Below are 263,500 nucleotides of genomic sequence, written 5' to 3' on the forward strand. Positions count from 1 at the left end.
AATCCTAAACTTGAAATATTGATTTAAAAACAAACAAAAAACTTAAGTGTAGAATGTTACCTTTGACCCTATGAAATGTCATCTTGTCAGCCCATTTTTCTGGCTTCTTGATTTATTTGGATTTGGATTCTATATTAGTATCTTAATTATCTTTCCAAGTTTTAGTCATCCCCCAACTTGTTAATTGTGTCAACTTGTATATACTGCCATCCGAGTCATTGATAGAAATGTTAAAATAGAAATGTTTAAAAAAAAACAAAAACAAATCTCAGGACCAAGGACAGATCCCAGAGGCACTAGAGATGTCCAGGTTGATATTGAGCCTTTAGTAACTCACTCCTCATTCCAATTCCTCCTTACCGCACTATTATTTATCCTGTATCTCTCTAATCCACTCAAATACCATGAGAGACAGTATTCTTAACAAAGCATTTGTCAGTTTTTAGCATTCTCCTCACTTACTGGAAGAAGAAATGAGAATTATCTGAGATGAATTGTTAATGAAACTACATTGGCTTTTGTGGCTTCTCTTAGTAAATGTTCACAAACCATCCCCTTAATATTGAGTTCTAAATTTTTCCAGGAATAGAAGGCAGATTCACTGGTAATTGGGACAGCATATGCCTTTCTTCAGTGCTATAGCACATTTTCCATTCTACATGATCTTCCAGAGGTCACTGACCATGGCCCAGCATAACCATCCTCTAATTCTATTAGAATTAGGATATACTTTAGGATATACTTCATCTTGGCTTGGTGACTGGAACTCCCTAAAAGCAGCTTTTTGCTGTTTGGCTATCTTGTCATTTATATTCAGCACCTTGCTAATCATTTTCTATTTAGACCAGATGTTCCTAACTATTTTTTTGTGTTATGAACCCCTTTGGGAGTCTGGTGATACCTATAGACTCCTCAGAATAATGTTTCATAATTTAAGGGAATGCTAAATTTAGTTAGAGGTTAATAAAAATAAATATGTAATTTTTCCTCATCAAGTTCATGAACGTTTCCTCTTCTCCTCCCCAAATCTACCTACAGATCCATGGACCCCAAGTTAAGAACTACAACCTAAACCAAAGATTATTTTTCTTGGCAGAGAAATCAGAAGCAAATTCACTCTATCCATCCCATGCAGTGGCTCTGTTCCTTCTTTGATCCTGTTTTTTCCTCTGAATATAGTTTTTAAAAACCCTACCCAAACCCCCATTCCATTTAATTTCACAGACATTTATTGTGCCCCTACTAGATGCTGGGTGCTGAGGATACAGGAGCACAAATAAAATAGTCCTAAACTAAAAATAACATATTCTACTGGGGGGATATGATGGATGTATTTGAAGGCTTAATCATGAAACAGTTATCCCAGAATAAGCTTTTTTCTTCTTTGACAGGGCTACTAAATGAGTATCTCAAAGGTAGTTAGGTAGTGTAATGGACAGAGCACTGGGCATAGAGTTAGGAAAACTTTAATTCATATCCTACCTCAGATCCTTATTAGTTGTGTAACATTGGGCAAATCTCTTAACTTTGCTCAGGCTCATTATCTTCATCCTTTGTTGTAGATATAATTTATCTAGATTTTAAATAAAACATTTCATTAAATCCTTTAAGCTATTCTTGTGGTAAAGATGAAGGGATGTAGGCTAGGTAGATGGGTTCAGAATTGGTTAATTGACTGCCCATGCAGTCATGCATGTCAAGTTGGGAGGAGGTCTCCAATAGAGCCTCAAGGCTGCTTGGACTTCTGCTATTTAACGTATTTGTCAGGGATAAAAGCACAGATAAAGGCACAGATAGCATGCTTATAAAATTTACAGATGGCAGGAAGCCATCTGACTAGCCATGGAGAAGAATATTGAGTTTGGACTCAATTAGATCTGGGTTCAAATTCTACCATTAACCATACTTTATGAGGCAGATGAGTGATGTGGTGGGTAACATGCTGGATGAGGAGTCAGAAAGACCCATGTTCAAATCACTCTGTGTGACCATAGACAAATTACTTAGCATCTCTCAGCCACAGTTTCATCATTTGTAAAATGGGGATAATAATAGTACCTACCTCACAGGGTTGTTGTGTGGATAAAATGAGATCATATCTGTAAAGCTTTGTAAACCCTATGGCAGATTTTGGGGAGGATGTGGATAAAAGGTATACAAGATGAGTGGGCATGGATAGGCTATATAATCTGCATCACTGGAGACCAAAAAACAAATCAATTAGAAACAGATCTACTGATTATTTTGTATACAGTATGTATGTGTGTGTGTCCTTTCTTAGAAGAGAAGGTGAGCTTGTTGGGATTCCCTGAAGTGGTGCCCGTGCTATTGTCACCTGAACACCAATCTCAAGAATGGGATACAGAGGGCTCTCGGGCATTCCTCTGGACCTCTGCCTGCCTTCATGCTGACCATGGCTGAGACATGCAGTGATGAGCTTCATTGGGTCCTTTTCTTTCTTTTCTTTTTTTAAAAATTAATTTATTTCACTTTTAACATTCATTTTCACAAAATTTTGGGTTCCAAATTTTCTCCCCATTTGTCCCCCCACCCCACCCCAAAACACTGAGCATTCTAATTGCCCTTATCACCAATCTGCCCTCTCTTCCATCATCCCTCCCTTTCCTTGTCCCCATCTTCTCTTTTGTCCTGTAGGGCCAGATAATTTTCTATACCCCTTTACCTGTATTTCTTATTTCCTAATAGCAAGAACAGTACTCTACAGTTGATCCTAAAACTTTGAGTTCCAACTTCTCTTCATCCCTCCCTCCCCACCCATTCCTTTTGGAAGGCAAGCAATTCAATATAGGCCATATCTGTGTAGTTTTGCAAATGACTTCCATAATAGTCATGTTGTATAAGACTAACTATATTTCCCTCCATCCTATCCTGCCCCCCATTGCTTCTATTCTCTCTTTTGACCCTGTCCCTCCCCAAGAGTGTTGACTTCAAATTGCTCCCTCCTCCCACTGCCCTCCCTTCCATCATCCCCCCCACCCTGCTTATCCCCTTCTCCCCCACTTTCCTGTATTGTAAGATAGGTTTTCATACCAAAATGAGTGTGCATTTTATTCCTTCCTTTAGTGCAATGTGATGAGAGTAAACTTCATGTTTTTCTCTCACCTCCCTTCTTTTTCCCTCCACTAAAAAGTCTTTTGCTTGCCTCTTTTATGAGAGATAATTTGCCCCATTCCATTTCTCCTTTTCTCCTCCCAATATATTTCTCTCTCACCACTTAATTTCATTTTTTAAAGATATGATCCCATCCTATTCAATTCACTCTGTGCCCTCTGTCTCTCTGTGTGTGTGCGTGCATGTGTGTGTGTGTGTGTGTGTGTGTAATCCCACCCACTACCCAGATACTGAAAAGTTTCAAAAATTACAAATATTTTCTTTCCATGTAGGAATGTAAACAGTTCAACTTTAGTAAGTCCCTTATGACTTCTCTTCGCTGTTTACCTTTTCATGCTTCTCTTCATTCTTGTGTTTGAAAGTCAAATTTTCTTTTCAGCTCTGGTCTTTTCATCAAGAATGCTTGAAAGTCCCCAATTTCACTGAAAGACCATTTTTTCCCCTGAAGTATTATACTCAGTTTTGCTGGGTAGGTGATTCTTGGTTTTAGTCCTAGTTCCTTTGACTTCTGGAATATCATATTCCACACCCTTAGATCCCTCAGTGTAGAAGCTGTTAGATCTTGTGTTATTCTGATTGTATTTCCACAATACTTGAATTGTTTCTTTCTAGCTGCTTGCAATATTTTCTCCTTGATCTGGGAACTCTGGAATTTGGCCACAATGTTCCTAGGAGTTTCTCTTTTTGGATCTCTTTCAGGAGGTGATTGGTGGATTCCTTGAATACTTATTTTGCCCTCTGGTTCTTGAATCTCAGGACAGTTTTCCTTGATAATTTCATGAAAGATGATGTCTAGGCTCTTTTTCTCACCATGGCTTTCAGGTAGTCCCATAATTTTTTAATTGTCTCTCCTGGATCTATTTTCCAGGTCAGTTGTTTTTCCAATGAGATATTTCACATGATCTTCCATTTTTTCTTTCTTTTGGTTTTGTTTTGTGATTTCTTGGTTTCTCATAAAGTCATTAGCCTCCATCTGTTCCATTCTAATTTTGAAAGAACTATTTTCTTCAGTGAGCTTTTGAACCTCCTTTTCCATTTGGTTAATTCTGCTTTTTAAAGCATTCTTCTCCTCATTGGCTTTTTGAACCTCTTTTGCCAGTTGAGTTAGCCTATTTTTCAAGGTGTTACTTTCTTCAGCATTTTTTGGGGTCTCCTTTAGCAAGGTGTTGACCTGCTTCTCATACTTTTCTTTTATCTCTCTCATTTCTCTTCCCAGTTTTTCCTCCACCTCTCTTACTTGATTTTCAAAATCCTTTTTGAGCTCTTCCATGGCCTGAGCCCATGGTATATTTATTTTGGATGTGTGGGATACAGAAGCCTTGACTTCTGTGTCTTTTCCTGATGGTAAGAATTGTTCTTCCTCATCAGAAAGGAAGGGAAGAATTATCTGTTCACCAAGAAAGTAACCTTCTATAGTCTTATTTTTTTTCCCTTTTCTGGGCATTTTCCCAGCCAGTGACTTGACTTCTGAGTTTTCTTTCCACCCCCACCATGCCTCCAGACCCGCCCAGCCAGCGCTTGGGCTCTGAGATTCAAACGCTGCTTCCCGGCCAGGGCTACTGTTCAGTGTCAGATTAAGTTCAGGTGCTCAGGTTGGGGCAGGGCTGCCACTCAGGGCTCAGTTCCCTCAGGGGGTTTATGTGGAGACCTTCAACAATGGATCTGGGCTCCTGCCTGCTTGGGGAGCCCCTGTCCACTGCAGCCGCACTGCTGCCTCCCGAGGGGGCCTGAGTTATGGAGACACCCCACTCCCCTCTCAGCAAGCCAAAAAGACTCACTCAACCCCAGTGCCTGCGTGGCCGCTGGAGATTCTGTCCCTAAAGCCTGCTTGGATCTGCTCCCCTCGGTGCCACACAGCCAAGGCAGGGCTGGGCTCAGCTCTGGGTCTGGTGCGCAACAGACCTTTCACGTCAGGTTTTCAGGTCCCTCTGGAACAGAAATCTCATCCACTTCATTGTTCTGTGACTTCTGCTGCTCCAGAATTTGTTGGGAGTTCTTCTTTACAGATGTTTTATGGGCTGTGGGTTCGGAGCTAGCAAATGTGTGTCTTTCTACTCCGCCATCTTGGCTCCTCTCCCCATTCTCCTGAGGATGTCACTTTGCCAGCCATGACCCTACTTCTAGCACCAAAAAGCTACAAAGGATGCTCAAACTTCAGTTCCCATCTTGATAGTAAAAATGCCACATGTGCAAGTGAATGTTTAGAATGTACTGATAGTTCATCGGCAATGAATCCTCCAGCTAAACCTTCTCCCCTGGAGTCTCATGCACCACAGCTGTCACCCCAATTTTCCCTTTAGGTATGCCAAACACTACTCCAAGTCCCAGCTCTTCTGTGTGAAAATCTCCTTTGGAAGCAGCTAGTTTGATTGAACACATTATCCTTGATCTATGTGTGCAGGCTGTATGTACTTTTCTTTCTCTAGAAGTTCCGCAAGTCCAGAGAATGAAACTACTGTATACTGTAAGACATATCATTAGGACATGAACCAGTAGCTCATTTGTTTATGTAGTTTATTAAAACCAAAATATTATCTTTTGAGTTGTTCCACTTGGAAGATTGTTTCAGATTCTTTAAATCTCCAAAAGATACATATAGGATATTCTGGAGCATCTTTCTTGAAGAAAAAGCAGTTCAATCACTTTTACTTAAGAGGAATAATTACCATATTATACATGAATATTTATAGCAGGTAGCTTTTATTTTACATGGCTCCTGTTTGGGGAATTTTTCCTCTTACCATGATATAACAAATATAATTGATTATTAAAATTTGTTTTGTTTTTTGGTAATCAATAGGCAACTTGTTTGTCACCTTTCCTCAGATCTACCTTCCTTCTAAGCTTCTGCCTAATCTCCATAAGGATAGCCTGGGAGATCAAGCTATGGCCACCAAGATCTTGCCAACTGGGCCTCAGGTGAGCTGTCCAGAATTTCTGAGATCCCCACCGCTATAGTTTTTCATGATCTTTATTTTTTCCTTTTGCCTAGGCCCAGGAAATCCCCTTTCTCTCGAAGAAACCTGAATCCTAATTCCCTTCCCTGAGGGCAAAGGCTTCGACATACATGTATTTCCTATATGGAGAAGGAAATTGGTTCTTCTCCATAACCTCTACTCACTCTTCACAATGATTTTATGATTTAAAGACTCCTTCTCTTCCCCCACCCCAAGAACTGTCCTAGATTGCAATCGAATTGTTGTTTTTAGGCAATTGTGACTTTTGAGGATGTGGCTGTGTACCTCACCCAAGAGGAGTGGGGCCATCTGGACCCTGCACAGAGGGGTCTCTACAGGGACGTGATGCTGGAGAATTATGGCAATGTGATTTCACTGGGTAAGGCCTCTCCCTAGAACTCAGATATGAGCATTTTGACTCTATCCTTTGTGAATAACTGTGGAGTTTGAGGGGTTTCAATGAACTACTTTTAGAGTCAGGGCTTATTTTTCTCATTTGTAAAAAATGATGAAAATAATGGCAGCTGCTTCATAAGGTTGTTGGGATCAATGAAAAAAAATCAAATTCAATTCATAGTAGATTCTGCTTCAGTAAGTGTTTATGTACCTGCTGTATGTAGAGCTCTGTGCTTGGCTTTAGAGGACATACAGCTTAGATAAGACTTAATCTCTGTACTCCCAGAGCTCATAGTCTAGTGAAGGGCTGTTACCCACATAAATAAATATAACACTCACTGAGCAAACTTATCGTTATACAAATCTACTACTCTTTGAGGTGGAGTTTCCTTAGTGAATAGTTCTGAAACTGAGCTTCTTCTAGATTCTAGATAGGTATTTGGGAAGTAATAGAGGAACAGGAGGTAGAATGTAAGCTTGAGGTCATGGATTGTTTCTTTTTTTTTTTGACTTTATGTCACCAGTCCCTAGTATAGTACCTGTACATAATAGGTGATTAATAAATGCTTACTGAGTTGAAATACAATGAGATCATATAAGTACTTTGCAAATGCAAACTTAAAGCCTATGTAAATGTCAGCAGCAGCTACTACTACTACTACTACTACTACTACTACTACTACTATCACTGCTATGACTATTACTGTTATTATTATTCCTAGTCCTGCCTGGGTTTTTGTAGTGCCAAGGCAATATTCACAGCACAGAGGGAGACTGAATGTGCCAGCATAGTTTTGAATCGAAAAGTACAACAGGCTCTCCACATGGAAGACAGAACCAAAATATTTATTCAAACACCAGAAAGCCAAATCCATCACAGCAACAAAGAAGTCTATTATCAGGCCTTCCCACAAACAATCACAATCCTAGCTGCCTGCTTCCACTGTTCTTCCCAGCTCTGACTAGTCTGACCAACTTCCCTTAGCTTTGCTCCAACTCAGCCTCTTCCTGTTCCACCCCTTCCTTTTCCACCTGTTCAGCAAGCTCCTGTCACTGCAGACTCATATGACTCAGGCTTCCATGTGACTTAAGCAGGTCACATGGGCCTATTAATGGATGGGAAAGATCTTCCCAGTATGCATAAATGCAATAAATTACATTAACAATACAACTTGGTGATAGGACATCTCTGCCTTTTTATTCCCAGGAAACAGGCATGGCTATGCAGAAGTGAAAATAGGCAAATTTAATGGAGCTCTTACTGAATCTACATTTTTATTTTCCTATGAGCAATGTATGTAGCAATGGCCCAGCTTTGGTAATCCAAGTCTAGATATTTTCTTAGTCATAGGTTTCGAGACCCTTCAAGGAGAGTAAATTTCTATGTCGATATCACCAACCCTTTTGAATCCCTATCTCCCCTCTAAGGAATATGAGACTCTTTTAGAGAATGCACAAGTCTTCCTATCATGGCTTTCATGAATGGCGTTCACCTGTCTGTCCATCCCCTGCAGATTCTGCAGCATGTATAGAGTTGAGGGCAATTCTCTGTACACAGAACAAATCTAATTTTCTTCTTCATGAATAGGATTTCCAGTCTCCAAACCTGATGTGATCTTACAGCTAGAACAAAGAGGAGAACCATGGTTCTTGGACATGCAGGAAGCCGAAGGTAGAGAGCTCTTAAGAGGTAAATAAGAATCTTTGTTTCACTGTCATTAAGCATAGGATTATTTCCTACGCACTTCATTCAAAGGGACTCTAGAATTCCCTTCTGAGCAATTCAATAAATATTTATTAAGTGCCTACTGTGTGCCAGGCACTGTGCTAAATGCTGGGGATATAAAAAGAGGTAAAAGATATCCCTGTCCTTAAGGAGCTTACAATCTAATGGAAGAAGTTGGGTACATAACATTCCAACAAATATATCTTAAGCAAGCTATATAGGGGATAAACAGGAAATAATTAACAATGGGACAGCACCAGAATTAAGAGGGGTTGGGGAAGGCTTCCTGTAGGAGGTAGGATTTTAATGGAACTTAAAGGACGCCAGGAGGTCAGCAGTTGGCATGAAGCAGGGAAAGTATTTTAGGCATGGGGTGCAGTGAAAGAAAATGCCCACAGCCAAGAGATGGAATATCTTGTTCATGGAACAAGAGACTGGTGTCACTGGATCAAATAGTACACGTCATTGTGTAAAGTGGAAGTGGAAGTGGAAGTGGAAAGATAGGAGGTTATGTTATGAAGGGCTTTGGATGCCAGAGAGAACATTTTGTATTTGCTTCTTGAGATAATAGGGAACCACTAGAATTTATTGAGTAGGGTGGGTGGGAGAGTGTGACATGATCGAGGAATTTTTATCTGACTTACTTTTCCCATTGAAGGTTTGTATACAGTAGGAAAATAATCCTTACCTTCTTTCTCTGTAAAACCATCCTTTAATCAGCTTTCATTTGGTTCTCCTCTCTTTAGGTCACAGTGCTTTTGAAGCACTCTTGGGTTAATACGAACACTTTTGTCTCTGTTTTTCATTTTTTTTTCAACTTTTCACTAGCCAGAATGTGTGTTCTTTACCCATTAGAACACTTTAAAAAAATTATTTATTTTTAATTTTCAACACTCATTTCCACAAGATTTTGAGTTTCATATTTTCTCCCCATCTCTTCCCTAACCCCACCACAAGACACCATGCATTCTGATTACCCCTTCCCCCAATCTGCCCTCACTTCTATCACACCCCTCCCTTCCCTTATCCCCATCTCCTCTATTTTCTTCTAGGGCAAGATAGATTTCTATACCTCATTACATGTATTTATTATTTCCCAGTTGCATGTAAAAACAGTTTTTAACATTAATTTTTAAAACTTTGAGTTCCAACTTATCTTCCTTCCTCCTTCCCCACCCATCCCCACTGAGAAAGCAAGCAATTCAAGGTAAGTTATACGTGTGTAGTTATGCAAAAGACTTCCATAAAAGTCATGTTGTGAAAGACTAACTATATTTCCCTCCATCCCATCCTGTCCCCCATTTATTTTATTCTCTCTTTTGACCATGTCTCTCCCCAAAAGTGTTTACTTGTAATTACCTCCTTATCCCACTTGCCTTCGCTTCTATCACCCCCCACACCCTACTTATCCTCATCACCCTTACTTCTCTGTGGTGCAAGATACACTTTTATACCAAATTGAGTATGCACGTTATTCCCTCCTTAAGCCAAATTCGATGAGAGTAAGGGTCACTCTTTTCCTCTCACCTTCCCCCTCTTCCCCTCCATTAAAAAAGCTTTTTCTTGCCTCTTTTATGTGAGATAATTTTCAGCATTCTATTTCTCCCTTTCTTCTCCCAATATTTTCCTCTTTCACCACTTAATTTTTTTTAGATTTTATCCTTACCTATTCAACTCACCCTGTGTCCTCTGTGTATATGTATATAATCCCTCCAACTACTCAAATACTGAGAAAAGTCTCAAGAGTTGTAAATATTATCTTTCCACGTAGGAATAGAAACAGTTCAACTTTCGTAAGGTCCTTATAATTTCTCTTTCCTGTTTATCTTTTCATGCTTCTTTTGATTCTTGTGTTTGAAAGTCAAATTTTCTATTCAGCTTTGGTCTTTTCACCAAGAATGCTTGAAAGTCCATTGAATGACCATTTTTTCCCCTAAAGTATTATACTCAGTTTTACTGGGTAAGTGATCCTTGGTTTTAATCCTAGCTCCTTTGACTTCTGGAATATTATATTCCAAGCCTTTCTATCCCTTAACGTAGAAGCTGCTAGATCTTGTGTTATCCTGACTGTATTTTCACAATACTTGAATTGTTTCTTTCTAGCTGCTTGCAATATTTTCTCCTTGATCTGGGAACTCTGGAATTTGGCTACAATATTCCTAGGAGTTTTTCTTTTCAGATCTCTTTCAGGGGGTGATTAGTGGATTCTTTCAATATTTATTTTACCCTCTGGTTCTAGAATATCAGGGCAATTTTCCTTGGTAATTTCATGAAAGATGATGTCTAGGCTTTTTTTGATCATGGCTTTCAGGTAGTCCCATAATTTTTAAATTGTCTTTTCTGGATCTATTTTTCAGGCCAGTTGTTTTTCCAGTGAGATATTTCACATTATCTGCTGTTTTTTCAGTCCTTTGGTTTTGTTTTATAATTTCTTGATTTTTCGTAAAGTCATTAGCTTCTATCTGCTCCACCCTAATCTTTAAGGAATTATTTTCTTCGGCGAGCTTTTGGATCTCCTTTTCCATCTGGCCAATTCTGCTTTTTAGGGCATTCTTTTCCTCATTAGCTTTTTTGATCTCTTTTACTATTTGGATTAGTCTGTTTTTAAAGTGTTACTTTCTTCAGCATTTTTTTGAGTCTCCTTTAGCAAGCAGTTGACTTGTTTTTCATGATTTCCTTGCATCACTCTCATTTCTCTTCCCAATTTTTGCTCTACTTCTCTTATTTGATTTTCAAAATCCTTTTTGAGCTCTTCATGGCTTAAGACCAATTCATATTTTTCTTGGAGGCTTTGGATGAAGGAGTTTGACTTTTTTTTCTTCTGTTTGCACGCTTTGGTCTTCCTTGTCACCAAAGTAAGATTCTATAGTCTGATTCTTTTTCCAGTTTTTGCTCATTTCCCCAGCCATTTACTTGACATTTGAGCTCTTTGTCAAGGTAGTTCTCTGCTTCCAGTGGGGGTGGGGGTGTACTGTCAGTGGCTAGATCCCCCCACAATCTGTGGGACTAGAGCTCCAGAAACAGTGGCTGCAGCTTCCCCTGCTGCTGCTGTGGCTTCCACAGGTTCCTCCACCCCTTTCCCCCTCTGCTGCGCTGGGGCTGGAGCCAGACCTCTCTACTCTCCTGAACTGGTCCCATGGGCTTTTTCCACTGACCTTCCAATTTATCCTTAGCATTTTGGGGTCATGAAGTCTGGAAACCACCACAGGTGTGAGAGATTCAGTCCCTCTAAGGCCTGCTCAGGTTCCCTCTATGCACTCGCGGCCCACACTGGACTGCACTCTGCTCCCAGTGTGGCCTGATAGACACTTCCTGGAGACCCTCCAGGCTGTCTTGGGCTGGAGATTTGCTTCACTCTATCATTCTGTGGATTCTACAGCTCCAAAATTTGTTTAGAGCCAATTTTTTACAGGTATTTGACTGGGCTTAGCAGGAGCACTCTAGGAAGTACGTGCTGTTACTCTGCCATCTTGGCTCCACCCCCCAGAACACTTTTTTAATACTAAAAAATTTTGTGCATCCCCTCCCTCTATAGTACTAGTGATTAGTTTCACTGGCCAAGAAGGTACATAACTGGCAATGGACCCCTGGCAATAATTTCAGTTCCCCAGGGTTTCCTGCTCTATAGGTTGTGTACCACTCACTGTCCTAGCTGTCCAACCCTCAATTATTCTTGCATTATATTTTTCTGGTCTTCTTGCATGGTTTAATTTTTAACTTATTTGTGGTTTCAAGATTTTAGTTGTACCAAAATATAATAATAATAGTGATCTAAATGTGCACTATATTGAATTTATGTAATTATTTAAGGTTTACAAAGTATTTTCTTCCCAGTTACCCTATTAGGTTTAGTAGTGTATTGACCCTATTTCACAGGTGAGGAAACTGAGGCTCAGATAGGTGAAGTCATTTGTCCAGGGTCATGTAGTTAACAAATGTTTGAGTCAGTATATGAACTCAGTCTAGCACTTTCCAATATACCTGGTAGCCTCTTCACGCTAATGCTTTTGAAATCCAGAAACCATACATGCTTATCCCAGTCTGATGATATGCTTTGCCAAATTATAGCTAATCTAACAGGCCAAGTTTTTCTATGTATGTGTCTAATTTGGTTTAAAATTTACTCTTCATTCTTGTTTATTTGGTCATATGGCCTTTAACAGCTTTTTTCTCCTTGTTATTTAGTATTGAATTTCTACTCATACTTATTAACATTTTTGCTTTATTATTGAATACTGTCAGCAAGTTATGTGAAAGCTCAGAAAAAACTGGGAGATAAAAAACTTTGGGATTATTTCAGGACACTTAAAATCTTAAAATACTTCTCCTTCACGTGCCTCACCTTGATGCCAATTTTAAGAAAAGTAGAAAAAAAGTTTTCTTTTCCACACTTTTCTGGTCTTCTATATCTTGAATTCTTATTGGCTAATAGGGATCCAATTCAGCTATATATTTTAAACTTTTATTTTTATATTCATTCCTTATGTTCTTCTTTACTCCACTCAGTTTACTCTGTATTACTCAGAAGGGGGTGAACATTGTATCATTACAGACCTAATGCTATTCAATACTCATCCTTTCCTATTACTTACAGCCTTTTAGTATTCCATTTTAAAAGTATTTTTATTCACACTTACCAAAATATTTATGGTAGCTCTCTTTGTGGTGGCTAAGAACTGGAAATTGAGGGGATGCCCATCAATTGGGAAATGGCTGAACAAATTGTGGTATATGACTATAATAGAATACTATTGTGCTATAAGAAATGATGAACAGGAAGACTTCAGAGAGGCCTGAAAAACTGATATGAACTGATGCTGAGTGAAAAGGGCAGAACCGGGAGAACTTTGTACGGAGTAACAACCACAGTGTATGAGGAATGTTTCTGGTAGAATTAGCCCTTCATAGCAATGCAAGGACCTAAAACATTCTCAAAGCACTCTTGAGACAAAATACCATCCACATACAGAGAAAGAACTATGGAATTGGAATGCAGAATGAAGCAGAATATTTTCTCTTGTGTTATGTTTTGTTTTGTTTGGGTTTTTCTCATGGTTTCTCCCATTCATTTTAATTCTTCTATGCAGCATGACTAATGTGAAAATGGGATTCATAAGTATATATGTATAGAACTCATAAGATTGCATATCATCTCAGGAAGGGAGGCGGGGAGAGAAGGGGAGAAAATCTAAGACTTAAGGAAGTGATTGTAGAAAACTGAAAGCAAATAAATTAATAATAATAATTGTTAGGGTGTAAGCTCGGTTTTCACGTGAATGGTTTTGGGCTGGTAAAAGTGAGGGCTTCTAAACCCCAGAGCTCTCACGAGGCCCCCCAGAGAACAGCTGGGAATTGAGGTGTGAAACACGAGCTTTCTACCTCTTCTCAGTGGGAAACTTATTGGGGAGAGCATCCCACCCTTGAGATTGGTCCGTGGTCTGAGCACACCTGTTGTTAATTAGGTAGGGGCTGAGAGCACGCACGGTATTCACATGCAAACTATGTGGCTGGGAGAGCTTAAGTAGGGACAGGAAAGCCTGAAGGCCTTCTTCTTGCTGCAGGGTCCCCTCCAGGGGTCCCTCCCTTCTTCTGCTCCTGTCCTCTTGCTGTATGATCCTTGCTCCTTGGGAGGAGGAGGGTTCCTTTCTCCTGGGGAAGAACTCACCCTGCATATGGATACATAACTAAGACCCTGAATAAAGCCTAACCCTTGTTTGACTCTGGAAAGTCTCTTCTCTTGATACGTTTATCCAGTTGGCCACTGAAGACCTACGAAAGGTAAGAAGACTCGGGTAGCCCATCAGCCTCTAGGCCGAACAGTTAGATGTTGGGGTGTAAGCTCAGTTTTCACATGAATGGTTTCGGGCAGGTAAAAGTGAGGGCTTCTAAACCTCAGAGCTCTCACGAGGCCCCCCAGGGAACAGCTGGGAATTGAGGCGTGAAATATGAGCTTTCACCCCAACAAATAATAATATCAAAAGTATTTTTTATTATGTATCCAGTAATTAGCATATACTAGGATATCCAAAGAGGGCTTAAATACTAAGAATTATTTTCCACGTAGACTTCACATTTTTTAACCTATTGATGCTACTTGAGAGCTCATTTTCCCTATCTCTAGTCAACCTCTTTTCTTCCCTCTATCTAACTATAATATTCCTTTTCTTTTTAAATAATTATTTTATTTGTTTTCAGTGTTCCATAGTCACCTCCATATATCTTAGATGTTTTCCCCCTCCCTCCCCATCTTTCCCCCCTACTTCCCCCCTTCCTCCCTGAGAAAGCTTGCAATCTTATACAGGTTCTATGCATACATTCCTGTTAAATACAATTTCACCATCGTCATGTTGAATAGAAGAATTAAAATGAATGGGAGAAACCATAAAACAAACCAAAATAAAACATAACACAGAAGAAAATGGTCTGCTTCATTCTGTGTTCCAATTCCATAGTTCTTTCTCTGGTTGTGGACAGTGTTTTGCCTCAAAAGTTCATTGGGAATTTTTTAGGTCCTTGCATTGCTATGAAGGACTAAGTCTACCAGAAAAATTCCTCACACACTGTGGTTTTTGCTGTGTACAAAGTTCTTCTAGTTCTGCTTCTTTCACTCAGCATCAATTCATACAAGTCTTTCAAGGCCTCTCTGAAGTCTTCCTGTTCATCATTTCTTATAGCTCAATCATATTCTATAATATTCCTTTTCATCCCTTCCTCCTCAATTGGTTTATTATTCTTCAATTACTTTCCCTCCCCTTGTCTTCTCTGTGGGATCTCCTCTTATTCTCTCATTATGGCTCTTCATCAGCACCTACCACCTGCTGCTATCCTTTCTCTCAATTATGATGCTGATATTGAGATCTGAAAATGTCATGGTTTTCTAAGGGATAATTCTTTTGATTTGTTTGTTTCTGCCACAGCTGTTTTCCTTTTCCCTAATAAAAGGTGACATTTGCTTTTTTCCCCCTTCATTATTTCAGATTGTGAGACCAGAACTAAGATCAAGGAGTTGTCATCAGAACAGGAAATTCCAGAGGGAATGGAATTCCAGAATATGATGTTGAAAAGACTCACAGGGAACAGTCTCCAGAAACCTAAACTGAGAGAACCTTGGGAATCTGAGGGAAAAATAAAGACACATTGGGAAAGATATTCAGAAAGGAAATCAAGGAAACATCTTTACCATGAAAGAGATTTTAGCCCAGTGAAAATGATATACAAGAAAATTCTCGCAGAACAAAGTAGCAAGGAATGTAATAAACGTGGAAGAAGTTTCAGTCTGAACTCAAATCCTATCACACATAAGAGAATTCATACAACAGAAAACCCCTACAAATCTAATGTATATGAAAAAGTAAAGTTTAAGCAGAATTCAGTCTGTATTGAAAATCAGAAAATATGTTCTGGAGAGAAGCTCTATGAGTGCAATGAATGTGGGAAAAGCTTTGGTGCACATTCATCTTTTCTTCAACATTATAAAATCCATACTGGGGAGAAACCCTATGAGTGTAATGAATGTGGGAAAAGTTTCAGTCAGAGCTCTCACATTATTGATCACCAGAGAATTCACACTGGAGAGAAACCCTATGAATGTAATGAATGTGGGAAAACCTTCAGTCAAAGCTCTAACCTTATTCATCATCAAATAATTCACACTGGAGAAAAACCTTACACTTGTAACGAATGTGGTAAAGCTTTCAGTTACCACTCAGTGCTTATTCAACATCATAAAATTCATACTGGAGAGAAACCGTATGTATGTAATGACTGTGGAAAAGCTTTTATTCAGCGCTCTAATCTGATTCAACATCAGAGAAGTCATACTGGAGAGAGACCTTTTGAATGCAATCAATGTGGGAAAGCCTTTAGTGTACGCTCATCCTTTATTCAACACTGCAAAATTCACACTGGAGAAAAACCCTATGAGTGTAATGAATGTGGGAAAGCCTTCAGTGCACGCTCATCCTTTATTCAACATTGTAAAATTCACACTGGAGAAAAACCCTACGAGTGTAATGAATGTGGGAAAACCTTCAGTGCACGCTCATCCTTTATTCAACATTGTAAAATTCACACTGGAGAAAAACCCTACGAGTGTAATGAATGTGGGAAAGCCTTTGGTGCCCGTTCATCCTTTATTCAACATCGTAAAATTCACACTGGTGAGAAACCCTATGTATGTAGTGAATGTGGGAAAATGTTTAGTGCCCGCTCATCCTTCAGTCGACATAAGAGAACACATATTGAAAAGAAGTCCTATGGGCAAAATGAACATGAGAAACCCTATGTGTGTACTGAATGTGGGAAAACCTTTAGCTCACGATCATCTTTTATTCAACATTGTAAAATTCATACTGGAGAGAAACCCTTTGAATGTAATGAATGTAGGAAAACTTTCAGTCAGAGTTCTAACCTTATTGATCATCAGAGAATTCACACTGGAGAGAAGCCCTATGAATGTAATGAATGTGGCAAAGCCTTCAGTCAGCGATCTAGTCTTATTCGGCATCATAAAATACACACTGGAGAGAAACATTATGAATGCAGTGAATGTGGGAAAGCCTTTATTCAGAGCTCCAATCTTATTAAACACCAGAGAATTCATACTGGAGAGAAACCCTATGAGTGTAATGATTGTGGCAAAGCTTTTAGTGACCGTTCATCTTTTATTCAGCACCAAAAAATTCATACGGGAGAAAAACTCTTTGAATGTAATGTTTGTAGTAAATCCTTTATCCTGAGCTCTAATCTTATTAAACATCAGAGAATTCACACAGGAGAGAAACCTTATGAGTGTAATGAATGTGGGAAAACCTTCCGTGCACGCTCAACTCTTATTCAACATCAGAGAATCCATACTGGAGAGAAACCCTATGGATGTAATGGCTGTGGGAAAGCCTTCAGTCAACACTCAAACCTTATTCAGCACCAGCATAGTCATACTGGAGATAAGCCATGTGACAAAGCTGTCATTTAATGACTTTTGTTCTGAAAATTCAGCTCTCGAAGAGGTTTGTTCACTCAAAAACTTTTCTACAAATTTGGTATACTGCCATTCTCTGACCAGAGTGTGGCCCTATCTGTGGGCCGAATCCCAGAGTGTGTGTGCCTTTCCTGATATTCAAAGGTGGCTTCCATATTTTCAAGCCCAATGTTTCATTTTAAATGTCTTCATTTTCCTTTGTTTCTTTAATTAATGTTATTCTTAGTTCATTCTGCATATATCCTCTCCCTCTACTACCCAGCAAGCCTTCCTCTTGTGACTGAAATTTAAAAAGAACCAATGAATTGACTGTGTCTGACAGATTATGTGACATTCCTTTCCCATAATTCTCCACCTTTCCAGTGAATGGAGGGAAGCGCATTTTCTTATCCCTCATATGGGGCCAAGATTTTTCATCATTTCTTTGGTTTTTCTTTCCCTTGATATTGTTGCAGTCATTGTGTGTATTGTTTTCCTGTTTTTGCTTGCTTTAGTCTGCCTGTGTTCATATGTCTTAATCACATTTCTCTGAATTCTTCATATTCATTGCTTATTATGATGTAGTTATATTCTACCTCATTCATGAACCATAATTTTTCTGAACTATTTACCAATCAATGGGCCTCTACTTTGTTTCTAGTTCTTTGCTACATGGGCTCTTTTTAGTTTGCTATGGTGTTTTACAGATTTGTGTGGTAAAGCCTCTTTAAAATAATGGGTTTCTCCCAAATAGGTTGTTGCATTTAAATATGGTGAATTTGTACATATATGGAGCAGCTAGGTGGCTTAGTGGATAGAGTACAGGGCCTGAAGTCAGGAAGACCAGAGTTCAAATTTGGCCTCAGACACTAACTTACTAGCTTTGTGACCCTGGGCAAGTCACTTAAACCTGTTTGCCTTAGTTTCATCATCTGTAAAATGAGTTGGAGAAAAAAATGGCAAACTGTTCCAGTAACTGCCAGGCAAACCCTGAATGGGGTCATGAAGAGTTCAACACAACTGAGATTACTAAACAACAAAAATTTTGTAGAATTTTTTTTATTATATTTATATTTTTAATTTCAAAGATATATTTGTGGGGGTACAGCCTATATTAGATCAATATACCAAGGAGATGTGCTAATAATTCACTTTGCAAACAAAGGATTCTCAGTCTTCCTTGTCCTGAGAGGTGGAGCTGCACAGGATATATTTCTAGGAAATCAGCCCTGCCTACAACTACAGACTGATTCTGAGTGCCTCACTGTTTTTACCCAGGGGAGCCCTTTAAAGATCTCAGAGACTTGAATATACCAGTAATGACTGTGTTATATAAAGATACACATAGAGTTTGGTAAAATTCCTTTAGCACTTACTTGTTCAGTTATAGATTTTTTAAATCATTCTGATATTTCTGTATGCCCTTACTCTCCTCTCTGGGATAAGGGGCCAAGTGTGACTAGATTGATTTTTTTTTTTAATGTTTAAGCTGTTAATTAACACAGAGGCTCCTTTTAGGTATAGTACAGCTACTCTTAAAAATAATAAAATGTAATTCCAATATAGAAAATGTTCTGAAAGAAGTAGTAATCATTATCTTTGGAATACCTTAAGTAGAATTCCTACCAGGAGTAACATTCAAAGCTATTGTCCAGAACAAACATCTTTTTTTAGCCTAGTTGGTTACAAACATTTTCCTTCCACTGGCTGGAGGAAGTATCCAATGTCATCTGTAGGCAGATAGCAATGTCATGCAGGGAGAAGGGATATACCCAAGCAGTGAACTGAGAGAAAGGTCAATTGCTTTCTAGTTAGTCTTTTCTTCTCCCCTCTATATTGCACAGACTTATGACTTGATGTTCCGTTAGGGTTCAGATATGGACCAGGAATTTGATTTAGAACTAAACCATCAAATTGCCTTGTATCATGTTTCCTCTAGATCAAGAGTTTCTTAACCTGGGGTCTATAACTTTTAAAAAATGATAGCTTTCAATATTATTGGTTTCCTTTATAGTCAGACATATTTTATTTTATGCCAGGTAAGTGGCACAATAGATAGAGGTCTGGGTCTGGAGTAAGGATGATTAATCTTCCTAAATTCAAATCCAGCCTCAGACACTTACTGTGTAATCTGGACAAGTCACTTAGCCCTGCTTGCCTCAGGTTCCTTGTCTATAAAATGACCTGGAGAAGGAAATGGCAAACCATTCTAGTATTTTTTGCCAAGAAAACCCTAAATGGAGTCACAAGGAGACAGACACAACTGAAATAACTAAACAACAACAGCAACAAAAATTTTATTTTGTGGACCTGAAAACATTGTCCTGAGAAGGGATATGACACAAAAAAATGTTAAGAAGCACAAAATCATCTCCTGCTGGACATCTAGCACACACATCAGGAAATCTCAAACTTATGAGGTAGATATTATTGTTCAAAATCTCCATTTCTTTGGTTTAGTGGTCACAAAAAACTGAAAGACAGGAAAAAGTGGTCATGGATTCAGGTTCATGTTCCTGCTTCCATGTGCCTAGGCTTTGAGCTGCCATCATCCCTTGGAGTGGGGGAGGGGAGAGAAATCCCTTTTCCCCCCTTGCTGGAAGTCCAAGGTAGAAAAAGTGGTAGAAGATTCCCCAAAGAGGACCCAAAGAAAGGAAGTTTCTCCTTAGTCTTCTTACTGACCATTGAGTGAGTGATTCCTTCTAACTTTCAGTCACAGGTCATTTTCAACACAGTTTCCCAGTGCCAGGGACTTATAGGAGCCATTCAGTAGTTGAATCATTCCAGAAAAGCATATGACAGGAGCCAAAGTACAGGTCTAGCTCAATGGTAGAAGCCATATTCCCTTACCCCCCTAAAATCCCATAACTTCGTCTGGTGGATTGAAGGACTCAGTTGATCAAGGATATTCTTGGTCAATCCCCACTATACTCCTTCCCCAGATAAATATTTTTTGTCCCACACAATAAAATCAGAATTTGTTTGGGTTTTTTTTGGAGGGGTGGGATTGGGCATATTTTCCATATTACCAATTCTGAATAGTTCTCTGGAGACTTTAGGAATATGATGCTTTTTGGGGGGTCATGCTATACTGGGTGGTCCTTTCTAGGATCTCCTCTATCAAAGGTTCCAAAGTTCTTCAGAGAGACCTTGAGAATATCCTTGTATTGCTTCTTCTTACCTCCATGTGAGTGCTTGACTTGTATGAGTTTTCCATAAAATAGTCTTTTAGGCAAATATACATTTGGCATTCAAACAGCATGGCCAACCCATCAAGTTTTGTTTTCTGCAATAGAGTTTGAATACTTGATAGTTTAGCTCAAGAAAGGACCTCAGTGTTTGTTCCTTTATCTTGCCAGGTGATCCTCGCAATTTTCCTGAAACAATTTAAATGGAAGTGATTCAGTTTCCTGGTATGGTGCTGGTATATTGTCTAGGTTTCACAGGCATACAACAATGAAGTCAGCACAACAGCCCTGTAGACCTTCACTTGAGTAGTCAGTCTAATACTTTTTCTCTCCCACACTTCCCTTTGAAGCCTTCCAAACACTGAGCTAGCTCTGGCAATGAGTGTGTCAACCTCACCATCTATGTGTACATATCTGGAAAATATACTGCCAACATAAGTGAATTTGTCCACCATATTCAAAATTTCACCATTTGCTGTAATCAATGGTTCCACATATGGGTGGTGTCATACTGATTGAGGGTGAGCCTATGTTTTCTTGGTGTTGTTAGGACAAAATTAATACAAGTAGCAGAGAACTGATCCATGCTTTGTTGCATCTCAGCAGCGGAGGCTGCACTGAATGCACTATCATCTACAAACAAAAAATGCATCAATACTTCCTCTACTTTCGTTTTGGCTTGCGGCCTTTTCAAATTAAATAATTTACCATCAGTGCAATAGTTGAGTTTTTATCCTTGTTGAAGGAGTCTGACAACATTGCTGAAAACATCATGCTAAAAGTCATGGGAGCAAGCACATAGCCTTGCTTCACTCCATTGTTGACTGGGAAAGGGCTCAGCAGCCCTCACAACAGAAGCACTAGCCTTCCCTGAACACACCCTACATCCCATTTTGGTTGGTAGGGGGAAGTGGGAAGAGGCAGGGAGTCCCCTCATTTTAGGGGTGGGAGCAGTGAATTTCTAGAAGTTTCAGGAGAGAGGACAGAGACTTGATTGGGCTACCAACAGGGGGTCTCAGCCCTATTATTGTTGAACTCTGCAGTAGAAGGATGGGCCACAGGTTAGGTGACTCCAACTTTTAGCCTAGGCTGATTATGGTGGTGGTGACTAAGGAGTGAGATATGTAGGCAACATAGATAGATGTATGCCTCTCCATTCCTCCTGTTACCATCTTATGGGCCAAAAAATGTCCACTCTCATGTTTCTGGTTTCTGATCTGTACTCAGAAAAGGCAAAAAGAGCAAAAAGCATCTAGGAATGTGATGTTCAGGAACTCTTATCTAAGTTCATGTGGTTTTCAAGTACAGGAGAGATTTGACTTGTTCAGTTTAGCCCCGGAAGGTTGAACTAGGAGCAATGAATGGAAATTACAAGGAAGCAAATTTTGGCTTGATATAAGAAAAATAGTGGCAAGAGCTATGCCAAATTAGTGGGGGATCTGTACTTTGGCTCATTCTTGCAGAGACAGGACTGCTACAACTCTCCATTATCATTCTGAATACCCTGATAGGGTTGGGTTTTCCCTCTCTAATGTTACTGACTTGAACCCCCATTGGCTGTATTCCCCCACTACCCCACAGTTAGGTGTCAGTGAATAGTATCCCACTTCCATTTAACCACTTAATATCTATTAGCTTTCACAAAGGGATTTTAACTTCAAAGTCTCCTCAAGACACTGTCATTCTATTTTATCACCACTCTCCTGAAGTGGATTCCTCTCCACATTGATCAAGTTGTAAGCTAATAGAATCTGTGTACACATCCCTATGTCATATGAAAAGGTGACCTTACTCTACTTACTAAGAAAAACCCATCTACCCACATAAGGAATTAAATTCTAACCTGTCTTCTCCAATAGATTTCTTGTTCTGTCATACTTATTTTCACAGATAGCCCTGTCTACTAAGTTCCTTCCCTACAGCCTATGAATATACTCATGTATCTCCCATCCACAAAAAGCCCTCATTTGATTCTTCCTTCCCTATTATCATCCACCTCTTCTTTTTGTGTCCAGACTCCTTGAGAAGGCCATCTATGGTAGGCATTTTCACTTTCTTTTCTCTTACTCTCTTTTTAACCCCCTACAATTCATCTTTTAACCTCATCATTCTACTGAAACTGCTCTCTTCAATGTTACCAACTGTCTCTTAATTGCCAAACCCAATGGCCCTTTCTTTATTCTCATTCTTCTTGACTTCTCAGCATCTTTAGACACTGTTATTCTCATCTTTGATATAATCTTCTCTGAATGTGTTTTGGGACAGCATACTTTCCTGGTTTTTTTTTTTATCAGACTGCTTTTTCTCAGTATCCTTAACTAGATCCTTATCCAGATCGTACTCTCTAACAGCAGATGTCCAACAGGGTCCTGTCCTGGGTTCTCTTCTCCCCCTATACTATTTCACTTGATGATTTCATCAGCTTCCATGGATTGAATTATTGACTCTATGCTGATGATTCTCAAATCTGCCTGTGCTGTCCTAACTTCTCTGCTGTCCTCTGGTCTTGCATCTCCAACTGCCTTTCTAACATCTCAAACTGAACGTCCAGTAGATGTTTTAAACTCAACATATCTAAAAATGACCTTTACCCCTAAATTCTCTTTACTTCTTATCTTCCCTTTTATTGTTGAAAGAAACACCATCTTCCCAGTCCCCTAGGTTCACAACTTAGGTGTCATCCTCCACTCCTCACCATTTCTCACCTTTGATTCAATCTGTTGTCAAGGACCATTGATTTCACCTTTACAATATCTCTCTAATATGCACCACTTCAAAGCAGGTCATCATCACCTCATGGTAGGACTATTCCAATAGCCTCCTCTCCAATTCTGACCCCTCTCCAATGCATCTTACATTCAGTCATCAAAACTATTTCCCTATAATGAAGGTCTGACCATGCCATACACATACCCATTCATTAACTCTACCACCTTACTCCCTGCCATGTAGTCTTTGATCCAGTGACACTGACTTCCTGGTTGTTCTTCAAAAAGGACATGCCATCAACTCTGGGCATTTTCTCTGGCTGTACCCTTATATTTGGGGCAGCTAGGTGGTGCAGTGGATAGAGCACCAGTGCAGGAGTCAGGAGGATCTGAGTTCAAATCTCACCTCAGACACTTGACACTCCCTAGCTGTGTGACCTTGGGCAAGTCACTTAACCACAAAAGCCTCATCCTGGGTCATCTCCAGACATCCTGATGAATATCTGGTCACTGGATTCAGATGGCTCTGGAGGAGAAGTGAGGCTGGTGACCAGTACAGTCCTTTCTCACTCAAAACAAAGTCAAGTGCCAGTTATGTCATTATATCTCTGATGGCATGGTCTTCTTTGGCAACGAAGGACAAACACACACCCTTATATTCCCTCACTACTCCATAGTTTAGTTTCAGTGACTAGGATATTGGGGTGTAGGGTGTGTTCAGGAAAGACTAGTATTTCTGTATCCACCTGTTACCTGGAGCTCCAAGAAGCTGCAGCATGCACAGTGGCCACACCTTGGCAAACCATTTTGGCAAACAGGCTAAACCAGGTTGAGGGGAACCAAGGGATCTCAGACCCTTTGGTGGATTAGGGGATTGTCTACCCCAAGCATGTGAAGACTTCACCTGGCATCATGGAGTAATGAGAACAATTTGTTCCAATGGCCATGAAGTGACTGAAGCAGGCACTGTGGAGCTCTTAAAGCTTGTTTAGCCAACAAAGATTCCACTGTTATCCACAGTATTCCAAGCCATCACCAGTCATCTTGACTTTGTCATGCCACTGGACTTTGATGACTCTGGAAGAGAGAGTGAGGCCAATGACCGTGCAACAATGCCTCACTTAAATCCAATTTATACATGAATCAAAAGACATAACCCATACCATCTTACCATTTTTACCTATCTCAAAGTCCTGTGGCAACAGGCAAGTGATGAAGCATCAGGTATGGATACACTGGGAGCTGTAGTCATAATCCTGCACAAAGGTGACCATGGTCATAAGGTTACCTTCTCACTGGAAGCAGCAGTGGGATTCAGTAGCCCCCTGGGCATCTGAACAACTGCATTGTTCTAGGACTTCATTTAAAGGATTTTAAAGGACTGCATTGCTCACCTCCTGGTGTGAGGACATACACACACATACAATTCCATTCACCATCAGTATATGGGATGTGCTCATACTTATAGACAACACAAAATTGAGTAGACCTGAAAGATGAACAGTTCTTGTTGTGAGAGAACTCAATAGGTATCACATTCAAACAGAAGCCCTGAGTGAAACAAGGCTGGCAAATGAAGGCCAGCTTACTGAAGTTGGAGCTGGATACACATTTTTCTGGAGTGGCTATAGTGAAGAGGAGCACTGTCAAGTTGGTGTAGGTTTTGTATTTATTGTTGCTGTAGGTTTCACAATCAAAATTAAGCTTGTATGCCTACCAAAAGGAGTGAATGACAGGCTTGTGACAATGTGATTGACACTTGCAGGAAAGTGCCATGCCACCATCATCAGTGCCTATGCTCCCACCATGATGAACCCTGTGAGGACAAAGAAAAATGTTATGAAGATGTAGAGATCCTCATCATCAAAGTGCCAAAAGAGGACAAGCTCAAAATTCTGAATGACTTTAATGCAAGAGTAAGCACAGACTACCAGACATAGCAGGGAGTCCTTGGGAAGAATGGAGTTGGAAACTGCAAAAGCAATGATCACTTACTACTGAAGACTTGTGCATCGCGTGACCTTCTCATCACCAACACTATCTTCCACTTATGGTGTTTAGACACAATAAAATTTTTCATGGATGCACCTTAGGAGCAAACATCGGATAAACTGAGGTTGAAGCCAACCCATCTCTAGCCAAATTTCCAATTGAAGAAGAGGTTTTGAATGCCATTAGACTTCTGTCATGTGGCAAAGTGCCTGGTGCTGATTTTATTCCAGCTGAGATTTACAAAGTGAGGGGGTCCATTGCTCATACAAAAGCTGACAGAAATTTTCTGGGTTATTTGGCAATAGAGGTCTGTATGTAATATTTGTCAAGGCTCATCAGAAGGCCTTTGACATTGTCAGTTGTGAGGGCAAATGGAAAATTATGTCAAAATTTGGTTGCCTGGAGACAGTCATCAGTACTGTACATCAATTTCATGATGTTATGCTTGCCTGGTTTCTGGATAATGGACAATGTTCTCACCCTTTCCCAGTCACCAGTGCAGTGAAGCAAGGCCATATGCTTGCTCCCATGCTTTTTAGCATGATGTTTTCACCCATGTTGTCAAATGCCTGCAAAAAGAATGAGCATATCAAGGCCATCTACCATACTGATGGTAATTATTTAACTTGAAAAGGCAACAAACCAAGACTAAAGTGGATGCATGATTTTGTTGTTTGCAGATGATTGATGTGGCCTCTGAAGCTAAGAGGCAACAAAGCATGGATGAGTTCTTTGCTTCTTGTATTAATTTTGTCCTAACAATACCAAGAAAACACAGCATCAGCTAGTATGACACCCACCATTCATATGTGGAACCATTGGTTACAGCAAATGGAGAAATTTTGAATATTGTGGATAAATTCACTTACCTTGACACTATACTTTCCAGATATGTACTGACAACCTGAAAGTTTGGTTAAGAAAAGGCAACAAGCTAAATGCGTACATTTTTATTATTCCCTTTACATAATGATTACATGGACTCACGGAGCCAGGATTAGATCTGGCTGCTTAATACAAGAATGGTCAGGCTTAAATATATTTTACTGTGAGAAAGAAACTCTCTTAGTTGAACAAATTGTAAATTTAGTGAGACAAGACAATTAACAAAGTAGTGTCAGATGGAATTTATGATTCCAGGCTGTGTGAATTTCCTCCTGTAGCATATGTCTCTGTGACACAGAATAAGAAGAAAATCCCACCATCCTGGTTGTAGGCATCCTGTCATAAACAGGTCTTTGAAATTGCTGACACAGGAAAGGGCATTCTTAATAGAGCTGACAAAGTTTCAATTGAAATTACGACCCAAGATATCTGTCTTTTCTTTACCATTAACATGCCATAGGAAATGGAAAAGGTCCCATTATTCAAGATAGTGTAAAGGTCTTGTAAGGAATGCTAAGTCAGCCCCATTTGGCTTTATTGACATAGCAAAAGGCATTCTCTGAGATTACTTCAGAGAACAAAGAGGCCATTAGGTCCAGACTCTTCTTAATTCAATTATTAAAGTTCAAAATTTATATTAAATATTATCAGTACACATAGATGGTGAGGTTGACACATTCATTGCCAGAACTAGCTCAATGTTTGGGAGGCTCCAAAGGGCAGTGTTGGAGAGAAAAAATATTAGACTGCCTGCCAAAGTGAAGGTCTACAAAGCCATTATGTTGACTTCATTGTTGTATGCCTGTGAAACCTAGATAATACACCAGCTGACACCACAGAACTGAATCACTTCCATTTGAATTGTTTTAGGAAAATTGTGAAGATCACCTGGCAAGATAAGGTAACAAACACAGAGGTCCTTTCTTGAGCTAAACTGCCAAGCATTCAAACTCTACTTCAGAAAGTAAAACTTGATGGGCTGCTCACATTGTTTGTATGCCAAATGTATACTTGCCTATTTTATGCATGACTCACACAAGGCAAGCACTTTAGTGGTGGTCAGAAGAAGCAACACAAGGCCACTCTCAAGATCTCTTTGAAGAACTTTAGAATGGACTGTGTGACATGGAGGACACTGCCACAGACTTCCCAGCATAGTGACCCCACATCACAGAAGGTGTTGTGCTCTATGAGCCAAGCAGAATTGAATTAGCTCAAAAGAAACACAAGATACACAAATTTAGAGAATCCACCCCAAATGTTCACATGGACTATTTGTGCCCAACCTGTAGTAGAACATCCCGAGCTTCTATTGGTCTGATCAACCACAGTTGGATACACTGTAACTTAACTCTAACATTGTGATGTCATTTTGATCCTTTTTGAGGAGGAAGGGCAACAACCAACCAACCCAATTAACCCCATATGTGGGATGCTCTCTTTCCTTATCTCTGTCTCCTGGCTACTCTGACTTCAAGTCCAAACTAAAATCCCATTCTCAATAGGAAATATTTCTCAACCCTTCTCAATTCTAGTTCCCTTTTTCTGATACTTATTTATTTCCCCTGTATATAGCTTGTTTGTATATATTCATTTTCTGGTTATTTTATCCATTAGATCGTGAGCAATCTCCTTTGAGGATAAGGACTATTTTTTTGCTTTGTTTTGTATCCCCAGCAATTAGCAAAGTACCTGTCCTGTACTAGGCACTAAATAAATGCTTATTGACTGAATGAATAACAGTTACATTGAAATAGACTGCCTCTGAAGATAGTAGGCTTAATGGATGGCCTTCAAGAAAAACCTGACTGTCTGGCATGTTGTAGTGGGAATACTTTTCTAAGTATAGACAGGGCTGCTGAGGTCCCTTCCAACCATGAAATTCTGAGATTCCAAGATACCTCCCAACACTACTGCTCTGTGATTATGGGATTTTTGTGAAACATTCCTAAATTTTGAATCCCCTTCTCCAACTACTTCATTTCCTTACACAAACTGACATCTGGTTTTCCCCTCAGGACAATTCATGCCTCAAACCTGTCTTCAGAGGATGTTCTGTTCTATTCTATTATTCTATCCTATTTATTCTCTATGTTCTGTGTTAACACAGGGATCCTAGTTTATGGGACCATTCTATAGATAATTCTATACCTTCACCTGTTTCTGTTACAGACTACCCAATAGGAAAAGACAGTCATCATTGTACTTTCTTTTTGTGACTTAATACATTTATGATACTACATTTTAGTAAAGACACATTCAGAAGAATTCAACTACCAGGGAAATATGAGAATCAGCTGAAGGAACAGGGTATATTTAGCCTGGAAAAGAAAAGATTTAGTAGAGGCATAATTATTTTGTTTCCCCCCTCCCCCCAAATATCTGAAAAGCTGTCACAGGGAAGAGGAATGAAAATTATCTTCTTGGCATTAGGTCAAAACACTAAGCAGCATGAATAACTTTGATTACATCAAATTGAAAAGTTTTTGCACAAAGCCAATGCAAATAAGACTAGGAAGGAAGCAGAAAACTGGGAAAGAATTTTTACAACTAATGTATGTGATAAAGGTCTCATTTCTAAAATATATAGGGAAGTGAGTGAAATTTATAAGAATCCAAGTCATTACCCATTTGATAAATGGTCAAAGGATATGAACAGGCAGTTTTCAGAGGAAGAAATTAAAGCTATCTATAGTCATATAAAAAAATGCTCTCAATCACTTATTGATTAGAGAGATGCAAATCAAAACAGCTCTGAGGTACCACATCATATCTATCAAATTGACAAAATAGAAAGATGAAAAACATTGGAGAAGTTGTGGAAGAGTTGGGACACTAATTCTTTGTTGTTAGAACAGTGAGTTTATCCAACCCCTCTGGAGAACAGTTTGGAACTATGCCCAAAGGGCTATAAAAATGTGCATATTCTTTGACTCAGTATGCATCTAGGGCTATATCCCAAAGAGATCATAAAAATGGAAAAAGGACCCATATGTACAAAAATATTTATATTAGCTCTTTTTGTGGTGGCCAAGAACTGGAAATCAAAGCGATGCCCATCAATTGAGGAATGACTGAACAAGTTGTGGTATATGAATATAATGGAATACTATTGTGCTACAAGAAATGACAAATAGGCAGACTTCAGAAAAATCTGGAAAGACGTATATGAACTGATGCTAAGTGAAGTGAGCAGAGCCAGGAGAACATTATACACAGTAATGTTGAGGTTTGGGGTGATGTGGGACCCCAAAATACCGACAAGCTGGGTCCTGCTCAAATGAATTTGACACAGGCTTCTTAAAGCCAAGGAAAAACAAAGTTTATTAAAGATTTGCCATACTGAGTTGTCTCTTAAGGAGCCTAAGCATTTGTAACACTTGTATTAACAAACAGGCCAGATAGAATCTCAGCTAGACAGTCTGAGCTGGATTGAATCTGAGTACCTTCATGGAGGGGAGATGGAACTTAAATATGGAAAAAGACTAAGGGAAGAATCCAGGTGTCTCCAAGCAGTTTCGGATCCCAGGGATGGTCTTGATAGGGGAGGTCAGTCTGGAATGTAGATCAAACCCAGGGAGGAGCTTGATGGGAGTGACCAGTAGTCCAGATAATCCACAATCCTGGCTGGGTAATTTGGACCTCAAAAGATGCTAAGTAATGGCTGGGAGGGAATACCAAAAGATTGCTAATGGGACCAGAAGTAGGAACGTGAAGAAAATGCTAAATCAATTAAGGGTATTCCTAGGAACACCCCAAAGCCAGGCTTTTGGGGCCCTTCAGACAAATGGGACAAAAGCCCTGCCCAATCCAAGGGGAAAAGGTCTTTGCTTGGGCTTATACCCTGAAGTGGATGTTATTTCCCCCCGGAGCCCCTGGGTTGAGAAATGTCTGTTGAGTTTCTAGGCACGGTTGGGCCCAGCCACTTTCTGTTGTGCCCCCCTTGCCTAGCAGCCCCCCCCCCCCCGTTGTGCCCCTTTGCCTAGGCAGCCACTCTGTTGTGCCCCTTTGCTTAGGAGCCCACTCTCTGTTGTGCCCCCTTGTCTAGTAGCAACTTGGGCCCCTGTCAAAACTGTTCTGTGAGATATGTTTGCTGTTAAAACCGCAAGGCTGTGCCGGGAAGTGCCGAAATGCTTAAAAGGCACACACACACCTTGTTCGGGGCTGCCTCCTCTGGGTTTTTCCAAGAGACAGCCGCCGGCTCATAAAGATGCTCCCAAATTCTCAATTGACTCTTGCCTGTGCTTTTTCTCGGTCCATCCATTTCAACCCCATCAGTAACAGCCATAGTTTGTGAGGACTGTTTTTGACAGACTTAACCCTTCACAGCAATGAAAGGACCTAAAGCATTTATGAAGGACTCATGTTGTAATATGCCATCCACATCCAGAGAAAGAATTATGGAGCTGGAATGTAAAATAAAGCAGACTATTTTCTCCTTTGTTATATTTTTCTCATGTTTTATCCCAATCATTTTAATTCTTCTATAACAACATATGTTTAATGTGAAATATGTTTAATAGGATTGCAAGTGTAGAACCTATATAAGATTGTATGCCATCATGGAAAGAAAATTTGAAATTTATGGGAGTGATTGTTGAAAACTGAAAACAAATAAATTAATAAATTTGCAAAAAAATATAATAGAAATTATAAAAAATAATCTGCTAAGAAGTAGATGGAAATTGCAGACAGGCTCAATAACCCAAACTTACTAACAATTAGAAATCTTCAAAACAAAAAATAACTTCAACACCCTGGTCAGACTGATGAGAATCCTGAGAACTCTGAGAGAAATATTTCACAGAGGGACACCACCAAGTTCTTTGCAGATGAACTGGGTTGTGTGTGGGCACCAGGTGGTGGTGAACAACGGGGATAAATAGACTTTCCCGACAAGTTAGATTTGCTACTACTCAGATCCAGGTGGGCCTCTGGCATCTAAAAAGAGCAAGGCTGTGTTGTTTGCATTCATATCTGATACCTCCCAATTGCTTCCAGCTTGTTTTCCACCCTAGATTACATCACTAGTTACCCCAATCCCATCAAGATCCTCCTTAGACCCTCCTCCTAGACCATCTCTAGACCTTTCCCATGGACTTTCTGGATATAAGTTCCATCTTGCCTCCACGAAGGTGCTCAGATTCAATCCAGCTCAGACTGTCTAGGTGAGATTCCATCTGGCCCACTTGTGAATACAAGGGTTACAAATGCTTAGGCTCCATAAGAGTCAACCCAATAGTTGAATCTTCAATAATGTTTTTCTTTGACTTTAAGAAGGCTTGAGTTGAATTCATTCGAGCAGGACCCGGTGTGACAGTATTTAGGGGTCCCCAGCACCCCTATACCTCAACAATGTCCATTGCTTTAATAATACACAAACCAAATTTTTAGCTTTGCAATCTCTCATTTTTCAACACCTATAACAGCATTGATATAGATGCTTTTTCTATAACAATGAACACATTTGATCCTATGACCTGCCCTATAAGACAAATACTCTTGGATCCTCATCCCCTTCCCATATGACCCAGGACTGACACTCTCTAAAGCTTCTTCATTGTCTTTCTTCTTCCTACTTTATCTCAGAGAAAAGGGTAAACAGGGATGAGAACATAGTGTAGTTGGACCTCAGATCATGGATTTAGAGGTGGAATTGTACTTAGGATCATTTATTACAATTCCCTCAACTTACAGAGGAGGAAACGAAGGCTCAAACAAGTGAAAATAACAGGTAGTAAGCTGCAGAACTGGGATTCAAACCAAGGTCCTTTGACTTCAAATCCACCATTTTTTTTCTGTTCTGCATTGCCTTTGCCAACGAAATTATTTGAATTGAAATTAAATGAAATTCTGAAGAACCAATTAACAACATGGACAGGAGTTTCACCTACAGGCTTCAGATTAACAGGATCTGAAATACAGAGCAACCCACACTGACTATGGGACAACCTTAGCTTTGCACACACATTATACTGCAACCAGCAAATAAGCAAGGAGTGGGAGAGTGATCTAAATAGTTGTGTGTGGGGGGAGAAAATCCCCAAACCCAACCACTGAACACCTTGTCATGGAGGGTTGTATCTATATTATCAGTGTTAGGGAATGGTTACACTTCTTTCTCCTGCCTTATGGAGAAAATTAAAAGAGTTGTTAGAGCAGAGGGCTGCTGAGACAGTAACAGGGACATTGTGCTTCATTTCCTTGCACTTCTCCAAGTAGCTGGGAGGAAGGCGGCTGGCTGTGGCAATTGAGGGCAAAGTTACTGGAGCTCTGACACTAAGTAAAGGAAGCTCAGAAGATGAGGACTTCTGATACAAAATTAATGATGACTTTTCTTGTCACTTTAGTTTCATCACTTGAGTGTCCTGGAATCTATGTACACTGTCACCAGATGGTGGCACCATATTATTGCACAAACAGTATAGGATGAGTGGTATGCTCAATTGCCTAAGATAGAGATGACCACACATTTTCTTTTTCATAAAATACACAACTTTAAGAAATAGCTACACTTAAATAACTTTAAGTAGAAAAGCAGATAGTTTTTGAGGAAGTTTATAAAAGAGGGTAAAAAACTGTGGTACAGTGCTCTAGCTTGCCCCCTTATGCATATATTTTCTTTTCAGCTGAATGCAATGCTAATTTTATGCACAGACCATTGTCTCATAACTCACCCTAAATCATTTTACAAACTGTCAAAATATTCCTGGGCTGATGTGAGGGAACTTATGAACAGTTCTAGAACTTCAGGTCAACTTGACTTCAAAATTCCTGTTATTCTGTCAGGACTTGGATATTTGTTCAACTTAGGGAATCATTTCTTTTATGCCATGTCTGTCCGAAACTACTTTTCAGTCATTCCTATCTCCTTCTCTTACAATTCTACCTATTAAAATTCTACACATCAGTTCCTTGAAGGATGGATCCAACAGATTAATCTTTTTCAGGAAATCATTCATGACCTTTCCATCTAGAAGTGACCTTTCCTTCTTTTGAAGGTCTATAGAACTTGTACCTCTTTAACTGCTCTTTCACATTTATATCGCATTATATTTTTACGTGTATGTCTTAGTTTCCCTACTGGATTGTAAACTTAGTGGAAGGAGGTACTTTGAATTATGTTTTGTATCCTTCACAGTACCAAGCATATATCAGGCAATCAATATTTTGTTGAGTCCTGAGTGAAAATCAACTAAATATATCAGTTTGTTTGTAATAACATTTTGCTTTAAATTACCTTCTTTAATTAGTGTGATTGCTTAAGATTATTTAAACTTAACTGTTCTACTGGTTATTTCATATAATTCTTTATACATTTATGTAAAAGATGTGGAAATCATGGTTAAATATGAGAGGACTATAGTAGAATTATGTCTTTTGAATCTCAGAGAAGGTACATGCCTGGATATTCAGGACATATGCTGGAGGCACCCTTCCACCAACCAATACTAGCATTCCTAAATTTTTGAGAGATAAACTTTCAGAGCTGAATTTCACAGCAGAAATCATCTGGTGACATAGCTATCACAGAGTCTCTCCAGTGTGAATTCTTTGATGATTAATAAGGTGAGAGCTCTGACGAAAGGCTTTACCACATTCATTGCATTCATAGGGTTTTTCTCCAGTATGAATTCTCTTATGTTGGATAAGGGATAATTGTACAGTGAAAGATTTCCCACACTCATTACACTCATAGGGTTTCTCTCCAGTGTGCATTCTCTGATGCTGAATAAGCTGTGCTCGCTGACTAAAGGCTCTCCCACATTCATTACACTCATAAGGCTTCTCTCCAGTATGAACTCTCTGGTGCTGAGTAAGGTTAGAACTCAGAATAAAGGCTTTTCCACATTCACTACACCGATAGGGTTTGTCTCCATTGTGGATTTTCTGATGTTGAATAAGATTAGAGTGTTGACTGAAGGCTTTCCCACATTCACTGCACTCATAGGGCTTTTCTCCAGTATGAACTCTCTGGTGTTGAATAAGGTTGGAGCTTAAAATAAAAGCTTTCCCACATTCACTACATTTATAGGGTTTTTCTCCAGTGTGAATTTTCTGATGATGAATAAGTTGTGAGCTCTGACGGAAGGTTTTACCACATTCACTGCACTCAAAAGGTTTCTCTCCAGTGTGGATTTTATGATGCTGAATAAAAGATGAGCGGTCACTGAAGGCTTTGCCACAGTCATTACATTCATAGGGTTTCTCTCCAGTGTGAATTCTCTGATGTTTAATAAGATTAAAGCTCTGACTGAAGGATTTTCCACATTCATTACACTCATAATGTTTTTCTCCAGTGTGTATCTTATGATGTCGAATAAGGCCAGATCGCTGACTGAAAGCTTTTCCACATTCATTACATTCAAAGGGCTTCTCCCCTGTGTGAATTCTCTGATGATCAATAAGATTACAGGTCTGGCTGAAGGTTTTTCCACATTCACTACACTGATGGGGTTTGTCTCCATTGTGAATTTTACAATGCTGAAAAAAAGAGGCACGCATACTGAAAGCTTTTCCACATTCATTACATTCATATATTTTCTCCCCAGTATGAATTTTGCTATGCTGAATAAAGTAAGAATGGGCACTAAAAGCTTTCCCACATACGTTACATTTATAAGGTTTCTCTCCAGTATGTGTTTTATGATGCCGAATAAGGCTAGAGCTCCGGCTAAAAGCTTTTCCACAGTCATTACACTCATAAGGTTTCTCTCCAGTGTGAATTCTCTGGTGCTGAATAAGGGTTCTGTTTTTGCTAAAAACCTTCCCACATTTGTTACATTCATAAGGTTTGTCTCCATTGTGAATTTTATGGTGATGAACAAAAGATGAGCGGTCACTGAAAGCCTTACCACATTTGTCACATTTATATGGTTTCTCTCCACTGTGAATTCTCTGGTGTTTAATAAGGTTAGAACTCTGGCTAAAGGATTTTCCACATTCATTACACTTATTGGGTTTCTCTCCAGTGTGAATTTTATGGTGTTGAATAAAAGATGAAGGTGCAATAAAGGCCTTACCACACTCATTACATTCATAAGCTTTCTCTCCAGTGTGAATTTTACAATGCTGAATATAAGATGAGAGAATAGTGAAGGCTTTTCTACATTCCTTACATTCATAGGGTTTTTCTCCTGTGTGAATTCTCTGGTGTTGAAAAAAGGGTGTCCGTGCATTGAATATTTGTCCACATTCGTTACATTCATATGATTTCTGTCCAGTGTGAAATCTCTGGTGTTTGATACCATTAGAGCTCTGACTGGAGGTTTTTGCAGATTCGTTACTTTTATACGATTTCTGGCCAACATGAATACTCTGAGGTTCACTAAGAATTGGACTTTGCCTAAACACTTTCCCACAAGATTTAGCTTTATAGAGTTTTTTTCCTTTATGAACTTTCTGATGGCTAATTAGGTCTGCATTTTCTTTGAAGTTTTGGCCACATGTATCACAGTGATGGAGTCCCTCTCTTGTTGGAACCCTTGCATGTATAACAGAGCTTGAGTTCATACTGACATTTTCTCCATCTTCATTATATTTCTGGCTTCCTTCCTTTGTGGGTATTTTCTTGTGCATCTTTGGCCCTGGTCTAAAATTTTTCTCCTGGGAAGACAATTTCCTTAATCTCTCTCCCAAAAGTATTTTCTGACATTTCAATCTGCCATTATGTTTACCTTTATCAAATTTAGGTCCTCGGAGACTATTAACTTTGAATTTTCTTGATAAAGTCCCTAGTGGTTCCATTTCTTCAGACATTTCTTGTTTTGCAGTAAATACTTTGTTTTTAATCTTAGCCTCATAACCTGAAACAATAACAGAATACAAACGGTAACTTTATTTAGGAAGAGAAGAAATTGATAACATAGGAAAAAACACATTCTAAATGAAAATAAGCATCTTCTAAGAGGATATGACATTTATAAATCTCAATACTATCCTTACCGTCTTGGCAAAAGATAGTGGTGCTGGGAGAATAATAGAAGACAAAAGCAATAGGAGGTGTAGTGGACACAGAAGGCAGAGTAAGACTGGAGAATGAAGACAGCACACTAGGAAGGTTGGTGGGGGTAAACAGGAGAGCAATTTAGGGGAGGTAAAGATAAGTAGGGAGTAAAGGATCTGAACTGAGGATAAAGGAGATGAGTTCTCAGGAAGTTTGTAAAAGGTGATTATAGCAGATAGCGAGAGGAAAGTATTAAAAATAGCATACACCTTCTACACATTCTTCCTTAGATAGCTTGTAGGAAAGAAGTTTTAGGTAATTTGCTTGAAAATGTTAAATAAATGTTCGTATATGCTCATTACATATATCAATAGTGCAGTCATGTCAAAACTTTTAAACATTCATCAAAGCCTTGTTGTCTGAATAATCATAAGGCTAGTGTCACAAATATAGTCCTTTCAGTCACTGAGCAGCAGCTGATAGAAATTTTTACAAAGTTCAAAAAATGACTAGAACAATGAAAAGTACAAAGCAGTGTTGATGTTGTTTTAATAAGAAACATCAATACTTTAAAATTTTAAAATACATAACCTTTCAAATATATTTATGTAAGTATGTAGTATTCATGCTTCTAAAGTATTATAACTGCACTACGTTGGACTTTGGACACCCTGTGTCAAAGACAATGGGAGGTTGGTTGGAGGAGATATCCTCTAAGGTCCCTACTAGTTCTAAATCTATGGTCCAATAAATCATGCCTGGTGCCCTTTAAGCACATAGAAGATATGTAATAAATGAATACTCAAGGATTGAATGAAAGGTTTTTTCTTACTTACCTGAACAGTCAGCTCTCAGGGCCTCTCTCTCCTTAGCTTCCTGCTTGTCCAGGACCCATGGCTCTTCTCCTTGCTCTAGTCGAGAGATCACATCAGGTTTGAGCACTAGAAATCCTATTCATGGGAAAGGAAAAGAGGACTAGATCAGTCTTCAGATTCAGAACTGTTCTGAGCTCATGCCCAAGTCTTGGGTCTTCTAGGAAGAGGTAGAAGGAGATAAGCAATAACTACAAAGATGAGACTAGAAGATCTGCAGCAGGTCTGAGTATCCTAAGAATTGTTTTCTTGAGGGAGATACTTGGGGTGTGAGAGGTGAGTGTGAAGGTCAAGGGGCTGGTGATGTGAGTACACAGAAAAATTACCTCATATAGTCTATCTCCAACTAGGATAGAAAATTCCATGATGTTGGTGGAGACTTCCAGAGCTAAAATAAAACCTGGAACTTGGAGGAAAAGGAAAGTGTAGACTTAGGAAATATTAAGGAAGTTTCCTGTACCCAATTCTACAAGGACCAGGTCAGGGACCTTGGAACTGAAAGCAGACACAGCTTACATTTCAGTCCAGAGACAAGGAGAAATCTCTAATTCCTGAACTTTGAGGTAAAACCCAAATGACAGCTTCAGATGACAAAAAGAAAGCCAAGAAGTCCAGATGAATCCCAGGGTTGAGTCTTACCTAGAGAGACTATGTTTCCATAATTTTCCATCATCACATTCCTGTACAGATCTTTCTGAACTGGGTCCAGAAGGCCCCACTCCTCCTGAGTGAGGTACACAGCGATGTCTTCAAACATCATGGAAGCCTGAAACAACATATTCCTGCTGAAAATTTCAGCTACAGAACAGACCTAGTGTTGTGCCTGGGGGTGAGAGTTGGTAGTTTGTGGTAAGGGAAGGTGCTTCAGAGGCAGCAGATCCAGTCTTTGGGTGCAGATGTTTTCAGATTTACCTGTGAGTATGTGTATAAATAGTCGTGTGCACATAAGTGTTATTGGATATCTACATCAAGAGGTAGAGGTGTGTGTCTATCCTCTTCTTGGTCGAGATATGGGGTAGAAATGGATACATTTTGGGGAAACAAAGGAAAATTATGATGAAAAGAGCACTGAACTTGCAGGAGACTTGAACAGTCAGCTCTCAGGGCCTCTCTCCCCTTAGCTTCCTGCTTGTCTAGGACCCATGGCTATCATTTGGGTTCAAGTCCCAACCCTTCCACTAACAAACCTTGTGATCCTAATACACATCAATAACTTCTTAAAGTCTCTGCTTCTTCTTCTTTAAAAGAGAGGCTGGATTGGTTGGTCTCTAAGATCCTTCTCCCAAACCCCTCTAGAGTGACTTCAAAGAAATTATAGAGCAGTCTCCTCCGACTACTGCCAAAACATTGTTACCTTCTCTCTGAATTGCAACATGATAAATAGGTAATACACAAATTTTGCCTACCTGGAAGTGAGTACAACTGTCTACAGATCAATTGGGAGAGGCAATAAGTTCTCTGATGACAATTTTTTGGTTTTCTCTCTTGCCTTACCAATGTGGGAAATTAGGGAAGACTTCCTGTAGGAGCTTGCACTTAAATTGGCTTTTAAAGTGGCATTTCAAGATCATGATATGCATTGGTGCGTTAGGGAGAAGAGACTAAATGTTTTTGAGAGGAAAACTGATGACCTGAAAGACGACTCTGTCAGTGAAATGTAACATCTTGTTTCTAAGATATCTTCTTTGACTCATTCATTATTTAGGATACCATTACTTAGCTTCCATTTAAGTCTGTACTTTTTATTCATATTTCTTTCATCCAGTCTCCTATGTTTGTAACTTCAGAGTTGCCTTTGACCCTTCTTTTTCCTTCATCCCCCAGTTACCAGATTCTGCTGATTCTATCTTTGATTGTCTCTCACAACCATTTCCTTCTCTTCATTCCCACTGCAAACACCCTAGAATAGGAACCCTTACTCTGAAGGAGGCTTAAATGGAGAAAGATGAGCTCAATTCTGGACACAATGTGTTTGAGGTGCTAGTAGAACATGCAGGTGAAGATGTCCCATAGGCCTTTGAAAGGGCTGGTCTGGAGCATGTGCATATGTGAATGAGAGAGAACAAATGCATATGCAGTACTTTATTTCCAAGCTCCTGGGCAAAGAATTAAGATCTCTGGTCTTGGGGTGGGCAGAACAGCTCAAAACTGAGGAAAGAAGCTGAGGCCACACTAGGACCATAACATAGTAAGTGGTTTCCAGGAAGGACAGCTCACCTGTTGGCCAACTGGTATGGGTTCAGTTGCCATCATCTGCTTTCTCAGGATTCCGTCAGAGAGATTGGCAGGAATCTGAGGAACAGTTAAAACTAAAAAAAAAGGAAGGAACCATGAGTGAGAGTAGATTACCCAAGAAGACCGCCCCACTATCTCCCCTTTGGCTTCCCTAGTCTTCCCCTGGAAGTATCCAGGGACCTTGCGATAGATTCCCCTTCCTACCCTGCGTTGACAACAGAGCTCTAAGCTTAACAATTGTGCAACTGATAGATTGGAAGGGCCACAACTATGTATATAGCCAGTTCACATGCCAGACAAGGTGTGTGAATACTCATAGGGTGCTCTATCCCAAGAATATCACAGAATTCCATGCAAGGATTAAGATGAAAGAACATCCAGTCTGCAACGAGTATTGGATAGAATCTGAAGTTAGTACCTAAAATTTCAAGAAGCCCTATAGTTTAAAATATATAAACATATATCTAATGCAAAACAAGTATCCTGTATCTTTGAGTTCCCAGAGGAATTAGGAGATAAAGGGCAGTACATCAATAGCTAAAAGGATACTGAAAGGAAGTTCTTACAAGAAACATAAATGATAAATCACCAAATGTGAAAATGGTTCAACCTCTTTAATAACTATATATGAAACAACTGAGATACCAACAATACTTCAATGACTTTGTGATTTTGTTGATGTGAATGTTTCTGCCATGATATGGATTACAACAAGAATCACTGAAGTACTCAAAAACCCGAATAATGTCTGAAAGAATCTATTATCAGAGATCAAATTTCGTCTTGGAGAATAGATGATGAAGCACATTCCCCGGTCAGAATAGAGATGAAGGATTATGGCAGCTGAATGTTGCATATGCTGACTGATACGGTTGTTTTATTCGTGGATATTGTTCAACTATTTTTCTTTATTATCAGGGAGAGTTTGATGTGGGAGGGGGAAAGCTTATCATCTCAGGGGTGAGAAGTATAAGCAAGGATGAAGTTATTGTAGGTCTACTCTGTTCAAACATCAGTGGTTTGGGGCAGATAAGGTAGAATCTATGAGTTATCATTCCATTAGCTACAACTTCTTTTTGTCATCTCATCTAGGCTAAGAAAATCAAACTTAATGTGACAAACTTGATTTTGTAGTTTGTCTACTCATTAGCCAATGGATGAGGATCTCACGTTTTATCTTACTAACAGTCAAGCTGGTAGATTTTTTTCTACTCTATAATACCTCTGCAGAAGTAGACAAAGACTACTCAGGACTGAGGGCTATTTTGTATTTTCCTTTGTTTCATAAATTTCCTGGGCCAAAGAGTGCATCATTAGATATCTGGCCTACTTGCAACGAGCATCTCCATATTTAGTGAGGACATTCCTCAGAAAGTAGTTTGTTGTTTTAATCTACTTGAAGCCTTTCCAGCATGGGCAACCCTGCCAGAGTGTGCTCTGCTATGGCACAGCTTTTGAGAATCTGGAGCCACTTCCCTCCAGGATGAGGCCCTGGAGAAGGGCTTGGTGGAAAGTCAGGAAGAGGGAGAAAATGTACATGACTTTACATAAAGAGAAGCAGTAGGAACCTCACAGAATCAGAGAACCTCAGAATTCAAAAGTACCACAGAGGCTATCTGCTCCAACCCAAATCCTCCAAATAATACCCTTGACAACATCTCCAATAGGTGGTCAATTAGTCTTCACATTATAACTTCTAAAGAGGGAATACCCACTATCTGAAGAGCAGCTCATTCCACTTCTGAATAGCTCTAGTTAGAAGTTCAAAGATCTGCATATCAGCAACTTCCACTCATTACTATCAGTTCTGGGACCAACCTTGAACACAACTATGATATCTTAAATATTTTCCTCTCCAGGTTAAACATCCCCAGCTCTTCCCATCAATTTTCATACAGCAGAATTTCAGGGGTCCTTACCAACTTCCTCTGTACATGCTCCACATTACCCATATTCTTCCTAAAAGGAACTGAAAATAATACTCCAGGGGTGACCTTAGTGGGATAGAATACAGCATGACTCTTTCACTTCCCATGTTCTAGATCTAGACACTATCTCTTTTCTTAATGTGGTCTAATATTACTACTAGCTTTTCTGGCTGCCACCAAGCCCTTCTCCATTGCACTATTCATATTGAGCTTTCAGCTTAATCTTTTTTCACACAATGTACATGGATGACTTCAAGCTGGAACACCTAGCATTTATCTAGAGCAAAGCACCATAAAATATGGTATTATCAATACAAACATCTCATTTTGTCCTTTCAACACTGGAGGATGTGATATTATTGTACCAATTTAACAAACTAGGAAACCAAGGCAAACTGAGGTTAAGTGATTTGCCTGGGGTCATGCAGCTAGTAAGAGCATGAGGACAGATTTAAACTTGGGTCTTACTGACTCCAGGTTCGGCCCTCTATTCACTGCCCTACCATGCAAACATACATCTTTGACAAATGCCCCAATTCCTAACAACTAGTGTCAGTCACAAGAACATTACTATCCTCTACAACTGCAGATGTTATCAGTACAATGAAGCTGAGAGCTAGGGAACAGTACCAGGCATTAAAACCTACTGACGAAAGATGTAGAAAAGAAGGGAGAGGCTAGAGGTGAACAGTAATTGCCCAGCAGGATCAGAGGCATCTTAGGCAAAAGATAAAACAATAGATGATGTTCTTTACCAGTAATATAGATTACAGATTATTTCAATATTTCAGTGACCTGTCAGTTCATTTTGTGTGGGTGTTTTTTTTTTACCAAAGCAAATAAAAATCTTTTCTATCCCTTAACTATAGGGTTATAACTCTAGATTTGGAAGTAATCTTAGAGGTTATCTAGTTCAATACCCTTGTTTCATAAATAAACTGAGGCCTGGAGAGGTTAAGTGATCTGCTCAAACTTACGTCCTGTGACTCTAAGCTGTGTTCTTTCCATTGCAACAATTCCCTACACACCTGAATATTACAAACTTTTACTTTCACACTTAAACAAACTTGGATGTCACAAGATTCTAATCAACAATTTTGACCATCGGAAGAGGTAGAAAATCTAGAAATGGCGAAATGTTCTCCAAGACCTCCCCTTAGATGAGTTTAAAATATCAAAACTGATTTCAAATCATAATTTTCCCTCCCATTTACAATGAAAGGCTGGCAACTTAATTATCATGTTCCATTTACAAACTTGAAGATTGTTGCTGAATCTCACACTTTCCTTAGTGAGGTATGTTACATTTTATTCAGTTCTCATGTTACCATTTTCCAAAAATCAAGAATTTTTGTTTGAACTCTTCAGTGGCTACTACTTATCAGCAGAGAGGTTTAAAGACAATTTGGTGCTACAATTTCATCTTCCCATAAACACTTCAGGAAGATAGTATGATGAGTTGCTACGGACAAAAAAAATTCATTACTTCATAACTAGTCCTCTAGCGATGAGATTCTTCCCTTTCAGTAGGGCAGAACTGAGATAATCGAAATCATCTTGTGTTTGGCTCATACCTGAAGCGTTTCTGGCCCAAAAGAAACTTGTCAGTTTGTGTTCTACCTGTAGTCTCTGAAAAGCCAGGATCTATTCCATGCAACACTGAGGTATCAGAATAGGACCTTAATGGAAGTTATTAGCTGATTAATGATAAATGTATTCAATTCCTCATAGTCAGAAACCAATAGCAAAGTTATTCCCGTTCAGTTCTCCATGGCTCCTCTCTGAACCAGGTCCTTGAAAACAGAGCCTAGTGTCAAATTCCATACCCCAAAAAAAGGTCTGGAAATGAATTTTTTATAGGTTTAAGAAGTGAAGAGACTAGGAAACCAGGCAGGAAATTTAGAGAGTAGGTAGGCTAATGGGAAATTATGGAGCAAATTACATGGGTTATGAGAATTTTTTAAAAAGCTTCTCCTATTCTTTAAGAAAAACCTTATCTTGGCTCTACTGTCACCTTAAGCTACCAACTCTATCACTTTACTGTTAAATGTATAGAAGTTGACCATACCCACTGCCTATACTTCCTTTCTAACCATGTTCCTCAGCCAACCAGCAGTTTGTATTCTACTCCTATAACTTTACTTGAAATGACTCTCTCACAGAGCAATCGTTCCCTTAATGCTAACTCTAATCATCTTTTTCAGTTCTCAACCTTCACTCCTCTTCAGTTTTTGATATCTATTTTTCTTCTACTTTTTAAAAAACTCTGTCCTTAAAGATATACACTCTTGATTTTCTTGCTTCTATCTAACCACTCCTCTGCCTCTTTCACTGGTTCATCATCTTCCTTATGTAATTTCCTTATTCCATTATGTCCCTTAATGTAGATATTAATTAAGAAACTATCTGTGGCTTTCTAGACTGTCTTCCTTGGTAATCTTGCTCACTCCAGCTCTTAACAAAAAAGATTAGAAACATTTAAGGATCTCTCATCTTTAAAGAAAGAATATCCAGAAGGAGAAGGTCAATGATGGTGTCACAGACTGAAATAGCGATGGCAGTTTAAAGGGAAAAAAATGTTTGAATTGGTATACGTTTTTTAAGTTTGATGTGCCCATTAACATCTGGGCAGATAACATGTGCGTAGCTGGAGATGTGGTTTGGGAGGTCAGAAGCAAGGTCAGGCCTAGAAAAAGAAATCTGGGAGTCATTTGCACAGAGATGACTCTCAAATCCCTCCTACCATGCTCATAACTTTAGGGTTATCTCTGAATTTTCTCTTTCCATTGACTACTAATTACTAGGTCCCATGGATTCCATTTCTGCAATAACACCCAAATCTTCCTTCTCCTTTTTATTCTCACTGCTACTTACCCCAGTTTAGGTCTTCATTACCACCTACCTAGATTGTTGTAATAGCATCCGTAAGGATCTTCATAACACTAGCTTTTGTTGGTAGGTCACATGATAAGGATTAAAGGATATAAACAGGCAACTTTCAAAAGGAGAAACAATTATCAATCAAGACATGAGACAGTATTCAAACTCTTTATTAAATGAATCCAAATTAGATCTGTAACAAATATCTTATACTGAGTAAATCAATAAAACTTAATGTTGGTAGATCTGTGGAACAATAAGTATCATACTACACTTCTGATGGAGTACTGAACTGGCACAATTGGAAAGCAATATGAAATCACAGAATGCGGGTTAAAAAACACTATTCCTGCCCTTTGACCCAGTGATCCTATTACTCAGACTATATCCTAGGGATATATAGTGTTCCATCAGGCTACCCTAGTTTGCATTTGTAGGTTAGATCTCCCAGGGGACAAATTTTCCAGGTTCAAGGTTTTCCATGGGTCTATACTCCTAAAACTGTTACTCACAATTCCACCTCCAGCCACACTGAAACGCTTACCTTGCCTCTATTCATTCGAAGGACACAATTAGTTAAAAGCCAAACATTTATTGAATTGTGAAAACAACAGTAGTAACAAAATATAAACCTCATAAATGAGTGTCGTACATGCCTACAAATACACAGTTTCAGAGGGAAGAGTAAGACATACACTGAATTCAATGGAAAGACACACGTTTACCTCCTATGAAATCCTTAAACTATGTCTACTGGGCAAGTTGGCTCACTGGACTTTTTGTGGCTGCTCCAGGCCTAGGTACCTGACTAGTCTTCACTGGATTCAACTTCCAAGTTCAGCTGACATCCTGGTATAGGACTCTGTTATGTCTCTCAAAAAGCACTGCTGTCCATAACTCTTATCATCAACAGGAGCCTAGGCTGAGGCCTGGAATCTTCTGAGCAGGATCCACACTTCAGGCACTGGAGTTACTACAACTCAAACTTGCTGCTGGGCCCAATGTCTCCTATGGCCATATCCTGCTGTAATCCTTACCCCATAATCAATGGTGAACTATGGAAAAAGCCCAAGGGAAAAGGTCAAAAGCATCTTCAAGAACTGAGTTTTTCTTCCACTAGTTGTTCTTTTCTTGAGTCCTTTTCCTAAAAGTTGACTGTCACATCTATTTTAAACGATATGAGGGGGTACGGCTGATTCTCACGCCCCCTCAGCTGTCTTCAAGCCAGTGGCCAACATTCTATAATTCCATTAAGTTGTCTAAGTAAAATTTCTTGTTTTGATCAAAGAGATCCACTCCCTTCATAGATACATGATAGGGGGAATGGGGGAGGAAAGAATGGGAAGAATCCTATTTGTATAAAAAAATTTTGCAGCATTTTTAGTGCTAAACAACTGAAAACAAATCAGATTGCCAATGATGGGGAATGGTTCAAGCTCACACACAAAGCTGACGGAAAATTATTGTGCCATAAGAAATGAAAAACATAAAGAATACAATGAAATAATGAAACACATTAGGAAGTCAAGCAGAATGATCAAGTAAAATAAAAATATTTCAATAGTGCTTTTACGCTTTGCAAAGAACTTCATATAAAGATGCAACCAGTTGTAGAAAGAATGCTAGAATTTTGAGATGGGAGATATGTGGCTTCAAATTCTGTCTCAGACACTTACCAGCTAGGTGAGTATGGACAAGACCGTCAACCTCTCTCAAGCATTTTTCTCATCTAAGAAATGGAGATAATACTTGTATTATCTACCTGGACTCTAAAAAGTAACAATTCATATTTATGTAGCACTCTAACCTTGACTCTCCTTACACTGGGTTACCTTGGTTTTTCTTCCTCAGATTTTGTTCACCTCATTGGAGGCAGTCATACAACCTGTTGACTGGGTGGGCACCATAGCTATGTTGTCTAATCTTAGGCAGGTCCTCCCAGTTGCATAGTAATCCTTTTATTTTTCCCATCATCATACACCTCACAGGTACTGTTCTAAACCTTTTCTTTTTCTCATTTCTGACACTTCTTTCTCCCTCCTTCCCAGCAGATGGTGTGTCTAACTTTACTAAGAAAACAGAAATCTCAACATGAGTACCCTTTCCTCTTAATTCAGGACCTGAAATCCCTCAACATTATTTCCCAGTCTTTCCTTTGCTGGTTGTCCTTTTGCTTGCCAAAGGCAAACTCTTCAGCTGTGCCCAGATCCCACTGCCTCCAGGAGTTTGCTTTTTCTATCATTACCTCCCTCCCCTCAATTTTCAATCTCTTCTTATTTACTACTGGCACTTTTCTAGCTGTTGACAAATATGCCCAGGTCTCTCCTATTTTTTTAAAGCAATTTATTAAAAGCAATCAAAAAACATTTTATTGATGTCTTTCATCTTTACATCGTGGTCACTTCAATCTTCCTCTCTCCAGACTGAACCTTCCCTTATAAGACAAAACAAACATCCATTACAGTGAGTACAAAATCTGATAATACATACAATATTCTAACCTAGTAGTCCCCTTCCTCTCTGCCATAAGATCTATTTCATTACCAATTCTCCAACACATCCATTTCTTTTTCAGTTATATTGAGTTTTATTTTATTTTAATGTTTTTCCCCATTTACAGTGTTGCAGTCTCTATTTTTTCTTGGTTCTGCTTAGTTTGTTCTGGATCAGTTCATACAAACATTTCCATGTTTTTCTGAATTCTTTATTGTTTCCCCCATTCTTAAAAAAAAAACAAAACACTTGACACAATAATCATGTCAGTCAGTATTCCCTAAATGTTTTTCTTTTTTATAAGTAAAGACTATGAGGAAAGAATATCAAGAAAAGACTGCAATACTTTTTTTAAGGGATAAAATTTTTTAAAAAGTCATTTGAAGCTGCAAACCCTCCAAATTATTATCTTCTTTTCTCTCTTTGGAGTGTGTAAAAAACTGTACATTCATTACTTCCATTCCTAATCTCACCTAGAGATACACTTTTTTCCCTAAAACTGTCAATGCTCTTAAAAACAAATTGTATTTATTTCTATTGTTTTTATATCACTTTTGTTTCCCTATATATCCCTATCCTCCTCCCTTTCTGAAGAACCATTCCAAAAAATAAAAGAAAAAAAGATAGTTCAACAAAACTGACACTTCGATCAAATCCAACATCATATATGTTTCACATCCATAGTCCCACGTATCTGCAAAGAAAGGAGGAAGGTACATTTTTATATGCCTTTTGGAGGGTCAACCTTGGTCCTTCTATTAATTTTACAACAATCCATTTCAATCCCTTTGTTGTCATTTTTCCCATTTACAACACTGTGGTCATTGCACATAGTGTTTTTCTGTCTCTTTTTTCACCATGCATCACCTTATGCCTTCCCATGTTTTTCTGCATTCTTCATTTTTTTTTATTCTGCACAGTAATTTTCCATTATATTTACCTAACAAAATTTGTTAGCCACTCTCCAAGTGATGGGAATCAACTTTTAGCTTTTTGCTATCACAAAAAGTATTCCTATAAATATTATGGAGTATATGGGACCTTTTAATCACTGAACTACTTGGGTTTTATGTCTAGCAGTAGGCTCTCTGGATCCAAAGGTATGGACGTTTCACTCGCTTTCTTAGCATAATTCCAAATTGCTTTCCAAAATGGTTGGACCAATTCACAGCTCCAATAGCAGTTTGAGTTTTCCAGTTTTTCAACAGCCCTCTACAACAAATCAATGGCCTCTTAATTGCAACATCTGGATGGCCCTTCCTCAGTCTTCATCCTTCTTGACCTAACAGTAGTTTTTTTATATTATTCACCACACTCTCTTCTTTTATACCTCCTCAGTTTTTGTGACACTGCTTTATCCTGGTTTTCTTCCTAGTGTCAGAAAAACACAAATTCCTCACTGTGGCACTAAAAGTCCTTCATAATGGGCTCTAACCTACCTTTTCTGACTTATTTCACATGGTTCCCCTTACCATACTCTATGTTCAGTTAAAATGGATTACTTGTTTTCCTATATTTAACATTTAATCTCTTTGCCTCAAGTCTTTCCCCAGTTCACCAATCTATCCAATCACTGCTACCAAAGGGATTTTTCTTAAGTGCAGATCTGATCATTTTACTCCCCAATTCAATAAACTCCTGTAGCTTCTTAGTACCTAGGATATAAAAAATAAATTCCTCTTTTTGCCATTTATAGCCCTTAAAAATCCAGGCTTACTCTACACTACTCTCCTTAATTCACACTTGGGCATCTAGCTGGTGCAGTGGATAGAGCACTAGTGCAGGAGTCAGGAGGACCTCAGTTCAGATCTCACCTCAGACACTTGACACTCACTAGCTGTGTGACCTGGGGCAAGTCTCTTAACCCCAATTGCCTCATCCTGGGTCATCTTCAGTCATCCTGATGAATATCTGGTCACTGGATTCAGAGGCTGGTGACCTGTATAGCCCTACCTCACTCGAAAAAAGAGTCAAGTGCAAGTCATGTCATTATGTCTCTGATGGAATGGTCTTCTTTGCTGACCACACACACATAACTCACATTATTTAAGCCCAGCCCAACTGGCCTTCTTACTGTTCTTCATACATGGTTTTCCATTTCCTTATTTCATGTCCGTGAACCATTCCTTATAGCTGAAACCTATTCCCTTCTCACTTTTCTTTTCTACCACACTTTTGTCTCATATCCCCAGTACCTAGCATGGTGCCTGGCACACAGTAAGTGCTTAACAATTAAGTAAGCGATTAACTCCATGCCTTTGCTCTTTTCAGCTCCACTCTTTAGAATCTCCAGTTTCCTTCAAGACACAAGAGCTACCTGGAAAGGGAAGCCTTTCCTGAGATATGTTCTAGGACGTAAACTCCGTAAGAAAAGGGGCTGTTCATTATTTTTGTCACTATATCCCTGACACTGAGCTTGGTAACTTACAAGTAACAGACTCGTGTTTGTTAAATTTAAGGCTTAGAACGTTTCTCTCACAACAACCTTGCAGGAAAGGTATTTCCCTTATTTCCTTTTTCGTTCTGATCTGTAATTTGCTGGGAAGCTTCCAATGTGGAAACTTCCTCCACTGATGTAAATAGACAACAATTTGGGAAGAAAGTACTCCAAAACCTGGAATAGATACCTTAGGGTTATACACAAACCCACACGTCTTTAAACATATTGACTAGCTGAAAGCAGGGTCAAAAGCCGTACCTGCCCTCCAAGGGCTCACGTAGCACGGTAGGAATTAGAGGTCTTCCCGACCTCAAGGTCAGGGCTCTATTCACTTTGCCGCCCCCATCTGGGCACGGGAGGCTCAGGGGGGCGCAATGACCTGCCCTCGCTGCCATAGGTTCCAAAGGTCTGAGGCAGAATTCGAACACAGGGCTCTTGGCTCCTTCCTCTCGGTCACGCAGCACCACGCCCGCCCCCTTCACTCTTCCCTCAACCCAAAACCTTTTTTTTTCTTTCTTCTTCCCTCCCTAAGGGCCCGCACTCACCCTCGGCTCCCGTAAAACGGACGCCGAAACGCCCCCCTCGCCGGGATCTAAACCACCCCGGTAGGCCGGAAGTACCGCCCTCAGGCTTCCGCCCCTCGGGAGGACCAGTCCAATCCCAGTCCGGGGCGCCAGCGGGGCGGCTCCATGGCGCGGCGAGAATTCTTCGGGTTGGTGGCGGGTTCGCTTGGGTGGTCACGTTGCTGGACAGCTAGACCCGAGGGGGAGGGAGCGGGAGCATGCGGATCTGACTGTCCCAGATCGATCATCCGGGTGGAGGGCCCCCAGAGCTTCCCCTCAGACATGGTACAGGCCTTCGCTCCGCTGTCCCCGCTAGCCCCCTCCCCTCGCTGGGTCAGAAGAGGAGCGCGGCAAGTCGCGGGCTGGCGGGGCTGGAGAGAGTAAACCACCGAGCTGGAAAGGCCTCCGAGCAGCCTAGAGGGGTCCTCCCTTGGCCTGCCTGGATCGGGCACAGGCCGGAAGGGGCAGCCCTTCCTGTCCCCTTCTTTGGTTTGTAGGGGCTGCTCCGGAGCTGAGGGTGAGTGAGTCGGGCTCGGGCCGCGGGGGGCTTCGGTATCTCCAGCCCCAGGATCTCGATAAAGGTTCACCGACACCAGAGCAGACCACCTCCCCATCCCAGCCTCCTGGAGTAGTTGGGGTAACGGGCTGGGCTCAGAGCGCAGCCGCAGTTTGGCCCCGCCCGTCTCTCCCCACCCTCACCCCCCCTTGCACTAAGGCTCCCCTTTCCCTGACCGGTGGGGACTTGGCCCGTATCGGGGTGCGATTATGTAATGCCTCCTGCCTTTGCTTTCTCACCCTCAGAATCTCAAATTCTGTTCACAAATAGAGGAGGGGAGGGGGGTATGTGGAAAGAGCCTGGGTGGCGCTGTAAGACCCGGAGCAGCCGCTTAAACTGAGCCCGGGAGGGGCCTCTGGTAGAACCCGGAACCTACGGGGGGGAGGGGCCGGGAGGCCAGTTTGTAAAATGCGGGTGTCACGCCCTTTACGGGGTTGAGGGGAAGATCCGGGATGTTCTTAGTGACTAAGTTCGGGTTTAAGGTAATAAAGCCTGTATGTTTAGCCTGAAGAGAAGACTCCAGAAACAGGGAAGGGGAGGCGCTGTAGCTGCCTTCAAATTTTGAAAGGGCTGTCACGTGGAGGAGGTATTAGATTTGCAGTCACAGAGGAAGAACGAAAAGCCGAGAAGCCAATTAGGGCTTGATGTCATGAAAAACTTAGCAATTAAAACTCTTCGAACTCGGAAAGTTACATGTTGAAGTTATTATTTTACGTAATTATAATACATGTATGTTGATTATGTTTTATTTATAATATACTGCATTATATGTTATAATTGTATATCATGTTACAAGATAAGCCAGGTTAGGGGCAACATAATTGTGCACCCCAACACAGAAAATGGTGGGGAGGGGAATCGTTATGTAAATGTAAAAAACCATGCATTTATATTGTTTTACAAAGTGTTCCAAAAGTCTTAGTTCAGCTTTAAGCTTTAGGATGACCAGTGTGCTACATAATTATATTTTGTTCTTAATAATAATTATATTCTTAAAAATAAAAGCAAGCTCTACATAATATTCTCAGTTTCAGGCACAAACCTCTCCTTTTGTTCATTTTGTTTGGTGTTTAAGATAATTGTTTTTAAAAGAGGGGAGAAAAAGAGAAAAACCATTAGAGCTGCCCCAAAGTGAATGGACTGCCTCCCGAAGGTTGGATTCCCACTCCTTGGAAGTTTTTAAGCAGAAACTAGATAACCACTTGTCAGAAATGTTAATAATGAGGATTCTTTTCTTATGTGGGTTGAACTAGATGGTCACAGAAGTCTCTTCCAACTCAAATTCTATGATTTTTTATTCCATGGTAAACACTTATAAATGCTCAGTGACCACACTATAAGTCTGGGTTATGTTCTGGTATGTTTAATGATTTTGTATTGTCTTTATGATAAAGTACAAATTCCTCAACTTGCTGTAAAGGTAGTAAAAAACCTATAATCTACCTCAGGCATACCTTCCCCTCTTCATTTCATATTCTACAGACCAGCCAAACTGTTTCTCTTTCATCGCTGCATTCAATTAGACTGTGAGCTCCTTGAGAGCAGGGACTGTTTTTTGCTTTAGATTGTAAACTCCTTGAGGGTAAGGACTATTTTTTTTTAAATTTGTATTTGTATCCCAAGCACTTAACATAGTGCCTGGTATATTATAGGCGCTTAATAAATACTTGTTAACTTCACTTGCATTCCATCTCCTGTTTTTATGAGCACAGGTTATCAATACCTATAAAGTACTCCCTCTCCCTACTCCTGAATCTTTATCTTCCTTCCATGCTCCATTTTCCTCCACATCCCCCAATTTTTGTGCTTTTTTCTTCCTAAAATTACCTTCTATTTATCTTTGTAGTTGTTTTATGCCTCAGTAAAATATCAGAACCTTGAGGTCAGGAATAGGTTTATTTTTGTCTTTGTAGCTTGAGCACCTAGTCCACACATACACATTCCTCCCATTTCCAGTTGTCTGTGGCTTCTCAAATTTATGTCTCATAGACATTTTAAACTGAACATGTCCAAAACTAAACTCATCTTTTCTTCCAAACTTCCCTATTACATTTGAGAGTACCATCATCCTCAGTCACCCAGGCTCACATAACTCCTCACTTTCTCTCACCTCCTATTATCCAATCAGTTGCTAAGGCTTATTGATTTTTATCTTTGTAACATCTTTTGAATATATCCCCTTTTCTACTCTGACACTTCCATCACCCTTGTAGAGGCCCTCATCACCTTGGCCTTGGACCATTGCAATAGACAATAGTTGGTCTAGCCACCACAAGTCTCTCCCCATCTCAGTCCATCCTCTACTTAGCTTTCAAAGTGATCTTAAAGCAAAAGTTTGAACATGTCATACCATCCACTCAGACTCTAGTGTTTCCCTTTCACCTCCAGGATCAAATGTAAAATCTTCTGTTTGAAATTCAGCACCTTTCATAACCCAGCCCCCCTCTTTCAATTTTATACCCTGCTTCTGACTGTAGTTGACACTGGTCTCATTGTTCTTTGAACAAGACGTTCTATTTCTTGGCTCCATTTCCCAAGGATTGCCAAGAATCCTTCCTCATTTTGGATTCCTGGCTTCATTCAAGTCCCAATTAAAATCTCACCTTCCATAGGAGATTTTTTCCAGCTCCTCTTAATTTTAATCCCTTCTCTGTTAATTATATCCTAATTCTGTGTTTAGCTTGTTTGGACATAGTTGTTTACTTGTTGTCTCCCCATTCGACTGTGAGCTTCTTGAGACCAGTGGCTGTCTTTTGCTTCTTTGTATCTCCAAAATGTAGTCCAGTGCCTGGTATATAATAGGCGAAACCGAGGCAAAAGTGAAAAGACTGCCCTCAAGGAGTTTAAAATGAATACAGAGCAATTTGTTATGGGTCCGAGAGTGGGGAGGTGCTTACTGCTAAGGAAATTCGGAAAGACTTAAAAGAAGTGCTTCTTGAGTAGAAACTGAAGGAAGGCAGGGATTCTAAGAGGTAGAGATAAAGAAAAACATTCCAGGCTTGGGATACAGCCTATGGGAAGGCAAAGAGAAACAAAATGAATGTCTTAAAGGAACAAAAGAAGTCCAATTTGTCTGGAATGGGAGGGAATGTGTACTAAGCTTGGAAAGGCCTTCTCAGTAACAACATTCTCCCTCAGACCCTATGTGGCACTTTATTTTGGTTGGTTGGTTCTTCATTCTTGAAAAGAACCGCAGTGACACACTATGTTGGATCAAGGTACAGTGTGTGTCTGACTAAGGTTGATTAGACCAATATGAGTTCAGAAAGCTCTATCACAGGTCTGGCACAAACAGTCCATATGCACATTTGGAGTGGAGATGTTTCTAAATTTGCATATCTCTCCTTTCTTTTGAACTACTGCAATTCTACTTTGCTTATAGAGCATAGCGCCTTCTTTGATGTGGCCATTTAGGGTGCTTTACCAGAATCTCCCATGTCACACAATTGATTGCATAGTTCTTCAGAGGGACTTTGAGAGGGGTCTTGTATGACCTCCATGTGAGCACTTGCCTTGTGTGAGTTCTCCATAAAAGTCTTTTAGGCAAATGTGCATTTGGCATTCAAACATGACCAGTCTGATGGAGTTTTGCTCTTTGCAGCAGAGTTTGAATGTTTGGCAGTTTCGCTCAAGAAAGGACTTCAATGTCTGTTACCTTATCTTGCCAGGTGATCTTCATAATCTTCCTAAGACAATTCAAAGGGAATTGATTGTGTTTCCTGACATGGTGCTGGTAAACTGTCTGGGTTTCACAGGCATCCAACAATGAGGTCAGCACAATAGCTCTATAAATCTGGAGTTTGGTAGTCTAATAACTCTTCTCTCCCACATTATTCTAGTTATAACTTTGTTACAAATGAGAATATGATACATACATTGGAAAGATGCAGGCAAAGTGCTATGAAGGAAACATCTTTGGGGTGGTGGGAGGTGGGAAGGTAAGGTGGAGAGAAGGGAAGACTTCATGAGGAAATTAGTATCTGAACTAGTTCTTAAAAAGTCATGAGATCCTGGATTTAGATCTGGAAGTGCCCCTAAAAAAAAGGAACAAAAAGGATTTCATTAGGTTGAAAGCAAGGAGTATGGTGTATTCAAGGCACTGTTTTCACATCTCTTCTCCCAGTGGTATTTATTCCCCATGTTCCTAATATTATCTAATATCACATCTTCATTCTTTTCCTCCAGAGATTTCTTTTCCTCAAGTTCCTAACCATCCTTTTGAAGAGAACCCAGGAGAACTAATGATGACAGCTAAACTCTTACCATCAAGGCCCCAGGTGAGCTGTTCTTCCTGAGTTTCACTGCTTTGTCCTAATGTGGCCTTGAGTCTTTCCTCTGACCAAGGGCCTTCAGTAACTCTTTATTGACCAGGGACCTAAGCCCCAATTCTTCATCTCTCCCCACCCCCAATCCCCACCAGTGGCTGGGACCAAACTAGCATAAGTGCTTCTCTATTGCTTGAAACCTGTAACCTTCTCTGGGTTCTCTGGATATTGCATTTTTCTCCCCAATCCCCAAACCTGATGGTGGTTCCTCTCTAGGTCCACCCCATTCACTTCCCAAGACAAATAGGGTTTCAGGCAACAAGCCCAATCTGTGTCTTTGAAAGATTTTTAGAAAATTACTTTTTCCTACATGGGGTCTCCTAGCCATGTGTTGTTAGCCCTAATATGGAGTTAGAGGACATAGTCTTAAGTTCTTTATTATTCCAAAATTATATAATTTCCTGAGAAAAAGATCATATATAACCATTGCCTTAGTCGTCACATATGCATTTGCCCCTTCCCCAATCCCTGTGCATATGCCTGCACATATTTTGATACATACCTGTGTTGATTGAAATGCTTATACTCACAAGCACCCACAGTGGCAAACATATACAGGTAGATAGTCAGATCTTGTTGCCTTATCCTACTTGTGGGGCTGTTCTTAGAACTGCATTAGGAACTTCTTGTTTCAGGTAGACATGATATTTGAGGATGTGGCTGTGTACCTTACCCGCGAGGAGTGGAGCTGTCTGGGTCCTGCTCAAAGGGGTCTCTACAGGGATGTGATGCTCGAGAATTATGGGAACATAGTCTCACTAGGTAAGACCCTGCTCTCTCAGTACCCATATCTGAGCTTCTTGGCTTTGTGAATAGTCATGGAGGTTTAAAGGATATAGTCGGGTTCAGGGATCAGATTCCCAGTCATGTCTGGGCTCAGTAAAGGCAAATTTCCTATTGTTCCTAAGCCCCAGACTTTGTATAGAGCTGAAAATCATGAGTATCCATGAGGCTATACTTTTTCCATCTTCAGAACTGCTTGTTAGAGCCCTGAACTTGCTGCCCCAGGCATAAATCACAAAATCTCAGAGTTGGAAGGGAGTTCAGAGACCATCTATAATTATACCTAAATAGGAACCCCTTCTAAACTATTCCCAATAAGCATTCATTTAGCCTCTTCTTGAAAAACTCTACTAATGGGGAACTCATTACCTCACAAAGCCAAGGCAGCCAAGTGGCCATTTCTAGCTGTTAAGCTTTCCCTTATATAGAGGGAAATATGTGCCTTTTTGCTTTCTCTACACATTGATGCTAGTTCTAGTCCCAAGATTTAATAGGAACATCCTTTGAGATTTGTGTTCCCTAACATTCTAATGGGAAATAAACTGATTGTTCCCTCTGCTTATGTCACCAACTGTCTGATCCTTCACTGCTGCTCAGACTTTCCCAGGACCTTCCTATCTTGGCTTCTCTGGATATTGCATTTTTCTCCCCCATCCTCACAGACTGAGGGACAGGAACTGAGTTTAGCATAGTTCTTTGTTCCCAGGATGTTTACTAGTTCTCATTCCTTTCCTCATAAGCAGGATTTCCAGTGCCCAAACCTGATGTCATCTCCTTGCTGGAACAAGGGGAAGAGCCCTGGGTCTTGGATAGGCAAGGAGCTAAGGGAAGAGATATTTTTAGAGACAGCTGCTCAGGTAAGTGATTGAAAAGTTTTCCTTCAGTAAGTGTACATATATTTACAGAGCATTTCCTGTTTGCTCAGTGTGTTACTAGGCAGGGATCATGGTTTCACTCAGCTGTTAATCTGAAAAACACATTAGAAGTTATCTAGTCCAGGGTGCTGAGGCTCAGAGAGGATATATGATTTGCCTAGGATCTACTTAATTTCTAGCCTTGAACATAAGAATCTTGACTCCAAATCCAAGATTCTTTCTACTTATACCACAGCTACTTCCAGGTATCATAAACCAATCCAGGCTAGGGATGACATTAAGTTATCAATAAGTTATCAATAAGTGATCTGTTGAGAATCCTGAATCAACTGGTGACCTCTAAACCTAATTTAATCCCCAGTGTGAAGATGTGGTTATCAATCACAGAAACCTTCTGTGGTTTTAAAAATAAAATTATTTTGCCCTTTTTAATCTCTTTCTTTAGCTCTTTATAGGAATTCTTATTGGGCTTATGTCCAATCTGCATTTTTCTTTGATGTTTCATGAATAGATGTTTTCAAGTCGTTATCTTCTGTGTCTGTCTTTATCTTCCCTATCACTGTAGTAGTTCTTTATGGTCAGGTTCTTTTTTTTGTATCCCAGTTTTTCCATCCTCTTTCCTGACTTTGGACTTTATGTTAGTGTTGGTCTCTGCTCACTTCTGAGGGGCAGAAGGAATGTCTGACCTGAATTTCTGGTACTTTAAGAGCTCAGTGTGGGGACTTGCAAGTTTTCAGTGCCTCCAAAATACTGTGATCCAGAGAGAAGTCTGTTTTCTGCATTTCTGGTCTGAACTCTGCAACTTTCTGAGTCAAGTTTTTGTCTGTTGGCTTGTGTATGTAGTTGAGTTCCTGTAGACTGCCACAGTACTCAGTCACTGTTGGCCTGATGGGAGGTTCTGCAGTTTTAGATCAACTGAATTGTTATCTCCCCTTTGGTCTTGGTCTTCTGCCCTGGATTTTTCACTGCAGACTTATATACTGGGCTAAAGATCAGAACTAAGTCACTGCTCCACACCTGTGCTCAAAGCCACACGACTGAGTTTCCAGAATTAGTTTTGTGTTGAATACTCATCTAGGACCCTACACTCAGTCATGGTCACTCTTCTTTGCATTGGATCTATGATCCTGAACTGGGTAATTAGTGATAGAGTTGCTAGATGTCCCCCAATCCTGCTCCCAGCACTAGTTTAGGGGCCCTCTTCCTTCCCCTGTTCTCTATCTTAGTTCCTTTTCTGTCTCTGGGCAATAGAATCCTGCCAATTCAAATGCTATCATGCTGCACTCAGGGTCAGCCCTTTACCCCAGTGTGTGCAGTCCTCTCTGTCTATCTTCTTAAACTGGAAAAATGACTCACTATAACTTCTTGACTTTCCCAATCAGAATTTGGTCTGACAGGTTTTGTAGGTTGTTGTGGAGAGATGTGTGGTGAGAGCTAAGCTAAAATGTTTCCTCTCACTCTGCCATCTTGGCTCCACCTCTGCATAGAGACCTTGTTTGTTAACATTGGAGAACCATGGTAAACATGCTAGAGATAAATGGGAATTTAAGGCAGAGTTCCAAGCTTCTGCCTAAATGTTAGGAGTTTTCCTATCTGAGCACTCTGTGTGATTGTGATGACTCCTAACTTTTTGTTTAAATATAAAGTCCTTAAAGCAGAAGGTTGTAAACTCTTGCCCAAGGGCCAAATCTAGCCCTGTGCCAGCGAGGTAAGCATGATTTTTTCATTTTAAAATAAAACTTCATTCTAAAATGTAAAAACCATTCTTAGCTCATGTTTGGCTAGCATGCTGTGGTTTGGTGACCATTATCCTAATACATCAGAAGAGGAAGCCACATGGACCTGAAGAACCATTGTATTGCTACTAGACTTAAAATAAGCTAATTATTATATCAGGGTGAGGGTGATTGTTGTGTTTGTCCTTGGGTTTTGAAGAAGGCCATGACATCAGGGAAATGATGACATGACTTGCAGTTGATTTTGATTTGAATGAGGGAGGGCTGTGCAAGATCACCAGCCTCATTTTCTCCTCCAGAGCCATCTGGATCCAGTGACCAGATATTCATCAGGATAACTGGAGATGGCTCAGGATGCAGTGGGAGACCCTGGCCATTTTAGGCTAAGACCTTTTCAGGTTCTCAATGAGGTAATGCCCATTCAGTGAATAGGCCTATTTAAGAAGTAATTTTTATTAGAAAAATTTAATTAGAAAAAGAAAACACAAATCAAGGTGGGAGGGCAAGACCTTCAGGATGACTGTTTAATTGTATTTGCTGTAAGCTAGGAGGGTTCAAAAAATAGCTGTTAAGTGGAGCTTGGGCAGGGACCTATTGTGGTCCCATCCAGGCTTCAGAGTGAACTGGGTTTAAGAAAGGAAAGAAGAAAGAAAGAAATCTAGCTAGAAAGAATCTAACTAGTAAACCCCAAGTTAACTGGGCAGCTTCTGGCCACCAAAATATAATAATATTTATATAATTTATGTTTTATTTATTTATAATATTTAATAATATAATATAATATTTATATAATTTATATTTTATTTATTTATAATATTTTATAATATAATATAGTGTTTATATAATAATTATATCAGAGTGAGGGTGATTGTATCTATAGAGACAAGAGGATAAGGAAGTAGAGAAGTGATACTCTCATTCACTGTTGTTACATAAATAGGTATATATAAGATAAACAGAGTAGATGAAAGGCAGCCTTAGAAGGAGAGGTGGTTATGGTGAGGTGCAGACTGGAAAAGACGTCATCTGAGCTGAAACTTGAAGGAAACCAGAGATTCCAAGAGACAGAGATGAAGAGGGAGAGCACTCTAGGAATGGTAGACCTCCAGAGAAAGGCAAAGACTGGAAGTGTAGGATTGGACCAGATTGTGAAGAGCATTAAATGCCCAACAACTTTGTATTTAATCTTGGAGGTAAATAGGGAACCTCTGGGATTTTATTGAGTAGACAGTGGAACTATGCTTTAGGAAAGTCAGTTTGACAGCTTATTAAGGATGGATTGGAATGGGGAGGGATTTGACCAATTAGATAATTTTTGTAATAGTCTAGGTGGTGATAGGGGAATGAACTAAGGTGCTGGCAGTGTAAGTAGAGAAAAGAGGAAATAAACAAGAGATGTCAAGGTAAAAATGATAAGATTTGACAAAAAATGTTTATGTAGGATGATTGAGAGTGAGGAGTTAAGGATTCCACCAAGATGGTAAATCTGGGTGATTGGGAAGATGATGGAGCTCTCCTTCAGAAAAGGGAGGGTTGTGGAGGAAGATAGTTCCCTATTGAGTTTAATGTCTACAGGATATCCAGTTGGAGATGTCTAAGTGTATACGACTTATTTCTTGCATTTGAAAGTCTTAAATATCTAGGATGTCCCAAATGTCTGAGTGCAGTTTTAAGTTATTTAAAGCTGTTAAAGCTGAAGGGTGCATTCAGATTTTTAGGACACCATATATCAAGAGGAGTAGTGGTATGGTGGGAAAGAACCTAAGAATTGGAGTCAGGAGTAATTAAGTTTGGATAGAGCCTTTCGCACTTAATAAGTTACATGACCATAGGAAAGTCAACCTCTGCAAACCTTAGTTTTCTCATCTATAAAATGGGAATAATAATAGCAGTGCCCACCTCACAAGATTTTTCCTCAAGTGAGGTTTTTCATGTAAAAATGTTTTATAAACCTTATTATATTTTATTAGAAATCTTCTGTGTGTCAGCTTTGTTTCTAGTTCCATTCCTGATACATTCAAAGCAACATTTCCTGATAGAAAAAATATTTTATAGCCAAAAGACTAATTTCTTTCAAATAAATTCAGATTTGGGGTTCAGATATCAACTTGTTGACTTTAATGAAGTCACAACTTTATATGATATTTTTCATTCTTGTGTAACGTGATACATCAAGAATCTGCATAAAGCAACTCACATATGACAGGACTTTGGTATCAACAAAGATTAATTCTTGTCATTATTAGATATGCTTAATTTGCCTACTGTCTCCATTATCCAGTTAGTTCACCTCCGTGTATTTTTCCATATAACTAAAATTTACTTCTTTAAACTTCTAAAACTATTTTTATTGTAAACATTTTTATAGTAATACTTATACAACTTTTTTTCCCTCTTAATCTTTCCCCTAGTCAGACCCCATCTGGAATATTGTTTTCAGTTCTGGACATCACATTTTAGGAAATACTTGAACAAAGTGGAGCAGAGACAGAGGGATAGCCAGAAAGTTTACAGAATCAGAGACTGTGCCATTCTAGGATCAAATGAAGAACCTAGAAAGGTTTAGCCTAGAGAAGAGAGGATTTAGGGGGAACACAGCAGCTTGACTTCACTTATTTGACTTCCATTTATGTGGAAAGAGATAGTAGACTTATGATGCTTGGTTTCAAAGGACAGAACTAGGAGCAGGAGCTGGATAGTTGCAAAGAGATAGATTTTGACCCAGTTTAGGAAAGTTCCTATTGATTAAAGTTGTCCTAAAGTGAAATAGGCTACTTCTTAAGGTAGTGAATCCCTGTCATTGGAGGTTTTCAAACAAGAATCTGGATAATTCCTAGTTAGGAGGGAATTCCTATATAGGTGAAAGTTGGATTAGATGACTTCTGAGGTCTTCCAGGTCTGAGATTGTATGATTCTAAACAAATTGTATTGAACATAATTTAACCATTTCTTGATTACTAATGGTGGTCATCATAAACATTAGTTTTTTGAAGAACACTGGTCTTGCCATCAAGAAACTTAGATTATAATCAAAGCCATGTCACTAATTTCACTTAAGTGAGTCATAAACTCTTTGGGCCTGATTTTCCTCATCTGTGTTGTGAAATATTAGACTAGTAGATGGGTTCTTCACCTTTTCTTGTGGCATTTGGTAACCCTTTTGGCAGTCCAGTGAAACCTCTGGTCCCCTTCTCAGAGTAATGTTTTTAGATGCATTAATACAAAATATATAGAATTATAAAAAAAATAGATTTTATGTATAGTTATTAAATATTTTTTAAAAACAAGTCTCCAGGTTAACCACTGGACTAAAGGATTTTTTAAGATTCTTTGCTTATTGACTGACTGATACCTCTGATATTCTATAATTTTATGATTTTTTTTGTCTCCCCAAAAGACATTTGCTTCATTAATTTTGTCTGGTCCTTGCCCCAATAGTTTACTTTGATTAAAAAAAAAAAAGCAGCCTGTAATATCTGAATTTTATGTTTATTTCAGTTCATAAAATTAGCACTGAGAAGTTACCTCAAAAGCTGGAACCTTCTACAGAAAAGACATTGCATGGAATGACATCTAAGAGAATTGTGGGGGATGTCTTCCAGGGATTTGACTTTGGAGAAGCCTGGGACTATGAAAGAGAGTTAGAGAAACATCAGGAAAATCTTGGAGTTGGGATACTGAAGAAATCCTTTTGCCAAGACAGATGTTTCAGAGCAAACAAGATCTGCAAAAAAACTTCCGTGGGTCAGAGAAACCAAATGTGTAATGAATGTAAGGGAAACTTCAGCCTGAGCTCAAACTCTGGTAGACACCAGAACGTTCCTACACGAGAAAGACTTCATCACGAATTTACATGTGACTTGACCTGCAAACAGGGTTCAAACCTGATTAGATATCAGAGAATCAGTATGAGTGAGGAATCGTGTAAACCTAATGTATGTGAGAAAGCATTCAGAGAGAGTTCAGCCTTTACTGAACGCCAGAGAATTCACAGTGGAGAGAAACCTTATGAGTGTGATAAATGTGGGAAAACTTTCAGTCAGAGTTCTAACCTTATTGATCATCAGAGAATTCACACAGGAGAAAAACCTTATGTCTGTAAAGAATGTGGAAAAGCCTTCAGGCAGAGCTCCAACCTCATTAAACACCAGAGAATTCACACAGGAGAAAAACCCTATAAATGTAACGAATGCGGGAAAGCCTTCAATCAAAGCTCTAATCTCATTAAACACCAGAGGATTCACACAGTAGAAAAACCATATGAATGTAATGAGTGTGGGAAAACCTTCAGTCAGAGCTCACATCTAATTAGCCATCAGAGGATTCATACTGGAGAGAAACCATATGAATGTAGTGAATGTGTTAGAGCCTTTAGTACTCGATCATCTTTCATACAACATTGTACAATTCATACTGGAGAGAAACCCTATAAATGTAATGAATGTGGAAAAACCTTCAACCAGAACTCCAACCTTACGAAGCACCAGAGAATTCACACTGGAGAGAAACCTTACCAATGTAATAAATGTGGAAAAACTTTCAACCAGAACTCTAACCTTACTAAACATCAAAGAATTCATACTGGGGAGAAACCCTACAAATGTGATAAATGTGGGAAAGCTTTCAGTGCTCGTTCATCTTTTATGCAGCATCATAAAATTCACATTGGTGAGAAACCCTACAATGAATGCTGAAAAACCTTCAGCCAGCACTTTTTAGCCTTAGTAAAAACATCAAAGAATCCATAATGGAAAGAAACCTTAAAATGTAATGAATATGAAAAAACCTTCAAGATAGGGTCATTTTTTATTCCACAGTTTAGAAAACATAGTGAAAAAATGCCCAATGAAAGTAACAAATGTAAGAAGGCCTTTAAGTGTAATGATTACAGGAAAGCTTTTAGCCAGAAAGGAGACTTTAATTATCATCAGAGATGTTATTCTGGTGAAAACCCTGTGTATGTGATGAATTCACAATTCACAACGAACACAATTCATAATGAAAAGAAAACCTATCACTGTAATGAAAAGTGCAAAAGACATCAGGAAGAGCTCTGATCTTAGTAAATATCAGAAAGTTTACAGTGGGGCAAAGCTGACACCAGGAAAAACCATTAGTAATCCCTTGAGCTTCACTGAAAACCATAAAAGTTATGCTGGAGAAAAAGCAAATTCTTTGAATGTAGGGAAATCTCCAGTAAGAGTTCTAGAGGGTTCATTTGAGAGAAATCTGATAATGAATATATTTGGATACACAGGAAGTGCCTGTGATTTCATCAGAGTGAAATCCATCATCTTTATATGACTTGATAGATAATTTCTACAAGGCAGCATTTGAACCTAGGTTTTCTTAAGTTCAAGCCTGGTACTCTATCCACTATACCACACTGCCTCTAACTTGAAATGAAGATAATAATTTGTTGATAGAGCCTTTAAAGTTTGTGAAGTGCTTTATAAATATCTTGTTTGAGCCTCACAATAACCTTGTGATGTACTGTGAATATTACTGTTCTCATTTTACAAATGAGGAAATAAGCTCAAAGAAATACACAAGTTGCCTGAGGTAACATAGCTGTAAGAGTTAGGATTTGAACCAATGTCTACTTAACATGAAGTCCAGCACTTTGTCCACTGTACTATATTGTCTTTCCTAATAAATACGAGCTATACATGCACCATATGGCATAGCATCTAAAGGCTAAAGGAAAATCTTAATCAAAAGCCAGAACACCTCAATAGTAAGAAAATAATTAGAAGGCCCTGACATTTCTCTCTTAGAACTTTATTTAAAGAAAGAAAAGAACATTATAGATCTATAACAATGCTGACAAAACTAGATGTGATAGCTCTATATTGATTATAGAATAGGAGTAATATGGGAAATGCTTATTTTTTAAGTTATTTTTTCCAGTTACATGTAAAAACAATTTTTTTTATTTTGAGTTCCAAATTTTTGCCCTTCCTTCCTTCCCCTCGCCTCTCTTTAAGAAGGCATTTTGATATAGATTATACATGCATAGTCATACGAAACATTACCATATTTGACCAGCCTAATTGCCGTGGGCTGCCCGGTTTATCTTACCTATCTCCAGGTCTTCGGTGGCCAGCCGGATAAACGAATGAGAGAAGAGACCTCCACAGTCAAACAGAAGTTGTAGGCTTTATTCCGGATCTTAGCTACATGTCAGCATGCAGGGCAGTTCTTCCCGAGGAGAAAGGAACCACACCCCTCTCAGTATGCAGGGCTAGTGCTCCCCACAGAAGCCCCCTTCTCCCTCCCGAGGAGCAAGGAAAAAAAAGGAACCCTCAGGCTTTCCTGTCCCCATTTAAGCTCTCCCAGCCACATAGTTTGTTCATGGACACTGTGCATGCTCTCAGCCCCTTAGCCAATTAACAAAAAGGTGTGCTCAGACCATGGACCAATCTCAAGGGTGGGATGCTCTCCCCAGCAAGTTTCCACTGAGAAAAGGTGGAAAAACAAGATAGCTCGTGTCTCACTCCTCAATTCCCAGCTATTCCCTGGGGGGCCTTGTGAGAGCTCGCAATCAAGAAGCCCTCACCTTTACCTGCCCGAAACCATTCACGTGAGAACTGAGCTCACCCAACACATATTAACCATGTTGCTAAAGAAAACACAGACAAAAATTCTCCAAGAAAAATAAAGTTAAAAAGTGTGCTTTGATCTGCATTCAGACTCCATCAATTCTTTCTCTGGAGGTGGATAGCATTTTTAATCATTAAGCCCTTTGGAATTATCTTAGATCACTGTATTTTTGAGAATAGCTCAGTTATTTACAGCTGATCATGGTAATTGCCATTACTGTGTACATTGTTCTCCTGGTTCTGCTCACTTCACTTTGCATCAGTTCTTATAATTCTTCCCAAGTTTTTATGAAACCATATTTCATGTCATTATTTGTATTCCATTACAATCATATACCACAACTTGCTTAGCCATTCCTCAATTGATGGGCATCCCCTCACTTTCTAATTCTTTTTCACTACAAAAAGAGCTGTTATAAATAATTCTGTACATATAGGTCCTATTCTTTCTTTTAAAATTTAAATCTCTTTGGGATACAGACCTAATAGTGGTATTGCCAGTCAATGAGTTTGCAGTTTTATAGCCCTTTGGGCATAGTTTCAAATTGCTGTCCAGCATGGTTGGTTCAGTTCACAACTCTACCAACAGTGCATTCATGGCCCAATTTTCCCACATCCTCACCAACATTTGTTATTTTTCTTTTCTGTCATGTTAGCCAATCTGATAGGTGTGAGGTGGTACCTCAGAGTTGTTTTAATTTGCATTCAATCAAAAGTGATTTAGAGCAATTTACGATATCGCCATCTGATTTTTCAACTTTAGGTATTTTTACGAAATTGATAGTGTACTAGGATTTGGTTGTTGTCCTTCATCTTTGAAGGATACCAAAACGACATCACCATGATAATGTGAAATTTCAGTGTGTCCAACTGATTGATGAGACCAATAGGAGCTCAGAATACTCTACCACAGGTTGGACACAGATAGTCCATGTGACTTAAAGAACTTATGAATAAATGTAGAAAAGAAGAAATATTAATCATAACAACAATCAGTGAAGGAAAATAGGTATGCAGGAAATGAATGAAGGAAATGAAATCAATGAAGGAAAATAAGGAATACAGACCATGATGAAGACCAACAACATTCTAATTAGATCAAAGAGCAAATCATAGAAATAAAAATTGAAACAACATACTCAAAATTTATGACTAGTCCTTAGACAAAAGTTTGTATCTCTGAAAACAAAATAGAAGTAATTCTCTTAATAATAATAAATCTAATAATGAAGAATTCATGTAATTAAAGTAGAAAATCAACAAATCCCCAAACAACAAGCATGTAAGAAGAAGTTTTAGAAATCAAAGAAGTAAAATTGACAAAAAGGCTCTGGAACTGATGAATTATACCAAATCCTGGATTTTTAAAAGAATAACAAAATCAATAAACCATTAGCAAATATGACCAAAAAGAGCAAAGTTAAAATGCCAAAATCGGTGAATATGAATTCATAACAGGAAATGTAGATTATCAAAAATTACCATACTAAGTAAAAACAGCTTTTAAAGGAAATTTCTTAACAAGCATTTATTAAATGTCAAGCACTGTTATACCCTGAGAGTAGAGAGGCAAAAAAAAGTTCCCCTGCAATCAGCAGTTTATGTTAAAGGAAACAGCATGCATGCTGGTATAAAATTATAAAATAAAATTTTGGTTATTTTTTGGGGGGGGTAACTGATCAGAGTGAAATCCATCATCTATATAAGATTTAATAGATAATTTCTATGAGGCAGCATTTGAACCTAGGTTTTCCTAACTCCAAGCCTGGTACTCTATCATTATACCACACAGCCTCTAACTTGAAGATAATTTGTTGATATGGCACTTAAAATTTTTAAAGTGCTTTATAAAGAGTTTGTTTGAGCCTCACAATCACTTTGTCATATACTGCAAATATTACTGTTCTCATTTTACCAATGAGGAAATAAGCTCAGAGAAATAAACAACTTGCCTGTGGTCACATAGGCCTTTACATGGGAACTGATGTTTGAGCTGAAGACCAGGGTACTAAGGGAGTGAGGAAGAAGCACATTTTAAACGGGAAAAAGCCTGTGCAAAAGCCTAGAGATGTGATACCGTCACTGAGAAACAGAAATCCAGTTCAACTACACCTTAGAGTGGGTGGAAGTGAGTAGTTTGTAAAAAACTGGAATAAATGATGGAGTCAGATTAAAATGCATTTGGGTTTATATTGGATCCTAGAGGTAATAAGGAGCAACTGGAATTTATCAAGTAGGGAATGATATGGTCAAACCTGTGCTTTAGGAGTAACTATAAATATAAAAACTATAGAAATAGAAATACCTTTTTCTCAATTTAATTTTTTATTGATAGCTTCTACTTTTATATCCCATCTATCTGTCCCTTCTAAGAATTTCAATCAATAAACATTAAGTGCCTCCTCTGTGTCAGGAATTATACTAGGCACTGGGGATATGAAAAGAGGCAAAAGACAGTCCCCTTCCCTTAAGGGGTTTACAGCGAATGGGGGAGAACTTAAATTATTTTATAATATGGTCAGTAAAACTAACCAACATAGGAACTAAGTACGATATTAATCTGATTCACATCCACAAACCTCCCACCGCCATGAAAAGATGGGAGTAAGATGTATTCTAATCTTTTAATACAAGCCTGGTCATTATAATTCCATGGCATTCAGTTTCAGTTGTTTTGTTCCTTCCATTTACATCATTTATCATCATGTATGTTGATTTCTCCTTATTTCATTTAAGTTCATATAAATCCACCCATATTTTGAACTGTTCATAAGAAATATCACTTTGGTAGCTTTGTGAATTTGACACTTGAAATAAAGATACCAATTAGTTCAGCAGAGTCAATAAACGAGTGCCTACTATTTACCAGGCACAATACTAAACACTGGGGATACAAAGAGGCAGAAGCTTTAAGGAGCTTATAGTCTAATGGGGGTGATGAAGGACTGAACTAGGACAGTGACTTGTAGGAGTGGAGAAAAAGGAATGTATGCAAGAAATGTGGAGGTAGACTTAGTGGGACTTAGGCAACTAATGTGCTGTGAGGTGATATTTGTGAAAGTGCTTATCACAGTGCCTGTCATAGATATTGTTGAATTTTTTCAGTCAAGTTCAACTCTCTTTGTGACCTCATTTTGGGGTCTTCTTGTCAAAAATATATTGGAGTGGTTTGCCATTTCCTTCTCCAGCTTATTTTACAAATGAGGAACTGAAGCAAACAGGGTTAAGTGACTTGCCCAAGGTCACACAGCTAATAAATATGTGAGGCCAGATTTGAACTCATGAAGATGAGTCTAATTCCAAGCCTGTGCTTGGTGCACTGCACCAGCTAGCTGCCCACAGAAGCTATATAAATGCTCATTCCCTTCCTTTCCTTCTATATGGGGTGAGAGGTGTTCAGGATCACTCTTAAGATTATGAACAAAGGATTGGAAAAATGGTAGCATCCTTGATGGAAATGGGGAATTTCTGGAGAGGGCTAGGTTTTAGGGGAAGAAAAATAATGAGCTCTGTTTTGGACAGAGTGTGTTAGAAGTGGCTATAACACATCCCGTTCAAAATATATAGCAGGCAGTGATATGAGCCTCAGGAAAGTAAAATAATGTATAGATTTTGGAGTTGTCCACATAGAAATGACAGCTGAATTTGTAGATGTTGATAGGGCCACCAAGAAAGAGAAGAGAAGAGTCCTGGAAAGAGACTTGAAGTAGGGGTGACCTAGCAAGAGAAATAGGAATAGTGAGAATACCAGGAGGAGAACCAAGAAAGCAACGTTGTGAAAACCTAGAAAGGAGCAAACCAGGAAGAAAGTATGGTCAGCTGTATCAAGTACTGTAGAGAGACTGAAAAGGATGAGGATTGAGAAAAGGCTATCAGATTTAGCAATTGAGTTCATCGGTAATTGTGGAGAGAGAACAGTTTCACTTTAGTGATGTGGCTGGTAGATCGAAAGGTATAACTGAAAGTGACTGAAAGCAGGGGAAGTGAATGCAAAACTTCCCGAAGGGTAAGTTTTTCCCCTAGGAAATAGCTACAGAAATACAAAATATCTAAGTTAACAAGAGAGGAAATAAATCCTAACTACTCTAATCTCAGAACAATTGAGCCAGCCATAAATTCTATAAAGCATTTGAAGAAAAATTCATCTATATGCTACATATATTATTCCTCCCAAATAAAGATAGCATTCCACCAAACTCATTTTGTCAGAAAAATACGGTCATAGTACCCAATCAGTGAAGTATAAGGCAAGCAAAACTATAGATCAATACGTCAATATCAATGCAAATAATTTAAAGAATTTATTTTCAATCTGACCAAAGTTGATTTATACCAGGTATACAAGGGTAGTTCAAGATTTTAGAAATATAGCATAATTAATTATTAATAAAATTGTGGACTCTGTAAAAGCCTTTGACAAACTATAAGACATATTAAATATGCCAAAAGAAGATAGTATTAAAATGCTATTTCCTTTATAAAACAAAACTCATGTGAAACCAGGAACTATCATTATTTGTAATGGTAAAACATTAGGAGCTTTCCCAACTATTAAGAGTAAAACATGAATGCCCCCTGACTATTATTTGATATTATAAAAAAGACTAACTAACAATTAAGGCATTGAGCACAGGTAAGGGGAAGGCAAAATCCCAATTAGCCAGTAATAGGTTGATTTGCATAGTAAACTTTAGAGTATAAAAAATGAGACATTTGGCAGGAAAAAGAGACAATAGCATAATACACAACATATCCACAATTTTTTTTTTTGTATAGTACTATCAAAAGTAAGGAGGAAGAGAGACAAATTCCACTTAAAATAGCTACCAAATGCAGAACATATCTGGAAGTTAATCTACCAAAGTGTATACAAATTAAATACAACTGCAAAATGATGTTTATATTAAAAAATAGAAAACCTAAATAGCTGGGAGGTTGTACTATGTGACTGGATAATACCAATGCAGTAAAAGTAATAATACTATAGAAATTAATCTGCAGTTTTAGCACTCTACCAATCAAATTGCCAAGTGATATTGAACCAAATCAGATAAAACTAATATGGAGGGGCAAAAGGTCAAGAATACTAAATTCATGTATATTTATGTATTGGTGTGAGGGATGAGTGGATATATTTGGAAATAAAGGTAATAATTTAAAAAAAAAAAACAACCCTGCTATTAAGCACTTACAGTGTGAAAGGCACTTCATTAGACACTAAGGATACAAAGAACAAAAACATCCCAGAGTCCCTGCCCTTTAGGAGGATAGTATTTTCTACTGGAAAATACAAGATAATTTAAGGTAGGAGAGAACACTAAGAATTAGGAGTATCAGGAACATGGTACCTGAACTTGAGTTATGAAGCAAATTAAGAATTCTAAGATAAAGAGGTAAAGAGGGAGAGTATTCTAAGCATGGAGGATAGCCTGGAGTTCAGGGCCTCCCTGGACAAAGGTGTGGGCATGGGAAATGCAGTATCATTTAAAGTGATCAAGTAGGCCAGTTAGGCTGACAAGCAGAGGAGTTTATACTTGATCCTGGTGGCAATAGTGAACTCCTAGCTTCCTGAGGAGGGAGGTGACACGGTCAGACTAAACTGGCTGTTTTCAATACATCATTCCATGCTGCCTATTCCTTTGAAAATTAAAGAATAATGGGAAAGGGGAATCTAGCCTTAGCAGATCTTAAATCATAATGTAGTAACTATCAAAACTATTTGGAAAAGTAGACCAGTGGCATTACTGGTTGACCTTCATTCTTGAAGAGAACTAAAATGCAAGAGTAAAGTTATAATGTGTCTAACTGTGGCTGACCAAATCAAGACGAGCTCAGAATGCTCTATCATTAGGTTGGGCACAAATAGTCCATGTGAACATTTGGTTTGGATTCTCTAAATTTGTGCATCTCACATTTCTTCTGAGCTGTATCAATTCTGCTTTGCTATAGAGCATAGTACCTTCTCTGACGAGGGCACCCCATGCTGGGCAGTCCTGTGCCAGTGTCTTGCATATCTCACAATTGATTCCAAAGTTATTCAGAGAGACCTTGAGAGTGTCCTTGTATCACTTTTTCTGACCACCATGTTAGTGCTTGCTTTGTGTAAGTTCATAAAACAGATTTTTTGGCAAGCATACGTTTGGCATTTGAATAACATGGCATTAGTTAGCTAAATAATATCCAGGTGACTATTCAACAAGAATTGCTGGGAATCCTAGAAAACAGAGTGGTAGGTTTAGAGCATATATCACAATTCCCAAAGTGATCATTTTAAAATTAAGTCAAATGATAAAATAATAGAGAATGGAATTCTCTTTCACATCTGTGGATTAGGAAAGAATTCACAACTCAATTTAAGACAGGTTGCTGTAAGACAAAATAGACCATTTTGATTGCACAAAATTTAAAATGTGCAAAAAGGTAGCCAGTAAAAGGAAGGAAAGAAACTGGGAAGAAAAAGTCTAACATTGAAAATTCATAGGGAACTGACATCTATAAATGTACAAACCATTCTCAAATGGACAAGCCACAAGATATGAACAGTTTTCAAACTGTTGTTTGAAACAACAAAGTGGTCATCCAACCATTTGAAGTAGTGTTCAAAATCAAGATTAAAAAAATGAAAAATTTAAAACTCTGAGATCTCACCTCATGGCCTTCAAATTGACCAAGATGGATGTAGTCAGTGTTGAGGAGACTGTAGAAAGCAAGCCACACTAATTCATTGCTGGTGGAACTGAGAATCAATGTACTCACTTTTGAAAATAATTTGAAATCATTTGAAAAGAACTACTAAAATTTGTATACTTTTAAAATCAATGATCTTACTATTGGATTAAAGTCCCAAGTAGGTCACTGACAGAAAGGTCCCAGGTGTACCAAAATATTATTAATAGATGTTTTTGTAATAGCCAAGGGCTAGGGAAAAAACGTTAGTGCTTAACAATTGAGGAATTGCTGAGAAAGGTGGTGTACAAATATAATGGAATGTCACTGTACTATAAGCAGCAAATATGAAGTATTCAGAGAGATGGTAAGACTTAGAGGAACTGAGGTAAAGAAAACAGAATTAAAAGAACAATGTACTTGCTTAATTTTTGTGGATCAGTAATATTAATATGTGGGATGTTATTGAAGAAGGGACCAACGTATTAAAGTATTAAAAGTAAAATAAAGTATGATTTAGGAACAATTGTGGATTGCCATTGCCTCCAGGACTATTCAAACAACCCCAGCAAAGATAGTCAAGAATAGTCAAGACAAGACTATTCTTTGACAAGAATAGTCAGTTGGAAGAGTTGTGCAAAGATAAACACACTAATATGTTATTCTTCCCTGCCACTATAGCAGCTTTTTATAGTCAAGTTCTTTGTTGTTTGCTTATTTTCTAGCCTGTTTCTTGACTTTGAACTTTATGTTGAAGTTGGGTTCTGCTCACCTGGAGTGGGGAGGCACTGTCCCGAGATTCAGGCTTTTTCATGCTGCTATTTTCAGGTGGTCTGCGAGTTTTGGGTCCTTCTAAGGTGGTGTAATCCAGGGAGAGGTGTGATCATTGCTCTTGACCTTCCCTAAAGTCTTTTACCCAGGAAGGGCCCTTGCTTCCCTACAGCCACAAGGGCTAGTGTTTCTCTTGGCCCTGCAACTGTGACAAAGTCTCTTGTTCTGTAGCCACAAGCTCTAGTGCTCCTCTCTGCCTTGGAACTTTAACCATGGACCCTGCTTCCTTGTGACCAACCCATAAATGCTCTTCTTTGCCCTAGAACTAAGACTTAGAACTGCATATGGGGCTGCTGCTGCTCAGCTTTGGGCCGGCTCCCACCCTGGTGTCAAACCTCTCCTCTTCTAAGTTGTCTTAGCCTGCATGAATATCTCACTCTGACTTTCTGTGGTTTTGCCACTCCAAAATTTGATTTGAGCAATTATTTTAAAGTTGTTTAGAAGTGAATATTAGGAGAGTTTAGTTGGGTCATTGCCTATACTCTGCTATCTTGGTTCCACCTGCCCAACTTCATTTTTCAATTGAAGTAATAAGTGGTCTCCTCATTGCCAAATCTCATGGCCTTTTCTCATTCCTCATCCTTCTTGACCTCTCTGCAATCTTTGACATTTGATCTTCTCCTAGATGGTCTCTCTTCTCTAGTTTTTCATAACATTCGTGTTTCCTGGCATTCTTCCTGCTTGTCTGACTAGTCCTTTTAAGTTTCTGGATCTTAATCTAGGTCACACCTATTAACCATGAGCATCCCTCAAGACTCTGTCCTGGGCTCTCTTTGCTTCTCCCTCTATATTATCTTAATTGGTGATCTCATCAATTCCTGTGAATTCAGTTATCATCTCTATGCATGTGATTCTAAGATCTGTATATCCAACTCCCTGAGCTCCATTCTGATCACCTGTTGACTACCGGCCATCTTGAACTGGAAACAAACTCTACATGTCTAAAACAGAACTTGTTATATATTATACCTCCTCAGCCTAAACCTCCCCAAATCTCAACTTCCTTCATTAGGATAAGGGCACTATCATTTTACTAGTCATCCAAACTCCTAACCTAGGTGTCAATCTCAACTCACTCACCCTACATGTCCAATTGGTTGCCAAGTACTGTCTATTCTACCTTTGTGACATTTCTTGAATATACTCTCTTCTCTCCTTTGACATACAATTGCTATTTTGTCCTTATTACCTCGTTGCCAGGACTACTGTAATAGTTTTCTAGTTGATCTCCCTGCCTAAAGTCTCTCCCTACTTTAGTTTATTCTCCACTCTGCTTCCAAAGTGATTTTCTTAAAGCACAAGTCTGATCATATCACCCCCTACTTAGTAACTCCAGTGAATCTCTATTAGCTCCAGGGTCAAATATAAAATCCTTCACTTCTTAAAGCCCTTTGTAACCTGGTCCCTTCACACCTTTCCCATCCTTCTTATACTTGTACTTATCTTCATGTACTCTGATCTGGCAACACTGAACTTTTTATTATTCCTCAAACACAACACTCCATCTCTTGATCATGTACCTTTTCACTGGCTGTCCTTTATGCCTGGAATGCTCCCCCTATTTACTTCTATCTTCTGGATTCCCTCAAGATCCAGCTCAAATTCTACAAAGGCTTTCTGTAAGAGGCCTTTCCTGATCCTACACCCTGCCCATTGTTAGTGCTTCCCTTTGACATTATTTCCAATGTACCATATCTATATAGATATAGAGATAGAGATAGATGTATATATATACATATATATACATAGTTGTTTCCATGTTGGCTCCACCATTAGAATGTAAACTGCTCACAGGCAGGGAATGTTTTTGCCTTTCTTTGTATCCTCAGCAATCAGCACAGTGCCAGGTACACATAATAAGTGCTTAATAAATGCTTGTTTACTTGAATAGCACAAGATTCCCTTCTTCAAGAATTTCACAGCCAGTTCTTCACTCACATCTTTAAGATTACAGATTTAGGGATGATACCTTAGAGGCTATCAAGTCCAACCAACCTCCACATTTTACAGATGAGAAGACGGAAGCCAAGAGGTTAGATAACTTGCCCAGGATGACACAGCCAAGTTCTCAAGGCCAGATATCTTCATTACCAGCCCACTGCTTCATCTACTACACTATAATGCTGAAATATGTGTGGCTGGTAACTAAGCAGCAGTGTCTTAGCTGGAAAGATAATTTAATCATCTCAGTTTTCCAGAGGGGGTAGATCTTCACACAGTCTTTGATTGTGGTACATACAAATTGATTTCCTGCATCAGACCTTTAAAGATCATAAACCCTAGCTGATACATGACCACTTAGGAAGGTGGAGTATCTCCCACTCAGACCCAATGGGACAGTTCTAGTCAACGATAAATAAATACATGTTTCCCACCAAATATTTGTGCAGAATATCTGGGGGAATCCAGTCATCAGAGAAATTCAACCAGATGCAGACCTTGTCTCATACCTATCTCTTTACATCCAGGCTCTGTCTAGCTTCAGAACGTACTCTTCAAAAACAAAGACAGCAATATGAAAACAGCTACAAAAATGCCTCAAAGAATAATAAAGCACAACAAGAATTCCTGGAAGAGTTAAACATGGAAGTGGTAGAAAAATTGGGAAAAGAAATGAGAACAATTCAAGAAAATTATGAGGAGAATCAACAGCCAGATAAAAGAGGCATAGAAAGATACTGAAGAAAATGAAATCTTAAAAACAGAATTGGCTTAATGGAAAAAGAGGCACAAAAACTCACTGAAGAAAACTTGTTAAAAAGCAGAATAGGCCAAATGGAAAAGGAGTTACAAAAATTCACTGAAGAAAAGCATTCCTTGAAAAGGAGAATTGCCCAAATGAAGAAAGAGGTGCAAAAGCTCGCTGAAGAAAATAATTCCTTAAAAATCAGAATTTGGAAAATGGAAGCTAATGCCTCTATAAAACAAACTCAAGAAACAAAGCAAAGGCAAAAAATGAAAAATAGAAAAAAATGTGAAATATCAAAAAAACAACTGATCTGATAAATAGATTAAAGAAAGATAATTTAAAAATTATTGGACTACCTGAAATCTATGATTTTTTTAAAAAAGAGCCTGGACATCTTATTTCAAGAAATCACAAAAGAAACCTGCCCTGATATCTTAGGCCCAGAGAATAAAATAGAAATTAAAAGAATCCACTGATTACCTCCTGAAAGAGATCCCAAAATGAAAACTCCCAGGAATTTTATAGCCAAATTCCAGAGCTCCTAGATCAAAGAGAAAATATTACAATCAGCTAGAAAGAAACAGTTATCATGGAACCACAGTAGGATCAGACATTTAGCAGCTTCCATGTTAAAGTATCAGAGGGCTTGTAATATGATATTCCAGAAAGCAAAAAAGCTAGGATTACAATCAAGAATAACCTATCCAACAAAAATTGAGTATAATCCTTTGGGGGGGGGGAATGGATATTTAATAAAATGGAAAACTTTCAAGTATTCCTGATGAAAAGACCAGAGTTGAATAGAAAATTTGCCATTGAAACACAAGACTCAAGAGTAATCATGAGTCAATACAATTGAACTGTTTTCATTCCTATATGGAAAGATGATACATGTAATTCCTAAGAACTTTACCTTTATTAGGGCATTTAGAAAGAGTCTACATAGACAGAGAGTTGATTATGTTGGGATGACTAAAAAAACTGTAGGGGTGAGAAAAAGGGTTGTACTGGGAGAAGGGAGAAGGGAGAGGTAGAAAGGGGAAAATTTTCTCACATAAAAGATATGCAAGGAAGAGCATTTATTGTGGAGGGGAAAATGGGAGGTGGGCAATGCTTGAACCTCACTCTCATCAGAATTAGTTCAAAGAGGAAAGAGTACACACACACACACACACACACACACACACACACACACACACACACAGTTGGGTATAGAAATCTATCTTATCCAGTAGGGAAAGATGACAGGAAGGGGAGAAAGTTTGCTAAAGCGAGGTAAAAACTGATTGTAGATGGCTTTCTCAAAGCTGTCACAAAAGATAATAAGATGATGGCGGGGAAAGTCAGATCAAGTGAGGTTATTTTAAGAATAGGGGAGACGTGTATGTTTATAGGCAACAAGGAAGCAGCCAATGAACAAGGAGAGATTGAAGATTGTGTTGAAAGTGGGGATGATAGAAGGGGTAATCTGCTGGAGAAGACAAAATATCTTAGGATCTACATGTAGAAGGGTTTGTCTTGGCAAGAAGTGCCATCTCTTCATGTGAGATAGTGAAGGAGGAGACAGTGGAGAAAAACATTTCATTAATGTGAAGTGAAGAGAGAAGAGGGAGCTCTTGTGAATGGCTTCAATTTTTTAAAGGGAATTTTACAACTTGGAGTGGGAACCAAGTTGAGGATTGTATGCTGGTGTCACTACTTTTGCATTTTGTCTACATGGTGGGAGAGCTATTTTAATCCTAGGTTTTCCTGTTAATAGGGAGTAAGATTACTGGAATGCTGGCTACAGGAACACCGCTGCTATGTGTATGTGCAGATTACCTGATTAATGATATCCAATAGCTTTGGTGACATCATACTTTTTTTTGCTTCCCCACCTCCCAGCCTTGTGATTTCATTAGTGTGACATTCCCTCAACCAATGTGACACACAACTTTTCTGTAATTTATGGTCTTAGGGCCTTGGGCACTGAGAGGTTAAGTGATTTATTTGTCTAGGGTTGTATAACAAATTGTGTAATTAGTATATGTCATAGGCAGAATTTGAATACTGGCGCAGTGGCTAGAGTTCTGGGGAAGATTCATCTTGTTGAGTTCACATCTGACCTCAGACACTTAATGACTGTGCAACCCTGGACAAATCATTTCACCTTGTTTGCCTCAGTTTCCTCATTTGTAAAATGAACTGGAGATGGAAATGGCACACTACTCCAGTATTTTTGCCAAGAAAACCCCAAATAGGATCACAAAGAGTCAGACAAGACAGACACAACTCAACATCATCTTAGTACTCAAGATAAATATGTTTAAGGGAATATTAAAATTTGCCTTCTGAGTTATAGTAGCCTTATTTACTAACCCATAACTAACTTACTTACTTATACTGACTTCCTTACCCATAAGTAACCCTGACCCTATCTCTTCTCCCCTCAAAAACCCCCAAATATTGAACTGAAGCAACCAATTGCTTACTGTTCAGGTTTGTTTTAAAATATCACAGACATCCTATTTGATCACTGTTTAATGCTCTATCTCTGTACGATGTATAATATGAAACATTTTATTGAATATGTAGACATGTATTTTCTAAACAGTGTAACACAATAACTAATCACAAAGATCTGAGTGAATATCAGTGTGTTTATACAAAGTTCTTCATCATTCCTACCTTACAATTTTTACTGTGGAAAGTGATGTAATTACCATGAGGGTCACATAGTTAAGAATAGTATCTTTGAAACAACTTTGGCATACCTGGGGGGAGTCATTTCCCCTTGGTGGCTTTCTGCAAAACCGATCTAGGAATATTGGTTTGCTTTCCTTTTTCTGAATAGAAAGATCCATGAAGTAATCAGATATTGGATATAAGACTGTTAGCTTTTCTGTAGCATCCTGTGCTGGGGTTTCTATAATAAGAACCTGTTATTAGCTTTTGAGAATCTGAAGGCCTCATTCATCCATTTTATTACTGTGCTACCTGGAGCAGGGGTCTTTTTCCCTGTATTCTTGTGTTCCTGGGGGACAATCAAGCTCTTTGCCAGTCATATAGAAAGCGTTTTACCCAATGTTTATTGAAATGAATGGCAGGGTAATGAAACCTGGAGCTGGCCAACTCCCTGTACCACATTTACTATGATTTCAAACACTGAATTTTCTTGGATTATTAGAAACAAAGCCAAATTCCAATTTATCAGAATAACAACTAAAGCTTCCTTCAAGATTCCTATCAATGTTGTTTTCACTGAATTAGGATGCTGAAACCATTTTAGAATTCCTCCAGGGTTGGATGGTCCAACTTCTTAATTTAGGATGCTACTGGCCAAAATAACTATTATTTTAAGGTAGAAAAATTCTAAAAGATAAATGGATCCTTCAAATCGTAGGCTGGACGAGTGCTTGTATTCATATATTCAATAAGCAATAAATACCATAGCGAAGCTACTATATGCCAAACATGGTGTGATTGGAAGTAGGAAAATTACTTGGATGTTAACTATCTATAAGGTATTTATTTCCCCCTTTACACCACTCTCTTCACTTCTCTGCTGGTTCTGCCATAGTTAGCTAGATAATTCAGCAGCATGAGAAGTTCCTCTAACTGCTGGAGATCACCTGGACAGTCTGTACAATGAGACTGAAGTCAACAGTTGAGGAGACTTCCCAGGAAAAAGGTGGTATGTTGGGGAGTCAAACTCAAGACAGGGTGGGGAAACAGCTTCCTGCAGAGCTATGAATTTCAGCCTGATAGGGCAACATTTGTACATTTTGCTGTAATAATCTTAAGTGGTAACATGGGTATAGCAGTCCAAGTACAAACTTTTAACTCTCCATATGCAAACAGATAGCCAACAATACAAGGCAATATATTCAGGGTACCAAATGAATAACATCAATAGGCCCTACAGAAGCTCAGAGGAAGGAGGAATCTGAGACAACTGGGGAAGGTTTTACAGGAGAAAATTAATCATGGGCTCTGAAGGAATCGTAAAAACCATGATGTGCAAAAAAAGCAGGTGGCAGATGTAGTGTGAGGTAAACAATTTTATATTCCCACTTCTGACTGAAGGACCAGCTATGCTGGTAGGTATATTCTGCTGCTTTGTGTCTTTCACAAGATCAGGGAACTATTAAGGAACTTAGTGATCATAGAGCCCAACTCCCTAATTTCATAGCTGAGGAACCTGAAATCTAGAAAGAAGTGAATTGGGTCAGGTTACACAGCTTGCCTACCTAATAGCAGAGCTAGGACTACTAGACTGTCTTCTCTCTGGCAGAAGTAGACATTTTAGAGAGGGAAACTACAGATTATAGATTCAGGAAAACTACATCCTTTTTTCTGACTTTTTCCTTTGATGCAGGGGGATCTATGAACTTTTTAAAAAATATTTTGTTATTTCAATATAATTGGTTTCCTTTGTAATGGTATGTATTTTATTTTATGCATTTAAAAACATTCCAAGAAGGGGTCCATGACACACCAAAAAAGGTTACCAACCCTTGAGAGTGAGATAAAAGGAAAACAAATTGTACTTGTGGGCTGAAATAGAAGCTATCAGGGCCTGAGCCAAATGAGGCTCAAAGGACAGAGGCTTGACAACTTAGACACAGAATGAAGTCACTTAATAGTTGTATCATTGGAAACTGCTATTATAATTGGGGTATATTGCCACCAGGTGGGAACTATATAACAAAGTTAGACATTCTAAGAGGGAAGTCACAAAATAAACACAGAGCTGACAATATAGTTATTTTTTTTCTTTTAATAGGAAAATATACATTTTGTTAAAATAGTTAAATATCATTAACTAGTGTATATATATGTACATATATGTGTCTGTATATATGAATTTTATGATGATGTATAAGGTTTGAGCAATCAATGAGAATTGTTTTTCCCCAATGTGAATATATATATATGTATATATATATATATATATCTTACACATATATATTCACATATATTGTATATGTATATGTGTGCATAGACATATACATATGCACATATATATAGTCTTTTAGGGTAACTGTGAAAAGAAATGCCCAAGACACCCTTTCTTCAAAATCTAATATAACCCTAATCTTATACGTAGAACTTTATGTCAAAGCTTTCTTGGATTGATACAAGCTCCAGTGCTTTGGTCCAACTAAGAACATGTACATAGTACTTCAGGATTTACAAAATGCTTTGGATCCTTTATATGTCATTTATTAGTAACAGTACTAGTAATCGTAGTATTTCACATTGGTATAGTGCTTTAAGGATTAGTGATTTACCTGCAACAACTTTGCAAGGTTGGTAAAATATTATTATCCCTATTTTACAAATAAGGGAACAGGCTCAGAGAGGTGTTTATGTTCATAGAGCTAGTGAGGTATGTGAGGGGATGGGAGTCTGTCTCCTTGCCCTCCTTCCCAGTCAGCTGATGTAACAGAGATGAGATATTGTTTACATCCTTGGATGTTCAACTCTGAACTCCACTTCCTGATGGATGTGGTGTTTCCTACTGGGTTGGGCAAGTAACTCCACTACAGGACATCAAGGTTAATGGTAGTAATGGTGGTGGCATGATGAGAAGAGAAACTCTTCTACTCTTCTGCCCTCTGGCAGAGGTACAGGGGTCACACTCTATAAAGCTGATCCCTACTTTGAATTCCTCAACTGTTCAAAGGGTATTACTAAGGTTTGCCAGTGCCAAATTCCACTTCCAATTCAGAACTTTATCCACAAAGGGATGACAGAATGAATTGTTTCACATTTGGATGAATGCTCCTTAGCTCTGTTATTTGTCACCTTTACATCAGTTAGCTCGGAGAAAGGAGATACCAAATTCCACCCTTCCTCTCATACACATATTTCGAAGTACACTATGTAGTAGCAGAGCTAGGTCTTGAACCCAAGTCTTCTGGGAACCATTAAATTAAAGAATAATGGATGTGGAGTCAATCCAACTTGATATCAAAGCCCTTATCCCTCCTCTTTCAGAACTACCCTGACTTCAGCTTAGGGAATCATTTTTTAACTCTCTTCATGTCCCTTATTCTCCAATGAGAAAGTGTTATTTTCTCACTTCCTTCTCCCCGCTAGATTACTCTGTACTCTGTGACTTAAGTGAAGCTACATGTCACAATACCAGTTATTTCCAGCAGCCTAATGGTCCTAGCAGTGAATTCAAATATAAGAATCCTCAGTTAAGGGAAGTTAATGAATCTTCTAACAGAGCAAAACATTTTGAAAACAAAATGTATATAGAGGTGAGAAAGTTGTTTTATCATAGTAAGTGAAAATAAGTCTCTTCATCTGAGAAGATATGAGAATAAAGGAACAGGAATGTTAAGAATTAACATTAAGAAATCAATGTGGTGTAGTAATGGACTTAGTCAAGAAGACTTGGTTTTGAATACTACTTGACATGTACTAGCTGTGAGACTATGGATAAGCCACATCCTCTCTGACCCTGTTTCATCTTGTAAAATAATATGTAGTCTGTACCTCATTGGGTTGTTACTCAAGACAAATGAAATAATGTATGTAAAACATTTTGCAAACCTTAAAGACTTATAAAACTGTCAGTTATTCTATTATTGTATTTTTAAAATATAACTTTTAGAAAATCATATTAAGATATCTTGAAATTCAGTATTTAAAAGGGCCTAAGGTTACTTGTTTTAATCACATTTGTTCTTTATACTTTTTTATAATGAAGATATAGTGTAACATAGCATAATACTCCATTTTAAAAAGAAATTTTTTTGAAAGTTATTTTAAAAATTGAAATGTGGAGTCATAGGACTTAGGTTTGAATCCTGGCTCTGCTATTTGCCTCCGGTATGAATCGAGGCAGGCTACTAAATTTCTATATCCCTCAGTCATCACTTTTGTAAAATTGAGAGGTTAAACTATATGATCTCTATGGTCCCTCCCAACTCTAAAATATTGTGATTTTTATTAAATTCACAAAGATTCTAGCACTGGGCCACTTATCATTCATTTGGGGAAAAGTCACACATAAAAAATACAAATTTCAAGGGGAGCTTACTAAGAAGTCAACAAAATATCCTTGTGAGCTGAATTAGCAAAAATAAGCCATGAATTGGCAATTTTATTACAGGGGTTATCTCTAATATGGCTACTTTGGAGCTCAATATGTTTAGAGTGTTGACTAAAAGCTTAGGCGGCTTTCCAAATTTCATTATATTTAAGAATCCTATGTTGAATGGGTATGGTAAATCAGTATTATTCGGGTTCTCTAGCATGAATTTTATGATGATGAATGTTTTGAGCAATCAGTGAGATTATAATCATAGTTTTTCCCCAGTGTGAATTCTCTGATGTTTAATGAGATTAGAGCTCTCACTGAATGTTTTTTCACATTCATTATTCATAGGGTTTTATCCCAGTGTGAATTTTCAGGTGTTTAATGAGGTTAGAACTCAGACTGAAGGCTTTTTCACATTCATTACACTCAAAGGACCTCTCACCAGTATGAAATCTCTGGTGTCTTAGAAGGTTTCCACTTTGGTTGAAGGCTTTCCCACATTCATTACACTCAAAGAGTTTTTCATATTTATTTTGCTCATTAAGATCTTCTTCACTATGCATTCTTTGGTGCTGAAGAAATGATGAATGCATACTGAAGGCTTTTCCACAATCATTACAATGATAGGGTTTCTGTGCAATGTGAGTTCTCTGATGTTTAGTAAGATTAGAATTCTGATTGAAGGTTTTCCCACATTCATTACACTCATAGGGTTTTTCACCAGTATGAATTCTCTGGTGTTTAGTAAGATTAGAGTTTTGGTTGAATGTTTTCCCACATTCATTACACTCATAGGGTTTCTCACCAGTGTGAATTTTAAGATGTCAAATATAAGATGAATGAACACTAAAAGATTTCCCACATTCATTACATTCATATGGTTTCTCACCAGTGTGAATTCTCTGGCGCTTAATGAGGTTAGAATTCTGGTTGAAAGTTTTCCCACATTCATTACACTCATAGGGTTTCTGTCCAGTATGAATTTTTTGATGTTGAATAAAAGATGACTGTGCATAGAAGAATTTATAACATTTCTTACATTCATACCGCAGCTCTTTGGTATGAATCCTCTGATGTCTGATAAGGTGTGAGCTCTGACTGAAAGCTCTCCCACATTCTTTACATTCATAGGGCTTTTCTACAGTGTGAATTCTCTGATGTTTAATAAGGTTAGAACTTTCACTGAAGGCTTTCCCACATTCATTGCATTCATAAGGTTTTTCACCAGTATGAATTCTCTGATGTTTAATAAGGTTTGAACTCAAACTGAAGGCTTTTCCACATTCATTACATTTATAGGGTTTTTCTCCAGTGTGTGTTCTCCGATGATCAATAAGGTTAGAGCTCTGACTAAAGGTTTTCCCACATTCCTTACACAGAAAGGGTTTCTGTCCACTGTGAATTCTTTGATATACAAAAACATTAGAGTTCTGTCTGAATATTGTCTCATATACATTAGATGTATAAGGTTTTTCTTCAGTATGAATTCTCTGATGGCTAATTAAGTCTGAATTCTTTTTGAAGCTCTGGCCACATACACCACAAAGATAAGGTATTTCTTCTGTAGGAATTCTCAAATGCCTACTAGGGTTTGAATTCAGGTTGAAGCTGCTATCAAAACCACTTCCTTCCTGGTCTCTCTCCTCAGTGGAGGCTTTCTTATGGATCAGTGCCACTGGTCTGAACTCTCTTTCCTGGAAAAAGAGTTTCCTTAATTTTTCCCCTCTGAAGTTTTCCAAATCTCCCTCAAATCTGCTCTGATATTCAAATGCTTCTTCATACCCAGATTCCAGGGAAATATCCTCTTCAAGTCTTTCTGACATCATGTGCCATAATTCCATTTTTTCAAAAATGTCCTGTTTTACAGGTGATTTTTTTTCAGTTCTGTCTTCACAATCTGAAACAATAAAGACAAAACTCAAGTGTTATTCATACCTTATTCTGGAATAAAGGAAATAGGGAAGAAACAGGCTAATCCAAATGAAACAAATGCCTCCTAAGAAGATGTGGTATTGATGGGGTTCTTGCGAGACTCAAATAAGATAATTAATGTATATAGAGAATTATATAAATGTCAGCTAAAATCAATAATACAACTCAGATTTTTGTATCATTTTCCTCATAACAATCCTTACAAGTAGTACTGTGTCCATTTTACAGATGAAGAAACTGAGGCTCAGAGAGGTTACATGACTTGCCCTCAGGTTATAAAAAAAGTAAATGTCAGAGATGAGATTGATGCAAACCCAGGTCTCACCTATCTCTAAGTGTAGCTTTCTTTCCACTATCACCCCACTAGATCAAGTCTGAGGAAAAAAGAGTGAAGTGGGGAACCAAAGTAGAGGGAGAAATGCTGAGCACAGTGGACAAAGCAAGTCCATAGACTAAGTAGAACCCATGGGAAAAGATGGGAAATATGACTGGGGAATGAGGAGAAATGAGGAGCTCTGATATGGACAGACTTCATCAACATTTCAAAGACATACAAGCAAAGCTGTGTACTAGATACTAGGATGATAATGAGGAACAGATGTAATGAAGATCATCTTTATCTTCAAGAAAGAACACTTAGGAAGGCAGTGGAAAGGGAATAAGCACTTCTATAGCATCTACTATGTATCAGGTATTACACTAAGTACTTTAAATATATTATCTCATTTAAATAAATAAACATTTATCAAGCACCTATTATGTGACAGTCACTATGCTAAGCAGTAAAGATACTAAAAAAAAAAAAAGAAGATAGTCTCTACCCTCAAAAAGTTTACAGTTTAATGGGGGAGACAATGCGCAAACAAATATACACAAAGCAAGCTATATAAATAAATAGGAAATAATTAACAGAGGGATTGGGGAAGGCCTTCAATGAAAGATAAGATTTTAGTTGGGACTTTAAAAAAGCCAGGGAAGTCAGTGGGGGAGTTGAGGAGGGAGAGCATTGCAGACATGGAGGGCAGCCTGGGAAAATGTCCAGAGCAAATAGATAGTGTATTAGTTGTGGAACAGCTAGGAGGTCAGTATCACTAGATTGAAAAGTAGGTGGTGGGGAGGAAGAAGCCCGGAATGGTAGGAGGGGGCTAAGTTATGAAGGGCATTAAATGCCAAGCAGAGCACTGTATATTTTATCCTGGAGGCAACAGAAAGCCACTAGAGTTTGTTGAGTAGTGAGGTGACATAATTTAGAAAAATCACTTAAGTGACTGAATGGATGATGGACTGGAGTGGGGAGAGACTTGAGGCAGGCAAATCCATCAGCAGGCTATTGCAACAATCTACATGTGAGGTGATGAAGGACCTACACCAGGGTGGTGGCATTGTCAGAGGAGAGAAGGGGGCATATTTGAGAGATGTTGCAAAGGTGAAATCAGCAGGCCATGGAAACAGATTGGAAATGGGGGAGTAGTTATTCACTTGTATTTTTTTTTTCTTTTAACATTTTACAACTTATTTAATGGAAGAATTTAAATTAATGTATGTAGAGAACACATATACGTACATATTCTATGGGACCAAACTGTCCCTTCCAGTTCTAAATTTGTAGGAGTCTAAGACACAGTGAAGAGAGATTGCAGTGAAATTTTGAGAGTACAGATGAGTGAGAAGAAAAGTTACAGATGTGATTCAATGTGATTAAATGTAATCCAATTTTTATTTCTAAAATGATAGACTTTTGAGTATTAAACTCCCACCACATATAAGAATCAACTGAAAAAACTGGGCAAGTTTAGCTCAAAAAAGAATAGACTTAGGTTGGGGGCATGATAGGGCCCTTCAAGTACTTGGGAGGCTGTTATGTAGAAGAAGGATTAGAATTATTTTGATTGCAGAGGATAAAACTAGCAGCAGTAGGGGAAAGATGCAAAGAATTAGATTTGAGTCTGGTGCAAAAAAAAAAAAATCCTAACAATGAGAGCTATCCAAAGGTAGATTGTTCTGCCTTGGGAGATAGTGGACTTACTGTCACAGGATGTTTTAAAGAGAAGGCTAAGAAATCCGTGTAGAGAATGTTGTGCACTCCTATTAGAATAGTGGCTAGAGAAGATGATCTCTTAGATGCCTGCCAATTATGAAGTTCTCTCTGTGATTCTACAACCTAGGAAAGAGCCACTGTAATAGCTTGTCAGGCTTGCAAAGGCTGAAAAAGACATGACTGGGATGCATAAAAACACAAGGATAGAAAGGTATAGTATAACTTTTCTCATCAAATCCCAGAATTACAATGTATAGTTTGAAGCACACAAAAAATATGTTTAGCTTAAAAAAGTGTCCTGTTTTAGGGAACATGTAATAAAAATGTGTGTAATTCACTAATCAAAAAGATGATAGAGGCCCTAAATATAACTATTGATGAAGTTTTAAAATAAATTGAAGAACAATAGATATGGCATAATGGTACTAGCTGCCATTTACCTGATTGTGGACTGCATTATCCATTGCATAGAGAATGAGATCAGGCACATACTCCCTGGGGGAACTTGGCTCCAGCCTGCTCATCATCTCACCCTGTAAGCAATTTCATCTAGCTCCACTCAGTCTTGACTTCCTTCTCTTTCTTTATGGACTAACACAAGTTCACTGTCTCCTCCTGAGGCTCTGCCAATTTCCATAGGTAACTGCATAGAATGCTTCTGGCACCTTTAGGTCATGGAGATCCTGTAAAGTTCCACACTGAGAGAAATGTAACACATCTCAGACCAGTGCATGTCCTGGAAGCCCAATTCTGACACAAGAGTAAACGGCTGTAGGTGCACAGATTAGCAGCAAAGAATGCCCTTAAGAGAAGCCTTGTAACTATGTTCCCCTTGTTGAGGGAGTTAATGATTTAGCTTCCCAGAAACAACTGGTTTATGTGTCTTTTTCCTTCTAAAACAGTGGGAAAGACCTAACTCTGAAGAGTTTTGAAATGGATGTTGAAAAGAGTCCCTAGCCTGGTCAGAAAGCCAGTTTTTCTAGAGAGAAGTTTAGGGAATGGGGAAAAATTCAGAGAAAGCTAAAGGAGGTTGCTCATTTCCTACTTTTCACAGATCATATAGCCCAGATACAAAGAGTAGAAACTCTGCAAATAAAAAGTCTGATCTCTGAGTTCAGATGAAATAGGAAGCTTAACCTTAAACTGAGTTCAAATCTAATAATTCTCCAGCATTTTGTCCAAAGAGAGTCCCCTCTGGGAGGCCTAGAGGCCTCCACTCCTTCCAGGTAGAGTACGCAGATATAGCTGCAAATGTCTCTGACATCTGAAATATGTTCCTATTACAACCCCGAGATCTGTTCTACCGGATGAAAGAAAGAGAATCTAATATTGCAAAGATTCTTTAGTGTATATGTGCTTCTGCTTTTAATTGTTTTATTTGTCATCATGTGTCTGTTTCCAACTTACCTATTTTTCTTCTAATTTTTAACATCTCCTCTTTTGTGCTAATTTGGTGGCTTTTTAAATTTTCAAAAATTTATAGTTTGTTAATCATCTTTGTTTCTATTTTGTCAATGTATAATTGTAGATATACACTTTTTCCTAAGGGCTGCTTTAGCAGAAATCTTGGTATGTTAGTTTAGTTTAGTTTCTTTCATTATTTAGGATTTTACTGTTAAGTCTGTATTTGGGTTTGGTTTTTTTGTTTGTGGATCATTAAACCAATTACTATTTTTATTATATGGTGGTCTGTAAAGCATATATTAGCTATTCCTGCCTTTATATTGATAATCATTTAATAATAATTTAATAACCTCAATAAGAGTCAAAACCTAAACTAATCAAACTGACTGCTTAGCTTTGCTCTAAAAATGCTCTTTCTTGTGTCAGCAACTTCAAAGACCACATAAGGTTAGCAAGGAGTTTTCTTCCTGTTTTTGACAGGATTCCAGCAACCAGAGTGGTGGGATTTTTCTTACCTTGGTATACAGAGACAGAGAAAAACAGATCTCCAGGGAATTCCAACTGACACTACTTTGTCAATTGTTTTGTCAATTTGTATTTACAGCTTATTCAACTAAGAAAATTCCTTTCTCATTGTATAGTTAAAAACATATGGGGACCATAAATCTAAGGGACACAGACATCCTGGGAATGTCCTAAAACATATTTAAGCCTGGTCATTCTTTTTTCAGTCAGAACTTGCATTGTGGTTCCTTGTATGTACAGGTTAAGCTAGCTTCAGCTAGTTTTAAAGGAACAATAGGAATTTACATATCACTTAGCCTGTTTGACTTCTTGGACAGTGTGGGCAGGAAGCTGGGCAGAAGATTGAGGAAACCTGTGCTGATAAGAGAGGCCAGAATCTTCCTGCTCTGTGATGCTGAGATGTGGCCTTGGACAAGAAGGAACCAGCACAGGCCTGAGTGCAGAAGTAGTGCGGAAGGGACACTGTTGGCTGCGGACACTTACAGGAGGGCAGAGTCTTTGGTTTTGGTTCCAGGCCAGAGGGGAGAATTGAAGGAGGACCCAAGGCCAGAAGCATGCTCCCCTCCCCCCTCCACCAACACCACACCCAGGACTAGAAGTGATTACAAGTTGTTATAAATTTAAAAAAAAGCAGGCAAAGAAGAAAGAACCGGCTAATCCTTTAATATAAACTTTAGATTTTAGTAATGGCCAGAACTTGAAGAGTCTGGACCTTGATAATCCTTTGATATAAACTTTAGATTTTAGTGAAGGCCAGAGTTTGAATTAAGAAGAGCCTGGACCTAATAGTCTCCTTTGTTATCTTAAGTAAACTCAGAGAATGCCTTTTGGTGTCAGCAAAGCAAATGGGACTGACTTAGTAACTTCCTTACCAGACCGTTCTCCTGGCATCTTAGTGATGAGGAAAAACACAGATGTCCTGGGTTGTAATTTCAACTTTGTCAAACTCTGTTAAGATATCCTTTCTTGTGTCCGCAACTTCAAGGTCCTGTTCATGACAGCATGTCTGCCACCAGAGTGATGGGATCTTCTCCTTATCGTATGTCACGGAGACATATGCTACAGAAAGGAAATTCACACAGCGTGGGATTATAAAACCAATTGACACTACTTTGTTAATTGTCTTACTAAATTTATAATTTGTTCAACTAAGAGAGCTCCTTTCTCATGGTAAAATGTAATTAAGACAGTCACTTTCTGTACTGAATCAGCCAGTCCTGATCCTGGCTCTGTAGCACCACAACCGTTATCTTTAAGAGAGAATTAATTAAATAATAACACATGCCTTTAGCCTGATGTCTTTTCTTCCAACTGAGTTTCTAGGTTGACAAACCCAAGCATGGAAAAGTTACTATAGGACTAGAGAAGACCAGGGTTCATCTTCAGAGGAGCATATGGAAGCAAAAATAAAGTCTCTCCTACCTCAAAAAGTAACATCAAATGCTCACGTGCCCAAAATGAATTCACAGAAGAACTTAAAAAAGACTTTAAAAATCAAATGAGAGAGATTGAGGAAAAATTTTGTTTTAAAAAAATGACAATCCAAGAAAAACAAGAAGATTATATAAAAAGAAAGTTAACTAACGGGAAAAGAAGATCCAGAATCTTAGGGAAGAAAAGGTGACTCCTTGGTAAAAATTAGAATTGGGCAAGGGGAAGTCAGTGAAATTGTAAAAGACCAAGAGATAATAAAACAAAATATAAAGAATGAAAAAAATAGAAGAGAATATGAAATATTCCATTAGAAAAACAACTGATCTGGACAACAGACCAAGAAGAGAAAACATAAGAATAATTGGACTACCTGAAAGCTATGATCAAAAAAAGAATCTTGATACCGCAATACAAAAATAATGAATGAAAACTGTCCTGAAATGTTAGAACAAGAGGGGAAAGTAAAAACAGAAAAAATACACTGATTACCACCTGGAAGAGATCCTATGAGGAAAACCTACAGGAACATCACAGCTAAATTCTGAAACCCCCTGCTCAAGGAGAAAATATTAAAAGGAACAAGAAAAAAACATTTCAAATATAGTGAAACCCACAATTAGAATCACAAAAGACCTAGCTGTGACCACTCTAAAAGACTGCAGGTCTTCGAACGCTACATATCAAAGAGCAAAAGAACTGGGGTCGCAACTGAAAATAACACCCAGCAAAGTTAAGCATAATCCTGAATGGAAAACATAAAAGGATATTCAATGAATTGCTAGACTTTCTCAATTTTATTGCAAAAAGACCTGAACTTAATAGAAAATTTGACATACAAGATCGAAGAGAAATATAAACATCCAAGACTAATTACGAGGGATTCAGTAAGGATAAACTGTTATATGAGGAAATGTAAACTGTATCTGAGTGTAATTAGTAATTGGGTAGTTTGAGAGAAAGACTGGGGTAGGCTCACAGGCATTTTTTAGGAGAAAGTGCTTTTCTGCAAAACTTTAAGTACTACAGAAAGCTGAGGGGTTTTTTTTTATCTCTTTGCGGATCATGAAAAGAGCACCTGACACTTGACAAAGCTGAGGTCAAGGCGGAGTCCCAGGTGAGAGATTATGGACAAGAAGGGACACCTGACCCGGGCTGGCTTCAGAGACTTTCCCTGGGTCACCACCTCCATCTCCTTCCCTTTCTAGAGCCGGTGTGGCGGAGCATATCCTGGGATCTAGGAACCGCTGGGAACATGGCAGGGCATGAGGAGGTCAGGGAAGAGGGTGGGTGGAGAGCACTCAGTATCACTTAAGAGGATGCGGAGGAGGAAGCCCAGGGACGTGAGGAGGCAGGTAGGGTCGCCCGTTCAGCTCAGTGGCCGGCTCCGGTCCACCAGAGAAAGAAGGTGGGTCCTTCCAAACCGCGGACAGACCCCGCAAGGTCAGGAGAGACACCTCCGGGGCTCTGCAAAGTTCCAGTAGGGCCTGCGGAGATAAGCCTGGGAAAAGGTGTCCTGTCTGTGCCGAAGTTCGGCCAAGTGCCCCCGGAGACCTGAGCCCGCAGTCTCCTCGAGGACGCCGAGTCCCAGCAAGTGCTCCTCCCGCCTTCCAGGGCGGGGGAGCCCGCCGCTGCCCCAGGCAGTCCTCCCTGCCTCGGTGACGAGCTCCTTTTCTCCTGTCTGTCCTGTTTGTAGGCCGCTGTCTGCCCGTGGTCTCTCCCGTTAGACTGGGCGCTCCCGGAGGGCAGGGGCTGCCTTCTCCTTTCTCCGTATCCCCAGCTCGGCACACACCGGGCACTTAAATGCGGGCTGAGTTGACACGTCCTCCAGCCCGACTTTGCCTCCTCTCTGTAACTCCCACCCTGGCACGTGGCGGCCCTTCAGACCCTGGGAGGGGGTCAGCAAGTTCAAGCTCTCCCGCCTCTCAGCCTTCCCTTCCCTCCTCCAAGCCGAGCAGCCACCCTCCTGCCCACCCTGGTCTCCGCCCCTCCCATCCAGGCCAGCCCCTCGGAGTCTCCCGGAGAAGTCCCCGCCGGCGGGAGGCTGGGAGAGGCCCCACGCAGGGGGTGCATCGTCCGTTGGTGCGAGCACAGCACGGGGTGCTTGGGTCGTCCCCTCGATGGGCGCCTCGGCCCCGTGACCCTTCTCGGCCGCCGTCCCTCCCCGCGGGCCCCGCCTACCCCTCAGGCCTCCGGCCGGAGGCGCGAAGCTCTCGCCATCTTCCCGGGATAGCCCGACAGGCGCCAGCCTCGACGAACCCCGAGACCAGCTCCCTACCGGAAGTGCGGTCTAGCCCGGACCGGACGAGGCCCGGTGCGCTCTGGCCTCTCTAGGCCGCTGGGAAGGCCGCCCCGCCCGCTGCTACGGTTGCGTCTCCCCAGTCCCGCCTCTAATTCTCGCGGTTCGGGCTCTGGTCACCCAAGTTGCAGTTGCCACCCTGCGGAGCCCGAGGTCCACGTTCGAATTCCAGCGCTGGCGTTACTGACCCTGTGACCACGGGCAAGGGGCTTTCCTTTTCTAGGCCGGCGTCGTTTCTTCCTCCGTGAATATGGTTTTGGGGCCAGGTGCTTCCTGAGCTGGCGGCCGTGCCAGACCTCCGTTGTGTGATCGCTGAGGGCCGTGCTAGCGTCCCCTTGGTGCAGGACGGTCCTAGGCGCAAGTTGTGCCCTTGGGGGAGCGCCTGGACCCACACTGACTGGGGATCCTTCCAGCCTTTGCGTACCTTCCCGCCCCCATTCCCGAGAGCCCCGCTACCGCCTTCTTAGCTAAGAGCCTAGCATCCTATTTTACAGAAGAAATGGAGGCCTTTGGCCCAGAGCGCCCTCCTCCCCTGCTCCCCTCCTCCTCCTCACGTCCTGGCATTCAGAGGCCTTCTGCCACCTTCTCCTCCTCTGTCTCAGAAGATGAAGTGACTTTACTGCTAGCCCAAGCTAAGCCTTCTGCTTGTTCAAATGACCTCATTCTGTCCCATCTCCTCCCACAGATTGCCTCTGTCATCCCTACTCTATCCCTTTTTTAAAATTTAATTTATTCATTAAAAATTTTTTTTGTTGAGTTCCGATTTCTTTCCCTCCCTCCCAGCCCTACCCCCACCTTGAGAAGGCAAGAAATGTCTGTCACTTATTTTGAGTCTGTCTGCTGGTACATTTTCTACTGCCTACAAACATGCCCATGGCTCCCCCAGTCTGAAAAAACCTTCATTTGATCCTTCATCCCCATAATCTTCCTACATATCTCTTCTGCCCTCTTTGTCTCAACTCCTTGAAAAGGTCATCTACTTTCTCTCCTTTCACTGTCTTCTTAACTCCTTACAATCCTGCTACTGGATTTATCATTCCACTCGGACTGTCTCGAAGTTGCCAATGATCTCTTAGTTGTCAAGTCCAATGGCCTTCTCTCAGCCCTCATTCTCCTTGACCTCCCTGCAGACTTTGACACTACTGATCACCTTCTTCTTAGCGCTCCTGGTTCTCCTCCTATCTATCTGATCACTCCTTCTCAGTCTCCTTTGCTGAATCCGCTTCCATATCATATCCTTTAACCATAAGTGTCCCTCAAGGTTCTTTCCTGGCCTCCCTTCTCCCTCTACACTATTCTGATCGGTGATCTCATCATCTGTCATGGATTTAATACTATCTCTGTGCTGATAATTCTCAAATCCACCTGCCCTGCCCTAAACTCTCCGCTAACCTCCAATCTCATTGTATCTCCAACTGTTGAAGGGTTAATAATCACTCTAATCAAGCACATGTATCAATCCTTTAGTCAAGCACATATGTCATTCACCTAGTTCAGGGGAGTCAGCACCCTGAACTTCAAAGAAAATAGAGAAAAACTGAAAGTCAACAGATATAACTTCCTCTACCTGAATCCAACAGACAGGTCCAACTGTCTGACTATAGTTACCAGAGAGGGAAGTGTGACATCTAGGTTCTCAAAGGTGGGGCGGGGGAGAAAGGGGGGGCTACTTTAGCAGCTTCCCAGAGTCCTCATCTGGCCAAACACTTCCAGTCAGTAAGTCCCCAAATAAAACTGTACCTCAGAGTGTTTATACACTTTTTAGAGCCAGATGGCATCACATACCTTGAGAAACTCAATTACCCTCATTAACAAAAGTCATGGACCTTCTAGCAAAATTCTTCCCTTCATCTATCTCTCCTTTATATGAATATGGGAAGGGAGCAAAGTTGACTGATGCATTGACAAATTACAAAGGGGCAGTCCCCTTTCATAAATACAGATATAAGACTCAGAAGAAGAAGGAAAATCAACGAATTGTCCTTTTAGAAGTTCCATCTCATACAGCAATCTGGGGAGGAACATCATCTCCTGGAGTTTTCTGGATGGTCGTTCAAGCTGTCTTCAGCACAGCATCTCAGCATCTTCTCTTTATCTTTTTGTAGAAATCCAAATGTCCACTCTTCTACAAAACTGACCTTAATACAATTTTAGATTACCATTCCAAAGCTTTATACTCTTATCATTCTCATAAAATCAAAATTGGAACTTTGGCCAATTGTCATGGTTAAGAAATTCACATTAGAATCCAGTTTTTACATTTTACACTAATCCACTGTTCATTTTCCCCATCAAGAGGATGAGATTTCACTAAAGAATTAATAACAGGCTCCAGTACATACTTAAATACAATAAGTAATCATTTTTAACACAGTACATATCACATCATAAAATAATTCCAACTTCTGGTCATGTGATGCTTCTTTAAAGCATTTACAAGATAGACCACAAACCATTCTTCTTTTAACATTATCCAAGTGAGAGAAAAATAATATTAACTATGTATGCTAACTTCACAAGCTATTGACCTGATTGTCTCCATATTATTAGTAAGAATTATAGGACCCTAACTTACTGTTGTTGGTCTAAAATCCTAAGCCTAATAGCTTAATTTTTGGACTTAACCTCAGATGTTTCCTTACCAACAATCTGTTATTTAATAGATCTGGTATTATGCTTACAAAACTTTTGATCATAGGAAATTGCCATTAGGGACATTTCAGGGAAACAACATCTCCCTAACAATGTCATTTCCAGGCAGAAGTAGATTGTCAAATGGCATTTAACCAGGTGTAAAGTCTGTGAGATAGGAGAATCCTACCTCAGCTCAGGCAGAACATTTGTTCTCCCAACCTTCCCAGTCACCTTTTTGCATTTCATATTAGCATCTCATAGGCTTGCTGGCATCATGGATCAGTGGCTCAGACAGCCTTTCTCACTATCCACATCTGGAGTTAGACTCAGAAGAACAGTCAGTTAATAATTCCCATAAAATTTTAAAATAGCAAGCTCCAATGATCAGTTTCAGTTATTACTATAATTTCATATTGGTTAAGGAACATCTAAAGCAAGTCTTAAGTAGCTTGCATGCCTTTCTATACTTGTTCTAGTTTCTGATTAAATAACCATCATAAAATCAAATTTGCCATTAAAACCATAAGCTATCACTCTAATATATTTACATCTGTTTCCCAAGCTTCTCTCTCCCTTTCTAACCATGCTCAGTCTAAAAGAATTGTTTCTTTCTAGCTGCTTGCAATATTTCCTCCTTCACCTGGGAACTCTGAAATCTGGCCACAATATTCCTAGAAGTTTCTCTTTTCCGGCCTCTTTCAGGAGGTGATTGGTGGATTCCTTCAATATTTATTTTACCATCTGGTTCTAGAATATCAGGGCAGTTTTCCTTGATAACTTCATGAAAGATTATGTCTCGGCTCTTTTTTTGATCATGGCTTTCAGGTAGGCCCATAATTTTTAAATTATCTCTCCTGGATCTATTTCCCAGGTCAGTTGTTTTTCCAATGAGATGTTTCACATTATCTTCTATTTTTTCAGTCTTTTGGTTTTGCTTTGTAACTTCTTGGTTTATCTCATAGTCATTAGCTTCCCTGAACTCCACTCTCTCTTTTAAAGAACTATTTTGTTCAGTGAGCTTTTGAATCTTCTTTTCCATTTGGCTAATTCTGCTTTTTTAAAGTCTCCTTCTCCTCATTGGCTTTTTGGACCTCTTTTTCCAATTGAGTTAGTCTATTTTTAAAGGTGTTATTTTCCTCAGCATTTTTTTGGTTCTCCTTTTGTAAACTACTGATTCACTTTTCAAGCTCTTCTATGGCCTGAGCCCATTTCATATTCATTTTGGAGGTACTGGAAGCAGAGGCCTTGACTTCCTTTGACAGTATGCCTTGTTCTTCCTCATCTGAAAGGATGGAAGGAGACACCTGTTCACCAAGAAAGTAACCTTCTATGGTCTTATTTTTTTTTCTTTTTTGGGCATTTTCCCAGCCAGTTACTTGACTTCTGAATCCTTTTGTGGAGAGGAGGGTCCTAGTGCTCTCCTCCCCCCAGTACTGTGCTCAAGGCTGGGATTCAGATCAGCTGCTCAATTCCCCCAGGGGCTTTGGGTCGGAGCGGGGCCACCACGGAAGGCTGAGGTTCAAATCAGATGCTCAGTTCCCCCAGGGGCCTTGAGTGGGGGTGGGGACATTGCTGAGGGCTGAGGTTCAGATCAGTAGCTCAATTCCCCCAGAGACTTTAAGCTGAACTGCCTGGACAATGGACTTAGGCTGCTTCCGCAGACACTGCAGCCACCTGCTGCCCGCTGCTGCTGCTGCTGCTACCACCTTTGCTGCTACCTCGGGCCAGTGCTGGGGGGACCCCACTTCCCTCTCACCCAGCTGGGAAAGCCCTCCCACACTGACCTTTGGAGCTTTCTTTGTCGCTTGTGGGTTGAGGGATCTGGGACACTCCCTGCTGGGAATTCTGCCCTGGGGGTCTGTTCAGATCCTGTTCCTCCTGGTACTGCCTAGGGCTGGGCTGAGCACCACTCAGCTTCCTATGAGATAGACCTTTCCTGTTGGCCTTCTAGGTTACCTTTGGCTGGAAACCTCTTCCACTCTGTTGTTCTGTGGCTTCTGCGGCTTTAGAATTTATTGAGTCATTTTTTACAGACATTTTGTGGGCTGTGGGGGAAGCACTAGAGTATATGCATCTTTCTACTCTGCCATCTTGGCTCTGCCTCTTTGTAATATTTTTATGGATTTAAAAATATTATTCTAAAAAGGAGTCCATAGGTTTTACTAGACCGCCAAAGAGGTCCATGACACAAAAATGGTTAAGAATACATACTCTGGTTTACCTTCCTTCCACTGTGTATTTATATATTTTTTGAGGCAATGGGGGTTAAGTGACTTGCCCAGGGTCACATAGCTAGTAAGTATCTGAGACTGGATTTGAACTCAGGTCTCCTGACTTCAGGGTTGGTACTCTATCCACTGTACTACCAACTGCCTCTGTGTACATTTACATGGACTCTTCTCCATTAGCATGTAAACTCCTTGACAGCAAGAACAATTTTTGTGTTTTTGCTTTTCTTTCTAGCATTTAGCACACTGTCTGGCAGAGTGGAAGTTTTTTTTTTTTAATTTTCACATTATTCATGTTGTAAAGAATCAGAACCAATGGGAAAGAAAAAGAAGAAACAAAACAAAATAAAAAAGAGAGCAAATAGTATGCTTTGATTTGCATTCAGACTCCATAGTTCTTTTACTGGATGTGGATAGCGTTTTCCATTGTGAGTCTTTTGGAGTTGTCTTGGATTCTTGAACTGCTGATAAGAGCCTAGTCTGTCAAAGTTAGTCATTGCACAATGTTGCTGTTACTGTGTACCCTTGTTCTCCTGATTCAGAGTAAGTTTTAATAAATATTTTTGATTAGTAACAGAGGGAAAATTTGATTTTGTGATGGTTATTTAAACAGAAACTAGAACAAGTATAGAAAGGCATGCAAGCCATATTTTGTTAAAATAAAAATATCCTGTAATTTTGATTATATTAAATTAAAAAGTTTTTGCACAAAGTCAATGCAACCAAGATTAGAAGGGAAGCAGAAAGTTAGGAAATAATTTTTACAGCCAATGTTTCTGATAAAGGCCTTATTTCTAAAGTATATAGAGAAATGAGTCAAATTTGCAAGAATAGAAGTTATTTCCTAATTGATAAATGGTCAAAGGATGTGAAGAGGCAGTTTTCAGATGAAGAAATTACAGCTGTTACTAGTAATGTGAAAAAATGCTCAAAATCACTATTGATTAGAGAAATGCAAATTAAAATAAGTCTGAGATACCATAGCATATCTATCAGATTGGGTAACATGACAAAATAGGAAAATGATAAATGTTAGAAATGTGGGAAAATTGGAACACTAATGCATTGTTGATGGAGTCATGAACTGATCCAACCATTCTGGAGAACAATTTAGAACTATGCCCAGAGGGCTATAGAACTGTGCATACCCTTCCATCTGGCACTACCACTTCTAGGTCTATACCCCAAAGAGATCATAAGTGGAAAAAGGACCCATATGTACAAAAGCTCTTTTTATGGTAGCCAAGAATTGGAAATTGAGGTGATGCCCATCAACTGGGTAATTAGGCTGAACAAGTTGTATTTTATGAATGTAATAGAATACTATTGTTCCATAACAAATGATGAACAGGTGGATTTTAGAAAGACTTCTATGAATTGATGCTGAATCAAGTAAGCAGAACTAGGAGAACACTGTACACAGTAACAGCAACATTGTGCAATGACCAACTTTGATAGACTTTGCTCTTCAGAAAAACTCAATGATCTAAGACAATTCCAAAAGGCTCATGTTGGAAAATGCTGTCCATATCCAGAGAACTATAGAGTCTGAATGAAGATCAAAGCATACTATTTTTCTCTTTTTCGTCTTTCTCACAGTTTTTCCCTTTGGTTCTGATTCTTCTTTACAATATGACTAATGTGGAAATTCTTAATGTGATTACACATGTATAGCCCATATCAGATTGCACATGCTGTCTTAGGGAAGGGCAAAAGGAAAGAGGAAAATTTAGAGCTCTAAATCTTATAAAAATTAATGTTGAAAACTAAAACTAAATAAAGAAAAAGGACAAACAAAAAAAGATAAAAATATCCTAGAACAGTGGTGTGAAACTCAAATGTATATAAAGATCCCTGCAGGCAGCGAATTGACTTTGAAAACCACATATTGTTTTGTTGTATTTTTATTTGTTTCGTTAAGTATTTCCCAATTATATTTTGATCTGGTTGAGGCCCACATTCCTTGGTGAATGTTTAACACTTTAATCCTAGGTCTGACTCCTGGGTTTTAATTTTTAAAATATTTTTATTGACGTCACTTTTTTATATCATCATAATTTCCCTCAGTATTTCTTTCCCTTCAAGGAAACTGTTCCATATAAAAATGTTTAATGACAAAGTCAGCATAACTAATTAATACACTGAGAAGGCAAGAAAATATGTGCAATATATTTCATTCATGAACGTCTCACCATTGTAGGGGGTATGGGATACAGGTGTCTTTTCATATGTCTTCTTTCACTCCAGTTCTTTTAACTTTGCAACATTTACTTTTGGTTTGTGATTTTTCTTTCCATTTTACATTATTGTCATTGTGGATATTGTTTTATTGACTCTACTTAATTTTACATCCTTTTACATAGATCTTTCAATGCTTCTCTGTATTTTTAATTTCTAACAGCACAGTAACATTGCATTACATTGACATATCACAATTTGTTTGGCCATTGCTTAACTGATAAGGTGAAAACTGCACCTAAGACTTTTGGGTATATGTGTGTGTAAATTTTTTATATATCTTGGATGCCAAACTGTTATTAGAGAACTTTTTTATACAAGTTTTTTTTTCCTCCATTTGACCACTTCTGTTGTTAGTCTAGGCACAATGATTTTGTTTGTGCAGCTTCTGTTTCATGTAATGTTATCCATTCCATCTTTTGTAATTTCCTTTACCTTTTGACTAAATTTCCTGCCTATAGCAGTGAAATGTATACATCTGCTTTTCTTATAATTTTTTAATAGTATAATCTTTAATGTTACTGTCACATATGGATTTAGAGTGAATTATAGAATGTGGTATAAAGTGTTGGCCTAAATTTAATTTCTGCCAGACTGCTTCATAATTTTCCCAGTTCTTAATCAAATAAGGAGCTTTCTCCCCCTAAGTTTTCTTTCTGTTTATTTAGTTCCATTGTTTCCAATTTTCCAGTCTGTTCTTTTTCATTGCTTTTTTTTAACCGGTATAAAAGGGTTTTGATGACTGCTGCCTTGTAATTTAGTTTGAGGTCTGGAAATGCTATTCCTCCTATGTTCCTACCTCTGATTTTTTCCCACAATTTTATTTTTCCAAATTAATTTGATCAATTTCTATGAAGTATATTTGATAACTTGCTGCAGCATTAGAAGTATAAATTAACTTTAGTAGTATTGTCCCTTTTATTATATTGGCATGATCTGGATATGAGCAATGATTTTCCTTCAGTTTCTAAAGTTGTTCATTTCTTTGAGAAACTTTATAATTAAAAACATATATGTATTTTGTATGTTTTGATAGACTACTCCCCAGATATTTTATCTATTCCATAGTTATTTGGAATGAGATTTCCTTTTTTATTGCTTCCTAGATTCTGTTATTACAAAAAAGCTATTGCTTTTTGAGGATTTATACATGTCCCAGTTAGTATCTTTGGTGATACCCTAGAGTTTCCTGTCATTAGCAAATATGGATAATTTTATTTCCTCCTTATGTATCTTTATGGCTTTAATTTCTTGCTTGTCTTATTGTTAGCATTTCTAGAACTAGTGGAGAGTGGGCATCCTTGCTTTGTTTCTGTATTTTGTAGGGACACTTTCTAGTGTATCCCCATGACATATGAAATTTGGTTTTGGTTTCTGATACTTACATTTTTAAAAAGGTCCCTGCATACTTAAACTTTGATGGATTCTGAGCATAAAGCACGTTTCGTACTTTGTCCTTCAATTCATTCAGAAGCTATAATTTTCTCTGGTCGCGGTGGTCACTGAACTAAAGGAGAATTTGGATGTAGTCTACTCTGTCCCCCTAGCAAACCTCCCCTACCCAGAAAGGCAGCTTGTGAGCAGTGAGCCCTGGGAGTAGTGGAAGTACTTAGCACAGCTCAGTGCCCATGTAAGAGGCTGTAAATAAAAGTTGGCTGTTGTTGGAAACAAATTTACATTAAGTATTTCTAGGTGAAATTAAGGGTAATGAATATGGAAAACAGAATAGAGTCTATTTGAAAAACAAATTATTATTTTTAATGAATGAGAACAATTTTAGCACAAAAATCCACATCAATCTCATGAATTAACCAATAAGTGCCAGGCACTTCATCTACATAGAACAAATGACAAGGAAATAAAATACACAGCTGCACAAGCATCAGTATCTGCCTGGAATGTAAATTAAACAACATCCAGCTAGAAGGTAGGAAGCAGGAGCACAGTAATCTTCTTTTAAAAATCAGGAAAACAGTAAAGACCATCTACTGTTTAAAGAAGCATGTCTTAAGAGTCTATGTCCCTACCATCAAGATTCTTCTTCATTCTTCTTTCTCATCAGGAGAAAGGAAGAAAGGAAATCTTTTAAAAAAATCTTCCTTTCTGTCTTGTCATTCTCTGATGGCTAAAAGGAGAAACTATTGGAAGGAAGTCATAACTGGCAGCTAAAACAAACTGCTTTGGCTGTGATATCAAATGAGAGTAACAGAAATGCAGAGCTAGGAGAGACTACTGCAATAAAGAAAAATAGAAAATAACTAAAAAGAAAAATAGCTATGACATCTTTGTCATTACCAGCCAAGGCTCCAAAATAAACCATTTCAAAGAAGTGAGCCACATTCCTTAAAACAGAAAGGTATTTTCACAATTAGAGCATTTAAGCATACAAAAAACTGCTTTTCATTAGAATATGTAACTTAAAAGGGGCGTAGTATCATTCTTTAAAGCTGAGTTAAAGGGCAAAGAGGGACAGGATAAGAATAAAAACAAGAGAGAGGATGAAGAGAGGTACTTAATTGTATATTCCAAAATCTGGTTGTTTAAAAAAGTTCCTCTAGCACACTATCAATAATCCTAAAGAAAAATGCTATTTAGATTGACAATGATGGAAAAAGAAGAGGACAAATGTTGGGAGTGTCTGTGTTTGGAAAGGCACACTAATGTACCACTGATGGGCTGGTAAGTGGTTCAAGGCATTCTGAAAAGCAATTTAGAACTATACTAAAAATGTTCACTAAACTGTGGTCTTTAAACTCTGACCCAGTGATAACACTATTAGGCTTATCCATATCCAAAAAAAGAGGAAAAGTACTCTTTTGAACAAAAAATTCTATAGCAGTTTTTTATAGTAGCACTGAATTAGAAACTAAGGGGTGCCAATCAATTGGGAGATGACTGAATATGCTATTGTGCCATGAGAAATAATGAAAGGGTCAGAGAAACCTGAGAGAGCACTTGTGAACTAATGCTGAGTGATCGTAATCAGAACCATTAATACAATGACTACAATGCTGTAAAGAAAAGCAACTGGGAAAGACTTAAGAACTCTGACTAATATAATGGCCAATCATGAGTAGAACAGTAATGATGAATTACACTTCCCACTTCTTGGCAGAGAGGCAATGGACTAGAGGCACAGAATAAGACATTTCTAGACATGCATAGTGAATGTGTTTGTTTTGACTACATCTATTTGTTAGAAGGAAGGATTTTTACTTTTTTTGGAGGGAGGGAATTATGGAGGCAGTGGAGGGTGAATTGATGGAGATCCCCCAAAATAGGAAGAGTTAATGAAACATTTAAAAATTACATATAAGAAAATACAAAGAAGTTCAGAAGGGGACACAGACAGGATAGTGTTAGAAATAACATGTAAAATTTAATATGTACTTTAAAAAACAAGCTGTCTTCATCAGAGATTCATGGTATCATATACAGTCTTCCTTTTCTTTACTTTTTATAAGGAAATTTTCATGTCTGTTGATGTTTCATCAGGTCCATAATAATAAAAAACGTTTTTATAAAGTTTTCTCTAAATTCTTACCAAATTAAAATGCAATATTTGCTTAAAGTTACTTAATTTAACTGAGTTAATAAAGACATACATTTGTGATATAAGATAGTTTGAAGGTTAACTTTGATTAAACAAACTTCAATACATTTATTAAATGCCTACTATGTGCAATACACTGCCCTAGGTGCAGGAATGAGTAGCATCTTGAGCAAGAGTATTCTTCAAATGGTCAGGTCAATTGCAACTGGTAGAGGCATAAATCAATGACATGAACAGTGTTTTGAGAGGCAAGAATATCACCACCTTTAGAAGAGAAATTGATAAACTAAAATTTTGACTTGAAAGAGTTGTCACAAGGTTTTCTCCTGTGATACTGAATAAAGCTGGAGTGCTGGACAAGGACTGTACCGCAATAATTAATTCCTGTGCTTTGTTTCCAGCAAGAATTCTCTTATCTTGAATACTAGATGCCCTTGTACTAGTTTTTCTCCACATTTATTACATTCACGAGATATGAATTTTCTGATGTCTAATGAGGTATGAGCTCAGAATGAAAGTCTTTCCACATTCTTTACATTCATAAGGTTTCTCTCCTGTGTGAATTCTCTGATGCTGAATAAGGTTTGAATATGCCCTGAAGATTTTCCCACATTCATAGCACTCATAAGGTTTTTCTCCTGTATGAATTCTTAAATGTTTAATGAGGCCTGAACTCAGACTGAAAGCTTTCCCACATTTGTTACACTCATATGGTTTCTCCCCAGTATGAATTCTCTGGTGGTAAATAAGAGATGTGCGATCACTGAAGGCCTTCCCACATTCATTACACTCAAAGGATTTGTCTCCACTGTGAACTCGCTGATGATTAATAAGGTAAGAATTTAGGATGAAAGTTTTCCCACATTCCTTACAAGAATAGGGTTTCTCTCCAGTGTGAATTTTCTGATGTTGAATTAGGTTTGAGGAGACATTAAAAGCTTTCCCACATTCACTACACTCATATGGTTTTTCTCCAGTGTGAATCCTTTGATGGCGAATTAAGCTTGACCCCTGGCTGAAGGCTTTCCCACAATCATTACACTCATACGGTTTTTCTCCAGTATGAACCCTCTGATGCTGAATAAGGTTTGAGGATGCAATGAATGTTTTCCCGCATTCATTACATTCATAGGGTTTTTCTCCTGTGTGAATCCTCTGGTGTCTAATGAGGCTTGAACTCTGTTTGAAGGCTTTCCCACATTCATTACATTTATAAACTTTTTCTGTGCGCTTTCTCTGACGTTTAACATAGGTTGAACTCTGCCTTAAAGATTTTCTGTATATTTTAGGTTTATAGGATTTCTCTTCTGTATGGTTTTTCTGATGTATAATTAGGTCTGAATTCTGTTTGGATTTCTGGCCCATATTATCATACTCCTGGGGTTTCTCTCTTGAGGAAATTCTAACAGGGTTAGAGTTCAGACTGAGGTTTCTTCCAAATTCATTACATTTCTGGTCTTTCTCTCCTTCAGATGGATTTTGATCCATCACTACCATTGACCTCAAATGTCTCTTCTGAGAAAGGATTTTACCTGCAGAAGACTGCAAACCTTCCTTTGACCAGTCATCAGATTCACAGGCTTCTATACATTTGGGTCCATGGGGAACATCCCCCATGAGTCTTTCCAGTATCATATTCTGGGATTCTACTTCTTCAGAAATTTCCTGCTTTAGAAATAGCTCTTTATTCTCAGTGCTGGTCTCACAATCTGAAACAAGGAATAAAAAGCCACAAATGTTACTTTTTTTCTATTCCTAGAAAAAGGAATAGAGGAGGTGGGAAAAGGGCAATCTCCAGAACACTGATATTTCCCATAAGAGTGTCACTAGTATTAATAAATATCAATATCAACCTCAGGTTACTAGGGACAATGTACTCCTACTGGAGTATATAGGAACAGTGACCAGAGGGAGGACTAGCGTAAGATGGGAGCTGGGAATAAGTAGGAATATCAAAAACAATACATATGGAAGGGGAGTTAATAAGATGAGTAGGCTCTTAGATATGAACTAGTTCAAATTCCTTCCTTTACTGAAAAGACAATGGAGGTCCATAGAGGTTAAAGGGCATGTGTCCAAATTTGCATATCAAGTACCCAGGCTATATATGGAAGAATTTATTAAATTCTGGACACATTTTAAGAGGGACATTAACAAACATGATTGTGTCTGGCACAGTCTGGCTAGTGTGGTGAGGTGACTTCAAATCATGTCATATGAATAACAGTAAGAGGAACTGAGGTCATTTTAGTGAAATCTTAAAAAGAACATGATAACTGCTAGTATATGAAGTTATATGGACAAAAGATGAGATTAATTCTGCTAATCCAGGTGAGAAGTAGGACCACTGGGATAGGAAAGTAGATTTAGGCACATTTATAAGGGAGAACTTTTAAAAAATTAGGGCTATCCAATGAACATACTGCTACAGGAGTAGTGGAGCCTATAACTGGAGGTATTTTTTTAAAAAAGGCTACATAATCTTTTCTCAGGATTATTGTTATAAAGGATATCCTTTAAAATGAAATTCATAGTTATATAGCTGCTCTCTGTGAAGTTCTTTTCAAATCAAGAAGTCTATGATTCTATGGCATGTTAGATTAATACTTCCTTTTTTCTTTCTTTTAAAAATAATTACTTTTTTAAAAATTATTTTTAAAAATATAATTATTTTTTAAAAATAATTACTTTAGTAATCAGATGTTTGCTTCAGTAAACATCAGGGAAATACTGTAGACATTTCAGCAAGGCTTCTTAACAGTCTAATGACATACATGTGGTCAGGCTGTTAGTCAACTGATGACAGGACAAATCATTTTGTTATTAAATCATTTAAAGTTCTAACTCAAAAAGTGTTAATCAATGGATCAGTAAAAAGCTCCTTAGAGGGTTCTGAGTGCTATTTGCTTTTGTGTTCAGTTATATTATATATTTAAAATGTATGATGTTGATAAAGATCTAGAAGGTACGTTTATTTAATCTGTCAAAGCTGACAGAGTACTTTAAGGTTTACAAAGCACTTTTCTCAAAACAACTCTGTGACGTAAGTGGTGCAAGTATTATTAATATCATTTTACAGAAAAGAAAATCTTGGTTCCTAGAGACAAAGGCCTTGCTCGAGGTTGAATAGATGTTAGAGCCTGGACTCAAATTCAGAGAACTGAACTTTCCACTATCAAACAGCTACAGCTATATGCTGAGTAAAACATGAAATTTAATAAGACCTAAAGGGCTAAACCTGAACTTGGATTAAATTAATTTTCAAAACTACAGAATGAAGGGAAACAGTGAGTAGTTTATGTGGAAAAAAAAACAACCTGAGAGTGTTTAATTGATTACATGGTTAATGTGAGTTAAGTGGTTACAACATAAATTTAGGATACACCAAGAGAATCAAAGTGTCAAAACCTCTATTAAAGTCCAACCTTCGAAGCCATATGGTGTTTTTTTTGACTCTGGGCCCAACATGGACATAATTGCAGAAAGTAGGCCTTATTAAAATATAAAGATTTTGATTATATACCTGGCAATGTATTGTACTTTAGTCATCTAAGGGTCAACTTTACTATCTATGATGACCCAGAAAGGGTCATGATCAGAAAGCTGGAATTTGGTTAGTCAACATCTAAAAGGGAAGCACTAATTACAAGGAGCCAGCATAGCTTAATCTACAACAGCAGATGTGACACTAACTTCATTTCCATTTCTTGAAGAGGATTACTCAACTAGTTTACCTCTATTTTAGAAAATCTTTTGCTAAAGTATCAAATCCTATTCTTGTGAAGGAGATAGAGAGATATGGATTGGACATACTAAAATCAGATAAATTCAGATCTAGCTAGATGTAAACAGTTCAACATTAACAGGAGGGTTCCAGGGGAGAGTCACCAGATCTGTGCTTTGCTGTGCTATTTAACATTTTTATTAATAAGTTGGATAAGGTATAGATGGTATGCTCATCAAATTTGCAGATCACAAAGCTGGGAGGATAGATAATGCAGTGTATGACAGAGTCAGGATCTAAAAAGATCTTGACAGGTGAGAGTATTGGGCTGAATCTAACAAGATGAAGTTCAATAGGGTTTAAAGGCAGTCTTGCAGGAATGGGGAAGTAAGGTTAGAACGTACTCATTAGGTATTATCTATAATACAGAGTTTATTTCTGCTGCATCTGGTACTGTTGACCACTCTCCTGCTGGATACTTTCTCCTTTCTGGTTTTCTTGATACTATCCTCTCCTGATTTGCCTTTTTCCCAATTGTCTCAGTCTTCTTCACTAGTTCAGTAACTATATCATGTCAAGTCAATGAATATTTGTTAAGTGTCTACTATGTGCCAGGTACTGTGCTTAGTGCTGGGATGTCCTCTAACACTGAATGTTTTCCAAAGTTCTCTCATATTACAGGACTTTACCATACTTGATTCTCCCCTTAACTACTTTAACTTCCCAGTTTCCCAACTATTCATTTCTCATGAAGTACTCCTCCAGTTCACCTCAGATACACACAGAAATGATCTTGATCTTGCTTTCACTTGAGTGTTCCACTTTCATGTTCACTAACTCTGAAATTCCTTCCTCTGATCATAATCTGTTGTCATTTCACTTCTGTTGTCCAACTCCAAATCCTGTTCTTTGTACTCCCCATGACTCCCAATCCTTCCACCACTTTCTCCCCTTCTCCATCTTGCCTTTAGTGAACCATTTCAACTCTGTACCATCCTCTTTTCCTAAGCCTTTTGCCTCGTTATCAAATTTCTGGTCTAGCTAAACTTCAGGCTTGGATTATTCTTCACAACTGTAGCACTCTCTCCTATCACATGTTGAAGGAAGTTGGAAAAAAAAATCATGAAAATTGTGCTGACTGGATCCACTACAGATTTATGTAAGAGATAATCTCAACTGGACCCTCACTGTGGCAAGGCAATCCTTTTATATTCCCCTAACTGATTCACTATCCCACTCACCTCAATAGCTCTTTTAAATATTTTCATCCCTCCTCAAAATACTCATGGTTCCCTCTCTCCACTGCCTCAGCTAAGAACTTTGCCTTATATTTCACTGCAAAAACTAAAGCCATTAAGATTTCTCTCTTCACCCCTTTTCCTCATTTCACATCTCTCCGATGTCTTCTGTGACCTTCTACTTCACCCGTCTCACATGAAGAGGTGGCCCTTCTTACTAAGGTAACCTCTACATTCATAAGTAATCCCATTTTCTCCAGTAGATTGCTCCCTCTATCATCCTCAGTTTCTCACTAATCTTCAATCTCTCCCTGTCTACTGAATGCTTCTCTGATGCCTATAAATATGCCATATGTTGTACCCCATCATCCTTTTAAAAAACCTCACTTGATTTGACAGCCCCACTATCATCCTACATCTCTCCCCTCTTTCGTAGCTGAACTCTTCAAGAAATCCATCTAAAATTAGTGCTTCCACTTCCACTTCACCACAATCTCTTTCAATACTTTTACCGGCTTCCACCCTCATCTTACAATGGAAACTCCTCTCTCCAAAGTTATCAGTTATCTCCACTGTCAACTCTAATAGTTTTCCCTCAATTTTCATCCTTCTCAATCATTCTCTTCACTCTAGGTTTTCATGACATTGTGGTTTCTGGTATTCTTCCTACCTGTCTGATCATTCCTCAGTCTCCTTTACTGAATCTTCATCCAGGTCATGCCTGCTAATCATGGGTGTGACCTAAAGTTTTGTCTATGGCTCTATTCTCTTCTCCCTCTATACCATTCCACTTGATTTCATCAGCTCTTATGGATTTCATTATCATTTATATGCAGATGATTCCCTGATTGATTTATACAACCCTAACCTTTCTGCTGACCTCCAGTCTTGTATCTGTAACTGTCTATTGGATATTTTGTACCTGCAGACATCTTAAACTAAACATGTCAAAAACTGAGCTTGTCTTCTTTCCCCTGAACCTTCCCCACTTCTAAATTTGATATGCCGTTTGAAGGCACTACCATGCCACTTAGGCATATGAACGAGGTGTCATCTTTGACTCCTCACTCTCAACACCCCCACCCTGTACTCCATTTCCCCCTTTCCCCTGGCCATATGCAATCGATTGACAAAAAAATGTCAATTTTACCTTTGTAAGACTTCTTGTGTATACCATCTTTTCTCCTCTGACACTGCTGCCACCCTAGAGCATGCACCGATCACTTCCTATCAGGACTACTACAGGAGCCTGCTAGTTGGTTTCCTTGCCTAAAGTCTCTCCCAACTCAAGTCTATTCTCTACTCAACTATCAAAGTGATCTTTCTAAAATGCAAGTCTGATCATTGTACCCTGCCCCTCTTTGTCCCCTAACTGCCAATTAATTCTAGTGGTTCCATATTACCTCCAGGATCAAATTTAAATCATTTGGCTTTTAAAGATCTTCACAATCTGGCCCCTTCCTACCTTTATAGTGTTTTTACACCTTACTCCTCCCTCCAACTGCAATCCAGTGAACATTGGCCCCCTTTCTGTCCCTTGAAATAGAATCTCCATCTCTAGATTCTGGCCATTTTTACTGGCAATCCCCTATGTCTGGAATGCTCTCTCTCCTCATCTCTGCTTACTGACTTTCTGGTTTCCTTCAAGTCTCAGCTAGAATCCTACTTTTTGCAAGATGCTTTTCCCAACCCCCTTGTAATGGTAATGCCTTCTTTCCAAGATTACTTCCAAGTTGTTCTGTTTATATCTTACTTGTATATACATGCCACTTTTGCTAAAACATAACATATACATTCCCAAAAAGCTATACAAAATCCAGCAATAAAAACTAGAACACTTATTTAGGAAAATGGACTTAGGAAAACAAAGCTCAAAAATTTCATCCGTGACACACACAAAAGACAAGAACCTAATATAAAATAGTAGCTTAGTTTTATACATGTAAAATGGTTAAGACATACATAAATACTACAATAAATATCAGCCATTTTTATGGATTCACTTGCCTTGTACCTGGAGCTGCACAAGCAAGTTGGGCAAGCTCCCAACTCTCAGAGTTTCAGTGATGGAAGGGACTCCAGAGCTCATCTAGTCAAACCTATATTGTAAAGGTTTCCCCTTTACAACATTCTAAGATTGGTCTTCTCTCTGTGAAGGAGAACTGTTCAACACTAGAGAAAGTCCATTACAATTTTGGAGGGATCAGTTAGGAAATATTCCCCCTTCATTGAAAAAAAATCTCTCTCTGAAGTTTCTAACTGCCCCTTATTTTAGGACCAAACAGAATGAATCGATACCTTCTCCTGATGAACAGCTTTCAAATGTGTCTCTTCAAGTCTCTTCTCCAGGATAAACACCCCCTGCTCCACCAATTCTCATATGTCCTGGTCTCCTGAGTCTGGTCACTCTTCCTCTAAATGCATTTGTTTGTCAGCATGATTTGTGGAATATGAGTCCCAAAATATTCAATATTCAATATGTGGTCTGTGTGTAGTATAAGGACAGAGCAATATCATCCTTATTCTTTATACTATTCTTCTACTAAAGCTTAAGAATATATTAGTATTTCTGGATTCTCAGCATACTGACTCATACTGAAGTCCCCTAAAATTCCCAGATTTCTTTTATGCAGAGCATCAAAATAAATGTGTTTAATGACTACAACTTTCTTATTCACTCACCTGAGCAGTCTCCTCTCATGATCTCTCTCTTCTCAGCTTCTTGCATGTCCAAGACCCATGCCTCTTCCCCTTGCTCCAAATAGGAGATTACATCAGGTTCACACACTGGAAACCCTGTTTGTGAGGAAGGAAACAGGGCCTGGTGGTTTGTCTGGTACAAAGAGCTGTCCCAAGCTCAGCCTCAGCCCCTGCAAGGGACAGAAGGGATGAGAAAGATAACATCCAGGGAGGCCTTAACAGGATGGGCCAGTTTAGGCAACTATCCAGAACAGACCTTAGGGTCTTGAGCCTGGAGTTCCTAAAGAGAATTTAGAAGAAGAGGTGCAAGCTCAGGGAAGAATTAAGGAGGATGCCCATTCCCTACCCAGTAAGACCAGGCTTGGGGCTGGGGAACTTCTGATGGTAGAAACTGAATTCCAGACCAAATGAGCCTTCCTTAGTCTATGTTCATCCATAAAGATAGATGGTAAGAAGCTTGTATCTGATTGGGAAGAGACCTTACCCAGTGAGACAACGTTCTCATAATTCTCCAGCATCACGTCCCTGTAAAGGCCCCTTTGTGTAGGGTTTAGAAGACTCCATTCTTCATGGGTGAAATTTACAGTCACATCTGTGAAAGTCACCAACACCTGAAACAATACATTCATGTTGCAGTCCCACCATTTGGCCCTAGGGATAGGGGAGGAGGTGACATATTCAATGGAACTGCAGAAATGAATTAGAGGAAATATATATAAGGTATATACCATTCATAAACATGCAGACTGATACACACATTAGGTAAGTGTGTATGTCATCTGTAATTATGTATGAGAAGTGCAAAATGTAATGTATAATGGTAAAAATGTTTGCACGTGCATTGAATATGGGGTATATGTCTCTCAAACAGGTTTGGGAGGGAGATAGCGGACAGGGAAATCATAGGAATGGATATGGATTTTAAAAAGTGCAAAGAGAAATGAAGAACTAAATTCTGATGACAAATAATTCCATTGTGAAAGACAAAAGAGTCTAAATGATGTAATGTAGATAATCAGGGAATATACTGACCAACTCTAATTTTTGAAAAGATATATCTAAAAGTTAGAAGTAAAGGCAGTTAACTGAGTATGTATACTAAAAGGTGGCATGGTCCCTAAGGATGGAATCAGGTGTATCAGAATGAGCTGAGACTGAGGATGGATACTAAGTACAACAAAAAGGGCATTTTAAGTCAAATTGGCTCCACAGGAATATCAAAGATGGGACAGGATTAGTATTCAGGATGGGAGGGTGACAATAATGGACAACTGCAAGAAGACAGAACATTTATCCCTGCTTTTGCCTCTCTTTTCCCTACAAAGGAGAATGGCCTGTAGACTGAAAAATACAGTACAAAAACGGTTAACAAAGAATTGAAATCTATCTGAAAGGTAAGTGAGGAGAAACTAAGAGAATTCCTACTTGCCTTCAGCCAAGTTCAAATCATCTGTCCCAAATGAAAGAAAATGTGTCCATAACTGGTGAATTGCCATCTGTAGCCTCTGAACAACTATGAAGAACAACTCACATTTATGAGACACTTCAAACTGAAGCTGAGGTGGTCACTTTGCCCATAGTCATACAACCAATAGTAATCAGAGCTGAGATTAGAGCTTAGATTTCCTAATTCTAAATAAAACATTTTATTTTTAAATAATTTTTTTTAATTAGTAAAAATATCTACACTTCCCAGCCCCTGAAATGAGAATGAAAACAAACCAACCAACATTGACACAAACATGTACAGTCAAGCAAAACAAATTTCTGCATTGGCCATGTCTAAAGAAACGTGTGTGTGCATGCGCACGCATGTGTGTATGTATTTCTTTCTATCCCATTCTGCACTCACTTCTCTATCAGAAGATAGGTAGCATGTTTCATTATTACTCCTCTGGAATTGTGGTTGGTCATTACACTGATAAAGAGTTCGTAATTCTTTCAAAGTTGTTTGTCTTTGCCATGCTGATGTTATTTTAAAAATTGTTCTCTTGGTCCTATTCACTTCACTTTGTATCAGTATAAAAGTCCTTCCAAATTTCTATGAAAGCATTTCTTTCATTACTTCTTACAACATAATAGTGTTCCCCAACTGATGGCACTCTGGTCAAATTTTCATTCTTTGCCATTTCATAAAAAGCTATATATTTTTGTATACCTGTAGGAGTTTGTTTTGCTTAGGATTAATCCCTCCTTCTAATTCTTCCTTCTCTCCTTTCCCTATTTCCTTGTTGAGTGGAATATGAAACGTATTTCTGTTCCCAACTGTGGGTTTTCTTCCCTCCTTTGATCAGTTTAGATGAAAGTGACACTTGAACACAAGTGTCAGGTACTCCCCTCCATCCCTTCTTCATTTGTAGAAACTATCTTCATTTTGTGAGACAATTTCCCTAACCTTCCTCTCAACCCTGCCCCATGCATTCCTTTCTCCCCATTTCCATTCTTCTTTAAAATAATCAAAATTATTATCACCTGTAGTTCCTTCTGTATTGATTGTACAATGCAATTAAGTTGATGCTGTACTGATTGTGTAACTGGGTCTGTATCTGCCTAAAGCCTTATCCTTGCTATACTCGAGTTGAACTCAGGAATTTAGTTTTCCCTCAGAGTTAGTTTAACAATATAATTAAGAGTGAAGTTATCTTTCATACTGGTAGCCCGTGGGATACTTCCAAGCCCCACAAGTCACCATCTCCAAAAGATCTCCCTGCCAGTCCTTGTGAAATTAGGAGGTTTTATCTCTTTCAAGGAGGAAGCAAGTCTGGTGGTTTTGATCCTCTAGCAAAGATTACAAGATGCAGATGGGTCTTATAAAACAATGAACATTTATTAATTGTTCAAGAGGGGCATGGTTAACCTCACCTGAATGCCAGCCAATTTTTCTTATTATAGACAACTGTAATTTTCCAGGACTACCAAGGCCCCCTTCTTTCTTGTATGTCAATAAAGAGGGTCTCCCTCTTTCCATTAGGGTTGCTGGCTTTACTGAAGTGACCAGTCTGACCCACTTTGTTAACAGTTACATGCATCACTGTTAATAAACTGATTTTGCTTGGAGTATGTACCTCTGTCTACCTTTATTAAATTTACTCAAGACATTCTTTTAAGATCATCAGGAAATAACAGAATCACTTGCAGGTCTTCTACCCAATAAGACCCCCTATATGAATGATAGAGGATAAGGTTCAGAGAGGTCACATGTACCATCTCCTGACATGAATTCAGTTTACCCTTGGCTAGTTATTTGTCAGTTTGTGTTTACTTTCTTATGTTTTTCTTAACTCCTGTGTTTGAACTTCAAAGTTTCTGTGTAGCTCTGGTCTTTTAATTAGTAATTGAGGAAAAACCTCTACTTCACTAATAACCCATTCTCCCCTTGTAGAATTATACTAAGTCTTGCTGAGGCAGTTGATGCACAGTGGATAGAGTGAGTAATGGGTCTGGAGTCAGGAAACCTATGTTCAAATCCAGCCTCAGACAGTTACTACTTCTGGGACACTGAGCAAGTCATCGATCCTCTGTTTGCCTCAATATCCTCAGTTGTAAAATGGGAATAATAAAAGTGCCTTTCTTGCAGGGCTGTTATGAAGATCAAATGAGTGATTTGTAAAAAATAGTGCTTAATCCAGTGCCTGGCACACAATAGGCTTTATATAAATGCTCCTCCCCCCAAGTTATTCTTGGCTTTGTCTTCTGGATCATCACATTCCAAACTGTTTCTTTATGGTTGATGGTTGCTAAATTATGTGATTTTGATTGTGACTCCTTCCCCATTCATATGGCTGAATTCTTTCCTTCTCGCTGCTTGCAAGTTTGTTTTTTTTCCTTTGACCTGAAAGTTCTGGATTCTGACTATGATGCTTCTGGGAGTCTTCATTTTGGACTTCTTTCAGGCAGTGACCAGTGGACTCTTTCCACATTGTCTTCTGGTTCTATACAATATGGACTGCTTTCTTTTAAGATTGTTTAAAATGTGATTTCTAACTTCTTTTTTGGGTCATGAGTAAATACCATGATGCTCAATTTTTTCCTCCTCCAACTGTTTTCTAGGTCAGTTGTTTTTGCTATGAGTTATCTTGCATTTTCTTCTATTTTTTTGACTTTGTTTTAATATTTCTTATTGTCTCATGGAGTCATTGGCTTCTATTTGAGCCATTCTAATTTTCTAGGAGTTTGTTGCTTGGATGAGGTTTTGTACTTCTAGTGCCAGGCTTTTAATTCCCTTTCCAATTCCTTCTTCCACAGTTCTTATTTCTTTTCCAATTTTTTTCCCCACCAGTACTCAATTTCATTTATAAAAGCATTTTTTAACTTAAAAAAACAAAACAAACCCAAACTCTTCCTTCATCTCTTCTGGGAATTCTGACAATTTATGTCCAACCTGTGTTGTACTTTGAGACTTTTCCTGTGGATGTTTTGGAGTCATTTTCTTCTGGGCTTGTGCCTTCATTATCCCTATCAGCATAACAGATTTTTATGGTGGGGTTCTTTTCTGCTTATTCTTCCAAACTACTTTCTAGTGGACTTTCTGTCCAAAGGTTTTGCATATCTCTGTAGGGAAGATCTAGGCTGGTCCTCTGGCTGCTTTCTTCGGGATACTGAGTGTTTTGTTATTCCAGTACTGCAGGGATATCTCAGGCTGGGGATCTCCAAGTGCTCATGGAGTGGTCTGATCCAGGGCAAAGTCTGATTCCAAAAGTTCCTGACCTGGGTTTAAGTTTGAGCAACAGTACACTGCTACTAGACACAGCTACTATCAGCTGGGTGGGAAGCTCTCCTGGTTCAGTGACAGAAATACAGGCTTCCTTTTGTTCTAGAATTTGTGCCCTGGTTATTCCTTTGCAGGCTTCAGTTGGGGCTAGAAACTGGAAATGAGTTTATACTCTGTTCCTCAGGTCACAGCCCCCTCTTGTCGCTTCTTCTAAATTTCTTCTTGTCTGGTACAAGGGATAGGGTCTGCAACCACTCTTCACCACGAGCTCAGGTTCTTTCCTTAATCTACCCTGGATTTGGGTAGTGGGTGACACATCCTGCAAAATTTTGCACCCAAGCGTGGGTCTAGGCCTCATCTTGCCCTTCAGCTCAGCACATGGGTGCTTGAATGTTCCATGTTGGTCTCACAGTCCAACCCATTCCCTCATGTTCCACAAATCTGTCTGTCTCCCGATGCCAATCTGGGATGGAGCAATGACTTTTCCCCCCTGGATTTCCCAATTGAGAATCAGTTTGGTGCATTTACTCCATCTACCTGAAGGCCATTTGTGGGAGGGGAGGAAGTTGGCTGTATTTTCTTTTGCTACTCTGCCATTTTGATGTTGCCCCTCAAGTAAAACAAATTTTCACTATGCCAAATTACATGTTATAGGAGTGGAGATGGGCAAATAACTCAAACTACAAAATTTAGAAGAAGGATAATTCTTTAAGCCATGCTGGTAAGTATAATGCCAATTTCTGGAAAAATATTACAAAGGATTATTGAAAAAGGTGGTTTACTGTTACTTAAAGAATTGTTTTCCATGAGCCAGCATGGTTTAATAAAAAATGAGTGTCATCCACATGGTCAATAAACTGGTAGAAGCAGGGACTCGTACAAGAATAGTAGCTTCCATTAAAAGCATAGTAGTGCTTTGAATTAGGGAGGTGATAGTCATGTAAATTTTGTTCAATGTTTCACATTTTCGAAATCACATTGGGACAATGAATTCTGTTTCTGGGAGGATAACCAGGTTGGGTAAACCTCAAGATTCATGACTCCTGTCTTCAAGTATTGGGAAAGCTATCATATGATGACTATTAGACTCAAAGGGAAGCAATGGATGGAAGCTACAGAGAGACATATTTCAGCTTGGTATAAGAATATTTTCTGTAACACAACAGGCCAAGAAGAGATGAAATTCTTCGAGGGATTCTGGGCTCTTTATCACTGTAGGTCTTCAAGTGAAGGCCGAGATCCTGTTGAAACGGTTCCTGTTTAGGTTCAAATGACAGTAGATACCTTTTGAGATTCTGTGATGGAAAAAAGGACCTCTGAACAGTTTACCCTACATAAGAGATAGGAGGTTCTTTTCCTAGACAGGTAACTTGGGTTTTATGAGGAAGAAGTAGCTTTGTGTGCTCCACACGATGAGGAAGAAACTCAGGTAGCACCAGAAGACATTTTTTTTCTGTTTAATATTAATAACTAACTTTTAAATAAAGCCTTTAAAGTTTGCAAAGAATTTTATAAAGTCATCTCATTTGAGTTCCACAAAAACACTGTGTAGTATTACAGGTGTTATGATTCCTGTTTCATAGGTAAGGAGACTGAGGCCCCATGAGGTTAAGGGATTTAACCATGGTCACACAACTGGGTGTCCAGGAGGAGGTCTTTAAATCAGAGACTCCTTACTCCATGTCTAGCACTCTACTTTCTGCCAGCAGTTCTCAAATTTTTTGGTCTCAGAACCCTTTACACTCCTAAAAATTACTGTGGCACCCTTTGCACTCTTACAAAATTACTGAGGATGCCAGAGAGCTTTTGCTTATGTGGTTTGTATCAATCATTGTATTAGAAATGAAAATGGATTTTTGAAATATTTATTATTTCATTTAAAAGATAACAATAAGCTCATTACATGCTAGCATAAATAATATTTTTTATGAAAAATAACTTCCAAAACAAAAAAATTTAGTGAGGAAAAGTGGCATTGTATGACATAGTTTTTAAAAGTACGTCTTTATGGAAGACAGCCAGATTCTCCCATCTGATTCTGCATTCAATCTGTAGCAATATGATGTCTTGAAACATGAAGAAAATCTGGCTTCACACAGGTATGTAGTTGGAAAAGGGAGTATTTTAATAGGCAAAAAGGTCTTAGCATTTTTACAGAAATGATTTTAACATCATAGTCCCTCTGAAAGGGGTTCAGGGACTCCCAGGGGTCTGTGGACCACTCTGAGAACGACTCCTCTAAGCCTTTCTTTCACAGGGTAAAGAGACACTTGTAGTTGGTAACTCTGCTGGGTAATAAAGAGGAAGCAGTGCCCACCTAAAGTGATCAATGAGTAGGAATGCTGGCTTCACGTAACAGGGATATTCAAGAAAGCCTCCTCAGAGACTTCTCTGACCTGACAACTACTACTCAAATGTCTTTTGATTCATGTGGGAATGGACAGAGTCAGGAGGAACCTGGAAACTCAGCAGTCACTTCTTCCACGAAGCAATGACTTTTCTCTGCAAACCTCATGGAGAACTTTGTTTTCTAACTTTGACGCACCGATAATGTCACTGTGTGAACACCAAGAAGGTAGGGTCCGTTGGTCCAGTAGTGTCTTTTCTTTCTCAGGACCCTGCACAGGGCTCTGCTCTGTTCTGCAAACAGTCAGGATGGATGAGTACTGATGGAGTGGAGGAATCCCCAGCAGCTAGCACACTCGCTGGCACACAGGCACTTAATACTTGATACAAGACTGACTGATGAAGGGATTCTAATTTAGAAAGAACAAGCAAATGAATGGCTACATGGAGACAAAGAATCACTAAGGATTAAGAAATTCTGGCCAGGACACCTTAATGATCTAGAGGCAGAGGACAGGCATGTTTCCACAATGCTGCCAAATCACAGAATTTCAGAGTCACAAAGGTCCTTAGAAGTCATGTTTTTCAATACCTACTTGTCAAGAATCCTCTTTACAATAAAATCTTTCACCCAAAGATTTAACTGAGGGGAACACACAATGTTCCAAGGCAGACCAAATCTTCGCTTTACAACAAGCATAAATCTGCCTCTCTGCAACTTCTGCCTATCACTCCCAGCTCTGCCCTTGGGTCTAAGAAGAACCACTCTAATTTGTCTTCTACATGACAGCTCTTCAAACATCTGAAGATAGGAATCTTTCTCCCTTTAACCCATGACTCCCATATGGTTATTTATTTTTATCCAGGCTGAACCTCCTCAGCTTCTGCAGACAAATCTCCTATCGTGCAATATCCAGTCCCTTCACTGAAAGCTTTAGAAGAGAAAAGTAAGATCTGAAAGGTGAACAGCTAGATTAGATTGTGTCATCAAAATGGGATTGGATTTTCTGGGCCACAATAGAAGACAAAGAAGGGAACTAAAAAGCAACCTAAATAAATGAGAAATATTAAGAAAAGTGTTTATACAGTTTAGAAATACAATGGAACAGCTGAAGGGCCTGTGAGAAGACAGAAACACTAACATACTGCTGATGGATCTGTGAACTGGTTCGACCATTCTGGGAAACAATTTTGAACTGTGTTCAAAAAAGTCACTAAACTATAGGTAGCCTTTGACCAAGCTATTACCACTACTAGGCACATTCCCCAAAGAGCTCAGAGAAAGAAGGAAATAACCAAGAAGTACAAAAATATCTATAGTAGTACTTTTTATAAGAAAAGAACTTGACTAAACTAATATACTTATTCAGTGCCATACCAATCAAACTGCCAAAAACATTACAACACTTGAAAAAAATCATAACAGAATTCATCTGGAAGAACAAAATGTCAAGAATATCAAGGTAATGAATTTTAAAAAAATGTGGATCAGTGGAATAGATTAGATATACGATACACAGTAATAAATAAACAGTGATCTAGTGTTTGATAAACACAAAGATCTAAGCATTTGGGACAACAGCTCACTATGTCACAAAAATTGCTGGAAAAACTGGAAAGCAGTTTGGCAGAAACTAGGTATAGCCAACATCTCATACCATATACCAAGATAAGATTAAAATGGGTACATGATTTACACATAAAGGGAGATATCATGAGCAAATTAGGGGACATGAGATATCTGAATAAGGGAAGAATTTATGACTATACAGAGAGCATTATGGGAAGTAAAATGGATAATTTTGATTACATTAAATTAAAAAAGTTTTGCACAAACATATCCAATGCAGTCAAAATTAGGAGAGCAGAAACAAGGAAAAATATTTTTTATAGCAAGCTTTTCTGAAATTTCTCAAATATATAGAGAATTGAGTCAAATTTATAAGAATATGAATCATTCCCAATGACAAACGATATAAATAGGCAGTTTTCAGAAGAAGTCAAAGCTATTTATAGTTAAATATTGGGAGGGAATATGGAAAAATTGGGACATTAATGCATTGTTAGTGGAGTTGTGAAACGATCCAACCATCATAGAGAGCAATTTGGAACTATGGCCAACGGGCTATAAAATTTTGTTTACTCTTTAACCCAGCAATACTAGGTCTGTATCCTTAGGAGGTCAAAGAAAAAGGAAAAGGGCCTATATGTACAAAAATATTTATGGCAGCTCTTCTTGTGGTGATGGCTAAGAACTGGAAATTGAGGGGATAGATGGCTATCAATTGGGGAATGGCTTGAACAAATTACTATGTATGATTGTGATGGAATACTATTGTGCTATAAGAAATGATGAGCAGGATGCTTTCAGAAAAACCTGGAAAGACTCATATGAACTGATGCAAGGTATAGTGAGCAGAAACAGAACAGTATACACAATAACAATATTATATGATGACCAACTGTTAATGATTTAGCTATTTTTAGCAATACAATGATCTAAGACAATTCCAAAGGATTTATGATGAAAAATACTATCCACCTCCAGAGAAAGAACTGATGGAGTCTGAATGCAGATAGAAGCATACTCTTAGAACTTTCTTTTTCTCTTGGTTTTTTGGTTTGCTTTCTTTTGCAACATAGTTAATATAGAAATGTTTTGCATGACTGCACATTTATAGTCTATATAAAATTGCTTGCTATTTCAGAGAGGGAGAAAATTTAGAACTCAAAATTTAAAAAAAGAATGTTAAAAATTGTTTTCACATATAATTGGAAAAAAAATTAATTATAAAAAAGAAAAAGAAAAGAACTGCAAATGAAGTGGGTGCCCACAAATTAAAGAATGGCTATATAACTTATGCTATATGAATGTAAACGACTCTACACTTTACATTTGCATTGTACAAAAAGATGAAAGGGATAGATTCAGAGAAACGTGGGAAGACTTAAATGTATTGATGCAGAATGAAGTGAGCAAAACCAGAAGAACAATTTTTACAACAACCAGAACACAGTAAAAAAAAACTGTGAAAGATTTAAGAACTCTGATCAATTCAGTGATCAATGAACAACTCTGAAAGTCTTATGATAAGGCTTTCCACCTCTAGGGGCAGAGGTAATAGACTATAGCTGCAAAGTGACACAACCATTATAACACAAATGTGTTTTGTGTGACTACACTTTTGTTAAAAGGGAGAGCTTTTATGGGGGTGGGGTAGGAATGAAGGTAGTTGAGGATACAGTGAAAGTGATGCCAAAAAAAGCAAGAGAAGAAAGAAAGGCACTTCAATGAAACATTTTAAAAATAGACAGGAGACCAAAGAGGGTCTCCTGGGGGGAAATAGACAAGCAAGGCAATGTTGGTACTACTGAAAGAAATAAGCTGTATGTAATAGATTTGCAATTTTATGTACAATCCAAATGTTTGTGTCTATTGATTAAAGCTAACATATTGGAAGTGATGAAAGTGGAAAAAGAAACAATGCAATCTGAAGAAATGTCTTCAAAAAGATAAATGATATTATTTTTAAAAATTAAGCAAGAATTAATGTTACTAAGTAGTTCACAATACCAAATAAAAAACCTTGAAATAAAAAAAATCCTAGAAGAACTTAAGCTAGGGATGAAAGATGGGAAGAAATTAATTAAGTCATCAATATGGAGAATATATTAACACTCCCTTCTCCACCACCTCTCCATAGAAATTATCCAATAATAGACTTACTACTACAGAAAATTAATTACAGGTACCAAGAGAAGCATAGGAAATACAGTCTCAGAAAACATCTGAATTATCCAAAGAACAGGAAAACATTCAGATTCAAAAGACAGCCATGGAGGTTGTCCATGATGACGCATAGGAGGATGTCCATATAGATGCAGTAGTTTGAAAAATACTGATATCCCAGACAATTTAGACAAATAAAAATATAAATGCAACATTCCAGAAAATTATCCAAAAATTCTTCGCAGAAGTAGAGGAAAAAAGGCAAAATACAAATAAAGAAGAATCCACAAGACTCCAAATGGGAAAGATCCAGGATTTAACACATTATAATTAAACCCTTATAAGAAAAATATACTCCAGAGTGCCAGAAACATAAAAAATTACTTAACTAAGTCAGGATCACAGAGACTTTTGAATGAGTATAAAGGAATGCAGTAGAAATGGGACTGTAATACACATGAATTATCTACCCAGAAAAATTCTATTTGAAGTATAAAGTCTATTGTATTAAGGCCAAAAGATGGACATGTGAAAAGTATTTGATTTTGAAAAATTTACAGAAAGACATATGAACTTTAAGGAAACTTTGGAATACAAGTTGTCTTTAAGTAAAAAAGAAGAACTTTTAAAACTAATTCACACTTTTCTAATTATGACAAAATAGTTTCTAACAAAATGTGAGGGCCTACAAAATATACTGTATTGGTCAAATTAATAAATATTCCAGAACACAGAAGGGGGAAAGTAAAGGTAAGGAGAAATAAGAAGGAAAAAGGGAACAAAGTGATCCAAAAGCAAAGTTTCTTTCATAAAGGGAAATTCCACATTAAAGAAATTAACATACAGTATAAGACAGTCAATAACAGATGAAACTAATGACCAGTACATAATCTCTGGAGAGAATAATTGAAGTTAAAAGACATACCTAACAATTAAAAAGCTAGATGTAAGCAGACTAAACAATAAGAACAAAAAAGGACAAAAAAGAATCTATATTTGATCTGGCAATAGTGGGGAGGAACATTATCAAACACATGGATGAAATTATTGGAGACAAAATGATCATCTGATAATACAAGTGTAGGGTATTACCCTTTTAATATGTTAACAGTTTAGCAATTTAAAGGGGTCAAAAATATTTTTGTGCAAGGAAAACTGACAAAATCAACTTGTGAAACACAATCTTTCGGATAAAATGTTGAAGAGAAACACATAACAATATCAGGATGAAACAGAGAACTGTCCCTCAGATGAATGTACTGAAAAGACCTGTTTGAAGGAAGAGTAATGACAGCAGGAGTGAAGACTACAGGGCAATGTGGCCTATCAGCTCACATGTGTGTGATTTTTTTTTTAGAGTTCTGAAGTTTATAATTCAGAAACACTAAATCAAGTAACTGTTTAGAGACTCTGGAAAGATTACATTTGGATAAATTAGATTCATACCTGAAAGAAAAACACTTTTACCTCATAAGGTAAAGAACAGTCACCGACCTCTAGGAGGCACTGACTGGAAGCTCTGAGAGCTGTAAGAAATCAGAGAAGCACGAAAGCTGAGCACAGAAGGGATCACAAAGAGCCAGCACAGAAGGCACAGAAAGTATTCAGCTGACAGCTGTTTCTTGGGTTGACTTGCTGGGAGTTGGCCTGGGCTTGTTGCTCTATACCACCATCTACAGTCTTAGAAATGGGACATCTCCTCAGGTTCCTGGTGGTCCTTTACTGCCTCTTCTAGTTAGAGAGGGAGAAATGAGAAAAAGGCAGGCTCTGCATCTGTTTTGCTGTGAACTTATGATGACTGCTTTTGTATTATCATCTGGTAAATATTTTAGGTTTAAGAGTTACCACTTCCTCCCCACTAAAATACACATGGCAAAATGTTATTTTCTTTAATCTTTGGGGAAACAAAATCAAGCAAGAATGATACAAGGTAACCAAGATAATTGCAGGCCCACAGTTGGAAGATCATGCAAGATTTACAATGGAAATATGACAAGTAACTCAACTACATAAGGGGGCGGGGTCTTGGAATGTTCTGAGAAACAGATAAACATTAATAGATAATTGATTACAGTGAATTTACTCAAGCAAATTACAACAATGTTTCTATTGCTCTCCTTGCAGGTAGTAAGCTTTCCCACGGGAATACAATTTCCCATATTTCTTCTAGTTAACAATACCTAATCTACCCCAAGTCCTTTGCAGGAATTCCAAGCTCTTTAAGAAGTATCACAAAATGAGACAAACCTAGAAAGCCCTAATTCCACATAAGGATTTAATAAAAATTTAAATGAATAAATGACCAAAGAGCTTTAAAAAAAAGGAGTTACCACCTCCAAACCCTATCCACAAACTAAATCACTGGCATGGGTGGGTCTGTGTCTATGCCTGTGCTCCACAAAAATTAAAGGATTTTGAATAACAAATAGCAATGCCTCTAAAATTAAAAGATAATAATTCAGAAAAATATATGTAATAAAGGTCTGACACTCAGAAGCTATAAAAAAACCCTCTATATGTTTATAATACTATGATCTATATAAGATCCTAACAAATACTAAAACCTGTGGATCTCTAACTCCCTATGAATCAATGGTCCAAGGACAAGAACAGATGATTTGCAAAGGAGGAAATACAAACTGTTAATGACCACATGAAAAAAGATCAATTACCTTAATAATCAATCTTAAGATAATTTTTTACCCACTAAAATGGCAAAAAAAGAGAGGTAATATTGGCAGAAACTCTAATATATTCTTGGTGGGACTATAAACTGTCACAAACGTTTTATAAAAACAATCTGATAATGTACAAAAGATTCACAAAATTAATCATATTTTCTGACCTAGCAATTCACAGCCAGGAAAAAAAACCCTCTTGTTTCATAAAAATGTTCATACCTATGTGAAAATATTAGCTTGCTGTATTTGTCTGCAATAATAGAGAATTAAAAATTTGTATATCCGTGGAAAATGGCTCAATAAATTATGGTGTACTAATGTAACATTAGAGGCAGTATGGCAGAGAGTAAAGAGGGCTGGCCTTGGGAATTAGAAAGTCTTATATTTAAAGTCTTGAGTCTGAACAAATACTAGCTATGGCTATGGGCAAAGCATGTAACCTCAGGGTTTCTAAGACAATTCTCTAGGACTTAAAGTAAAAGATAAATTGCTAATCTCCATCAAAGGAGAATTTCCACACTGAATTTTCCCCCAGATGAAATGTTAGGCCCCAAGTCCCAAACCTTTCAGAGCAATACCACGGTGCCATAAAAAAGAATGAATACATATAAGAGAAAATGAGGAAAGACATACGTGATGTGATGTAAAGCAAGAATAGCAGAGTTCTTCTTTATTACAAGAACACACTGAATACCGCTCTGTATTTAAAAACAGGAAGAAAAAGGAAAAAAAGCCAAGGGAGTAGAACTTCAGACAGGCTTAAAAAGGGGAGTAGTACAAAAGAATGTTTGGCTGTTGTCTTAATTTGATTTAAATTTCCTAACAGTTTTAGGTAAGGGCCCTTATTTTATGTTTATCTTTCCCGATATTAAGCTTATAATAATTTTAAAACAAAATATGTACAAGTCTGAATAAAATTATTCAGATACACTTAAATCAGATACTATAGGGTGCAGCAGGTATTCAGAAATCCAGAGGAGTGAAAAAGAGGGACAAGGCATAGAAATGGGACTAGTAGTTAAAGGTGCTCACATACCAATGATTACAGGATGGGGAATAAATGAACTGAATTAGACTGTGATATAAACAGCTAAATATGATCTCATAGGTGTCCCTGAGACTTGATGGGGTGTGACTCATGATTTGAATACAATAACAGATGACGACAATATGTTCAGAAAGAATAAAGCAGATAAAAGGGTTGGCTGAGTCACAAAGATGCCCAATTATATGAAAATTCCCCTGGGGAGGTGGTGAAGATCATGTGGATAAGGACCAAGGCAATACAAACATGGGAGGAGAACACAAGGAGGCGAAAAGTATGACAAGTTTCTAGAGGCTATCACAGAGCTGGCATAAAGGGTGGAGATTACGGCTGAGTCAGCCACCCAGGGGAGGTCTCTGTCAGGGCTGGGGCCTTTCATGGCTGTACCCAAGAGGCTACAGGACACATCAGTTTGAGCAGAAGCACAAAGAAGGTGACAGAGATGGATATGATTTCCTGTGGGGGGGAACAGATACTCTGCACAAATGAAAAGATGGAAGAAATGGCAGATCACTGAAGACATGCCAAAGAATAGGTATGGGCCTACAAGATCAGTGACTATGGAAAACAGAAATGCAACCAATGGTTTTAGAAGGAGAAACTTCTTAGCACAATACAACTAGAGAGAACCACAAATGGAAGGGTAGTGAGTTCCCTATCCCTGGAGGTCTTCAAAGTAAGGCTGATCACTTATGGGAAATGTTGAAGAGCAGCAACTCTTATTTTAGGTAGGACTAGACTTCCACTCCTAGGTTCTGTGAGGCTGAGGGGAATGGAATGGGAAGGGGGAAATGTGGGAAATGGGGTCTGAAGGGAACCAGGGAGTAGACCATATGTTTTCTCTCATCCCTGGATGAGACTTAGGGATAAGGTGCCTGGTAGGAATCACTATTAGACAAACAAGGTCCTGGCACAGGTAGGAAATGAGGGGTCACTAGGTACCCAGTGATTCTGGAATCTCTGGTAGAAAGGCTCACCTGGGACCAGGCTGGCAGGAGCTCAGCTGCCATTACCTGGTCTCCCCGGGTCCCCCTCAGAAGATGTGCAGGAACCTGGAGGGCAGGCAGAGCTGAGGGGGAAAAAAGCAGTCATGATTGAGAAACACCTGCCCAGAGGTCCCCCAATACTTCATGCCAGGATTCTACCACCCTCCCAACCAGGACTCCTGAGTAGTTCCAGGCTCCCTTAGGACACTTTGTTGTCAAACCATCATGAATGCCAACTCTGTGTGGGACACTTAAGTATTTTACTAACTGAAGGTATGACTGACTGGGAACATCACTTTTTTTTGTGTTGGAGGCACCCAGATGCATGTAGAATAATGATATACCATGGGACCTGTAGTGAACATTTCAGGTTGGGTCAACAGAATTTAATAAGTGCTTACCGTGTGCCAGGCACTAGGGAAATACAAAGAAAAGGTAAAAGAGAGTGCCTGCTCTCAAAGAGCTCCAAGTCTAATGGGGAAGACAACATGAAAACAACTATGTGCCAACAGGATATATACAATGTAACTATAAGGCAATCTCAAGGAGAAGGTTCTTGCTTTGAGGGAGACTGGGAAAGGTCTCCTGCAGAAGGTGGGAATTTGGGGGAGTCTTGAAGGAAACCAGGTTGAAAGGGAGAGCATTCCAGGTACTGGGGAGAGTCAGCTCAGAGGTTGATGGAATGCCACATTTGAAGAGTAGCAAGAAGGCCAGTGGATCACAGAAGGTGTGGAGGGGAGTAAGGTATAAAAGTAAGGGAGGAAGGTATAAAAAAGACTGATAAGAAAGGGAGATGCCAGGTTATGAAATGGCTTTATATGCCAAGCAGGGGACTTTGTATTTGATTCTGGATTTATTAGGGAACCACTGGAGCTTACTGACTGGAGAGGTAAGTGGGAGAGGGGGGTTAGCACAAAATAGGGGGTCTCAAATGTCATGCCAAAGAGACTATTCTCTAGATCACTGGTTCTTAGACATTTTACAGTGGTAGAACTCTTTTCTTTAGACAAAATTTCAGTGGCAGTCTTGCAATACAATCTTTTGAAAATTTATTTCCTTCTGCACAATACTAATGGAATTAAATAAAATAAGAATGATTTGAGGCAGAACACAAGATTTTGGAGCCTGCGTGGAGAGGGAAAGGGCAGGGCAGCCATCCAGGTCAGAGGTGAAATCAGGCTGGATCTCAATGGAAGTTATATAGAGAAGAATTTTCCCTAAAATCTAAGGTGGTACAAAGTTCTGAGAAAAAAATGTGGGTTGACTAATGGGAGAGGAGGCATGAATGCTGCATGATGATCTACCCTGATTGTTCACAAGGGTCCACAAGGCTTCCATTGTTACCTGGCCTTCTCTACGCCCAGCTCAGTTGCATCAATTTACTCACCATTCACAGAAAGCCAAGGTTTGGAGGGAGGCTAAGGGCATTCTATCCATTCAGCCTGGAGAACTAGGAATGAGCAGTTCCACAGAAACCGATGGAAAAAAGGACTGCCCTCCCTCCACCTTTACCTCCTGAACTCCTTACCCAATCTTTTAGAACCCAACTGAAATGCTACCTGCTCCAGCAAGATTTTCTTGATTTCCTGTTATATTTCTCATCAAACCTCACACTGTATTTTACTTTGTACATCCTTAATGTATATAGTATATAATATCGAATATTATGGCTCTCCATTTTTATTTTAAAATAAATTAGCTTCTTGAGGATAATGACCAAGTCTCATCCAAATTTTGTCTTATTCAGTGCCTACCAGTATACTGAAGGTGCTTATACCAGTCACTTGTCAGCATGGCATTCAAGGCCCTCCAATTTACTTTTACAGTTCTTGTCACAGTACTACAAATCAGACTGCTTGCTGCTTCCTGATCTTCATTTGTCCTTTCCGGCCTCTGTACATTTGCACATATCATTCCCCATCTTATGCCTACAACAGTGTCTGCCCAATGAGACCTTCTGACTCAGATGATTCCTTTTCCATAGTTTCCTTATCCTTCCACTTAGACTACTCCCTCCTTCTTTGGAGCTCTCATGAAGCTCCATTCAGCTCTCTACTGAATCATACTCTGAGTCAGAGGTGTTAAACTCTCTGGCACTTTAAGGTAAGGCTCAAACCATATTAAACTGTAATTAAGAAATATTAAACTAAATAAACATAAATACAACAGATAATGTTAATCTGCGGTTTTCCAAGTTCATGTGATCTCTTTTTATTTGTTTGCCATCCCTGCTCTAACATGTATTTCAGCTACTTATATACACATCTTCTCCTCCTACTAGACTGTAAACTAGGGGGAGGCAGTGAGACTTCTTTTATCTTTGTGTCCCCTGGCCTAGCATGACAGCCAATAACACGTGCTTAAATAATAGTCATTAAAATGAACTTGTTTATGCATAAAAAATCATGAGTCAATTATATACCAGGCAGTCTCATGAATTAATAATCAAGACAACTACAAGTTGAGGCTATTATAAACTAGAGAGATATAGGAAGGTTTTTACAAAATAAGGCAAGAACATATAAAAATTCTTCTGAGGTCAGAGTAGGTGAAAACAGAAAAAAAGAATATAATGTTACACAGTTTTGTTACAAATTTATGATGCAATTACTGCATATCTTGGAGTTTAGTAAAGTCACCTAAGCTGCTCACAGCCTTGATTTTAGCTCACATGGATATACCCCAACCTGGCCAAAGGTTAAGAGCTTTGCTAACAGACAGCTCTGATCCCAAGTCTTGGGATTAAATCTATCCTTCCCTCTGCATTCTAGGTGAAGAAGACAATATAAAAGTGTGGACAAAGTACTCTGATACTTAGCACATGGTAGAGGCTTAGTAAATATTTACTGAATTATGTTCAAGATGCCCAAGTTTCATGTTTTGGGTGGAGATGGGAGGATGCTATATAAAGAAAGAATTCAGATCTGCAGAAGTAACTAAATGCTATTCCTGTTTTCTGATGGAACAAGAACTGTGTAACCTCCCAGGGAATCTATAACCCATCCAGTTTACAGGGTGAATTTTTCATGTATGAACCACCCTGACTTGGAAGGAGGCAGCCAGAAAAGGCAGACCTGTGTCGTGGGTTCCTACCTTCAAAAGTCTACCAGAGGGAAACTTGTTTCCCTGGGTGAATAAAGAAATTAAATTCATATCCAAGTGAGGAAAAGAGCCTAAAAAAGGAAGTTAAGAGATGAAATGCTGAAATATCATACTTAGCAAAGGTAATAATTAGGGGTTGTTATCAAAGGAACAGTCTGCTCAAAGAGGTAGGGATCAAAATGAAAGCCTGTGGCCAACTCTAAGAAGGAAAAGACTTCAAAAGGCTTTCTTTCTGTATCTGAGGCAGGTAGGGAAGAGTCAAAGTAGGTGGAATGATAAGTCAGTCCATCAGGGGTAAAAAGCAACTTGCCAAACAGATCCAAATGGTCTAACTCTTAATTTCTAGCCTCCTACTACTAAGGTACCTAGTACTGCATACCTCTTAAGAAAATATCTTTAAAGTGATAAGATTGGAGTTCTTAAGACAGCCCTCATCACCTTCATAAACCTGAGAGGTAATAAATGATATGAAAAAATGGATTCTAAATACACCATAGGTAACTAAAAAAAAAAAAAAACTATGAAAACAGGATAAGGGAATGGGTATTCCAGAAAGGGACAGAAAAGTATGCTGGAATTAGCATTTATTAATCTGGACATGTTATCAAGGCCTTGTTTCACCATGAGAAATCATTCCAATTAGGAAAAAATTTGAGGGGTTGTCTGAAGAAGACACTGTGAATGCACAGAAGGAACTCACTGACCAAATTACATTTTTTAAAAAGACATATATAGAAAGTGGAAGCCAGGACAGGTAAGTGAAGATGAGGTCAAGAGTATAGTATGGTCCTGTAAGAATAGTGTCAGGAATGCTAAACCTCAGAATGAGCTGAAGTTAGTGGCTAGGGCCCCAAAAGAGCGCTTTTTTGGAAAAAATGCTATATTGGAGAGAAGAGCTCGGAGGCTCAAAAGGATGATGGACAGTAGAGAGAAGGAAAATGTACTCAACTCTTATACTGGTTCTATTTTTCCTCCTAAAGAGAATGACCTTTTGGACTGAACATAAACTGCTAAAAGGGAATTGAAAGCCAAGGTAAATCAAGGAGCATCTGACAGACCTTGATGAATCCAGGGAGAATTCACTGAGTACCTCCTTGTGTCAGGGAACAAAGAAGGCCAGAGAAGGGCAAATACTGGCCCCACTTTAAAAAATGGAAATAGCAAGAAAGATGGAAGAGGATGAAGTTTGCCACCTCCAGGGCACTTGGCTTCTATTCCTGACACAACTTGAGCATGTATTATTATAGGGGAGTCTGTAAGTGTTTAGGAACAAAGCAGTAGCCCTGCACATTCTGCTGACCTTTCTTCTTTTTAATCTAGAACTGTGATGTCACTGGCATAAGAAACACCTAGGGAGGGTTAGGTCTAGATGCCACCAGGCCTGAAAAAGATCTGGTAGTTTTAGCGGAATTTCAAGTCTGATATGCATCAATAATGTGATATTCAACTCAAATGGGCAGCTAGGTTGACACAGTGAGTATGGGAACTGGACTTGGAGTTAAACAGACCTGAGTTCAAATCCCACTTCCCATTTCAGACACTAGATGTGTGACCCTGGGCAATTCACTTAACCTCTCCGAGGCTCCATCTGTAAAATGGGGATAATAGCCCTTCCCTTCCAGAAGGGCTACTGTGGTGAGGATCAAATGAGATAACATTTGTAAGGTGCTTTGCAAACTTTAAAATGCTATATAACTGTTAGATTTTATGAGCAATTCAAGAAGGATTTATATCTTATGCATGACGTATACATATAGGTATATTGGTACCATCTTAGGTATGAGAAGGGGATACAGCAGCTCAGAAAGCACCTGTGATTTCACTGCTGTCAGATATATAAGGACAAAAATCAATAAACACAGCCTTCCCTCAGGAAGTAACCTGACATACTGAGCAAGGGCAGGCTGAATATTAATGTGCTGCTGTATTCTACCATCATCATACTACACATATGAAGTACCATGCTCTGTTTGGGGTACAATATTTATGAAGGGCATTGACTGACTGATTCATTCAACAAGTATTCATCAAACTGGAGAATATCCCAAGAAAGGTTAATAGGATTGTGAAGGGCCTTCAGAACATGGCAAATACAAACTAGCTGAAGGAATGAGGAATTTAGAAGAGCACTGAGACTTGTTCTGTTTGACCCCAGAGGGCAGAACTAGAAGCAAAGATGAAGAGTTGTGGAAAGGCAGTTTTCGGCTTGATGTAAGGAAGAAGTTCCTAATAATTAGAATTCTCTAAAAGTGCAATGGGCTGCCAGGCAAAGGTTGGATTATCACTTGTCTTACATATTGTAAAAGACATTCCTGGATAAGACGGCCTTGGAGCACCTTTCTAAGTCTCACTTTGTGATTTTGGACTCAGCAACACCAATTGCTGCATTTTATTTAATTTCAAATAGCCTCAGGATGTCAGAGCAAAAGGATTAAATTCTGTGGGATTTCTTAGAGGGTTTGAATAAACAAGCACTTCTACTCTGGGGGAATTTGGAGATTACATCCTTTTCCAAAAGCAATTGGCCCTTCCTACCTCCTCTGACTAGAGAGCCAATAGTGGGCAGTGCACAGTTAAGTCAACAACAGATGCTCAGAAAATGCATGTTCAAGGACTGAAAGAAAAGTTCTCATGCACTTACCTTTCAGCATCTCTTTCCCCTCAGGTTCATACATGATTACATCAAATTTAGTTAGACACTGGAAATCCTGCTTGTGGAAAAGGAATGGGGGCCTGATGGTTTGTCCTTAGGACATAATGAGTTGTCCTAAGCTCAATCCTAACCCTTGCAAGGGGCAAGTGGGAAGAGAAGAACAATGTGAAGGGAGGCTGTGACTTCAGGAGGCCCAAGGAAATCCTACATGTGGTCCAGACAGGGCCTCACAATTTTGCTCCCTAGAGGATGAGCATCAGGTAATTGGTGATTTTGGCACAAAGAAAGGAGAATGTCATCTATCCAGACATCTGCTGGTGCTCACTGCCAAAAAGACAGGAGAAAATGCAACCCTAGGCCTGATTTTGGCCAATAAAATTTATCTGACTATTGAGCTAGAAAAAACAGAAACTTTAACCTATCTCCCATAGTGCTATTCCTCCCTTCAGAGTTCATGACAGCACTTTTGGAAAAAGCATTTCAAAGGGTTCAGAGTAAGGAAAGGAGGGCCTAGTAGAGGTCTAATATTTGTACACGGTTGTTTGCATATTGTTTCCCCCATTAGACTGTTTCCTGGAAATAGGGGCAGTCTTTTTCCTTTTTTTGAATCCCTTGTGCCTGGTGCATAATAGGCACCTAATAAATGATTGGCTGACAGGGGAAGTCTAATAAATCAACAATAACATATCCTTCCTAACAATTAGAGCTACCCCAAAAGGGGGTGTGTGACTCTCATTGGAAGTCTTTGGATAGAGGTTGAGCAGTCAGTTCTTAGGGATGTTAGAGAGGGGTTTCAGTCAAATATAGGTTGGACTATGTGGCTTTTGAGGCCCCTTTCATCTTTTAAGTTCTTAGGTATTCTCTGATATTTACCTGGACTCAAGAAGCAACAAAGCCATGACTTTAAGTTCTGCTATGATTAAGAATCTTTGATCCTTGATTTGGGTCCAAACACAACAGATCCCACTTGACACAAAGCAGGAAGATAAAAAGCTTAGCTCTGAAACCCACCAGAGTCCTGATCCAGGAAAACCACATCTTCAGAATCATGTCTCTAAGTTCCCTCTGAGCAGAATCCAAAACATTCTAATCCTCCCAGTGGAATTTATCACCATGCCCTTCAACTTCAAGTAAGTTTAAAAGCTGTTTCTTAAGAGAGCAAGGGGGAGAGAGTGGAATTAGAGATGTATTAGTTTAAGAGTATCCTCTGCCATTCAAATAGCTTGGAGAGGTGGCCCTATGGTATATGTTTTCAGATCTAATATATGTGCAAGGGAGAGTACAGAGGGAACCAAAGCTAATTCTATATGGAAATCCTCACCCCCAGGCTTAGCCCAGCTTTTGAGGGAGAGAACCGGGATTGAAGTTTCTGAGTAAGGAGTTCCTGGACAAAGAAGCTTGACACTGAGAGAGGAAGCAAGGACACACAGAAGCCAAAGTGGCACAGGAATTTTAAGAAGAGCTCACCTGGTAGCTACTCAGTAGAAGCTTGGTTGCCTGCCTGGCCTCCTAGGCTTTCCTCTGGAGATGGATGGGAGCCTTAGAATCGCACTTAGCTGAAGGAAGAGAAAGAAGGAGGAAGGAGAACAGTTCACCTTAAGATTCACCAAGTTTGAGATACAACCCTCCCCATGTGGAATTCAAGGAATCATAGGGCCCTTTAGGACCTCACTGTTGTCAAAGCTTTAGATCAAATATTCTTAATCTGGGGTCCATTAATGGTTTTAAAAAACATATATGTATTTTAAAACTAGTTCAATGTAATTGGTTTCTTTTGAAATCCTACATATTTTATGAATTTAAAAATCTAATTTTGGGAAGATGTCCATAAGTTACATCAGACCTTCAAAGGGATTCATGATAGAAAAAAAGATTAAGAATCTCTGCATTATATGGTTACCATTGGTGTGAGAGCATGTACCATATCAACTATAATTGTGACCAGGGACAAATGTTCATTATGACAATGTTCAACAGTGAGCCTTGCCTATTATATCTAAGCCCACAGTCATGGGATCAGAGACTTAAAGCTGGAAAGGACCTTAGAGGTCAAAGATTCCAACCTCCTCATTTTACAGATGAGGAAACTGGGGCAGGCAAAGGTTAAATAACTTGTCCAAAGTCATAAAATTAGTTAAGTGTCTGAGTCAGGATTCAAACTCAGGTCTTCTTGACTTTAAGTCCAGTACTCTATTCTACTATCCCACACAAGTGCCCCTAATAGGTCTGGGGAATTATGAAGAAACCAGTCTGGCAATAACAAAAAGCTCATGTAGGGGAGAACTAAAGGAAGAACTAAAATTCATAAGCTGAAAACTATATAGCACCTTTTAGGTCATCTATTCTACTTCCTTCATTTTATAGTTGTGGAAACCAAGGCCTCCACAAGGTAAGTGACTTGCTTAAGATTAAGTGGCCGAGCAAGGATTTGAGATCAAATTCTCTCGCCACAGCCAGAATTCTTTACTTACACAACACTACAGGAGTGCTCTGGGCAACCAAAAATAGAGGCCCTGGGAGCAGATGGAAATTTCTGAACGATGGAATGACAATTGGAGTCTTTTTGAAGAAATTAATTTGACCATAATTTATAGGATAATGGTTAAAAAAATCAAATGCACAAGTGCAAGGTAAGGAAATCCTTTCAAAAGGACTGCTCCTTTGAAAAATATCTGGAGCCTAAAAGGCTGTAAAACTGCAGACCCTTTGATTCAGAAATACGAGTAGGTCTGTAACCCAAATAGAACAAAAAGAAAGAAAAAGGACCTACATATACAAAAATATTTATAGTAACTCTTTTTGTGTTGGAAAAGAATTGGAAAATGAGGGGATGTTCATCAATTGGGCAACGGATAAACAAGTTGTGGCCTATGATTGTGATAGAGTGCTACTGTATTACAAGAAATGATAAGAAAGTGGTTTCAGAAAAAAACATGGCAAGACCAACATGAACTGACGCAAAGTGAAGTGAAAAGAAGTGGGAGATCATTATGTAGAGAAACAGCAATGTTGTAATGATGATCAACTGTGAAAGATTTGGCTATTCTGATCAGTACAATGACCCAAAACAATTCGAAAGAACTCATAATAAAAAATACTATCTACCCTCGGAGAGAGAACTGATGAACTTTGAGTGCAAACTGAAATATACTTTTCTCACTTTCTTCATTTTTCTTGCCTTTTTTTGCTAATATGGAAACACGTTTTGCCAGATTTTCACAGGTATAATTGATATCAAATTGTCTGCCTTCTAAGTGGATGGAGGAGTGAGAGGTAGGAAGACATATGGAACTCAAAATTTAAAAAGAAAAGAATGTTAATAAATAATGAATTTTTAAAAAACTAAAAAGATTTGGGGATTTTAGTGGGCAGCAGGCTAGTATAAAGTAACAATGTGGTATGACTACAAAAATGGCTACTGTTAGGCTACAATAATGAGCATGCAGGTGGCTCAGTGGATAGTATGTCAGGGCTGAGTCAGGAAGATTCATCTTCTTGAATTCGAATGTGGGTTCAGACACTTACTAGCTGTGTGACCCTAGGCAAGTCACTTAACTGTTAGCCTCAGTTTCCTCATCTGTAAAATGAATTGAAGGAAATGGCAGACCACTCCGAAGTCTTTGCAAGAAAACTCCAAATTGGGTAATGAAGAGTCCGACTTGACTAAAAAATACTAAACCACACAAAAAGCTATAATAACTAAATTAGCATGTCTAAAAGGTAACAAGCCCACCGTACTATGCAATGGTTGAAACAAATATAGACTATTATGTTCACATTTCCTTGCCACATTTTAAAAGGGACATCAAGTAGTTAGAGTAGCCAAAAGATGGAAGGCCTGGCTAGGGAGTCTGGCAATATTAAAGAAATTGGCAAAATTAATCTAGAAAGGAGAATACAGTAGAGAAACACAAGAACTATTGTTATTTACCTAAAGGGTTTTCATGTCATATGGAAGAGGGATCTGCCGTATTCTAAGTAGTTTCAGGGAAAAAAACAAGGAGTGGACATAGATCACAAGCCATATTCTTGCTCAGTTGAAGAATATGTAACAATTCAAGCTGTCCCACAAAGAAATGGGCTGCTCTGTAAGGTAGTGATAACCGAATGACAATGGCTGGATAATCACCTGTCATGAAGGGATGCTGCTGCATGAGGTATGAAGCCTGTCCTATCTAATCTATAAGGTACCTTCCAATCCAAAGATCTATGGCCCTCCTGATTTCCCATGCATTTACTTAGAATCAGATACCCCAAACCTGTCTTATCAAGTAGAGTATAGCTACTTAAGAGCAGAGATTGGACATTCTACTTTCTATACAACAGGCCCAGAATATATTTGCAGTAGGATGATGATGTAGTGGGAGGTGGGAAAAGAGTCAGGTGCCTTACTACTCTCCTCAGGAATAGCAGGAAAAACAATAAAAAGCAACAAAATTGAAGTGGGGGAGGAAGAAGAGAGAAACATTTATGAGGAAATTAAACTAGCTAAAAAGATAATAAAATGAATAAAAAGAAAATCTCTGAGAGTTTCATCAGAGACAAGGTAAGAAAATTCCAAGAGATGTTCAAATGAATAATAGATATACTAACAGAATTCAAGGAATGTTCCAACTTCTAAAACAAAATCATGAGAGGAATTAAAGCACTGAATGCAGCTAAGAAATCACAGAATGAGAAAAGTTGAAAAGAAAATCATAGACAGCCTAAAGATCTCATTAGATACACAAAAAAAGAATGAATGAGGTAGCAAAACAACAGAAGATAATGTAGTTGAAGGGGAAAAATGAACTCAGGAAATAAGATAACTGGAAAAAAATCTGGAAACAATAGAGGAAAAAGTTGCAGGTCTGGAAAGAATCTCACAATTGCTAGTGCTGGCAAACACACTAAAAAAAGATAATGCAAGATGCAGTAAGAGAAATATATACACAGTAAGAAACTATTCAAGAACACTTCCCCAAACTATTAAAACCATGCAAAAGCCAAAAAGTCCCCAATAAGAAACTTAAAATCCAACTCATTTTGGTAATTCAACATGGAACTTCAAAATTTAAGCAATGAAAAAACTTCTCCAAGCTAACAGAAAAATTATGTAGCAAAAACCATCAGAGTCTCAAGAGATTTTCCCACAAAAACCAGGAAAGACAAAAGAAACTTCAAGTACAAGCACTTATTCGAACAAGCTTAATCATTGTTTGAAATTAAAAGATGGATAAATAACATTCAAAAAGAGCTCAGAGAATTCATGGAGTAAAGACAGTCTTCCAAAGATGCTCTGGATGTGGTGCTTGGCTCACCTCTACAGATCAGCTCTGGGGACCACCTTTTTTCTGTCTTTCCTGTTCCCCTCAGCTGCTACCTGGCTCTCCATTCACCTGAAATTATTTTGTGTATACTCCTTATTTACTTCTTACATATCTTCCATGAATGGCATGAAGGTTTTTTGGGTACAGGGATGATTTCATTTTTGTATTTGTTTTTTTGTAGCACAGGGCTAAACACACATTAGGCACTTAAAAATGTTTGTTACATTGTACCCAGAGAAATAAATACCTAAAACACACATATATAAAACTGGCTACTAATAACAAAGTTGAAGTCTGAAAGAGTAGATACATGTAATATATATAAATTTGATAGGTGTGACCTAGTAGATAGAGCCCTAGACTGTGAGACAAGGAGACCTGCATTCCAATTTGGCCTCAGACATTTACTACAATGACCCTAGGCAAAAGTCACTTAACCTTTTTTTCTGAGTCAGTTTACTCATCTGTAAAATGGGATAATCACTTACCTCCTGGAATTGTCATGAGGGTAAAATGAGATACTGTAAAAATCTCAAAACTATAAAAATGCTAGCTCCTATGATTATTTACCCACAGAAATTATTAAACCAAAAGTGTTCCATTGATTAAATTGCTGAGTGTAACAGTAGGTGTTGAAGAAAGAGGGAAAAGATAATCTACAAAAGGGCATAAAGTAGTAAAAGAGCATGGAATTGTAAGATTTAAGAGAGGGAAAGGATCTTGGAGACCAAGTGTCTAATTCCCTCATTTTACAGAAGAAATAACAGATATACAAAAGGTATATTTATACATAACATGCAAATTTTATATGTATATATGATAAAAATACAATAAAAATACTGGTTGGTTGGTTGTTGTTCTTTGTTTTTGAAGAGGACCAAAATGAGATCACCATGATAAAGTGAAGTTTCAGTGCGTCCAACTGTGGCTGATGGTACTAATACAAGCTCGGAATGCTCTCCCACAGGTTGGATACAGATAGTCCTCATGAATATTTGGGGTAGATACTCCAAATTTGTGCATTCTATGTTTACTTTGTGCTGTCTCAATTCTGCTTTGTTCATAGAGCACAGCACCCTTTCTGCTGCGGGAACGCCATGCTGAGTGATCCTGTGCCAGCGTCTCCCATGTTGCAGTCAAATCCAATAACACTATAATGAATAAAATAATAATACTGTATAATAACTAAATACATACACCATACATAAAGTCCAAAATGTCAAACTTGGATATCTTAGTATATAATTACTGTAGAAGGATGTTTCAGATGAACAAAGAAAAAGGCAGGAAAAAGAGGGTGGAGAGGGGAGAAGGTATTGGTGATTCTGAATCAAAATCATCTTTGGTAAAGGTAGGGATATGTCAGCTGCAAACAAGAACGAGAAGGATTTTACAATCCACAGGAAATCCCTTTCAAAGTGAAACTACTCATTTCAAAATTACCAATAATCTTTAAACTGCCAAATCCATGTTTTCTCAGTACTCATCTTCTTGATCTCTGTGGCATCTGACACTGCTGAGCACCTCCTAAACAGGGTTTCTTTTACCTGAGGTCCGTGAATTTAAGAAAATCTTGATAAGTACTTAAACCATTTAACCATGGATACATGCAAGACGCTGTCTTGGGCTCTTGCTATACTCTCATGATTTTAACTACCATAGATAAATATCATCTATAAGCAGATGACTCCCAGATAAGGCAGGCTACTTTATTGAAAGGTGGCTGTTGCCAGGCTTGGCCAAGGCAGGTTGCTCTGCCATTGGGCTCTATTTACAGGGTATCATTTCTGCTGGCTGGGTCCACTGATGTCCTGTGTTTGCTCTTTGATGGGCAGCTGCAATATTGAATATTTTTAATTTTAGACACTGGGTGGTTTTGTGGTCTTTTCATATGGAGTGTTATAAGTCTTTTTCAGTTACGGAGCTACCCATAGCTTATGAACAGCAGAAGTTTCTTTCCTCTGACTCCCTCAGAGCTGGGGCTCTAGGGAGATCACTTGGCAAGGAAATGTGATGAGGTTGGCCAGTCTTATAGCCATTCTTCTTTGTGCACAGTCTTGATGGCCTTTTTATGCAATTAAGTTATTCTAGCTTCCTACTCATTTAGAATTGGGAAATGTAGTTTTGTATCTGAAGGCTTTCTCCTTCACCTTTCAATGAATGTATGTCTTTTAGTTGATGCAGTTTTTGCTGAAGTTTTACTGGGCACTCCTAACATTTGCTACTACAAAAGGAAATGATTTAAATATTTTACAAATATTTTTGTAGATATGAGCCCTTTTCTTCCTTCTTTGATTTTTTTTGGGATATAGATATAATAGCAGTATCACTGGATAGGTTACATGAAACACCTTTATATACTTCCAACTTTGATACTGTGACTTTTTCAGTGTTCTATATAAAATGAAAGAATTAGATACTTGGGGCATCAAAATAGAGCTTTAGTGGAAAAGTCAGTAAATTCTGTTGGATTCGATGACAGACTAGAAAAAGTGAATTCAGTTTCCATCTCACACCAGATCATAGGTGTGTAGTGGAGAGAGTGCTAGATTAGGAGTCGGGGAGACCAGAGTTCAAATATTGCCTCAGACACTCATCTGTGTCACAATCTCTATCTTCCTCAGTTTCCTTAACTGTAAAAGGACAGAGATGACATGAAAACCACTTTGCAAACCTTAAGGTACTATATAAACACATATATAAAATGCTATCTAAATGTGCTACTATCTGCAAGTCACTTAACCTCTATGTGCCTCAATATCCTCAGATGTAAAAAGATGGAGATAATAGAAAAAACCCTTTAAAGCTTAAAGTGCCTTATAAAATGCCTATCTATAAGTCACTTAACTATCTGCGTGTTTCCTCAGTTATAAAATATAGTGATAACAAATAAAGCACTTTGCAAACAAACTGATATATAAATGCTAGCTATAAATATTGATATTACTAGTAACTAAATGGGGAAAAAGTTAGAAGTGAAAGAAATAATATATCTCCATTGCAGAGAAAAATAAACATCTATTGAATAAGTGGAAGAAACTCTTGGGGAAAATACAGACTACACTATTAAAGGGATGGTTAGTTAACTGCTAGAAAAGGAAATGGTGACAACAAAGAACCTGCACGGATGGCTTCACTAACAGGCTAACATTTCCTTTTCTGACGGTTATTGGACAAAAGCAATGCCACAGACTTGAAGAGATTTCAGGGTCTTTCAAGCCCTCCTTGTGAACAAAATGAAGAGATGTTCGCTGGAGGAGATGACGGTACAACTGGGTGATTCACAACTAGGGGACTCCAGGAACACTTGGGGGAAGTGCGATCCCAACTTGGAAGGTCTCTGGCGGAGTGTCCCGGGGATCTGGGCTTGGACTTGTGCTGTCTAACTGGGAGAAAGAAATAGATGACGACAGCTTTGCTGATGAGTTACACAACTAACACCACGGAACCAAACAAATCCTGACGGGCCAGAACCTGAAATTTAAGGAAGAATGGAAAGTCTTGCATTTGTTTTACAAGATGGGGAGGGGGGGCTAAACAGCGCGAAGAAGATCTGGGGCGCTCCAGAAGAATCCGCGGGACGGAGGAAGACGGCGGGCGGGGACGGGCGCGTCGCCACGGCCCGTGGGATTAGGCCACAGCCGGGGTGGCGGGTAGCGGGCGCGCTCCCCCTCGGGGTTCCCTCCCCGGACGTTCTCCCACCCCGCTCGGGCTCGCCCTCTGCCCCGGGGGCCATCCCATCCCAAGGCCTCGGGGCACGGGCTCGACTCACCCTCGGTTCCCGGGCGGCGCAAGAGCAGCAGACTAGGAGGCGGCTCCGAGGCCGGGGACGGTACCACGGAGCCTCACAGGCCTCCGACACCCCTCCCTAGGTCGCCCTCCCCGGCCGGAAGTGCTGCCCCGATGCCCCGCCCTCGGGAGCCGCCCAATCCGGGCCCTCGGTTGGCCTCGGGCCGCTCTAGGCTGCCAGGAGGAGTCCCGGTCTCGGTGGCCCTTATAGCTCTTTCCCCTGGCGCAGGGGGTGGGGTGGGGCAGAGGCGCCTTCCTCCGCTCGCCTCGGTCTCGGGACAAAGCGAGGTCCCCCCGGGAGGCAGTATCTTCGCTTCCAGGCCGCACTGCGTTGTTGTGAATCCGCGCGTGTAGGCTCGCAGGCTGTGGGTGAGTCTGGACAGGCGGGGCAGGTCAAGGAGTGCCTCTGCCCACGGGGTCTCTGGGCGCTCCGCGCAGGGAACTGCATGCTGATGGGGGGAGGGGCAAGGAGCACGTCCTAGGCTGGGGTAAGCACTCCTCTGGGCCGGGGGTTTCCGAGACCAGAACCCGGGCTGGGGGAGGGGGCAAGGGGAAGGAGGTCGGGGGTCGTTATGGCTGGAGCATCCGGTGAGGCTGCGTGGAGGAATTCCTCTTCTCCCCGTGGCCTGCTCTCCCCCGACTCTGAGCCTCATCCACAGTACGGCATTTCCCCCCTGCCCACCTTTGCCCCGGCGACTCCCCGTGGCTGAAATATACTGGCTCCCCTCCCTGCACCTCCTAGAATCCCAGATCCTTTCCTAGACTTGCCTCGAACACCACCTCTCTGTAAAAGGCCTTTCTTCTCCCTGCCTCATATATATACCTCCCCCCGTTGAATGTAAGCTCCGCCTGGGCAGGGACCGATTCACTTCTTTCTATTCTCAGTTTCTAGCCCCTTTCCTGGTGTAGAGTTGGTGCTCAATAAATGCTTGTTAATAGTCTGGACCATCATTAGCCTCCTAATTAAAGACCTCCCCTTCATCAATTCATTATGCCATGAATGCTGCCAAAATGCAGCCACTTGCCAGAAGTCACCCAAGGCCAGATCTGACGTTGCCATTTCTGCATTTCTGCATTTAGAAGCTGCAGTGGCTTCCCTTTGCCTAGAAGATACAAACTGCTCGGCCTAGCTCTAAAGGCACTCCAGCCTACCTCTTCAGACTGATTTCATGTTATTCCCCCATTGTGTAGTTTACCTAGCCAAAATGCAATAGCTCTACGCGGAACTGGACATTCAGAGCGTCCACATGGCTGGAATGCACCCCCTTCTCCATCCTGCTTCTCAGAATCCATATTTTCCTTCAAGCGTCATCTCAGATGCCATCTTTTCCTTGTAACTTTTCCCATTCACGCATCAGTCAGTCAGTTGTTAAGTGCCTCCTGTGGGTCAGGCTTTGTGCTTAAGCCCTGGGGATATGCCAGCCCAATTGTTAATTCTTTTTTTTCTCATTTTGCCTTTTGTCTTCTATTTATTTCTCTCTGCGCCTTCATAGAGAGTAGGCTCCATGAGAGTGGAGACTTATTTTTTGTCTTTGTAATCCGGGGACCTTGCACGTAGTCTGCACTTAATAAATGCTTATTAAATTAAACTGGACTTTAAAGGGTGGTAAGTGGGGAAGAGATAGAGAAGATATTTCAGGTGTAGAGGACATTATGACTACAGGAAGGAAAGAGCTCAAATTATGTAGATGGCCAAGTAGTTCCAAGGTGAGTGGGAGCATAAACTAGATATAACAATAAAATGAAGGCTAGGTGACCTAGTGAATAGAATGCTAGCCGGGGAGTCAGAAAAGACCTGCCTTCAAATCCCACCTCGGACACTTCCTACCTTTGTGACCCTGGGCAAGTCACATAACCTCTGCCTACCTCAGTGTCCTTCTCTCTAAAATAGAGAGAATAACAGCAGTTACCTCCCAGGGTTATGGGATTCTTCTGAATGATCAAATGACATAATATTTGTAAAGCACTTTGCAAACCTCTAGGTGCTATATATAGAGATAAATGTATGCAATCTTATATAAATGCTGGGCTGCTAGGTATCCCAGCAAATAGTGTGGAGCTTGGAGTCTGGAGGACCTGAGTTCAAATGTGAACTCAGACACTTACTGGCTTAACCCTTTTTGTCTCAGTTTCCTCATCAGTAAAATGAGCTGGAGAAGAAAATGGTAAACCACTTCAATATCTTTGCCAAGAAAACCCCAAATGAAGTCACAAAGAGTCAGCACTAAACAGCAAAAGTGCTGGCTATTATATAGTGCTACTGAGAACGATTGAAGGAACTGAGGATGTTCAGGTTGGATAATAGGCAATTTCAATGGATATATGAAAACTGGCTTCAAGTATTTGAAGGGCCATTAAAAGGAAGAGGAATTGGACTTTCTGCATGGCACCAGAGGGTGGAGCAAAGGATGTCTTTTGTTTTTATGTAATCCATATTTCCCCCTGAATCTTCCCCTCCCCCTCAGAGCAATCCCTAATAACAGAATTTTTAAAAGAAAAAGAATAGAAAAAAAATTATCCAATTTGCTCAATACTGGGGGGAAAAATCTGACTTTATATGTAGTATTCATTCCTCACTTGTGGACCCCCAACTTCTGTAAATGAGTGGGGAGGAAGGTGTGCTCTTCTATTTTTTGAGGTCGTTTGTTCTTTACAATTTCACAATATTAGTTTTCTTATTTAAAAAAATGAATTTTGTTGACATATTTTGCATTTACACCACCTAAATTTCCTGTTCTATTTCCCCCAGAAGCCATTCTACCTAACAAAGGTTTTTTTTAAAGAAAAAGATGAAGACATCAATCAGTAAACTCAATCAATACATTGAAAAAAAAATCTGGCAATATATTCAGTGTTTCTCATCTGTGGACCCCGTCTCTGCAAAGGAGTGGGAGGAGATGTCGTCACTTATCGCTTCCTCTGGAGAGGCTTGTTCTTTGTAAATCTGTAAATTATGTTGTGCTTGTTCTTTCCACTTACAGAGTTGCAGTCATCATGTCTGTTGTTTTCTTGGCTCTGCTTTCATTTTGGATCAGTTCATGGCAGTCTCTGCTTTTCTGTATTCATGTTACTTTTTTTTTTAACAGCACAATAATATTTCATGTATCACCATTTGTTTTGACATTCCCCAGTCAGTGGCCATCTGCTCTATTTCCACTTTGCTAAACAAATGGTATTGTATATAGCTTTTAAGGTTGCAAAGTGCTTTACCTGTATTATCTCATTTAATCTTAACAACAGATCTGTGAAGTAGGTTCTGTTATTATCTTCATTTAACCTGCAAGAAAACTGAGGGAGCTAAGGTGACTTGTCTATGGTCACATAGCTAGTAAATGTCTTAAATGTCTGAGGTGGATTTTGAACCCAGATTTTCCTGACTCCAAGTCCAGCTCTTTAACCTCTAAACCACCTTGCCTCCTATTCTTACATCTATACAAAATAAATATCATTGGGGGAGGGGGATACTATTATTAGTATTCTATTAGCTGGAGGTAATAGGAAATGCCTCATTTATGAAGTGGAGTTTGAGCTGAGCTCCGAAGGAGGCTGAGGATTCTAAGAGGCAAAGATGAGGAAGGTGAATATTCCAGGCGGGGGCATGAAGATTGGAGGTGGAGCATTACAAATGAGGAACAAAAGGGCTGGTTACTGTACCTTAGCACATAAAAGGGAGTGATTGTTCAATAAGGGAGGAGAGGCTGGTTGCTGCTCTAAGTGTGGAAAAGAGGAGTTCATACTTGATTCTAGAGGTAATAATGAGCTCCTGGTGTTCTTTGAGCAGGGAAGTCACAGTCAGATCTGTGTTTTTGGAATATTATTTTGTTAGTTGTCTGGATTCGGGAGTGCTCTGCACAGAGGTGAAAATTGGATAAAAATTATAACTGATGAGCATATAATGATTTAGGGTTTGTAAAATGCTTGCATAACTTATCTAATATGATACCAACCATAATACTGTGTGGTAATTAACCATAACTTTTATTATCCCATTTTACAAGTGAAAAAAGTTGCTGGAACATAAATAACTTTGGTGATCCTCTGATTATTAATATTGAGACTTAAACTGGGGAAATGTTTGTGTGTTCAAGGGGTTTGCCATGGTCATGGAAGATGTCCAGTTAAATTTTTGTTACATGGATTTTGTTTTTCTTTTTTTTCCTTAATAGCTTGTTAATTGAAAAAAATAAAAATGGAAAAAGAGATAACTATCTCAACATCCATATGGAAGAAGAGTTCTCCATAGATGATGATATCCATCCTATGTTTCTTATGGAGCATATCAATATGTTACAGAGTTACCTAAATTAGATCCACAATCAAAAGATTTTGACTTAATTGTCCACATTCGAAAAAAATCGAGTAGATAAAGAATACCTGTTGTCCAGACAATATACATAATTAGATAAATAATCTACAGAATTACCAGTCAATACATACATATTGGACGGATACTGCCAATAGATAATGAGCTGGGCTCAGAATTTAATTGGGGGAGGAAAACAGGCCAGATACCCTTTTGGAAGTTGTGCAGTCCTTTTAATGATCCCAAGATTCATTCAGTCATTCATCAAATATGTATTAAATGCTTACTCTGTACTTTGCTAAGTGCCCAAAAGGCAAAAGATAGCCCTTGCCTTTGAGTAAGATTCTTCCTGAAACAAAGGACCATCTTTTCAATTTCATTATATTTCCAGTGATGATTGCAGGTCATGAAATTTTACTGTTCCTGAATAATTAAAGTTACGGATCATCACCAAAACATCATTGGAAAGGTGCATGGTGGGCACAAACGGAGCAAACTGTTGCTAACACAGAATCATGCAAGAGAAATGGCATCAAGGATATGTAGAGATGTATGAAGAAAAAAATAAGTGAATTGGCCAAAGGGGGAAAGCAATGGTGTGCTTGTAAGCCCCATTGTTATTTATCTGTACGAGGTCTGTAGATCCAAGGGCATGAATGCCCTTTGCCTGTTAGGTGGACTTCCAGTGGAGGATTTGTAGAAGGATATTCATGAGAATTACACAGATGAGAAGGCATGGATGGATTGTAACCTGTACCTCTTGAAGGAGTATCCACATTGAGGAGGTCATAAATTCATGGACATAAGTCTATAGGTGAAGAAAGTGAGTCTAGGAGAAGTTAAGTGACTTGCACACAGGTATTAAATTTCAGAGGCGGAATTCAAAGTCAGATTTCTCCTTCCTGACTCCAAACCTAGCAAAATTTCCAGTATATACTATGTTGCTATGGGAGTGAATGAAATTGTCCTGGGAGAGAATGAACAACAGTAATAAAATAATAGTGACATTTATGTAACACTAAGATTTTCAAAGACATTTTGTTAATTATCTCATTTGGTCACAGTAATACCAAGCTAATTGTTATGAATATTGTCCCCATTTTACAATTGAGAAAACTGAATCTGAAAGAGGTAAAGTGATATGTCTGGGATCACTGAGGGTAGTAGTAATGGCCTAAGCTAGGTTTTGAACACAGGCACAAAAATAGTGTCTTCTGGGATTCTAATAAAAGGTTGGGAAGAGAAAAGGGATCCATGAGTTATTAGACAAGTATGAGGAGAACCAAATTAGTTTGTTGTCTAGCCCAGGAAGGGAAGAGTTTCCAGGAGGAGGGAATGATCAACTGTATCATAAGCAGCAGAGTTCAAAGAAGATGAAGACTGAAAAAAGGTCCTTGAGTTTGTTGATGTTTTGGTAACCTCTGAGAGAGTAGTTTCAATGGAGAGTGGAGCCCAAAGCCAGATTGCAAGGGTTTGAGGAGGCATTGGCTACAAAGGAAATGTTTATATTGGACCCTTCCTAAATGCTTTAGAAATGAAGGAGAGAAGATTGGATGGGAGGTGGATGGGATGAAAAGGCTGAAGGAAAACATTTTTCTTAGGATTCCAGAGAACTGGAAGTTTGGATGAAGAGTTAGGAGAGTAAATAATAACCAAACATTTGCCCATGAAATAAATATCGAGGAATTGATTCCCAAATACAAAATAAATGCAAATAATATAACAATATTGTTGTTCAGTTATGTCTGACTCTTTGTGACCCTAAGTCCATGAGGTTTTCTTGGCAAACATACTGGAGCAGTTTGCTATTTCCTTCTCCAGTGTGTTCACATTTTATAGATGAGGAACTGAGGTAAATAGAGGTTAAATGACTTGCCCAGAGTCACACAATTACTAAGTATCTGAGCTGGATTTGAACTCAGATGTTCCTGATTCCAAACCTAGTGCTCTTATCCCCTGCACCACATAGCTATTTCCAATCTGGATTTACATCTAATGATTCTGATACTATGTTAGTAGTTTTGTAGTCCCATTGTAAATTTTAAAAATTTACAAACAAAATACACCAATTGTTAGGAAGTTTTTCATTTTATCTTACGTGAGGTATTGGAGCAAATATTGTTGTCAAAGGAAACAATAGCAACCAATCACATCCCTGATAACGAAAGTTCACGGTTATATAGTGCTTTAAGATAGACAAAGTACCTTCCTTAAAACAACTCTGTGAACTAGGTAGTAGAAAAATTTTTGTCCCCATATAATGCATGAGGAAACTAAGTCCTATAGAAATAAAAGAATTTACCCAGTCACATAGCTCATAAGCAGCAAAGCTAGACTTGGAAGTTGTGAGACTGTTAGATCAGGACTGAAATTGTTGCAAAGAATGATGGGGTTTATACAAATTTTTAATTAGAAAGAATAAAAATTACTTGAAATGATTTCACACAGTTTTCACCAAAGCTTTTAGTTCCCCCAGTCCTCCTCACCCCTTCCTTTTTTTTTAAAGTGAAGGGTTCTGCCACCAAAATGTGAGAGACAGCAAAAGTTAAGTTTCCACAATGGGTTATTGTTAATTGATGAAGTCATTGAGAATAAGTTAGATAATAAGAAGGCCAGCAGACTGCAGGTGGACTCAGCCAATCAAGAGACAAACAGTGGCCTTCAGAAAATTACAGTTTTTGATAAAGCAACCAAATCTACAGCTTGCTGGAACTAGCCAAGAAAAATGACCTAGAGTTACCTAGAGAAGGCTCGTCTTCACTGCACTTGCTTAATGAACTAAATGCATATAAGCAGACACACCCTGCATAAAATTATCCCTCCATTTCCTGGTCATGGGTCTTGTGTTAGAGCATGTTTGGGAGGGGGAAATCATACTAAGGGAGATGGGCATGTAGAGAAGATGGTGACCTAATGGAGGATGGATCAGTCCATTTCCTGGTGGGAGGCTCTGTCTTGAACTAACAGTATACAGCTCATCTCATTTCTGCACTCAGGGGTCCACCTTGGCCAGACTGTTCAATTACTCTGAAATCTGCTGCAATAAATTTTCCTTGATACCTTATTAGTGTCAAGCATATTTCCAATAAAAAGTACTTTGATAACCACTGGTCAGGTTTGTTTTAAGAGGGATTCATGTTTGAGTACAGACAAGACTAAATGGCCTCTGCGGTGCTTTTCAATTCCAAACTTTTGTATGAGCTACAGAATAAAACTGGATTTTTTTTTTTATTGTGGAATTCAAGATCCCTCAGTTACCTCTCCAGCTTTCTTGCTCGTTTTCTCTGCAGAGCCCTTTATTCTTAAGTAAACTAGTATGTTCATTTTTCCTTCAATATTCCATGTAGACTGTATCTCCAGGTTGTCTTTGACACATCAGATAGGGCTCTTAGAATACTGCAGGGCATATTCTAGGCAGTCTTTATTCTATTAACCCTCATGGCATGGGGAGGTTGTACAGATTGCCATATACCCAGTTGGCACCCACTCTGTAGTATACAAAGTATACAATTTAATTTAACAATGTAGGGCCTAGAGGGTTCCAGAATCCCTAATGGGGACATTTGTAGAATTCCAGGGTATGATAGTTGGGCAGAGCTAGGGCAAAGTTTTTTTACTCATTAGTTCCTTTTTCTTCCCCTAAAAAAGTTTGTTCCTGTCAAATCCTAGAGGGGAATGGGAACCAAGGAGACCAAGTGATGATAGCTGAGCTCCTGTCATCCAGGCCTCAAGTGAGCTGTCTAGAGATCCTTTTATTGCGGGATTTTTAGGGTGGCCTTAGTTCCTTTTCTCAGCCAGGAATTTTTTTTTCTCTTGGTATATTGCTGTTCTTGAGACCTGAAGCCCAGTTTCATTCTCCAGGAACCCAGAGAAATCTTGAGATTGAGGGCTACCAAATACCCTTCCCCCTGAGCCCTTTTCTCTGGGTTTCTATACACAGAACTATAGAACTTCATAGTGGAAAAGGAATTTGGAAGCATGAACCCCCTCACCTAAAATGATCATCCAGCCTTTGTTAAAAGCCCTCCAGTGTCAGGGAAATCATACCCACTAAGGCAGCTCCCTATATTTTTGTACAGCTGTAACCATTAGGAAATTTTTCCTTAATATCAAGGCCAAATATATCATTTAATCATAGGTTTATAGATATAAAACTTAAAGTGACCTTAGAGTTCATCTAATCCAGAGCCTCATTTTATAGATGAGGAAATGAGAGAAATATAAGATATATATATGTGTGTGTGTGTATATATATATATATATATATGTATATAAACATTTAGATATTATATATAGCACGTTATATATAATATGATATGTATAATTACTATGTATTATATATAAATTATGTAAATTATATATGATGTTATATGTTACATCATATATTAACAAATATATAAAAAATATGAAAAGAAAAGAAAAATAAAAGCAGATTAAGGGTACGCCTCTGTAACTTCCATCTGTTATTTACTTCAGTAGGTACTAATTAACTACTGTTATGTATAGAGTCCTGTAGTTCTGCAGTTTAGGCCAAGGCAAAGTAAATTCAGTTCTTCCATGTGACAGCTCTGAATATTTGAAAACAATAATCATTTCCTCCCAAAGTCTTCTCTTCTCATGGTTCTGCTTTCTTCACTCTGTATCACTTGAGTGTAAATCCTTCCATGTTTCTTTGAATTCCTCATATTTGTCATTTCTTACAGTTCAAAAATATTCCAGTTTGTTCACCCATTCCCCAGTTACTAGGTATCTACCTTGTTTCCAGTTTTTTGCTACCACTAAAAGTGCTGTTACGAATATTTTGGTATATATGGGAACTTTCCTTTTGCTTTGACATCCTTGTGATGAATGCCCATTAGTGGAATTGCTGGATCAAAGAATATGAAGAGTTTTGTGATTTTTTTTCTCATAGTTGTTCTTCACAACAGTTAAATCAACTGACAACTCTACCAACAGCATTCTCTCTAAATTGACCTTCATGTCCATCATTCAATAGTCAGTAAACATTTATTAAATGCCTACTATGTTTCTGGCTTTGTGTTAATCTCTGAGAATACAAAGAAAGGCAAAAAATAATCTCTGTTCTCAAAGAATTTACAATCAAATTGTGGAGCATGCAAACAACTATGCACAAACAAACTAGACACAAGATAAAGTGGAAATAATTACAGAAGGAAGGTACTAGTATTAAAGGAGTTTGGGAAAGGCTTCTTCAAGAAGGTGGAACTTTAGGTGAGACTTAAAGGAAGCCTGGAAAGCCAGGAATTGGAGATGAGGAGGGAGAGGGTTTCAGGCATAGGGGATAACAAGTTAAATTCCTGGAATGTTTAGTTCTGGTTATAGCAAGGAAGATCATAGAGTATGTTGGGCTTGGAGAGGGAGGCATGTCAAAGTATCAAAAAACTGGAAAGGTAGGAGGTGCACAAGCAAACAGAGCATTTTATATTTGATCCTGGAGGCAACAGGGAGTCCCTGGAGTTGATTGAATAAGGGGATAATATAGTCATACTTATGTTTTAGGAAGATCTGTTTGAAAGCTGAGTGGAGGATGGATATGAATTGGGAGAGGCTTTTGCAGGCTTGCATTGTAGTCAGACATAATACGGGCCTCCGTTAAGATGATGGTAGTGTTAGAGGAGAGAAGAGGGCATACATGAGAGATGTTATAAAGTAGAAATGACAGGACTTGGCAACTAATTGGATTTGGGAAGTAAAAGAGAGAGTGAGGAGATGAGGATGACACCTAGGTTTCATGCCTGGGTGACTGGGAGGAGTGGTACCCTCCACAGTAAGAGAGAAGTTAGGAAAAGAGGAGTGTTGGGGAGAAGATAATGAGTTTGGTTTTGCACATATTGAGTTTAATATATCAGTTTGCAATGTTTAGTGGGCAGTTAGAGATGTGAGACTAGACATCAGCAAAGATGTTAGGGTCTAGATAAATAGATTTGAGAATTATCTGTATATAAATGATAATTGAATCTATAAGAGCTGATGAGATCACCCTGTGTGATAGTTTCAAAGGAGAAGAAGGCCTAGGATAGAGCCATGCTTAGTGGTTGTGCTCTGGATGAAGATCCAGTAAAGGAAACTAAGAAGGAGCAATCAGACAGGTAGGAGAACAAGGAGAAAGCAATATGACAAAAACCTAGAAAGGAGAGAGCATACTGGAAATCAGAGTGATCCAGAGTGTCAGAGGCTGTAGAGAGGTAAAGAAGGATGAGAACTGAGAAAAGAACATTAGGTTTGTTAATTGAGATTAATGGTAATTTTGGAGAGAATAGTATCAATTGAATAAATGATATTAGAAGCTGGACTGCAGAAAATTAAGAAGGGGATGAGAAAAAAGGAAGCAGAGACGTGTACTGTAGACAGTCTTCTCATGGAATTTAGCCACAAAAGAGAGTGGAGATATAAGAGGATAGCTAGCAAGGATGGATGGTTTTTTGAGGATGAAGGAAAGATAAATGTATTTGTAAGTAGTAGAGAATTAGTCACTAGGCAGGAAGAGTGTGAAGATTAGTGAGAGATGATATAAAGGGCAATCTGCTGGAGAAGATGGGATGGAATGTTATTGTTTGTGCCTGTAGAGGGATTTGCATTGTTAGGGAGAAAGGACACTTCTTCATGTGAAACAGGGCTAAAGGAAGAGAAACTGGTAGAAGGCATCTGGATGGAAATGAGGAGAAGAGAGCACTCTCAGTGAATGCTCTCAAATTTTTTTTTTTCAGTGAAATCAGAGGCAAAGTTCTCAATTGAGACGGTGGGAGGAGGGGGAGCTATGAGAAGTTTGAAGAGGGATAAAATTTGAGATTTGGAAAAGCCAGTTATATGATTTTCGACAGCTTTATTCAGCAGCACGTGTGTAAGGTCAAAGGCAATGGGAAGTAGGGGTAACCCATGGTTGATGCATGGCAAGATTACATCTTTAATAGGATAAATGGGCAAGAAACTAGGGAGAAAACAGTTTAGAATAGAAATGGCTCACCAAAAGCTGAAGATATAGAAGGGGAGAGAGTGCAGCCAGTATAGGTTGTGATGATGTAAGGGTTAATGTAAGGTTAATGGTGGGTGGGGAAGAGTTAAAGATCTTCCCTGCCCATTAATAGGCCTCAGATGCCTTTTGTTAATTTCTAATGAGGCACTGGGTGAGGGTCCTGCCCTCCAGCCCTAAAAGGAGTATATATGCTCTGAGGTAGAGTTTTGCTTTGGGGTTTAGTTTTTGGAAGAAGGTTGGTGTGCCAGATGAGACTCTGGATAGCTGCTAAGGAGATGCGCTCCCCCTCTTTGAAAATAACAAATGTTGGTGCTTCTCTCTCTGGTAATGATGTATGTATTGTCTATGGACAGATAGTTGGAAGCCCTGTCGGTTTTTCTGCTTGTACCTCCTGTTTGTATTTTCTCTCGTTAGGAGGCTGACTTTTTCACTTGAACTAAGTGAATGACATATGTGCTTGATTAAAGTAGATTGTTGACCCCTCCAAAGTTTTCCTTTTAGAAAAGCAGATGTAAGAACCTATATAGCTGGCCCTGCTTTATATGCTGGGTTCCTTGCTGTTACAGATGATCTGGAATAGAATGGAGGGATGGCAGTCATGGTGAAGATGAAGATGAGCAGATTTGGGGACTATAAGGCTGAGGGAAAGGTGGAAGACAATGGATTGTGATTAGATAAAAGTAATTTCTAGGTTCATGAACATGGAAATAGTATATTTATGAATTATGGCAAGATCAATTGTATGATTATGCGTAGGTGAGATGGAGTGGAGGAGTGGGTCATGATAAATAATAAAGTTGAGGAGCCAAGAGATTAAGATGTTTAAAGAATTAGTGATTTGTATCTATGAGGGTAGGAGCTGGAAAGGAAAGATTGGGAATCTTTGAAGAAAAGAGAGTGTCTTTGAGATTGGTAGCCAGTAGCTACCAGAATCTTAACTGGGTGAAAAAATATGGATTGTATCAATCTAAAAGGAAGAGAAGTTATTGAGTGATAGTGGTAGAGGGAGTACCTGGAAGTGGCAGTAGAGAGCAAGGAGTATTCTAATTTCAGTTATTCACCATGATAAGTGAGTTGTGGGTATGAATGAAAGTATAACTAGGACAGAAAAACTGGGTCATCAGGAGGAAGCCAGATCTCAGTGGGTGCAAGAATATGAAAGGATCAGGAAAAGAAAAGTTTAACATGAAAGCAGCTTTGTTACCTATGGAACAGGACTTCCAGAGAGCACAGTGGAAAGGGTGGGAAGCTTTTGGTGGGATAAAGTTGAGAAGTGTGGGTATAAGGGAGTGATCTGTTGGGGGCCAAAGAATGTGTTCATCATATTTTCCAATTTGATGGGCATGAGGCAAAACTTCAAAGTTGTTTTATTTTCCATTTCTCTTAATAGTGTTGATTTGGTTTCCTTATAGGTGTTGATAATTGGTATTTTTTCTTTTGAAAACTTCACATTCTTCAACCATTTATCTATTGGGCAATGACTTTTGGCCTTATATATTTGTGAGACTTTTGGCAGGAATATTTGATGTAAAGATTTTTTTTCCCCCAAAGCTACATTGATTCTGCTTGTGCTTAGAATTTTTAATTTTATGTTATTGAAAATATTGTCTCTATTCCTTCTTTAGTTAGCAATTATCCTAACTATAGATCTAAAAAGCACTTTCTTCTCTTCTCCTCTAATTTTGATGATGTAATCTTTTATATTTAGGCCACATATCCATTGATCTTATAGTATATAATGTAAATATTTGTCTAAACTTAATTTCTGCCAAACTGCTTTCATGTTTCTCCAGATATTTTTATCAAATAAGGATTCCTTCCCCTAGAAGTTTGTGTTCAAATACTGAACTATTGTGCTTAGTTTCTTCCGGGTCTTTTTTATTTAGTATGTTACAATTATATGCTTTTCTATTTTTTTAAACCAGCATCATGATACATTCTTAATGAATGAATGGTGGGTCATTGCCATACCTTTAATCTTTCGTATTTTTTAATGTCAAAAATGAGCAACTTCTCTTGTTTATAATCTTGGCTTTATCATGTATCTACTCTCCTTCACCCTTGTATCCAGTCAGTTGCCAAACCTTGCTTTTTCTACCTTTACATTTCTCACATCTGACCCTTTGAACAACTCTATGTATCTGGTCCCATTGTCTCCTCTGAACTCCAGTCCTACCTTACCAGTTGCTGATTGGACATTTCAAACTCAGTATCCTAGAGACAGCTGAACTCATCTTTTCTCCAAAACCTTCCCCTCTTTGAAACTTCGCTGTTTCAGTCAAAGGCAGTCAACCTTCTGGTGTCTCAGATCACATCCTCAATTCCTCACTCTTCCTTATCATATGCAATCAGTTGACAAATCTTGCCACTTCTACCTATCTCTCTCACATCTGATCCATTCTTTGCTCATAGAGATATTATCCTACTCTCTATAGTCTTTCATCACCTTTGACTTAGATTACTGCAATAGCCTTCAGTTGGTCTCCCTCCCTCTAATCTGTCCTCATTCCACTCTGTCCATGGCTGCCAAAGTAATTTTCCTTAAGCGCAAACATCACCATGTGATTTCCCTACTCTGCTAACACTCATGATTTCCTATTACCTCTAAATAAAATACAAGCTCCTCTTACTAGCTTTTAGAGCCCTATACAACCTGGCTTCAGGTTATCTTGCCAGCCACACCGAAAATTGCTTCTCCTTCACACACTTAGTGATTAAGCCAAACTATCCCTCTGTTCTTGCAAACAATACTCCATCATCTATCCCAGTGTCTTGGTTCTGGTCTTTCTCCATGGCTAGAATGTAGTACCTCCTTAACCTCTGCCTCTTAGAGGCCATCTTTTCTTTAAGATGCCTGAAACCTTTTCTGATCCCCTTAACTGATAATATCTTTCCTTCTACCTATTTAACTACTTTGTATATATTTGTATTTATACTATGTCTATTTGTTGTCTTACATTAGAATGTAAGATCCTTGTGAACAGGAGTGATTTTATCCTTTGTTCTTGTATTTTCCACCTCCTGACACACAGTAGGTGCTTATTAATGATTCTAGCTCCTTCCTCTTTTTTAAAAATTACCAATGTTTATCCACCTCTGGCTCAGCCTTCAGATCTGTTTCACTTTGTCTATTATCCCATATCCCACTTAGGCGGTGCTTTAAGGTTTGCAAAAAACTTTACATATGTTATCGGTTCTCATAAAGAGAATATATCTAATGTTTCTATAGGACAACCCTTCAAAAACTTACTAATGACTACATAGTGATTTATATAAATATTTGTATTTGTATACAACAACCTGTGGATATTACTGTTCATAGATATTACATTTTATTGGGAGACAGCTATCAAGGTCCCACTTAAGGATTCTTTTCTACAGGCTAAATATTCCCAGTTTCAAACAAACTGAAGAATTTATGTTCTCCTAATACCATTTTCCTTCCCCCAACCTCTCATCCTTTACACTCATTAAACAAGGGTTTAGTTGTATCAGGTTTTTCATTCACATGTATTGTGTTTATAGATACAACACCTGGGAAAATTGTGAAAGTATAAAATTTAAAGGAACTGTTAATCCTATTATTTGTTTCTATATGTGGTAGGTGAGTATCCTATTTTAAATTCCAGTCCCCTTCTACAGTTTATTCTATCAGTTAGCTATCTGTTCAGGAGGGGGCTCACACAGTATGTACAGTCTCTTTTGTAGTGCTAGTGCTATACCCACAGCAGCTGCTGTGGATATGCATTGTGTATTTCCAGGGTAAATTTGCAAAATATAAACCTCTTTCTCAAAGACAAAACCAGAATATTTATTCAGATACTAGGAAGCCAATTCTACTATGGTAACAAAGAAGTTTGTACACATTATTAATACAGGGAGCACTGCCAACCCCAAACCTTTCCTTTGCCATCCTCAAGCCTTCCCTCAGACAGGCCTCTCCACAAACAAGCTCCCCTAGGCAAAATTCCTCCCTCTCTCACTCAGGCTAATTGCTCTGCCTCAGTTCTGCCTCACTCTCTCCTAGCTCTGCCTCATTTTCTCTTCCTGCTCCATCCATTGAGCAAACTCCTCCCACCATTGGTTCCATGTGACTCAGGCTATGGGCTGGGCCAGAGCTCAAAGCAGGTCACATGGGCCTATTAAGGGGTGGGAAAGATCTTCAAATTCCCTTACCATTACACCTTTATAGTTAAGGAATATACAAATACTCCTGTCATTACTAGCATATTCTATCTTATCTTTTACAGTCATACACACACACACACACATACACACACACACAGACACACAGACACACAGACACACACACTTTATACCCAAAAGTACCTTTTCATTCCTCCCCCACCAAAGGGTAATAGTTCTTCCCTTTTCTCTAAGCCCCAATGAGTTGAACTGCCACTGTGAGATGGTTTGAAACTTTTTTCCCCCAGATCTTGGTGAGCTTCACAGATGTGTCTATAAACCCTACACAGGAAGAGGGGGTTCTTCTGGGCCCTGCTCAAAGGACCCTCTATAGGAATGTGATACTGGAGAATTATAGGAACATGATCTTGGTGGGTAAGCCCTTTCTTGGGGAATTCAAATCTGAGCATCATGGTATTCATCTGGCCTAGTGATTCAAAGAGGTGTCTGAAAGACTCAAGTTGGGTTTGCTGTCAAGTATCTGCAATTCTTAATCCCATCTGGGTTGAGGCAAGGCATTTATTGATAATAACAGTGAAATAGTAATAAAAACTCCCATTTCTATGGCAGGTTAACGTTTATAGAATACTTTCCTTACAACAGTCTTTTGAGTTTGTTAGTGATATTAGCTTGGTTTAATAGATAAGGCATTTCTACTCCCTGTTCCTAGGTTATAGGCCTATTCCATACAGAGCTGGAAATAGATAGCTTCCTTAAATATCCCTGAATTTAAATCTTCCCTTTGTTCCCAGAGGTGGTCATTTTTTTATTCTCTTAGAAGGAACAAAATGATTGTACTAATATTCCCTTGATCGTCATGTTACCAGTTCTCTCCTTTTCTACCAGCCCTCTAGGACACAAGCCTGAGAAGGCCTGTGAGCAGGTGCAGTAGTCCTCTTTTGGGCTTTTCTATCCTAGTTTCTCTGGACATTGCCCTTCTTTGTCTATTTTACCCCTTAGAGATATAGGGGTTTGGTCTGAGTTTAGTTCTGTGACCCTAGTTTAAACCAGCAATCTCTATTTTTTTTCCCCACAAGCAGGATTTCCAGTGCAAGCCTGATGTGATCTCCTGGCTGGAAAGGAAGAACCATGGGTAAAGGCCATTCAGGAAGTTAAGGAGAAAGAGATCCCAAGGAGAGACTTTTGCTCAGGTGAGTGAAGGAAAACCTATAGACAAATTGTGTACTTGGATTTGAGCAGTGCATTTGGTAGAATTTCTTATTTTGTCCTTATGGACACTGTACAGAGATGAGACTAGAGAAGAGCTGGTTGAATAACCAGAGTCAAAGAATGGTCATTAATGGTTAGCTTAGAAGCAGGTTTCTTGTGATGTGACTTAGACATCAGTTTTTGGCCCTGTGCTTTTTCATATTTTTATCAGTGACTTAGATAACAGTATACCCGTCAGATTTTAGATGACAGGAAACATGTATGAAGAATATATTTTTGCATATTAGATGATAGAGTGATGATCAAAATATCTCCACAGGCCAGGCCTGTGCATGATCCTAGTCATTATATGAATCACAGAATGACCCAGTTACAGGGAACCCTGGAGGCCACTGAGTTCAACCCATATCTATATCTATATCTATACCTATGTAGATATAGATATATACATATCTATCTATCTATCTGTCTGTCTGTCTGTCTGTCTGTCTGTCTGTCTGTCTATCTGTCTATATAGGAATCCTGAACAAGTTGTTAACTTGAAGATCTCTAGCAAAGGGAACCAGTGACCTCCTGGTGTATCCAGTTTCATTTTGTGGATTGGTCTGGTCATTAGGAAATTTTTCCTCACACTAATCCTAAAGCCTAAATAAGCGGGAAAGATTTGCTAGCCATAGTGCAGGGTTACTAGACCAAAAGCATATCAAGGAAATTAATCCCATGGTTCCAAATAGAATGGTGTGATGAACCATTCCTGAATCCCTTTTTCAGTTAACATCCTGTAAGCTTGGTCATGTCCACAAGTGCTTTCAGCACCTTGATCTTAGCCAAATGTGACAACCGGTTTTATCACAGAAAGTTAATACATTTGCATTTTGTATTCATTGTTTCAGACTGTGAGACCAGGACTAAGAATAAGAAATTGTCTCCAAAACAGGAAATTTCTGATGAGATGGGATTCTGCTGCTCAATTAGAAATACCTACAAGGGATACTTCCCAAGGATCAAAATTTGAGAAACCATTGAACATGAGGGCATATCAAGAGAAAACTGTTGGTCTTCTGCAGGGAAAAGAATGGGAAAATTACTTTACCAGAAGAGAGGTTTCAGATCAGTGACAATGATCCACCATATACCCTTCACAAAGGTGACCAGCCAGGAACATAATGAATTTGTGAGAAGTGTTGGTCTGGGCTCAAATCCTATTAGATATCTCAGAGTTTCTTCAGGAGTAACATTGCAGGAGTATGATAAAATAAGTCAAATATTCAAACCAAATTCAGACCCAACTAAGTACCAGAAAGACCTTATGGTAGAGAAATCTTGTAAATCTGTTGGATATCAGAAAGCATTCAGGCAAAGCTCTACTCTCGGTGAAGTACAGGGAATTCATACTGTAGAGGATACCTGCGAGTCTAACAGTCAGAAATCTACAACCACTGATCATCAGAGAGTTCACTCTACAGAGAAATTCTATGAGTGTCATGAATGTGGTAAACACTATACCAGAAAGTCTTTGCTTAATAGACATAAGCAAATTCACACTGGAGAAAACCTCTATGAATGCACTGAATGTGGGAAAACTTTCAGGCAAAGCTACAACCTCATTAGACATCAGAGAATTCACACAGGAGAGAAACCTTATGAGTGTAATGAATGTGAGAAAGCCTTTAGTGAAAGTTCAAGGCTCATTAAACACCAGAGAATTCACACAGGAGAGAAACCCTATGAATGTAATGAATGTGGGAAAACCTTCAATGATCCATCAAACTTTATTCAGCATCAGAGAGTTCATACTGGAGAGAAACCCTATGCATGTAATACATGTGGTAAATCCTTTAGTGATGCCTCAAATCTTATACAACATCAAAAAATTCATACAGGAGAGAAACCCTATGAGTGTAATGAATGTGAGAAAGCCTTCAGTGAGAGTTCAAGACTCATTAAACACCAGAGAATTCATACAGGAGAAAAACCCTATAAGTGTAATGAATGTGGGAAAACCTTCAATGATCCGTCAAACTTCATTCAGCACCAAAGAGTTCATACTGGAGAGAAACCGTATGCATGTAATACATGTGGAAAAACCTTTAGTGATGCCTCAAATCTTATTCAACATCAAAAAATTCACACTGGAGAGAAACCCTATGAATGTGGTGAATGTGGAAAAGCTTTCATTTTGAATTCATCCCTCATTAGACACCAGAGAGTTCACACTGGAGAAAAACCATATAGGTGTAATGAATGTGGGAAAGCTTTCAGTCAGGGTTCAAGCCTTAATAAACATCAGAGAATACATACAGGTGAAAAACCCTACAAATGTAATGAATGTGGGAAAGCATTTATCCAGAGTTCAGGCCTCATTCGACACCAGAGAAGTCACACAGGAGAAAAACCATATGAGTGTAATGAATGTGGGAAATTCTTTAGCCAGAATTCTGTCCTCATTAGACATCAGCGAATTCACACATCAAAAAAGAAGGAGTCCACAAAGTGGAATGGGTTGCCTTGGGAGGCAAAATACAGGGGGGAATAGATCACTTTGGAATTTGTTCCAACTCTTTGATCCTGTGAATATAGGAAGCTTTCACCATGAAGGGACACAGTATTAAATGTCAGATTTCATACTAGAGGGAATACTTGTGAATGCAGAGGATGTGATAATACTCTCATTTGCAGGGAACATGAGAATACTTTCATTTGAAGAGAACTTGAGAAAGCCTTCATTTGTAAAAAAAATATGAGAAAGCCTTCATTTTGAGTTCTTACACCGGAAACTATGAATATGTTATTTATGGAAAGCCATTCAGTAAATGACATCTCTTATTCAGCATCTTAGAATTAATACTTGAAACACTGTGTAAATAAAATTATTGTGTTCAAGTCTTTATACAGTACTTTATCCAGCTTTATTAAGCATCAAGTAGTTATTCTAGAGAGACAACCTATGATAAATCTTCCAAGTGAATTTTATTTAGCAGTTTCCACTTTCTTAGGACTGTTTTTGCCTCCTAGAATGTTGCATATATCGCCTGCCAGTAGGTGTCAGTATGGTACCCTTCGCATGAATTGAACTATAGAGCAGGTGTCTTGACATTTTCAGAGTATGACTCTACTTCAACTCCCACATATATTATAAATTTCCACCCTATTATGTACTTTAAAGTTCTTCATTTAAGCCATGCAGCCTTAACCAAACAATATGCTTTAAAATATTTTAGAGTAAACATTTTAAGTTCCCAAACTTTAAGATATAATTGAGTATATTCCTTCGTTCTATTTCTGTTGTAATTTTTAGATATTTTTTTTCCCCTGTTTCTGTCTGCAGAGAAGTAGATTTTACCCTTTTCAGTTACACACTATTATGTTTAGAGGCAGCTAGGTATAGTAGACTAAATGCTGAATCTGGAGTTAGGAAGACTTGAGTTTAAATCCAACCTCAGGCATTTCCTAACTGGACGTTCCTAGAGAAGTCACCTTTATCTGCCTCAATTTCCTGTTTGTAAAATGGATATAACAATTACACCTACCTTCCAGAGTTGTGAAAATGAAACGAGACATTTTAAAAGTGCTTTGCAAACTTTGACGTGCTATATAAATACCGGCTATTTTTGTTACTGTTGTTACTTAATGAATTGGTGTGGACCTGGGAGCCTTTAATAACATCAACTAACAAGCATTTGTTAAGTACCTGCTATGTTCCAGGCACTTTGAAGAGGCACTGGGGGTTATAAAGAAACAGTCAGTGCCTGTCAAGGAGCTTACTTTCCATTGGGAGGTGCATAAATAAGTATAAAAAGAATAAATAGAGGGCAACGTGGGGAAAGTCCTAGGAGCTGGAGAGGGGTGGGGTGTCAGAAAGGTTTTATGTAGAATTTGGAGCTGACTTGAAGGAAACAAGTGATTCTAAGAGGGGAAGGTAAGGAGGGAGTGGCTTCCAGGCATGAGGTCAGCCCAATGTGAAGGCATTGAGATGGGAGATGGAGCATTTTGTATGAAGAGTAGCAAAGCCAGTTTGGCAAGGGAGTGATGCATAATAAGGTTGGAAAGGCATACTGGAACCAGGCTATGGTGAGTTTTAAATGACAAATCAAAGAGATTCTGTTTAATCCTAAAGAGAGTTTTGGAGTCATTGGAGTATATGAATGGAGAAGGGGAATGACAAGGGTCAGATTGGTACTTCAGGGAAATCACTTCGAAGCTATGTGGATAATGGAGAAGGAAGGGATTTGATTGAGAAAGACCAATTAGAAGCCTACTGCAATGGTTCAGGCAAGTGGTGATGATGGCTGAAAGGGATGTTTTGGTCCTGTGAGTAGAAAGAAGGGATTACTATGAGCTGTTGTGGAGGTAGAAATGAAAAAAATTGGCAGCTAAGTAGATATTTGGGATGGAGGATACCCCAGGATCTGATTCTGGTTTTGCTGTGTTCAATTAATCAAGAAACATTTAGTAAACTCCAGCCTTCTTTAGTTCTCTTTGGGGGCCAATCCCCTTCAGGACTCTCCAAGCTTCAAGCTTATTTGGGATTCTTTATGCATCAATTCATTTTAGGTGCTTCTGGCTTGCAGTTTCAAGATGGAAGATGGCACAGGCTAACCCCATTTCAGCTCACTGAAGGAAGAGACTGAGAAAACATGAGAGAAGCTGGCAGCCTCCATCATATCCCTATACTCTCGGGAGTTTTCCCTTTGGGTGAAATCAAGACTCTTGGTTCAGTTGAGTGATCTTGCTCCAAATGGGAGAGCTTCTTCACTAAGTATTTTCTGCTATATATTCTATTGTGCATACCTTCTCTGATTTCTGTTTTTCTCCAATTGGAAGAAATGTGATTTTTTTTTTTTTTTGCTTTTCAGTATGTATGTTCATTGTAAAACTTGTGTTTATTGGGGAAAGGGTCAAGCCTTAGATACAGAGCTTGAGGTTCTCCTTTCCCCACAAAATGACAAAGCAGTCTTATGTTGTTAGCTTGAACCTGATCATATCCTGGATGAAGGGAGCAGATAGATATACTTCTGTCTTGGTACCCCTTCTGTCTCTAAGAAGAGCAGTGGCCTCAGACTCAAACCTCCTGCTTTCCCTCCTGGCAGAGAATAAAAGTCTCTCTCAGAGAAGGTTGGGGAAGAAGAGGCTAGAGATGTCTGTTCTGTCTTCCATTGAGTCTCTGTTGATCCCTAGTTTTGCATTTCCCACCACCTACCAGACATCTTGAACTGAAAGTCTTGTAGACATCTTAAACTCATAACCAAAACTGAACTGATTATTCCCTCCCCCTTCCAAATTCTCCTGTTATTGTTGAAGGTATCAACATCGTCCCAATCACCCAAGCTTGTAACCTAAGTGCTTCACCCCCTCACTCTTTTTCACCCCCTTCAATCTCTTGCCAAGGTCTATTTTATTTTCCCAACATCTTTTGCCTATGCTCCATTCTTTCCTCTGATACTGCTACCACCTTGTTATGGCTCTTATTATCTCATGCTTGGACTGTTGTAAAACCCAGCTGGTTGGTCTTTCCCTACTCCAGTCCATTCCTCACTCAGGTTTCAAATGATTTTCCCAAACCATAGGTCCAACTATGTTATCCTCCTACTCAGTAAACTCCAATGTCCTCCTCCTCCCAGCTTTAGGATCAAATAGAAAATCCTCTGGCATTCTTTTATAACCTATCTTTCCCCTTACCTTTCTGATCTTATTGCACTGCAATGTACTCTTTGATCCAGTGACACTGATCTCCTTGCTGGTCCTTTAAAAAGACATTTCATCATATTTTCGTTGGCTGTCCCCAATACATGGAATGCTCTCCATTTTTTTCCTTGCTTCCTTGAAGTCTCAGTTAAAATTAGACCTTCAGAAAGTCTTTACTAATCCCTCTTAATTCTAGTGTCTTCCTTCTGCAGATTATTTCCTATTTATCCTGTATATAGTTTGTACATAGTTGTCTGTATGTTCTTTCCCCTTTTAGATTATCAACTCAAGGGCAGGGACTTCTTGCTTTTCTTTGTATCTCTAGTTGTTAGCACAGTGAGGAAGGTGCTATGATTATTTCCATTTTATAGATGAGAAAACTGAGGATCAGAGAGGTTAAATGACTTCTAGGGTCACATGCCTGGTAAGGATATAAGGTAGGATTTGAACCCAGTTCTTCCTGACTCTTTCCTATTCACTATGCTAGGTTCCCTATCAGAAGAGGATAATTCATGTCAACATTATTGTAGTTTTTCCCTTTGCCCAGGAAAAAAATTAGCTCACCCCCAGTTTCCCCAAAGATGGATGCCCAGTTCTTTTATAGTCCTTGACCTACAAGAGAATTTCTGACTGAAATGATTGACCTGACCTCTCATTCTTAAGTGAGCCATTTACAGGGTTTTTTGTGAACCTCCCTTGGTCCACAAGCTGCCCAGCTTCCAACTTTCCTTTAGTAATCATTAACCACTGAGACTAGAGTGTGGAATGTGATGACATGACAAGTGGGGGTAAAAACCATACTTTCCATGGAATTATATGTTGCAGAGAAAAAAGTGGAATGGATAGTTTCTGTATAATCTTGCTGTGGGCAATTTTTCTAGTCAATTAATAGTGATGAAATATTGGAGTGTGCTTTTTCAAAGCATAGTTTGTGCACAAGCTGCCTAGCTTCCAACTTTCCTTTGGTAATCATTAAGATCCCACTGTAGTATCTGGACAGGCTTAGACATACATAGAACACTTCCCAACAAGTCTCTCCAGGGAGGTTAGGTATGAAGGTGCAGAAGCACATTGGAAAACTAATGCCCTGAGTGTGTGGATCAGATCAGTTCAGATGGTGGTCAACTGGGTCTAAGTATAGGCTCAGTTGTAGAGAGAATTCTAGCTGAAGAAGACGTATTGTCTTACAGGACAACATACTGACTCATTGGTTTTCGTAAGTGATATAGATGTTGGTGAAGGATAAAAATTATGTTCACTAGATCTACTGGTTGAGTTTATAGATGGTTTGTGATGCTCCCAATTTTTTTGATGTTTGGGTTCAAGGTACCTTCCAAATGGTACCTCTACAGTACTGAGTGCAGCCTGGACAGCAAGGAGTTTCTTTCCCCTGTGATGGAACCAGTATCTAACCATTCTACTCCAACCCCTATCTGCTACCCTCCCCCAATTAAGCTAGATTTTCCCTGTAAGACAACACAGAATTGATTGGCCCAGGGTGGAACAAGGCTTTATGCTATTCCCTTGGCAGCTTGCTGGTAGTCTCTGGCTATATTGACATAGCTTCCTGGTTACCTAAGGGCATAAAAATTTCCATCATCATGGTGTCAACAACTTTCAGACTTGGTAGATGCTAAATTCAAGTAAGTCACTATGCCCTTTCCTGCTAACCATATACATGTCCATATGGACGCAACAGGAACCTTGTCTACTAAAGTTAAATGCTTTTGTAGCCTTGTTCAATGTCTTTGCTATGTTGGGGATAAGTAAACCTTTTGTCAACTGTTCAGTGGTTTAAGAATGCCCCATTTTGTTACACATCAAGCCTGAAACTAATAAAGTGACAGTCATGCTGCTCCTCCTAAAAGCCTCACTGAATAAGTCCAGACCGCTGGAGTTAATTTTTGAGATGAGTATGCAGAGGGCTTTGTATTGGAAGACATTTTCCTGGGAAAGGAAAATCATGACACTAGAGTCACGAGTCTCCATCACAAAAGACTAGTGAGAATCTAGGTGTAGACTTGGGCAAATATAAAATGAAATATTTGTTGAAATTGACTTTGGCCTCATTTATACAATGGAACACTTCTGCATATCTAACTGGGTTCATTAGGGTCACAGAGTAAAGAGTCTACTGATGCTGAGGTTGTACTTGGGAATGCTTAAAACATTCTAATTGTTTGATAGTAGAGGAATTGGCTGGAGGACACCCTCTTTCTCCTGTCACCATGTATTTTTGTCTCTTTGTTACTTGTATCTATTGATCATGGTTCTGATCTCTTTGGACACATCCTAACCACTTTGATCCTATCCTTTCTTTCACATGTTGGCCCTTTAAATATTTGATGACAGCCAGCATTCCTCCTGACCACCAGTTTTTTTCTAAGCAAAACAGCACCAATTCCTGCAACTAATCCTCATAATAGCAGTTTTAAGTTTCCTCATTTTTAGCACTTTCTTTTTCCATAGGAAAAATTGGGGACCCTCACAAGAGATCCCTGTATAAAAGTTTGTCTCTGTGGAAGACCGAGGTTCTGATCCATTGAGAGGGAGTGTACTCAGCTTTGGGGACAAGGAAGCCTGGGACCAAGGAGATGTTGTAGCCAAATTGCCAGTGAGGTGGCAGCATACCCACTTCTATGCCTGAGAATCTTGACTTTGAGTTAGGAGTTTAGTATTTACCAGGAGTGGGAAGGAAAGGGAAATGTTGACTATAGTAAACCCCACTACTGGCAGTGTGGTAGGCAGAGTAAGATCTGGACAACTTGGAATGCCAGTTGGGTATTGAATTGTTCTAAAGCAGTCTACCTTATACTCAGCATGATTATTTAATAAGAAACTATAACTTCCAAGATTGTGCTTGAGTTTTCTTAAACTCCTTGAGCTCATAGGGCTTGCTATGTTCATGTTGCTGTTTATACCACTGTAATTTGTTTTTGCAAGAAAGCAAAACTGTCTAACCCGCTGGGTTTTTTTTACAATGTAAACAGGCCAGTGGCCAAATAACAAAACCAAACCAAAATTGAAGGAATGACTGGTCTCACGTTATCCAAAGCTGACTGTAATGGAAGCACTTGTGACTCATCAGAATGTGCCTAATCACTGTGGTGATGCTAGTCAAGTGATACTAGCCAAATCAAGATAATGTAACTTCAACCAAATGTGAAAGTCCCATAAGTGCTTGTGACACACCCGAAGATGTATCTTCCAGGATAACTGGAGTGTCCAAACTGTGGCTGTGTAATCCCTTAGTATGTATGTCATATGAAACAAGTAGTGAGATGAGCTTATGTGAAATGCTGTCATCCCTGTTCGTTTCCTCAACGTGCTGCTTCTGAAATGCTAGGAAAGGGAAACATGGGGAAGAGTCATTATGATTCCAGACCTCAAGATACGCACATGCTCATGTCGTGTACTCAGAGCAGATTGCAAATACTAATATGTGGAAAACACCTTCAGAACTGTTCTAAAAGTGTTCAAGCAGATGTGTAACAATAATAGACTCGGAGCCTACACTTCTGCTGCATGCACTCAGCAATGACTTATGCTTACTTGCTGATGAGAGAATAAAGGAGTCACAAACTCCCTGACTTTGATCAGTTATAATCAACTTTGAAGTGGCAGTGACCCTTAGCTGTCAACATTGCATTTCTAATTATGGAAACTTTCACTGCGGATGCTTCTTCATTTCTGTCCATGTATCCAGGGATGTATATGAGCCTGTAGCTTAAAACAATATGATGAAAATGATTACAGCTTCGCTTTGAAGCTTTGTCTCACCTCTTGTCGTGGTTGCTATTTTAAATACACTCTACTTTACTGAAAGAAATATAACAGCTGCCTACATTTACATAGTGCTTTAAGATGTGCAAAGCACTTTACATGTTTTATCTCAGTTAAGCCTCACAACAGCCCTGTGAGGTAGGCGTTACAGGTATTATTACTGCCATTTTACAGATGAAGAGCAGGCTTAGAGCAGGTAAGTAACTTGTCCATGGCAAGGCGACATAGCTGTTGGTCAGAGGGGGGACTCAAAGCCAAGTTTTCCTGACTCTAAATGCAGTAGTCTGTCACTTGCCTCTCAAGCTGTTGTTGACTACTTGGAGGATATTTGGATTGGACATAGTTACCTAGTTTGTTGTCCTCCAGTATTTACATAGGAAATATGGAACTACTGCATGGTAGATTGGAAAAAAAAAAGCCCCAACCCCAAACAAAAACCCACTCCATTTCGTTGTTGGTATGGAGGCCAGCAACATGGATTCTAACTGCTATCATTACCAGTCATTAAAGACTATGGAAAATCATTGCTGTCTTCAAGAAACGGTAAATCCTGGCCAAAGCATCACTAAGCATCCCATGTCCATAGTCCAAGGTATATCAAGATTACATGGAACATATATAGAAGGTAATATGTGATTGAAGCCTGAATGGAAATACCTATGGCTACTTGCATGCACTTGCCTAGAACACAGCATACTGATGTTGAGGGTGGATTAGGTTTTGTGTTTTTTTTTAATCCTGTATTGCTTTATTTTAACGCTAAGAAAAATAAAGTGCAATAGAATTCAATATGTTTGTTTTGTCTTTTTTGGGGGGGGGGGGGGCAAGGCAATCTGGGTTAAATGACTTGCCCAGGGTCACAACGCTAGTAAATTGCAAGTGTCTGAGGCCAGATTTGAACTCAGGTCACCTGATTCCAGGGCGGGTGTATTAGTATGTTTTTTTATTTAAATAAGGAAGATGCACAGGTGTCACAGTAAGGATATCTATTACTGGCAGGGACAGAAGAGCTGCTTCATGGTAGAAAGTCCTGCCTTCTAAGAAGTGAGGATACTGTTTATACTCTGATATGACCATTCCAGAGGGATACTGTTTTCCTTAGGTTTGTATCCTGGATGTTACAGAAGCCTTTTGAGAAGTCTCAGACTACTACCCACTTTTGGTGATACATGTGGGAATGAATGCCATTAGGAAGAAAGTAGAAATATGGGGAAAAATTGAAGGATTTTGGGGGAAGGGGTGACACACAGGGTCTTCACCACTACTGCTAATTCGAAGGCAAGTTTAGTAGAACAGAAAGGAGAGTGTGGAAGATAAATGGATAAAAGATGAGCTGCTGGCCAAGACTTATTTAATGTGGGACTATATAAAACCTGGAAACTTGCTGGTCTACTCTGAAGGGCTTTAAAGTGAAAATGAGGAGGGAGAAAACTTCCCACATACAACTGTCAAACCAGGTACAAAAGAGCACTAGGTTTGACATGGCAAGAAAAGTGGTAGAAGGCTCCAGTAATTTCCAAGGGAAACTATAGTATGAATAGGATTTTGATATAGGAAAATAAACATAACTGACATGTATTGGGATATGAATCATGACTAGAATATAATAACGAAAGGATATAACTTGTTAAAAAAAGGGGAAAAATACACATTAGCAGAGAATTGTAAATGAAGAACCTCCTGCCCCATGTCAGAGAGAGAGAGAGAGATATTAAATTACGAATTCTTGATGTAGATTGCAAAGCTGACCAAGTGATGGAGAATTCAACTTGCTGGACATCTGGAGCTTTCTTTGCTTAATTTCATACTTTGCCTTGCCAGTAATTTCAGGTTGAGAAAGTGACAAAGCTTATTCTGATCAGTAAAGAGAAACTGATCAGGGAAGTGCAAATTACTTACATTTCAAGTGCCTTGCCAGCTTTAAGTTTGTGACTGATGAAGGAAATTGTACTCTGATGGGTATCCTACACGTTAAGTTTTTCTGAGTTAAGAATAGGATACATAGGATCCCAGTTGGAAGGCTCCCCAGAATGAAACTCTGACGACACCATAACAGCTGCTTTCACTGAGAAAGCAAAGTGATAGGCATTATAATGAAAAGGGTCTTTGTGTATGAGAACTTTGGGGAGTGATCTAAATGTTACAATGAATCACTGTCTTCTGAGTGATGGAGAAAACTTTAGTTACATGTAGGGTATCCTACATGTCTTAGTTCAGTTTTAACAGCTCAGAAAGCTACTTAAAGGCCTATAAAAATAGCTTTAAAATCCTTTTTATTCCATTCTTTTACTTTGAGTGGAGGAACCTTTTTAGTTTGCAAAATGATTATATATGAATGAGTGAAACACTAAAAGTCTACCAGTAACCAGTGGTTTTCTTTGTAGGCTTAGAAAAAAATTGAGATGGGCTTAGAATAAATTTGGGATTGAAAGTCATTAACCTTGGGCCAGAGCGCCCAGGTGGGTCAATTTCTAATTATTCTGTATAAGAGTGAGCCATTCTTGTGTGTGTTGTGGTGTATGTGTATATGTGTAGTGGTACTCCAGGTCTAAACAAAATCATGGGAATCAAGCTGTGCCTGAAGCTAGAAAAACCTCTAAAATTTTTAGGCATCACCAAAGCTATGCAAACATGCAAGGGTATGTTAGTTTTACACTCAACTGTCCATTTGCAACTTTTTGTCACTTATCTTTCATTAACACACTGTGAAAATACCATTGACCTATTAGTAGCATTAGGTTGTTCTTGAAGACTAACTGCTATGATCTATGGGCAAAGATATACTCTAAAAATAAACCTTAAAAACATATGGATTTCTTTTTTATTGAGTAAAGATTCTATTCTTACCTCCAGTATCCAAACAGTGGCCAAGTCCTGTCATTTCTACCTTTATAACATCTCTCTCATTATCCCCTTCTCTCCCTGGATGCTGCCATCACTCTAGTGCAGGCCCTCATCATCTTACATCTGGACTACTGCTTGGTTTCTCTGTCTCAAGTCTCTCACCATGCCAATCTATCTTCCCCTCAAACTGATCTTCCCAAAACACAGACCTGACCTATGACTCCTCTACTCAATAAACTCCAATGGCTTCCTATTACCTCCAGCATCAAACATAAAATCTTGTTTGGCTTTTCTTTAGTCATCATAATCTGATCCCTTCCTACCTTTTCATTCTTCTTAATACCTTACTCCTCCCCAACCCCGACTCCTTGTTGTTCCTCTCACAAATCACTCCATTTCTCTACTCCAAGCATTTTCACTGACTGTCCCCCATGCGTGGAAATGCTCCCCATCCTGGTTTACTTCAAGTCTTACCGAAAACCTCACCTTCTCCAAAGAGGCCTTTCCCACTCCCTTAATCTTAAGGGATTCACTCCAATAACCTTTAACTTATCCTGTTATCTAGTCTGTGCTTAGTTTAGTTGCTTGTTTTCCTCATTGGACTTCTTGAGGGCAATGACTATTTTTTTGCCTTTGTTTCCCCAGTGCTTAGCACAGTACCTGGCACATTGTAGGTACTTGAAATTAGAGACATCTCCTTACTAGCTCAAAATAAAGGCAGTGGTGATATAGAAGAAAGTGCACTGAACTAGAGAATATGAAGACTTGGTTTCAACTCAATATTCTTTTACTATGTACAAAGTACTTATGCTGAGTGCTAGAGATATATTTACAAAATAGTCCATGCCCTCAGAGACCCTAAGTCTCTTCGCCACTAACTGTGTAACTTCAGACAAGTTATACCACTTAGACTATTTTCTTTCTTGAGAAGTTCAAGGGATTTTCTAAAGCAGGAGGTCTTAACTTGAGATCTAGATACCTGGAAAGAGTCCATGAATAGATTTCAGGGCATCTGTGAAATTGTTTAACTATGCTGAGAACTGTAGTTCATTATTATTGATTTCCTTTGTAATCCTATGTATTTTATTTTATTTAAAAATATTATCCTGAGAAGGAATCTATAGGCTTCAGCAGACGACCAAAGGTGACTAGGTCACAAAAAAAGGTTAAGAACTCTGTTTCTAAATGCTGTCCAAGATCTCTTTCATCTCTGACATTTTGTGATTTAGAGTAGTAGTGACGGAAACCTGTCAGGAGTGGAAATCTGTTGGTGATAAGTGACAATGACAGGGAGGGAAAATACCTCTTGAAGGAACAGCAGGATGTTAAATAAGATACTGAGACAAATATGGAAGTTCTGGAGGATGATGGTAGAAAATGGAGAGGAAAGTTTGTAAGCCAGGTGCTAAAGGAGCCAGGCCATTGAGGAAGGGGGAAGCATCTTAGGTCCTTTGTGACTAAACTGGCATTTGTGATAAAACCGGTAATGGAAAGAAATGGGCATTTCACATCAGGGATTTAGGTATAGTAGAACTGGCAGAAAGCAAAGAGGTATTTAAGAACTGGGTAACTTAAAATCTCTACGCTCAATCACATAGACTCAGGAACTATAAGAGGCCTCCCACCTTGGGTTTGTTATGCATTTGATAAACGTTTGGAAATTAGTGAAGAAAGGAACTTTGGGCAATATCACCTGCATAGTTTTTAAAGAGGAGCTTATGGTTCAGGAAACTGGAGTAGTCATTAAGATCCTTGATAGTCATCTTAAGAAACTGTCCAGGTGTGGTGGCTGCATTGTAATTCTTGCTTCTAAGGAGGCTATTAGTGAACTGCTTGAGTCTGAAAATTTTCTGATACAGCAGGACTAAAGCCAATTTAGTATCTATACTAAATGGCTCCAAAATGGTAAGATCTCCAGAGTGATGTACCACCAGGCTAAGGAAGGGCTAACCAGGCCAGGATGTAAACACAACAGGTCAGGCCCCTTTACCAATCAGGAGTGGGATTGTCCACTGCATTTTCAGCCCAGGCAAGATAGGGAGAACCAGTCTGCCCTACCTGCTTCTCTCCCCCAAAGATGTGGAAGGATAAGAAACTTATTGCTGAGCTTGGATTTTAAAGACATGAATAAAAGATGGAAAGGGCAGGTAATTAAGAATGAATTTAAAAAAGTATAAATTATAGTTAAGGAAGGTTAAAGCTTAGAATAAAGTCTTACTATAAATAAATACTAAGAAAAATTATGTTAGAGGCAAGAAGAAAAAGGTATGAGTACTCCTTGGGACAAATGGGAAGATAACTGACCATAAAGAGAGGACACAATTACTCACCTTTCATTTTACTTCAGTTTCCTCAATTATGCAGAATGTTTTTCAGAATGGAAGGCCAGAAAAACAAAATGGTTGTTCCTATCCACAAGAAAGTGGATAGGAAATCTTGATGTAAACTAGATAAGAGTATTCCTAGTTGACCTTAATGAATTTGAGCCATTTTGTTTTTTAGCAAATCACATCTTGTAAGAATGTGTGTGTGTGTGTGTGTGATTAGTTTGGAACTGCCAATTAACTTTTAGGAATCATAGAGAATGGATGAGATGCTATAGGAATGGAATTGGGAAAAATGGCCAGTTTTCAAAAGAGAGACAATTCTTCAAACTATGAGCTTAAGTGGGGGGTGGAGCCAAGATGGTGGAGTAGAAAGATTGACCTGCTCTAGCTCTCCCCCCATAGCCCATAAAATACCTGTGAAAAATGACTCTAAATAAATTCTAGAGCAGCAGAAGCCACAAAATGACAGTGAAAAAGATTTCCAGCCCAAGACAGGCTAGAAGGTGGATAGGAAAGATCTATCACACCAGGCTCAGAGTGGAGCGCAGCCCAGCGTGGGACACAGGGCAAGGACAGGAGTGGAGCAGGCTTCAGGGCCTGGAATCATAGGCAGCAGATGCGGTTCCCAGATTTCTCAACCCACAAACGCCAAAGACAGCTTCAGAGGTCAGTAAGAAAGCTTTTTTACCTGGGTGAGAGGGGACTGCAGTCTGGCTCCAGCCCTAGCCCCAGGGAGGCAGCAGCATCCACTTTTGGAGCCCTTGGCCTAAGGACCCTGGGGAAATCAGCTGATATGGGTCTCAGTCCGGAGTGGTGGTCCTGGGGTGAAGAGGAGCGCATGGTGGAGCTGTTGGTGGCTGTGGAGAGGGAATCCTACTTGCAGATCCTGGGCAGAAAAGAGTGCTTGTGGTTGCCCACAGACCAGAGCACAGGCCAGGAAAGGAGCAAACTCCTCTTCCTTGTGCCACCTTGGAGGAACTGAGAACTTACAGGTCCCTAGAGATATATCAGAGAACAGCTGCACAAAACCTCTGAAGTCTAGAGTAGTATACCCTCCACTTGACAAAAGACTCCAAAATCAAGTAACTGGCTGGGAAAATGCCCAAAAAAGGGAAAAAAATAAGACTATAGAATATTACATCCTTGGTGAAAAGGCATTTTCTTCCGTCCTTTTGGATAAGGAAGAATAAAGCATACCATCAGAGGAAGACATAAAAGTCAAGGCTTCTACATACAAAACCTCCAAAAAAAATATGCAATGGTCTCGAGTCATGGAAGAGCTCAAAAAGGATTTTGAAAATCAAGCAAGAGAGGTGGAGGAAAAATTAGGAAGAGAAATGAGAGCAATGCAAGAAAATCATGAAAAGTGAGTCAACAGCTTGCTAAAGAACCAAAAAAATGCTGAAGAAAATAACACTTTTAAAAATAGACTAACTCAAATGGCAAAAGAGGTCTAAAAATCCAATGAGGAGAAGAATGCTTTAAAAAGCAGAATTAGCCAAATGGAAAAGGAGGTTCAGAAGCTCACTGAAGAAAATAGTTCTTTAAAAATTAGGATGGAGTAGATATAAGCTAATGATTTCATGAGAAAGCAAGAAATTATAAAACAAAACCAAAAGAATGAAAAAATAGAAGACAATATGAAATATCTCATTGTAAAAACAACTGACCTGGAAAATAGATCCAGGAGAGATAGTTTAAAAATTATTGGTCTACTTGAAAACCATGATAAAAAAAAGAGCCTACACATCACCTTCCAAGAAATTATCAAGGAAAACTGCCCTGATATTCTAGAACCAGAGGGTAAAATAGAAATGGAAAGAATTTGCTGATCACCTCCTGAAAGAGATTCCAAAAGGAAAACTCCTAGGAATATTGTAACCAAATTCCAGAGTTCTCAGGTAAAGGAGAAAATATTACAAGCAGCCAGAAAGAAGTAATTCAAGTATTGTGGAAATACAATCAGGATAACACAGGATTTAGTAGCTTCTACACTAAGGGATTGAAGGGCTAGGGATATGATATTCCAGAGGTCAAAGGAGCTAGGATTAAAACCAAGAATCATCTACCCAGCAAAACTGAGTATAACACTTCAGGGGAAAAATGGAATTTCAATGAAATAGAGGACTTCCAAGAATTCTTGCGGAAAAGACCAGAGTTGAATTGAAAATTTGACCTTCAAATACAAGAATCAAGAGAAACATGAAAAGGTAAACAGGAAAGAGAAGCCTTAAGGAACTCATTAAAATTGAACTGTTTGCATTCCTACATGGAAAGATGTTGTTTGTAACTCATGAGACCTTTTTCAGTATTAGGGTAATTAGAGGGTATATGTGTGTTTGGGCATGTATGTATGCGTGTATTGTATATGTAGGTATGTATATGATGTACATGTGTGTGCACGTATATACGTGTGTGTGCATATATATGTATATGTATGTATGTGTATATACACACACAGACAGAGGGCACAGGGTGAGATGAATATGAAGGGAGAATATCTAAAAAATAAAATTTACTGTTGAATGAAATGTACTAGGAGTAAGAGAAAGGGAGAAGTAGAATGTAATAAATCATCTCACATACAAGAGGGAAGAAAGAGCTTTTACAGTGGAAGGGAAGAGGGGAGAGATGAAAGGAAATAATTGAGCCTCTCATGGGATTTGACTTAAGGAGGGAAAAACACACCCTCAATTGGATATGGAAATCTAATTTCTCCTATGGGAAGGCAAGGGGTAAGGGGATAGGAGAGGGAAGATGATAGAAGGGACAGCAAATTGGGGAAAGGGTTAATCAGAAGCAAACACTATTGTGGGAGGACAGGTTAAGGGAGAGAATGGCATAAATGAAGGGCAGGATAGGACAGAGGGAAATGTGGTTAGTCTTTTACAACATAAATATTATGGAAGTGCTTTGCATTGTTACACATGTATGATCTACATTGAATTCCTTGTTTTCTCAATGAGGGTGGGTGGGGAGGGAGGGAAAGAATATGGAACTCAAAGCTTTAAGGATGAATGTTAAAAATTGTTTAAACATGCAACTGTAAATTAAGCTATACAGGCAATGGAGTACAGAGATCTATTTTGCCCTACAGGAAAATAGAGGGGAAGGGGGATGAAAGAAGGGTGGGTAATAGAAAGGAGGACAGACTGGAGGAAGGGATGGATAGGGGTGCATGCTGCCCCGGGGTGGGGGGTGGGGAGAATATATATATATATATATATACATATATATATATATATATATATATACATATATATATATATATACATATATATATACCTATAAGTTTAACACTTATTTCCAGTAGAATTCTAGAATTGTTCATCAAAGAGATGGCTCATGGGGTATCAGAAAACAAGGATGGATTAAGGACAAAACATGCTGCACTAACATAATTTCTTTTTTTGGAAAGGGTCATTAGATTGATAAAAGAAATGTCATAAACATTATAACCTGTAATTCAACAAGGTATGTACCAATATCTTTCACAGTAATCTTGTGATCAAGATGGAAAGCACTGAACAGTAACAAAATCAGATGACTGTAGAAGTAAGTGGATGAATGACAGGACTCAAAAGGATCAGCCTTTTTGTGACTTTGACAAATTACTTTAACCTCTCTGTTTCTCATATGTAAAATAAAGAGGTTAGGTTAGATGAATTCTAAGGTCCTTTCCAGACCTAACCAATGACACTAATGGTGGATCACTAATGGAATGTAACAGGGATATGTCCTTCATTAAATTGTATTTAGCAATTTAATCAATAACTTGAATGAAAGTATAGCTAGCATAGTTATCATCTTTGCATTTTAAAGTTGAGAGGGACAGGTAATTCACCAAGTAACAGAATTAAACTGGCAAAAGTTCTAAACAAGTTAAAAAAATCAAGCGTATAAGTACAGGATAGGGTAGGCACAGTGTAAAGATCATGTGAAAAAGCAAAAAGAGATTGTAGTGAACTGCAAGCTCAGTATATGTCAATAGTGATAAGACAGCTGGAAAAACTAGATTTTAGTTTGCACCCCAGAACAAACTCTCCCTAGCTAAGTCACTCTGTGTTGTGGTCGGATCTGGGTACCACATTTAGGAAGGGCATTGACAAGCTGGAGTACAAACAGAGGAGAGGCAGGTAGGATGGTAGGGATACCTTATGAGGTTCTATTCAATTAACTAGAGATGGTGAGCCTGGAAAAAAGAAGACTTAACATGGGACATAATAGCTTTCTTCAAGAATCTGAAGGGTGTATTCTGCTTGGCCCCAGGGAGCACAACTAGGACCAATGTGAGTTACAAATATTTTAGTTGAACACAAGGCAAAACTTCCAAACTTCCTTGAGAGGTTCACAGCTCCTGGAGATCTTCAAGTAAAGGCTGACTGAACATCTGATATTTTTGCAGGGATTCTTGCTTTAGGTAAAAGACTGGAATAGCTGACCTCTGAAGTCTCTAATGCATCCATTATATTTCTTCACCCTCAGTCTGAAAGATGTCTCCTTAATACGAATGAATGCTGAATATGTACTCAATTTATTAACAGAGCTCCCATTTAAGTAATTTTGACTGCAAGTCCATTTGCTACTCTTTTTACTATTTTACACTGCCTCTCAATCGGTAAAGTGGTGAAATACACAAAAGTAGATAAAATGGTAAAAATCTTCAAAAGGTCTGGAAAAATGCATAAGTAAGACCACCCTGTCTTACACGAGAAGTTGCAAATTTGATAAATACTTGATTTAGTCAGAAGTGCCCTTAGACATTGCTAACAAATCTTTAAAGTGCTCAAAATGAGGTGAGACACAAAAGAAGCAAAAATGTGGCTTAAACCACAAACAGGTTGCACTTGCACACACACAAACACACACACACACACACACACACAGAAAGTTATGCCAAAATGCTTAAAAGATTAAGTGAATTGATCATTAAGTAAATTGGCATTAGGCTAATTGGTTTTAGGCAAAATGGCTTCAGGTACATTGATCTGATAGGTGGAGTTGGTAGGGAACATATGATAACATAGAAGAGAATATGGTTTTAGGCAAATCAATCATTAGGCTACTTGGCTTTGGGCAGACTGATCAGCTTCCCTAACAACCCAGTTGTTGGCCAGTGGGAACAGAAGAGGGAATCTGAGGAGAAAAAAGAAAGCAGCCTAAATATTTCCTATTTACAGAACTAAATCATAGGACTCTTGTTTTCCTAAATTTCTAGTACTTCATATGCTTCATGGAATGAAAGGAAAGATCTTAGTGCTAAGGAGAGGGAGGAAGACACTGGATTTCCTTTTTGGATGTCTTTTTTTGGCAGCTGAGAGAAGCTCTTGGCCTTTAACAATAAATGAGGCTCACAAAGGTGCAGAACTGGGAGAGTCACATGATAACAAAGTTAAGTAACTATAACATGTGTTGTCACTAGTACTAATACCTTCAAATACAAATTGCCAAAACAGTTAAATGAACTTCATCTAATACAACAGAATAACACACACAAACAAAAAAATTAAACAGAATAAACTGTTGTCATCATGATGTTATTGAAAAGTATCACATCCTTCTTCTTGTGGCCATGTACAAGGATAAAAGACAAAGAGTAATTAGCTAAAGAGGAAAGCTACCTATCTGAAGCCTAGAAATTGGTTAACAAATATCTTCTAAAATACTGTGTAGTTAGATATAGTGTTTTCCTAGTCACCTAATTTACCTTAGTTAATAAAGGTTTTTCAAAATATAAAACAATGTTGAAATTCATGCTGAAAAATGTGAGAACTAGACTAGAAGGCTGCCCTTTGAAAGTTAGGAACTTTCATGAATATGAAGCCTGTGGTTCAAATTCATGTGTCAGGCAGCACCATACAATCACTGGGTGGCAGAAAACATCAATTATACGTGTAGTGTTTGAGGAGGTAAAAATACCCTCTTATAAGAGCCAAGATTACCAGGATGTGAACCCTCTAAGTTCAGTTCGTGTGGCAGACACCGTACTACCATCCAGTTGCAGCATACTTAAATTACATAGGCAGTATTTTGAGAAACAAAAGGATGTTCCTTATAAGAGCTTAATTTGCACAGTGAACACTATTACCAAAAGTACATCACAGAGTTTTCTTCTCCAGAATAACTTTTCTAATAGTGAATAAGACTGAAGTGCTGGATAAAGATTTGGTCACAATCATTATTATGATAAAAGTTTTGTGGTCCTTTTACAACCATATGGTTTGTTGCCACTGTGACTTTTTTGATGCTGAGTAATGGAACAATGTATACTGAAGGCTCTCCCACAAAGGTGTCTTCATTCACAAGGTATCTCCAGAGTGAATCCTCTGGTGTCTAATGAGGTAAGACTTCAAAATGAAAGTTTTCTCACATTTTATGCATTCATAAGGTTTCTCTCCAGAGTGGATTCTCTGATGCTGAATAAGATTTGAAGATGCACTAAAAGTTTTTCCACACTGATTACACTCATAAGGTTTTTCTCCAGTGTGAATTCTCTGGTGTGTAATGAGGCTTGAACTCTGGCTGAAAGCTTTCCCACATTCATTACACACATAAGGCTTTTCCCCAGTGTGAATTCTCTGATGGTGAATAAGGGATGTTCGGTCACTACAGGCTTTTCCACATTCATTACACTGATAGGGTTTTTCTCCAGTGTGAATTCTCTGATGTCTAAAAAGGCAAGATTTTAGAATGAAAGCCTTTCCACATTCATTACACTCATAGGGCTTTTCCCCTGTATGAATTTTCTGATGTTTAATAAGGATTGAACTCTGGCTGAAGCATTTTCCACATTCATTACATAGATAAGGTTTCTCTCCAGTGTGAATTCTTTGATGATGAATAAGGGATGTTCTATCGCTACAGGCTTTTCCACATTCATTACACTGGTAGGGTTTCTCACCAGTGTGAAATCGCTTATGTTGGATAAGGTTTCCTTCCTGGCTGAAAGCTTTCCCACATTCAGTACACTCATAGGGTTTCTCCCCAGTGTGAAGTCTTTGATGAAGAATAAAGGCAGTGCTCCGAGTGAAGGCTTTCCCACATTCAGTACACTCAAATGGTTTCTCACCTGTGTGAAGTCTCTGATGTCGAATAAGATTTCCCTTCAAACTGAAGGCACTTCCACATTCATTACACTCAAACGGTCTTTCTCCAGTGTGAAGTCTCTGGTGTCGAATAAGGTTTCCTTTCAAGCTAAAGGCTTTCCCACACTCTGTACACTGATAGGGTTTCTCTAAAGTGGGGATTTTATGGTTTTGAATAAGGGATAACTGTGTGTTAAAGGTATTTCCACATTCATTAAATTCATAGGGTTTTTCCCCATTAAGCACGTTCTCCTTCTTGATAAGGATTGATGTCTGGTTGAAAGTTTCTTCATTGGCATCACACTCACTGGGTTCCTCTCTGGTGTGAATTCTCTGAAGTTCAATGAGGTTTGAATTCTGAGTAAATGCTTTCCAATAGACTTTAGCTTTACAGGGCTTTTCTTCTGTTTGTTCTTTCTGATATGTAATTAGTTCTGAATTTTGTTCAAATATCTGGCCCATTTCATCACATTGCTGGGGTCTCCATTCTGAAGAAACTCTCTGATATTTTACAGGTGCTATGCTCAAATTGAGATTTTTCCCAAAATCACTATATTCTTGACCTCTTTCCAATATGAGGGGCTTTTGATGGACCACTGGCATTGGTCTGAAGCCTCTCTTCTGGGAAAGGAATGTCCTCAGGTTCCTCCCTGCAGGAGATCCCCATATTTCCTTTAACCTGTCCTCATTTTCAACAGCTTCTCCAAATGTGGGTCCTTGAGGCACAAGTCCTCTGAGTCTATGCAATATCAGATTCTGGCACTTCATCTCATCAGAAATTTCTTGTTTTGGAAACATATCCTCACTCTCAGTCTGGGTTTCACAATCTGAAACAGTGAAAACAAAATATAAATATTATCTGCTTTATTCTGTGACCAAGGACATTTTGTGGGACATAAATAAGACAATTATATAAAAATCTTCCAGAGGGACATGCTATTGACAAAGCTCAAGCTAGTTTCACAGAATGGAGAGGTGTACTTAGAAATGTGTAAATAAGACCATCCAGTGGCTGGAATATCCTAGATACTTTGTGAACAAGATACTTTCATCACAGTGGTATGATATAAACACACCTGACATTCAACAAATACATCTTAATTGAATTGAACTGAAGATTTACTAGAGACATGAGGCTAAGTGAGGATAGAAAAATAAACTTCAGAAAGCAACAGGTTGAGAAAAATAGTCAAGACCATGAGACAGCTAGAGATGTATATTTATGTCTGTGTTAGAGTATCTTGCTTGGGAATGTCTGAAAGGCAATTGAGGAATTACATTTCCATAGTTTGAGAGGCTGGCAATGACCATGGAATTCGCCGCCCCAGCTTCTATCAATCATCCTCATCTCCTATTTACAGGAACAAATCACAGAAATCTGCTTGGTAATAGAGTACATCAATTTAGAACAAGTAGAGCTCAGGAGGCCATGAAGGGAGGATGGAAGAAATGACATCAAATCTAAATTTTGCTCTTTGTGATTTCTACCCATTGCTCCTTCTTCTTCCTTCTGGGATCAAAGAGAACAATCTTTCTTCTACACAAAAGCCCTTCAACTACTTGAAGACAGCTATCATGACCCCTTGAGTCTTTTCTCTAGATTAAACATCCCCAGTTACTTCAACTGATCTACATATTCGGTGGACTCATGGCCTCTCAGCTCATCAATTCTCTTAATTCTCATGAACTGTAACTTTCACCCTACTTAAGCTACCTACAGGGGCAGTCACATCTCAGACCTCAGAATCTCTCCAAACTGTGTCATTTCCATGACCATGAACTCTGAAACTCTCCTCTCTTTATCATTCCATTTTCTCTTGTTTTACTCTTCTAAAACCTGTTCTTTTGTTTTCACTGTGACTGAAAGTCCCTCTAGCTCTTCCTGTTCTACCAGTCTATCACCTCTACTCTGTCCTTACTTCTTTAACTCTCAGTCTTGATCCAGTAAGTTAAGTGGTTTCACTATGTATTCTCATCTAACTTTAATATCCTTGTCCTGCCCTTCATATCATGCTAATCCTTGATTCTTAGCCACCTCCATCAGCTGCTTTTTCTGCTTTTACTCCTGAGCTGCTGCAGGCTGCTCAATGACATCATGAAACCATGCTGGACTGTGTCCCACCAGAGATTGATGTTATTTAATCTCAACTCTTCTTCTCTGCTACATGGCAATCTTTATATTTTTCTTTGATTTTATCTCTACTGTGTTACCCAAAGCTGTTTGAAACCTTTTCCTTTCCACAGTCCTACCTCCTGAACCTCCTCCTCTCAATGGATGACTTTGGATACTTTACTGATAAAAAATAAGGTCAGTCACAGCATGGATCCCTTCTTTTCCCTTACTCCACCTTTATCTCACCTCCTATGCACAATATCTAAGGAAGAAGTGGAACTTTTCCTTATATTGGCTAACCCTTTTCTATTTCTATCCTTGATCCCAATTACTCCTGTCTTCTTTAGGAGCTTGCCCCATCAATTACTCCCTTACTTTTCTCTTCAATTTCTCCTGGATTCCTCTGCCCACAAATATAATGAGCTCTCCCTTATTAAAAACAAAACTCTTCACATACCATCCCTCTCAAGTTAATCATCTTATATTTTTATACCCTTTCACTAATAGTCTTGCCATACTCACTGACTCCACTTTCACTGTCTGTTTCTTAAGACCTTTCAATATGGCCACTAACCATACCCCTAAAATTACTCTTTAAAAAGTTACCGATTCTTTGTTTTGATGACTTTTGTTCTTATATCACAATCCTGCAAGCCTTCCCTTGTAAGAAAGATTAAAAAGGGGGGGAAGAACAACTTCACAAAACCAAACAATATATCAACTTTAATTAAAGTTATATGCAATATTCTACTGCCTCTGCAATGAAGGGAGAGAGTTGCATTTTCTTACTCTTCTCTGGGGTTAAATTCAATTAACAAATGACATCAACTTCTCAGATCACAGAATCTGCAGATATGAAAAGAACTTAGAAGCCATCTAGTCCAGATCATCCCCAAACAAGAATTCCTTCTACAACATTCCCAACAAGTTATTATTCGAATCCGTGCTTGAAGACTTCCTGTAAGGGGCAACCACATACCTTCTTGGGTATCCCATTAGAAAAGTTTTTTCACATCAAGCCTCAGTGTGTATCTTCATAATTTCCACACATTATTCCTAGTACTGTTCTCTGGGGTTAAACAAGTCTAATATCTTTTAAATAACCCCTTCAAATAGTTGAAGACTATTACATCTCCACCAAGTCTTCTCTTTTCTAGGATAAATATCTTCTAGTTCCTTCAACTGATCCTCAAAGGACATATTCTCTAGTCCTCTCTTCATCCTAATCACTCTTTTCAAAGAGGATACTACAGTTTGTCTGTGTCCTGCCTACTATTCTGTATGTACCTTATATATACAGAATAGCTGGAAGGTCATCTTAGGGGTGAAGGAATAGGGAAAGGCCCCTGCAGGAGGGGTATTTGGGCTGAGTCTTGAAGGATACCAAGGGAGATGAAAATCATCTAAGTTTGAAGTTTGACCCTATTTCTCCTTTACTAAAAAATCCACACTGGCTCTCTGCTGCCTCTAGGGAAAAATGCCAACTTATAAGTCTGGTTTTTAAAGGTCTTCTACAACCAACCTACGTACCTCTCCTCCCTAGTTTAAATACTACACCCTTTCAAGTCCTCTGTGGTCTGTACTGGACTGCTAGCACTTCCTTGAACTCAATATTCTACCTTGTCTTTGGGTATTTACACAAGGTATCTAACACTGCCCATGCCTTGAATGTATTCTATCCACATAGTTGCCTTTCAGAATCTTTGTTTTCTTTTAAGGTTCAGCTCTGATACTAATTCCTCTGTGAAATATTCCCTTATTCCAGTTTTTAGTTGGTGCACTGCTATTCCTCAAATCACTTTGTATTTATCTATAACACAATATCTCTTCTTCTCCCCAAGAAGACTATAAATTGCAGTTTTGTCTTTTAATCCCCAAACTAGCACGGTGCTCTGCACAGTTCAAATGTTTGTTGAAATGAATCAAAGTTGAGAAGAGGAAACTTCAGGGACAGGATAATTGTTTTCAAATTATCTGTGCAATTCTCATGTGTAAGATAGATTAGACTTATTCTGTGTGCTTCCTGACAACAATAAGGCTATAAAGGGATAAATTTTAGTTTAACAGAAGGACAAGTTAACAATTTTTGTTAGTTAACAATTGCAAATGGAATGGGTTGCCTAGGGAGGTAGTGAGTTTCATGTTGCTTGAGGCATACAAGCAGAAGATGAGTTTTAGGTAAGAGTACACACAGAAAAAAATTCGATGGATGCCCTATAATTCTGAAAGCACTTAGGGAATCACTTTTTAAGATACTTCAAAGAAGGTAAGAATGGAAAAAATCACAAACAGTATCATGATAACACAAAAGGCAACAGAGGAGATATCAGTAACTCATAATGCACATGCCTATTTGATCATCTTCATCAAGTCTGTATGAGACTGGCTGATGTATTTTATATATATATATGTTAATAAATATATAATAATAAATAATAAGTTTATATATATATCTTGTATCCTTTATCAACAAAACGGAAAGGCACCAGCAGGTATTTCACAAGGGATATTATATAACAGAAAGATTTTTCACAGTTACACAACGGGTTGAAAAGTGTAGAAAAGACAATATCCTTCAGGGTCTGTTCGTGGGTCACAAAAACGCATGTCACATGGTAGTACAATAAAGCCTCCCATTCACAAAGGCTTCTACCATGAATATTTTAAGAGCATAGAAGATTCCTTCACAGCTACAGAACCAGAGAAATGTTGAATGAAGATATAGGAAAGGGATTCCCATAAATGGTGCGGTCTTTGACATGTTTTGGTTTATGGACTGAACTGCTTTGACTGCAACAAACCCTAAATACTAAGGAGTGAGTCCAAAGAGACAGGATTGGCAATACAAGGTGGCAAAGTGTTACCTATTGCCTGTGTCATGACATGTAGAGCTAGATGAGCAGCACAGTGAATTACTTTGGACGGACACTGCAGAGCAACAATGTCCTGGGCCCAGAACTCAAAAGGATCATGGATGCAAAGATGAAGAGGAAAGAGGGAAACCATACAACATTTTTGATGATCTCAAGCCATATTTTGTGATTCTCTGGGCTTCAGAATTTCCTCATCTGTAAAATGAGGGGATTTCTAAGATACCTTTCAACTCCAAATCCTATGATCTCTGGCACACACACAAATTTTTTTTTTAGCATCAGTATTCTTCTTGTGATATTTTATGGCTGTAGATTACAAAAAATCGCTATTATTGGTTATCCAAGGGACAATACAAGAGATGCAGAGTGATATAAGCAGACTACAATGTATTACCCATGGTGACTTGAGTACAAGAAATGATTAGGCCCAAAGAATGCCCCTGATTAGGTCAATGTCATCTCTAGAGAATTGCCACAGGGATCTGTCCTTGGATTGTCCTCATCCAAAAGAAGGAAACCAGGGTGGTGAGGGGACCAGAGGCTATGTCATACGAGAAGCAGCTGAAGTAATTGGGGAGGTTTAGTCTGAAGAGATGATTTGGGAAAGAAATGATTGCTATCTTGAGGTATTCAAAGGACTATCACAGGGAAGAAGGGAGAGAGGAAAGGAATAAGCATTTATATAGTTTCTACTATGTGCCAGGCAATGTGCTAAGTGTTTTGACAAATATTATCTTGTTTGAGCCTCACAACAACCCTCTGAAGTAGGTGCTATTATTATTCCCATTTTACAGGTGAGGAAATGGAGGTAAACAGAAGTTAAATGACTTGCCCAGAGTCACACAGCTGGTAAGTGAGGCTGGATTTGAACCGAGGTTTTCCTGACTCCAGGCCCAATGTTTTATCCAATAAAGTGGAGCAGACTATCTCTTTAGGCAGCCCATTCAACTTCTGGACAAGATATTTTTCCTTAATGGATAAGATATTTTTCCTTATGTCATTGGGAGGCTTAAAAAGGCTTATCACTTGGGCATTACTGTAGTGAGAATTTCTTTTTTGAATATGAATTGAACTATATCCTTGTTGAGATCCTTTCCAACTCTGACATTCGGATTCTGTAATGTGGATTAATGAATATAAGGCCTTGTATCCAGAAGGAAAGTTAGATTTGAACAATGTGCAAATTATTTCCTGCTAGCCAGAGTCACATTGACTCAAAGTACTTAGACATATCCATGTTTCTTCTAGGATACTCCTGACCCTAGGTCATGAGGAGTAGAGGGTCAGGGAATAACTCAATGATTCTGCTAAACTTTTCCCATCTGGGATGACACAGCAAGTTAAAGATTCCCAAAAGTATGAGATATCTTCGAAGAATAAATGAGCAGGAATGGGATGACAGTTCTGTTGTGGATTTTACCCAGACAGGGCAAGCTTTCTATTATGCAGGAATTTATGGAGTACATTTTTTTGCCACAGTAATCTGCCAGTCTGTGTCCTGTGAACCCAACAACTATGTACAGTACATTATTGAGCATACAGGAGACATGCAGTAAATATGTGTTCAGTGACTGAATGAAGGAAAGGTTCTCACTCACCTAAGCAGTCACCCCTTAGGACTTTTTTCTCTTCAGCTCCTTGTGTGTCCAGGACCCATGGCTCTTCCCCTCTTTCCAGCTGAGATATCACATCAGGCTTAGTCACTTGAAATCCTGCTCATGGAGAAGGAAACTGGACCTGGTGGATTGTCCGGCATACACAGACCTTTCCCAAAATCATTTCCAGCCTCTTGGTATACATAAGCTAGTTAAGATGTTAAAGGCACTATACATGGAGATTATGACAAGAAGGACCTGAGCACCCTCTGGAAGTATCTTAAGAATCTGTCCCTCTGAAAATTCATGGGGCATAAGCATATTGCTGATGTGAGTATAAAGGAATAATTAGCTTATGTTTCCTGTTCACATTAACTAGGCAGGAAATTTATACCTCTGGAGATGTTCACATCAGACTATGGTAAGAGTCCTGGGCCTAGGGCAGGGTAGCGCTTCTTACAACAAGTTTAGAGAAGGGAGAAGGTACAGATTAAGGAAAAGCTCAAGGAAAATACCCACTTCCACCATGCCATCAGGAATGTTTCCTGGTATGAAGAGCAGAAATACTATAGCTCTTAGCCTGGATTAGAAACTCAAATGAGTTCTCCAGCTCTTAAATATGTAATGGGGTATATGTTGTTTTAAAACAGATAATAGTAAGTTTACTCTAATTTGAAATTTGAAAATTTCTGGCTATCACTTATAAAAATTATGAAAATGTATAGGGTGGTTTAAAGATGTAACTTCAATATGTTAATATGAAGTATTTGTTGTGTGTCTGAAATCTCAGAATGTGGTTAGTTTTAATTTATAAATAAAGGATAAATGAAATGTAACTGTTAGCAAAACATGAGAAATTAATAGTATTTAAGATGTGGCTGATGAAATTTTGCTATCTGAGGTAAAAACTCTTGGGATTATAATTTGTTATTGTTTTGAGTTTTGATTACAGGGCTGGTGGTCTGAATTGTCATGCAGCCAACAGTAGAAAATGGCATAAGCTACAGTTCAGATGTCTGTCTCTGGGAAAAGTTGAGGGGATGATTTTGGCATGGCCTAAGGCAGGATCCTCTAGATTTAGTTTTCCCATTGTGTGATTTCCTTTCTGAACAAGAAATTTCTTCATCTGATTAATCCTGCTCCTGGCCTTTGATACACTCTGACTACATGACTGGCTGTCAGCTATGAGTGATGCCTGGAATCAAATAGAGAAAAGGGAGTTTTCCCCCTGTTGTGGTATATGTCAAATCAATCTATGCTCTTCAAAGGACAAATCTTGACACTGTTATAACTATAGCAAATTTCTATAATCTGGGCAAGTGAGCAGTAAAAGTTTTGTAACTACAATACTAAATCTACTAATTAACAGACTGATGCAGGAACATCTCTGAATTGCTATAATAGGAAGTAAGTATGAAAAATATTATAATTTTAATCTATATTTGTGGTCATATTATAATATAGGAATGGCATCCTCCTAAAGGGGAAAATTAGACAAAGTAGTAAAACAAAGATGTAATGGAAAAGTTTTCTAATGAGACTCTTTTCTCTAAGAACTACACACACACACACACACACACACACACACACACACACACACACACACACACGTATATGACTGGCTTCCAAATGTATCTAGAATGAAAATTCATACTTTGAGTATGTTTTAGTAATAAGGTCTCAAAATTGGAGTAAGAATTTTACATATAAAATTGTAATAATTGTAAAGAAAGTGATATTATTCTCCCATTTTAAAGTATCTGTCTGATCATTTTAAAAGACAGAAGAATTCATTTTATAGTTAGAAGCTCATGAATTTTTTTCATGCTATTTTGATTTGTAGAAAAGCCAAATCCGAGTCCTAGAAAAGCCTTACCCAGTGAGACAATATTGCCATAATTCTCCAGCATCACATCCTTGTAGAGACTTCTCTGATCAGGTCCCAGAAGATGCCACTCCTCCTGGGTGAGATTCACAGCTACATCCACGAATGTCACAAGGGCCTGAAATAAGAGATTCCTGCAGCCCCAGAGAGACTTCCAAGGTTTAGCGCTAATGAGAGGGGAAAGAACCTTGGGCAAGAGGAACATCTGATGGCATGAAGGTTCGGCAGCAGTGTGTATGTAATTGTGAAAATGTGATGAGAAAAGACTACTGCAACGGTACAGGGAGTGGCAAAGAATTGGAAATTGAGGGGATGCTCATCAACTGGGGCACAGCCAAACAAGTTGTGTTATATGATTGTGATGGAACACTACTGTGCTATGAGAAATGCCAAGCACGATGCTCTCAGAAAAACTTGGAAGACTTACGTGAACTGATGCAGAGTGAAGTGAGCAGCACCAAGAGAACACGGGACACAGTAACAGCAACAATGTACCATGGCCAACTTTGACAAACAGCTTTTTTTTTTTTTTTTTTTTTTAGCAATACGGTGATCTAACACAATTTGGAAGAAATTATGAGGAGAAATGCTATCTACCTCCAGAGAAAAAACACATGTAGTCTGAATGCTGATCAAAACAAACTTTTTTTAACTTTATTTTTCTTGCACTTTTTTTGGTTTGTGTTTTCTTTCACAACATGGCTAATATGGAAATATGTTTTACATGACTGCACATTTATAACCTATATCAAATTGCATGCCTTCTCAAGAAGGAAGGAAAGGGAGGAAGAAAAGAGGGAGAGAACTTGGAACTCAATTTGAAAACCAATGTTAATGACTAATGTGGAAATATGTTTAACATGATTGCATATATATAACCTATTTCGGATTGCTTGCCATCTTGTGGAGGGGAGAGGGAGATAAATTTGGAACTCAAAATCTTATAAAATAAATGAATGCTGAAAACTATCTTTACATGTAATTAGAAAAAAATAAAATACTATTAAAAACCCAATGTTAAAATTGTTTTTACATGTTATTGGAAAAATTTTTTTTAAAAAGTAGTACAGGAAGTTTCTGCATATGTGATTATAGGCACTGGTACATATATGTGTAGGTTGATAAGTGTCTGCATATGTTAATTATGCAAAGAAGTGTGATACAATGTGCATAAGTATTTGCTTGAAGGTATATTAATCATAGGGAAGTGTATGTGAAACCCTGAGTAAAAGTGGTGTTTGCATGTATGTTAATTATAGGGATAGGGGAACTCCCTTACTCAGATGAGGTCTGAGATGAAGCAGTGATGGGTTGCTGGAGGGAGAGAGCTCACCTTTGGCTCAGCTGGCATGAACCTGGATGCCATCATCTGACCTCAGCTCTCCTTTGGGTGTTCAGCAAGAGCTCTCACTGAAGGGAGAAAAAGAAGAGAGGTAGAGAAGAGTTCTGTTTTACAATTCCCCAGTCCTCCATTCAAGAGTTTACAAGGTGACTTATCGACTGGACTATTATTAATTTTAACCATGTATTCCAACTGTGACAGACTATATACCAACTGTAAGTCTGACATACTACACATGCGTAATGTGGATTTGTCTAATGGTAAAAGCCCTGAATTGTGTCTAAGATACAGAGCTGGGGGAAATACACAAGGGATGTTTAGAGGAAAATGAGTATACTAGTTTGGTGAGAGTGAGAAGTTCAAGTTCATTTTGGACCTCTTCTACATGGGAGGTCCTTAATAAATACTTATTTGATCTCTTGCATTCATCTTATTCCTCTGCCACCACTGGTGTAGGTCTTCATAATCACTTGCCCCCAGACTATTACAATGATTTACTAACAGGTCCAATTAATCCTTTGTAATAGTGCTAGAATAATTTTACTTATGTGCAGATTTGGACATGTCACTCTTCTGCTCAAAAATCTTCAGTGGTTCCCTACTGCTTGCCAAATAAAGTTCAAACTCCTTTGCAAGGCAATCAAGGCCCTACATAATTTGATGCCACTCTACTTTTCCAGCCTTCTTATATTGTCTTATGGTCCAGTTAAACTGAAGTACTCTCTCCCCACCCTGAATATGCATCCTTTCTCTGGGCTGGGGTCCTGAATGCCCTGTCCTTCACACATCACAAATAAAGTCAAGTTAAACATGGAATGTCATGTGTGAAGGAAAGCACAACCCTCCTCCTTCCAAACATCCCTACTACTGGTCCACTGTATCACCACCCAATGCCCCAGACTTATAACCCAAGTGTCATCCCCAACTGCTAACTATCTCTCACCTCTGCTCCTCATATCCAAGCTGCTATGAAGGCCTGTCAATTTCATATTTGTAGTATCTTTCAAATATGCCTCCTTCTTTCCTCTGACACAGCCACCCCTCTAATGCAGGTCCTCATCATCTCACACTTACACTACTGCAATAGCCTGCTGGGCAGTTAGGTGGTGTAGTGGATAGAGTACTGCACTTGGAGACAAGAAGACTTCTCTTCCTGAGTTCAAAAATAGTCTCAAGACACTTAGTAGCTGTATGACCTTGGGCAAGTCACTTAACCAAGTTTGCCTCAGTTTCCTCATCTGTAGAGAGGGAAATGGTAAACCATTCTAGAATCTTTACTAAGGAAATCCCAAATAGGGTCATGAAGAGTTGGATACAACTGAAAAACAAATGAACAAAATTGCCTGCTGGTGGGTCTGTCTACCCCAGTTTTTCCTTTCCAATCCACACTTCATTCAGCCACTAAAGTGATGTTCCTTAAAAAAAAAGTCTGACTATGTCATGACATACCACACCCCCAGACTCAATAAACTCCAGTGGCTCCCTTTCATATACAGGATCCTCTAGACAAAATCTTTTGTTTAGTGTTCAAAGACCTTCATAACTTAGGTTCCAATCCCACCTTGCCCTTTCCTGTCTTCTTACCCCTTATATAACTCCTCCCCATCCATACTCTTCAGTCCAGTGACACTGGCTTCCTTATTGTTCTGCAAACAAGACTCCAGGTTAAAGGACATAGGCCAACTCTCATGCCTGGAATACTCTCCCTCCTCACCTTCACCTCCTGGCTTTCTTCAAGCCCTAGCTAAAATTCCTATTTATATCTATATCTATATATCTACATATATAGATATAGATAGACATCTTATAGATATAGATAGATATCTTATAGATCTTATAGATATATCTGTCTTATAGATCTTATAGATATAGATAGAAATAGATATCTATCCATATCTCTATATATATCCTTATAAAATCCCTATATATAGCATACTTTCTTTCCCATTATGTGAACTCTTAAAGGGCAGGGAATATCTTTTGCCTTTCTTTATATCCCAGCATTCAGCACAGTTCCTGGCATATATAAATGCTTACTGACTGATAAGCTGAATTGTAGAATTTGTGAAAAGAAATAAGGTGTAAGGTAGAAAGGGACCAGATTGTAAATGGCTTTAAGTGCCAGATGGTTTTACATTTAATCCTGGAAGCAAAAGGGAGTCAATGGAGTTTATTAAAAGGAGGTGGGGGTGGCTTGTGTGTGTGATCTATTCAGATCCGAACACTAGGAAAACCACTTTGGCAGCTGTGTGAAAAACAGACTAGATTGGGAAGAGACCAACCAGAAACCAATTTGCCATAGTCCAAGTGAGAGGTAAAGAGGCTCCAAACTTAGGGTAGTGGCTATATGAATGAAGAGGAAACATGTATGAGAAATGTTACAAAGGCAGAGATGACAAAATTTTGCAACAGACTGGATATGTAGGGTAGGTATAAGTAAGGAATTGAAGTCTGGGTGTGAGGGAGTGAGTCTGGGTGACTGGAAGGATGGTAATACCAGCAACAGTAATAAGAAAATTGGAAAGAGGGAAAGTTTTGGGGAAAAGATACTATGCTGCTTTGGACAAGCTGAGCATGAGATGCCTACAGGACATCCGAGATGTCCAAAAGATAGATGGTGGAAGACGGAAATTCAGGAGAAAGATTAGGGTTGGAATTAGGAATCATTTGCATAGAGGTAATAATTGAACCTATAATAACTGATAAAACCACTAAGCATGATAGTATAAAGAAAAAAAGGAAGATCCAGGACAAAGTTCTGAGGGACAGCCAAAGTTAATGGGCATAAAATGGATGCAGATCCATCAAAAAAGGAATGGTCAGATAGACATGAGGCTATTTAATATTATAGCCATTCAGTATTAAGGACCGGTGTCTGTGTACTGCTTTGAATGCATCCCACAAATTTTGAAATGTAGTATCTGCAATATCATTTGACAATGATTTGAGGTAACACTATTGTTTCTTTAATTACCTATTTGATTATTTAACACTTTTCAGCTTTCATGTGGGCCTAGACCTTTCTTTCACTGTATTTTTATTTCCTACTAACCTGACTGTCTAAAATCTGTGATTTTCTCTAATCACCTGTTTTCCCAAGTGGACCAGCAAACAATCAATTTCTAAGTCGTTTACATATAAATTAAAAAATATTGTGGTTTTTTTTTGCCTTTGAGTTTTTTTTGATTAGAGCTATCCTTGGGCAGTGAATAAAGAACTGGACCTAGAGTTTGAGAATAGGTTCAACCTCTGCTGCTGACTCTAACTAGCTGTGTGACCTTAGGGGCAGGGTAGATGCGTTACAGACCAGAAGTTCTCATGTGGGAAATACAATCTAAAGAGGAAACCACAGATCCATTGATTCACCTACAACATACTATTAACTAAAACTAAGTTTGCAGTACCCTAAAGTCTATAAATCTTTTCCCGTCAAATTGATCTTAAATTTATGAAGGAAGTTTCTGAATCCAAGTATAAGACTTTATGTTTATCTTGATTAAATTCCATCCAAGAACCAGGTCTACTTTCTGGTATTTCCAGGTTCTTTTGGATCCTTCCTATTATCCACTGTGTTAATTAAATCTCCAAATTTTGTAAAATTTTCCAAGTGTGAGAAGTGGTGCTATTTATGCCTTTATTCAAGTCACTGATAAAAAATGTTAAAATACTAGGGGCCAAGCTCAGAACTTGTGACTCTCCACGGAGAGCTCCTTCTCAGAAGATACTGAGTAATAATTACCTTTGGGACTAGTAAGTCAATTGGATCTAAATCCATCTAACTCTATTATTGTCCAGTGAAATTTCTCCATCTTTTCCACAAAACAGCCTCAAATCTTTTGTCAAATAAACTGTAAGTCCCCTCTTGCATACTTCCCCATTACTGTCAGGGAACTGCCATCCTCCAAGACACCCAGTCTCTCTATCTAGGTGTCCTCCTTGACTCCCCACTCTCTTACCACCTACATCCAATCTGCTGCCAAGGACTGTTCATTTTACCTTTGCAGTATCTCTCAAATATGTCTTCTCCCCATGACACTGCTACCACCTTAGTGCAAAGCCCTCATCATCTCATGCCTGGACTACTGATTTACCTGCCTGCCCCGAATCTCTCCTCACTCCAGTTCATCCTTCATTTGGTTGTTAAAGTGATCTTCCTAAAGAGTAGGTATGACCATCGGACCACTCAATAAATTCCAGAGCCTCCTTATTATCTCCTGGATCAAATATAAAACTGTTTGGTGTTTTAAAAACTTTCAGAATCTGGCCCCTTCCTTTCTAATTGTCTTATACCTGAGTCCCCTCCACATACTCTGTGCTCCAGTGACTTCCCACAGGACACTCCATCTCCTAACTCTGTCTTTCCATTGACTGGAACTATGCTTAAAATGCTCTTCCCTTCCTCACCAAGTCTCAGCTAAAATCTCATTTTCTGTAGTAAGCCTTTTCTAGTCCCCTTTAATACTCACATTTTCTGAGATTATCTCCAGTTCATCCTGTACGTATCTTGTTTGTATGTTGTTTCCTCTTTTAGACTGTGAGTTCCTGAAGACAGACTTTTTACCCTTCTTTTTACCCTCACTGCTAAGCACAGTGCCTGACACATAGTATACTTGTTGACTTGATTTTATCATTGCCCCGATCTACTAGTCCTTCTGTGAGAAAAGAAATGACATTCGGTATTCTTGATGGGGGATGCTTCCTTTACTCCATATTTACTAGCCATCCTTGTTAATAACTCATTCCAGGATTTTGTCAAAAAAAAAAAAAACCAACTGAAAAGATGCTTATGGGTATATAGTTTGCAGATTCTATGTTTCAGCTTTAAAATAAAATACCAGGGCAAAATCTTTCCTTTATTGGTTGAGCACCTCTCCTGTTCTCCATTATCTTTCAGAGAACATCACTGACAGTAGTTTAGTTACCACATCTACCAATTCTGTCAGTGTCTGGAATATAGTTTTTTTGGGCCTGGTGACCTGAAACTAGAGTACAAATAACTATTCTCTTCCTACTTGGATTGCAAATCCCTTTTATCCATGCTATTCTGCTTTTTTCAGTTTATACAAATAATTTTTCCTGGCAGAGAAAACAGAATTAAGCATGAGCTAGTTCTCCCCTCTTATCATTAGTTATCTTTCTACCCATTGTGAACAACAGTTCTATTACTTCTGTAATTCTCTCTGTGATCCATTGCTCCTCATGCAGAATACTGACCCTAGCATAAAATCTTTTTGCATTTTAAGAATTTCCTTCTTGAGAGCTTCCCATGCCTCACAGGATGACTTTTCCCAAACCTGTACTGCAGGTTATCTATTACCAGCCTTCTTTCTCCTTCTCTATCACAAATGGAATGGTTATTACCTCCCAAAGTTCCCATCATTTCTACCCCAATAACCAATTTCTTTTCATTGATAAAAATTGAGTCCAGAAATTAAATTCATTGCATTGTTTCTTCCACCTTTTGAAGGATGAAACTGTCACTAAGGCAAACTTTAAGGAAACCAGCTGCTCTGCTTTGCAAAAAGAGAGAATTCTAGCAAATGTTAAGATCACTGAAGCTCTCTTACTCCACTGTCTCTCTGCACCCCCACTACTACTCAGTCCCTTCACGCCAAACTAATGAGTTCTTTCCTGGGACTCATTAATTTCTTCTTTTTTGTGTTGGTAGACTTTAACATAGGATGGTGTTGCTTTTTCTGTCTCTTGATTGTCTCTTGAATGCTCCCTGCTTGTTTCTCTCCTTTGGTTCCTGGATCTTCCTCATGCAAATGTATTTTCTGAATATATAAGTTAACTTAGTCTATACCTCCCCTTTCCCTTGACTTTTATCAATCCTGTGTCTTCTGAATAAAACAAACTCTTTTTCAAACCAATATTCCGGCCACAGATCTTATCTGAAGTGACAACTTAAAGGTTAAATTTGCTTCCATTCATTAGGCTATCTAGTTCACATTATCGAAAGAGGATATGCAGAAGATCTTCACCTTTTCTGTGTCATAGACCTTTCTGGCAGTCAGTCTGGTGAAGCCTACCTTCTTGGAACAATATTTTTAAATGCATAAAAAGATTAAAAAGGAAACCAACTGTATGGAAATGCAGTGATTAGCATATTAAAAAAAACAGTTCACCTATCTCAAATTATGAATTCCTGATCTAGAGAAAAACAACCAGAACCGGTCAGATTGTGGTTGTACCTTGTAGAGATTCATTGAAGGAAACTAGTAATGTTTAACCTGGAGAAGAGATAGGTAAGATAGCTATTATATGATCCTAAATATTGAAAAGGCTAGGTTAGGTTTGTTCTGCTTAGCTCCTGAGTGCAGAACTGGGGGTCATGGTTAGAAGTTTCAAAGGGGTTGATTTAAGTTTGACATCCTAACAATCAGAGCTCTCCAAAATGAAAAAGGTAGCTTCAGGAGTCTCAGTCTCTTCTTCATAAAATGGGATGGCATTACTTGTACTGCCTACCTCCTAAGGCTGTTGTGAGGAAAATCCGAATTTGTAAACATTAAAAGTACTTCAGAAAGGAAAGATAGTAGGCTTATGGTTATTTGAGCAATGAGGGAGCAGAGAAAAGGGATAAAAACCATGAAAGCTCAGGACAGTAATTCTTTTGCAGTTAAACGGATGAGTCAACATACAGGTTAGACCCATGCATTTATTCTGGCAAAGACTTCTATGAATTGACTTTAAAGCTGTGCAAGGTGGGACTTGGGCCCAGATCTCCTCAACTCTCAATCCAGCTCTCTTTCTATTAAGCCTCTCACAACAGTGATGGGAGACTTCAATTATCCAGGTACCTGCAGCAAAGCAGGGGAGTTAATCATTGCTTGGCTTGCCTTAATGATAATTTCATTCTTCAAAAAGTGAAGAAATCAATAAAAGGAAATTTCATTTTGGATCTGATTTTCACCAATGAGCAGGAACTAGATGTTGGGTTGAAAAGGATAACAATGCTGAGGGAAGTAACTTATCTTTGATGATATGCTAGCAAGGAAGCTGGGAATAGTCTGACATGGTGCAACCAAGAGTTTCTGGGGAAGACAGAATCCAAAGAATTCAAAAGAAGTATGGGTAGGATTCTGCAGACTAAAATATACCAGGGAAGTAAGCCTAGGACGGATGGGAAGAGAATTTTAAGAATGAAATATTGAGGATACAAAGATACAAACAATTCTGATTAGAGGAAATGACTCAGTTGTTTAAAAATGATGAGAATGCAAAAGAAACTCATCAACCAACATTTTTAAAAGACATGACTAGAAGATGAAAGTAAAGGCAGAGAGAGGAGAGAAGGAAGTTAAGGACAGAATACTGGGGAACACGAAAATTAAGCAGCTGGTAAGAGGAAGGGAAAGAGCATCTATTAAGGCAACTGTACAAAGGTTTACCCTTGTTCTCTGAGTATACTGGTAACTGTGTCTTTTTTTTTTAAAGTAGATGAGGCATCCCAAAGAATTCCCTTTCTCCCTTTTTTGTGCATATTTTTATCTCAGTGTTCCTCACAATCAAACTGCCTTTGCTCTGGAAATAAGGTACTGGCAACTGAGGATCCTTTGCTTTCCCTTCCCCATTCTTACCACTCCAAAAGACTGAACTGGCATATATCTGGGGTGAACCTTAGGTATTTATATTCACAAAGAATTAAATTCACATTCAGATGAACCAACAGCCAAAATAGGAGTTATAATATCAAAGACTACACAGGAATGACACCTTAAGTCTGAATGCAGACAGAAACATACTTTTTAAAAAAAACTATTTTTCTTGGGTTTTTCTGGCCTATGTTTTCTTTCACAACATAACTAATATCAAGATGTTTTACATGACTGCACATGTATCACTGATATCAAATTGCTTGCCTTCTAAGTAGGAGGGAAGAGGAGGGAAAGGGAGAATTAGGAAGTCAACATTTTATAAAACAAATGTTAAAATTTTTTTTATATGTAATGGGAAAAAAGAAGAAATTACTTGGAAAAAAAAGAAAAGGTACCTTAAAAAATGTGACACAGAAGAAGGAACAACATGAGAACCCTGAAGTCAACTCTACAGAGAGGCAAAAGTTGTCAAAGGACCCATGTTCTTCTGCTGAGGCAGGAAAGGAAGAGAAACGTAAGCCAGTGAGAAAGTAACTAAAGAGAAACAGATGATTTGTTCTCAGAAAAGTTACAATTTTAATATTCAACTTCTTGGTGTTGAAAGGATCTAAGTAGTTCTAAAACCATACAAAATAGCATTTTATTTCATTTGAAGAAAGACCTGACAACTAGGTATGGTAAGTTTGTGTGCAATGAATGAATTTAAGTTCTCAATCACCTGAGCAGTCACCTTCTCATGCTCTCTCCCTTCAGCTTCCTTTGTGTCCACATTTCCAGGACCAACAGTTTTTCTCTTCACTATTGCTGGGAGCTCACACCAGGTTTGACTATTTAAAATCCTGCTTGTGGGAAAGAGAATGGACTCTCTGGTGGCTTGTCCTGGGTATCCAGAATTCAGTCCTAGTCCTTGGATCCTTAGCAGACAGAGAGGATGAGAAAGGCATCATGTTAGGAAGGTTGAGGGAAGTCCTGAGCATCCTTTGTTTGGGGCCTTGGTACTGTACTCCTATGATCCTTCAATACCTTTTCCTCCCTTAAAGTCCATGCAATCTCTTTATTTAGTATGTTTTCTCCATCCTTGTGGTGATCATCTACAACAAAGGTGTCAAACTCAGGCTTACAGCCAAGGCCCTGTCCACATTAAAATGTAATTGGGAAATACCTAACAAAAAAAAAATAAAAACATAATATGATGTAGATAATGTTAATCTGTGGTTTTCTAAATCAATACGTGGGCAGTAGGGATCCCTTTCTTTCTGAATTTGACACCACTTTTTTAGTCACTATGGTTTCTCTTTCAACTTCCTTACTGACTTTAAACTGGCTTATAGTATTCCTCTTTATTCCAATCCTAGTTTTTATCCTTGGAAACATCAATATGAGTATTAACAACTAACATCATAAACGCACAATTCCTTTCCTTTTTGACTCTAACTTTTTGCACTCTCATGTAGCCATATACCGACATAATCATACCTGAGAGAAATCTTAGAACTCTAAGACCCTGGACTTTGAAATTCTATTCTATTATTCTAATTCTAATATTCTATTCTCAGGTCATAATCGCTAATTCTTCTATCTCTTCCTCATAATAACCTCATTCTTCAGTTTCATTGTGATCTTTAATCTCTTTACAATCTCCTGATTTCCCTCACTTCACTTAACCCCAAATCTAGCCTTGACTGTAGCCTCCCATCTTAATGAATCACAAGCCATCATCCTAGAATTCTTCCCTCTAAATGAACCTCCACAGTTCTGAACCCAATCCTCAACTCTAGGTAATTCCCATCATCCGATTTCACTTATTCATTCAAGAAACATTTATGAAGAGCTTACCATGGATACACTAAATATAGGCATTGTGCTAGGTGCAGGTTTCCGTTCCTGCTCCAAGGGTACCAGAGACTGCTGGAGGAATTCACCTACTATAAATTACAGGTCACAATCTCAGCTGAGGTTTCACTGCTCCTCTGTAACCCTCCTATCTGAAGCCTTTACCTCTCTCAAGGACCTAAAGCACAACCTCAGCTCCCCAGTCAGACAGATCAATGACCTCCAGTTTCACATCAACAGCCCTCTCCTGCTCCTCGGCATCATCACCTTTTCTTTCTCCTGTCAGGAGATGTCACTGTTTCTGACAGAGCGATCCCTGCCTTCTCATCTGCAGGCAAGCATGCCCTGTCTCTTGCGCATCTTTGCGACTAGCTCACGAGCGTGTTGAAAGGAGAGCACTTGTTAACGATAAAGTCGGACGGGGGCTCCTAAGGGTACAACGTAAAGGCCAGACTCGAGGAATGACACCCGGCACTCAAGGCCGCCCTCCCCGGCCAGTCCCATTGCTTCACTAGGATAAGAGGAAGAGCGCTCACCTCTAACCTCTCGCCTGGAGACCGTGGGGAAGAGGAGCGGACCCGACCGGCGGCGGGGCTGGGGCTCACCCTTCGCTCCGAAGCCCCGCAGACAGGGACAAGGAGGGACCGACCACTAACCGACCCCGTAGGGTCCGGACCCGGAAACCCCTCCCCCCCGGAGAAGCCGGACCACCTGCACCGGAAGTAGCGCTTCGACTCCCCCCGACCGTGAGACCGCCCAATCCAAGCCCCCGCCTGGCCCAGAGCCGCTCTAGGCCGCGCGGAGGACCAGCCAACTCTCGCTAGCCGCCAGTTTCCTTCCGGCCGTGGGAACAAAAACGGCTCCTTGCCCAGTCCCGCCCCTCCCCCGTCCCCGCCCCCCCTCCCAGTGACAGGACGCGGAGCCGATCGATCGTCCCAGGGCGAGCCTGGGGCCGCCGAGCTGTCCGTGCCGGGGAGAGAGGTCCCCGCCCCCAGCCAGTCACCTCCAGCTCGCAGCTCCGGGCGCCCGCTACGTGGCGGCTCGTGGTCAGGATTCGGAAGGTGAGTCCTCCGGGCCACTGGGTCCCTTCCACCCGCTGCGTCCCCTCCCCCACCCTCACAGCGTCCCCGCCCCCTCCTCCTCCCCTTCTTCCACGGGGTCCCCGCCCCCTCCCCTCCTCCATTGGGTCTCCTCCTCCTCCTCCTCCCTCCCCAAGGTGCCCGCCCTGCCCCCTCTTCCACTGGGTCACTTGTCTCCTTTCGCCCCCGACCGTCGGCCCTTCCCTCCTTTACCCTCTCCTTGCCACGGGGTCCCCTCCCCTCAGTGCCCTCCTGCAGGGTCTCCTCCCTCAGTGTCCTTCTTTGCACCAGGAGACTGTTACTGCTAAGAGGCGCCAAACTTAGGTAGTGCCCCCGTGACACCTTCCAGTGTATTCCCCAATGTCCCTGACCCCAACAATATCCTATTATGGATAGGTTACCGCTTTATTTCTAATAACTAAATACGCTCAGAAGTCTGTCGTAATACACAGGATCAAGTTTATCTTTCATTACTAGTGATGCTAATTACAGATTCCGTTATTAGAACGTCATTAAATTCAAATTCCATTTATAATAAAAGTCGCTGATCGCAAAACGTAGTTAATGGTAGGTGGGTTAGTGGGCTGTCAGATCAGATCCAATCAGCGTCTTGAATAATGAAATAAAAGTGTGCACCAGATACTTATGTAACCAAAGTTAATCAGGAAGTTGGCGGTGCTGATCTGGGTAGGATTTAAATTGAGGTGCAGATTGAAATGTGTGAAAAATGCCTAGGTTGCTAAAGATATTTCACGCAGCAGATGTTAAGGAAGGCTGCTAGTTTTCCGACATTCTCCTGCAAAATCGGGGCTGGTGACGTTTGGGTTGCCAGGAGAGCTAGCAGCTAGATGCACTATTGATTCATGGTGAGTTTGTGTGGAGCCCAGGCTTTGAAATAGAATGTTTCTCAGGGCAGTTCCCAATCGCCAGGCAAAGGTTATGCTGTAAAATGATGTCAACATTTGGAAACTTAACGTTTGGAATGAAGCAGGCTTGTTCCTTTTTGTTTTTCAATCCATCATCATTCCTTGACCTTTGAAAAGAGCTGAAAAAACTGTCACAATGATGATGCATTTGCAGATGCTTCAGTATCTGATGAGGGATGACAGTGTTAGAAGCTTTTCCGCATCATTCTTTCCTTTCCGATAGTCAATAAAAACCAAATAAATGACATTGTCCTCCATTTGTTTTAGGGAAATAGGTATACTTTGGAATGAATGAAAGAGTACAAAAGTATATACTAGAAGAACAAAATTTTGTATTTTTAATTTTCATTCCCTATGAAAATTATGAGACATTGTGGCTTATCATTATCATATGGCTTGTTTGCTAAAATATGAATATGTAATATCTGAGTTGTAGTTTTGGCTTAAAAAAACAATTTTAAAAGCATAAGTTATTATTTCTGTATTAATGCCAGCTTTCAATATCTGCTCATAATCAAAATACCAGTCAAAGAGCTTTCCATTTTGTTGTTGTTGTTGCAATTTTAAAGCATATTATGAACTTGCAACAGATAGATGCAATGAAATACAATGCAGTGAATAACAGGGAATAAGTACTACTAGGTATCATTCTTAAAACAAAATTATAACAGCTTTTAAATTGTTAGTATAGATTTTTATTTTGTCATCTTGACTTAGTTGTTTTAAATAATGTCACAACAGGAGAGCGAATTTATTTAACTTAAAAATACGATCCAATTCTGTTGCTTTTTACAGTTTCTTTTTGGACAAAAAAATTAAAATTATTAAATAATTACAATTGTATTTAAAGATTTGCTGTGATTTTTGTTCAAGCTCTTTATGTGTAATATACATATGCAAGTAGTTTTTAGTCAAAAATACTGAAGCCCTCTCCAAACATTACTGAAAATTCTCTTTAGAAACATGTTGAAATAATATTAAAAACAGGTAATATTCAAAACTTGTATTTAAATTTTAATTTTTCTTGAATGTGTGAATATTTTTGGCCAGTGGTATATAATAAGAAATAAAAGATTTTGTTGGCTTTTTTTGGTTGTTGTTTGTTGTTTGTTTTTGGTTCAATGATTTTTAGCCCCCTGCTTTTTTGAGGTTTAAAGATCTGCTGTTTTCCTCTCCCCATGCTATTCTATTAAAGCTTATATGAAGATTTTAAAATATAGAAACTCTGAATAAGTGAAACATAATAAATACAATGTAACTAAAGGAGCAAAATTATTTCTGGTTTTCAAATGATATAGTAAAACAATGATAAAATCTGTTTAAGCAATATATAATATCCCAAGCAGAACTGAATGCAAGAAAAATGTAACATTTGCAACCTTGATAACTGTTAACCAGGTGTATATTTCTACTTGGCTAGTAGATATGTTGACTTTGATTGGTCTTGAACTATAAGATTGTTGCCAATTTTATGCACTAAGTACTTGGTTTCTGAATTAATTTTTTCATAAAGCTTATGCTACCATAAGACTTAGTAACATTTGTAGAAGAAGAGTTATAGTTTATTAAGGAGATATAGATAAATAATAGACTATTGTATCCTGGCAGTCATGATGCCTGAAGTTTTACTGTTATGAGGATGGCCCCTCAACAACTGACTATATCCTAAAGAACTGAAATGAACTTGTAATTATGTGTGTGTGTGCATGCGTGTGTGTGTGTGTGTGTGTGTGTGTGTGTGTGTGTGTGTGTATCACAGCTTTGATGTACAGTGTAGGGTTTCTGAACCTTTTTGGTATCATGGATACTTTTGAAAGTCTGATGAAGTCTATGGACCTCAAAATATTATTTTTCAGTGCATGAAATAAAATATATGGAATTGCTAAGGAAACGATATTGAAATAAAGGTTTAATTTTTTTTCCATCCAAGTTTTTGGACCCCCTGAAATCTATCCATGGATCTGTTGGTGGTCCATTGAACTTAGGTTAAGAACTGCTGGTATCTAATCTTGAAGAATTAATTCTTATTATTTATTCAAAGCATTGTAAAATTATACTTAAATTTATTTTGTTTCATTAAATTGAATTTTTTAATTGAAAAAAAAAAGATATCTTAGGATCCTGAAGGCCCTTTTACTTGTTATATTCATTTATGTTCCTCTTTCCTTTATGATTCTGGGATTCTTCCATTTTGCATTCAACCCCATGAAGAAACCAGGATATAATAGAATTAGGACCTGATTTTGCTACAAGCCCTCTTTATCCTCCAGTCAAAGAAATGTTATATGTCAGTGATTCTTCAACAAATGTTTCCTGAAGTCTCCTGTAGAATGATGCTGAGCTTCAGAGAGAATATCTGGCTTTTGCCTTTGGGGAATTTGTAGCTCAGCAGGAGAAGTAGAAGACAGGGTTACACATAAATATAATAGAAGTGCAAATGCAAAAGTGCCATAAAGAGAGGGATATTTCATCTGAAGGAGTTAGGAAAAGCTTCAAGTAAGACCTACCATGAGATGAGTCTTAAAAGATAAATAGCATTTCTGCAAAATGGGGTGAGGCACAATGAAGGCAGGGAGGTGGAAGCAGTCAAGTTTGTTGGGATGAAAGGTACAGGAAAGGGAATAGTTTTAGATAAGGCTAGAAATAAGGCTGATGTCAGATTGTGGAGGGGGTTGAATATCAGGCTATGTTAATGGGGAGTAAGGAGCCATTAAAATGTTTCAAGCAAGGTGATAACATGATATACTTCATGGAGAATTATTCTGACATCTTATGTAAAATGGATTGGGGGGGAGAGGGAGGGAGGGAGAGAGAGAGAGAGAGCGCGAGAGCGCGCGCGCGCGCGCGCGCGCGCGAGAGAGAGAGAGAGAGAGAGAGAGAGAGAGAGAGAGAGAGAGAGAGAGAGAGAGAGTCTTTGGAGATGGAAAAGAAATGAAAAATAATAGATATTGTAGAGGTAGAGGTAGAGAGTTGGAACTGGTTGAGGGAGGAGAAGACTACATTTTTTGACACCTAACCACAACTAAGGTTGGTTACTCCTCAACCCATAATTTCAAGAATGGGAGAAGGATGGGGTCAGCATACCCCTGTTGCTTCCAGGTCCTTGCTTTGCTGCCATCTGTCACAACTTTTCCTTTGAAATTCATGGCCCTCCAATTATACCACATTTGCATGATTATTGTCACTGCTACTTACTGACCTCAAGGGCATTGTCCCATCTTTCTCAGTGATTTTGGTACTACGCTCACCATCTTCCTCTTTACTACTGTCATTCCCAGAGACTGTAGTTGTCATTTTAATTATTATTCCAATACCCTAGACTCACAGTTCTTCAACTTTTTCAACTTCTGTGACCTCCACTTCTATTTCAGCTACCTACCATTCTGCCTCACTTTCACATAGAACTATCCGATATGGAGATCTTGAGCTCTGAAATCCTCCTCTCTGACCACAGTCTCTTCTTGATTCCTTCCAAATTTGCTCTTTACTCTTATAAACAAGAGAGACCTTGAATTCCTTGATTCCTTCTTCTCAGTCCATCGCCCTTATTCTGCCTTCACTTTCTTCCCTAGTTAGTTTTCAACTAAGGTTCAGTCATTTTCATGATACATTTTCTTTTACCTTTGATTCTTTGGCCCCCATGACCTTCTGCTATTTCTGAGATGGTAACCACCAACTCTGGGTCACTCCCTTCATATATCTTCTTTATTCCTATTCTCAAAAGGCTAAATAAATACCCCTGGAGACACTATGTTGAGTTATTGCACTATTAAACTGTCAACCAGCCTCTCTTCCAACAAGGTTATCTTTCATCAGGGAAAGGAGTAAACATTAAGTACCTACTATGTGCCAGATACTGTGCTGAGCAGTTTACGAATATTGTCTCATGTGATCACAATCATTCAAGATTCCTTGAAAGACATAACAATAGAAATAACCTTGTTCAGTGTCCCTGAGATCAGGGAGTCATAAAATCAAGTGAGTCATAAAACAAGGAGATGTATGCTTGCCAAAGATATTCACCATTGTGATGAAGGACAGAGCTCAGGTTGAAGAGGGATTCCTTGTAGATGGTGAGATCCTCCAAATGCTCCTGTTTGGGGATGGCATTGTACTAGTTTCTTTAAGCTCAGAAATATTGTAGAACTTCCTGGATGAGATCTCAAACCACTCAAAAGAGTTTGATCTGGTCATCCTCATAGAAAAGACAAAGTAGATAAAGTATGTCTATTTCCCAGATTGTAATTTGAAATTGGATGAACAAACTGTAGAGATATCACCATCCAACATATCTGGGACAGATAGTACAAATGAATGCTTTGGGCCCAGAATTAAGTAGGAAGAAGAGAGTAGTCTGGATTACTTTAAGACATTTAAGAGCTATCTTAATAACCCCAAACTTCTCCAAGAATCAAAGGCCCATCTTTTTCATACCAATGTTCTATCATTGTGTATACCTGAGAGACATAGAACACAGTAGTCTCTGAATAACTGAAAAATGAGTATCCCATAGAGGGCCATGAGGGGGTGCAATGGTAAGTATGAGACAGCTGTAGTATCACCAGAGAGGGACTCTGAAGAAGAGAGATTAGAAATCTTGTTAGAGAAATGTATAATACAAGAAAAGGGGTTGGTCTTACAAGGGTGAAGGATATTAGATGGATAACCACAAGACTGGTAGTCTTGTGATATCAAGAGAAATTGAGGAAGGACTTCAGCATATTGGGTGCCCTCCCTCTCCCCATGGCAAACTCGTGGGACGATGTGGGCAAGAGTAATATAGATGGGTTGTGATCTACATCACTGAAGGAAAGTTCAGTCTATCTCATATCTATGATATTGAATATCAAATGGGTATGGTGGAAAGATTATTGAATATAGAAATAGAAGACTTAGATTTGAGTTCTGGCTCTGCCATTTATTAGTTTTGTGACCTTTGGTAAGTCACTTAACATCTCCAAACCTTAGCATCCTCATCTTTAAATAGGCGTACTATTTGTATCCTGTAATTCATGGAATTATTATTAAAATTTCTTAAAATTAATTTTGTTACATTTTAAAAAAACATTCACTTACATTTTTTTTGAATTTCAAATTCTTGCTCTCCAAGCTCCTTTCCACCCATTGAGAAGGCAAGGAATATGATGCCCATTATAAAAATTCATGGGATTATTGTGAGGATCAGATGGAAATATCATGAAAGTTCTTTGCAAACTTTGAAGTTTTGTGTCAGTGTAAATCATGAATATTCCTATAGTGCCTGTTCCAAAGCTTTCCTTCTTATGCCTTCACTCTTACCCTATCCTTATTCCCTTTAATCAGATGTCCTTACCTTCTTTCCTGAGGTGATTGATGCCATGTGATGTGAGTTCCTCAAGCTCTCCTGTTTTCTCTACCTCTTAACCTATCCTCACTAAAGGCTCAGAATTTCTGAATGGAAAAGAATCTCAGAAGTCATTTAGTGTAGCCCATACTTGCAGGAGAATCCCAACAACATCCATGTGAATACTCTAAGTGATGGAGAACTTACTTTCTCATATCAATCCAGTTTTTGATAGTTCTAATTGTGTGTGTGTGTATGTATGTGTTTGTGTCCTAAATCTGCTTCTCTGTCTCTTTGACTTTTACCCTTCGTTTTAGTTCATCCCTCTGTTACTGAGCAAAACAAGCTAATCCTTCCAAATGATAGGTCTTTCTAGACTTAAATAACAGCTATCATGTCTCTCCTAAACCTTTTTTTCTCCAGGTTAAATATCTCTAATTTCTTCAGTCTTTTTTCACACAGCATGATCTCTAGTCTTCTCACTGGTAAAAACTGACCAGCATTTACATAGTGCCATATATATATATATATATACACACACACAGACACAGACACAACACACACACACACACACACACACACACAGCAGGTACTATGCTGAGTGCTGTACAGATGTTATCTTATTTGATCCTCACAACAACCCTGTGAGGTAGATGCTATTATTATCTTCATTTTACAGTTGAGGAAACTGAGGCAAACAGCTGTTAAATGATTTGCTCAGCATCATAGCCCTAATAAGTATCTGAGGTCAGATTTGAACTCATCTTTCTGACTTCTGGCCTGGTGTGCTATTCCTTGCACCATCTAGCTGCCTTGGTCAACCCACTTGTAAATTCTCTTATTTGCCAGCATCCTTTCTAAAATGTGGCACTGATAATTTAATTTAGTATTCCAAAAATATGCTTCATTTCACAGAACTTGTGATTGAATTGGCCTTTTTGGCTGCCGTGGTACAGTTCTGTTGGTTCATATTGAGCTTCAGTTAACTAAAATCCCACACATTTTTCACATGAAGCATTAAATATGCAGAAGTCTATCTGTACTTGTTTGTATAGTTTGTGCCCAGGTATGGGACTTTACATTTATCCAAATTATACCCTGTCTTATTAGATTCAGCCCATCATTCTAGCCTTTCAAAGATCTTTGAAAAATACTAGAGAATGGGAAAAATGCTGCAAGATTGTGACACAAACACTGCACCAGATTTTTTTCTTTAAGTGAGAGGTAGTCTTTTAACTTTAGACCAATGAACTTGACTTTGGTCCCTTGTCTAGTTAAGGAAATGAATTGTGAGCATCTGTGAAAGTGGTAATTACTAACAGCCAGCTTGGGATCAGGAGGAAAAGATCATGATAAACTAAATTCATTTTCTTTTTTGACAGGGTTATTTAGATTGGTAGATCAGGGGAATGCCATAGACAGAGTATATTTCAGCAGAGCATTTGACAGTTTCTCATGTATTCACATATTTTGGTGGAAAAGATAGAATGTGGACTAGTTAGGTTACTTTGAGACTGGTTGAGTAACAAGAACTGTATCCAAGGAATAGTGATTAATGAATTAGTGTCAAACTTAAAGAAGAAGGTCTTCAGTGGGATGTTCCTGAGATTTGTCCCTGACACTCTGTGTTCAGCTGTTGTATCAGTGACTTGAAAAAGGTTTGGGTTGTCAAATTTACATGACAGAAACCTAGGAGAGATAGCTAACATGCTGGATAACAGATTTGAAATTCAACAAGATCCTGACAGGTTAGAATGGCTGGCTAATATGGTTGGAGATTTATATATTTTTTAATTTCCCCTCCCCAAATTTATTAATTTGTTTTCAGTTTTCAGCACACTTCCATAAGTTTTAAATTTTCTCCTACTCCCTCCCTCTTCCCTCCCCAAGATGGCATGCAGTCTTATATGGGTTCTACACATACATGCTTATTAAACACATTTTCACATTAGTCATATTGCATAGAAGAACTATAACAAATGGAAGAAGCCATGAGAAAAACAAAATAAAACATAACAAAAGAGAAAATACTCTGCTTCATTCTGTGTTCTGACTCCATAGTTCTTTTCTGGTTGTGGATGGCATTTTGCATCATGAGTCCTTTGGAAATATTTTAGGTCCTTGCATTGTTGAGAATGGCTAAGTCTATCAAAATCAGTCCTTGCACACTGTGGCTGTTACTGTGTATAATGTTTTCCTGGTTCTGTTCCCTTCACTCATCATCAGTTCATATCCATCTACCCAGGTTTTTCTGAAGTCTGCCTGTTTGTCATTTCTTATAGCACAATAATATTCCATTACATTCATAGACTACAACTTGTTCATCCATTCCCCAGTTGATGGGCATCCCCTTGATTTCCAGTTCTTCGCCACCACAAAAAGAGCTGCTATAAATATTTTTGTACATGTGGGTCCTTTTCCCATTTTTATGATCTCTTTGGGATACAGCCCTGGAAGTGGTATTGCTGGAAAAAAGGGGATGGCACAGTTTTATATCCCTTTGGACATGGTTCCATCACCTGTCTCCCATCGTTACTGTAAGGATCAAATGAGATAATATTTTTAAAGCATTTTGCAGACCTTATAGCACCAAATAATGTTATTATTCTTATTTTTCAGCTAAAATGGGCTTCCAATAATCTGTTATTCTTGTTTTTACCTCTCCAAAATCCCTTTTTGTGCTTATACTCTCCCCTTTGCCCAGGAGAAGTTCTTAACCCTTATCTCCCCTGTTGAAATCTTTTTTCAGGTGCTATCTCTTCCAAGAAATATTCTCCTGCTCCTTTCTCACCTTCACAGCTTGTGAACAGGAGGGAAAGACATAGGCTAGTAAAGTTAGATGGGTTTGGAACTTGTTAAATAGCTGAATCTAGAAGTTAATCATTATTAATTTAATGTCACCTTGCAAAGGGGTCTCTAGAGGAGAGCTCCAGGGATCTATTTCTTCTTGATTCTCTTCTGTTTAACATTTGTTCCTGATAACATTTGTTAACACCAAAATGGTATTTTTTTTTTAACCACGTTTGAAAATGACACGTAGGTAAGAGGAATAGCTAACACATTGTAGTCAGGATCCAAAGAGATGGCTAGCATGATGAACCAAATCTAATAAGATTCAGCTAAATATAGGAAGATATAGATGAGTTGCGTAGCAGAGACATGAGTACTTTGCAAACTTTAAAACACTATATGAGTATTTGCTGTTGTTATTATTATCATTATTTGCATTATCCAAACTGTATATGGGAAGCTGAATAAACACAAAATTAGGATGTATCAATGTAGTTGTGGGGAGAATGGATTATTCAGGGAAGACTTGTTGGAGAAGATAACTGTTGAAGGAGGGTGTGTGACATTCCTGGTTGGGTAAACAACAAGAGTGAGGGTCTTGAGCAAGATTGAAGCTGGAGTGAGTCAGAAATCTGATGTCTAGGAAGGAGTAGTGGAGATAAGGAAACTGGTCCTCATAAAGCTTTTGAGAATCATAGAAACTAAGAATTGGAAGGGACCTCAAAAGTTATGGAATCTAGTTGGTCTCTCAGCAAGAAGTCCTTCTACGATAGCCCCAACAAATAGCCATTCTGCTTCCCTTTCCAACCTCCAGGGAAAGGGAACCCACCACCTTCCCAGGCAGTCCATTCTGCTTTTTTTTTTTTTTTTTTAAGTTCTCATTGTTTTCTTTACCTGGAGCAGAAATCTTCTGATCTTCAGCTTCTACTCAATACTCCTTTTGAGTTAAATGAAAGAAATCTCATCCCATTCTCTTTTTACAACCTTGCAAATTTTCCTTCATGACTTCCTACTGGAGCCCCACCCACCACCAACCACTCCTTTTTCACCCGGAGTGAAACTTTACTGTTTATTCATGTGGCGAGGTCTCTAGTTTTCTGTGTTGTGATCAGTGTTCTGATCTCCTTCCTCTGGATATATTCCAGAATGTTGGATTTGGGGTCACAAAGACAGAGTATATTTCAGCAAAGCATTTGACAGCTGTGTGACCCCATGCAAGTTATTTTCTTTTCTCAATCTAGATTTCTTGTCTGTGGAGATGTTGTTTGTGGAGGTGATGCCATAAAAAACAAGTGAGGGAGGGCTATGCAAAGTCACCAACCTCACGTTCTCCTCCGGAGCCAGTGGCAAGACACGGATCAGGATGATGTCTGTGAATGTAATAACAGTACCTACCTCACAGGGTTGTTTTAAACAGAAGAACAAACATTTATTAAGGACCGACTGTGTGATTATGATTTTACAATTGAGGAAACTGAGGCAGAGAGAAGTAAATGTGTTCAATATCCCAGGAGAACATAATGTGAGTTGTGTTGTTGCTATTGTCAGTCATGTCTGACTCTTTATGACCCCATTTGGGGTTTTCTTGGTTTGCCATTTCCTTCTCCAGCTCAATTTACAGATGAGGAAGCTAAGGCAAACAGGGTTAAGTGACATACCCAGGGTCACACAACTAGTAAGTGTCTGAGGTCAAATTTGAACTCAGATCTCCTTGACTCCAGACCTTGTGTCTTGTCCATTGGGCCATCTAAATGAGATTGAAGAGATAATTTATATAAAGCACTTTGCAGACTGTAAAGCAGTCTAGCTATTATTATACCAGTTTACCACCATCTTTCCTAAAATGGGGTGCTCAGAACTGAATGCATTATTTCTAATATGGTCTAATTGGGACCTAGCAGAGTGGGACAATGAGCTCCTTTGTTCTGCATACTATACCAATGCATGCTATGTAACCTGAGATAGGGTTAGCTTTTTTGACTGCTATGTCACATTGTTGGTTCATGTAGGACTTGTGGTTCACTAAAACTCCTAGATCTTTTTCACGCAACTTTTCATACAACTATTGTCCATGCCTCCCCCACCCTGAGTTTGTAGAGTTGCTTTATTTGAATTTAAGCATTAAATTTATCCCTAATACTTTTCATTGCAGATTCTGCCTGTCATTGTAGCTCCTCTTGGGTTTTTGGACCCTGAGTTTATGTTCTAGTGAATTAACTATGTATTTTCTGCCTACAAAATAAGCAATCATGCCTACAGAACAGGTAGAACTCAGAGTGGGACTTAAGGCAGCTGGGTGGCACAGTGGATAGAGAGCTAGGCCTGGAGTCAGGAAGGACCTGAGTTTAAAACCAGCCTCAGACACTATCTGGGTGACCTTAGGCAAGCCACTTAACCCTGTCTGCTTCAGTTTCCTCATCTGTAATGAAACTATGACAAGTCTGGTTTTCTGTGCTTAAATTTTGTTAATTTTACCTTCACAGCATCTCTAGCATTTTCTTTCCACTAACATAGCACCATTCTAACATCATCATCTTTTGCTCAGACTATTACAATTGCTTCCCAAGTAGTTTCCCTGCCTCAAGTCTCTCCCCTCTCCAGTTTACCCTCCACATTGTCAGTGATTTCCTATTTTTCTAATTTTACTGATCATGTCATACAGTTCTCCCCTCCCCCCATAAACTCCAATAGCTTTCTATTACTTCTAGTTTCAAATATAGGATTCCCTTGTTTGTCATTTAAATTTCTTCACAATATGATTGAAACCTACCTTTCCAGCATTGTTGCATCTTATTCTCCTCCACATAGACTGCAGTCCAGTCAAATTGCCTGTGCTGTTCCTCATATAGGACATTCCATTTCCTGTTTCCTTGCTTTTGCATTTGCTATCCCCCATGCCTGAAAGACACGCTATCCTCACCTCCATCTCTCAAGATCCCTAGTTTTCTCAATGCTCAGCCTAAATACTATCTCCTATATCAGACTTTTACTGACTCCACTAACCTAATAATACGTTCCCTTCATGTCAAATTATTCTTCCAAATTTTTTCATTTGTGTTTTGCACATACTTATGTATGTATACGTATGGTCTTTGATAGGATGAATGCTCCTTTAAGAGAGGAATTGTTTCATTCTTGTCTTTGTATTCCCAGCACCTACCACAGTGTCTGGAACATGGTTGGTTATTGTCTTTTGTCCTCAAAGAGGACTAAAATGACATCACCATGATAAAGTGAAATTTCATTGTGTCTGACTGTGACTGATCAGATCAATATGAGCTCAGAATACTCTATCACAGATTGGGCACAGATAGTCCCTGTGAATATTTGGGGTGATTACTCCAAATCTGCACATCCCACGTTTACTTTGTACTGTCTCAATTCTGCTTTGCTCATAGAGCACCTTTTCTGATGTGGGCGCGCCATGCTGAGTGGTCCTGTGCCATTGTCTCCCATGTGGCACAGTCAAATCCGGAGTTCTTGAGAGAGACCTTGAAAGTGTCCTTGTATCGCTTCTTCTGACCACCATGTGCTCTCCTGCCCCATGTGAGTTCTCCATAAAATGGAGAATGTGTCTGGAACATAAATGCTTGTTAATTAGTTGATTGATTTGATATTAGTCAGTACCTTAAAGGGTTCCTAGTTTCCCTGAAGCACTGGTGAGGAGGACTAGGGAAGTTAGGCAGAAGGGAAACTGCAGGGCATGATTAGTCTCACTCATGATTTCCTTCTCTTCTTCAGTCCTATCTCCCAAAGGGATCTAAAAGACCAGGTGATGGCAGATGAGCTTCTTCCACCCAGGCCTCAGGTAAGTTTTCTCTTCTGAGATCCCATTGTTGCTGTCTCTAGAATAGGCTCAGCCATGTTCCTTTGCTAGAGTTTCTCTAGACAGCTACTCCTGCACCTCTCACTTCAGCTCCAGGGATATGAGTCTGTATTCCTTCCCTTGGGAGTCTGGTAGGGTGAGGGACTTCATGGACAAACTCATTGGTTCTTTAGGCTACTTTCCTCTCAGCCTTCATAAATATTCTTACTGATTTTGCACACCTGGGCCCTAGGGCTTCCTCTTTGACTTACCACACTGGAGATAAATCTCTCAACCATGTGCTCTTCTTGTTTGAGGATTGGAGAAGGTTGCATTTGTTTTTAAACCCATCCCTTCTTCATTTTTTGTGAGTCCATTTTGTCCTGTGCCTTTCTTGAGAATCCCTTATAATGCACATGCAAACCCACGTATTTATATTTGCACACATATTTTCACACTTTCATAATCTGTTTCACAGACTCAGACCCTCTGCTTCATTGAATCATTTTCCAATGGCTACCAAGCTGGTTGCTTTTCCAAGGCTCTTTTGCTAACAATTTGGGCTATCACAAAGTGTACCAAAGGGTTACCATGGGAGGTGGTGAGTTCCAAGACCTTTTTCCTTACAGGTCTTGGAATAAATGCTTGACAATCATTTTTCCATTATATTGCATAGGGGATCCTTGTTCAGGAACAGGCCTCAGCACTTCCTGCCAACCCTGACCTTCTATGATCATATGATTCATCCCAGGGCCGAACGCTGGGATTATCGCTGGGCTGCTGCAAGAACATGTTTCAGGCATCTATGATATTTGAAGATGTGGCTGTATATCTTACTCGTGAGGAGTGGAGCCATCTGGGTCCTGCTCAGAGAAGCCTCTACAAGGATGTGATGTTAGAGAATTATGGGAATGTGGTCTCTCTGGGTAAGGCTCCTTTCCTCAGGACTTAGATCTGAGTTCCTTTGCTTATTGTTTTATGAATCAATGTAAGGTATGAAAAATTTTTTTTAGGTTTGGGTTTGAGGTTAAGAGACTATAGATTTCTAATCCTTTTGAGGTTCACAGATAGAATAGTTCTGTTTCCCTTTCCCAGTTGACAGACTTGATATATATAGAGTTGGAAAAAGAGATTCCTTAACTAAGTCTTTTTAATGCCTTTTTGATGCCTCTCAGGTCTTTGTAGGAAACTTAGACTTCTTCCTGATTTAGGACCATCTCATCTGGGATCTAATTTCGAGTCCCCAGAACTGGAAGTTTTCTGCCTTGTAAGAGAGGATAGCACATAATTAGTTAATTGCCCCATGTACCTAGATTGCCAGGTCCTCATTTCCTCTGGGAACACAAAGTCTCTTCTATCATGGCCTTTCTTCTCTTCTCACATAACTGAAAACTCAGGCCCTAGAGATGAGCTTGGGACAACTATGTGTATCCAGAACAAATCACTAAGCCCCATTTCCTTCCCTATGCACAGGATTTCCAGTATCCAAACCAAATGTGATCTCCCAACTAGAACGAGGGGAAGAGCCATGGATCCTGGACGTTCAGGAAGCTGAGGGGAGAGAGATACTGAGAGGCGACTGTTCAGGTGAGTGAGTGAGGTATCTTCATTCAGTTATTGAACACACACATTCGCTGATCGTCTCCTTGGTGCTTAGTGGTGTACTAGGCACAGTGGTTAGGTCTTTATTCTAGAGATGCAAAAGAGCAAATTCTCTTTAGGAAGAGAATGCATTATATGCATTTCTTCAGAACAGAGAGCCTTCCCAATGATAGATACAATGTGAAATAAAGTTACAGCCTGGTTCTTGTTCATCCTTACTTTCTGACCAGACTTATAGTAACCTTTTACCTGCTTTATTTTTATCCCAGGCTTGCAGAAATTTATCAGAAACCATTAATTGGTCTTATTCCCATAAAAGACATCTTTTTCTTTTCTTTTGTTTTTTATAGGCCTTAGAAATTATCTGGACCTGTGATTTCATTGGTTCAGGGAATTTCTGTTTACATAAACTTACACTGATGCAGATCAGCAATTCAAATGACAGGAAATTTGTTACCCCACAAGGAAGCCCATTGCGTTTTGTTATTATCAGAAAGTGTTTCCTTGTGCTGAGATGAAATCTGGCCTACTGTCATGTCTACCCATTCATTCATTCAGTTCACCAGATATTTATTAAATGCCTACTATGTGTCAAGCTCTGGAGATACAAAGACAAAAACAATCCTCTAGGGTCATAGGTTTCTAAAGAAAATGTTTAATTTTGCCCTCTAGAATCAAAATAACTAAATCCATGCAATAATTCTACAGATATTTAAAAAGAATGACATGTTATTCCTAGGTCCAGACTGAAGGTCCTTATTTCTTTCAGTTGACACTTATATGGCGTGGTTTGTAAAATCTCTTCACCATCCTGGCTACCTTTATTTGGACACACTAGTTTTTCATTGTACTTCCTAAAACATAATTTTCCAAACTTGATATAATAATGTAGATGTGGTCTAACCAGGGCATAAATGGAATTTCTTCCTTGTGTTGGATACAACTTACATTAGTACAGCTGAAAAATTCATTTAATGTTTTGGCTGCCACATCGCATTGTTGACTCATATTGGGCCTGTGGTCTGTGAAAATCTTCACTGTTTTCCCCATGAACTACTTTCTAGTCAACTGGTTCCATAATATTCTTGTGCAGTTTATGTTTTTTAAATCCAAGAGAAGGACTAAATACTTAAAAAAAATTAATCTTAATAGTTTCAACCCACCACTCCAATCTTTTGAAATCTTTTTTGGATCTCAATTTAAGCAAGCAAGCAAATAAGCAAGAATCTGCTAAGCACTGAGAGTACAAAGAAAAGGCAAAAACAGCTCCTTCTCTCAAAGAACTTATACTCTAATGTGGGAGATAAGATATAAATAAATAGACATATACAAGATGCAGGGTAGATGCCAGGTATGCTTAGAGAGGACCATAATTCAGTCATCTGTTTTCCGCCCAGCTTCATGTTTTCTGCAGATACAGTCATCATGGCCTATTATTTCATCACCGTCAGTGATCAAATGGCTGGGCTTTTAATGTGAAGCATTGAGCTGTCTGCTCTCCTAGGTTTCTGGGGGTAGCTTTGGCTCCTTATTACTTGTTCCCATCTTTTGATGCTGCCAACTGTTTCTTGGTGCCTAGTTCTTGCCATTACTTTTTAGTCCCTTTTTATATTCCTGATCATTTTATTCTTATTTTTTTGTAAGCCTTGTTTAGGCTGGGATTTAGTATTTGTGATACTATTCTTAAGATCCACATCACTCTTTTGTATTTTTTCTTGTTCACTGTTACTACTAATTTCTTTTTATATATCCTTTCAAATTTTTATCTCATTAGAGATGTCTTTATACCATAGGATCATAGATTTAGAGCTGAAAGGGACACCAGAGGCCAACCCTCTCATTTTACAAATAAGAAAACTGAGAGCCAGGGAAGTTAATTGGCTTGCCCAAAGTCACACAGGTAGTATTAATTATGGAATCTGAACCTAGGGCCTCTCACTGCAGAAACAATGTTCTCTCACCTACACCACATTGTCTCCTATTCTTGTCATTTTACTCCTTGTTCTCATTTACAATTATGTAATCAGAATTTCATAAAAATCTCCTTTGTGCTATCTTTTCTTCTAGAATCTTTGGTTGTCATGTATCTTCTCTGTACTATTTGGAATATGTCTACTTGCAGTCTAGACTAAATGTCTGATCAGGCTCTGTTTACCTATTAGTAAATAAAAACAAGACAGCTATGTTATGTAGTGGATAGGCTTGAAGTCAGGAAGACTTATTTTCTTGAGTTTTAATATGACCTCAGACACTTACTAGCTGTACGACACTGGGCAAGTCACTTAACCTTGTTTGCCTCAGTTTCCTCATCTATAAAATGAACTGGAGAAACAAATAACAAATCCCTCCAGTATCTGTAGCACCAATGTGATATTCACAGTGCCTATGGCAGCTATGAATATGCAGGTACAATTCTGAATTGCAAAGTACAACAGACTCTCCATCTGGAAGACAGAACCAAAACATTTATTTAGACACCAGAAAGCCAAATTCATCATAGCAACAAAAATCTGTACACAATAACAATGCAGAGGACAACACCATCCCCAAGCCTTCCCTCTACTAGGCTTCCCACAAACCAGCTCCCTTAAACAAATCACAAACAAGCTCTTTCACTCACACTAGCCAAATGCTTGCTTGCCTGCATCCTTCCTAGCTCTGACTGTTCTCTCACTAATGTCCCCTCAGCTCTACTCTAGCCCCACCTCTTCCTATTCCACGCTTCCTACTACACCATTCCTGCTTTACCCCTTCCTGTTCCATATGACTTAGACTCATGTGACCTGGGCAGGTCACGTGGGCCTATTAATGAATGGGAAAAACCTTTCCATTTAAATTACCATTACAGTATGATTGCCAAGAAAACTCCAGATGGAGTTACAAAAACTCAGACATGACTGAAATGACTGAAAACAAAAACAAACCCTAGGATGACATGATCATCCTTCTCTCCAGGTTTGAGTGGGTTCCGTATCACCAGTAATTGCCTCCTCCTTGATCAGTGGATAATTAAGTCAACAGCAAACATTTATTAAGCACCTGGTATGTGCAGGGCACTATCCTAAATGCTGGGGAAACAAAGAAAGGCAAAAACAGTATCTGTCCTCACAGAGCTCACAATCTAATGGGAAGAAGGAAGGAAATAAAGGAAGGGAGGTCATTGCTATGATTATCTCTATTTTACAGTTTAGAAAACGGAGGCAGGCAGAAGTTAAGTGACTTTTCCAGGGTCATATAGCTAGTAAGTGTCTGAGACTGGATTTGAACTCAACTCTTCCTGACTCCAGGTCCTGTCTATTGCCTTACCTTGCTTCTTCTAGATCACATGTAAACAGAGATATACAAATAAAATTGATAACAACAACTAGCATTTATAGAGCATTTATTATGTATCAGGCTCTGTGCTAAATGCTTTACAATCATTATCTCATTTGAACTTCACAATAATCTTGGAAGGTGGGTGTTATTATGATCCCTGTTTTATAAATGAGGAAATTGAGGCAAATAGAAGTGTAAGTGACTTGCCTGGCGTCACACAGCTAGTAAGTATCTGAGACTGAATTTGAACTCAGGTTTTCCTGACTCCAGGCCCAGAGAGGACCAGAAAAGTTTTCTTGTGGAAGGTAAGATTTTAGCTAATACTTGAAGGAAACTAGGAAGTCAGAGATTAAGGACTGATGAATAGTGAAAGAGTGAGAATGATGGAGGGGATAATCTGCTGGAGAAGAAGGGATGGAATGAGATAATTTGTCCATATAGAGGGGTTTACTTTAGCTGAGAGAAGGGCTACCTTTTTACTAGAGACAGGGTGAAGGATGAAATAATGAAGAAAGGCCATCTGAGTGGTGTAAGATGAGGAGAAGGAGAGAAGAAGGAGTTCTTGGCTAATGTTCTGACTTTTCTTAATGAAGTATGAGGCAAGGTTCTCCTAGCTCCTAAACTTTGTAATGTAATATAATTTCCCTGGACCTCGCTTGACTTGTTAGGGAGTCCCACTTTATTACATATGGCTCCTTTATGACCCTGGAAGAAAATTTTTTTTTTGCTATAGAACTTCTCTATATTGATTTAGACACCTATGTTGTCTAACATAGAAAGGGTTTACTTATCGATTCTGTAATAATCTGCTTTATTCTTCTCCAGTTGGGGGTCCTTGCAGGTACATTGGAGGTTTTTGGTATACTATTCATATTATTTTGTTATCAAATGTGAACTTCTTGTATTGCTAATCAAGTGAGAAAAAATTAGTACAAGCAAGCATTCTCATAAGCTCATAAATTCTTAAAAATTCTAACACACAAACCATCCCCTAAATTGACAGAAGACTATCTTTTCTTTAAGAGCTTATAAATTCAGTTACCAGGCAGATCTCTGTGCTTTAGGAGGTAATTTTGGTTACAGAAGTGCCACTGGGGATCATTCTGTAGCAGTTTGAAAAATATTTTTCTACCCGCAGCCTACTCCAATGGGCATCACTCTCTCTTTTTCTTAATTACATTTTATTTTATTTTCAAACAAAGTTTATCCATCTCTCCCTCCCACTTCCCCCACACCCACATCTCCTTTGAGAAAGCAAGAAAAACAAAACACTTGTTACAAAGATGTATAAGTAAAACACAATTTCTCATTGGCCATACCTATATCTATTCATTTTTTCCAGTATAGATATAGATGGATATGGAATGGATGAATACACGCATACATATATGTAAAGAAGTCTTGGAATACACACACACACACATGCACACACACACACACACCTACACAATTTTTTTTTGTTTTAATAAGCCAAGATCACCTTCTCACTCTCTCCCTGTTCCCCCTTCTCCCCTCCCCTTGCCCTAATTTAAAACACAAGAAAAACAAAAATCACACTGGCCATGTCCTAAAAAATATTTTCTCACTCTGCATTCCGAGTCCTTCATCTCTCTATCAGGAAGTGCATGTTTTATTATTGGTCCTCTGGATTCTAGTTGATCATTATGGTGATAAGAGTTCATCACTATATATATATATACCACATTTATATATCAAAAACTTGTTCATTCCCCAGTTTATGGGTACCCTCTAAGATTGCCATTCTTTACCACCTCAAAAAGAGTTTTAGACATTTTTTTTATAACCTACCTCTTTTATACATCTTTAGAATTTATTTTGCTTAAGACTAATCACTCCCTAAGTCTACCCTCTCTAAATTCCCCCTCCCTGCTCCTTCCTTTTTCTTCGTATTTCTCTGTTGAGTCAAATTCAAATGTATTTCTGTTCCTAACTCTGTGTATGCATGTGTATTTGTGCATGTGTGTGTGTATGTGTGTGAATTCTTCCTTCTTTTGACCAGTTCCCATGTGAGATTCAAGTGCCCCTTACCCTTTCTTCATTGTTTGTAGAGATGTCTATTCACACATCACTCTTTTTTTTTCTTAAGGAGCAGCTAGCATGTTTATTTGGTGAAAGCAGAGGGGAAATAGACCAAAGAGGATATATGGTAGGGGTTGGAAGTAGGGATGCTGGTAACCCTGAAAATGTAGTTGCTTTTTTTTCACACTGAGAACGTTGTGGGGTTCTTTGAGGAAAGGGGAGTTGTTCTCAGCCATTCAGCACCATTCAGACTAGTCCTTAGCTGATGATACAACTGTCGTTGTCTTCATGCCCTGCCACCAACACTTCCACTTCTTCCCCTGTCATCTTCTCATCTAGGGTGATGAGGATGTGTTGTAGTTCAGCCCCCATGACTGTGCCATTTCCTTCCTTATCAAGCACCTGAAGCCCTTCTTCACAGTCTTCATATGTACCCTTCATATGGTCCTTATTCTTTGCTACAGTCTACAGCATTGGCAGAAAGTGTTCAAAGTCCAGCACCTTCACATTCATCTCTTCACTCTTGGAATTGCCTAAACCTTGAGCATTGATAGAGTTCTGGCCCAGGGCTTGCATCATGTTGCCACACTGGCTATATAAGATCTTTCCATCCCCTATTCAGTCAAACAGCTGGAAGGCCTCCTTCAACTTTGCTGTTTGATCCTCCATGAAGTCACACATGTTGGTCGTGCAGTTTTCTTAACTGCAGCTCCTGCTGTTGCTGCTGTATATAATGGCCTCCCACATATCACTCTTAACATGTGTGATCCTGTTGTCAGGAATCGAAAGACCCCTGTGTACACTTTGGAGTTAAGCCTGGCTCCCTGATTGCAGGCATCTAGTTCACAATATCACCAAAGAAAATTTTATTGAAAGAAGGGGGAAAAAGGAACAGCCTTATTAGTGAAGGATGTTAGTCCTCAAAATGTATGTACATATACCTAATAATTTATAGTTTTTAACATGACTAGAACCCTGGTGAAACTCCAGATTAGATGGAAAAGGAAGAGAACAGAAAAAAAAAACCATCAGTTAGTAGGTTATTACAATGGTCTAGCTGGGGAGTGCAGTGGATAGAGTGCTGGGCTTGGAGTCAGGAAGGCATCTTCCTGAGTTCAAATCTGGCCTCAGACATTTGCTTGCTATGTGATGCTGGGCAAGTCACTTAACCTATTTGCCTCATTTTCCTCATCTGTCAAATGAACTGAGGAAGGAAATGGCAAAGCACTCTAGTACCTTTGCCAAGAAGACTCCAAATGGGTTCACAAACAGTCAGACATGACTGAAAAAAATGACTGAGCAACAACAGCAGAGAGGTGATGAGGGCCTGAATTATAGTAGTGGCCAAATAAGTGGAGGGCAGAAAACAGATGTGATAGATGCGTTTATGTTGGTAATGGTGATAAGATTTGGCAAATGATTGGATATATGGGGAATAGGGAAGAATCAAAGATGACTCCGAGATTATTAACTCAAGCTGCTGCTGCTGTCAACAGAAATGAGGAAATTTGGAAGGGGGATTTGTTTAGAGGGAAAAGATAATGAATTCTGTTTTGTTGATAGATTTGATATGCCCATGGAATATCCTGGTATCCAAGGGGAGACATTCAGCTGGTGGCTAGTGATATGAGAATGAAGTTCATTAGAAAGATTTGGGTTAGATGTATGGATTTGAGGAGTCATTTATATAAAGATGATAATTGAACCCATGATAGCAGATAAGGAGGGATGGGAATTAGCATTTGTATAATACCTACTATATGTGCAAAGTGCTTTACAAATATTATATTATTTGGTAAAGTTACCTAGGGAGAGGGGCTAGAGAAAAGGGCCTGTGACACAGCCTGCAGGGACCTCAGTACTAAGAGGGCAGGAGATCAATGATGATCCAGCAAAGGAGCTTGAAAATGAACCATCTGATAGGTCATAAGAGAAACAGAAGACAGCAGTAAATCAGAAACCAAGGAGGAGAGAGTATCCAAAGAGGAAGGGTTGGTCAACAGTGTCAAAAACCAGAACCATCAAGAAGGATGATGACTGAGGAAAGATCATTGGAATTTAGCAGGTAAGAGAACATTAGTAACTTTGAAAAGGGCCTTTCCAATAAATTGGTAGAGTAGAATTGTAACCCAGATTAGATTACAAGGAGTTGAGGAGTGCTTAAGAGGTAAGTAAGTGGAAGCCAGAAGTTGTAGATAATGATTTTTAGGGACTTGGTGGTAAAAGAAAGGAGTGATTTAGAATGGTAACTTAATAGGATGGCAAGGTCTTTCATGGATGGATAAGACCTGGTCATGTTTGTAGGTAATGGGAAAGGAACAAGTAGTTAGGAAGAGATGAAAGGTGAGAAAGAAAAGGGCACGTTCCCATGGGAAATGAAGGAAGCTCTGAGAAAAATGGGAAGGAATAGGGTCAAGTGTAAGGAGGGCTACCTTTAACTGAAGTTGAAGCAAAGAAGGAGAGAATGAGTGAAGCTGTAGAGAATTTTTGAAGTGCTGATTAGGAAAAATGAGGACACACATCAGATGGCTTCAGTTTTCTGAGTAGGGGAGAATCATCTGCTCCTAGAGAAAGAATGATGGAGACAGCATGTGGTGCTTGGGGAGAGAGGCAAAGACTTTCTCTTCTTTGGATCACCTGCTTCAAGGATCGTGATAGCCAGTTGTGGAAGAGTAAAAGAATGATTGTGCAGCCCTGAGATTAGGTTAATATGAATTTGTAATGGATCCCGTTAGCATTGCTACATGGTTGCATGATTTCTTTCAGTAGTATGAAAGTAGGACAAAAGAAACCAGATGGTGAGGGCGAACTAGTGGTGAGATTTAGCAGGGTATGAATGGTAGTAGGACACGGAGGTATGGGATTTAAGGGTAAAATAAAGCACATAGTTGAACTGGTTGTCTATTGAATCAAGATTGTGAAGGTAGGAAAATGAGGCCAGATCAAGAGAGCAGATGGGGATGCAGGGATGGGAGGCTGCAATGTGGATGAAGAATAGGTTTAGGAGCAGTGAGACAGAGATGTAAGGATACGTACTAGTCAGAGAGGAGAATTTCATTATAGTGAAGGTAACATGATCTGGGTTGATGGTGAGTTTTAAAGTTTGATGACTCCTCTGTGGGGCAGATATGGAATAAAGATGCAGGTCATGGGGTTTAGGAAATTAAAGAACTGGGAGGACAAGATATTGTATGAGGGGAGCAGTTGTCATGGAGACCATGAACTAAATGCTGTACTTCTTGGAAGTAAGGAGGGTGACCTGGAGGCTAATGGAAGATAGTAATGAGAATCCTGAAGAGGGTGATACAGACAACTAGAGTGAAGTTCAGAGGAGAAATTTCAGAATCAAGGTTGTAAAAAGGTCTGGAAGTGGCAGTGGTGAATGAGCATGAGAAAGTAACTAGACAGCACTATTGGGGGTGGGCTTGGCTTCTAGAGAAAACTAAATTTCTATGGGAGGAATGTAAGTATTAAGGTGAAAGAAAGTTTAGTGATAGGGTAGGAGTACCAGGGATTAGCTGTTGTTTGTCCTTTGTTGTCAAAGAGGACCACAATATCAGGAAGATGATGCCATGACTTGCAAGTGAATTGGATTTAAGTGAAGGAGCTCTGTGCAAGGTCAGTGGCCTCACTTTCTCCTCCAGAGCCATCTGGGTCCAGTGGCAAAATATAGATTAGGATGACTGGAGACAACCCATCCAGTGATCATAATGAAAGGGAGAATAGGAATGATAGGGGAGGAAGGTTAGGGCTAAGCTGGGTCAGGATGAAGGTCCAGAGAATAGTAAACTGAGGCAAGTAATTTTTAGCAGACTTCATTTGAGTCACAGGGATGGAAATCACAGGAGGAAAGAATTTATTGACCATAAGAAAGCAGCTTCCCATCCTCCTATGTCGTGGGATAATGGACCAGGTGCCTCTGATGCATTCTCTGTTTATACATGGGATCTGGGGGCAGGAGTGATTGGGACTTCATACTGGAGAGAAAGCCCAATAAGTATCCCAGAGGCCTGACTGACTCACATGCATTGCTAGCTCTGTGACCTTTGTGGTCACATGAGAAGAAAGGAATTTAGTGCAACAGTGGATTTCCAAAGTTGCCAACAGCCTGAAGGACCATTTGATGAATTGTTTAAGGGGAGCAGTTCCCCTTTAATTCAGTTAGTATGCCCAGGAGCTTTTTCTTTTTTCTAGTAGCACTAGTCCTTATGCTCCAGAACATGATCAGCAGGCTGCCAGGTTCTCAGGCAAAGTGAGTGAGGAAAGTTGTGAGTGTTCCCTATTACCTTCTCTTCCCTGCTTGCCATGGCTGCTTTGCAATCAGCTATTTTTCTTTTCTCCGGTCTTTCCCAGTGACTTGCACCACCTGTTGCCCAGCATAACTACAGGAGGATATTGTTTGTTTTCTCACTTATCAAAAACAGAAGAGGAAGGATGAAGAGGAAGATTTATCTACACTTTAATATCCAATTAATACATATGAAGTCATTTTAGAATTCCTGAGAAGATAAGGAAGGTCTTATATAAGCAGAGCATATAAAACAAACATATAAAGTTGGAGTACGTTTTTCATACCTTCTCCTCCTCATTCTCTGGGTTATCTGTCCCTCAGACCCAAGACCTTATTTTTTCCTTGTTGATCTTTAATATTCCTACTTTGTGTTTATTGTTTTAGATTGTGCATCGAGGACTGAGAAAAGTGAGCTGTCTCCAAAGCAGGAAATTTCTTCAGAAGTAGAACCACAATGGGCAATATTGGAAAGACTCACAAGGAATGTTTCTGAAGTATCCAAATGGGGAGAAGTCTGTGAATACGAAGGAAGACCAAAGGAAAATTGGGGATCCTCTGTAGGAAGGAAGCTCCTTTCTCATGAGGGAGGTTTCAGGACAGTTCCAGTGTTCCACCAGCTGTCTCCAACAAGAGTGAGAGGCCAAGAATGTAATGAATTTGGAAGAAACTTCAGGCTAACTTCTAACTCTGATCAACTTCAGAGAGATCCTACAGGAGGGCGACTATGGCAATGGGATGAAATGGGCCAAAGATTCAAACAAAGTTCAGATTTAATTAAATATAAGAAAGACTATGCACAAGAGAAACCTTGTGATAATACTGTATGTTGGAAACAGTTTGGACAGAGTTCAAATCTTATTGAACATCAAAAAATTCATGCTAGAGAAGAAACTTATGGGTGTAATGAATATGAAAAACACTTTATCAGAAGACCTTTGCTTATACAACATCAACAAATTCATCCAGGAGCCAAAACATATGAGTGTAGTGAATGTGGAAATACCTACAGTAAAAAGTCTCTTCTTAATGATCACCAGAAAATTCACAATGCAGGGAAACACTACCAGTGTAATGTATGTGGAAAAGCCTACAATAAGAAGTCTACATTTGTTGATCATCAAAAAATCCACACTGGAGAAAAACCTTATGAGTGTAGTGAATGTCATAAATGTTTTATCAGAAAGTCTCTGCTTATTCGACATCAGAGAATTCACACAGGAGAGAAACCATATGAATGTACTGAATGTGGGAAAGCCTGCAGCCAAAAGTCTGCCCTTCTTGATCATCAAAGACTTCACACAGGTGAAAAACCCTATGAATGCAGTGAATGTGGTAAACACTATATTAGAAAGGCTTTGCTTATTGAACACCAGAGGATTCATACAGGAGAAAAACCCTATAAGTGTAACGAATGTGGGAAAGCCTACAGAAAGAAGTCTACTCTTGTGGATCACCAGAGACTTCATACTGGAGAACGATCCTATGAATGTAACGAATGTGGTAAAATCTTTACCCAAAGTCTAAATTTCATTCAGCATCAGAGAATTCACACAGGAGAGAAACCCTATCAGTGTAGTGATTGTGGAAAACCATTCAGTCATAGATCTGCCCTTATTCAACATCAGAGAATTCATACTGGAGAGAAACCCTATGAGTGTAACGAATGTGGTAAAGCCTACTGGAGGAAGTCTACCCTTATTGATCATCAAAGACTTCACACTGGAGAGATACCTTATAAATGTAGTACGTGTGGGAAGGCTTTCAGACACAGGCCATCTTTTATTGAACATCAGAAATTACATAATGGAGGCAAACACCATGAGTGTAATGAATGCAAAAAACAATTCAGCACGCGGGCATCCCTTATTCAACATCAGAGACTTCACACTGGAGAGAAACCTCACGAATGTAATGAATGTGGAAAAGCTTTCAGCCAGAAGTCTACACTTATTGATCACCAGAGACGTCATAGTGGGGAAAAACCCTATGAGTGTAGTGAATGTGGCAAATGCTTTATCAGAAGAGCTTTTCTTATTCAACACCAGAGAGTTCACACAGGAGAGAAACCCTATGAATGTAAGGAATGTGGGAAAGCCTATAGAAAGAAGTCTACCCTTACTAGTCACCAGAAAATTCACACTGAAAAGAAACAGGAGTTAATTAATATTGAAAAGCCCTCACTCCTGAAGCCTGCTCTTATTGATCACCAGTGACTTCATATTGGAGAGAAGTTCCATGAATTTAGCAATGTAAATGGTTTATTGGAAGGACTTTGCTTATTCATCAGAGAATTTATGTAAAAAACTTTATGAAAACAATGTAGCAAACACTTAAAAACATTTGCTTATTTAGCATCATAGAATTCATACTGGAGAAAATTCCTGTGATCATGGAATGTTGGAAAACTTTCAATCAGAATTTCAATATCATTAGACATAAAATAATTCTCACAGGAGAAAAATCTAGTGTGTGTATGAGAGAAACCCATTACATGCCTGTATGGTGGGAAATCCTTAAGTGAATCTGCATACTCTTGTCAACATTTGAAAATTCAGAATGGAGAGAAGCATTTGAGGGTAGTGAAGTTTTAAAGAGAAGTTTTAAAACCTTTAGTCAGAAACCTTCCCTTGTTCAACATCATAGAATTCCTACTGGAGAGAAATATTATCATGAGTGCTATGAATCTGAGGAGGCTTTTAGATCAAAGCTGTCCTTGAACACCAGACAATGCATGCTTTTATAGATTTGTGGTTACTTCTGCCCATGCAGGCTGACACTCCTCCATACCTTTTCATCAATGTTCTTCCATAAATCTTCCAAAGAGTAGCTACCCGCTGTTCTGGAGGTTTTCCTTTGATTCTTTCATTATCTTCAGGATACCAAATGTGCCATTCAGTGTGCCTCTCCTTTGTGTCTCATTACCTGACCAAATCTCTCCATTTCCAGGCATACATGTCTTCCATATTATTGGCTATACTACTTCTCTAATGTAAATCATGATTGGCAACATGCTGGTACTATGAGTTTATTACTTTTTGAGTCACTTATAATTTGGAATCTAATTAAATCATGGTGTTCCATAATTTGAAGCCACATAGCGTGTAGAATATTGGTTTTTTTAAGAGTTGGATTTTTTGCAATGGGAGCAGTTGGGGTTTATTGAAAACAATGTGCAGTTTCTCAAATATATTCCAATCCCGTGAGACCCCCTCCTGCTGCTTAAACATACACATACATACACATAAATGTATTATGTATATATTTATATCTCTGTGTGTGGGTGTGTATTTGTGTATATATATGCATATACATATATGTGTATACATATACACACACATATACATATAGACACACTCAAATAAAAAAAAATTGGACTAACAAGGCCTTGCCCCTCTCATTGCACTGTTCAATCTGTGTTTTTAATCCACTTTGTTTTGGGGGTTTAGACAAATCAGTCTCTTTTTTCACTGTTGTAGATTTCACTGAGGAAGCTTTATAGCATTCTGAGGCTTAATGTAAGGAAACAGTAAGTTAAAGTAAACAAACATGCAATGACTGTACTTTTTCTGTGTTCTCACCCAAAATTCAGTGTCATAAGATTCACATTAAAGAGAAACCCAGTGAGTGTAGGAATTTGGAAAAGCCCTCAGCCAGTTTATAAATTTAATTCCATGTTAGCATTTATATGGGTGAGAAGTCCTAATAAATGTGGCACAATCTTTATTCTCACAGTGTGTATTATTGAACAACAAAGAAAATATAATTGGAGAAAACTTATGGAAGAAAGAAATATGGGAAAGCTCTTCTGCAGACCAATTCTTATTAAATATGAAAGACCTCACAAATAGAGAGGAAATATATGAATATTATGATTGAGTCAAGAGCTTTATATAGCTCATCAGCAGTATTTGACATCAGAGGAATAATATTGGAGAGAATTCCTGTGACAAAGATGAGATTCATGGTTTACATAGTGGTTAAATTAGATTATAGACTCAGAATTGGAAGAGACCTCAAAGGACATCTGGTTCAATAAATAACAAGAATCCCCTCTGTAAGATCCTTGACAAGTGATCATCCAGTCTCCCTGTGGAGCTCTCTTGTAGTAGGAAACTAATGATTTCTTGAGATCCACATATTTGACTTTCGGACCATTCTGATTACCATGAAGTTTTTACTTATATCCAGTCCAAATATTTGCAACTTTCTACCATTGATTCTAGTTTTGCTTTTTTTTTTTCTTAAAAGTAGAACAAATCTATTACCTCTTTCACATGACAAATCTTCAAATAGTTAAAGACCACTATCCTGTCCCTCTTTCCTACCCTGCAGCCTCAACTTTTTGAACTCATCTTTTTATCACACATCAGATTCCTTCACCATTTTGTCCATACTTTTTTGAATATTTGTCAATGTCTTTTCCAAAAGTTTGTACCTAGGGCTGAATGTAGGACCACAGATGAGACATGACTACAGACTACAGCAAGACTATCATCCCCATCATTCTGGGAGCTGTGCTTACTTCAGTGGTCTAAGATAGCATTAACTTTTTTTTTTTGGGGGGGGCATTTTTGTAATGTTGTTGACTCATTTTGGGCTTTCATTCCTCAAAAAATTCCCTGGATTCTTTTCTCGTAGTTGTTGTCTAGGTGCTTCTCCCCAATTCTGTACTCCTGAAGGTGATTTTTTGAACCCAAGTGTGTTGTTGTTCAGTCATATCTGACTCTTCATGACCCCATTTAGGGTTTTCTTAGCAAAGATACTGGAGTGATTTGCTATTTCCTTCTCCAACTCATTTTATGGATGAGGAAACTGAGGCTAACAGGATTAAGTGATCTGCTCAGGGTCACACAGCTAGTAAGTATCTGAGGCTAGATTTAATCTCAGGAAGATGAGTCTTCCTGACTCTAGAACTGACACTTTATCTAGTGTGCCACCTAGTTGCCCCTTGAACCCAAGTATAGGACTTTACATTTATCCCTAATAAATTTCATTATAAGATTTGACTCATCATTTTTACCTCAGATATTTTTGGAATGTGATTCTGTCATTCATTAGATCACAGCTTTGGATCAACTACATTTTAGGGGTCCAATCATCCAATCAGTTTCAAATCTATGTAACTGAACCATCATTGAGCAAATCCATATCTATCTGCCTTGTTCACAAGGATATGTTAGTTTTTGTTAAATGCCTTGGTGTAATATAAATATATCATGTTCGCCACATTCCCTTGATCTATCAGATTAGTAATCCCGTTAAAAAAAAGAAAAAAGGTTAGTTTGCTATAACTTGTTTAGAAGGAGCTCATGCTACCTATTAGTGACCACTGATTCTGTTTTCTAAGGGCTCACAAACATTCCCTTTAAAATGCTCAGTTGCATTTTGCCAGGAATTTATGTTGTTACCAATGTGATCAAATGGAGCAAGCAGTGGATTTGGAGTAAGAGAAGACAATGTTCACACCCCAAATCTTTTGCTGCCTACCTTTATGATTCTGGGTAGTTTGTTTAACTTTGGATTCAATTTCTTTGCCTATAAAATTAGGGGATTGGGCTAAATGAGCTCTATAGACCCTTCCAAGTCTTAAATCTATTAACCTATGACCTTGTCTTTACTTGGGGCAGGAATTATAAGGGCTTGAGGAGGTTACTTAGCAAGTTAGTGATTTTAAAAACTAGTCTTCCTATCCCATCCATTTGGGTCTTTAAACCCTCAACCTTTAATAAAGTGTAGAGTTAAAAATGCCTGATTAGTATCTGATCTATTGTGCTAGTGAGTCAGAGGATAAGGGATGGGATGGGGTCAGTCATTTTGGAAAGTTTTTTTAAAATAATGTTTGTTTATTTTTAGTTTTCAACATTCATTTCCACAAAATTTTGAGTTCCAAATTTTCCCATCTCTCTCCTCCCCCATCCCAAAATGCCATGCATTCTCATTACCCCTTCCCCCAATCTGCCCTCCCTTCTATCACATCCCTCCCTTCCCTTATCCCCATCTTCTCTCTTGTAGGGCAAGATAAATGTCTATACCCCCTTACCTGTATTTCTTATTTCCCAATTGTATGAAAAAACAATTCTCAACATTCATTCCTAAAACTTTGAGTTTGGAAAGTTTTTCATGGCAGTTTGGGTCATCCTCAGTTTGAAACAAAACTGGCTAGGTTTATGATTAGGGTCATAGATTTGGAGCTAGAAGAGATCTTGATTTCAAACCAGTCCCTGATTTTACAAATGAGAAACTGAGGCCCAGAGAGTTGCCCAAATACTGTCAATAAGTGACAGAGTTGAGATTTGAGCATATCAGTACTCTCCACTGCACCATGCTGCTACTTCCATTTATTAATCCTAAATATGTTTTAGAACTTGATGTAATAATCATGACTTAGTCCCTGTTCACAAGAAGTTGCAAGAGAGATTGTGAAAAGTTTCTAAATGCTAAAATAGCTCATGTTTATCATGGAACATTTTACATACAGTATCTCCACAGGAGAGCCCTATGAGGCAGGTAGAGCAGGTATTACTATCCCTATTTTATAGGTTATGTAGTTAGGAGAACTTAAGAGAAATTTTCCCTTGATCACACACTTAATGTTAGAGGTGGAATTTGAATCTCTTTCTGGAACTCAATCATTCTATTCAACCACAAATATCAAGTGTCCACTATGTACAAGGTGTGTGGGACAGTCTCTATCTTCAAGGAATTTATATTCTGGAGTGGCAACAAAAGGTATGTAAGTAAATGGGTAATTTAAAGGGGCAGGAAGGGTGGTAACATTCAGAGCTGTGCTTTAAGTACAGTTATTTTGGCAGTTGTGTGGAAGATGAATTGGAGAGTAGAGAGATTTAATTAGACTTTCACAAGAGTCTAGGTAAGAAGTGAAGAGGGTCAGAATGATATACAAGGAATGAGTACAGATATTATGGAAGTAAAATCAAGACCTGGCAATTGTTTAAATGTAGTTGTGAGGGAGTAAGTGCCTTACAAGATCTCACTCTTAAAAACAGAAGTTAGGAGGAGGGCCTGATTTAGAATGAACAATGGTAGCTCTCTTTTAAATATGTGGAGTTTATTTGCAATGGATGAAACATTTGGGTTATGTTCAGGAGATAGTTGACAATATGGGACTGAACTTCAGGAGCGAGATTAGGCTTGGATGTATAGACTGGGAGTCATTTGATGAGCAGATGAGCTCACCAAAGTAGAGAGCATATATATAAAGAAGAGATGTTAGGTTTGAACTTTGAAATACATTCATACTTAGGGGTAAAATTGTTGATGACTGCAAGACACAAAATAAGACACTAAACAAGTATTAAAAAAATCAGAAAGTACAGTGTCACAAAAACCTAGGGAGAGGAGAATATTTAAGAAAGTGGGAGCAGTCTGTCAGAAGCTACAGAGAGGTTAAGGAAGGTCAGGATCAAAAACCTTTGTATTTAGCAGGAGTAAAAGATCTTGGTGTTCTTGGAGATAAGTTTCATTAAAATGATGGGAATAGAATTGGAAATCTAAATGAAAGGAATTGGAGTGTGATAGGGGAGGCAACAGGAATACATAACTCTGGGAGCTTGGCAGTGAAAGATATAGGATGATAGCTTGAGGGAATGGTAGGGTCAAGTGAAAGGTTTTTTTTTAAGGACAGGGGAAATCTGGGTATGTTTATAGGCAGCAAGGAGGAAACTAGTATGTAGGGAGAGGATGAAGATAATTAATGTGACAAGCTCCTGGAGAACATGGAAGAATCAATGACACAAGTGGACTTTTTTTTTAAATTTATTTTTAGTTTTCAACATCCATTTCCACAAGATTTTGAATTCCAAATTTTCTCCCCATCTCTCCCCTCTGCCCATCCCCAAACAGTGTGCATTCCGATTACCCCTTTCCCCAATCTGCCCTCCCTTCTATCACACCCCTCCCTTCCCTTATCCTCATCTACTCTATTTTCTTGTAGGGCAAGATAGATTTCTATACATCATTACTTGTATATCTTATTTCCCAGTTGCATGTAAAAACAGTTTTTAACATTTGTTTTTAAAACTTTGAGTTCCAACTTCTCTCCCTCCCTCCCCACCCATCCCTACTGAGAAGGCAAACAATTTAGTGTGTGTTATATATGTGTAGTTATGCAAAAGACTTCCATAAACGTCATGTTGTGAAAGACTATATTTCCCTCCATTCTATCCTGCTCCCTCATTTATTCTATTCTCTCTTTGATCCTATCCTTCCTCAAAAGTGTTTACTTCTAATTACCCCCTCCTCCAAATTGCCCTCCTTTCTATCATCTCTTTCACACCCTGCTTATTCCCTTCTCCCCTACTTTCCTGTAGTGTAAGATAGATTTTCATAGCAAATTGAGTGTGCATGTTATTAAGCCAAATGTGATGAAAGTAAGGTTCAATTTTTCCTCTTGCCTCTCCCTCTTCCCCTCCATTGAAAAAGCTTTTTCTTGCCTCTTTTATGTGAGAGATAATTTGCCCCATTCTATTTCTCCCTTTCTCCTCCCAATATATACCTCTCTCACTCCTTAATTTTATTGTTTTAGATATCATCCCTTCCTATTCAAGTCACCCTGTGTCCTCTGTCTATATATATATATATATATATATATAAAATCCATCTCAACTACCCAATACTGAGAAAAGTCTCAAGAGTTACAAATATTATCCTTCCATGTAGGATTGTAAACAGTTCAACTTTAGTAAGTCCCTTATGATTTCTCTTTCCTGTTTACCTTTTCATGCTTCTCTTGATTCTTGTGTTTGAAAGTCAAACTTTCTGTTCAGCTCTGGTCTTTTTGTTTCAAAGTCCTCTATTTCATTGAATGACCATTTCCCTCCCTGAAGTATTATATTCAGTTTTGCAAAACTTATACTCAGCAAAACTGAGTATAATAGGTGATTCTTGGTTTTAATTCTAGCTCCTTTGACTTCTGGAATAACATATTCCAAGTCCTGCCATCCCTTATTGTAGAAGCTGTTAGATCTTGTGTTATCCTGGTTGTATTTCCACAATACTCAAATTGTTTCTTTCTGACTGCTTGCAATATTTTCTCCTTGGCCTGGGAGATCTGGAATTTGGCTACAATATTCCTAGGAGCTTTCCTTTTGGGATCTCTTTCAGGAGGCAATTGGTGGATTCTTTCAATATTTATTTTACCCTCTGGTTCTAGAATATTAGGGCAGTTTTCCTTGATAATTTCTTGAAAGATGATGTTTAGGTTCTTTTTTGATCATGACTTTCAAGTAGTCCCATAATTTTTAAATTGTCTCTCCTGAATCTATTTTCCAGGTCAGTTATTTTTCCAATGAGATATTTCACATTGTCTGCTATTTTTTCATTCCTTTGGTTTTGTTTTATAATTTCTTCATTTTTCATAAAGTCATTAGCTTCCATTTGCTCCATTCAAATCTTTAAGGAATTGTTTTCTTCAGTGAGCTTTTGGATCTCCTTTTTCATCTGGCCAATTCTGCTTTTTAGGGCATTCTTTTCTTCATTGGCTTTTTGAATCTCTTTTGTCATTTGGATTAGTCTATTTTTTAAAGTGTTATTTTCCTCAGCATTTTTTTTTTGGGTCTCTTTCAGCAAGCAGTTGACTTGTTTTTCTTGATTTTCTTGCATTGCTCTCATTTCTCTTCCCAATTTTTGCTCTACTTCTCTTACTTGATTTTCAAAATCTTTTTGAGCTCTTCCATGGCCTGAGACAAATTTCTATTTTTCTTGGAGGCTTTGGATGGAGGGGTTTTGACTTTGTTGTCTTCTGTTTGCATGTTTTGTTCTTCCTTGTCCCCAAAGTAAGATTGTACAGTCTGATTATTATTTCCAGTTTTTGCTCATTTCCCCAGCCATTTACTTGCTTCATGAGCTCTTTGACAAGGTAGATCTGTTTCCAGTAGGGGTGGGGAGCAACTCTATTCCCTCACAATCTGTGGACCTGGAGCTCCAGAAACAGTCACTGCTGCTGCCTGTACTGCTGCTGTGGCTGCCTCGGGTTCCTCTGCTCCCTCCTTCCTCTGCTGCCCTGGGGCTGGGATCAGACCACTCCACTCTCCCACACTGGTCCCACAGGCTTTTTCCACTGACTTTCCAATTTGGGGTCATGAAGTCTGGAAACCACCACAGGTGTGAGAGATTTAGTCTCTGAGGCCTTCTCAGGTCTTGTCTGTGCCAGAGCTCAGCCCATGCTGGACTGGCCCATGCTGGACTGACCCCTGCCCCCAGTGTGCTGTGATAGACACTTCCCAGCAACCTTCCAGGCTGTCTTGGGCTGGAGATTTGCTTCACTCCATCAGTCTGTGAGTTCTGAATCTCCAGAATTTGTTTAGAGCCATTTTTTACAGGCATTTGGCTGGGTGTGGGGTGAGTGCTCTAGGAAGTCTGTGCTGTTATTCTGCCATTTTGGCTCCACCCCCTGGCCTTTTTTCTTAGAAGGTAGCAAAAGGGGATACAATGCAAAGAGACAAGGATAGGGACTGGAAGAAGTACTGAAGTTATAAGGGATTAGTTTATGGAGAGATGACAAGTGAAAAAGATTTACTCCCTGGCAGACATAGACTCTGAAGTTCAGGAATAAGGGGAGCAGTAGGTGAAAATTTGCCACTGTAGGACCAAGGAAGGAGTAGCTGATTGTGTCCCCCACTCTCCATGGCCCTGTGATGATTGAATAGTACATGTTGAGGTCAGGGGACCATAATGTTGAGGTTTAGGGTGCTCAGGACCCCCAAATACCAACATGCTGGGTTCTGCCCAGCTCAAATTTGAGCTCAAGCCTTGTTTCAGCCAAAGTAAAACAAGGTTTATTAAAGATTTGCCATATTGGGTTGACTCTTAAGAAACTTAACCGTTTGTGAGGCTTGTGAGGCCAGATAGAATCTCTGGTAGACAGAATCAGAGCTGGATTGAATCTAAATGCCTTCAGGGAGGTGAGATGGAATTTATGTATGAAAAGACTGTGGGAGGAATCTTGATGGGTCTGAGGTAACTAGTGATGTAATCAAGGGTGGGAAATAGCTGGAGGCATTTGGGAGGTATCAGACAATGGAGGGTTTGGGTGGGAAATAATCAAGGATGGGAATCAACCAGAGGCAGTCTGGAGGTAACTGATACAAGAGGGTCAGGCTACATTAAGGGTAACAGATTTGGGTATGAAAAGCCAGATTAAGTGGGAAGATTCATTGTGAGACTGATCCAGGTACAAAATTTTTATATGTACTTTCATATATTATTTCTGAATCTGTAGTCTCTCTTTTTTTTTTAAAAATTAATTAATTAATTAATTAATTTTATTTTTTATTTTTATTTTTTAATGTTTAACAATCACTGCCATACAATTGCGATTTTATCCCCCACTACCCCCCTCCCTCCCCACGACTGCATACAATTCTGTATAGATTCTACATATACTTTCCTATTGAGTATATTTTCACTATAGTCATGCTATGTAGTCAGACTAAGATAAATGAAAGAAATTGTATAACAGATCAGAACATGATACACAAACACATACACATACACAAACATGATCTGCTACATTATGTGAGTGACTTCCATATTTCTCTCTCTGAGTGTGGAAGGCATTTTGCCTTGAGATCCTCCATTGGGATTTTTTTTTTTTTGTAAGAAGTTCTTGTGTTATTACAAAAATCTAAGTCTACCAGAAAAAACTCTCACACACTGTGGTCGTTGCTGTGCATAAAGTTCTCCTGGTTCTGCTCCTTTCACTCAGCATCAGGTCATATAAGTCCTTCCAGGCCTCTCTGAAGTCTTCTTGTTCATCATTTCTTATGGCACAATAGTACTCCATTACATTCATATACCATAATTTATTCAGCCATTCCCCAATTGATGGACATCCCCTTGACTTCCAGTTTTTGGCAACTACATAGAGTGCTGCTATAAATATTTTTGTACATGTGGGACCCTTTCCCATTTTTATGATCTCTTGGGGATATAGTCCTAGTAGCGATATTGCTGGGTCAAAGGGTATGCACATTTTTGTAGCCCTTTGGGCATAGTTCCAAATTGCTCTCCAGAATGGTTGGATGCGCTCGCAGCTCCACCAACAATGAATTAGTGTTCCAACTCTCCCACATCCTCTCCAGCATTTATCATTTTCTTGTTCTGTCATGTTTGCCAATCTTATAGGTGTGATGTGGTACCTCAGAGTTGTTTTGATTTGCATCTCTCTAACCAATAGTGATTTAGAGCATTTTTTCATATGATTATAGATAGCTTTAATTTCTTCCTCTGAAAATTGCCTGTTCATATCCTTTGACCATTTATCAATTGGGGAATGTGTAGTCTCTTTTTAAAACTAATATTCCAGCTTAAATGATGTCTCAGATGTAGTCAAAGATGATGGACATGTGAGAAGCATGTTTACTCTAGAAAGTAAATACTCATTGTGAAGCTAGGAAAGTTCTCATTACATTTATTTTACATTTATTGTGAATGGGTAGCTCCCTAATGGAGTATGCTTGCTCAGACAAATTCAAGGCTTTTTATACCCTGTTCCTGATTCAGATTTCCCACTTTGTTCCCCATTGGCTAGATGTAAGTTCCTGAACCACCTCTTCCAAGTTATCCTTGATATTTTCACCCTCAAACAGCTCATTAAACATGAGTATAAGCTTCTGCCCTTTTACTTTATCAGAGACCTGGTTCTGCTAAGTCACAGGTCTGATTAGAGCCAGTTACCTCTGATTTACATCCTGTTATCAGTCAAAGCTGGGAGTAGTTTTAATCCTGTGGGAACAGAAATCCTTCTCTTACATTCAGATGCTCAAAAGTGTAGTCATTCCTATCTATATAGCACTTGGATGAGGAGGATTCCTATCTCCATAGAGAGTGAATTTCAGTACCTTTCAAACAATGGGAAAACCCCAAGTGAGCAGGCCATATAGCCTAAAGAATGAATGAATGAAAAGTAATTTATCAAGTGCTAACTATGTGCAAACATAAATTCAAAAAATGAGGCAATTCCTCATCCCAAAAAGTTTACCTTTTAATAGAGTTGATGGGGATGGACCTGAAACCCCAAAAAGAAAAGACCATGTCTTTGGGATCTGGACCCCAAAAAGGAAAAGCCCCTGGACTTTCCCATGACTCAGGTCCCTGTTTTTCACCTGGGGCAATTGGCCCTTCCCAGTTAATTAACTGCCCTTTCATGGTCTGCACCTGTCCCCACCCTAGATCCCCACTCTCTTGATTCCATCTAGACCCCTACTCTGTTCCCACACTCCCCCTGTATAAAAGATCCATCTTACCTCCATGAAAGTGTTCAGATTCCTTAAGAGTCTAGCCAATGCTGAGATTCCTTAAGAGTCTTCCCAATATGACAGATTTTTAGAATCATGGCCACCTTGGACAATGTTTTAATAAACCTTGTTTTCCTTTGACTGAAGAAGGCTTGGGTTCAATTCATTTGGGCAGAACTTGTGTTACTATTTCAGGGTACCAGCATCCCTAAACCTCAATAGGGTGATAACCCGGGAAGGAAATTTTTGTCAAGAGAGACAAAGATGGTGAATTGATTCATAGGGCAGTCAACTGATACATCCTTTCCAGAGGCAAAGGTACTATTGATCTGATTACTGTGCCCAGAATTGCTGTCATGAATGGCCCAGGATTTCCTCTGCATCATGACCCTAACCTCGCTATACTTCTCCTACTCCAACCAGCCCTGGTTCTCTTGATGTGTAAAGAGTAGGAAAGTCCAGCTTATGATATTTTGTTGTCATCTTATAAATGATGAGGTTTACAGAGCACTTCACTATAGTTCTGGAGAGATTTCACTTTTAGGAAATACTTTCTTGCAACAAGCCTAAATTTGCCTGCATGAAACTTGTGCTCATTGCTCTTAATTATGTCTTCTGGGGCCACCACCTAATGCCTTTTCCTCATCAGAACCCTTTGAATACTAGAAGAAAAATGTTTTTATTTTCCTAAAGCTAAAAGTCCTGTTCCTTCAAAAGATCATTAAATAGCATTTCAGTTGTTTTGCTGAAATCTAAATAAATATGTTTGCAACATTCCTTAATCTACCAAGCAAGTAATCCTGCCAGAAAAGGATCAGAGATTTAGAGCTGGAAAAAGTTTAAGAACCATTGAATCCCATATCCACATTTTACAGATGAGAAACTAAGGGTAGAGAGGTTAAGTGATTGCCCAGGGTCTCATAGTAAGTGTCAAAGGCAGGATTTGAACACAGGTTTTTGTCAATGCCGTATTTGCCATGTCATGTTACCTCTGAGAAATGAAGTTAGTCTGGCATATGCCTTCCTTTTTTCTTTTTAACTTCAATTCAACATAAATTTCTTTTTAAACTTTGGATTTAACACAAAATCAAGGTATTTCTATATTCATAATAGGATAAAAAGATTGTATATAGTTGTACATATTTTGATGAGAATAAATGTATTCAAAGTGAAGGAAATTTCTCCCTTTAATGCAGCTCTGAATGGCAGGCCAGTTTTTTTTTCTTTTTTAGGATAAAAGTGAATGACTGAGTCAGCCCATCAATTACTCCCACCCCATTTAAGCTAAGTGATAAGATTTTCTCCCAGATATATGAACCAGGGGAAAACTCATTTCAATCAATCACTTGAAGAATTTATATGCAAGAAGTGCTTGAAAGCCATTGGCTGGAGTGACTAAAGAAATGAAATGGATTGGTTGAGGAAATGGAGGGGGGAAGGAGAAGGATTAAGATTGTATAAATGTAGGGGCTATTTTAGAATTTAGGAGATTTGAGTGCTTGGAAGCAGAGGGAAGAGAGAGATGCCTCTGAGGAGGATTTGCTTAAGAGTGAAGAGAGTGTTTTAGCATTAGCCTAGGTCTTCGCCAGCTGGGTGGTTCAGTAGATAGAGTAACTGGATCTGGAGTCAGGAAAATATGAGTTCAAATTGGACCACAGACACTTACTAGCTGTGTGACCCTGGACAAGTCACTCAACTCTTTTTTGTCTTTTTTCCTAATCCATAAAAATGGGGATACACTGGAGAAGGAGATGGCAAACCATTCCAATATCTTTGCCAAGAAAACCCCATGGATGAAGTCCATGGTTTTCCCGTAGAGTTGGACATGACTGAACAAGGACAACAACTAAGTCTTGCCCTCCCCTTGACCTGAAGAGGACCTAGCGAACTTCAAAGGATGAGAAGATTTGATCTTTTTCTTTGGCCCTTAATCCAGACACTGACAGACTCTGCTTAGGATGCTGACAAATGATATGTATCTGTGTCCAAATTCTCTTGTTCTCCAGTGAAGGAGGAAAGGAAGGAGACCTAGGCTGAGGATCTCTTCTCTAAAGAAATCCCTTCTCAGGGGTCACTCTCTCTTCTCTATGATACCAGACCAGGGATGAGGAACCTGCAGTCTCAAGGCCACATGTGGTCTTCTAGGTGCTCATGTATGACCCTTTGACTGAATCCAAACTTCACAGAACAAATCCCCTTAATAAAAGGATTTGTTCTGTAAAACTTGGACTCAGTCAAAAGGCTGCAACCAAGGTCCTAGAAGGCCACATTTGGCCTTGAGGCTACAGGTTCTCTACCCCTGTGCCAATCCATTTGAATCTCTGGAGTTGCAAAGTAGATCCTGGTTTTATACAAGTCCCTCAGAATATGACCAGATGTCCTTGGCTAATCCATTTCATTTCTTTAATCACTCTAGTTCATTCAATAGCTTTTAAGGATTTCTTCTACTTCAAAAATGTTTTTGATTGATTGAATCAGATGTGTTCTGGTTCACTTTCAGAGTAGCATTTTCTCACTTATTTTGAATGGTGTGGGTTAACAGATGGACTGACTCAATCACTCTCATTCTTATATTCTCCCCTTTAGTTTTATTATTTGCTGTTCTTAGCAAATATACTAGAGTGTTTTTGGCAGAGTCTAGAGTCCAAAACCCTTGGTAGCTCTCTAGTGACTTAGGGATATTCCACCTTATTCTTTTTTAATATCTTCCCTAATGCCCTGTACTAAAGAATTTCTGTGTGCCATAGTTCATAATCAAATCTGCTAATTAACAATATCACAAACTTTCAAATACAAGGCTAGACAATTTAACCTATTAGTATCATTTTACAAGTTCTAATAGGTTACTGTTTGTCTCATTGCTTGTGTGAAGGTCTTTCCTTACCCCAAAATAGTAAAGAAAAGGAAAAGGAAATTAAGCCTCCTGTCTCAGATGGAAAGCTTTGTGCTACAAAAACACCAAAACTTGGTCCAGGGGGAATATGAGGTACTTCACCCTCTCCCTTTCCTACTAAAAGGCTCCTCCCCCGACTCTGGACATTCTACCTTCCATCCCCCTGTGTGAGTTAAAAGACCCTTACCCCAAATCTTAAATAAATTAAGAAGCTTCTCAAGGTAAGAACAGGAAGTGATTTATTCAATTCTCACCAGAAAGGGGCATCCCTCCACCAGGATGGGACTGATGGAAGGAGGCAACTTACAGAGATCAAAGCACAATCATACAATCTAACACAGAGAATCTCACCCCCCACTATTCCACCTCTCCATTGGCTGGGAGGTGGGCTTACAGTCTAAAAACTAGACAAACCCCGGGAAATATTCACCTATCCCAACACACTTCCTTATTTAATACCTAACTAACTGCTGATGTGGCTATTCTATAATTAAAGTAAAAAGGAGGGGAAGGGGAACATGGGAGCTTGTACTGTTGATTTCAGTAACTTTCAAGTTTCAGCTACAGTCCACAGCACTTTCCCAGAAGGAAGGGAGGGGCTTAACTGCCCACAAGGCTGGATACCTGGAAATCAGGTACCCAGAAAGAGAGGCCTTATGGAAAAGAAATTTTATTTAGAAAATACAATATTCCCCATACTTTATTATGAAAAGTCTTCACAATGTCCTTATTTCACTCACCCCTAATTGGATTTAATCATTAGCCAACTTAAAAGGGTTGGAAAAAGGGTTCCAGAACATGTGGCAGATTTGTGGATCTCAGAATAAGTACTGGGCCCTCTAAATTCACAGTGACCCATTGGAGAAAGTCTCTAGTTTTCTTATTTAAGGTTTGTTAGTAGATATATTTGTTTCAGAATTTTTTTCTGTTTTGTTTTAGATTGCAATTATATAGCAGTCAGTTTTCCTGTTTTCTGTCTTATGTCAGACCAATTTTTTGTCCTAACTTTTGCTTATTTGAATATGTAAGTACTAATATCTATTATATTACTAAACCCTTACAATTATGAAAAGACAATAAATATGAAAAGACCAGGAATAGGAAGTTGAATTCTTTCATCTAGGGAACAGATAATGGAACAGACCTTCTTCCTCATAATAGTGTGTGTGTGTGCGTGTGTTTGTCCTTCGTTGCCAAAGAAGACCATGCCATCAGAGAAATGATGACATGACTTGCACTTGACTTTGCTTTGAGTGAGGTAGGGCTGTGCAGGTCACCAGCCTCACTTCTCCTCCAAAGCCATCTGAATCCAGTGACCAGATATTCATCAGGATGACTGGAAGTGACCCAGAATGAGGCAATTGTGGTTAAGTGACTTGCCCAAGGTCACACAGCTAGTGAGTGTCAAGTGTCTGAAGTGAGATGTGATCTCAGGTCCTGCACCACCTAGCTGCCCCTTTTCCTCATAATAAAGAGGTAAGGGACTACCAGGACTAAATATTGTTTCGAGTTGCATGCAGACTTCATAGTTCTTTCTCTCAATATGGTTATTATTTTCTATTACAAATCTTTTGGAATCATTGTGGATCATTGTATTTGCTGAGGAGAGCCAATTCTATCATAGTTGATAATTGCACAGTATTACTGTTACTGTGTACAATGTTCTCCTGGCTTTTTACTTCACTCATCATGAGTTCATGTAAGTCTTTCCAGGTTTTTCTGAAATCTGCCTGCTCATCATTTCTTATAGAACAATAGTATTCCATTATATTCACATACCACAGCTTTTTCAGCCATTCCCCAAGTGATGAACATCCTCTTAATTTCCATTTTTTTGCCACCACAGAAAGAGCTGCTATAAATATTTTTGTACATATGAGTCCTTTCCCCATTTTTATGATCTCTTTGGAGTACAGACCTAGAAGTCATATTGATGGATCAAAGGGTATACACAGTTTTATAGCACTTTGGGCATAGTTCCAAATTATTCTCTAGAATGGTTGGATCAGTTCACAACTCCACCAACAAAGCATTAGTGTTCTAATTTTCCCACATCTTCTCCAACATTTATCATTTCCCTGTTTTGTCATGTTAGCCAATCTGATAGGTGTGATGTGGTATCTTACAATTGTCTTAATTTGCATTTCTTTAATCAATAGTGATTTAGATTGCTGTTTGTCTCATTGCTTTTTTCATATGACTGTAGATAGCTTTGATTTCTTCCTCTGAAAACTGCTTTTCATATCCTTTGACCATTTATCAATTGGGGAATGACTTGTGTTCTTATAAATTTGATTTAGTTCTCTGTATATTTTAGAAATGAGGTCTTTATCAGAGACTCTGGCTGTAAAAAAAAATTTCCCCAGATTTCTGCTTCCCTTCTAATCTTGGTTGCATAAACTTTGTTGTACAAAACCTTTTAAAATGAATATAATCAAAATGATAAGGTATTTAATCTTAACAAAATATAATCCCTTCCTTGATTTCCACTCTCTGTGCCAGATATTGTGCTATCTCAGAAGCTGGAGTCTTTGGATTTATTGAACACTAAATTACTAGAATCATTTACTATTGCATCTTGTGTATTGAAGCCAGGACAGAATATTACTTTCAGTGGGGATGGATGTGGCATCAAGGTCAGGTACTGCACTGATGGTGAATTCCTCAACTTGCAAACGCTGTAAGCCTAGACCAAAGTGGAGGGAGTGATGGTGCATGGTTTTCTGTTTGTAGATGGTTGTGCAGTCAGTGCAGCCACTGCAGCCTCTGTCAGTTCTCTGCTGCTTATACTAATTTTGGCCTAATAATTAACACCAAGAAAACACAGATGCTCCCTCTGCCACCATCACAGCATCCATATGGTGAACTATTTGTTACAGCAAATGAAGATATCTTGAATGCTGTGAATAAGTTCACTTACCTTGGTAGTGTACTTTTCAGGGATGAACACATTGATAATGAGGTTGGGTCTACAGAGCTATTAGGTTGCCTTTATTCTTGTATGCCTGTGAAACCTGGACATACCAACACCATGCCAGGAAACTGAATTGCTTCCATTTGAATTGTCTTAGGAAAATTCTGAAGATCACCTGGCAGGAATGGTACAAGACACGGAGGTCCTTTCTCAAACTAAACTCTCAAGCATTCAGACTCTGCTTCAGAGAGTGCAACTCCGATGGGCTGGCCACGTTGTTCGATTGCAAAACATGTGTTTGCCAAAAAGACCATTTTATGGAGAACTCACACAGAACAAGCGTTCACATAATGGTCAGAAGAAGCAATGCAGGAATACTCTCAAGGTTTCTCTTGGGAACTTTGGAATTGATTGTGTGACACAGGAGACATTGGCACAGGACTGCTCATCATGGCATCTCCCCATGAGAGAAGGTGCTGGGCTCTGTGAGCAAAGCAGAATTGAAACAGCTCAAAGGAAATGCAGAATATGCAAATTTAGAGAATCCACCCCAATGTTCACATGAACCATTTGTGCCCATCCTGTAGTAGAACATTCCGATCTCATAGTGCTCTGATCATCCACAGCTGGACACACTGAAACTTTGATGCTAGCACAGTGATGTCATTTTGGTCCTCTTTGAGAACGAAGGACAACAACCAACCAACCAGTTGTATATATTGTCAGATATAGTCACTACATTTTATGTCTTTGTTTAATTGTTATTCTTTGTTACAAAGAAGAGAGTTCATTGATGGTGTTGAGATGGGATATAAAAACAAAAGGCATGAATAAAACGTTAAAATAATCTATTATTTTCTTCTTTAACTTAGCCATTGATTAATAAGTGATTTTTAAGAATGTCTGTATAGCTTATCAATTTTTGCTAGCATGATTGCTGTTTAATTATAATTTTCTCTTATGATCTGAAAATACACTATGGATAAGTTGTGCCTTTTTGAATGTAGATGAGCTTCTGTCACCTATGTATAAGGTGCTATTCTAGGTGCTAGGGATTAAAAAAATAACAAAGAGGAAATAGTCTTTGCCCTCAAGGAGCTTATATTCTACTTGGAGTGTGAGGCACATAAAAATATATTTTAAAGGTCCTTCATTGGGGTGGGCCCTGCCCCTAAGGGATGTAGCTGATGTTTCTGGTGTCTTGAATAGTTTACTGGGCTGCTATATCTGTGAAAGCCACCAGGTGGCACTCAAAGCTTGTTGTATCTGCTTACAAGTTAATCAGTGGACTGTCTGCTATGGTGCCAGGCCTTGTACTAAGCAGTAAGTTTAAAAAAAAAAAATCTCACTACCTGCTTTCAAAGAGGTCATAGACTAATGCGAAATTCCCTTCATGGAAGACATGGAAGACATTGTGTAGAAACAAATGAAGATGGGAGATAGAATGTTTTGTGTAAAGAATCACAAGAGCGTCAGTTTGGCTGAACTACAGGGTGTGTGAAGCGGGATTGTAGGTAACAGGACAGAAAGCCAGATTAGAATCAGTTTTATGAAGACTTTAAACACTAAATGGAGCAGTTTGATCTACATACAATAATGAGTTGTAGAAATTTATTGACTCGGAATCACATGATCAGATCTGTATTTTAATAAATCTCTTTGGCAGCTGTGTGGAGGATGTATTGGAAAAGGGAAAGACTTGAGGAAGGCAGAACACTTAGGAGGCCATTGCAATAGTCCAGGTAAGAGGTGGTAATGGCCTGAAGTAGGGTCAAGGCCACATGAGGAGAGGGAGTGGATAGATGCTAGAAATATGACAGAGGTGTAACTGACAAGATTTGGTAGCTAAATGGTTATCAATTAGTGGAGTGAGGTAGATTGAGGAATTGAAGATGACTCCGAGGTTGTAAACTTAGGTCACTAGAGAGATAGTGGTGCCCTCAACAGATACAGTTATAACAGGGTATGCCTAGAGCTACCCTGCCTATTCTGACCTGCCATATGTGCTCATATGGGCACTTTGGGTTTGTTAAAGCCCCTGACTGCTTCTTGCCGGCTACGTGTTGATTTAGTACGGAAGGATCTTAGGTGCTTTGGATGTGACAAATTATTAGTCACTCAGCAGAAGTACTGCCAAGTCATTGGATCTTTAAAAGGGGGTTGCCTCTCCTCAAGTCCCTCTTCTCTTCCTGTCTACAGTCAGTACTATTTAAGTCTATCCCTGGATTAAAGGAGAAGACTGACAGTGAGAGCAGGGGGATTTAAGATGAGCTTGAGCCAGGGCCTCTGGTTAGCTCTTCTACTTTATAGGACTTTTTTTTTGCCTCATCTTAGGGGATGCTGAACAGTGATCCTAAGATGGATGTATCAAAATCTGAGAGGCAAGCTCATGAGTTTGTGATATTGGAGATCCTGCATCCATTGATCAGAACTTGGTAGAAGAGGAAGTTTCTGGACCAGAGAAGAGAACTGCAAAGAAGAGAATGAGTCCATGTTTGGTTTATCCAGTAGGCATTTTTTCATATGACCATTGATAGCTTTGATTTTTTTGTCTGAAAACTGCCTGTTCATATCCTTTGACCATTTATCAATTTTTTCAATTCTTTTTTAAAAATAAATTTAGCCCAGTTCCCTATCTACCTTAAAAGAGGTGTCCTTGAGGTCAACTGTGAGATATCTATTTGGGGGCCATCTCCAGTCATCCTGATTTATATCTTGCCACTGGACCCAGATGGCTCTGGAGGAGAAAGTGAGGCTGGTAACTTTGCACAGCCCTCCCTCACTTAAATCCAATTCACTTGCAAATCATGGTATCACCTTCCTGATGTCATGGTCCTTCAACAATGAAGGACAAATGATTACTTGTGAGTAGTATGGGCTGCCCCACTGGGGACTCAACTGGCCAGGCCCAGTTAGGCAATATAACTCCTCTTTCCCTTCCCTTCCCTTCCCTTCCCTTCCCTTCCCTTCCCTTCCCTTCCCTTCCCTTCCCTTCCCTTCCCTTCCCTTCCCTTCCCTTCCCTTCCCTTCCCTTCCATTTTCCTTTCCCTTTCTCCCTTTTCTGCAGGTGGCCTGCCCAAAGGATCTCTGAAACTTCTAAAGGTATCTTGAGGTTTATGAGCTAGATTTTTTTCTTAAGGATAATGCCTTAAATCCAATTCACTCTGGCTCTCAATGTTGTGTAACAATAGGTCTCAGCCCAATCCCCACTTTGTGGTCACTGTTTGGGCCCTGATGACTCAGAGTGAGTATAAATAGTGATTTTTTTTCTGTTTCAGCCAGAAACCCTGAGGATCTCCCCTCCCAGATTGATTTTTTTGACTAGGTAGAAGAAGTCATTCTTTGCCTCATTCCATAACTAGCCTTAATCATTGGATGGCATTGCCTCAGTCAAACTGAGACCTGGGAAAGACCTTAACTTAAAAAGACCAAGATCTCCCACTGCTTCCTGGGTTATCTCCAATGATACTGACTCATGTCTTGCCACTGGAACCAGATGGCTTCAGAGGAGAAAGTGAGACTGGTGACTTTGCATAACCTTCCTTCACTTAAATCCAATCCACTAGCAAGTTATGACATCACCTTCCTGATGCCATGGTCCTCTTCAAGAATAAAGGACAAAGACAATGAGATGCCTATTCAGTAGTCCTATGAAATGCATCATGTTCTGATGTTTAAACTTTAAATTCCCAGGAGAGCGTAAAAGCAGTTATAAAGAACTGATTGCTTAAGTCTTTTCAATGTGTGTTTCTGTGAGGCTTTGGTGTCAAACATTTCTTTTGTATGTTAAAAAAAAGCTTGTTCCATAGCTGATTATACTATGTGTTGAGTACCTTTCTTTTCCTTCCCTTCAGGAGTCACTAGATACCAGCTCATGCAGAGCTAATAATGAATGTTGGAATTTATATAGCACTTTAAGGATTTTAAATGAAATAAGAGTGCTAGAGGAAAAACAACTGGATAAGAAATGAGAGCTATAGAAGAAGGAATTGGAAAGATAGTTAACAGCTTGGCACGGCCGGTAAAAAAAAATCTTGCCCAAATGAAAAAATCACTGAAAATTAGAATAGGTCAAATAGAAGCCAATGACTTCATGAGGCAACAAGAAATATTGAAACAAAATTGAAAGACTGAAAAAATAGAAGAAAATGTAAGATATTTCATAGCAAAAATAACAGATCTTGATAATAGATTGAGGAGAAGCAATTTGAAAGTCATTAGGCTATCTGAATGGCATGACCAAAAAAGAACCTAGACACAAGAAACCTTACAAGAAAACAGTTCAAATTCCTTAGAACCAGAAGGCAAAGTGGTGGAAATAGAATCACTGTATACTTCCTGAAAGAAGTGCCAAAACAAAAATTTCCAAGAACATCATAGCCAGAATTCAATTTCTAGGTTGCAAGTGTCCAGAAAGAATTCAAGTTCCAAAGAGCCACAGTCAGGCTCACATATGACTTAACAACCACTACTTTAAAGGAACAGAGAACTTGGAATGTAATATTCCAGAAGGTAAAGAACATAGGTTTATAACTAAGAATAACTTATCAGCAAAACTTAGTATAATGTTGCAGGGGGGGAAAAGACCATTAAGAAGATCACATCCAAGTATTCCTGATGAAAACACCAGAGCTGTGTAGAAACCTTGAAGTTCAAACACAAAATATAAAGCACCAACAGGAAACGTAAAGAAGTAAACATGAATGAATAATTATAGAGGACTAAACAAAGATTAAACTGCTTACATTTAATGGGGAAAAATGGACACATGTAACCCCTTTGAGCTATATCATCATCAGGAATTATGGAGGGGGTTTAATTAGACAAGGCATGGGAATAGTTTTGTTATGTATTGATGATTTTAAGAGAAGAATGGAAGTGTGGGAGAAGAGGAATACTCTATGGGGGAAGGGAAAGGAAGGTTAAGGAAAATTAGGTCATATAATCAGAATTTATAAGTTGACATCTATACAAAAAAGGAGATGAAGTAAAGAAAGCATCTGAATTTTCATCTGAACTGATTAAAGGAAGGAAGAATATGTATACAAAGATGGATACAGAGATATATTTCAGTAAAAAAGGAAGTAGGAAGGAAGAAGGAAAAGAGAGAGTGGGAAATTAGAGGGAAAGTAGATTTAAGGGAAAGATTAGTCCTAAGTAAAACGAACTCTAGCTAAGGAAGCACAAACATTTTTGTAGTTCTTTTCACCACATCAAAGCATGTGAATGTGAATTGGAGAATGGCTGGACAAGTTTTAGTATATAAATGTAATAAGATAATATTGTACTGTAAGAAATGATAGAGGTTTCAGAGGAATATGGGAACTTGTATGAACAATTTGTACAATTAACTTATGCTCAAGACAAATAGTTTTGAAAGAATTAGGAACTCTTGGCATAATGACCAATCATGATTCCAGAGACCTAATGGTGAATGCTACTCATCTCCTGACAAAGAGGTAAAGGACTCAGAGCACCGAATGAGGCAAAGTTTTTTGGACATGACCAATGTGGATATTTGTTTTGATTGACTATAAATATTTATAATGAGTTTTATTTTTCTTTTATTTTCCATTTGAGAGGGGGTTGACAGGGAGGGTGAGAAGGCAAATTTTTGTTGATTGAAACAAATAAAATACAATTTTAAAGTATGTCTTTATTTTTTATTTTTATTTTCCATTCCAAATTCTTTCTCTTCCTCCATCTTATTCCTATTCCATCCACTTCATTCACTCCTATTCACTGATTAGGTAAGAAATATGATATCGATTATACAAATAAAGTTCTGCAAAACATATCTCCACATAAGCCATATTGCAAAAAAAGCAAGAAAAATAAAGTGAGAAAAAATATACTTTAATATGTGCTCAGAATTCATCAGTTCTCTCTCTCAAGATGGACTGCATTTTTCATCTCGAGTCCTGTAGAATTATTGTGAGAATTGTATTGATCAGAGTAGCTAAGTCTTTCATATAGGCTGTTAATGTTCTCTTAGTTCTGCTTAATTCACTTTGTATCAATTCATATATATCTACCCAGGTTTTTCTGAAACCATCCTCTTCATTATTTGTTATAGCACAACAGTATTTTGTCATAACCATCTACTACAATTTGTTCAGCCATTTACCAACTTATGAACATCTTCTCAGTTTCCAACTCTTTGCCACTGCAATAAGACCTACTATAAATACTTTTGTACATATAGGTCCTTTTCCTTTGTTCTCTTTGGGACATACACCTAGTAATAGTATTGCTAGATCAAAGGGTATGCATGGTTTTGTAGCACTTTAGGCATAGTTCCAAATTGTTCTCCAAAATGGTTTGACCAGTTCACAGCTTTACCAAACTTGCATTAATGTTTCTATTTTTCCACATTCCCTCAAGAATTTTTTTCTGTTAGAGCTGTTTTAATGATCAATTCTCTAATTCCTAATGATTTAAACATTTTTTTATATGACTATTGATAGCTTTGATTTCTTTGTCTGAAAACTTCCTTTTCATATCATTTGACCATTTATCAATTTTTTAAAAATAAATTTGACCCAGTTCCCTATATTTTTTAAAAACATGGCCTTTATGAGAGAAATTTTCTGTAAAATTCAACCCTTCCCTCAGTTTCCTGCTTTTCTTCAAATTTTGGCTGTATTTGTTTTGTTTGTGCCGAAGCTCTTAAATTTAATGTAATAAAAATGATCCATTTTACCTCCTGTGATTCTCTATCTTTTGTTTGGTCACGAACTCTTTCATTATCAATAGGTCTAACAGATAATTTTTCCATGCTCCTTTAATTTACTTATGATATTAACCTTCATATCTAAATCAGATTCCAGTTTTGAGCTTTTTTAGTATACAATGTAAGACGTTGTTGATCTATGCCTACTTTCCGCTATATTGCTTTCCAGTTTTCTCAGCAGTTTTTTAGTTGAGTAGTGAGCTTTTGTCCCCAAAGCTGGGATCTTCAAGTTTGTCATAAACTAAATTACTGTGGTCATTTACTTCTTTATATTGTATCTCTAATCTATTCCATTGATTTACCACTTTATTTCTTATCTAGTACCAGATTGTTTTGGTGATTACAGTGCTAGGCCACCTTCTTTCACTTTTTTTCATTGATTTCCTTGATTTTCTTGATTTTTTTCTTCCTCCAAAAGAAGTTTGTTATGATTATTTTCTAGCTTTATAAAATAATTCTTTGGTTGTTTGATTAGGATGGCACTGAATAAGTCAATTAAGTAAATGTTATCATTTTTATTACGTTGGTGCATCCTACCCATAAGCAATGAATATCCCTCCAGGTGTTTACATCTGTCTTTATTTGTATGAAAAGTGTTTTGTAATTGTGTTCATATAGTTCCTATGTGTGTCTTGCCAAATAGACTCCCAAATATTTTATATTGGTTGTCCCTATTTTAAATGAAATTTTTCTTTCTATCTCTTGCTGCTGAACTTTATTGGTAATTTATAGAAATACTGATGATTCATGTGAGTTTATTTTAATATCCTATAATTTTGCTAAAGTTGTCAATTATTTTGACTAGTTTTTTAGATTACTCTCTAGGATCCTTTAAGTATACTATCACATCATCTGCACAAAGTGATAGTTTTGTTTTCTTATTGCCTATTCTTATTCCTTTCATTTATTTTTCTTATTTGATTGCTATAGCTATCATTTCTAGTACAATATTGAATAATAATGGTGATAATAAACATCTTTACCTGGTTACATTGGGAAGACATTTCATTTACCATTATTACAGATAATAAGTAGATACTACTTATCATTTTAAGAAAAGTTCTATTTATTCCTATGCATTCTAGTTTTTTGGTTGTTTGTTTTTTGGTGAGGCAATTATGGTTATGTAACTTGTCCAGGGTCACACAGCTAGTAAGTGGCAAGTGTCTGAGGTCAGATTTGAAATCAGGTCATCCTGACTCTAGGGCTGGTGATCTATTCACTTAACCACCTGTCTGCCTCACTTTCTAGTTTTTAATAGGAATGAATATTGTATTTGTCAAAAGCTTTTCCTGTATCTATTAATATAATCATATGATTTGTATTGTCTTTATTATTGATCAATTGTGTTGATAGTTTTCCTAATATTGAATTAGCCCTGTATTCCTGGTATAAGTCCAACCTAATCATAAGTGTATGATCTTTGTGAAATATTGCTGTAATCTCCCTGGTAGTATTATACTAAAGTTTTTGCATCAATGTTAATTGGAGAAGTTGATCTATGGTTTTCTTTCTGTTTTTGCCCTCCCTGGTTTAGGTATCAATGCCTTATTTTTGTCATAGTAGGAATTTGACAGAACCCCTTTACTTATTTTTTTGAATAGTTTATGTAGTGTTGGAATTAATTTTCCAAAAATGTTTGGTAGAATTCACTTGTAGATCTATCAGGTGTTTAGATTTTTTTTTTGAGAGTTCATTTTTGACTTGTTCAACTTTTTTTCTAAGTATTTCCTATTTCCTTTTAGGTTAATTTGGGCAATTTATCTTTTTATAAATAACCATACATTTCATTTAAATTGTCAATTATCATGTAGTTGTCAAAATAACTCTTAATAATAAATTATGATTCTAAAAAGAAACCATTGATAACTTAGATAAGAGTAATTTCATGGTTCATCTGTTTTGTTACCCCAATCTTGTCCCTTTTTGTTAGTATTTCTCTCCTTAGACTGACCCCAAAAAGTGAAATTGGCATTTATTTTAACTAGTATGTACTAAAGTGAAATTGGAAGTAAAAAATATAGTGTTTTTTTAAAAATCTGGAGTTGTTGATCTTTTTAGTTCTGATTTCCTCTATCTTATCTCCTAGGTCTGCTTTTTAAAACACACCCAAGGACCTTTTATATTGCTTGATAGTATAACTGAAAGGTGGGAAGAAACTTTCCAACCACTGTCTGTTCCCACTAGATAACAGTTCCCATGATGATCTCAAACTCCTGACCAATTGGGAGATCCATGAAAGGTCAGGTAGAGCTCACTATCTTTTTCTAGTGTTTTTGCAGATCAGAGTAAAATAGTGACTGCCCACCGAGAGCCAGTTAGAAGAGAGAGCTTACTGGGTGAGGGTTACAAAGGTACTGCTTTGCCCTTTTAGAATCCCTTATATCCACATAACTTTGATCTTTTGTGATTCTCTTTATGATAATTTTGCACTTTCCCCCTTTGGCCTTTCTTTCTCTTTTCTTGCCTAGAGATATGGAGATGCAGGGAGAAACTGGCCCTCCTAATGTACATTGAGAGGGTATGGCAGCAAATGCTATGACATAGAATGAGGAAAATTGAGGAGAAAAGGTGCATTAATAACTGTGGGAATCAGGGAAGGCTGAACTGATGCCTGAGATAAACCTTGAAGGAAGATAGGGCTTTATAAATGTGAAGATAAGGAAGAAATACATTTCAGGAATATACAATGACTTGCATAAATGTATGGAAGGAGCAGATGAAGTATAGAGTTCAAGGGGAAGTATTCCTGTTTTGTGTTGCATGCTGGGCTACATTGGGCTAGTCTGTGTGTGGAATTGGAACAAAATGAAACATTCATGGACCATTTAACAGTCAGCATGGTTTCTCATCAAGTACACAATGTTGATTAACTTCTCTGCCTCTAGGTTAGCCATATTGATCAACCCTGCACAAGAACAACTTTTGTTTCCCTGCTTTTGTAATTAGGCTACCAGGAAGCTATATCAACAGTGGAAATCTTAGGCCCTTGTGTCAGTTAAGTGTTGAGGATGGCTTCATGACTTTTAAAGAAAAAACTAGTGTAATTTTTCCACAGAGTCAGGCCTTAGAAAAAGCTAGCTCAGCTTATGTAACAAGGTAATATTGCTCCTAGTGTAGTTGGAAATGCAGAATTTAGGAAAGAAAGTAGCATACAAGATAAAGCTTAAAGGGTATATAGGAGCCAAATTATGGAAGGCCTTAAATTTTTCCTAGAGGCAAAGGATATTCTTAATCAGGAAAGTGACATGGTCAGAGCTTTGATTTAGGAAGATTACTCTGGCAGTTGTGTGGTAGAATGGCAAGACTGGGGGCTAGAGATCCAATTGGGAAGTTATTGTAATAGTTAAGGCAAGAGATGACAAGGACCTGAACTGGTATAGTGACTGTGTGACTAGAGAGAAAGGGAAGAATGAAGTAGTTGTTGGGGAGGCAGAATCTATAAGGCTTAGCAAATGAAGGATTTAGGGAGTGAGACAGAATGAAAAATCAAAGATGCCTCTTAGGATATGAACCTCAGAAGGGTAATTGAAAGGACCACAGGATCTTAGATTTACAGCTGAACAGCTTTAGAGGTCATTTAATCCAACTCCTACACTTTACAATGGAAGAAACTGAGGTATAGAAATATTAGATGATTAGGCAATATGAGTCCTGGGATAGTGGTAGGGTTATTGACCCATATAAGGGGTGGTCATTGGGACATTTATCTGTCTCAGCCTTGGAGCTAGGGTCTGACCTATAAATGGGCTGAGCTGAGGGGGTTACTGACCTATATGAACCACACATGGGGTGGACAGAAGGTGAAACCCCAATGCTTTGTGAGTCCTGGAGTGCACACTAAGTTATGTGAATCCCAATCAATCAGTCAACAAATTTGACTTCTCATAAAGAATTCTGAAAGAAATTAGCTTCCTTTTAAAAACCTCACCTATTTTAGCTTTATTATGTAGTACTATGCTCTGTCTCTCTTTCTGCTCCTGTCCCTCAGCTCAGCCCTTCCTTACTTCCCCTCTCACAAATTATCCCCCCCCAAAAACTCCTTCAAGTGAAAGCAGAAGAATGGACACCTGGACAGTGCAGGGATTGGAGGCTTGGCTTGAGAGTACCAGTACTGAGAGAGATCTTTACCCTGCTCTACCCACCCAACCCATGTCCAGCCCCTTCTTGTGTGTCTTCCATCCATGCTTACTCAGGTCCCTGTTTCTTTCCTCAGCCCTGGAATGATACCTGTACTCTCCTGTCTGTGTCCATATCTGGCCTAAGTGTTCTTCCATTTGATTCTTACCAGCCCCTCTCCATGTGGCTGGCCCTGTCTCTATGTTTCTCCTTCTGCTTTCATGTTACATAAAAATCACTTTACATAGAGGTCTGCTGAATGATACAATTGCCTGTATGAGACCTGCCTGAATTAAGTTCCTATTATGTACTAGGTAGGTGGCATACTAGATAGAGTGTGGGGTCTGGAGTCAGGAAGACTCATCTTTCTGGCCTCAGACACTTACTAGCTATGTGACCCTGAGTAAGTCACTTGACTTTGCCTCAGTTTCCTCTTCTGTAAAATGAACTGGAGAAGGAAATGGCAAACCAATCTTTCATCTTTGCCAAGAGAACCTTAAACAGAGGCACAAAAACTCAGATATGACTGAAATAATTCAACAACAAAATATAGTAGGAACTGTTCTAGGTGCTGAAAAGACAAACATAAAGAGTAAGATAGTTCCTACCTGCCCTGAAGGATCTTACCTTCTATTAGGTGCATACAATGAGTTAATGGATTAATAAATACAGGATAGTGTAAAAAAAGTGTTTGGGCAGGACCATAAAACCTGAGAGAATCAAGAAAGATCACTTGGAGGAAGTATCTCTTGAGTTGAGCATTAAAAAGAGCTAGGGGTTCCAAGAGGTGGTGGTGAGGAAGGAGAACATTCCAGAAATGGGAACTCTCCATTGCAAAAGCACAGGGGAAAAGGGGGAAGATGGAATGTTATGTATGGGGAACAGTAACTCAGTGAGTTTGATTGGAGCATAGAGTACATAATGGAGAGTAATGTGTAATCAACATAGAAAGCTAGGTTGGAGCCACATTACGAAGGGCTTAATTGCTTAAAAAATGGAGTTTGCAGTTAATCTTAATAAGACAAAATAGCATCTCTTTAATTGGACATGCTAATATATGTGATCTATGCAATCTGTGGGAGAAGCAATATGATGTAGTGGATAGAGCCTTGAACTTGGAGTCAAAAAAGACCTGGGTTTGAATTGTGCCCTAGACACATACAACCTGTGTGACCAGGGTTCAATCAATAAATGTTTGACAACCAGCTCTCTGAAACACAAGATAAACTTTTCAATTTAATCTATATTATTAACATCTTCTCCATAACTTTCTTAAATCTAGACAAATCAAGTCCTGACTTAGAGCATTTACCAATTTCCAAAGTATAAATGCTCACACTGAAAATTTAACAATGTATTCTCTTTACAAATTGACTCCAGGACACCCCCATGTGGGACCCTGGATAACATTTAATCCCTTTTTCAATCTAGTTTCCTAATTTTTAATATGAGAAGGTTGAACCAGAAGACCCCTATGGTCCCTTCCAGTTCTAAATCTATGATCTTCTCATCCTGTGGTCTTTTAATGGGTGCACTAAACCATGAATAAACCTGGGAAAGAAAGGCCACTGACACGTATGACTTTAGGGTAAGTGATCAGAAGCAGGATTCAAATCCAGGTTTTCTTGATTCCAAGTCAGGTACTCTTTTCATTATATCTGAATTCTGGCAGGGGGCATTAAATCTGGAAATTGAATAAGAAAAAGGAAGAGGATCCCTGCCCTCAAAGAGCTTACAATCGAATGGGTGAAGACAACACACAAAAGGAAACTGGAAAAACTGGGATGGGGGTGACCAGGGAGTAGTTGGCACATCATGTTCCTTGAGGTTCAAACCAAGCAGAGATGCATATGTAAAGTGAAAACTTAGCTGGAGAGTTCAGATATAGCCGTTTCTAATGGAAAACTCTGGGAGGAGTTTAGTATTCTGCTCTCCAGTCCTCCAATCAGAGGGTAGAGGAGGCTGAGAAAATTGGGAAGGCGTCCAGATTCTCCTCCTTGTCTCCCCTCCCCCTCCCTACACACATGTATTCTCCTCTCTACTACTCTTTTGGTCTCTGTGGGGGGTGGGCTCAGACTTCATACTGTTTCAAAATAGTACTAGTCCAATTGCAGCATTACTGTTGGATGAGATCCTACCTCTGTATCTGAAGTATGGGCCACTTCTCATGTCTTGAAACATCAGTGCTGGACTGGCTATAAAACTGGGCTTGGACTCTACTCTTAGACCTCCATCCCTGATCTCTTTCATTTCACAGTGAAAGAATAAAAGGCAAAGAACTGAGGCCCATACTCATGGGTTGTATGCTGGTCTCAGATGGGAAGGGTCTGAAACCTCTACTCTTACAGTATCATTTCTTCTGCAAAATCCACATGGGGATTACATTTGCTGAGTACTTTGCACAGGCTTATAAGGACTGGGCTCATGAGTCAGTCATCCATTTCACAAGTTTTCAGGAAGTCTGTTACTTGAATAAGGTTGATCATTTTCTCTTCTAAGCTATTTATTCTAACCCTTTAAGAGCTTTAATTTTATATTTTATCACTTGCTTCATTTTTTTCTAATCATGTAGTGCTTATGAATAATTAATTTTTTCCTTCAATTCTCTGTTGCAATTGTTACCAGACCACTCTTTTCTTCTTTTGGAAGATCTCTAGTTTCATAATAATTTTTGATCGTGGTTATTGTCTTTGGTTAACTCTTCTCTTTAGATTTAGATCTGAATTGGTAGTGAGGCCAAGGCCAATCTCCACTCCCTCTCCTCTGCTCCCAACTTCTTTTTTGTATTTTTGGACCAGGTTGTCAGTTCTGCTTGGTCTCATCTTGTGTCAGCTGAGTTTCAGCACTAAACTCCTCCTAGGATTAGGTATGACTCCTCCACAATCTTTGAAGTTCAAAGTACTAGATGCTTAGGGCTCACTGTGTCATCTTAGAACAAGGTGCTCTGGTATGTCTGGGTCTGGGCCACATTTGCTCTAGTGTCAGCTGTTCTCTGGGGCCTTTTAGGACTTTTTTGTGAACTTATAACTTCCATGGGAATTTCTCATGGGAGCCTCCTATTCTTGATGCCTCTGGACAGAAAGTTATTGCTGATATTTTTTCTTACACTTTAAAAAATGTGTTATCTGGGGGTGGAGCCAAGATGGTGGAGTAGAAGGATAGACCTGTAGAAGCTCTCCCCAATAGCCCATAAAATACCTGTAAAAATGACTCTAGACAAATTCTAGAGTAGCAGAAGTCAAAAAACACCAGGGTGAAAGAGATTTCCAGCCTAAGACAGCCTAGAAGGCTGACAGGAAAGGTCTATTGCACTGGGCTCAGAGCGGAGAGCAGCTCAGTCTTGGCTGCGTGGCATGGCAGGAACAGGACTGGAGCAGGCCTCAGGGGGTGGAATCTCTGGCAGCAGCTGTGGTTCCCAGATTACTCAACCCACAAACACCAAAGACAGCTTCAAAGGTCAGTGAGAAAGCTCTCTCACCTGGGTGAGAGGGGAACGTGGTGACGGTAGCAGTCACTGCAATGGCAGTGTCCATTTTTGGAGCCTTCTGCCTAAAGACCCTGGGGGAACTGAGTGACTGATCTGAATCTCAGCCCTGAGTGGGAGCCCTGGGGTGAGGAGGAGTACTGGTGGTGGAGCTGGTGGAAACTCTGGAGAGGGAGCCTAACTGGCAGATCTGGGGCAGAACAAAGTGGTGGTGGTTTCTCATAGACAAGAGCACAGGCCAGGAGAGGAGTAAACTCCTCCCCTTTGATTGTGCCACTTTGGAGGAACTGAGAACTTACAGGTCCTCAGAGTATACCCTCCTCTTGACAAAGGACTCAAAAGTCAAGTAACTGGCTGAAAAAATTCCCTAAAAGGGGAAAAAAATAAGACTATAGAAGGTTGCTTTCTTAGTGAACAGGTATTTTCTTCTATCCTTTTGGATGAGGAAGAACAATGCTTACCATCAGAGGAAGACCTAAAAGTCAAGGCTTCTTCATCCGAAACCTCCAAAAAATATTCAGTGCTCTCAGGCCATGGGAAAGCTCAAAAAGAATTTTGAAAATCAAGTAAGAGAGGTGGAGGAAAAATTGGGAAGGGAAATGAGAGCAATGAGAAAAAAGCAAGTCAACAGCTTGCTAAAGGAAACCCAAAAAGTACTGAAGAAAATAGCACCTTTAAAAATAGACTGACTCAAATGACAAAAGAGGTTCAAAAACTCAATGAGGAGTCGAATGCTTTGAAAAGCAGAATTAGCCAAATGGAAAAGGAGGTTCAAAAGCTCACTGAAGAAAATAGTTCTTTAAAAATTAGAATGGAGAAGATGGGAAACTAATGACTTTATGAGAAAACAAGAAATCACAAAACAAAACCAAAAGAATGAAAAAATGGAAGATAATGTGAAATATCTCATTGGAAAAACAACTGACCTGGAAAATAGATCCAGGAGAGATAATTTAAAAATTATGGGACTAACTGAAAACCATGATCAGAAAAAGAATCTAGACTTCATGTTTCATGAAATTTTCAAGGAAAACTGCCCTGATATTCTAGAACCAGAGGGTAAAATAAATATTGAAAGAATCCACCAATCACCTGTTGAAAAAGATCCAAAAAGAAAAACTCCTAGGAATATTGTAGCCAAATTCCAGAGTTCCCAGGTCAAGGAGAAAATATTGCAAGCAGTTAGAAAGAAACAATTGAAGTACTGTGCAAATACAATCAGGATAACACAAGATCTATGAGCTTCTACATTAAGGGACAGAAGGGCTTGGAATATGATATTTCAATAGTCAAAGGAACTAGGATTAATACCAAAAATCACCCACCCAGCAGAACTGAATATAATACTTCAAGGGAAAAAAAGGTCATTCAATGAAATAGAGGAGTTTCAAGCACTTTTTCTTTTTCTTTTTTTTTATTTTATTTTTTTAATTTATTTTTTTATTTAACTTTTAACATTTATTTTCACAAAATTTTGGGTTACAAATTTTCTCCCCTTTCATCCCCTCCCCTCCCAAACCCAAGCATTCTAATTGCCCCTGTGACCAATCTGCTCTCTCTTCTATCCTCCCTCTCTGCCCTTGTCTCTGTCTTCTCTTTTGTCCTGTAGGGCCAGATAGCTTTCTTTACCCCTTAACCTGTATTTCTTATTTCCTAGTGGTAAGAACATTATAGTTGATCCTAACACTTTGAGTTCCAACTTTTATAGCTCCCTCCCTCTCCACCCCTTCCCTTTGGAAGACAAGCCATTCAATATAGGCCAAATCTGTGTAGTTTTGCAAATGATTTCCATACTAGTTGTGTTGTATAGGACTAACTATATTTCCCTCTGTCCTATCCTGTCCCCCATTACTTCTATTCTCTTATGATCCTTTCCCTCCCCATGAGTGTCGACCTTGGATTGCATTCTCCTCCCCATGCCCTCCCCTCTATCCTCCCCCCCACCCTGTTTGTGCCCTTGTCCCCCACTCCCCTGTATTGTGAGATAGGTTTTCCTATCAAAATGAGTGTGCATTTTATTCTTTCCTTTAGTGGAATGTGATGAGAGTAGACCTCATGATTTTCTCTCGCCTCCCCTCTTTATCCCTCCACTAATAAGTCTTTTGCTTGCCTCTTTTATGAGAGATAATTTGCCCCATTCAATTTCTCCCTTTCTCCTCCCAATATTTCTCTCTCACTGCTTGATTTCATTTTTTTTAAAGATATGATCCCATCCTCTTCAATTCACTCTGTGCACTCTGTCTCTATGTATGTGTGCATGTGTGCATGTGTGTGTGTGTACTCCCACCCAGTACCCAGATACTGAAATGTTTCAAGAGTTACAAATATTGTCTTTCCATGTAGGAATGTAAACAGTTCAACTTTAGTAAGTCCCTTATGACTTCTCTTTGCTGTTCACCTTTTCATGGTTCTCTTGATTCTTGTGTTTGAAAGTCAAATTTTCTTTTCAGCTCTGGTCTTTTCATCAAGAATGCTTGAAAATCCTCTATTTCATTGAAAGACCATTTTTTCCCCTGAAGTATTATACTCAGTTTTGCTGGGTAGGTGATTCTTGGTTTTAGTCCTAGTTCCTTTGACTTCTGGAATATCCTATTCCATGCCCTTCGATCCCTTAATGTAGAGGCTGCTAGATCTTGTGTTATCCTGATTGTATTTCCACAATACTTGAATTGTTTCTTTCTAGCTGCTTGCAATATTTTCTCTTTCACCTGGGAATTCTGGAATTTGGCCACAATGTTCCTAGGAGTTTCTCTTTTTGGATCTCTTTCATGCGGTGTTCTGTGGATTCCTTGAATATTTATTTTGCCCTCTGGTTCTAGAATCTCAGGGCAGTTTTCCTTGATAATTTCATGGAAGATGATTTCTAGGCTCTTCTTTTGATCATGGTTTTCAGGTAGTCCCAAAATTTTTAAATTGTCTCTCCTGGATCTATTTTCCAGGTCAGTTGTTTTTCCAATAAGATATTTCACATTATCTTCCATTTTTCCATTCTTTTGGTTTTGTATTGTGATATCTTGCTTTCTCACAAAGTCCTTAGCGTCCATCTGTGCCATTCTAGTTTTGAAAGATCTATTTTCTTCAGTGAGCTTTTGAATCTCCTTTTCCATTTGGCTAATTCTGCTTTTGAAAGCATTCTTCTCCTCATTGGCTTTTTGAACCTCTTTTGCCAATTGAGTTAGGCTAGTTTTCAAGGTGTTAATTTCTTCAACATTTTTTTGGTTCTCCTTTAGCAGGGAGCTGATCTGCTGTTCATGCTTTTCTTTCATCCCTCTCATTTCTCTTCCCAGTTTTTCCTCCACCTCTCTAACTTGATTTTCAAAATTCTTTTTGAGCTCTTCTATGGCCTGAGCCCATTGGGTGGGCTGGGACACAGAATCCTTGCTTTCTGTGTCTTTGCCTGATGGTAAGCATTGTTCTTCCTCATCAGAAAGGAAGGGAGGAAATGTCTGTTCTCCAAGAAAGTAGCCTTCAATATTTTTATTTCTTTTCCCTTTTCTGGGCATTCTCCCCAGCCAGTGACTTGACCTCTGAATATTCTCCTCACACCCACCTTGCCTCCTGGTCCTCCCAGCCAGCGTTTGGGGACTGAGATTCAAATGCTGCTTCCTGCCTTAGGGCTTTTGGTGGGGGCAGGGCTGCTATTCAGTGTGAGAATTAAGTTCAGGTGGTGAGGTTGGGGCAGGGCCACCTCTCAGGCTCAGTTCCCTCAGGGGGTTTATGCAGAGACCTTCCACAATGGATCCAGGCTCCTGCCCGCTTGGGGAGCCCCTGTCTGCAGCTGCCTCTCAGCTTCTATCTCCTGGGGGGGGGGCCTGAGCCATGGAGGCACCCCACTCCCCTCTCGACCCGCCAAAGAGACTCTCTCACTGACCCCGGTCACCTGTGGGTGGAGGGACTTGTGCTGCTGCTGGAGATCCCGTCCCTGAAGCCTGCTCGGATCTGTACCTCTCGGAGCTGCGGCCGCCACAGGTCTGGGCTGGGCTCCGTGTCTGCAGTGCGACAGACCTTTTGCGAGAGGTTTGCAGGTCCCTCTGTGGGTGGAGGGACCCGCGTGGCCGCTGGAGATCACGTCCCCGTAGCCTGCTCGGATCTTTTCCTCACGGTGTCGCGGCCGCTGCAGGGCTGCCCTCTGCTCCCAGTCCTGGCGCCCAGTCCGCAGCGCGAAGGACCCCCCGCAAGAGGTTTGCAGGTCTCTCTGGAACAGAAATCTCCCTCGCTCCAATATTCCGTGGCCTCTGGGTGCAGAATTCACCATGAGTTGGTCCCCTCTAGCCGTTCTGTGGGTTGTGGGTTCGGAGCTATGTGTATGTGCGTCTTTCTACTCCACCATCTTGGCTCCGCCTAGTTTCAAGCATTCTTGATGAAAAGACCAGAGATGAATAGAAAATTTGACTTTCAAACACAAGAACAAGAGAAACATGAAAAGGTAAATAGGAAAGAGAAATCATAAGGGACTTGCTAAAGTTGAACTGTTTACATTCCTACATGGAAAGATAATATCTGTCACTCTTGAAACTTTTCTCAATATTTGGGTAGTTGGAAGTATTACACACACACACACACACACACACACACACACACACACAGAAGGTGAGTTGGATAGGAAGGGATGATATCTAAAAAAATAAAATTAAGGAGAGAGGAATATATTGGGAGGAGAAGGAGAGAAATGGAATGTGGCAAATTATCTCTCATAAAGAGGCAAGAAAAGGTTTTTTCAAAGGAGGGGAAAAGGTGGGAGGTGAGAGGGAAAAAGTGAAGCTTGCTCTCATTGCATTTAGCTTACAGAGGGAATATCATGCACACTCAATTTGGTATGAAAATATGTCTTAGACTACAGGAAAGTAGGGGAGAAGGGGATAAGTGGGGTGGGGGAATAGAAGGGAGGGCAAATGGGAGGAGGGAGTAATTAGAAATAAACACTTTTGGGGAGGAACAAGATCAAAAGAGAGAATAGAATAAATGAGGGGCAGGATAGAATAGAAGGAAATATAGTTAGTCTTACACAACTATTATGGAAGTCTTTTGCAAAACTACACATATATAGCCTTTGTTGAATTGTCTGCCTTCTCAATGGGGACGGGTGGGGAGGGAGGAAGGGAGAGAAGTTGAAACTCAAAGTTTTAGGAAGGAATGTTGAGAATTGTTTTTACATGCAACTGGGAAATAAGAAATACAGGTAAAGGGGTATAGAAATCTATCTACCACTACAAGAAAAGGGAGAAGTTGGGAATAAGGGAAGAGAGAGGTGTGATAGAAGGGAGGGCAGATTTGGGGAAGGGGTAATCAGAATGCATGGTGTTTTGGGGTGGGGAAGGGAAGAGATAGGGAGAAAATTTGGAACTCAAAATTTTGTGAAAGTGAATGTTGAAAAATAAAAGTAAATGAATAAACATTAAAAAATAAAAATTGGTTATCTGACATATTGATCCATGTGTTCCTTCTTCCCTTCCTTTCTCCCTACAGTGCTGTTTGCTGCTGTATAGTTCAGATACCTCTGTTTATCACACACAATTCATGGTGCAGACACTCTGGGCAGCATTTCTGTCAATCACCATTAACCTCACTGGAAAATTAAAACAACCTACAAGTATCTCTGACTCTTCTCTGATGAGTACTGCTGTGAGACTACAGTCTTTTTTGCTTTGCACTTGGCCTGTCTTTGATATTGGCCCCTTTCTCATTACCCATGAGCTGCTGGCTGACTTTTTGTGCATTTCTGAGGTGGAAGAAGTCACTTACTGTAGTTTCTTATTGAATTTCTTGATCATTATTTGATCTAGTGTGAATTGGAGGGGTATGTGTGTACGTGTGTAGTAAATACAGGGAGCTTGGCAGCCTGTGTCCATTCAAACAGCCCTATTGGATAGAAGTTTATAAACCAATACATTTACATAATCTTCATTGTTTCCAGCAAAATAGTTCTGGGTTTTAGTGTTCCCCAGTTTTTATCTCTAAAGTTCTCCTATGGGTATTACAATTGAGCAACCACACACATACTGAAAGACCTGAATTAACAAAGCCCTAAATTTGAAGTAGTGACTTATGACTCCTACTATATGCTTCTAGAGGAGTGATACATAGAACAACCAATTATGAACCTTTTGTAGGTAGGCAAACAACCATTTAATTTTCACCTCAGCTCTATGACACAAAGAAGTCCCACAAGGTTCGTATCTTCTAGTGAGCCCAGCCAGCAGATGGGCATATCCTGTTCGAGATCATCTCCAAAAAGAGTGTAGTTGCAGGTACCTCCTGCAGCTTTTACTCAACTAGTCACGTACTCCCTCCCTTGAGAACTAACAAGGTTGCCTCTAAGGCTGGAAATATCTATTTCAATTATTGTTTGGTTACCTATGTTAAGGGAAAGAAACAAAATAGTAGAACAAGCTAGAGGCAAAAAAAATCCGACTAACATGGTCAGCACATGTGTTCAAAGACTGATGAAGAGTGGAGAGTATAAGAGGGAGAGACATGGGGGATAGTCAGAGAAAATGTCTGGAATATGGAGATGGTATGTCTTGTTCAAGGGAGAGCTAGAAAGGCCAGATCACAGAATGCATGGGTGGGAGTGTGTGTATGGGGGGTGGATATAAGGTGTAAGAAGACAAAAAGGGGTGGGGGCTATGCCAGCTTATGAAGGCTTTCAATACCAGAAGAGTTAACATTTGATCTTAGAGGTGACAGGGAACCACTGGAATCTATTGAACAGGGGCAATGATATGATCAGACCTGTATTTTAGGAAAATCACTTTGGCAGCTAAGTGGAAGATGGACTGGAGCAGGAGAGATTTGTGGCTGGGAGACCCTCCAGCAGGCTGTGCAATAGCCCAGGCATAAGGTGATGAGGGCCTGTATCAAAGAGGAGAGAAGAGTGCATATACAAAGGTGTTATGAAGGCAAAGTGAAGAGGAAAGTTATCACATAGATCCTCTGGTTCTTAGTGCCATTTATTAAGCTTGTCTGTCTATCTATCTATCTATCTATCTATCTATCTATCTATCTATCTATCTATCTATCTATCTATCTGTCTGTCTGTCTGTCTGTCTGTCTGTCTGTCTGTCTGTCTGTCTTCTGTCTGTCTGTCTGTATCTACACACACACACACACACACACACACACACACACACACACACACATCTATATGCAGATAGAGCAACTTCCAGTGGTTTGCTTTCTGCATTGGGCTCCAGTGATTCAATGACCAATTCGTAGGGTTATGCATGACCTTGCTCTGAAAAATGCATTAGCAGACATTGTTAATTCTCCTTGCAGAGGAATTGTGCCACGGATGAAATGAAGATCAATGAGCAATGAGCAGCCATCTTTGTTGGTTGTAGAATTCAAACCCTGCAGCAGCTTCTCTCTGTTGTCATTCTGGAGAGTTAGGTGACAGCACAGAACTTGACCAAACACCTCACAGAACTGCTGAGATGAGATGTTTAGGAGAGAGCTGATGATGGAGCTGAAGGTATCTGCAAAGGAAAGGAGGGTCATGTATTCCCTGAAGTAGCATAGTCCAGTCTTCCTTTGTGGTGCTGCAGCCATGAGCCTTTAGCATCCAGAATATTGCAGTCACAACAAGCATTCCTGAGTGTGTAAAGGGGAAGAGAGAGA

General features: G+C 38.9%; 7 protein-coding genes, 1 long non-coding RNA gene and 1 pseudogene across 29 annotated transcripts; 5 read left to right on the forward strand and 4 right to left on the reverse strand.

Annotated features, from left to right (window-relative positions):
• Window positions 1-5,958: 5,958 nt before the first annotated feature.
• Window positions 5,959-64,262, forward strand: LOC140500178 (uncharacterized). Its single transcript, XM_072602534.1, has 6 exons — window positions 5,959-6,051; window positions 6,342-6,468; window positions 8,074-8,175; window positions 15,189-17,165; window positions 37,212-37,224; window positions 61,429-64,262. The coding sequence occupies exons 1-6, from the start codon at window positions 6,019-6,021 to the stop codon at window positions 62,267-62,269; spliced, it is 3,093 nt and encodes a 1,030-aa protein (XP_072458635.1). The 5' UTR covers window positions 5,959-6,018; the 3' UTR covers window positions 62,270-64,262.
• Window positions 32,486-49,374, reverse strand: LOC140500166 (uncharacterized). Of its 11 annotated transcripts, none has more exons than XM_072602510.1 (7): window positions 49,283-49,374; window positions 46,940-46,991; window positions 45,481-45,533; window positions 38,979-39,070; window positions 37,401-37,527; window positions 36,726-36,839; window positions 32,486-35,749 (listed from the first exon to the last, which is right to left on the reverse strand). In XM_072602510.1, exons 4-7 carry the CDS (start codon window positions 39,012-39,014, stop codon window positions 33,471-33,473), a joined length of 2,556 nt encoding a protein of 851 aa, XP_072458611.1. In that variant the 5' UTR covers window positions 39,015-39,070; window positions 45,481-45,533; window positions 46,940-46,991; window positions 49,283-49,374; the 3' UTR covers window positions 32,486-33,470. The 11 variants fall into 11 exon arrangements, with proteins under 11 accessions (XP_072458611.1, XP_072458604.1, XP_072458606.1 ...); XM_072602503.1 differs by adding an exon at window positions 48,996-49,145 and having other exon boundaries at window positions 45,481-46,991; window positions 49,283-49,365; XM_072602505.1 differs by having other exon boundaries at window positions 45,481-46,238; window positions 48,996-49,297.
• LOC140500177 (zinc finger protein 34-like) lies at window positions 49,736-74,707 on the forward strand. 2 transcript variants are annotated; one of them, XM_072602532.1, is made up of 6 exons: window positions 49,736-49,817; window positions 54,042-54,133; window positions 54,817-54,943; window positions 55,705-55,821; window positions 57,875-57,985; window positions 61,074-62,201. In XM_072602532.1, exons 2-5 carry the CDS (start codon window positions 54,098-54,100, stop codon window positions 57,955-57,957), a joined length of 363 nt encoding a protein of 120 aa, XP_072458633.1. In that variant the 5' UTR covers window positions 49,736-49,817; window positions 54,042-54,097; the 3' UTR covers window positions 57,958-57,985; window positions 61,074-62,201. The 2 variants fall into 2 exon arrangements, with proteins under 2 accessions (XP_072458633.1, XP_072458634.1); XM_072602533.1 differs by lacking the exons at window positions 57,875-57,985; window positions 61,074-62,201 and adding an exon at window positions 74,143-74,707.
• Window positions 74,708-79,245: 4,538 nt separating this feature from the next.
• On the reverse strand, window positions 79,246-139,814 carry LOC140500181 (uncharacterized). The gene is given in 7 exon segments (XM_072602536.1): window positions 79,246-82,796; window positions 102,156-103,390; window positions 109,326-109,439; window positions 109,828-109,954; window positions 124,834-124,925; window positions 132,065-132,153; window positions 139,679-139,814. Coding segments are annotated over 5 exon segments (2,568 nt in total). The 5' UTR covers window positions 124,867-124,925; window positions 132,065-132,153; window positions 139,679-139,814; the 3' UTR covers window positions 79,246-81,737.
• Window positions 139,815-139,900: 86 nt separating this feature from the next.
• LOC140500172 (uncharacterized) lies at window positions 139,901-166,604 on the forward strand. 2 transcript variants are annotated; one of them, XM_072602526.1, is made up of 3 exons: window positions 139,901-140,064; window positions 156,218-156,328; window positions 157,241-166,604. In XM_072602526.1, the coding sequence occupies exon 3, from the start codon at window positions 157,423-157,425 to the stop codon at window positions 158,881-158,883; it is 1,461 nt and encodes a 486-aa protein (XP_072458627.1). In that variant the 5' UTR covers window positions 139,901-140,064; window positions 156,218-156,328; window positions 157,241-157,422; the 3' UTR covers window positions 158,884-166,604. The 2 variants fall into 2 exon arrangements, with proteins under 2 accessions (XP_072458627.1, XP_072458628.1); XM_072602527.1 differs by having other exon boundaries at window positions 139,913-140,064; window positions 156,215-156,328.
• A 9,888-nt stretch (window positions 166,605-176,492) lies between these two features.
• Window positions 176,493-198,425, reverse strand: LOC140500170 (uncharacterized). Of its 8 annotated transcripts, none has more exons than XM_072602519.1 (7): window positions 197,847-198,090; window positions 196,196-196,391; window positions 192,346-192,531; window positions 187,871-187,947; window positions 186,529-186,655; window positions 184,656-184,769; window positions 176,493-178,898 (listed from the first exon to the last, which is right to left on the reverse strand). In XM_072602519.1, the coding sequence occupies exons 4-7, from the start codon at window positions 187,904-187,906 to the stop codon at window positions 177,286-177,288; spliced, it is 1,890 nt and encodes a 629-aa protein (XP_072458620.1). In that variant the 5' UTR covers window positions 187,907-187,947; window positions 192,346-192,531; window positions 196,196-196,391; window positions 197,847-198,090; the 3' UTR covers window positions 176,493-177,285. The 8 variants fall into 8 exon arrangements, with proteins under 8 accessions (XP_072458620.1, XP_072458621.1, XP_072458619.1 ...); XM_072602520.1 differs by lacking the exon at window positions 192,346-192,531 and adding an exon at window positions 195,873-195,964; XM_072602518.1 differs by lacking the exon at window positions 192,346-192,531 and adding an exon at window positions 195,873-195,967.
• LOC140500182 (uncharacterized) lies at window positions 182,928-187,077 on the forward strand. The gene is made up of 2 exons (XR_011965628.1): window positions 182,928-183,906; window positions 186,496-187,077. It is a non-coding gene; the product is annotated as an uncharacterized lncRNA (long non-coding RNA).
• On the forward strand, window positions 198,187-225,865 carry LOC140500168 (uncharacterized). 3 transcript variants are annotated; one of them, XM_072602513.1, is made up of 6 exons: window positions 198,265-198,371; window positions 208,670-210,974; window positions 211,170-211,236; window positions 211,985-212,159; window positions 212,707-212,820; window positions 222,869-225,865. In XM_072602513.1, exons 3-6 carry the CDS (start codon window positions 211,204-211,206, stop codon window positions 224,695-224,697), a joined length of 2,151 nt encoding a protein of 716 aa, XP_072458614.1. In that variant the 5' UTR covers window positions 198,265-198,371; window positions 208,670-210,974; window positions 211,170-211,203; the 3' UTR covers window positions 224,698-225,865. The 3 variants fall into 3 exon arrangements, with proteins under 3 accessions (XP_072458616.1, XP_072458615.1, XP_072458614.1); XM_072602515.1 differs by lacking the exon at window positions 208,670-210,974 and having other exon boundaries at window positions 198,187-198,371; XM_072602514.1 differs by lacking the exon at window positions 208,670-210,974 and having other exon boundaries at window positions 198,190-198,371; window positions 211,910-212,159.
• Window positions 217,553-218,874, reverse strand: LOC140500176 (myosin light polypeptide 6-like; annotated as a pseudogene).
• Window positions 225,866-263,500: the final 37,635 nt, after the last annotated feature.

This window comes from Notamacropus eugenii, chromosome 4 (assembly GCF_028372415.1).
Source record: "Notamacropus eugenii isolate mMacEug1 chromosome 4, mMacEug1.pri_v2, whole genome shotgun sequence".
Classification (NCBI taxonomy): domain Eukaryota; kingdom Metazoa; phylum Chordata; class Mammalia; order Diprotodontia; family Macropodidae; genus Notamacropus; species Notamacropus eugenii.

Bases quoted from the DNA above. Each gene is read 5' to 3' on its own strand.
- LOC140500166 (XM_072602510.1), bottom strand. From the start codon at position 39,014: ATGATGGCAACTGAACCCATACCAGTTGGCCAACAG. The intron at 37,528-38,978 runs GTGAGCTGTCCT...ATGTTGTTTCAG, and splicing joins CCATACCAGTTGGCCAACAG to GCTTCCATGATGTTTGAAGA. The intron at 36,840-37,400 runs GTAAGACTCAAC...TCCCATGAATAG, and splicing joins TGGAAACATAGTCTCTCTAG to GATTTCTAGTGCTCAAACCT.
- LOC140500170 (XM_072602517.1), bottom strand. From the start codon at position 186,742: ATGTTCCTCTTGCCCAAGGTTCTTTCCCCTCTCATTAGCGCTAAACCT. The intron at 184,770-186,528 runs GTAAGGCTTTTC...CTCCATGAGCAG, and splicing joins TGGCAATATTGTCTCACTGG to GATTTCAAGTGACTAAGCCT. The intron at 178,899-184,655 runs GTGAGTGAGAAC...TCACTGTTTCAG, and splicing joins CCTAAGGGGTGACTGCTTAG to ATTGTGAAACCCAGACTGAG.
- LOC140500168 (XM_072602515.1), top strand. From the start codon at position 211,204: ATGGCAGATGAGCTTCTTCCACCCAGGCCTCAG. The intron at 211,237-211,984 runs GTAAGTTTTCTC...GATTCATCCCAG, and splicing joins TTCTTCCACCCAGGCCTCAG to GGCCGAACGCTGGGATTATC. The intron at 212,821-222,868 runs GTGAGTGAGTGA...TTATTGTTTTAG, and splicing joins ACTGAGAGGCGACTGTTCAG to ATTGTGCATCGAGGACTGAG.
- LOC140500178 (XM_072602534.1), top strand. From the start codon at position 6,019: ATGGCCACCAAGATCTTGCCAACTGGGCCTCAG. The intron at 6,052-6,341 runs GTGAGCTGTCCA...TGTTGTTTTTAG, and splicing joins TCTTGCCAACTGGGCCTCAG to GCAATTGTGACTTTTGAGGA. The intron at 8,176-15,188 runs GTAAATAAGAAT...TCATTATTTCAG, and splicing joins AGGTAGAGAGCTCTTAAGAG to ATTGTGAGACCAGAACTAAG.
- LOC140500177 (XM_072602532.1), top strand. From the start codon at position 54,098: ATGATGACAGCTAAACTCTTACCATCAAGGCCCCAG. The intron at 54,134-54,816 runs GTGAGCTGTTCT...TTCTTGTTTCAG, and splicing joins TCTTACCATCAAGGCCCCAG to GTAGACATGATATTTGAGGA. The intron at 54,944-55,704 runs GTAAGACCCTGC...TTTCCTCATAAG, and splicing joins TGGGAACATAGTCTCACTAG to CAGGATTTCCAGTGCCCAAA.
- LOC140500172 (XM_072602526.1), top strand. From the start codon at position 157,423: ATGGGAAAATTACTTTACCAGAAGAGAGGTTTCAGATCAGTGACAATG.